The 214,742-nt window shown below is 46.2% G+C and overlaps 1 protein-coding gene, 2 non-coding genes and 2 pseudogenes across 3 annotated transcripts; 2 read left to right on the top strand and 3 right to left on the bottom strand.

Annotated features, from left to right (window-relative positions):
* Window positions 1–18,889: 18,889 nt before the first annotated feature.
* On the bottom strand, window positions 18,890–193,284 carry MBOAT2 (membrane bound glycerophospholipid O-acyltransferase 2). Its single transcript, XM_075557133.1, has 13 exons — window positions 192,952–193,284; window positions 144,550–144,695; window positions 135,292–135,369; window positions 99,468–99,563; window positions 89,621–89,676; window positions 52,926–52,980; window positions 45,982–46,165; window positions 40,821–41,013; window positions 35,594–35,697; window positions 34,238–34,302; window positions 32,237–32,369; window positions 25,220–25,371; window positions 18,890–20,855 (listed from the first exon to the last, which is right to left on the bottom strand). Exons 1-13 carry the CDS (start codon window positions 193,024–193,026, stop codon window positions 20,630–20,632), a joined length of 1,563 nt encoding a protein of 520 aa, XP_075413248.1. The 5' UTR covers window positions 193,027–193,284; the 3' UTR covers window positions 18,890–20,629.
* LOC142455832 (small nucleolar RNA SNORA4) lies at window positions 46,363–46,504 on the bottom strand. Its single transcript, XR_012785952.1, has one exon. It is a non-coding gene; the product is annotated as a small nucleolar RNA SNORA4 (small nucleolar RNA).
* Window positions 65,461–65,620, top strand: LOC142455630 (U1 spliceosomal RNA). The gene has a single exon (XR_012785807.1). It is a non-coding gene; the product is annotated as a U1 spliceosomal RNA (small nuclear RNA).
* On the top strand, window positions 78,839–80,058 carry LOC142454561 (heterogeneous nuclear ribonucleoprotein A/B pseudogene; annotated as a pseudogene).
* An 11,542-nt stretch (window positions 193,285–204,826) lies between the features above and the next one.
* On the bottom strand, window positions 204,827–205,224 carry LOC142454560 (large ribosomal subunit protein eL27-like; annotated as a pseudogene).
* Between the last annotated feature and the right edge of the window lie 9,518 nt (window positions 205,225–214,742).

Genomic DNA, 214,742 nt, shown 5'->3' with positions numbered 1-214,742 from the left:
AGATTTCTCTAGCGTATTGAGAAGCAAGGATGTTACTTTGAGGACTAAGGTGAGCCTGACCCAAGTCATGGTCTTTACAATGCCTCACATGCATGTGAAAGCTGGACACTGAATACAGAAGACTGAAGCAGAATTGATGTGTTTGAATTATGCTGGAGAAGAATATTGAAAAGGGGCACATCTGTCTTAGAAGAAGTACGGCCAGAGTGTTCCTGAGAGGCAAGGATGGAAAGACTTCATCTTACATACATTGGACATGTTGTCAGGACAGATCAGTCCCGGGAGAATGACCTGCTGCTTGGTCAGGCGGAGGGGCAGCGAATAAGAAGGCCCTCAATGAGATGGACTGACACAATGGCTTCAGCAATGGGCTCAAACGTAGAAATAATTGTGAGGGTGGCAGAGGACCGGGCAGTGTTTCGTTCTGTCGAAGAGTTTCTGTAAGTCAACGCCAATTCAACAGCACCTAAGAGCAGCAGCCAGCCCCGGGAGGGGCGGATGAGCCCTGAGGGATTTACCCGGGTGTGACACTGATGGAAACTGCTTTTGTCGTGATCCACACAGTCAAATGCAGCTGCATAATCTATAAAACACAGGATGATCTCAGCAGCCTAATCTTTTTACGTGTAGGTCAATTACATTGTATCTGAATTTCCCCAGAGGGAATCTGTGGTAGTTAGATAACCTGGTGTCAATTTGAGACTATGAAGTGTGAAGGAGTGGAGTCTAACCTGTCAATAAAGTCTCCGATTGATGACATCATTTGGAGGCACTATGGAGATAAATAGCTCACCGGAGGCCAGACCCAGACTCTCTGCTTTCTCTTTCCTGTTGACTAGACATATGGAGCTTCAGTGATGGAACCAGAGCTCTGGAGCTGGAGGAACCACATGGAGACCCACGCCAATGCTGAGATGCTTCTACCACCACTGGATCCACAAGACTATCCCCCAATGGCTTGTGATCTTCCATTGCATGGGTTGTGTGAGTCCAAAGAGGATTTTATAGACTGGTATCAGATATATGGGCTAATATTGGACTTATAGACATGATCTGGACTGGGCTGGGATGTTTTCTTAATCTACAATTACTCTGATATAAAGCTCTCTCTTATACACATATGAGTGTCTCTGAAATTGTTTCTCTAGTCAATCTGGACTGGCACAGAATCTTAGACTATTTGATGCACCATCTTGCCTTAAAATTTGTTCTTAACTAATTATAAAAAGAATTCATGATTTCATAACGAATTTGGAAAATACAGAAGAATTTGAATTTTGAATCTGAATTTTCTCTAAATCTCACCACTCAGAATTCCCTGACCGCTAAATGAAAGGAGAAAAAGTTACAATTGAGTGAATATCAGTTTCTATGAGAAAAGACTTAGGGTTTTAAATGATTGTATGCTTGGCATAAAACAAACAGGATTATTAACAGGCCACAGACGTTCTCATGTTGCCAACCAAATGCCTTAGCACTGGAGACAGAATTGGAGTTTCTCCACCTTTAGAGTACAATCTCAACTGGGCAATCTTTGATATATTACGCGTATAATATATCATAGGCTAAGAGCCACAGACATTGTAGCCTATAAAAGCAAGTGGCCTCAGCACTGGTGGTAGCTGAGCACCCCCCCACCCCCCAGGTGAGGAAGAATGATGAAGCAGAGCACAGGAAAAGGCTGTAGAGCAGCACATGGTGGACTGAGGGGCGAGAACAGGGAGTTCTAGCTCAAGATTGACAGCCAACCGACTGGCTCATAGTTTTTATTAAGGTGGGGTTTTTTTAAAGGCAACATTAAATTAGCAAGAGGTTCAGTTCCTTTTCACTCTTTTTGGAAAACTGGGAACTCTGCACATTTCCAGAGTCTTGGCTTCTTGTCCAAGCTGAGCTGGCACCTTGAATATCAATTAGCCACTCTAAAGCCAAAGTTCACTCATATGCACAGATTTCCAAAACAGTAACCGTTGGAAGTGGCAGAGATAGTTAATATTACATTAGATCCATGAATTTATTATTTTTAAAGAAAACATTAAGTTCTATGAGATTATGGGTTAATGTAATTCAGAATCCGCCTGCCACCTGGCAACGGTTTTTTGCATTCAATTCTTGATGAATATCATCCAGGATAAACTCCACAAACACTGGCTCTCTCCCTGCAGGGCATTCATGCAGAAGAATGGACTGGCTGTGCTTGGAAGGCTTCTTAAAGGACGTGTGTGTGGAGTTCTATCCTGATTGCTTCTGCTGACCAAGTAAAAGGGGGAATACTGAATCATCACTGAAGAAAGGGGAATGTGAGATGAACAGACATGTCGTAGAGTACCCAGGCACTGCCCAGAGTCACAGCGCCCTGGTTGTGTAGTGGCTACCGACTGGGCTGCGATCCACGTGGTCGATAGTTCAAAATCACTGGCAGCTCCTCAGGAGAATGACTGGGCTTTCTATGCTCATGAACAGTTACAGTCTCAGAAACCCACAGGGGGTCCCTATGAGCCAGCATGTCTCGATGGCAGCGAGTTTGGTCTGGTGGCGCAGAGGTTAAGGGGTTGGCTGCTAACTGAAAGACCAGAGGTCTGACTCTACAAGTCATTCTGTGGGAGGAGGGTGTGCTAGTCAGCTTTCAGAAAGATTTCAGAAACCTGCTGAGACAGGTCTACTCTGTCCTATTGGCAGCTGGACTTTGTCCTGTATGATCATCATGAGTTGGAACCAACTTGACGACAATGGGTTGGGTTTGGTTGGTAGATGGGCGGGGCCTTCAAAAAGTTGATAGAACAATTCCATTGTCTTTTCCTTAAATTTTTCTGTGAGCTTTTTGGAATCCCCTCAAAACTTGAGCACTACAATTCCATTCCAGACATGAAAATAAATATTCGTGTCGGCCCCGGGGCATCGTCCCTTTTGCATCGCTTAGTCATTCATGCGGGAAGTCCCCCGAGCACCGTCACATGCTAACAACACCTACTCAGACGGTGGTCTAAGGTCTCAGTGCAGTAACATGTCAAAGGCACATGATGATGGGTATGAAATTCCCTAGTTCCTGATTCCTAGTCAGTTCCTCCCCTGGGAAACTGATTCACATCATCAGGTGACAGTCGCCATTTCTTTATGTAGGATGTAACTTAAATTTTTCCATTGTCTACTTTTCTGCTCTTCCTGATGGAAGTCAATAGAAGTTTTAATTAATTGTATCTCTTTGGGGAAAAATTGTTTTTTGTTTTTTTTATAACCCTCCCCCCCCCCGAAAAATTGTTTTTTAAGTAAAACTTTGCATCAAGATAAATACATGTGATTTCTCCTCTGATTGTTTCAAAGTAAACAAATGCACCTTGAGAGCTTCTTAAGAATGAGATTCTGTGACCATGTGGTTGATTTACCATGCAGATTAGCCAGATGTATAATTTCTCTTTTCTTCATATCTGGAGTGAGCTTCTGAAGAGAAACAGATTGAGAGAGGCACAAAATAAGTTTAAAATGCAAGTTACAAGGTTATTTTTTAAAATACATCTCTACCTCCCATACTTTTCTACAAGTATTGTGCCTCCAAAGACAATGAGCACACACCCACACGAGCACACACATGAATGCACACGCATGCACATACACACGCACGCACAACATACACAGCACTCTTAGCAAGCTAAGCTTCAGTTTGTAAGAAACCCTCCGCTGTACGTAGGCATCATTTGTATCAAAAAGTCAGTAACAATAGAAAAAATATCAAAGGACTGCATCACAATATTGACACTGTCATCAAGGATACGCAATTGGTGATTTTTCAACATGTATGGACTTGAATACATGCCATGCTTCATATAAAGATGAGGCAAAGTGACAACTAGCATGGGGGTGGAGGGACAAATCAAGTCCTTCATAACATAAGGATTTGAGTAGAAAATATTTAATTTTGTCTACAAGTTTACCACAAATAATAGCAAAAACAGTTTTAGAATAAGGGTTGTTGGTTTTTTTTTCTTTTTTGATAATACTGTAGATTTCTTAGTTCTTTTTAATTCCATCAATGGTTCATTTATGATGTGGATATGGTGTGTGTGTGTGTGTGTGTGTGTGTGTGTGTGTGTGATGTGTGCTGATGGGGTATTTCGGTTCTGACCCTGACAGGTGAGACCTGTCCCTTGGGTTTCTAAGGCTCCACATCTCTCTGGGAGCAGACAGGACCATCTTTCTCCCTGGGAGCAACCAGTGGGTTCAAACACTGACCTCGTGGTCGGCAGCTCCCCACGCCACCAGAGCGAACCACTAGTGGTTAGTCAGGAAGACCCTTATCAATATCAGATAATAATTCACAAACGTTGTGTATTGCTTTTGCATTCACTCCTCTACCTCCTCTTTCGGTTGTGATGTATTTTCATCCAAATGTACTTGGAACAAACATATACTATGCGCTACATAAAACCAATTTAGCACACGCCAGTGTGACACACGTACTAATGTATAAAAATGAGTAGAGAACCTTACCATTTCCAGAAGGCTCAAGAAAGCGGCCTGGAGGAAACCCCCCTATCCCTGAACACAGCGGACTCCGCCTGGCGGGTAGAGGCGCACACAGTCAAGGAATACCTCTGCCCGTGACCACCGTGACCACCGGGCCAAGGGCTGCCGAGTGAGCAGGAGAAGGGCAGGGTCTGGGTGGGGAGGGAGATCTGAGCGAAAGCAGCAGGGCGGGAGGCGGGGAGGCGAGAGGGAGCAAGGCAGGTCCCTGACAGTTGCTCCCTGGGGAGACACAGAAGGGAAGGTGTACAAACTAGGAGGAAGCCCAATAAGGAAAGAGACCTGATGAGAAACGAAGTCTCTGAGTCTGTGCCAGAGAGCTTGAATTTATCATAAACGTTTGAAAATGAATTCACTTTGGAAGCGTAAGAAGGAAAACCAGATTCGTGACTTCAGAAAAAAATGGCTCCAGGCTGCAGTTTTATAAAATGTATTTAGAGAGTGGATTAAAAAAGATACAAAACCATTTAGGGGCTGTAGGCAGTGCCTGGGTGACCCGGAGGAGGCAGGGCGGTGGAGTTAGCGCGCAGACAGAATGAGTCCTTGGTGCTGGGGGATAGGCACACGCATAGGGTTCCTAAAGATGTTGTCGAGGATGATTCTGACTCAGAAACTAAGTCCGTATTGATGATCTTTCGTGAGCTAGGAGCAGAGGGGAATCATAAGTTACGGGCGATGAGTCCAGTCTTGGGTGCGTTGAGTTGTAGGTGTGTGTAAGATTTTTCAGGTAGAGATATTTAGCATGGAGTTGGATATACATATCGGTGTGTGTGTGTGTGTGTGTGTGTGTGTGTGTGTGTGTGTGTGTGTGTGTGTGAAGAGGGGTGAAAGGCATTAGAGACGGACGGAGACAGAGATCTGAGCTGGACATGGGACCAGCAAAGAGGGGGCCACAAGTGCAGGTCAGTGTATGGGCAGGGATGGGGAAGAGGGGCCCCTGAGAATTTAGAATATTAGCCTGAGGGGCAGGAGGACAAGCAAGGGAGGGTCAGATCAGAGAAGTTGAGACAAGGATTTCCAGAAGTGTGAGGTCCGTCCTGTCAAATGCTGCAGCGATTGAGTTGATGAGGCTTGAGAACCAGCCGTCCTAGTCAGCAGCAGAGAAGCCAAAAGCCATCCTGGGCGGGGGAGCAAGGGCTCGCCTTTGAGAGCTTTGTTGTGCAGGAGGCACATTTGCACTGTTCACGTTTGCTGGGGTGGGTGGGGAAGAGAGTTGAGGGTGGGGTGGGGAGAGAGACTTGAACCAATTCCCAAAGCAATATGAACCCAGCATTCTCCTGGACACTAACAACTTGTGCCCTAGAAAAGCCAGAAGCGACCAAAAGCAGAATTCAACTTTCTGAGGGATTCGTGGCTTCTGCTGATGGTTTCTTGCAGGCCCTCGAGGTCTGCCGGCGCTGGGCAGCCGACCAGTAACAGGTGCATACAGTGGGCACCTAAGCCTTGTTGCCAAAGGACCTGCCTTTAAAGAGCCACTGTCATGTTGTCCTGCACAAATGGAGTGGTTGCCCGTGCATGTGTGGCTGGAGCCCTCTGTGGGGCGACCTAGGGCCCTGCCGGTGCTAAGGGGCATCCGTGGCATTGCTTGGGAAGACAGAACAAAAGAGAACCAAGCAAAAACCAATCACATTGTTTTGAAACCTGAAAAATGCACAATGAGAAAACAGATTTTACCGGTAGAGAAAAACACAATCGATGTTGAAATACAACGCTGAATTGTGGAGCAGAGAAAGGCTCACCAGACAGCCCAACAGCCGGGAAACATCTCAAAGGAAGCTCACTGAGCAGCTTGTGCTGACCCTGGTGCAGTGTGCTACTTGACATGGTTCTCAGACCTGCCGAGTCGGTGAAGTTCATACCACATGGTGGGCAGGACCAGGCAAACATGACGTGTTTGTGGCCCTCTGTGGTAGCTGCATCATCTGGTGTCAACTTGAGACTATTAAGAGTGAAGGGGAGTTTAGCCTGTCAATCAGGTGGCATCTTAATGAGCTCAATTGGAAGAGCTATTTGGATAAATAGCTCGCTGGAGGCAGCACACACTTACTCTCTGCTTGGAATTCCTGCTGAGAGCCACATGGAGCTACACTAGAGCCCTGGAGCTGGAGGAGCCACGAGGAGACCCCTGTCAGCACTGAGATACTTCCACTGCCACTGGATCCACAAGGCTTGCCACCCTCTGGCCTGTGATCTTCCTGCCCTCAGCATCATTGCATGTGTTGCATGGGTCTGAAGAGGTCTTTATAGGTTAGTATCCGCATGTGGGTTAATACCAGATTTATGGACTTGATCTGGACTGGGCTGGGATGTTTTCTCAATATCCAATTGCTCTTTTGTATCAAGTTGTCTGTTACACACGAGTGCCTCTGGATTTGTTTCTCTGGTCTACCCAGACTCACACACCCACCAAGGGGACCAGCTAGCTTGCCGAGATGTAAATGAGACCATGTTCCCAAGCAGGACTGAGGCCAGACAATGGGCATGTGAAACGCTCCTGTGAGGACGAGCCACCTTGCTACACCTGCAGATTCACAATGAGTCATCCCTGTGGCAGAAAGGGAGGGTCTCATTATCCAGAAAGAACAGCCAGGAGTGGAGCTTGTTCTTTGGACCCTGAGATCCAGTGATGGGATTCAGCCGGCTTGCACCAGTTCGGCAGAACAGGTATCTAATTTTCTTCTCTGTTGAGGGCCACAAACTGGTTGTTACAATGGTGCTGGCAATCAGGCTCCTCTCTAAGGTGGAGAGCGCCAATGTGGAACCACAAATCCACACTCCCTACTGACATACGGCGCCCATTACGTGGGGGCTTGTAGGAAAAGAACTCTTTTGAGTTATAGCCCGTGTAACAATTGTACAGCCTCATCGGACAGTGAGGGGGAATCGGGACTTTTTTTAGTTATTTTTATAAGTGTGTTTTTTAGTCCCAGTGAGATATGGGTCCGGCAAAGAGCAAGGATACAGAGTAAGGTATCTTTGCCACCTCTTGAAGAAACAAAATGTAGTGGTAAAAAATAAGAGAATGAAAGAGTTTCTTCAAGTGGTAAAGAAATTTAACCCTTCTTTCCCGGAGTCAGTAACCTTTGATGGGAGATCTGGGAAAAGGTAACCATTAACTTAAGAAAAGCTCCCAGGGAAGGACAGAGCATACCCATGGAGACCTGGAACCTGTGGGTGCAGATTAAAGCAGTTTTGGAGCCGCTGCAGGGTGAGAGAACGAAAGATCAGGACCAGCATAGTAGTGAGAAACCTCTAAGCCATGCAGACTTAAATCAGGCGAGAAGCAGGCAGAATGAGTTTCAGGCAGATGAGAAGATTTTAGGTGTAGCTGAGAAGGCAAAGTTTGAATCAGCAGATTGCGGAGTAGAAGCATCTGCCCCACCAGAGTATAACGCAGAGAATCACAATAGTATCAAGACATCCGGTGCTGGAGGAGAAGAGATTAGATCCAAAGGAATGCAAACAGAGAGATTTAACCTAGCAAGTGTGGCTGGGGAAGCGAGAGGCAAAGTACCTTTGCTCTCACAGTGGAGAAGAGTATAGCTCAAGAAGCAGACTTAGAATTCAGAATGGCTTATCCTGTTAGAATTATAGACAGGGAGCCCGACGAGCAGCACTCCGAAGGGAGTCAAGAAAGGCGATATACTGCCTTTCCCTTTAAGCTACTGAAAGATCTCAAGCAAGCCGTATCTAGTTATGGTCCAGATTCACCATTTGTAATGGGTATGGTCAAGAATATGGCAGATATGGAACACTGGATCCGGCAGACTGGAAAGCTTTGACGAAAGTGTGCCTTTCCTCTTCAGAATCCTTGGGGGCAAAGTATCTCACATAGCTTAAGTTCCAGTCTGACTGTGCTGTTTATCGTCATAATTGTGATGCTCGCAGTCTCCTGTCGCTTCTACGGGAAGCTGAGAGATATGAAGAGAGAGTATGTTGCCTCCGTTGCACTTCTGAATCTTAAACGCAATGCAGAGGGGAAATGTGGGATGCTAGCACCTAGGGAAATAATACTGGGACTTATTCCCTGACTTGAACGGAGGGAATCTGGAAGACTAGAATTCCACGGCTGGAAGACCGCCACCCTGGTAGTTGGGGATATAGTCCAGGTACATGTTCCTGCGGTTGCCTAAGTGTTCCACCGTTTCTCCCTTAAAGATGTGCGTGCTGCAGCGTGAGCACGTGGTTAATTCATTCTCCCTTTGGGAGCAGACATTCCTATTTGGCTCTATTTTCTTCCCGCAGCGGCATCCAGCCCCTCTCATACCTTCCTCCAATAGCAGATGGGCATAGGGGGACTTTATCCTCCATGCCTGGATTCAAAATGTTTTTATTAAGCCTGAATTTTTGGCTATATTAATTGGATCATGAAGTTTTGCCTTGTCAGCTTTTAATATATAGAAAATAACCAGGTCGCCTATGTGGCTTTTGAAGTTTATATATAAAAGGGGGACTTGTGGGGAGAGGTCAGGCGCTTAGACATCCTCCCCGAGGGCAGTTAGTCACCAGACTACAGGGTAGGCCTCTAGGATACGGCAGGCCTCACTCCCTGCTGCTGGGGACAATAAGCTATTCCTCCCTGTGGCCTGCGACCAAGCGTTCTCACCCTACCAAGAATGGTCTCTGTCAGTTAAGTCAGTGAACAGGCCAACCCCTCCCTGTGATGTATGTCCTCACCTGTAATCAGGGGGCTTGCATGTCCCCGGAGAATATAAAAAGCCTGGGCTAACTTTAGAGGAGGAGGCTCTCTCCCTCCACGTGGACCATCAGGCGGGACTGAGGTGAGCATGCTACTATGAATCGTACATGACTCCATTTATTTCAATACTTCACTTCTATCTCTCATGCTCTCTATAACTTTACTATGATCTTTACTTATTGTCGCTGTACAATTGCGCCTACCGGACCCATAATGATGTGTTAGGGGCTGTCTTCCCCTGACAATGTTCATCTCAGAAAGAGGATATTCTAAGTGCCCACAGTAATGCTCATTCCGTCCACAGGAATAACAAACCGGACAGAACCATGCTTGCAATAGTTATTCATTTCATGAATCTCATTATACTGCTGACGAATGACTACACTTTACTCCCTTGCGCTTGTTACTTCAGTAAACAAATATGTAACGTAAAAAGTGCCAAACAGCCAGAGGGTGGCATGTGTCACTCGTTTCAGCGTCGTGTCAGCCCCGAGAGATACGACGAGTGAATTCTGCAGTTCCTGAAAATGTTCAAAGAGCTGAACACACTGTGAGAACAATCCGGCAAGGCCAGCAGATGTGGAAAGGGGGAAGGGGCCCATCACAGATGAGCAGCGTATGCTCCGAGAAGTCAAGTCTCCGGTTTCTGATCGATCAAACACGAGGACTACTGTCTGACGGGCCTGCCGCGAAAGGAAGGGGCTCCTCCAGCAACAGAGAGAAGAGGCTTAAGGACACATCACAGCCCAGGAGGCTCGGGTGAAAGCCAAGAACATTGCCAGTGAGGGCGCCCATCAAGAAGCCATATGGAAACACCTGAAACAACAGTTGCATTGCTCTTTGTCAGGTAGCAGTTAATAATCTTCATTGACTTTTTAAAACTATCTCATGACATCATCTAGTCTGCATATCTCATTTCTTGTTCTTAACATATTAACTATATGAAATAATGAACTACTATTTGTGGTCTGTTTTTTTATGCTTAAAGCGGTCATTAGGGGAGTGAGCATGCCCCCATTGCTAATCCCTGCCTGACAGACCTCGTGGCTCCAGGTTCTGATGGCTCCGAGAAGTGGCTGTGGCAGTGGTGGTCTTCCTGGCCACCAGTGAGAAAGCAAAGCAAGTTTGAGTAAGAGTTTATGGCAGAGGGGGAAGCCCCCCAGGCCTCTAAGGTGCTACATCTGAGCACCTTTTGCCTGAGGCTTATTGGTAGGAGGGAGTGTTTGGGAACCTACCAGCAGGCCCAAGAGAGCATTGTAACATTGCCCAAGCTGGGCAGAGGCCGGCGGGAAGAGCCAACACCCTCGCGAGGTATGCTTGCAGCCATGATTAAGAGCCAGGTGTCCTGACCAAGACCAGTACCCAGAGCATTTCTGAGCCTGGATTACACTGGTTAGCTTCCTCAATCAACTCCAGAATCCTTAGTCCTGTGTGGTGATGGCAACAGATGATCAGACAGAGCAAAGTACTCTAGGAGGCTGGAGATGGAATTGGTGAAAGGGGGTGTGTCTGACCTCTGCCGCAGAGGAGCTGGTCTTGACCCTGATGCTGTCTGCCGGCTCTCCTTCCTCTTGTGAAGGCAGAGGAGGGCAGCCGTCATCCTCACAGCCACACAGCGAAGTCGAAGGACGGTGCGGTGGGGGCACTGCTGGGGCAGAGGACATAGCTTTGTGTGTATTATATGTAACATTGTTTTCTTACATGGAGAAAAACAAAGTAGCCAAGTACAGCAAAGCATTAACATCTGTTTCATCTGTCCAGCCAGGACAGGAGTGTCTATCTGTCAGATGGTTCTGTACTCAGCTGTAGGTTTGAAGTATCTCTTGAAGCTTGGTTGAATTTTGCATCAGCTAATCTCTATTTTTTCCCTACTGCTCCTTTTCTTCTATTTGGGGGGTAGATTATTCATCGAAGTTGTCTTTAGGGCGGATAAGCACACGGTGGACACATAATACATCTAGCATCACATCATTGCTATTTTTATCCCGTTTGTAACACTTTGGCCAGACTTTTCTGCCTTCCCCTCACACCTCTCTGTCACTGGAGTGAGATTCCATTGCGATTCCATGGACCAAAGTCTCGGTGAGACCACCATCCTCCTCCCTCCCCCCGCCCCTCCCCCAGCGCTCCTGGCCTTCACAATCCGCCTACTAACTGCTGAAGGGGGCACCTCCCCCCAACCATGCACTGCTGGGCGCCCGGGGTTACACTGTCTCGACCAGCAGCCATGCATCCTAGGCCCCCTGGCTGGCGGTGACTGAGGGCAGAGGAAGGCGGCTCTCCCCAGCAGAGGCCTTGTAGGACAGCCCTTGCTCCCCGTGGACGGGCAGGTGCACTGTGATGGAAGGAAGTTCCTCTGTCCCATCTTCTTTGGCTGTCCCTCCCCAAGGCAGTTTTACACTTTCTTACAATTATCTCATGACCCTTTTAGAAAGCCTACCACCTCCCAAGCCAGAGCAGCCAGTCCACAGAGAAGACCATGTGGCCAGCACCACTAAGAGACATGACGCCCCTCACTGACCCATAGCCCTAGAGGGACAACACTGGAGACACAGTGTGGGAATTCCGCCCAATCTGATTCCATCACACCGAGGCACAACACGAAGAGTGTGCAAGAGAACAGCAAGGGGAACAGAGCAACAGAGTCCCCAAGGAATACCAAAATCAGACTTTGGGGCCAGGGCTTGGCACCCCAACAGTTTTGACTGGAAAACACTCCTAAAGGTCAACAGTCCTTGAATTAACTAAAAAAGAAAGAAAGAAAGCCTACCATCATGACCTCTTTGAATTCCCCACACCAGCCCCTTAACCTTCCTGGTGGCTCGTGCTTGCCCATTGGGTCCCTCCCGGCAGGGTCAGCGGTTGGAAACGACCAGCGCTCTGCAGCAGAAAGATGGAGGGGCCTTCTACTCCAGTAAAGTCCGTCTAGGAAACCCACAGGGACAGTTTAACCCTGTCCTATCGGGTTGGGTAGCTGAGTCGGCATCAGCTCAATGGCCCTGAATTTCCCGTAGCTGACGGTTCTTTTCATCGAACTGACCTATACACTTGGATGCCAATTTTGACCAGACCCGTTTTTGGAAGGCACCCCAGTGACGAGTGCTTTCCTGAGGGAATGTGTCCGCAGATGGCAGGTGTGCTTTGAAGTAATTTGGAATAAGCGCACCTCTAAGAACAGAAACCCTCGCTCTGCTGCTTTGTAGGGTTCGGCCTGGCGCCCCTGTACAGTAGCTAATAGAAAGTGCTTTGCCCCCGGCACACTCCAGATAGCCTGTAGCTTTGCCCCGGCGCACTCCAGATACGCCTGTAGCATATTTTTTGTCTCCATAAGTCTGTGATCATGACACAAAAATCGTTTGGGAGTCCCAGTGCTCTGCTTCTCCTAAGCAGACAGAATGACAGACTTGATTAACTGAAAAGGTCAACTGTGAGGCTTGAAAGGTGCTTCCAGTTTTTAACTGAAGAAATCAGGCGCCCCTTTTTTAAAGTCTGTCCCAGTGCAGTACATGAAACAGTACATACGAATTTCAAGTTGTAGGATTTACTCTCCAAAGTGTGTATAACGTTACTGAGCCGTTTCAAGTAGTCAAAGCTGCATTGGTGCCTCAGAATCTCTCTCGACTGGATAAATCCTTCAAAAAGAAAAACAAAACCCCAGTTCTCAGGAGAGGCCCAGAATGCGGCTTTAAGGTGAACCTAAGGGCTCCTAAATGAACAAAAACACGCAAATATTTTTAGACTGATGTTTAATCAGTCTTAAAGACACAAATTAGACAAAAACAAAATACAACATTTATGCTAGTTAAAAGCACCTTTTGAACCTAGCAATAAAGGCACCCCTGCATTCCGAGGATACAGACGAGAAATGAGAGGCTATTAAAATATCACATCACAGCTTAACTGACTGGTTATTTTTTAACGCACCATACATCAAGAACCAATTTATGGATCTGTTGAAAAAGAACACATCTTTAAAAATATATTCTGGAGAAATAAAGGCAAAAACACAGACCATCACACCATCTCTGAACCCAGTTGGGACCACACTGCCCGCTGCGCTGCATCCCACACATTTGTGAGATTGCGACACTAAGCAGGCGACAAGGAGCAGCCCTCAGCCCTGCCAAGACCAAAGCATCTCCTGCTTTCAGGGCTTTGTACTTGAAACCAGGTGTTTTGACTAAGGGAGGCATCTGGAATGAAATGGAGGGGAGTAAGAGATGAGTTTGATGCCCTCAGTGGGAAGCATACATCCAGCAGGGTCTCTGTTGCTTGGGTGGACAGAATGAGGGCTGTTTTCTTCAGATTCAGTTGCACATGGCCCCACCAACTGCTACCACAACTCTCAAAGTGGGCTCAGGGTTTCCCACTAAACTCCAGAAGAAGACAGTGTGGGTGGCGCTCTAAGTCCATGATTCATGGAAGGATTCCGGCAGGCAGGAATGGAATCACATGTTCCTCACCCCACCAAGGGCAGAAATGACCTCGCTTCACCAGGTCCATTGCTCTCCCCCCTCCTACTGCTTTCTTCTGTGCCCCTCTGCTCTGAAACACAGTCACTTGTACAGGGAGTCCTAGAGGAGGACGTATGGTTTGGGGCACACAATTACAGTGTTTGATTCTGATTTCCTTCTGATAAAAAGTGAGCAAATGTACTGCAGTGACAAGTCAGGCTACACAGCACCCCAAAAGCTTACAACGAGGAAAGAGGCAGCTTTTTTTAATATACATTTTATTAGGGGCTCATACAATTCTTATCACAATCCATACATATACATACATCAATTGTATAAAGCACATCCATACATTCCCCGCCCCAATCATTCTCAAAGCATTCGCTCTCCACTTAAGCCCTTTGCATCAGGTCCTTTTTTTTTCCCCTCCCTCCCCGCTCCCCACTCCCAATGTGCCCTTGGTAATTTACACATCGTTATTTTGTAATCAGTTCCCCCTTTCCAACCCACTGGCCCTCCTCTCTCCCAGCATTGCCCCTCTCACCCCTGGTCCTGAAGGTATCATCCACCCTGGGTTCCCTGTGAAGAGGCAGCTTTTAAGACTGCTTGTCAAACTCTGATTTTCCTTCAATGGGAGAAGTCTGCATAGAATAGTAGCATGTCAATTTCTCAGAGGGGTTAGGCCAGCGTGGAGACTAGACAGGAAACCATCCCTGCAGGCCCTCATCTACTAAAAGGCTCCATTTCAAACATGTCATTAAAAACCCAGCAGGTCATTTCCTGATGCTGCCCTGTTCCTGTGGGTGGTTCTCCCTAGTTCCATCTCTTTCCACAGCTGAGACTTGAGGAGAGAAGAGTGGGGGCGTGGCTATGCATCAGCAAGTTCGGTGAGGGCTTTGACAGTGGTTCTACATGTTCTTGATACTATTAGTTGTAGAACAGCATGTCTTGGGGTGTGTTTTTTTTTCTTTATAAAACGTATACCAAAACACAGGCTGGTATGTTTCTTCCATGTGGGCTTTGTTGCTTCTGAGCTAGATGGCCACTTGTTTATCTTCGAGCCTTTAAGACCCCAGACGCTATATCTTTTGATAGCTGGGCATCATCAGCTTTCTTCACCACATTTGCTTATGCACACGTTTGTCTTCATTGATCGTATCAGGGAGGTAGGCACCCACTGATATGGTTTAAGCCCAATGGTAGCCAACCGGACACCCCTTACTGAAGGGTTGTGGGGAGGAGATGAGCCAGTCAGGGTGCAGGGTAGCAACAATGAAACATATAGCTTTCCTCTAGTTCTTAAATACTTCCTCCCCTCCACTATCATGATCCCAATTCTACCTTACCAATCTGGCTAGACCAGAGGATGTACATTGGTACAGATAGCAACTGAAACACAGGGAATCCAGGACAGATGACTCCTCCAGGACCAGTAGTGAGAGTGGCGATGCCTGGAGGGTGGAGAGAATGTAGGGTAGAAAGGGGGAACTGATTACAAGAACCTACATATAGCCTCCTCACTGGGGGAGGGACAACAGAGAAGAAGGCGGGGGGAGTCATCAGACAGTGTAATATGTGACAAAATTATAATTTATGAATGATGAAGGGTTCATGAGGTGGGGGGAGTGGGGAGGGAGGGGGAAAATGAGCAGTAGCTATTAAGGGCTCAAGTAGAAGGCAAATGTTTTGAGAATGATGATGGCAACAAATGTACATATGTTCTTGACACAATGGATGTATGTATGGATGGTGATAAGAATTGTACGAGCCCCCAATAAAATGATTTTTTTAAAAGTTATACCAAAAGAAGTGAAATATCATCAGATTTAAAGGCAAGACAAATTAGTTGGTGTAAAAGATGTCTGTAAACTGTTTCCCAAGTCTTCTCAATCAATGAGCTATTGAGCGTGAGAAGTCTTCACTGGTTTGCATAACATTAAAACGCAAATAAAATAAATATTATTTAAAACATGTAACAGCATTACTAAGCAGTCCACCAATGGGAATATACGGAATTTCTAGTGAAAAGACCGTGCGCTGTTTGGCTTTTGCAATAACCCCCTCCCGCGTTGAGTTCCCCAGGGTGCTAAAAGCAGGATGCACACCCACACACCTTATGTGTGAAAAACCCATGGCTCCTGGCTGCCTCCTCTGTACCCGAGCTGCCCAATGCAGCTGCACCATTGATTCCTAGTGCATTCTGACAAAACACCAACCCGAAAAGCTCTGCTTTACATTTTCATCTGGAATGAGTTACTATACATAGATTTCACTACGTGTTGCAGAAAATCACTGCAGAAGCCCTTCTTTATTTTAATCTCTCAACTGCCAATTTCAGAGTGAACACTTTTTAAGCGTCAAACTTTCCCTTCAGAACAAGGAGCACGCATCAACACAAGCCTGCTTTTGCACGAGTTGTAGAAAGCAGAGGTTTTGGTATCCAAGGGAAGCGTGTCAACAGTGGGCAATTCCACGAAGGTACACTGGATGAAGCGGTACAGTTCTGTAAGGTACTCAAGGGCAGTTAAAATGACATTTCACAGTGTTTTCTCAGAATTGTGCACCTATATTGAAACCGATGTACTACATTTCAGCCAGGAAGGGCTACTGAAGGCTAACTGACATGGCACATGATGTGGATTTCTAGCTCAAACTCTGGACAGGTCCTTAACGGAAACAATCATAGGCAGCATGCTCACATAACCATTCTCTCCAATAACCTTTCAATTACACTGTATAATTTTTAAAAATCAATGAATTATAAATCTCTAAGGAAACAAAACATATAAATGTCCAAGTTTGCTCCTGACCATGGAAAGTGGGTGTCTGAGGTGCAGATGCTAAATAGCAAAGGCCTTTGTCCTACAAGTGTAATCTCGCCTTTGAATACAAGAACACAATTTTTATTCTCTTAATGGCAAAAATGTAATCGTTGTCTGTAGTTTAAAAAATATTTGACTAAATCAAGTATCCTTTAAGTATCTTTGCATGTCATCTGGAGGGGACCTATCACACAGAATATTTCATAGTGTACACTGCCTCCCATTTTACATGGTATGTTCTCTGGAGGGGACCTGTCACACAGAATATTCGCCTCCCATTTTACATTGCACAGACGCCATGAACACGGGCAGCAAAAGGAAACTACTTTCTTCAATGTTTAGTAGAAATGGTTTCTGATGTGATGGTCTGTTGCTATGGCAACTATAGGGAAACTGTGATCCCAGGGAATCAAAGTAAAAGTGACAACTGCCTGACCTTGAGTCTGTGTCCTTAAATCTCACTGAACATGCAAACTGCATCTACTCGTGATCAGTCAACACAAGAGGTCCTGGACTGTGGCAACTGACCTCTTCAGCTGACAGCCAAGGACCTTGAGGCTCTAGAGGAGAATGGCTGGTCCAAAGCACATGGCCATTTATGATGAGTCAGAATGAGGACCCAGGCCCCCTTCCAGGCCCATGAATGTCCAACACTGCGTCTCCTCCACTGTTTTACATAGCAAAACAAACTCCATCTTCAAATTTTCTCAAAATTGGTTATCTGTGGCAATCCTGTGAGTGCCTCAGGGCTGGACACTGCACAACATCCTTTGTAACCAGAGGTGCGCTGGTGACCCAAGTGGTAGCTGACCCTTTCTCAAGCCAAATAGCTTCGATTATTTTAGAAGGTAAGCAATTTCCTCAATTACCCTAAGTGCCAATAAAAATGCTTCAACACTTGTGAGAATAAGTCACTTGGTAACATGCTGACAGCTGAGACTGGTCAAATTAACGGTTTCAAGAAAATGAAATTAAGGGTAGAATTCTTTTTCGTCCACATTTTCCCTGAGTAGTACATACTTCACCAAAAAAGGTAAAAAGAGGATGTTTATTGGACATGTCTGGAGTGGTTTCATGACAATCAAAGAGTGGTAAAACGATACAAACATGCACAGAAACCTATTCTCTTGATTAAAGATAAGCACACAATAAATCCTTTTAACAGAACCAGGAGACATGCCAGCTTTAAATCGACCCCAGAGAGGCAGAAACAGTGCTCCTCTCTCCAAGACCCCACGCAGGCGTATTCACGTCACAAAGCACACACACAACCCTTCTGCTTGAGGAGAAGTCAAGCTGAGAATCGGAATGACTCGGCTTTCTTCTAGATTGCACACCTGTGATTGTAATTGCTTTGAGATTTAGAGGAAAGCTGTCCAAAAACTATTTCATAAAAATCAAGAGTTGGTTCGGGGAGAAGAAACCAATCAAACTAGGTATCTGAAGGATTTCATCCAAAGTAACTGGGAACAGGCCACACAGCCTCATCATCCTATCAGTTAAGCAAGGACCGGTAACCCATTCAATCGTACGGGCTGAGAAGTAAAATGCATTCAGAGTAGAAACTAATGGTTATTTTTTATAAGTGGCTAATGGGCTGCACAAGAAAAAACAAGAGTCTTTATTAAACGTTCTTGTTTTTGTTCATTACGTGTCTGGACCCATCTTTGTAGTTTCTCTTAATGGTGAGCTGACCTGCAGCATCCACTGATGGGAGGAGACCTGGGGCGAGGCAGTGTTCCCATCTCACACAAACACACACACACACACACACACACACACACACACACACCTGGCTTCATCTGAATGTGCAAGGAAGTGTTCCCATGAACCCCCTTCTCTGTGTACACACACACACACATCACCACCCCCGCCCCCCTCATCTGAATGCTAGGAAAACTGAGCCCGTGCAGTTAGCTCTTTTTACTTACACACACACACACACCTGGCTTCATCTGAATGTGCAGGGAAGTGTTCCCATGAACCCCTTCTCTGTGTATATACACACACACACACACACACCTGGCTTCATCTGAATGTGCAGGGAAGTGTTCCCATGAACCCCCTTCTCTGCGTATACACACACACACACACACACACCTGGCTTCATCTGAATGCAGTGTTCCCATCACACACACACACACACACACACACACACACACCACCACCCCTCCCCCCACCGGGCTCTGAATGCTGGGACAACTGAGCCCGTGCAGTCAGCTCTTTTTCCTGGGAGGTCACAGGAGAGAGCAAAGCCTCGTCGTTAGGAAGCCTGAACACACCTGTGTGCGCACACCGGCTAGTCTGTAAGGTTCTCAAAAGTTCCAGGTATGTTCCCCGCCCCGTCCCGCCCTTTCTTTCTTGAAATGAAACACTACAGTTTAAGTCAGATTCTGGTTCTGTCTTTAACGTCATTTGAAATTTTATTAATCACAAGAATGCAAGCAGTAAGAATCACCATAGAGAACAATCTGCATTTCATTTTTGAATTTTAAGGCAAAAAATCAATTCCACCCGATACCTGTCACCTCCAGGGGACCTCAGCAGGTGCTGCCTGCTCTTCCTCAGGTCTGGCTGAGGCCTCAGAGCAGCTCCAGCAGCCCCTGCATTCCCCGGGAAGCTCAGTCAGGACCCTAGTCCCCGGAGGCGGCCTTCACTGTAGGGAAACGGCCACAAAGCACACATTTCCCCAACGCGGCTAATCTCAGAGCCATTCCTGGTCCCACAGGGGCTACACTAGCACCCCTTTACGGTGCGCGGTCCGCTGTTTGGAAACTACATCCTTGCCTCGTAATGGGGTTCTGACCCACTGACCTTAACTTTTCATTACCCATAACCTTTCCCACACAGGAAATTAAGCTGTTGGGGGGGGGGGGGAATGAGGGATCAGGTAGATAAGTACCCTTTCCTTACCCAGCGATTTCGCTTTCAAACCCTTTGAGTAATCTAGTATTTTCACAATCCCTTCAGAATTCTATGTAATTTATGCTTGGTAAATTTCATTTAAAAGTCCAAAGTGTTAAGTTACTGAACTTCGATGTCTCACGTGATCAGACTGAGAAGGGTCAGAGTCCGCCTGCTGAGCACCCAGTCTGACTTCCCCGCTGTAACCGCTGCACACTGACTAAAAGGCTTGGTTGCTAGTCTAAAGGGCTGGCAGTTCACCACCACCAGCCACTTTATGCGAGAAAGAGGTGGCGGTTGGCTCTCACACAGGTGCCCACAGGGTGGTTCCACCTGTGCCATCGCGCTCACGAGAGTCGGGGGGACCCAGGCCTGTGGCTTTGGTGCTGCTGGCTGGTTCCATCACAGCTGTCCACTTCTGGCTCTGACTGCCTTTAGTGTGTTCCTCGCTGGTGCCTGCTTTCTCTTGTCTTCTTTCTAAGAAAATAAGCTGAACACATCACACCCCTAGCCTTTAGTTATGTCTACAGAATTCCCCCTCGAGGGGCCCTCAGAAGGACACGCAAGGCAATTCAAAGCCGCATCACAGGAAGCTACCTACCATTTGGCGTCCCTTGAGGTTTGCAGTTCCACTACGTTCTGCAGCCACTGAGTTACTCTAAGAAAAGCCTCCAATACTGAGATGTTTATTGCATTTTTAAGTATCCACAATCTTAAATATCCTGCTTTAAATTCTTTCTAGCGTCCCTCACAGTGCGCAACATCAAAACAGGCAAATCACAGCCCTCCCAAAGTGACACAAGGAAATCCCAGTTAGGAACAGCATTTTAGGAAAGAGGGGGTTTAAGGCAAGACATTCATTTGGAAAAGGTAATTTCTCTCACTTATCCAGACTGACGCAATGGTTTCCCCACCTCTTTTTCAGTGCTTTGGGGCACGCGGTGTACATCCAGCAACGGGGCACACATATGACCCTACGGGCAGCCGCTGAGGTCCTGAGTGCCCACTGAGACAAGGGAGCTGTCTTTACATAAGGCGCAGCCCGCAAAGACACAGCACAGGAGGGGTTCTTTCACTCCATTTCCAATCTGGAAAGTCCCCATCTGCAAATGTCCAATTTTGCCCCTCCTCCTCGCTAATGAAACTCTTTTTCAAACAAACACAAACCCTTTGAAAAGGTGCTAAGATTGGTTTCTGTTAACACACAAGGAAGTGGCCCTTGGGCTGTTTTCCCATCACTGCTTTAGAGATGAATGTCCAGAGGCTATGTCTTGATTCTGACTGCAAACATTGTTTGTTGTGGAAAAGCTATTGTGTCCCAAAGAATGTTCTTGTTCATCAAACTTTTTCGATTGTGAGAGCGGAACAAGATCAGCTCTATTCTTTCCTCTTGGAGTTTTTTTCACCGGCAAACACAGTATTACTAAGATACCAGCACAGTGAAGGCAGTAACACCAGGAGCTGTAAGAGAAAGGGGGAGAAAGTTTATTTGGCTGTGATAGTGAATTAATTTTAATAACCACATGTGGCAGTCACCTAATCTGGTGTCAATTTAAGGATAAAGAGTGTAGGGGTGGAGTCTAGGCTGTCAATCTGGAGCTAGCCAATGAGACTTTGGTGTGGGTGTGGCCTTTCCCCCCAAGAATTCTGGAAAACCTGGCACTTCCTCCTTGGAGGCGGAAAACACCTTTCTACTACTCCCTGGGAGACATTGCAGAAGACAGACAAGCCATATGGATGCAATCAGACCTCTGAAGCCAGAGAAGCCACAGAGAGACCCCTGCTGGCCCTGAGATGCTTACAAGCCACTGGACCCAAAGACTTTCTACCCACAGGCTCATGATCGTCCTGCATTTGGAAGACTTTATAGATTGGTATCGGACCTATGGGCTAATATCAGACTTATGGCCTTGGACTGGACTGGGATGTTTTATCAGTGTTGAATTGCTCTTGTATATAAATCTCTTTCTAATACACATATGTATGTCCATGGATTTGTTTCTCTAGTCTACCCAGACTGACATACCACGGTCTTAACAATAGGCCATGTGCCTCCTGAGAGAGATGCTTTTTAATATAGTGTATGGTCCTTCCCCCCGAAGGAGAGGAAATTGTACAAACCAGGGCATGCTAATGAGCATTCACCTAACTCTCGACGCAGAGGGAGTCTGGGAGGGTTTGAACCACCAGCCACTTGGTTCCCCTCCCAGGCTAGTGCTTAACCATTTGTGCAAGGCAGAGGCCACATATAATCACGGTTCTAGACACCCCACTACATTTCCTTGTAAAGAGACTAAAAACTAAATAGAATAAAAAATGTAAAAGGTACTTAACAATATCTATAGAAATCTTAAAAAAATAAAAGTCTCTCAAACCAGGAAATCTAATACTGAGTAAACAGAGAGCTCAAGACAGGAAAGACTGTGACTAGCCTGAGTCCCCTTGCCCAATATGCACAGCAATTAAATAATAAGTATTTTAATGGTGTAAGAACTAGAAGACAAATACCATTCTTAATGGCTAATTTAATCATACACAGAATAATTACTGTTATCATTGAGCTTTGTGTCAACTTAGCTAGGCCAGGATTCTCCCCGATGTGATTCTAACGCAGTATGATCACCTCCAAGATGGGATGGTCTATGAGGAGGCAGGCATACACATGTGGGAGGACTAGGTTTGGGAACTCATAGAGATCAATAACTTAGGCATCTGTGAGCCGAAATGGACTAGTATTGGCTATTCTGATTCAGAAAGCCACCTGGTTTGCTCTGCTGGGAGTGAGAATACAGAGGCATGGAGCTGCAGTGCTCATCAACAAAGACATTTCAGATCTGTCTGGAAGCACGATGCTATTTGTGATAGGACACTGTCTAACTGCACTCATGGAAACCCAGTTAAACCTGTTCTTCCAATGTATGCACCACCCACAAAAGCACCTGCAGAAGAAGCTGAAGAATTCTCCCAGTCTTCAGTCTAACCCTGATGAGACTTGCAATCAAGACTCATTAAGGATTACGGGCATTTGGAATGCCAAAGTTGGAAGCAAAAAGGAAGGAACGGTAGTTGGTGATGAGAAATGAAGCTGGAGATCGTGAGACAGAACTTTACGAGACCAACCACTTGTTCACACAAACGGCGACTATACACAAGGACTTCTCCAGATGGAACACCCAGAAGTCAAATCGACTCCATCTGTGGGAAGAGACCACGGAGCAGCTCCATGTCAGCCGTGCCAATGTCACAGGCCAGGCTCTACTGTGGGACAGACCATCAATTGCTCTTATACAAGTTCGGATAAAGCTGAAGAAAATGAGAACAAGTGCATGGGAGCCAAATACGGCCTTGAGCCTCTCCCACCGGAATCTGGAACCCATCTCAAGGACAGACTGGACCCACTGAGCACTAATGACAAGAGACCCGATGCACTGTGGGAGGACATCACTAATGCCACTCACAAAGAAAGCAAAAGGTCATTAATAACAGGAAAGAAAGAAAAGGGCAAATTCTGTTAGAAAGACTCTGAAACTTGCTCTTAATCCTAAGAGTCGCTAAGGCACAAGGAAGAAATGACAAAGTCTAAGACAGTGGTTCTCAACCTTCCTCATGCCGTGACCCTTTAATACAGTTCCTCGTGTGGTGGTGACCCCCCAACCATATAATTATTTTCGTTGCCACTTCATAACTGTCATTTTGCTACTATTAAGCACCAGGCGACCCCTGTGAAAGGGTCGTTCAACCCCCACAGGAGTCATGACCTACAGGTTGGGAACCGCTGCTTTATGAGATGAACAGAAAATTCCAAAGGGCAGCTTACAGATGAAAAGTCAAATGCTGGAATAGAATGTGCTAGGACCCAGAGTTGGAAAACCCAACAGAACGAGCATGCTCAGCATTCCTGAAACAGAAAGGACTAAGGAAACAATTCAAGCCTCGAATTGAAATCTTGAAGGACTCCATGGGAAATAATGAATAATGATACACGAAGCCCCAAAGAAGGTGGAAAAAATACACAGGGTCACTAGGCCAAAAGAACTAGTTGATATTCTGCCATCTCAGGAGGTAGCACCTGAGCAGGAACTAGTGGTGCTGAAGGAAGCAGTCCAAGCTTCACTGAAGGCATTAGCCAGAAACAAGGGCCCAGGAACTGACGGAATGCCTAGTGAAATGTTTCAACAAACTGATGAAGCACGGGAAGCACTCCCCCTTCTATGCCAGGAAATTTGGAAGACAGTTACTTGGCCAATTGATTGGAAGAGATCCATATTTGCACCAATTCCCAAGAGAGGTGACCCAACAGAATGCTCAAATTACATGGAAATATCACTGATTTTGCAAGAAGTAAAATTTTGCTGAAGACCATGTAATAATGGTTGCAGCAGTACATCGACAGGGAGCTGTCAGAGGTTCCGGGCAGACTCGGAAGAGGACATGGAACAAGGACTATCACTGCTGATGTCAGATGGAGCTTGCCCCAAAGCAGGCAATACCAGAAAGATGTTTACTTGTGTGACTTGTTGACGATGCCACGGCATTGGACCATATGGATCATAACAATCTATGGATGATCTTGAGAAGAATGGGAATTTCAGAACCCCTAGTTGTGCTCATGTGGAACCTGGACAGGGGTCACAAGGTAGTTGTGCAAACAGAACAACGGACTACTGCCCGGCCTAAAACCAGGACAAGTGAGGGACAGGGTGTGTCCTCTCAGCACACTCGTTCAATCTGTTTGCAGAGCAGCACATCATTAGAGAAGCTGGCTTCTGTGAAGAACGTGGCATCAGGATGGGAGGAAGGCTTCCTAACCTGCAGGATGCAGGCAGCACACTCCTGCTTGCTCAGCGGGAGGAGGACTTGAAGCACCTGCCGATGAAGATCAAGGACCGGAGCTTTCAGGGCGCATTAAGACTCAACGAAGGAAGGCCAGAAAGTTGACAGTGGAGCAACAGCAACCTCATGATAAACGGAGAAAAGGATAGAAATTGTCGAAGATTTCCTCAAGTGGGTCCACCTTCACATCTCATGGAAGCAGCTGCTCGGAGACCAACCAACACACTGCGCTGGGTAAATCTGCTGCGCGAGGCCTCTTTAAATGGTTGGAAAGCGGGGAGGTGACTTTAAGGACTCAGGTGCCCCTGACCCAAGCCTTGGTGTTTTCAATCACCTCATAAGCATGAGAAAGTTGGACGCTGAATAAAGAAAACTGAAAAACGAATGTGTGCATTTGACTTGTGCTGCTGGTGAGAATCGTGAAAGTACCCTGGGCTGCCAAAGCACAGACAGCTCTGCTCTGGAAGAGGCACAGCAGAGGGCTCCTCGGGAGCAAGGGCACTGAGACCTCGTCCCAGGCGCTGTGGACATGCTGTCGAGAAGCCAGTCCCTGGAGGAGGGCATCCAGATTGGTGAAGTAGAGGACGGTGAGAAAGAGCAATGCCCACCAGGAGCTGAGCGGACGCAGGGGCTGCAACAAGAGGCTGCACCACAAGACGCCTCTCGAGGCTGGCATGGGCATGGGCATGGCCGGGGCAGCTTTGCGCTGTTGTACGCAAGGTGGGTGTGAGTCAGGACTTAATCGATGGCACCTAACCACCACCAAGCACCCGCAGATCAGGTCACAGCCCTGCTACAATCCTCTGGGAGAGAGCCATCCTCCCTGAAGGAGATTGAAGGGTCTCCCCACCTTCTCCTCCTTGCTGGTCCACGCCTCACATCAGGTTCATCAACCCGCCAGCCCCGGGAGCTGTAGTGGCCTGCCACACTGTCCACCTTCCTTTTCAAACAAAGGTACGATCACAGTGACACTTTTAGGAAGGGACACTTACCTGTAAAACGCAAAGGATGGTTCTATAGAAAGGAGGACAAATGGCACAACTGTGTAGCTTATTGCTATCTGCGTTACCGCCCACGTGATGACATCATAAAACAGTTTACGCTGGGGAGGTTCCACGAAATAATGTCTAATGTTATTTCTCACCTGCAACAAAGAAGCACAAAGACATGCTTGATCCTTAAAGTACCACTGCTTATAAAGAACAACAGAATATGGACTAATTATCATACACCACTGGTTGGGGCGGGTGGGGGGGTGGCGTTAACTGTTATTAATGAGCTGGGCATCGAGGGCTCAGCTAAAGGACCGTGCGGGTCCACAGACACAGGAGGGTAGCGCACATGGCGGCAAGATGCCGGCGTCTGGTGAAGCTGAGTAAACGGCACAGCAGGCATTCTTGTGACTTCGTAGAGGTTTGAAGTTGGGTCACAATGAAGTTCTCTGTTTGTTTGAGGCAGTTATAAAGTGACACTGCCAACAGCGCAAAACCAGTTGTCCTGCGTCAACTGTGACTCATGGTACCTCCTTGTGCCCCGCTGCTGCCTCATCAGTGCCCAGCGCCCTTTTGCTTAGTGGCCGAGCGCTGTAACCCCCGTGGCACCAGTCTGTCAGAGCTCCTCAAATCATGTTTGGTAAATTATTACACGGGAAAAAATTACCACAGACGTGGCAAGTTTCTATTATGAAATGAGCCATCCTCAGCTCTTCCCTAATCTCACACCAGCGGCCGAGGCTGCGGTTTGGTTCGCACCACCATGCTGGAGTCCCTGGTGCATATGGTAGTGATGGTGGAGACTGCTACAGTGCTATAAGAGCCAGTGTGACACAGAGAAACGAGGTGAGCAGTCCTTCTGGGGACCTGGTGCCACAACCTTTCTGGTTTAAGAAAAACACAACAATGCAGCAACCACAATGCACTGTGCGTGGCGAGAACCGGAGCAGTGGGAGCTCGGAGGGACGGATGTGCCTGCAGGGGATGCATTTGGAGCTCAGTCAAACCACATTTCTCACGATGTCAGGTGAGACCACACGTTATTTCTCTTTCATGACGTCCTGAAAAAGCTTTTCCAACAGGGCATTCTACTAACCACAGCTGCTCTTGATTGATCATTCTCAGTATATCAACCAACTTTTTACAGGTGAACAGCCTACTGACAGCACTGACAGAAATGGGAACATGCCACCCTACCCGTCGTCAAGTAAGCTCAGCCCAGACACGGGCCTTTTCCTGTTTGGGGTACACGGCAGGATACAGTACCTGCTCTTTCTGGGCCTATCCTGCCCAGCGACAATGCATGCTCTAACACGCACCAAGACTTCATCCCTCCTGCTGGCTCAGCCGTATGTATGCCAGTGGTCTCCAGTAGGCACCACATTTTGTGGACCTGCTCATGTGCCGACGGGCATGTCGGCGTCTTGCCACCCTTGGGCGACTGTGAAGAGTGCGGCCATGCTGCAAAGCCACAGGTGGTTTCCAGGCTCTTAGAATACAACCCTCCAGCAGGGGAACTGCCGAGTCACAGGAAGGCGGTGCACTCCCGGAGGGAGCGATGGCCTGGGAAGCCCACAGGGGCAGCCCTGCCGTCCGCAGGCTCGGTGACAGTGGGTTCGGTTTCTGGTAGTTCTGTTCTCAGTCTTTGAGGAACGGACACCGTTGTCCACGGTGGCCATACCAACCGCTTGTCCACCAAGAGCGACGGAATTCCCGTTCCCGCACATCCTCGCTGCTCATCAACCACCAGCCCCAACACTTGTTATTTTATGATTAGTCTTTGTCCACCCAGTGGGAGTTACATGGTATGTCGCTGTGGTTTTCATTTGCATCTCTCTGATGACTAATGACACTGAGCATAAATTTTCATGTTTTTTTAATTGAACCGATTTTTAAAAGAATTGTCAGGAATTCTTAAGTTTATCATTGTATTTCATTAAAAAACTGCAGTACAGACTAAATAGATTATGGTAAGTAAACAAATTTTCCCACTTCAGCAATGTGCACATGCACAGTTCAGTAACAATTATGTTCATCGTGTGGCTCGGCCACCACCCTTGCTTCCCAACCTTTCCCATCGTTCTTCACAGATAGAAACACATTTTGCAAGCATTTTCTGTAGACTAAGCAGGAAGGAAAGCTTAGGGCATGTCTGCTGTGATCTTAAATGGCAAACGTACAGAGCGAGGGAGGGATTAGATGAGTGACTGCAGTCTGTGTGCTTGCTTACTTCCCCTGAAAATCAAGTTTTCTTCTCAATATACAATGCCAGCTCCAGGTTCATGCTTACCAAGTCTGTATATCTAGTACATTTGGACGAGGGTGGGGATGGGGTTGAGGGCTGTCAGAAATGCATCCCACCAATCAACTTCCACTTCAATGATAACACGAGAACATGTCATTTCCAGAGCTCGGTTTGCAGTGGGAGACCAAGAGAAAACACTGCATGCTGGACAGGCATTCTGTTATGCTCAAGAAGCAAACGGCCTGGGGATGGGTAAGTAGTCACGGGACAAGAAATACTGATGGAGGAGGCATTGCAGCCTTCCGTCTCTGTGGACCACAGCCGGGAAATAGCCAGGGAAGGCACTGGCAACACCGAGGCACCCACAGAGAAGCAGAAAAACCCTGGCCATGGTTCCAGAGTGAAAAAAGTCAACACATAGACACATAAGCATATTCTAGAAGAAATAAAACAGATTAGCCTGCTAAGGACAATTCTCTCTACATCAGCTGGTGGGAAGCGCGCATCGTCTCTTCATGGCTTTGGTGGCCACCTGAGTGCCCCATCCGTGAAATGTCTATTCAAGTCCTTTGTCCACTTTATGATTGGGTTGTCTTTCTGTTCTGAAGCTGTTGAAGTTTCATATATTTTATTTAGTTATTAAACTCTTGGGTATATAATTTCCAAAGATATTTTCCTAACTCGTAGCTTGTCTTTTTTTGTAACGTCTTTTGAGAAGTGAAAGCTTTAAATTTTTTATGAGGCTCCATTTATTTATTTTGTATCTTGCTTTTTGTACTTTTGCTAATTCATTGTTGACAGTTAGGCCTCACAAAGTCATTACTGTTTCCCCTCGTTCACAGTGACTTGCAGGGATGAAGTGCTCCCCCAGCTTCCAGGGCTGTCCACCTTTACGGGGGCCAAAGGTGTCACCTACCTTCTGTGCTTCTGCAGTCGGTGCTCAGTTCACCGCACCGCTGCCCACTTGCTGCTGGCTTCTGGGGACCCTATGGACAGCAGAACCAAACACGGTCCAATCCCGCCAGCCTCACAATTTTTGGGGTTTGAGCCCAACATTGCAGCCACTATGTCAATCCACCTCGCTAAGGATCTTCCTCTTTGTTGTTGGTGTCCTTCCACTTTACAGAGCACGATGCCCTGTCAGGGTCGGGGCCCTCTTGACGCCACGTTGAAAGCATAGGAGACAGTCTCACCTTCCTCACTGCACCTCTTCCAAGACAGATGCTCTTGTTCCTGGCAGTCAGCCATGGTTTCAGTGCTCTTCAATGGACTGCAAATCTAACTGTTTTAGTAGCACTTCATCCACATGTCATACAACAGTTCACTATCTCAAGTCATGCAGCTGTCACCATATGCAATTCTAGAACATTTTCTTCTTCCTTGTACTCACTCATGACAGTCTTCTTTATTCAATGTTCATAGGCACATGAGGCAACTGAAAATCCCATGGCCAGGCGCATCCTAGTCCTCAAAGTGACCACCTGGCTTTTCACCACTGTTAGCAAAGCTTGAAAAGACTGGCCCGATGCAATCATGTCACCCGATCTCGACGGCTGCCTTCATGGGCGCTGATGCGCATTCCTCAGCAGCTCCATTCTCCCACCTCCTTCTACTGGTCCAGTTCCGCGGAGTTTGGCTTTCTTTACATTGTAATTGTAATCCAGACTGAAGGCTGCACGATCCCTGATCTTCATCACCAAGTGCTCTGAGGCCTAGTTTTCAGTAAGCAAGGTGTCTCATCTGCAGATTGCCAGTTTGCCATCCTCAAAGCCCGATGCTGTGTTCTTATTCATATAGTCCAGCTTCTCAAATTACCTGCTCGGCATAGAGTTGAATAAAACCATAAGCCAAATCCGCTGCCATCAAACTGATGCCGACTCACGGCGACCCCATAGGACAGGGTAGAACTGCCCCTGTGAGTGCCTGAGACTGTCACTGTTTATGGGAGTGGATGGTCCCATAGGGGGCAGCTGCTGGTTTTCAACTGCTGACCTTCTCGTTAGTAGCCCAACATGTAGCCACTACATCACCAGTATCGTGAAAGCACACAACCCGAAGCACACCTTTCCTGATTGCCTGGTTCTGCGTGAATGACTGCCTCCTGGTCAATGCATAGGTTCCACATGAGCACAGCACAGTGGGCTGGAATTCCAGAAATGTGTTTACTTATGTTTTACTGATTCTGCAAAGGCATTTGACTGTGTAGATCATAATGAACCGTGTACAGCACTGAGAAGAATGGGAGTGCCACTACAGGATCTCAACCTCACTGCCACCTAGTCAATGCTGACTCACGGCACCTCCTCTGGGTTTCTGAAACTCTTAACTGTTGACGGGCATAGAAAGCCCAGTCTTTCTCCCAGGGAGCTGCTGGTGGTTTCAAACTGCCAATCATAAAGATCACAGCTCAACACCTAACCACTACCCCACCGGGGCTCCATCCACTACGTCACAGTACACTTTAAAGTCAGGAAATGTAACTCCTCCCATGTTATTATTCTCTGTTTCAGCTATTGGGAACCTCTTGCTTTTACAAAGTTGGGTGGTTTTTCTATTTCTGTAAAGAACACTGTTGGAATTTTCACAGAGATTATGTTGAGTCTTTGGGGAATATTAACATATGGATAACATGAAGTCTTCAAATTCATGAGCACAGAACATCTCTCCCTTTACATACTGCGAGGTCTTCTTTAAGCTCTTTCTTCAGGGCTCTACAGTTCCCACTGCACAATCAGTGTGGTCATGGCCAGGTGTATTCCTAGGTATTTTATTCTAGACTCGAATTTTCTTTTCAGATTTCTCATGGACGGTGTATAGAAACCCAAATGATTTTTGTTTGTTCACCTTCAACTTGGCTAAATTCCTCAACTAACTCTAGACATTTTCTTATGGATTCTTTGGGATTTTCTACATAAAACATTGTATCACCAATAAACAGATAATTTTATTTAGTTTCCACCTGGATAGTTATTTCCTTGTCTTATCCTATTGCTTTGGTTAGGGCTTTTTACACAACATGGAGCAGAGGTGGTGAAAACCAGAGCCCTTGTCTGGGTCCCAAATTCAAGAATACAGCTCTCCACCTCCGTCAGGATACTGTGACTCGTCAATGATTGCCAACATCCCAGAACCAAACCTTGGCGCATCCCGGATCTTGCTTAGCTCACTGTTGTGGCACTATTTGCTCTCTACCACGTTCCATCCGCCACAGACACAGTGTTTCCCTGGGCACAGATTTTGGCATTTTATGCTCACGCTGAAACATCTTCCTTTGCCCTGATGTCACTGACAGAGCGAGGGCTGGGCTCTTTCTAGCAGGTCACCTGGGCTCTACTACGGCAGCACACCCACCCTGCACCGGGCTTTGCAGGGTTACTTGCTATTACCCGCACATCCATCCCCTCAGCATTCAAGTGCACTGTTCTCCCCAAACACACCACGTGCTTCCAAACTCGGTTTGCTGATGCCACTCTCCTGCCAGGAGTTTACTTTTTCTTCCATTAAGAACTTTACTCACCATTGAAATAACGTTCACAAAGATTAGATTCAACCATACTTTTCCAATGTGGCCACCTCTAGTCATCCTAACCTCTATTTTAAAAAATTGTCCTTTTTGAATCTCTGAACATACAGGATCCTTACTGTTGATAAAACTCCAGGGAACTTACGTATATCCGTACCTATCTATGTACATGAGGGTTTAAAACATTGTGTAGAACTGAAATTTAAAGATGAGGATTTCTTACAAGCCTTTAAAGCTCCCTTGGACTGCTTCCCTTCTCTTGGTTCTCTCGCTCTTATTCTTCTAAAACAAAACAAAAACAAAAAACCCTGACTGCCATCAAGTGTCTTCGGACTCACAGTGACCTTAAAGGGCAAGACATCACCACCCCTGCAGGTTTCTGTGCCTGTAACTCTTTGCAGGATGAGAAAGCCTCATCTGTTTTCTCTTGCGGCTGCTGGTGGTCTCGAACTGCTGACCTTGTGCTTAGCAACCTCATGAGTAAACAGACACTATGCTGTCAGGGCTGCTTCCAGTATACTATGAATTACCAGAATGCAGAGAACCCTTCTTGAATAGTCTTGATATTTCTCCAAGATGCTTTAAAATTAGAAATAGTGAAGAGACTTGCTTGTTTCGTACGTTCATCCATCTTACTTCTAAGTGCAGTCACCAGCGTGTCCAGGTGGTATTCTTGTCATGTCACTTTGATTTCACTGACTTTCAAGAACAGGTACTGAACTGTCCTTCCTTTTCTCCGTCATGTCATGATGTCACTTACCGTAGTTTCTCAAAAGTATTGCTCCCGGCTCCTCCAAGCAAGCACCACAGAATGCACACTGCTTCTAATGTGCACTGCTTGGCACTCACGGACCATTTACACCGCACTTGGCCAAAGCAAGACTCAAAGGGCACAGCTGATCTTCCAGAATAACTTCTAGAATAATCCTTTGGGTTTTTTCATTGAATTATGTGTTGAGCATATGTTCCAAGGCATTTACTAAAGACAATGAATAATTCTTGAGTCCTCTTATGTGACAGGGATATTAAAAACATTTTTTGTGGCTCATGTCAATTAAGTGTGGAGCTGAGCATATGATGAATTCCCAATAATCGTGCAGATGGTTATAAATCTCTTTTCCAGGATGGAGTACAATGCTAATGACGGCCCAAGAAATAGGGTCTACGTTGTAAAACAGACTTGCTCAGCTCTTCACAACAGTTCAAGTAAGCTACCACCGAATTATAAAATAAAATTATTGATACTTACAGCTCGTGCTGCTAATGTCATCAGTATCCCTGTTAGAAATGTTAGGTAGTAGCCCGGGTACACCCCGTGCCACACGGCAGAGAGAATGAACGTCTGGAGAGTCGGACTGAAGGAGGCGCGTTCGTAGCACACCCTGAAAACCACGGACCACGGGAGAGCCAAGAAGAGGACTGGTTAGGGTTCGGAAAGCTCCACAATGCTCAGTCAAACCAAGAGTGGTAAGATACACAAAAACACAAAACATCTGTGACTACAGCCATGTTCTCTGTCAGCGCCACCGGCATCGACGACAGTCACCACACTATCCACCAGCTCGCTCTTTGTGAATTACTTGATAGAATGTAGCGTAATTAAAGGTACAAACACAACTTATCTTAGGCAGTAAATTAATCTGCAACCTCGGAGATCAGTTTTAGGTATCACATTTAGTAAGACAAATTTAGTTCCCCATTTCTTACACTAGCAAATGTGTCGTTAAAATAATATTTTCCAAAGTTTAGGGTCTATACAATTTATAAAAACACGTAAATTCTAATAGGGAAGTTACCATTTTTATTCTGTTATCATTTTCTTTATAAATGTCACAGACTCCCAATTGAGCTCATAATGACCTTTTTTTGGCAAGAGGCCTATGTTCCGCTTGATGGCTTCGAGTCACAGGGCACTCATAGCTTCCTAATCCTCAGATTAGCATGACAACAAAGCCACACCCCCGGGCTAGCTCAGAGACTCTGCCGCCTTTGGTAGACTGTCAGAGCTGGACACCGAACAAGTCCCTTCCCTAAATCTGCTTTTAAGTCAAATTGTATGTAAGTCTTCACTGTTGGGTACCATTCTGAATTGCCATCAGTTAGCTAAATGTCTTTTTTAGAATATAATATACAAGGGGCCTCAAACACTTTGTGGAAATGAAGAGACTATAAGAATTTTCCAAGAGTTTTTAAGTCCTCTCATATAGTGTACCTTTCTATGCATAGAACACACTGAACAAACACGTGTAGGGACACGGAAATCACTTCAATGGCAACAATATCAATAATGTCTTGAGATGTGCATCACAACGTAGTATCTGTTGTTATGAACCACTGTGCATGCCTCAAAATTATAATAGGCTTTATGGGCTGGCTTGTACATTGGACTATGTTAAATCAGTTGTTCGTAATCCAGGTGCGATCTGTCATGTTTTCGACATCGCGGGGCACCGCTATCCAACTTCAGCCTCTAGCAGTGGAAGAGAGCTGCTTTACAAAGAAGGCCTTACAACCCTCTTGTCACAGGAACCACATTTTGTGAAGGAAGCTGTGGCAGGGCAATACACCTACCAGAACCAGCAGGCAGAATCCCGGGGTGTGTCCATGCAGTCCCCCAGCGCTCCTTCACAAATGTGGCTGCCTCGCTCCCCTTCCTGTCCACCTGGCACTCCTAACATCTCCCGGTCATCAAGCTCAATCCAGGCAGCAATCGCTCCCAAGAAGTGTCTCTTCTGTCCCCCTGGTTCCCTCCCTGCCCCAGCTCCCAGGCTCTGTTAACAGCTGCAGAAGAGAGAGCGGCACAGGCGCATCACACAGTGCACCTTTGAACAGGATGTCCAACTCTGACTGCAGGTACGGTGTCTGTTTGGTTTGGTTCATCTTTGCATCCCTCTTATCTTTTGAACTAAAATTGCAAAACGGCAACTGTTCTGGAGCATGTAGGGTGCATGTGCAGTGGTTTGGGGTCGTTTAAAAATTAATCAAATCTCCAGTGAATGAAAGTCGGAGCTAAACATGAGGATACTGGTGCCCTCAGACATGGGTAGAGGTCTTTCACACTGCCAAATGGCTCAAGCAGAAACAGTGCCCTGATCTGCTGGGCCCTGTTTAGGAAGATGTTAGTATTTCTTTGGTAACAAAGTGACAATGTCACTCAACATTGTCCTAATTAAAAAAATTCTGAACCTCGTCAACAACCTCAAGCACTAGATGCAAAGTACATCTAAAGATAGTTTTTAAAGGAACCTACCTTTTAAGCCAAAGAGCTGTCTGAATATTCCAGTTATCAAGAAACATCTTGAAACTTGTAGACATCTGAAAAACAAAGGAATGTTTTTTTTCTCTTTAGCCAACAAAATAATGAAGCTTTAACTATCAGTAATGATACTTTGTGGTAAAACTAAATTATTGATTTCAAGGTGACCGATTTTGATTTCCTGAATACTGTTTTTCTGATATAGTAACATCAGTCTATAAAGAGTTTATGTGTTGCAGGGAAAATTTATAAGGTGAGTGAATTATCACCAGCTTCTCCTACATGTTAACATTTCATGGTTCTGTTGTAGAATTATCCCAAAGGAATCCCTGAAAGTAGACCAGTGGCATGCCTTCCTTCATGGAGAGCTTCACAGGGTTCCCCCCACTACTTCCAGCCTGTGCCTGTGCTTTGCTCCCCATCTCAGTGCAAGGCAGCACCGTAAGCCCAGTGGTTTACACTGGAAATCTGTGCCCCAGCCTCCTAAGAGCACAGAGTACACTTATCTTATTCATTGGCTCTCAGTGCCCGGTCCACATGGTATATGGCCAATAGTCCTGGTTAAATGTAAGAATGAGTAATATTACAAATATTTTCAAATTATTTTGGGATGCACTGTCTGGTAAGCATGGCCCCGTGAAATGAAAGGTTGGCAGTTCACACCTGCTGTCTGCTTCCGTGCAATGTGACAAAGCCTCCGAAATCCTACACAGGCGCGATGAGTTGAATCCACCCAGGGGAGGGGGTTTGGTTTGGGGCGTTTCAAGTGTCATAAGGATCGCTTGGTTGTGGCTCAAAAAGTTGGCAGCCTGAACCTCCAAGGGAGTGAGAACCTGGAGAATTGGCTCCTGGAAAGAGCCCCCTCGCTCACGGATCAGTCCTGACTTGCAGAGGTCCTGAGGGACACAGCAGGCCTGCCCAGGGGGTGTCTAAGGTCGTCTGTCTTCACGGGAGCATTGCACCTTCCTCTTGGCTGGTGGGTTGGAATGGCTGATGGTGTCAGTAATGGACTCTGGTATAACCAGCTCCACCAGGAGTGGCCCTCCATCAACACAGCAGGCTGGGGCAGTTCGCATAACAAAAGCTGGGGCAGTTCCGCATAACAACAGGAGCAGCAGCAGCCAAGTCTGATGTTGTGATTCACTTTTTATTTTAAAAAACATTTTGGTATAAATGGTGAGTTCTGTTTGAGGACTGAAGGGCAACTCGGGGCCCTGGTCCCTAGCCAACCAGGAGGCCTGTCTCTTTGATGACTGTGGGTTCTGTTCTGTACTTTCATTCTCCTCCATGCAAGACGTTGGTCGCTGGGTAACACCTCGTGCTTCTTAAACTTCTCAGTGATTTACTAACCTCTATCTGCTGAATTCTCAAATTGGAAATTAAGTCCCAGCGGGCTTCTCCGTTCTTGTCGTATCCTCGGAAACCAAAGCCTGCGGCATTATTGATGGCATCAGCTGCGTTAAAGCAAACAAGCAATAAGTGTCTGTGTCACCAGAACATGTGGACTGCCACATACGAACATCGTTCATTCTTCAACAATAGAGTCTGTGTCACCAGAACATGAGGACTGCCACATACGAACATCGTTCATTCTTCAACAATAGAGTCTGTGTCACCAGAACATGTGAACTGCCACATACGAACATCGTTCATTCTTCAACAGTAAGAGTCTGTGTCACCAGAACATGAGGTCTGTCACATATGAACATCGTTCATTCTTCAACAATAGAGTCTGTGTCACCAGAACATGTGAACTGCCACATACGAACATCGTTCATTCTTCAACAGTAAGAGTCTGTGTCACCAGAACATGAGGTCTGTCACATACGAACATCGTTCATTCTTCAACAATAGAGTCTGTGTCACCAGAACATGAGGTCTGTCACATACGAACATCGTTCATTCTTCAACAATAGAGTCTGTGTCACCAGAACATGAGGACTGTCACATACGAACATCGTTCATTCTTCAACAGTAAGAGTCTGTGTCACCAGAACATGTGGACTGCCACATACGAACATCGTTCATTCAACAATAAGCGTCTGTGTCACCAGAACATGTGGACTGTCACATACAAACATCGTTCATTCTTCAACAATAAGAGTCTGTGTCACCAGAACATGTGGACTGTCACATACAAACATCGTTCATTCTTCAACAATAAGAGTCTGTGTCACCAGAACATGTGGACTGTCACATACAAACATCGTTCATTCTTCAACAATAAGAGTCTGTGTCACCCAGAACATGAGGACTGCCACATACGAACATCGTTCATTCTTCAACAATAAGAGTCTGTGTCACCAGAACATGAGGACTGCCACATATGAACATCGTTCATTCTTCAACAATAAAATCTGTGTCACCCAGAACATGTGGACTGTCACATACGAACATCGTTCGTTCTTCAACAGTAAGAGTCTGTGTCACCAGAACATGAGGACTGCCACATACGAACATTGTTCATTCTTCAACAATAAGAGTACCTCCCAAGTGTGGTCATATACCATGGAAGTAACTACCCCATTAAGGATAGTCTGGTGAGTCAATGAAGATCAGACAGTTAGAAAGGGACTCAGGACCAAGGGCTCCACCAAGGGCTCCACCCAATACAGGAACAGTTTCCCGTACTAAAATCATCCGTTAAGGAAAGACCGCAGGGCATGCTCAACCTTCCAAAGACTCAAATGAGGGAACGTCTTGCCCTGAGCTCACCGTATTATTTTTAACACCTATTTGACCTGTATTTAGAATGTTTGTCATAATATATTTTTTCTCTTTCTTGATTCATCCATATATCTCCAGCATTTGTTTTCCAATCCCTTTCACCATTGAAAGTCAGATATTTCTGCTTTACAACAAATATATGGGTGAGTAAAAATCAGGGTTCCTAGGTTTCCAGTTCACACGGGCTGGGGGGGGGGGCAGGCTTGTTCCAACAAAAGGTATCAAACGTGCCTGTGCAATCAGCGGCTACAGAGACTCATGTAGATGGCTGAAGACACGTTCTCTCAGTCATACACATATCTCAGTTTCATGAGAGAGCCTGACAAAGAAAAGAAGTCCAATCAAAACAGCACTTCCCAGGGATCTGCGGGGCTACTTCAGTTCAAGGCAGAGAGGTCAGCTGAGAGGGTCATGGCATCTGCTTGCGGAGGAACTTAGTACAAAGACTTAGTTGTAAGCACACAGAACGTGACGTTGGTGAGGGAAAGGCCGGGCCAACTGTGGCGAGGAAGGGCTGCCCATCTCGACCACGAATCTGCTCATTCTTTGAGGGACGCAAAGGAGAATCATGGAAAGCATACCCCATCCGCCCTACAGCGCCGAACATGCCCTTTCAAACTTTATTCCCCAAAGAGCAGCTGCTCCGAGTCCCTGGAGGATGCTAAAACTGCTGCTGTGGGGTGGGACGTACTGAAGGGTGCAGCGCTCAGCCGGAAAGGGCTAGCCGGAGGGAAAGTCTCCTGCCGCAGCACACTGATCTGGATGGAGATGTTTCCAGAAACAACGCTTTCCTATCTGATGTCTTTCGTTTTATGAAGGCTTCTATCATTTTGTAGCCATTCTTCCTGACTCCCCCTTGTCTGTTTGTTGAAGCTGTAATGCCAGCTTCCCGCTTTCTGACCAGCTGAACAATGGAGCATTGCGGCTATTCTGTCATGAGCAGACAAACTGAAACCCAGCAAAACACTATGTATCTACAGAGACATGCACTTTAAATGGTCTTATTCTTATTAGTATGTATTAGCTTATCAAAAAGGACTGAAATGAAAACTAGAGAAGAGGAATAAACGGGGTCTGTTGTCACTGAACAGATACTTATTATGAGGAACTCTGAATTAAAAATGTACACTATATTCTGGGTGAAAAGTCACTTCAAATCTAACACTGATTATTTTAATTGTCCTCAAAATGAAACAAAAAACAAAAGAACAAACACCTGGAGCCTCAAGAGCTCCTTAAATGCTAGTTTAAGAACCACATAATAGTAGTTATGAAACAATTGGTTGAAGCGAGGAGGAAGTAGCTTTGTACACTGGGGTACTCAGTGGGCCTTTCATTTGGGTTCCCTGCTGGCCCAAGATTTAAGCTTCGGCTTCGGGTTGAATTTCCTTAGCCATTCCTATGAGCCAGAAGACAATCCTGAGACAGACAGTGCAGGCACTGTATAAAGTTTCATTGAATTGAATAAGTTTATAACTTATGGCTAGGAATTTTGAAAACATAAACTCTTTAATGTGGTTCAATTCTAAGTTGTTACAATTTCAAATATATTTGTTTCCTTAAGGAGGAATCATCAGAGAAAAGGAATTAATCTTTTCCTGTTTTTTCCTCACCAAATAATTGGGTTAAAGGATGAGAAACCCCTCAAGAGTCAGTTTGTAAATGATCATGCTTAATGAAGAATGAGTCCCGGTGATTGGTGCATTTTTAGGTTCCTTACAAAGATCTGGTGATTTTCACAAAAGCCAGTCGCAGGGGTGGTGAATTATGAAATGTGCTTTTTCTAGCCAAAGTCTCTCAACTCCTGCCAAATGGCCTTTCTCAGCCTGGCTCTGGTAACAAGGTGGGGACATACAGATGAGTCACCTGTGGGGCAGGTGAACCAGATCCCTGGAGCCCTCTGAGGCGCGGGAGGAGGGATCTCATTTCCAGAGAGAGCCAGGAGTGGCGTGTCCTCTGGCTCTGATATCCCTGTGCAGTGAACCCCTGGACCAAGAAGAGCCATATCATCGGAGGAGGGGCAGCAGCAGCAGCGATGGCGGACCATTCCCCAGCCCAAGGAGCAAGTGAAGCTGACCGCTCTGGTGCAGGGCACTGGCTTGCAAAGTGGGGCGCCTCTGGGCACTTACTTCAGGAACTGAGGCATGTATCCAATGGGCGGGAGGTTCGCTGCAGAGGGTGACTCTGGGCACTCACTGGCAGGGAGCAGGGCTTGCTCACCCAGGGAGCTTAAGCTGAATACCTTCCGGTTGAGGCTTAAGGCAGAGTGGTGTACCCTTTGGGCATTTATCAGCAAACTTGGCAAAACTTTGTCATATGGCCTGGTAAACAACTCCACCCTGAGCATTTCTCACTGGCATCACAACTTCTGAATTTCGGTAAATAAACTGTAGTCGTGAATTCTGTCTGTGAGGTGGGGCAGCCATCACAATGGATATTAGAGCCCAGAGAGGTGAAACAGAGGGCGACAAGTAAGAAGCTACTCTGTGAACTCAATTGCTTCACTTCAATGAGGGAAGTGAAGTGCCGTCAAAGGCCTAATTAAACCCAGTCAAATGCCTAATCAAACCCAGAAACTTGAAAAACTCACGGAGCCTCTAAAGCTAGTGGTTTCACTAATGGTCATGTTTCTCAAAAAATCCTTAAAATACCACAATGGTCTGGAAAAATTACAAGACTTGACTTAAATCACACAGTAGATTTATAAACATTTTCTGAACTCACAGTCGAATTAATGATGTTAAAATTTGGCTAGATTAAAATTTTCATTTCTTAAGGAAATATTAAAGTCCATAAATGGTATTATTTTAATTGGCCAATAAATCACAAGTTAAAGTAACATTTAATGTACTGTGTGCAGTTGTATGAAAAAAGGAGGGAAGGCTGATTCAAGTCCAAAATTACATGTCACTGTAATACAACACATGCAGCCAATGTTAGTTAGCATGCCTTGTTTTGCCATCTGTTTCTTAATGCATTCATCCGTACATTTACTGAGTAACAGCTCTAAGCAAGACACACACACACACACACACAGTCTTAAGAATAAAGGAGTTTATAATCTAGTTAGTGGGGGGAGTAAATGATACACTATCAAAGTAGATAGATTCCGTTTGCCCAGTGCAGTCTCTACTTCAGTCCATCCACAATGTGGCCACAGCTAACTTCCAGCACACACAGGACTAGGCCCTCAGGGGAGCTGGCACGTGGAACGGCTTCCCAATGATGAAGGAAAGATGGCAAGCTCAGAATCTGCTTCAGCAGAGCAGTCAAGCTATGGGGCAACTGTTTCTCCTTCCCACGTGCCTACACCAGTCACAGAGAACCACCTACGCCCCCAAGTAAACCTCAACGCCCACCAACCCATTCCCCTCTGGCTGAAATGACATTCCGTCTTAGAGGCACAATTGAATACCGTCTTTTCCCTTACCTGCCAGGTATAACTGATGATCCCCTTTCAATAAACCAATAATATCAGTGATAAAGAACTAACCGCATTCCAGTGTGGTAAAGGTCCACGCACTACTTATCATTATAATGTCTCTAATCAATCATACTAAAATTTGAGTTCAGAGAGGACTTCTTAAGATTAGAGTCTATTTTGACGAGTACAAAGACTAGCATAAAAGTAGGCTTTTAATAAATGTCTGCTGTTTTCAAACTTCCCCTTGGATCTATCATATAGTACTCCTGAAATCCATATAATCTGTAAGGGTTCACACACACACACACACACACACACACGCACGCTTGTTTTCCTAACCAATCTTTGACTACAAAGAACCTCAAGAGGGCACTCTTTCAGCAATTCAGCACATAGAACAGAGGAGACTATTCACATTTTACTCACCTAATGTCCACGCAAAATAGTACTTGGGTCTGGCAGCCAAGAGGGAGACATACAGATAGATGACCTTCGTTGGCCACGAAGCTGTAGCTTGGAAATGCTCGTCAATGTTATACTCCACGGACAAGGTTTTAGAGACAGTCAGATGAAACAATAAGGAAAGTCCACAGACCACGAGCTTCTGGGTAACTGCGACCTGGAGAGTTAAGACAGGACCTCATCAGCTGAAGTCCACACTCAGTGACGTCGGCTCAGTGCATACTTCCTACACATGGCTCCGCCCAAAGATAGCATTAACCCGAACTCCCTGGTTACATTTAGCTCAACATGTAGAGAGCCCTGTGAGTTACAGTAGGAGCAGGATCTGTCGATGGTTATAGTGCAGATCTCCAGAGAGAGTCTGAAAGCAGGCTCGTGCGTGCGTGCGTGCGTGCGTGCGCTCACTCCCGCTCCTGCACAAGTCAAAAGTCGGCAGGACTGCCATTTCCTTCCCCTTGGGTCTCGCAGGTTTTTGGCCTTTGAGAGCGCATTCAAACTCCTAATACTTTTCTCTGGCTCTTTTCACGAAAACATCTGCGTTTTCCTCTTAAGCATGGTTTCCATTAGACACAGGTTCAGGTTCCCAGAGGCATGCACACGTGCGTGCACACACGGGGCTTCAAAGAGTGTCGAAATGGAGTTTAAAGAGAAGGACATTTTTCTAAAAAGCTTTTGAAATCCCTACTACAGAAAGGGGCACACACAAATAACAACATTCATATGCTCGGTACTGTGTTTTATAGGACTGGGGTACCTACAGCAGTGTTTTCATGGGCCAGCTTCAGTATTCTCCTAAGCTAGGAACTTCCTGGACGTGATTTTTACAGTACACAGCTATTTCTTGCTTTACTCTGAAAGCTTTTTAAACACAATTTTGTTTAAGAATAATCAAAAAGAGGTTCACAGCCTAAAGGTTTACATAAGAGACTGATGGAAAGAACAGACCATTATTTGTGGAAAGATCAAATCCCCTTAGGAAGGACCTATCCAGGAGATGAACAGTGGAATAAAAAGGTGACGGAAATGTCCCATGAACATTCTGAAATGCCCTCCCAGAAGGGAAGAGGAGAGAGAAAGGGCTGGTGAGAAGAGGTGTCCCCACTCCAGGACGCAGTGTGCCCTGGCCGGCTGCTGGGTAAGAGCTCCACGGGAGGAAGACGTGGCTGTCTGCTCTGGTCAAGATTTACAGCCTCGGAAGCCTTACGCAGGATCAGCCCCGGTGGCAGAGTGGGCTCTCACTGGGCTGCTAATTGCAAGGCCAGCAGTTCAAAACCATCGTCCGCTCCATGAGAGAAAGACATAGCTTTCCACTCCAGTACAGAGTTACAATCTCAGAAAGCCGCAAGGGCACTTCAACCCTGTCTTCTAGGGTTTGCTGTGCATCGGGATTGACTGGATGGCAGTTGGGTTTGTTTGGGAGTTTATGACCCGGAGTGGTGCTGTTGGTTCGTGCTGGGCTGCTAACTGTGAGGTCACCAGGTCAAACCCCACAGTCACTCTGGGAGAAACTGCTGACTTGCAGTCACCCAGCAGAGCCACCACTGTGGGCACGGGGTGGGAAGGGGGGATGGGTGACAGGGTCCTCCACAGTGGGCGCTTGCTCCTCCACTCACCCTTTGCTTCCACCAAACCAGAAACCATCCACGCGGCTCTGACTCCTACCGACTCTAGAGCGGCAAACGGCCCCTCTGCGCTGCCAGGGCTTTCAGAGAGCAGGAAGCCTCGTCTTTCTCTCCTGGGGCAGCCCCTGAGTTTGAACAGCTGGCTTGGTGGGCAGCACCTGATTCGGGTGCCACTGCTCTCCCAGGGTACCTTCGTGCTACAGCAGGGGTAATCAACCTGTGGGTCGCAACCCTTTTGCAGGGGTCGCCCGATTCTTAACAGCAGCAAACTGACAGTGAGGAAGTAACAACAAAAATATTGTATGGTTGGGGGTCACCACGACGAGGAACTGTCTGACAGGGTCATGAGAACCCCTGCTCTGCAGTCATGCAGGCCCGCTGGCTCTCACTGCCCACACCGGGGCAGTGACGGAGACAGGAGAAAGGGGAAGGACTCTCTCCCGAAGCTGCCCGTCTAAAAACCACACAACAGGCCTTTCCTTGGCCTCACCTCAGCCTTCCAGCTCGGTGGATTTCTCAGGTGAGTTTGTGAGCCTCTCCAATCAAATCCAGGAGAAATTTAGCCGACGGAAAGCACCACAGCCCTTCTCCACAAAGCGGCACCCCTCTCACACACACGCATGTCACGGCTACTGTTTGTTCTTACTATTTGTTAATGAAAACATTTAAAGCACTTTCCTCTTTTAATCAAACATTTCATTTAAATATTGTTCTAAGCCCATCATACATACTGAGTTCAAAATTTAAAAAGTGGGGTTTTTTTTCAATAAAAGGATTATTTTTTTAATCTTCCATAAAAACTCAGGCTTTTCAGACGAGATCGGGCACGTTCAGGGTGGTATGGCCGTAGACAAGGCTTTTCAAATGTAAACATGCCTTACTACGATGAGACATTTAAAAATCGTTTTGTACAGAAAAAGGCACTGAGAACACTACAACCACTACCTCTGCATTCACCTACTTAAGCGGGGAAAAACCCCAAAACATCAACGTTGTGTGATGTAGCATTTTTCCATGTAAGCAAAATAGTATCAACTTGGGTTATGTCACCCAGCCTTCCAAAATTTAGGCTCATTGGATCATGAATGCTGAGTGACTGATTGGCTATTCTTTGCATTCTGTTTTGTTGAGTTCCAACTAACCAGCGTGGTCACAGAATCCAATGGGGACTCTGCACCCTACAGTCATTTACCCACAAAATTGCCTTAAGCACTTAAATGCACATCTGAGGACCATCTGAGTCAGACCATCGGAGGAGCATCAACTGTCTGTGCACCTGAGGCAGAGCTGTACACAGGGATTACACATCTCAGCACTGCCACCAATGTACCTATGTCAACTGTCACTCCTGAGACAATCAGTGTTCAAGGGCAACGACATTTCACCACATCCATGTTATGATGAGTAACACTGAAAGTTAAGTGGCACAGTTTGGCTACTAACTGCAAGGTCAGCAGTTTGAATCCCACAGCTGTTCCACAGGAGAAAGATTAGGCTTTCTGCTCCCCTACAGACTGAGTGCCTCAAAAGCCCAAAGAGGCAGTTCTACTCCAGCCTACAGAGTTCTATGAGTCAGAACCGACTCGATGGCAGTGAGTTAACAGTGAGCTGTGTCTCTTATGCAAAACCGTACATTCTGCATGATCTAAAATGACCAATTTCAAACCGAGAATTTCAGCTCTAGTTAAGTTCATAGGATACGGAACATCAAGTGGACACCTCTACTTTCTCATAAGTAAAGTCCCCTGGCCTTCCTGTGAGACTAAACATCAACAGAAGAACCACTAAGCTGCAGGGACGGAATGACTGACAGGCCAGGCTTTGGTTGCTTCACGTGTGGGTGTGGACTTTTACATTCACCAACGTTTACTAAAACCGAGACACTCAAATTTAAAGGGGAAACACGTCTTTGGAAGGCTGGTGCCCCAGCTCCTTCTGTCAGGGCAGCCAGGGCTGGCCTCCAGTGACTCCGTTCGGACACTTCAGCCCATCTAACGCACAACGCTGCCCCTGCCCTTAGCACTCCTTTAGGTTACCCAAACGCAGAAGAACACTGAGAAGGAAGGTGATTCGAGTCCCCGGAGGCTGCAAACATTGCACTTGGTGGAGTGTCACTAGAACGGGGCAGACGTTCTTTGGGGGAGAGTTAGAGAGGTGGAATCACTACTTTCCGCAGCGGGTAGACCCAGATGGAGTAAACGTAAAGAAAAAACAGGATCCCATTGAGATATTTTTGCTTATTAAAGGTTTCTATGACTTTGTATCATGTACGTTGAACATGCCATCAGCAGAGACCAATCCCTGGAACAGGGGCTCACACTTGGAAAGGCAGAGAAGGCAAGCTGCCTGGAGTCCGTGGCTGCATCAACTCTGAGAAGGCCGTTGGACCCGGCAGTGTCTGGTTCTGTGATACACAGGACGGCTGTGGATGGCACCTAACAACAAGATTCCGTAGCAACACTGTCTGACTTATCCTGCTGTACATCAGTAAACTACAGACAACAATAGCACAGACACGCTGACTCAGACTGTTGGAAAGTTCTTACTTACGTGAACTGGCACAATATTAATAATGAGCAGACTGTCATTAAGTCAAGGATATATATTATAAACTAGAGCCATCATGACAAAACTTCTAACGAGGTCTAGCAAAATAAGTCAATTTAAGAAATGAAACACACAAACCAACCCCACTGTTGACGCATGGTGCTGTCTGTCTAGCTGACAGTGACTCCACAGGGCAAAGCAGCACTGCCTGTCTGGGTTTCCCAGAATGCACCTCTTCAGGGGAGCAGCTGCACCTCCTCCCGCCCCTCCTTCTCCACCCGCAGAGGGGCTGTGGGGCCTCCACTGCTGACCATGGGTTAGTGGCCTAATGTGTAAAGTGCTACACACCCCGGGCTTTTTAGAGCGTACGGTAGGCAACTGAAAGTTGATGATTCATTCTCAGGACGATGAGGAGGAAGGACAAACAGGGATAAAAAACCAGGTGTAAGCAAAGAAAAGCCAAGAGCCAGAGGGTGGACTTACATTCAGCTACCTTATTAATGAGTTCACATTCAAAGCATCCAATGAGAGGGTGGACCTGGTCAGAATGGATGCAAAGCAAGACCTAAGGCTACGCCGCCTGCACTCGAGCAGACACGGGCAGCGTGAAGCCCAAGGTCAGAGAGTAGCCAGCAAGCCAAGGGAAGCAGGGGCAGCTCCCGGATAGAGGTGGACGTCACAACAGGGCTTACCAGCACCCGAGAGAGAACAGTCAACTACAGGCAACAGAGAGACGTCACCATCACCGTCCTCCCCATGGTTCTCTGCCTAGGTCCGGAGTCCACCCAACGGCAAGGGTGTCCCTGCATAACGTGGCTCCAGGGTCTGTGCATCCCTCCCAACGGGAAGTTAAAGAAAGAGGTGGGTCCATCCACAGTGAGCAGCACTGGCACCTGTAGACCAGGAAGGCGAGTCAGAGGATGACACAGAGACCCACATACATCTGGCGATCTTACATTTGGAGACGGCTCTGTTCTGTCACACTGTCTCTCTTCTTTTCTGCCTTCTCCTGATTGTGTTAGGTGGCACCATCTGCCTTCAATGAAAGTAATGTAGTCTTTGTATGAGCAGAGTGGGCCTGCCAGGATGCCCAGGAAGTTACAGGTGTAACTCAAATACTCCAAGAGGCTTGGCATGCGCCTGCAATTAGAAAACATGCAACTTCTGAGATGCAGCGTACACTCACGGAGAATTTCCATTTGGAATAATCAGCTTTTACCTCACTGGTGGTTACCATTTCAGACACGGACAGGCAGACAGGCAGCAGACAGACAGACAGACAGACAGACAGACAGACAGACAGAGAAACAAGCCTTATTTTTCTTTCTTTTTTTAAAAATGTAGGCCACAAAATAGTAGTGAATGATACTAAGTGGTGTAGGCCACTGTGGAGTGGGGTCTTCTCTGTATTCTCCCAAACAGCCCACACTGGGAAAGGCTATTAAAAAACCCTTGCCTCCAAAAATCAACTTTTGGTAGACAAGCTTTATTTTTCATTGGAATCCCTATGAACAGAATTCCAGACGGGGCAGCATGGTCATGCTCAACAGGACTTCTGGCTCAGAGGGCTCCCACTCTGATCGTGAGGAGCAACTAGAAAGGGTTGTGATAGACTCTTCGCGACGGGAGGAGTCTAGGGTGGACAGGCAGGGCCACACACAGGTGCGGAGCGCAGCTCTGCGTCTGGAGGCAGGGCAGCATATGAAGCAGCAGCAGTCTGCACTCAAGAAACGCCATCACTGTTGCAAGACACAGATAATGAAAACACCAAGTCTTTTTCAGCGATGACCACGTCCTGGGGTGGCGGGGGTGGGGGTGGGGGCGAGCAAAGCACTGGAGATAACTGGGAGAGTATGTGAACACCGTGAAACGTCAGAAAACTGGGAGAATATGTGAACACCGTGAAAAGTCTCTGATCAGGTGACAGCTGATAAGGAGTCATGTGGCGGCAGGAGACAAGAAAGCATCACAGAATCCCTGGGCTGGATTCTGATCAGGTGACAGCTGAGAGGGAGTCAAGTAGCAGCAGGGGGCTGGTGGAGGGGACGGATGAGGAGAAGATGCCAGGGAGCCAGCAAGGCAACCCAGGGGACAGTGTGAACCACCTGCACTAGCACGGAGATGATTTAGCTGTGTGCACTTCTATTTTCTGAAGGCTCCATTCATTCAGTCCACTGTCCACGAAAATGACAGACTACCACACAAACAAGCGCGCCTGGGGACCGGCAGTCAGCAAGCTTCTCTGAGGTGGGAGAGTCCCTTCCACCTCTACACAGGCAAGTCATGTCCTTGGGAAACTGAAACACACAATGCTCTCATCTATACTGTTTTCTTTCTATTTCACACACACACACACACACACACACACACACACACACACACACACACACACATGCTCTTGTCTGTACTATGTATTCTTCCTATTTTCCTCTGTCTCACACACACACACACACACACACACACTGCTCTCATCTGTACACGTATTCTTGGTATCAACTTCACACACACACGCACGCACACACACTGCTTCCTGTGGATCCATGCAACACTATTCTACGTCACCACTTAGACTCTTTTTTATTTATTTATTGTTCCTGAATTATTTCCCACCTTTTTAGGACTCAAAGCTGATGAGAACAAAATGTTTCTGGCAGATTTGCTCTTCATACTGCAAGGGACCGTGTGTTCACTGCTGCGACCACCATGCTGATGGCCGACCACTGCCAGTCCCGGGAGGAGGAGCCTCTGGAGCTCCAGCAGCGGAGCCCATTTTCAGGGCAGTTATCTCAGGGGCTAACACGAGGAAGTGAAGCCATCAACAGCTCAACCCTGCCTCCTCCGCACCCGCAGGGGCAGGAGGGAGCGCTGCCTACACACAACCCCCTGTGGACGTCGTTCCAGCTCCCTCGCCAGGGAAGCCGAGTCAGTGCAGCTGCAGAAGGAGATGGCAGGGATGCAGCACATGCTAGTCAGTTGTGAATTTCAACGCAATTGTAATCTATCACCTGTTGTAATGAAGTGGGAGAATTCAGGTATTCATTCTACTCAAATTTATTTGGTATCAACTATGGGTTATAGTCAATCAGGGCTTCTCAATGCCAGCATTATTGACATTTTTGGGCTAGCGATTTTATTTATTTATTTTTTGTGAGGGAGAAATGGGGTGAATAAAATATTCAGAAGTTGGGTATTGGGCTATGAACTGCAAGCTTGGCAGTTCCAGCCCACGGTCACTCTGTGGGAGAAAAAAAATGCAGTTGTCTGCTCTCCTGTACAGATTTACAGTCAAGGACACCCTGTACAGGGCTGCGGTGAGTCAGAATCAACTTGATGGCAGTGAGTCACTGTGCAGGGAGGAGACGACCCCCGTCCTCACTTAGCGTCCATGTGGCGGGAAGAAAGGGCAGTCAACGCAACCATGCACAGCAGATCATGGAACATGGTAAGGAGAGAGAGAGAAAGCGGTGGCAGAGGAAGGAGGGTGATATTTTTGAGAGGGTCCTCTGTACAGTGAAGAATGAAATGAGAAAGTGAACTGTGGAAAAAAAGAAAAGAGGTCCAAAAAACCCACCCACTGCCATCGGAATGATTCCAACTCGTAGTGACCAGACAGGACAGACTAGAGGTGTTCTTTAGGCATTTCGAGACTACACATGTTTAATGGGAGTGGCTAGTGGGTTTGAACCCCTGACCTCATAGTCAGCAGTTCATACTGAATACGAAATACATGGGCCCTTGTGGAGCTTTCAACAGGGAAAGGGAAGAATATAGTCTAACACAGAGGTTCTCAACCTTCCTAAAGCCACGACCCACCCAAACAGCTCCTCGTGTGGTGGTGACCCCCAGCCATAAAATTATTTTTGTTGCTACTTCATCACTGTCATTTTGCTACTGTTATGAATTGGGCCACCCCTGTGAAAGGGTCACTCGACCCCAAAAGGGGTCACAACCCACAGGTTGAGAACCATTGTTTGAATACATGGTAAGAGGATCTTCTGGTTGTCAGTATGCAAGTATGAGAAAAAAATAAGGAGATTCACTAGAAAAACAATTACAGTTTGACTCAGTGAGACATGAAGTTTGGGGCTATGGTGGTAAGCGTGGGAATGTGAACAGTGGTCAGATCTGTGACATGCTTTAAGAACACAAACACCATGACCACAGAGTTCGTGTCCACTCCTAATGACCCTAGAAGACAGAGCAGAGCTAGAGTTTGGAGGCTGTGCCTTTACACAGAGATCTTTGTAGGAGCCTCTGCTCCCTCGGAGCAGTCGGAGGGTTCAAACTGCTGTCCTTGAGGTTAGCAGCCCAGTGTGTCATGCACTACACTACCGGGGCACCATTTTCAAGGTACGGTAGCTGCTCACTTGATTTCCCGGTGAACTGGATTCGAAGGAGAAAGAGGGAGGCGGCTTAAGGTTTCCTGTAAGTAACCCATGATGAAAGCTACTGCTACTGGCCCAGGTGCAAGGAAGGAGGGACATGGAAATTAAGTTACTCTGTGACCATTTCTATTTGAACACCACCTTGCAGATACTGAAATGGCAAGTGGAGACAGAGCCATGAGGCTTAGGAAAGTGGTGGGTGTGGGTCTAAATGGGAAAGGCTTCCAGCGCCTTTGCACGGATGGTATTTAAAGGACACAGCAGGGGTGAGATCACCTGGAAAAGACTGAGAAATCCAGGATGTGCCCTGGGGCACACCAGGATTCAGTGAGAAGTGAGAGGAAAAAGAGTCATTAAAGACAAGCAGTTTGGAGGGAACTAAAAAAACCCTGTGTCCCAGAAGGGAAAGGAAGGAGGTCTTTCAAGGACCCGTAATCAACGGGGCCAAATGTAGCTGAGTGTCTGAGAACCACACTAGGTCGCCAATTACATGTGCTAGGAGCAAGGGCAACCAGAAACATAGGGCGTGTTGGAGAGAATGGGAGATGAGAAAGTGAAGACAGACGAATCTCCCAAAGAGTTTACTACACAGGAAGAGTCATGGAATGGTAGCCAAAGGGAATGTGAGGTTTAATGAATGCTCCCTCCCATGCCCCTGCAAGTTGATGGAACCCAGAGAGGAGACACAAGTGACAGTGATGAGACGCACCAAGCAGCTAAGTGAGGGGGCAGAACCACTGAGCAGAAAAAGGGCTCGACTGGAGAGCCTGGGTCTGGGTGGTGAACAGTGGGTCCACGGTGCCAGGAGAGCAGCTTTGTTACCGATACAGGCAGTTCTGTGTGTGCAGTGGTTTCAGAATGAAGTGGAATAGCTTTTTTTTTGTTTTAAAGAAAGAGCCCACAAAACCAAGAACTCTGCAAGCATTATCTCACACGTGCAGAATGAGTGCTGGGGGTGTGCTGGCAGTCTGAGGAGGGGGGAGGGAGGACACACAGTCTTCTGAGACGGCAGAACCCAAGCCATACAAAACTCTCACCAATGAAGTGCATGAGAAATGAGCTACTCCAGAAGTAAACGCCTCAAATCAGAACTATGTTCCTGGTTCCTCAATCTGCCAAAGTAATGGCATTTACACGCTATCCCTGGTGGGTAGTGCAGTAAGTGCCAGGCTGCTAACCATCAGGTCAGCAGTGCGAACCCCCAGCCCCTCTGCAGTTTGTTCTCCTGGAAGTGCACTCTCAGAAACCCGGAAGAGCCCTCTGCTCCATCCTGTCGGGTGGCTATGCCTCGGATGGATTCTACTGGACGGCAGGGAGCGTGGGTGTCATCACGCAGGTCCTCTCAGCCCACGCTCCACCAGCATGCGATTGGTCTCTGCAGGGAAGCTGCTGTCAGCCCTCCTCTTTACCATCACCAGCACATACAAGGATACCAGAGCTTCTCAGCAGTTCTCAACCTGGGGTCACGACCTCTTTGGGGGTCAAGTGACCCTTACACAGGGGTCACCCAATTCATCACAGTAGCAAAATGACAGTGATGAAGTAGCAACAAAAATAATGTTATGGTTGGGGGTGGGGGGGTCACGAGGAACTGGATGAAAGGGTCGCGGAGTTAGGAAAGTTGAGAACCACTGGTTTAGATGCCGTGGTTACACAGGAAGACAGTACTATCTTCCTCTCTTCAAGGACCTCAGAGCCGGATATGAGCGGGAGAAGATCTAGCAGAGGGCCTCACGACTGCCATCGAGCACATTCTGACTCACAGTGACCCTGAGGAGCAGGACAGTGCTCTCCCTCCCACCCTGGGGGGTGCCTAACACTGAATCTTCATGGGCGTGGCCAGCCTCCTTGTTCTCCCATCGTGACGCACAGGAGACGCTCGGTAGGTCTGTGATGCTGTCTAAAGGCAAGGCGAAAGATGAAAAGTGAAAAGATGGGGGTTTGGGTCATCCCTGTGACACCTCCTGAGAAACTGGGCCCCCGACAACTCGATGCCACAAAATCATACTGACACCCATGAGATTCCCGAGTCAAAGGGGACCTGACGGCCATTAGTACCTCAGGAATCCCTGGGTAGCACAGAGAGCTAAGCACTTGCCTCCTAATTGCAAAGCTGGCAGTTCGAGTCCACCAAGAGGGACTTTGCATGAAAGGCTGGCAAACTGCTTCCGCAAAATCACGGCCACTGAACACCCCAGCAAGGGCAGGCCCACTGCGGACCGTGTGGGCTCACCAGGACCTGAAATCAACGTGGTGGGCATGTGGACAAAGGGGAGTCTTATCATGGCTGCCCAGTCCAAGCTGGAAAAGCCTGAGGGGCAGGAAGGTGTGCAGAGGGAAGAAGTCAGGTTTACCGCTGCAGGAACAAGTAACCTTAGGAAGACGAGTAATGGCTGCTCTGTGCAGACAGCAAAGACCCATGGATGGAACACCCGCAGCTGTGCAGCTGATTCTGACTCACAGCCACCCCCCAGGAGCAGGCGCTGCTCTTCCACGGCTGTCCATCGGGACGGAGGCAGGCTGCCTGCCCTCTTTCTCCCGCACAGTTCAAATCTTTGGATCAGCCATGAGATATACAATCCACTGTGCCGGGACTCCTTAGAAAAATGTACGCGGCGGCTGCTGCTGCGTGCTGCTGAGTCAGCTTGGACTCACCATGAGCCCACGTACCGGAGAATGCACCGCTGTCCGTCTGGCGCCCTGCTCACAGCTGCTGTTTGTGCTCACGGTTGCGGCCACTGTCTCAATCTATCTCGCAGAGGATTTTCCTCCTTTGCGGACCTTTACTTTATTAAGCACAGTGTCCTTTCCCGGGACTGGTCTCTCCCCACCCTCGCTGCTAAGCAGCATGCCGGCTGTGTTTCTTTCAAGCCAGACTTGTTTGTCCTGGCAGTCCCTGGCATGTTCAATATTCTCTGGCAGCGCCGTTGTTCAAAGGCATCGGTGCTTCTCCGTGCTGCTTTACCCGCCGTCGGGCTGCTGATCAGATGCACGCGAGGCCACTGCACAGACCGGGGCTCAGGTCAGGTGTGCCCGAGTCTGCAGAGGAACATACACACTTGCCTCTCAACACTGACGAGGTCTTGTGTGGCAGATTTGCACAACTCTATGCAACGTGTGGTTTCCTGACTGCAGCTTTTGTGAGCATTATTGCAGAAGGTTGTCAGCGTCTGCATATCACAGGCTGTTAATGGGTCTTCCTCCAATCTTGATGCTGCATTCTTCTTCAGAGTCTAGTTTCTCAGGAGGTTGCGCAGCATACAGATTGATTAGATACGGTGAGCAGAACTTTCCTGATGTTACACTGTGCAGTATCCCCTTGTTCTGCTCATGTGACTGCTTCGTGTTCCACATACAGGTTGCACGTGAGCACAATGAAGTGTTCTGGAGTCCCATTCTTCTGAAAGGTCTCCATAGCTTGTTATGGTCCACACACCTGATGCCTCTGCAGAGTCGATAAAACGCGAGCAGATGGCTAGAAACATGTATAGCAGGACAGAGTCAAAGGCACGTACCTTACAGCTAAGTCCCTCTGAGACGGAGTCAGTTCTTCATCCTTTCGAAACATCCCTACAAAACAAAAAGAGGCGCTCTTAGGAAGAGGACTTCCCCACAGGAAGAGAATGGCATTTTCTCCTATTCACGTTTCCATCATCTGAAATTCAAGTTTTAATTCTCAACTTGGGCATAATGGTCGCTTTTTTTTCCTTCTCATTTCAACACTAGCTCAGTCATGTGAGAGGCCCCTTAAGTGATCCAGCATGACTGGGTTTGTATGCCAGGCTTATGTATTAGGTTTACATGCCAGGCTTATATGCCAGATTTATATACTAGCCTTATATACCAGATTTATATACAAGGTTTATATATATTTATATACTACATTTATATATCAGATGTATATTCCAGATTTATATACCGGATGCATATACTCGGTTTATATACACCAGGTTTAGAGACCAGGTTTATGTATTAGGTTAATATGCCAGGTTTATATACCAGTGTCCTATAACAGATTTATATACTAAACTTATATAACAAGATTTACATACCAGATTTATACTAGGTCTATATATCAGATGTACATACTCAGTTTGTATACACCAGATTTATATACTGAACTTATATACCAGGTTTATTTCTTTGGATCATTTTATTGAAGGCTCTTACAATGCTTATTAAAATCCATATATCAGTTGCATCAGGCGTATTGTAGATATGTTGCCATAATATTTTTGTTACTTTCTCTTGGGCCCTTGGTATCAACTCCTCTTTTCCCCCTTTCTCCCCCAACCCTCATGACCCCTTGATAGATTATAAATTTTTACTTTCATGTCTCACACTGGCTACTGTCTCCCTTCCCACATGGTTTCGTTTTTCTTCCCGGTGGAGGGGTGTGTGTGGCTGTGTGTCGATCACTATGATGGGATCTCTCTTTTTCTCCCATCTCCCTACCCCCATTCCTGCTCCCGAGTTCTGTGTGCTGTGGGCTCTTATCTCTTATCCACACCTGTGTACATGCTCTGGTCCTATCCAAAGTGAGAGGCAGCACTGGGGTCATGGTGGTGGGGGGCGGGTGAGAAAGCCTCAAGGAACCATAGTAGTACTGTGTGTTTTATCAGTGCTATACTGCATCCTGGTTGACTCATCCCTTCCCTGTGACAGATGTTCCATGTCAACCGATGGGCTTTGGGTCTCTGCTCCAACCCCCCTCATTCTCAACCATACGTTTTGTTTGTTTGATTGTGAAGGGTCTTTTGATGCCTATTACCTGGTCCTGATGACATCTCGTGATCGTACAGGCTGGTGTGCTTCTTCTATGTGGGCTTGTTGTTTCTCTACTGGATGGTCGCTTGTTTAACTTCAAGCCTTTAAGATCCCAGACACTGTATCTTTTAATAGCCAGGCACCATCTGCCTTCTTCACATTTGCTTATGGTCCCATTTTGTCTTCAGCGATTGTTCCAGGAGGGTGAACCTCTCTCAGATTGCCAGTTTGTTAGAACAACATGTTCTTGTATTGAGGGAGGGTATGAGCAGAGGCCCAAAGTCTGTCCACTATCTCAGTTATATACCAGGTTTATATACCAGATTTATATACTAGTTTCATATACCAGCTGTATATACTTGGTTTATATACACCAGATTTAAATACTGGGTTTATAGACCAGGTTTATATACCAGATCGCATGTCCTGGAAGTGAAATCAATAGCATGCTTCCTCGCTAAAGAAAATCAGGAAGTAAAAAAACTGCGAATGCCAAGTTGCATTTTGACTCAGCGATGTTGCAGAGTAGAACGTCGGGTTTCTGGGGCTGTCGCCTTCCACAGAAGCTGTTTGCTAAATCTTTCTCCGGCAGAGCGGCCGCTGGGTTTTACCCACTGGTCTTTCCACACACTTAACCCTGGCACCAGGAGGGTCCCTCTGCCGACGCTACCACTTCTTAAATGACCAGTCTATTACCCTCACCATTAGATGCTGTGGGACTCTTCTTAGATACTTCGAATGACCAAACATCAGCAATATGAACTCACGATAGAATAAGAATTCCCTATTGCTGTGACCACAATGAATAAAAATGTGGCTATTAACTTACAACCTCCACGTACTTTAAAAATGCCCCAAATAAGTTTAAAGACCAAAGGAGAACTGAGTTAATAAGCAAGCAACACACTTTGAAGCTATTTGCAGTGAATAAAGTACTTATTTGTATCCCCCGAAGAACTACACTACTGGGAAAACATGATACGTGGACAAAAGACTAGAAAAGATAATACAAGTAGCCAATTACGATAAAATGTGTTGACTATTACTCGTCATTAAGAACTGTTCATTAAAGAATGAGTTGCTATTTCATCTATTACAACTGGGCAAAAAGAATATTAAAGAGCTCTTACTCGTGTTGTATCACCTCAATGAAGTGAAGCACACACCACTTATATAACATGTGTGTGCACAAAAATGAGATGAAGACCACTACTGAACCCAAACAGTCCCAGGGTCTTCTCTAGGCTCTGGGATGGCACAGAAAAAACTAACAAGCCCTCTCCTGGCATTTAAATTCTAGTGAAGAGCCAATAAAAATAGTCTACCAAGAGGCACTGATACAACTTCTCTGTGCACCAGGGTACCAAGAGGCTGAGAGAACAATGAGAAGTGCCGTGCTGTCCACACTGGAACCAGGAAGCGAATCTCACCATCACGCATACTGGCTGGGAATAAGAAAGGGGTGCCTCTCTACACACAGAACAATTAGAGCAAACAAATAACCGCACAGGTATTTTCTTCTTTTATTTTTTATTGACAATGTTGTAGGTCCAAGGACCACGCTTTATTTATTTACTTGTCTTTTTATTTCCTTTCTTTTTTTCATTGGTCATTTTATTGGGGGCTCTTACAGGTTGTGTTAGTCTGGGTACTTAAGAGAAACAAATCCACAGAAACTCATGTAAGTGAGAGTTTTATATAAAGGTTAAGTGTGCATCAAGAAAACATCCCAGTCCAGTGCTGCCCAAGCCCACTAGTCCAACATTAACCCATTAACCCTTATGTCCGACACCAATCCACAAAGTCCTCCTCCATCTCACAAAACAGAGGCAATGATGCCGACTGCAGGAGGAAAGCCAAGTCAGTGAGCGTGTAAGCCTCTCAGCGCTGGCAGGGGTCTCCACACGGCTGCTCCAGCACCCAGGGCTGCATCGGGATAGGCCAGTGCGGCTTCTCCTTGGGGATATCTTGCAGGAAGACATCCTTGGGGATATCTTGCAGGAAGACCATCACAAAGCATGAAACCAGAGAACTAGAAAGGTGAGGCTCACCAAGCCATTTATGTCTCTGCCCTTCAATTAACCCCACATGTGTTTATCAGCCAGGTTGGCACAATAATAACTCACAGGTATTACAGCAATCCATAAATCAATCACATCAAGTGAACTTGTACAGATGCTGCATCATCATTTCAAAACATTTTCCTTCATATCAGCTCCTCTTAATCCCCTCCCTCCCCCACTCACTCAACCCCTCAATAAATTATATTATTTTCATATCTTATACCACCTGATGTATCCCTTCACCCACAGTTCTGCTATTCATCCCCTTGAGGAAGGTAATATGTCATTGCTATCAGTGCTCCCTCTCCACCCTTCCCTTCCCATACCCTAATGGATTCTTACTCCCACTACTACTTCTAAGGGGTTTATCTACCCTGGATTCCATGTCAAAAGCTCTTATCTGTACCAATGTACACACTCTGGTCTAACAGGATTTGTGCGGTTGAACTGGGCCATGATGGGAGGTCGAGGGGAAGCATTAAAGAACTAGAGCAGTGGTTCCCCACCTTCCTCACGCCGTGACCCTTTCAGACAGCTCCTCATGTTGTGGTGACCTCCCCCCCCCGCCCCCCGCCAACCATAAATTATTTTCGTTGCTACTTCATAACTTTAATTTTGCCACTGTTATGAATCAGGCGAGCCCTGTGAAAGGGTCATTCCATCCCCAAAAGGGTTACAACACACTGGATGAGAACCAATGAACTACAGGAATGTTGTATATTTCATCAGTGCCATACTGCACCCTGGATAGGGGTCGTCCCTTCTGTGTTTCCCCTTCTGCACAGGTATTTTTAAAAGTAATTTGCATCCATTGAAATCCAGGTCATAGAGTTGTTTTCTTAATCATTTTTTGTTGTTGTTGCTAAACAATATGCACACTATAGCACACACCAATGCGGTCAGTTCTAAATGTTTAAAGATTCTGTCACTCCGATCACACTCTTCGTTCGGCACACCCTGCTCTCCCAGGGTGGCCTCCCACACACTCGGCGTCCCCCACAGTTCCTAGCTGAACATTTAGCTTGTTGACAATCTGACCTGCTCCAGGGACTCTCAAAGTAAGGCTCAAGGAGACCATTGTGACTGTGGAAGACAAACTGCTGCTTTGTGTTACGAGGACTTCAGGGAGTATTTTTGGTTCAGAGTTTGACGATGACCTCAACTGGATTCGATGAGGACTTTACATTCTGTTCTGTATCCCGCCCCTCTCCCCCACCCTTTGGTCAGGATTGTTCTAAGGGATTATTCTAAGGAGTCTTTGCTCACAATGATCAGTAATGGTAGCCAGGCACTGTCCAGTTCATCTGGCCTCAAAGCAGAGGAGGCAGTTTCTCGTGAAGACAATGAATCACACTTCCCATCTCCTCCTCCTTCCTGTAACGTAGCTCTGAAGGAGTGCTGGGGACATCGTGCTTCAGCTGGAAACCACCAGACTCTGCACAGGAGAAAGATGAGATTTTCCTGCTCCTGTGAAGAGTTCCAGTCTCAGAAACCCACAGGGGCAGTTCTACCCAGACGGTGTGCTGGAATCGCCTCCCCGGCAGTAAGGAATCCCTTCCCCAAACTCTCCTTGCTCTGCTTCTCTGGGCAAGTAAGGCCCAACTACTCTCCAGCAGAGCTGGCACGAGCCACAACTGGACACACCGACACGTTCTTGCAGGTCTGCCAAGTGTCTCAACTCCCACAGAGGACAGACAGCCTTACCACTTTCTGTCACTCCTTTTAGTGGGCAATTTCAGAGAAGTCTTCCTTTTCTGATGGGGTTCTGCCTTCCACGGGTTCTGTTTTTTGAAGGTTTTCCTTACCTTGAGTGAATGGTCTTTCTCACACTTCTAAGACCCCAGGCGTGCGATGAATTGGGAGGTAGCACAGAAGCACTATGAGGCCAATTCACTGGGCTGGCTGTCCCGTGGCACCATGACCCTAAGCCGCCAAGGCAAGGAGCCAATGTCAGGAGCTGTTTGGTTGGACATATGCAGCCTCAGAGCTCAGATCACAATGTGTTTAGCATTGTGGAGAGGGAAATGGTTATTGATACATCCCTAAGGAGAAAGGACTGGCTGTATAGACAGACATCATGGATACGGCATGACTCATGTAACACAGCCATTAGTTATCTAAGACAAAAACCAGATCTGACAAGACAGAGGAAAGAGATCAAACTATTAATAATAAAGAGAATCCCTGGCTCCGAGGGGCTTAGGGGAGAGGCAGAGAGAGTGCTCTCTTCTTCATCTGTACCTGGGTGTACGTTCCAGACTTCACTCAACCAACACAGGCCTGTGTTTTTTAGTAAGAAGGAAAAAGACATCTACAAGGAGGACTTGGGGTGCACAAAGGATAAAACAGAGTCGGGAGTTAATACTAACAGGCTCATTGCTACGCCTGACGATTCTCCATCCCAGGCCTCAGACTGCTGTCCCGTGTCCCTAGAACAAGCAAACGCATGGACAGAGACAGACTACCTTGGACAAGGAGCATCCATGCTTCTTTCTTAACCCTCATCTTTCTTGCGGTTTCTTCTTGCGCCTTCACCAGGAAGGTGGCATTTTAATGGACTCATTTATCCCCCTCCCCCATGTCTGGCATCGTAAAACAAATTTTGTTTGCCAAGTCTGGGCGCCAGAAACTCAAAACAAGAACGGTTCTTTTCAGTTGAATGTTGCCACCAACTTTGTAATTGTGCTTGAAAGGGAATGAAGGCATTTACACTGACCCCAAAAACACCAGGGTTAGTCACGTAAGGCATTTTCCCAGCCCTCAGGCAAGTGGATTTACTGAACTCCTTGGTGTTGCAGAGAGTGCTACAGAACTGTGCTGAACACGCGCCTTCAAAAGGTGGCCAAAAGGAGCTAAGAAGAAAGGGTAAGTGGTCATCGTCAGGGATGCTGCTTTTTGGGGTCCTGTTGGAGTCGGCGGGCAGGTGCTAGATCACGGTGTGGGCCGGATGGCGTGGACACGGGGTTGATCCGTTTTCTAAGAAAGATTGGTAGGATGTGAAGGCACCAGCTATGTTCAGTATAAGGAATATCGGGAAAACACGAGTCACCAGGACTCAAGGAACCAAAATTGCATCTGATGGCCTCAAGGGTCGAGTTTTTGAAGTGAGCCTTGCTGATGTACAAAGCGATGAAGTTGCCTTCAGAAAACTTAAGTTAATTACTGAGGATGTTCCGAGCAAAAACTGCCTGACCAACTTCCACGGCATGGACCTTACTCAGGACAAGATGCGCTCCATGGTCAAGAAATGGCAGACCACGACTGAAGCTCATGTTGGTGTCAAGACTACCAACGGGCATCTACTTCGTCTGTTCCGTGTTGGTTTTACTAAAAAAATGCAATAATGAGATTCGGAAGACCGCTTATGCTCAGCACCAGCAGGTCCGCCAAACCTGAAAGAAAATGACCCGCGAGGTGCAGACAAATGATTGCAAGAAGTGGTCAATAAATGGATCCCAGACAGCACTGGGAAAGGCACAGAAAAGGCTTCACAGTCTACTTATCCTCTCCATGATATGTTTGTCTGAAAAGTCAAGATGCTGAAAAAGCCCAAATTTGAATTGGGAAAACTGATGGCGCTTCATGGTGAAGGTGGCAGTTCTGGAAAAACTACTGGTGATGAGACAGGTGCAAGTGGAATGAGCTGATGGCTATGAGCCACCAGTTCAAGAATTTGTTTAAAATTCAGACTTAATGTTGACACGTAACAGGTCTTATTGTGGAAAAAAAACAAAACCAACTGTGCTGAATGTTAGACTTGATTACAGCCAGTGTAAGGCCCCGCCCTCAGCGTCCAGGAGTGCTCTTCCTGTCAGGACGAACCGGAAGGAGTTCATTAGAGAGCACACACCCAAAGCCTTGGATTTAAGGAAAGCTGCCTTACTAGGTTACTAAGGTGCCCTGGTGGAGGAGTGGTCACCCCATGGGGCTGCAATCTGCAAGGTCAACAGTTAGAAAGGGGAGGAAAGACAGGGCTTTCTACTCCTGTAACACAGTTACAGTGTTGGAAACACAAAGGGGCAGCTGCACTACAAAGGCATCTACTCGATGGCAGTAGGCTGGTTTTGTTTGGGTACTAGGTTACTCGGAGTTGTGGGTTGGTTATGCATTGAACTGCTAACCACAGGTCAGTGGTCTGAACCCACAAGCTGCTCTGTAGGACAAAGATGCGAGGACCAGTTCTGGAAAATCTCCACCCAGGAACCAGGCCGAGAATGTTTACTCTGTTCTATAGGGTTGCTATGAGGTGGAGCCGATTCAGTGGCCACGGGTGTTTGGGACCACGTGCACGGAGCCCTGGGCAAGGTTGTTTGTTCTTGTAAAGGTTTGTGGACATAGGTGTGCATCAGGAGTCAGAGAGAGGCCTGAAAAGTTGGTGCCAGGCAACCCTGAACTACGTGACTTCTCCAACACGTGGTCCAAAACTCCATGATAAGATTCCATTTTCTGAGGGTCCCCAGGGGGAAATGGAAGAAATCGGACAGTGATTTACTCCCTCCTGGGGCTCAGTAGATGACACAGCGCCTCCAGGGCAAAAATCTCCATCCACTATGGGAGTATGTCTGTAAGATCGAGACTCTGAACAAAAAACTCTATCGTTACAAGATACATGCAGCTAAAGGTGGTAAATGCACACCTATGTCCACCTTACAAAATAAAGGTGTTTTATACTAGCACATGAGAAAGAATATGTCAAAGAGCCTGACCACGACCCAATCAGCTCGACCGTCATCTACCTATAACTGCATGACAATAGAGAAGCAGTTGAGCCCTAGGAAGAGAATCAGGAGAGGGGGAACAAGCAACCCCAGGCTTCAGGCCATGATGGCACTCAGCCATCTAGTCCCCCTGACCCATGAAGACCGCGGCGGGTCCTTGTGAGGCTGAGTCTGCAGTCTGCTCAGCAGCACAGCATCAGCACGTTTCCACTCTCCACAGGCGGTGGCTGGGCCAGAGCTATCCGGGCAGAAATCCTATCTGGGCTTCCTACAGGGAAGGAGACATCCCAGCCTCCTTGCTTACCATCTTTGCAATCCAGGTTCACGTAAGACTTGCAAAACGCAAGATTATATGAGACCCCTGTTCCTTTTCTCTGGGGTCATTAGATGCTACTTCGTCTGGGAAGTCTTCTTTCACGTGGGTAACAAAGGGGAGCTATAAACCCATATATGGGTACATGTACCAGTATGGGGGCAAGTCTAAAGTACTGCTACAAAACAAGAGAAATCTTTCTTGAACGCAACGCTTACAATGTGAAGCTGTTACTTCTAGACATAGTCCACCGTCAAGGCCTTTATATTTCCGTGGGTGTTTTTCCATCTCTCTGACCCTTTCCCCAAGAATTCTGTACTCTTTGATTGACACCACATCAAACGGCATTTCTGGCATTTAGAGGAACTTGAATTGTGTCCGTTCACATGCCTAAAGGAGCAAGATTGGGCTTGATAATGAACAAGGTAAGTTTTCCCAACAAATTCTCGTAGGACAGCTCTTGGTGTGAGGTGGTTACATTGTCATGATGCTGGGAGAGGGGGGCGGGGGGGATCCTCGGCAAATTTTTAGGCCTTTTTCTTACTTGTCCAATTTTTCTAAAACTCCTCCCTAACATGTTCCTATGCCCTCCCTGTGCCATTCGAGAAGCACTAGCAAGAGTAGTCCTTTGAAAGGTCAAGAAGCAGTGGCCACAACCTCCTGAGCTGGCCTCTGCTTTAATGGAACTGGCTCAGCACGTTCTCTCTGGACATCACTGTTTAAATTGGATTTTTTTAAGGCACCATAACAAGACTAAGACAAGGGTATTACTACTAAGATACTAGCGAAACTGTGTGCAGTCACGACGGATAACTGAGACCTGATTGAACACGTGGTGTTTGGAATACACCTACACATGAATGAACAGGGAGCCTACCAGCAGTACTTTCTGATCCACCAGCCTGTCAAAAATTAGGGTTGCAGAATGCTCAGGTGTGCACTGCTATCCAAAGGTTGGCGGTTCAAACCGACCAGCTGTTCTGTATGTGAAAGAAGGGGTGGGCTGCACACCCTGGGGGGCACTTTTCCTCTGCTCAACAGGGTCCTTCCTGATGAGTCAGAATCTACTCGACAGGAAGGGTTTGATTTTGGTTTTATGATTATATATCAATACAGAACGATATCTAACAGCAGTACCTGGATTACAAACTCGGTATGGTTTCAGTGACTCAAAGTGTTTTAGTTAATTTTTCTATGCCTAGAAAACAGACACACTAGAACATCTTTTGCATAATAAGACACCCATCAGAAGATCTATAATAACAATGCTTGATGCACCTTGCAAAGCAAGGCCAGTGAGTTGAGTATGAACATTGTGGTGGCTGGTTTCTAGCTGTGGGCTATCTGTAACCAGGGACTACCTGTAAGTACACTAACTTCTTAGTGTCCCCTTATGTGGGCGCTCATATTACAGTGGGACTAGTGCTTTTGCCCTCTCTGTGTCCCACCCCTTCTATGGAACACCGACAGGGAACGAACCACTGTCCATCTTGTTCCAATCTATCTCAGCAACACCACGGAAAATGAAATCTCATAATGATTTTGTTCTGCAAAGTGGAGAGCTCGCTTAATTCATGGTTGCCCAGCACGGTATAAAGTACTGATTTTAAATCAAACAATCTTGAATTAATTCTGAAGTTTGAATCCGCTATTTTCTGACTGTTCAATCTTGAGCAGATGAGTTAGCCTCACAGCGTCTGTGTCCCCATCTTTAACACAGCAATGATCCGAGCTCCTGGGGTTCCAAGGAGGATTCAGTAGCCTCATTTGCATGGCCTGGTATTTGACATTCATAAATGTCAGTTACTATTAATAGATAACAGTACTATTACTAGTTACTATTAATTCATCAACAAATGATTCTTATACATGTACTATGCTAGACTTCTAAATTCACCTCTGAATGACACATTCTACTTTTAATTTATAAATAAGAATAATAAAAACCATTCTTAGTGGAAAAAAATTACAATTCTTCAAGCAATAGTTCCTGGAGGGCACAATATAACAACAGCATCTCTAGTTAAGTCATACTTATAAAATGTCAACTTTCTACGGACACAAAAGTAGGATAAGATCACTGACAAAACCAGGAGGTTTTTAAAAACAAAAACCCACTCAGTCAGCATTTTTTTTTTTTTTGGTGGAAACACAAGTCATTTGCTTTCTTGGTTCTATTCGTAAGGAACAGAAATGGAGTCATGAATGTACAGCACGTAGTTGATGTTTGTGCTATGAACGGAAGGCTGCACTGTTTACCCCTGAGACAAAGCAGAGCTCGAAGTGGCCAGTGGGAGCCTCAATGAGCAGCAAGACCTGCCCAAAGCATCTGCCACGAGCTGCAATTCTGAGACGCTTCAGGGCACAGTTGTGTGACACGATTCTGCACTCTCACAGAACGTCTGCAATAGGACCTGAGGAGCCTGGGTGGCCAAAAGAGCTGCAAACCGAAAGGTCGGTGGTTCAAAACAAACCCATGCAGATGTGCCACTGCAGAAAGGCCGGGCAGTTTGCCTCCCGTCTGTCGCTGTCGGAATCAGGGGCAAGAAGACCTTACTGAGAAGCCCTGGTCTGTAGCCCACGAGAGCCAGCTTGTTAGCAGTCAACAGCAGCAGCAACATAATATGAAGAAATTAAAAAAAAAAGAAGAAATCAACTAAATAACAACAAATTGGGGAAAACAGATGCAAACATAGCAAAAACATACAATCTTCTTCCTGAAGTTCTTATGGATAAAGAGATATTTGGCGTCATGGCGCTACAGAGGACAACACTGGAGACACGGTGGGAGAATTGTGCCCGATCTGACCCCATCACGCTGGGGCAAAGCGATGAAGTCCCCGGGGAATACTGAAAAGAGACTTTGGAGACAGAGTGTGGCACCCCATCAGACTCAACTGGAAACCACTCGTAAGGCCAAAAAGCAGAGCCTGAACTATTTATAGGCTTTTCCATTTTCTCAGTCGCTTTCTTTTTATTGTTATTTTTTTGGGGGGGAGGGTGTAGTTATTGGTTGGTTGGTTTTGCCTTCCTTTGTTATTGTTTGGCTTTGCCTAGTTTTTGTGCTTATTAATGTCTCTGCATGTCTATCTAGATAAGATAGGCAGGATAAACAATTCAGAGACCAAAAGAATGGGACCTATGGTTCCAGGGGGATACACGGGAGAAGGGGAGGTGGGAGAAAGGAAATGTAGGGGGGGACCAATGAAAAGAAGGGTGCAGGATGCCTGGTGGGTCTTAATAATGGGCACTGTAGCAGCGAGGAATTACTAAACCTGAATGAAGGCCACACATGATGGTGGGACAAGAAGAAAGTGAAAGGAAATAAAGGAAAGAACCAGGAAGCAAAGGACATTTATAGAGGTCTAAATACAGGCATGTACATATGTAAATATATTTATATATAATGAGGACAAGAGATCTCTCTATCTATCTACTATCTATCTATATATATACATACATACATACACACCTATATACGTTAAGAATTGAGGTTGCAGATGTACATTGGGCCTAGACTCAAGTACTCCCTTAACACAAGAACACTTTGTTCTAATAATCCGGCATTCTGTGATGCTCACCTTCCTGACATGATCGCTGAAGACAAAATGGGTGCATAAGCAAACATGGTGAAGAAAGCTGATGGTGCCCAGCTATCAAAAGATATAGTACCTGAGGCCTTAAGGACTTGAAGAGAAACAAGTGGCCATCTACCTAAGAAGCAACAAAGCCAACATGGAAGAAATACACCAGCCTGTGTGATCATGACGTGTCAGTCAATGAGATCAGGTATCAGGCATCTAATACCCACAACAATATCATACCCAATGTGAATTGCGGGGGGGTGGCGGGGGGCATGTGGAATGGAGACCCAAAGCCCATCTGTAGGCAACTGGACATCCCCTCACAGAAAGGTCACAAGGAGGAGATGAGCCAGATAGGGTACACTCCTGTAAGTTTATCCTGAGAAAATGATAAGAAAGACAGAGATTTCACTCTAGCATCCTATAAATAGAAACAAGCCCAAAACAAATGCCAACAACCAAGCGGAAAATGATGAAATAATATTAAAAATACCCAAATAACCCTAAAACCACTGTCAGTGAGGCCATTCTGCATCATGTCATAGCACCTCTAGATAGCAGTCAGCATTTACAAGGAGACTTCAAAAAGTTTGTGGGGAAAAAACGTAATTAAAGAATAATGGGTGTTAATCACAACGGTGGTTTTCCCAGGGCGAGGCTTACCCATTACACTCTGGATGTACTGACCCCTGTGATTTCCCCAAATGTGGGAAACTAGACTGCATAATTGATGGTAGTGGGGGACTGCATTTGCGCTCTCCCATGTTAAAAAGGCAGGGGGGGGGGGAGGATAATGGGTGTTTTTACAAAGAGGGCGCTGAAGGCAAGGACGGAAGTCCTGCTCCTTTCAAAGTTGAAGCCAAAATCAAAGCCAAAGTACGAAAGGCCAAGAAGACCAGGATGAAAAGAAGATCCACAAGCCACTCACCTTCCAGCGGCAGCCCGAAATTCCTTGGGAGAGTGCCCGGTAGAAACAAGAGTGACCACTACGCAATCATCACGCTCCGCTGACCACTGAGCCGGGCATGAAGCAGATGGAAGCTGACAGCACATCTGTGGGCACCACGGACGTCAAGGCCCACGAGCACCTCATCAAACAGGCTGTGCAGCAGCTCTCTGACCCTGCCTGCCGGATCAGGCACCAGCCCTGATGAGAGTATGAGGGCTGGTGCCTGATCCGGGTCCTCTAAATTGATCCCAGATGGCAACGGCGTTTTCCTGTACACTCCCTAAGCCTCCTCATATTCAACTGCTAAAAGTTGTGCTACGTGTTCTAACAGTCCTGATCTGTGTAACTTCCAGAACTCCAAGTGGTTATTTTAGCAGGGGTTACGACTGCAGGGAACTGAGTTCCAGCTCGACAGTGGAGGACTGTGTGACTTGGAACCAACGGTTTGCCGCCCTGTGCTCCAGTTTCCTCATCTGAAAAGTGGGGGTCACAGTGATGACGTCAATTACAGTGATAAGGGTAAGGAACAGCAGTTAGCGGGGTTATTGTGAAAAGCAAGTCAGGAAAAGGTTTACACGCAGAAAACGCAGATGGGCTCCATCTAGCAGAAACCTACAGCTCCTCCTTGGGAGACAGCCGGGGCCTTCTACTCACCTAACAGCTGCATTCTCGGGAATCACGGGGGCCCTGGGGTCAGCACTCATCGGTGGCAGGGAGTCTGGCTTGGTTATTATTATCAATGTCTTTATTATCATCCCTGCTGGCACAGTGGGCAGAGTGCTGAGCTGCGAAGTACTGGGTGGGTGGTTCAAACCCACCAGTCACTCCACAGGAGGAAGATAAGGGCAATCTGATTCCTTACACATTGACCACTTCAGAAACCCTGCTTCTGTTCTGCCCTAGATGGTCGCTGAGTCAGAATTGATTGGGCGACACTGGGTTGGGTTGCTCTTTAAATTTCTCACTGTGTAGTTACAAAGGAATCACAAATGTAGCCCATACAGTCTTGGGTTTCACAGCAAAACTTGCTTGCCAAACCCCTGTGGTTGTGCCTAGTCCTCACGTAGCAACAAGCTTACTTACTATCGGATGTTCTACATTTACTACACTCATAAAAAAATCAGACACATTCCTGGGCCATCACGGAAGAAGAGCTACCTTGGAGCACGTGGCAGAGGTAGCTGAGCCCATGCCAAGCTGAGGCCATGGAGGAAGCAAGTCAAGGCTGCAGGGCTGTGAGGCAGAGCCCCTGCGAGTTAGCAGCCACAGGGCCCACATGGCTGAGGACCAGAGAGAGAGACTTGGCTGCTGGCTGAGCACTACTGATTATAACCTTAATATTTTCTGATCCTGGCTTGTGGTAACTTGTTAACTTCCCCTAATAACCCCATAACTGTGAGTGCTATCTGTGATTTTTGTGTGTCCCTAGCAACAAATCTGTAAGCCCCGCAGAGGAGGAGGAGGAATGCCTGGACTCGGAATAGGGAGGGGGAGACATGTGACCTCTGCCTGTGGCAAAGGGCCTTGAGCTGGAAGGCAGTCGGACTGTCCACCTCCTGTGTAGCCGAGAGGTCAGATGTGGCCCCACACAATTTACTCGCTGCCTACAGAATACATAACTACAATTACTTATGGTTCACAGTCACCAATTAAGTAGAAAATATCAAACACTAGAACCAATTTAAAATGGGTCACCCTGGAAAATATATAAAAACAATGGGCCAAAAGGGCGATCAAAAGGTGTTACATTTTGTTGTTGGAACCCTGGTGGTGGTGTAGTGGTGACAGGCTGGGCTGCGATCCTCAGGGTTTGCACTTTGAAACCAGCAGCAGCTCCTCTGGAGAAAGACTGGACTTTCTACTCCCATAACCAGTTACAGATTCAGAAGCTCACCAGGGTCACTATCAGTCAGCACGGACTCTGGGGCAGTGAGCTTGGTTTTCTGGTTTGGTTGTTGTTGTTAGGTGACATTGAGTCTGTTCCGGCCCATGGTGACCCCAAGCACAGCAGAAAGAGACGCCGCCCTCACCATGGTTTCTAGGCCTGCACCCATGGGTGCGGCCATGGTGTCAACCCATCTCAGGGCCTTCCTCTCCTTTGCTGCCCCTCTACAAACGTAACATCCTTCTCCAGGAACTGGCCTCTCCCAGCAACATACCCAAAGTTTGGAAGTAAGACTTTGTCTAACTTTTATCTGACTAAACCTGCAATAATCCACTTTCTAATGTATTCTGTTCACAATTCAAGGCTTTTTTACATTCCTGATCTATGATCAGAGGGAATTCAACTGAGGTTTAATCCATATGTACTTCCCTTCACTTGTTCCTTCTTCTTTGAACTGAAACAATTGCAAACGGGTCGGCAGGAATATAAGATTGTATTTGTTGTTGTTGTTGTGAGTGTTGTGTTTCTGTATATGAGATCCAGGATAAATGAATCTATAGAAACAACTGAATTAATGGTTTCTTCGGGGTCTGCCAGGGGAGGCTGGGGAGAGATGGGGAGCTAATAACAATGAGTACAAGGAAGAAGAGAATGTTCTGAAATTGATTGTGGTGATGATTGTAAAACTCTTCTTGAGATGAATGAGCGACGGAATTGTATGAAATGTGGATAATGTGAAGTAAAACTGTTTACAAATTGTTTTTGAGGATACAGTAGAAATTTCATTTTGAAATCATTTGGAAAGTACTTCCTGTTATGAAATGTGCTTGATTTTGAAAACACAAAGCCAAGAAAATAGTGCAATGTTATCTGTAATCCCATCATCTAAATACAGCAACTGTGAACATCTTGTGAAATGAAACAATTAATAGCTAAAAAGTGCTAATCTGGCCTTTTGGTGCATTAATAACAGGATGAATGGCAGTAAAAAAATGCCAAGGTATAAGGATGATGACGATTCAAGTCATGTTCCAACTTGGCTAAGCACTGATTCTCCATGGTCTGGCAATTATAAAATGACAAGGTTTTAAAAATAGTTTTATTGGAATAGATGTCCCATATCATATAATTTTCCAGTCATGTCAAGAAGATATGTTACATCACCTCCATAATCAATTTCAGAACATTTTCTTCCCCTGCTCGTTGCTCGCCCCATCCTCCCCTGCCATGTCCCTGGGGAATTTATGAAGCCATTAATCTACTACCCTGGATTTCATATGCAGAAGACCATACAAAACCAAACAAACAAAATCAATAATGACTAGGCAAAACATAGAAAAGCCTCAAAGAGAAAACAGAAAATAAAAACGGAAGCAACTCTAAAATGAATCAAAAAGAGAGAACAAATGATAGGATAATAATTCATTTTAACCCAATGACATCTGCCGTCAATGACTCTCTGAAATGCTCTCTCTCTGAAAGGAAAGTTATTCAGATCCTGTGACTTTGGTCAGAGGGGATTCACTAGACACTTAAGCCATGTGGCCCCCCAAAATAAATTTTGGGTATCCACTGTCATCTAGCTCCAAAACTCACTGCCACAAAGTCAACGCTGCTGTGTAGCAACGCCACTACCCCACCCCACCCCCGCCTGCCCTTAACCCCATGTGTTTCTGAGGCTCTGTTTATGGGAGTAGAAAGCCGTCTTTCTCCCAAGGATCTGCTGTTGGTTTCGAACTGCCAACCCTGTGGACTCACTACACCGCCAGGGCTCCCCATAGCCTACTGCAAACCAGGTGTTCACAATTTAAGCTCTGCTACTATTCCCATCTTCAGATTTGGGGTTTATTATTCACACGCCTTGGATCACACAGCTGTGGTGCTTCTTCCACATGGACTTAATTTGAATTCTATAATGAAGAAATTTGGCAGTTGTATAGTAATACGGGCATCTACCATTTTCCACATAACTACCTGGTCTTGGAACATCCCCATGATAATGAGTGAGGAGTAGGTCTATTTATAGATGCACAAGAGCATGAGCCACAAAGGATCTTTGAAATAATGGGGCTAGAACTTCGTACTCCTAAGACTTGTAGCTCTTACAAAAGAGACCTTTCAAGACCTTTCAAATTCCCATGGAAAGTCCTCCTCGTTCTTTAAACTAGAGGCAAGCATGCGGAGAGCATCTGGCTGGCCTACCCTTTGCTGCTGTGTGTTGCAGAGTGGGCCTGCCTCTTAGGCGGGCCCCCAGGCTGGCATCTCAGGGGGCGGAGCCTGGAGGGTCATCAGGGCTTCTAGACAGTCTTTTAAAATGTACGCAACAAAACGATTTTATTTGTTTCATTTAAAAAATGATCTGGATCCCAACTATTGCTACGTCATAGAATGTGGTTGGTGCACTGGGTCATGAGTGGGGCGGGGAAACCAGCCACCAGCCTCTCATGGGAGAACCGCAGGGCTTTCTACTCCCTTAAGAGCTGCAGTCGTGGAGACGCCTCAGAGGCAGTCCTACCCTGCCCTACAGGGTCACTGTGGGTCAGAACGGACTCTGTGGCAGGGAGCTTCTAAGTTCCACACGAACAAGGCACTCACTATTCCCTGCACTGTTAAAGGCTATGCAGAGGGCACCAGATTTCCCTTAATAAATAAGGCAGTATGGACAAGTTTATGCTAAATTTACTTTAGTAAATGTACATACTTTATAAAGTTGCCAAGGGGAAACAAGGGTGATGAAACACGTGCTTTGACATTTGATGTGAGGACAACGAGGCCTCACTGGCTCCAAATCCCCCACACTTCTAAAATCACTGTCACCAAGTCAATCCGAGTATTAGGGACCCTGAAGACTGCGTAGAGCTGCTCCCCTTGGTTTCTCAGACTCTCACTCTACAAGAGCGGACAGCCTGGTCTTTCTCCAGTGGGACTTCAGTGCTCATCTTGTTACTTGCAGGAGAAAGACTGGGCTTTCTACTCGTGTAAAGAGTTAGTCTCAGAGACCCACAGGGGCAGCTCCACCCTGTCCTGTGAGTCACTGGGCGTCAGCATCGACTTGAGGGCAGTGAGACTGGTTTTGCTTTTTTGGTCAGATACAGTATCGAATGGTTGTAAACTTTCATTGCTGAAGCAAAATTTACTTTACAGTTATAAAATACTCTTCGATTAAGAAGGCTGTCTCTCTTGGTTGATACCAGTTGACTCTGACTCACAGAAGGCCCTGGTGTGGAGCTGAAGAGGTGCACTGTGGCACTTGGAGCAGACTGCAACACCCGCTGTCTCAGGCACCGCCGGCTGGGTCTGAGCTGCCAGTCTTCTGGCTAGTGCATATCTTACGCTAATGCACGGACGGCATCACATAGGTTACAATAATGGGCATAGCAGACCAGGGATGCAGAATGCCTGGGAAAGTGGATGATTGCAAATGTCGTTAAGGTTAAAATTTAACACCTTATCATTTGATATCCCCTTTGATCCATCTGAAATCTGTTCTACTTTTTAATATTTTCTGCTTTCTTTTCAATTGAAGTTTTTATCTGTTTTACTTTGTTGTTGTTTTAATGGTTTTCTGTATGTGAGACCCAAGACAGGTCAATGTACAACAGTAACTGGGTTAATGGTTCCTGGCGGCATGGCAGGGGAGGTTGGGGGAAACGGGGAGCTGATAACGGTGAGGATAAGAGTGAAGCAAATGTTCTAATCCGACTGTGTAGTTGCTTGTGTATAACACTTGTTGGTGCGAATGAACTACCGGAACAGTATGATATGTGAACCATATGCCAATCAAACTGTGAAACACAAACAAAACACTGGCAGAGTGTACACAGCGTGCTACATATCTTGAGTCTGCATTCTAGTTTGCGTTTAACGGTATCATTTAAAAACGACTACTCCTGTGCTTAGTAGCAAGAGTCCCTAGAGCAGACTGACAATCAGACTGAAGGGGCGGACAGAAGGAGTGCTAGCTAACCCTTCTGTGGTGGGGTTCTTCCTCAGAGAGACCATGAGAGGGGCGGCAATGCCCCACGCCTTTCTTCAACGAGGGCTCACCCTGTGAAGGCGCTGCCCTCCACACAGCTTCCTCTGAAGGTGGCCTTCCATCTCTCACCTGTGAAGCTTCTGATTTTTAACCCAGTCTAACAGAGCTCTAGCACATCTAATACATGTATCTGAAGTCTTCCAACAGAAGCTCTTTAAAAGCTGCGACCTTAATTGCAGATGAATCCCAGGACTGAGATAAGTGATGCTATTTTACCACTGCAGGTAGCTTGAGATGACACAGGTCACACCAATAGGGTCTCTACTTAGACTGAGAGGCCACCAGGTACTTATCTTCCAAGACAGTGGTTTGTTGAATTCACTGCTGAGTAGAAACATGATGTTTGTTTCCACAGACTAGTTTATTTGTGAAGACAATCACAAAAATTTTTTCTGTGAGTTACATTTTTAACTTTCTAAATTAAATTTAAATCAAATTAAATTTTAATTTTAAATTAAACTTTTAAAATTAAAGTTAAAATTTAGATTAAAATAACCTGTTCTAAATCAATATTTAATACTTTTATCTCAAAGTTGTATACTTAACTCCACCATAAACAATTTTTAAGAATGAAACAACTTCTAAGGCTCCATAGTGACATCTTATATTTGATAATATAAGCTAATTATCATCAGCGTTATTTACAGTATTGACATTCTTTACATATTTCCCCATCTCATCATTAACATTAAATTGTGTATGAGTTTTTTAAAAAATTTATGAATCATTTTATTGGGGGGCTCGTACACACCTTTTAATAATCCATCATTCATTGTATTACACACACTTGCCATCAACATTTTCCAAATCCATTTCTTTCTCCTTAAACCCTCGATATCAGCTCCTTTTTCCCCTCCCTTCCCTCACCGCATCCTCGTGAATCCTTGATCAGTTATATATCATTATTATTATTCCTTCCTGTTTTACACTGTCCATTGTCTCCCTTCACCCACATTTCTGTTATTGATCCCTCTGGGGGATAGGCTATATATCCAACCTTGTGATGGGTTCCCTCTTTCTCCCCTTTCCATCCTGATATCGCTACTCCCACTACTGTCCCTGAGGGTGTTATCTTTCCTGAATTCCATGTGTCGAGAGCTCTAATTTGTACCAATATTGTGTACTCCAGTCTAGCCAGATTTGTAATGTAGAACTGGGGGTGGGGTGGGGGGGAGGAAGCCTTCAGGAACTAGAGGAATTATATTTGCTTTGTTAGTGTGATACTGCACCCTGTTTTAATCGTCCTTTCCTTGTAGCCCTTCTGTGGGGGGGAAGTCCAATTGTCTACTGATGAGCTTTGGGTTTCCACTCCTATCCCCATCTTTTGCATCGATATAATTGTTTTATAGGATATTTGATAACTGATACCTGATCCCATCGACACTTCATGATCACACAGGTTGGTGTGCTCCTTCCATGTGGGCTTATTTGCTTCCCTGCTGGATGACCGCTTGTTTAACTTCAAGCCTGTAAGACCCCAGATGCTGTATCTTTTGATAGCCGGGCACCATCCATTTTCTTCACCACATTTATGCACCCATTTTGTCTTCAGTGATTGTGTCAGGAAGGTATCAAAGGGTGCCAGGTAATTAGAACAAAATGTTCTTGCATTGAGGGAGGTCTTGTGTGGAGGCTCAAAGTCTGTCTACTATCTTAATAAATACATGTACACTGGTGTCTATCCCTTTCATTATGAACTAATATATTTACATATATACATGCCTATAGTTATACCTCTACAAATAGCTTTTGCCTCCTACTTCTTTCCTCTATTTCCGTTCACCTTCCTCCTGTCCCACTATCATGCTCACCCTCCATTAGGCTCTGGGATACATTGCACTTGATCAAACCCCACCAAGCATTATACCCCCTCCTCGCCATCAATTTTAGCTGAGATTGTTGGCTCCCAGCTCCCCCTCCATGTCGACTTCTCTCCCATGCCCCCCAGGGCCCGTTGTTTTCTCCTCGGGATTATTATTTGGCCCTGCCTATCTTATATAGGCAGATATAGGTCGAAAGGAGAAACCAAAACAAAATAAAACCGATAGATAGCTCCAGGCCTGTCTGCTGACCCTTATGAGTATTTTCCAATTAGGCCTGATGAGGTGCCAGGCCCTGTCCCCCACCGAGTCACAAGGCTATTTTCAGAATTCCATGGGGACTTGATTACTTTGCTCCCCTGGCTGCCTGTTGCACTCCTTTCACGTTTCACCCCGCTGTGTGTGCGGGCAGACCCCAATAGCGCTATGGGTCAGGGAGGGAACGCTGTGTCTCCTGGGGGGCTGGCACTACAGTCCTCTCTGTGCATTGGCTGCTCCGAGCAGGGATGTCATCCCTCGGCTTGGTGGACTATGATGAGGTCCGCTCTCTTTCCGTCTTAGTTCACCCCCATGTGCTCGGGACAGACCCGCAACTCTCCCCGGGCTCTATCTTCAGTGCTGTCCTCTGTATTGCCTTCTTCTGGGGAGGGGTCAACATTGCTCGGCCTGGCCCAGCCCCATCCTCCTCTGTGAGTTCGCAGCTCTATGCCAGTGTGTTGCCCTCAAGGCTGGGCGCTCTGGGATGGGGTCTGGTCCCTTTCTAGGAGTCTGTTTATCCAGTTCTATTGAGGTTATCTTCAACTTCACTAAAGCATATGCTGCTATAAATGGCTTTGGAGAAGCTGATTCTGTTCGGATTTTAATCTTAATTTGTTGGAAGCATACTCTTGTTTGCAGGTTAAGTGACACAACTGAGTTTTGTATCTTTTGTATCTCTTGTCACAAAGGGCCTTCTGTTCTGGAGACATGGTAAAACCCAGCAATGTGAGACTGTACTTACTCCCCCTGCTTGCTATCCTGTGTTCAAGCAGAAATTTATAATGTGCCCAAGCAGAACTGCTACAGTAACGAGTCAAAATCAAAGACTGCTGAGTTGCAAGATAATTACTAAGGGTTCCAGAGAATTCAGAAGGTGAAAATCAGTCCTGAATGGTTTGCTTCAGTGTTTCAGGGGAAAAAATATTAGAGATTAGCTTTAAAGAATGGAAAATACGTTCTCAAATGGACAAGAGAAAAAGGAGAGAAATAAAAGTCTGGTGATAAGGAAAAGCATGAGCAATATCATCGACTCATCAAAGCTCTAGAGCAAAGTAGCAAGAATTCCATGTGAGTCAAGGTACCCGGGGGGCACAGCAGTTATATGTTGGGCTGCCAACTGCAAGGTCCGCAGTTCAAAACCACCAGCTGCTCCTCTGGAGAAAGACAGGGCTTTCCGCTCCCGTTGAAGACTTAAGTCTCGAACCCACAGGCACAATTGTGCCCTGTCCTCTAGGGTCGCTGGGAGTCAGAATGGACTCGATGACAGTGGGTTTGGATTTTTGAGTTTATGTGTCGGCATGTTTGAGGAAGAATGTTTTTTAAACAAAAGCTCACGTTATAGTTACACTAAATACCACATGTCAGCAGGAGGTTACAGAATAGTATCCTCTCAGGACGGGGTGCACACCGAGAGCTCCATAAGAGATCAAGAAAACCCCACTCGCTGCCATTGAGTTGATGACTCATTCCAAGTATAAGCTATTAAATATGGCCACAGAAAATTAAGGAGCTTAGTTCTCGAACATTATTCAAATCAAACCAAAGTCAGATTTCAAACCAAAGTCATGGTCATCTAGTCAATTCTAACTCATGTGCTGAAAATCAGAGGCTACTTTTAGGACTAACGTGCACCTGACCAAGGACTGGTGTTTTCAATCGCCGCCTATCTATGTGGGAGTTGGACGTGGAATAAGGAGGACCAGAGACGAATAGATGTCTGACGTGCGGTGCTGGCGGAGAAGACTGAGAGTGCCATGAGTGCCAGAGACAAACATCGGTCTCGGACGAAGCAGTCAGAGTGCTCCTTAGAGGCAGGGATGGTGAGCCTTTGTGTTACACACTTTGGACATGCTGTCAGGAGGGACCAGTCCCTGGAGAAGGACATCGTACTTGGAAAAGTGGAGGGGCAACGGGCAAGCGGAAGGCCCTGGACACGATGGACTGACCCAGGGGCTGCATCGTGGGGCTCCAGCATTGGAACAACTGTGAGGACCCGGCAGTGCTTGGTTCTGGTAGAACAGTGGGTTGGTGAGAGTTGGGATGGGAAGCGATGATTCCAACAATCAGAGGGGAACACTGGGAGGACAAAGGCGCTAGAGCTGGCAATCTCCTAGCGTTCTGTTCTAATTCCATGGGAACTTTCAAGTCAGGGCTGTGTGCTGCAAATGAAGCCCTTCTGGCCTTTCATTTTTGTTTAATGAGCAACCCCCAAACAATGCACCATTGTGAAGGCTCATGTTCTGTTCCCACAGCCCCACTTTTACTTGCCCGCCCACTTCTCCGTCCTGCATTGTCCTCCCTTAGCTCTGTCCCCACAGCAGCTGGGCAGCGAGTGGGGTAGGTGGGTAAGGTGAGGGAGCTCTGTTCCCAGAATCCCACCGCCATTCAGTGGTGCTTTCAGTGTCCTGCTTCTTCCTCTGGGGACTTGCTGTGTCAACAGCTGACTGTGCAAAGGATATTTGCTTGCTTCCCCTCTCCTCTCCACTCACTCACCAGAAGTCCACCACAATTACAGAACGAGGGCTGTGCGAGCTACATCTGTGACTATCTGTGATCGTCTTTGCAACAATGCGAACCAAAAAATAATAACGTATCTATGTCCATGATCTGTGCATTTCCCTTCATGTTTTAATCTTTTTAAAAAGTACACAAGTGTTACACTCAGCTGATGGTGTGCATGCTGAAGTGTTTTAACAACAATGACGACAACCAGCCTCTTGGAGATGCTACAGACACAGGAGTGTCCCACAGGGGCCCCTGCACACTGCCACACTGGTCTGCAGAGGGGCTGGTGGGTTTCTGCCCTGGCGGGTCGGCAGTCAAGTGCTCAACCCCTGCACTCCCAGGGCTCCTGCTGCTAGCATATTAGGGTGAAACACCTGCATCTCCAACTCAGTTTGAAGTGCACTAAAAACAGATTGGATGGGTGTGCTGCAGGCCAATACTCAATAAAACAAAGCAAACAACAAACACTCCACCAGGGAGCCCATCGTGACTCAGGGCAGTACTGCCCCTGGGGAGGAACCCAGGGAGCGGAAAGACTCACCCTTCAACCTTGGACAGAACGGCTAGTGGTGTGAGTGGCTGATCTTGTGATTAGCAGCCCCGGGCTAAACCCCAAATGCCTCAAAGGCTCCGGATAATTAAGCAAATGTAACAAACAAGGCTCCGATGACAGGGTTTTGAAAGTTCCTGGTGGGTATTCAATATATACGGCTTTTAACTTTTCTCTAAGTTTGAAAACCTTTCAGAAGAGAATGTTGGGGACACTTTAATGTGAAAGTTGTAACAAGCAGACTAACGGGCCCAACACTTGGCAACTCAAGAAAACCACGTGTGCCATTTCCATACTTGCTTTGCTCTCTGTGACCTGTCTTCGGCGTGTAGACATACTTTTTTGCCTTGGTGAATGAGCATTATTAAAAACTGTGCCAGACAGAGTAGACCATATGGCTGATCCCACTATGAGACACGGTGTCCCTCACTGGCCCATGGCCCTAAGGGGGACAACACTAGAGACTCAGTGTCGGGAATGGCCCGGACAGACCCTGTGACAATGAGGCAAAACACTAAAGGCATAGGGCAGAGCCACAGGGAGAGCAGAGCAGGGAGCTCCCGAGGGAGTACAAAGGATAGACTGGGGCCAGAGCATGGCACCCTTTTGACTTGACTGGAGGGCATGCCTAGAGGTAAAAAAAATCAGACCTTGATCTACTTACAGGTTTTTCTTTCCTTAAAAATTAAAAAAAATTTTTTTCATTAACTTATTCTTCTCTGGGTTATTGGTTTTCTTTTTTTGTCATCGTTGTGTTCTCTTTTCTCACTTTGTTTTGCTAGCCTTTTTTTGGTGCATATTATTATCTCTGCAGATCTATCTAGATAAGATTGGCTGGATAAACAGTCTGGAGGGAGAAAACAATAGGACTGATGGTTCTAGGGGGTCATGGGAGTGGGGGCGGGGGTAAGGAGGTAGAGCTGACTAACCCAAGGACAAGGGAGCAACAAGTGATCCAAACTTAGTGGCAAGGAGGTTGTGAGAGGCATGGTTAGGGCAATGTGACCGAGAGAAATAACTGAAACCCAAATGAAGGCTAAGCATGACAGTGGGACAGAGGAAAGTAAAAGGAAATAGAGGAAAGAACTAGGAGACAAAGGGTATTATAGAGGTCTAAATGCAGGCATGTATACAAGTAAACATATTCATATAGGATGGTGGGGAAATAGATCTACGTGCATATATTTATAGGTGTAGTATTAAGGCAGCAGATGGACACTGGACCTCCACTCAAGTACTCCCTCAACGCAACAATACTTTGTTCTATCAAACTGACATTCCATGATGAACACCTTTCCTAAACGATCACTGAAGACAAATGTGTGCATAAGCAAATGTGGTGAAGAAAGCGGATGGTGCCCGGCTATCAAAACTTACAGCATCTGGGGTCTTAAAGGCTCGAAGGTAAACAAGTAGCCATCTAGCTCAGAAGCAACAAAGCCCACATAGAAAAAACACACCAACGTGTGTGACCACGAGGTGTCAAAGGGATCAGGTATCAAGCATCAAAGAACAAAAAAACATTAATTATAAATGAGAGTGAATGCAGAGTGTAGACCCAAAGCCCATCTGTAGGCAACTGGACACCCCTTACTGAAGGGTTGCGGGGAGGAGATGAGCCAGTCAGGGTACAGGGTAGCAAGGATGAAACATACAACTTTCCTCTACTTTTTAATGCTTCCTCCCTCCACTATCATGCTCCCAATTCTACCTTACAAATCTGGCTAGAACAGAGGATGTACACTGGTACAGATAGGAACTGGAAACACAGGGAATCCAGGACAGATGACCCCTTCAGGTGAGAGTGGTGATACCTGGAGGGTGGAGGGAAGGTGGGGTAGAAAGGGGGAACCCATTACAAGGATCTATATATAACTTCCTCCCTGGGGGATGGGCAGCAGAAAAGTGGGTGAAGGGAGACATCAGACAGTTTAAGAAATGACAAAATAGAGGCGGCGGAACTACGCGGGCCAGAGGGAAGCTGAGCCGCCGCGCACCGGCCTAGCTATGTTGGAAACGGGTGAGGAGCAGCCAATGGAGACGACCGGCGCCACGGAAAACGGGCACGAGGCCGCCCCCGAGGGCGAGTCGCTGGCCGGGTCCGGCACCGCGACCGCGACCACGACGACGACCGTAGCCACCACGGCGACCGCCGCCACCCCGGCGCCGAGGGAGACCAGATCAACGCCAGCAAGAACGAGGAGGACGCGGGGAAAATGTTTGTTGGTGGCTTGAGCTGGGATACCAGCAAAAAGGATCTGAAAGACTATTTTACCAAATTTGGAGAGGTCGTTGACTGTTCAATAAAAATGGATCCTAACACTGGACGGTCAAGAGGATTTGGGTTCATCCTCTTCAAAGATGCAACCAGCGTGGAGAAGGTACTAGACCAGAAGGAGCACCGGCTGGATGGTCGGGTTATTGACCCTAAAAAGGCCATGGCCGTGAAGAAGGATCCGGTGAAGAAAATCTTCGTTGGGGGTCTGAATCCTGAGGCCACTGAGGAGAAGATTAGGGAGTACTTTGGTGAATTTGGAGAGATTGAGGCCATTGAGCTTCCCATGGATCCAAAGTCTAACAAAAGACGAGGCTTTGTTTTTATCACCTATAAAGAAGAGGAACCTGTGAAGAAGGTTCTGGAGAAAAAGTTTCACACCGTCAGTGGAAGCAAGTGTGAAATCAAGGAGGCCCAGCCCAAAGAGGTCTACCAGCAGCAGCAGTACGGCTCTGGGGGCCGTGGAAACCGCAACCGAGGGAACCGAGGCAGTGGTGGTGGTGGTGGAAGTGGAGGTCAGAGTCAGAGTTGGAATCAGGGCTACGGCAACTACTGGAACCAGGGCTACGGCTACCAGCAGGGCTACGGGCCCGGCTATGGCGGCTACGACTACTCGCCCTATGGCTATTACGGCTACGGCTACGACTACAAGATAGAAGGAGAGAGAAGCAAGCAGAGGAGGAAAGACCTACGACCGCCAAGAAAGAGGAGCTGAGAGTAGAGCTCATCCTTTGGACCTAAGATCCTACACTGAGACCCACAGGAAGATTGATGCCAAGACACACGGAGATCTCCAGGGAATGCCAGGCCCACAGATGTTGAAGGGAGACCAGACCTTTTCTCTGACAGAGCTGCCACCCTGAATTTGAACTTCAAGCCTCCTCAAAAAAATAATTAAAGTTTTATTGTTGAAACAAAAAAAAAAGACATAATAATAATAATTTATAAATTATGAAGGGTTCATGAGGGAGGGGGGAGTAGGGAGGGAGGAGCGAAAATAGGGAGTTGATATTAGGGGTTCAAGTGGAAGGCAAATGTTTTGAGAATGATGATGGCAACAAATGTACAGGGGTACTTAACACAAGGGATGTATGTATGGATTGTGATAAGAATTGTACGAGACCCCCAATAAAATGATTTTTAACAAAACCTGTGCCTGTGTCTTGTCTTAACCTTCACTGCTTTCTTAAACAGCGTACAATTACGCAAGTTTTACACCTGTATAAGTGAGCACCTCATAGATGTTCCAGATAGCTTTCCTATCTATGTTTCTCAAAAACTCTTCCTTTTTCACAATAGTGAAATGGTGCAATAGTACTTTAAATTCTATACCACTGTCTAGATTGATACTTATTATTAGAATTACCAAATTTCCCATGGAAATTATGTAAATTATCCCTCATCAAGTTGATAATGTTGCCTCTAAAGTGGACTAAGAATATACATACATTTTAGATATACAAATGGATTTTGAGCTCTCACTTAATGTTAAGCCCTAATCTATGAAAAATTAGTTCTTATGATGTGGTCTTGCTCAACACTAGCCCTCATGAAATGACTGCTGAAGATATGGATAAGTGAGGTCAAGAATTTAGATGGTGCCTGGTTATCAGAAAGAATAGCAACTGGGGTCTTAAAAGTTTATCTTAAAACAAGCATGGAAGGACCACACTAGTCCATGTGATCCAAGGATTGGAAATAAAATCGAAGACCAGAGGTGGGAATTCTGAGCACCTGGTCTACAGAAGGCTACCAATGACAGTGAAAGCCCCAAATCCATTTGCAGAGTCCCCATATGGATTAAGCCACTACTGAATCCCCTTGGACCATTGAGCAGGGATGTCAACAGTCTTACTCTCCGACAAAGGGCATTGCAGCATTGATGACTGAAGAGACAGCAAGGTTAAAATTTAACATATCATCATTTGTCTTCCATTTTTTGACCCATCTTAACTTGTTCTAGTTTGGTGTAGTGGTTACACACTGGTTGGCAGTTCAAAACCACCAGCAGCAGCAACTCAGGAGAAAGACTGGGCTTTCTACTACCATAAACAGTTACAGTATCAGAAACCCACAGGTGGTCGCTATGAGTCAGCATTGACTTGATGGCAGTGGGTTTTGGTTTAATTTTAGTTTCTAGTCTGCTTTTGCTTGGACTAAGGTTTTCTGTGTCTTCTTGTGTTGCCATTGATGGTTTTCTTTTTGTATGATTTCCTCTATATGAAATACAGCACAGTTAAATCTATGGCGACAGTAACTAGATTAATAGCTACCTGAGGGATATGGCAGGGAAGGTTGGGAGCTACTAATAATGGATACCAGAATGAAGAAAATGCTCTAATCATCTGTGAAGATGATTCCACACCTCTTTTTAACATAGTCAAACCATTGGTTGGAATGGTATGGTATGTGAGTTATATGTCCTTAACACTTTACATATATACAGATATAGAAATAAAATGGGGTTGGCAGCTATGAAACCAAGGTTGGAAATAAAAGCACTCTCATTTTTTGTTGCTGTCTTATTTATCTATTCTTTTGGTATGGAGGTTGTCTTTGTCAACTAAAGGTTAAGAACGAGCAAAAATGTTTACATCTACGTAAAACAGAGCCCCAACACACTGGTGAAGCGCGTGGCTGCTAACTCAGATATCAGTTGCTCGACCTGGCCTGCAGCTCTGCAGGAGACAGACCTGGCGATCTGCTGCTGTCCGGAAAGCAGCCCAGGAAGTCCTCCGGGGCAGTGACGCTCTGTTGAGTTAGACTTGACTGGAGGGCACACAGCAGCAGAAGTAACACGGTAGCAACAACCAAAATCCAAACACGCTGCTATGGACAAGGTTCCACTCACGGGGTTTCCGAGACGGCCCACCTTTGCAGGAGCAGGCAGTCTTCTCTCTCCCTCACAGCAGCTGGTGGATTCGAACCAAAGGCGCCAGAAGGACAGCTTAATATGGCAGTACAGCACACAGAAAATAACCTTCGACTCGGAGCCACGCAAAGGCACTCAGTGACTTCATTTTACCTATCTTAGGAGAGGATACAAATCCAAATCTTTATGGATATGAAATAAACTAATTTGTACATTTTTAAAAGCATCATAATATTGAAAAGTGAGTCCAACAACTCAATAAACTACAACAAGAAATGCTGGTCACAGTTTTTAGGGTCAAAAACTTAATACAACTGTTGATACATACATCACAGCAAAAGGTCCTCTTGGTTAACTGTCATGTCTTGATACCAAGAAGGATGAATAATTATCATCAGTCTTCAAAATTCTTTCATGAAGAAAAAGAGGCAGGGTTCAACTGGGGTTTTGCAATCCTTTAGGTCCCCACTGAAAGTATGATGAAGAAGTGCAAGGCCCGGGGGAACAGGAGACGCAACCACGGACAACAGATGGGAGGAAGTTACAGGCGAGGAAAGTTAGGAAGGAATGGGGAAGGGTGCGGTGGAGCTCTGAAGGAAGGTGAGGCAGTCTCTCCCCTAGTAGAAGCCGACCCTTTAAGGGTGAATATACTCAATCTTATAAAAGCAAATTCCATGCCAGAATTCATGATGTGAGGCACTGCAGCTGGTGCCTATCTGGTAAACCTTTCTTTTAAATAACTGCTCCCAGGGACACAATGGATTTTTGAGTGGGACTGCTAGCCACAGATGAGGTCAGCAGATTGGATCCACCAGTCACTCAGTGGGGGTAGAATGGGGCTTTCTGCTCTCGTAACGACTGACAGCTTAGGAAATCCAAAGGGGCAGTTTTACTCTGACCTGTAAGGTGGCTGTCAGTAGGGACTGACTTGAAGGCAGTAAGTTTTGTCTTTGTTTTGTTTTCCAATGTCAGTGAGTTTGGGCTTAGCGCTCCCTTTAATGGATTTTTATCTTATCAAGGTAAGTGTGTTCTATGTTCTAAATGACAGATAAGGGCATTAGATGGCATCCAATAAAAAAAGAGCAGAGGGTGCCAAATGTCCTCAATTCTGCTCTCAAAAGAAAACTACTTTCAATTATTTTAGCCGCATTTTTCTTTATTTCCATATTTCTAAATTTTATGCTTAGATATGACTTGACAATGAAATGTTAGCTATTTCCTGTCGACGACAGAGAATGAGGCTCTTGTATCATAATTTCCTTAGCCCCCTGCCATCATGTGTAATCATTCACTCACATAATCACACTACCCTGTTTGTTCAAGAGACCAGGTGCCCCAGTGAATCAGGGGTTGGGATGGTCGCTGAAAAGCCGGAAACTCAAACCCAGCAGATGTTCAGAGGGAGAAAGAGGAGGCTGTGTAATCTTGTAAGACTTACAGCCTTGTAATGACTTACAGCCTTGCACACCCATGCTCTTCGGTGCTGCCAAGTCCATTCTGACTCACAGTGACTCCAACAGAAGGCAATACTGCCCGGTCCTGAGCTGTCCTCACCCTTGTTCTTATGTTTGGACCCCACAAAGCAGGCCCTGTGTCAGTCCATCGTGTCCAGAGCCTTCCTCTTGTCCACTGCCCCTCCACTTTATCAAGCACGATGTCCTTCTCCAGGGACTGGTCCCTCCTGACAACATATCCAAAGTTCGTCAAAGTCTCACTACCTTTGTCTTGAAGGAGCACTCTGGCTGTACTTCTTCCAGAACAGATTCATTTGTTCGTCTGGCAACCTCTATTGGTACCTGACATGTGTGTCACCAGCACCATTTATCTGTTCTTCTTTGGCCTTCTTTAGTCACTGTCCAATGGCCACAAGCATGTGAGATGATTGAAAATGCCATGGCTTCGACCAGGCGCATGTTGATTTTCAAAGTAACATCCTTGCTTTTCAATACTTTAAAGAGGTCTTGTGCCACTGATGTACCCAATGCAATGCATCCTTTGATTTGTGGCCGTTGCTTCCATGAGCACTGATTGTGGATCCAAGCAAGCTGAAATTCTTGACAACTTCAACCTTATATGCGTTCATCATGATGCTACCTATTGGCCCAGTTGTGAGGATTTTGGACTTCTTTACATTGAGTTGTAATCCATACCAAAGGCTGCAGTCCTTGATCTTCATCAGCAAGTGCTTCAAGTCCTCCTGGCTTTCAGCAAGTAACATTGTATCATCTGCATAGGGAGGGTTGTTAATAAACCTTCTTCCTATCTTGACACCACCTTCTTCACATAATCCAGCTTCTCAGATTATCTGCTCGGCATACAGATTGACTATGCACAGTGAGAGGATACACCCTCTCACACCTTTCTTGATGTTAAACCATGCGGTATTCCCTTGTTCTGTTCACGTTAAACAAGCAAAAGCTCACTGCCAGAGTTGATGCCAACTCAAAATAACCCTCTAGGACAGAGTAGAACTGTCCCTCTCAGTGTCTGAGGCTGTCGCTCCTAGTGGGAATAGAAAACCCATCCTTCTTCCTAGGAGTTCCTTGCAGATCCAACAACTACCTGCAATCCCTCTATCGGTTCCCGATGGGCCCAATGAAGTGTTCTGGAACCCCCTTCTCGTCGAGGTCACCCATAGTCTGTTAGGATTGACGCCCTTTGCATACACACAGTGCTCATGCGTTGGAATCGACCTGCTGGGCAGGGTTTGCTGTTTAATCCTGTTTGCTTGGAGTCACGGGGTAAAACAAATGGTTCACGTGCTCGGCTGCCAACTACAAGATTGCAGGTTCAAGTCCACCCCAGGGAAAGTGAGGAAAAAAGGTCTGGTGATCTGAGCTGCCAGCCCCTGTACCCCTCTAAGAAACTAAGCAGCACACTCTGTTCCGATGCCCATGCAGTCCCAGGAGGTGAAGTCAACAAAACAGCAACTGGATGGTTTGGGTATTTGTTCAATAGTCAGTCAGTATAACACTACAATAGTCTATGATTACTTCCTATTCTGGACAAATTTTGTTTTTTTGGTGGGGGGGGAACAGCATCTATCCACTTGGCAAAATTTCTATTCGAACCTGTCAACCAAATTGGAAAATTCTCTCCAACCTAACTGGGGCATGAACAATGGTGGCAGACAATGGACGGTGCCTTCTCTTTGCTCAGGCATGCCCCTGCGCTCTGACCAGGGATGTGCATTGCTGCCTATACCAGCTCTCCAGCCTTCCTCCAACTTCGGACGTCTGGTTTAGAAATTTGCAGGTTTCCAATCACTTTCCTCATATCTGGCCCGAAGTTGTCTACTGTATTCTCTTGTGAATTCCCGGCCCTCTGCTAAAATATCCCCCTTTCACAGCTAGCACTACTATTTATTATCTGCTTTGTTATTTTTTCCTTTCCCCATTCTCTACCTTGTTAGACATGTATTTCGTTTTCTAAGAACCAGTTTTGGTTAAGGGAATGTCTGCAGGAAACGGCATAAAGGTTAAGAACACTGGTTGTCCAATGTGATGGTTCCTGCGTTAACCAGCTGTGGAACAAGGGCAAGTCATGTCAACTGGCTGTGCTTCAGCTGCTGCATTTGTCAGAAAGGACATCGTAATCCCAAACCTTCTCTAAAACCTTAACTGAAGGGATGGCTGCTAAAAAACAAACAAACATGTATACTGGTACACATAAGCACTTGATACACAGGGAATCCAGGACAGATAAACCCCTCAGGACCAATAGTGAGAGTAGCGGGGGAGGTTGGGCGAGAAATGGGGAACCAATCACAATGATCTACATATAACATGCCCCCCCCACTGCACAGGGGGCGGGGGGAGGAACAGCAGAAAAGTGAGTGAAAGGAGGGAGGAGACATTGGTCAGTGTAAGACATGAAAAAAAATTTTTATAAGTTATCAAGGGTTCCTGAGGGGTGGTGGGATGAGGAGCTGATACCAAGAGCTCAAGTAGAAAGGAAATATTTTGAAAAGGATGATGGCAACATATGTGCTTGACACAATGGATGTATGTATGGCTTGTGGTAAGAGCTGTTAAGAGCCCCCAATAAAATGATTAAAATAAACAAAAAGATATGGGTGCTACAGCAAAGTATGGTGAAGTAAAGAGACAGTGAGTGCCCAGCAATAAGAACAGCGCCTAGGATCTTCCAGGCTTATCTTCCGCCAAGCAGCCATCTAAGTGAGGAGCCAACTAGGCCCACATGGAAGCAGCATACCAGCCTGTGCAATCTAAGGATTGTAAATAATGAAACCCAAATCCAAAGGAGGGGACAGTATCAGAGCTTCATATGCGAGCCCCTGTCTGCAGAGGGCTCTAGGTGACAGCAGAACCCCACAATCCCTTTGCAGGGGCCCGCTTGGAGCAGGCCTCATTTTAAAGTTGTTCCGTGTCTGCGTATTTTCCACTTTCTCTTTGATGGACGTTTTTCTGTTTTGTTTTGTCCTTGTTATTGGCTCTGTTTGCTTGCTTGCTTTATATGATTTTGTTTTGTAGGGTTTTCTGTAGATGAAGTCCATGATAGATAGACCTATAGAGACAGTAGTAGCTGAGTGGGGACATGGCAAGAGAGGATGGAGGGAAAGTGGGGAGACACAACCTTGAGTATGAGAAAATATTCAGAAACTGATGTGGTGATCATCACATAAAGCAATGGTTCGCCACCTTCCTGATGCCACGACCCTGTCATACAGTTCCTCATGTTGTGGTGACCCCCCAACCATAACATTATTTTTGTTGCTACTTCATCACTGTCATTTTGCTACTGTTATGAATTGTACTCTGCTCTCCTGCCTGGTTATCCTGCCTGTCGGCCCCCCGGGAGAATGGCTTCCAGAAGTATACGAGCATCCTAAATATCTGATAGGCAGGATGTATTTTCACTGTCACAGACTGAACATAATGAAAGCATAGTGATTCATCACAGAAACAATGTGTAATTATATGTTGTGAAATATTGATTTCGAATTATAAATAAATGAAATTTTGTCTAGAAGCATGGTATAGCATGGCTAACAGTCTTTACGCTGGGTACTTGTATGTGGGCATATCTGCATGTAGGCAGACCCACCTGGAGAAGGATAGAGGAGCGGCGTCTTGGTTCCTAAAACCATTGGAAATATGTGTTTTCTGATAGTCTTAGGCCTGTGAAAGGGTCATTCAACCCCCAAAGGAGTCACGACCCAAAGGTTGAGATCTGCTGGCATAAAGCTTAATATAATTAAATGACTAAATTGTATGATATGTGAAATATGCCAATTAAGCTATTAAAAATACCCTTCTCTAAATGGTGCAGCTTGGTGTGTCTAGAATGTTGGTACCAACAGTGTGGTTCATTCCAAACACCTGCTTTCCTTCTGCGAGTGGGTCCAGAGTTTTGTCCTCTCCAAAGCAGATGGTGCCCATGTGACCAGCTCTCATAAGCGCTTTGGGTACTGAGTCTCTATGGAGTTTCGCCGGCAGACAACATTTCACGTGCACTGTCACAGCCCATTGCTGGGGGGAATGGAATCTGAGCCTGTGGGGCCTTCCTGGGAGAGTTCTCTTGGAAGCACGTGCCTTGCCTCCTGTAGCCTGGTCCCAACGTGCCTGCCTCATCCCTTGTTGTGTCACAGGCTTTCCTGCTCCCGTCACGGCGGTGATCCGCTGTGCGTTCAATCCCAGGCTTATCCTTTTGGTGGACAACCTCAATTGGCGCTAGTCATGAAGACCTTGACACAGAGGCCCTCACCTTTAAGGTTAGCACAGGAAACACAGGTATCCAGTTCATCAGGCTCCATCAACCCTCAAGACATAACAAAGACAAGAGGTGTGGGGATGTGGCAGGTCTGTAATCGTCTAGCAGGAGGGACGGAACCGAAGGGACCATTTTGAAAAGTTACGGTGAAAGAATTTTCTCCTTGCATTGCCAAGGCCCAGCTAGCTCGGAATGGTTCTAAAGAGGCAGCTCCTGGTCTCTCGGTCCTGCCTCTGAAGAGGTCTAACAACGGAGTGAAGACACTCGGGAACTCAAAGGCTCTGACACCAAACCAAACCCTGATTCACAGACAAAGGAATGCAAGAAGGGTTTTTCTAGACGCGCTGACAAGCGTACATCCCTGAGCCCTGATGCTCCCATGCTCATGTCTACCACTCACAGCAAAGCTCCATCCTCGCTGAGGATGCTGCCAGCACCCGAGAGAAGGGCATGCTCTAGAGACCCAGAGCCATGCAGCAGTGGGGAGCTTACACTGAATGGTGAGTACGCCCTCCAAACCAGGGGCTGGTGAGTTCCCGCCCGTGACACTGAGGCAGGATGCAAGGGCTACAAGGCATCCAACGCCCCACTACATCCTCCGGAGTGGATCCCATTCTGAATTTACAAATGACATGCTACCACGGAAGGTGGAGAATTGAGAATTGAGATCTGTGACTAGCTTTGCCCTCCCTCAAATACCCGCTCCTTCCACTCCAGCAAAGTGCCTCCCGGGGGCGGTCTTCTACTTTCTGAGGGCAGAGAGGATGGTGTTGAACGCACAGATTTGATTACACATCAGAGATATTTTTTCAAAAGCAGTGAATTCCACCTCCCTTCCCGATATTCATTTTATTTGTTAGTAGCAAAAGAGTCAAAAAAAGGAATACACTCCCTCTGCTTATGTACGGTCAAGTCTGGTCTACTGACAAAGGGGAACACTCTTACTAGAAAATGGGCAGGCATCTTCCTTAGTACCGTGTTTCCCTGAAAGTAAGATATCCCCTGAAAATAAGACCTACTTACAGTTTTGCCTCTTGCTGAAATATAAGGCATCCCCCGAAAATAAAACCTCCTTAAAAATAAGGTCTCCCTGATAATAAGCGCCCCCCCCCGCCCCCCGAAGCTACCGTAACTCTGGATCATAGTGGCGGGCGCTGCCACACAGCTCACTGTTGGCTGCAGCGCAGCTGGAGCAGACAGGAAGTGCGAGGTCTCTTTAATAAAACAATAAACAATAAATGTGTACCGCATTCTTATGCATGGAAAAATAAGATATCCCCTCAAAATAAGACCTAGTGCATCTTTGGGAGCAGAAATTAATATACGATGCTGTCTTATTTTCGGGGAAACAGGGTAGATGGCACAAGATAAGGATGTGTAAATATGCCGTGGGGCTAGAGCACTGAAGATGACACACAAGCATGAATATACAAAGTATATACTAACAAAGTATGTACTGGTATCGATCAGTGTGCATCAGTAGGTGTGCTTGTGTGCCCGGGTGGGGGAGGGCTCGAGCACATTCAAATGTCAATAAAAATTGAACATGGAGATGAAGCAGGAATTATTAAAATCTGATTTATTTAGAATAGTAATTTCTTTTATATAGTTTTAACTGCTACTAATATGAGTTATATGACTAAACCACACTCATACATTCTGGTCAAAGACTGATTGGAAAATTAACACTACAGCATGCAGGAGCGAAGCACACTTTACTAACCACAGCAGAGTTCAATCAGGGACCATCTTTATTCCCTGCCTTTCTTTCTATTCAGTTCCCCCACCCAACCCCTGAGAGCAGAAAGTTATACCAATACCTCAACCGAAATGTTTGAGAAAGATTTTTCCAGTGATAAAAAATTAACCTCAAAATTCTTACCATCATGAATTTCGTAAGCCAAACTAGTGATCTTCTGCGTAATTATCATCATTGGGCTGTAACAAAATAAAAGATATATATTATAAAGAAGTAAAAGTAATTAGGAAGAGTCTTGATTTTGCTTATATGAATACAAAATCTTACATTTTTTAAATACTAAAGGGCCATCAAAGGATTTCAAAGAACTGACTCATGAGCTACTAAGTTTGGGGAAGGTGTAGGGAAACCGGGGCCTCTCCTGGGGTTAAGATGTGGGAGGCTGGGGGTGGGGACAGGCTCTGCCCATGAAAAACCACCTGCCGGAGTCAGCAATAGTCTAGCACCAGGTCATCATTTCCTGCACTGTCCCCAAGGAACCCTAAAGGGACCCTGACCTCTTGGTTTGGACTCAGTACTTTGTGCAAACACAGCTTACCACCGAAGATGAGCATCATAGGTGTTTTGGGGAGAAGTAGAGAACAACACAACACAGTCGGGAAACAGGGTGAATGAAACACAAAGGCAAAGGTTCCTGTCTCTCTGGAGCCCAGTTGATGAAAATTATGCAAAGCATTTAAATCAAGGCACCTTTCAAATGGGGTAACTTTAAAATCATGTGACAAGCAAGAAAATGGCAGTATTTTCCCATGCAATGAACCTCTAATTGAACCAATAGCTGAGAAAGGGGGTGGGGTGGGGAGAGAACCATCCATATAAGGGAACTATTAGGAACCAATTTTAACATGTAAACTATTATATCAGCTTATACAGACCAATATTGAGGAATAGTGAGCTACACTTATTTATCTTACTGTCTGAAACTGCAGACGCCAAGGCGATGGTGTTTGCCTGCAGACAGACTAAGCTCTCCAGGGTGCAAGCCTGCCTGGGTCACTGCACACCCTTGAAGGAAGCTCAGGTGGGTAGCCAGCGTCTGGCCTTCGAGTCCCTACCTGCCTGGTTGTCGCCTTGCGCTTTCTTAGAAGTGACACTTCCTAACTTATTAGGGTGCCCTGCCAACTGCAAGCAAGCAGCAGTATCCTTCCAGTGAGAGATCAGATCCCGGGCCTGGGCCTCTGAGAATTTACAACGTTACTGCTTTACCCAAGAAACAAAAATCTCTTAAAAACTGGCAGACCACAATTGCCTTTGAACTCCAAATTTCCCTTCAGTTCCCTTAAAAACCACTCCTTCTGTGGCACCACTCACGCACAGGAAATTATTCCTCAGCCACCCACTCGCCAGGCTGCTCTGACGGGCACTCGCTGCTGTCTCTCTCCAGCAAGTTACCCTTCATGCCCCTGAGATTATAAAGATGCCTGGCCCTTTGCTGTTCCTCGGGAAGAAAACCTGATCTCATAAACTACGCCATCATTCTCCTCCTGGTTTAGCTCTCTCTCCAAGTTCGTTCTATCGACTCAATGACATGAGATGATATGAAACAAATCTGTCTTACACACACGCACACGCACGCGTGGCTGAAACTGCTGTGAAAGTAGATAAAACACATTTGCCATTTCGACATTTTCAACCTTAGTGTATCAATTACATTAATCACACTCTACAATCACTATCCATTCCTGAGGCCAAAGTCCCAGTCGTCCAGAGAGAAACACACTCACTGTTCTCTAAATGATGGTTCCCTCTATCTCTACAGGTACGCCTAGTCTGACCCTAACACAGGACTGAAAGCATACAGCTGGCAGCGGAGACACTGGCTTGAATCCGACTGAGACAAGAAACCCCGGTCAGGCTTCAGGCAGCTAGCAGAAGGCAGGAGGAGGCGGCTGTGGGTCTGGCCACAAGCAGGCCACAGGTACAGTCCGAGCATTAACAACAACAGGATTCTATGGTGGATTTGACCACAGCAACCAACTAGAAGGATGGAGAGGATGGACAGAAGAAAAGCACAGGTGGAAAAGGCGGGGGGGGCGGGGGCAGTGGTCCGTGGGAATGCCTACTGTGCTTACAGGTCAAGAAACTGACACCCATGTTGAAAAGAAGTCAAACCCTAAGTCCACTACTTAGCAACTGCATAAACATTTCCTATTTCTCAACCTGAATTTACCTACCTTTAAAGCAGGTAAAATGACAGCACTATGTCGTTTAAATAAAATGTCACCATGATATAATCCTTAACCAGGATCTGAGACAGGGCAGATGTCTCCATACAAATTAGTTCCCTTCTGCTCCCTTTGACCTCTTCATTTAATAAGGCTGGAGACTGCTACTACCCCTATACCGATGCGCTACAGTGGGGAATTGAGTCCTGCTGTGTCTAAAGCAGGTTCATTCAAGCGGAGGTACACAGGTATGTGAACAATCTGAAAATGCCGAGGGCCAAATCAATGGGTACAGACATGTGCAAAGAGATGAGAAAGTACAATTTACTTCCAACAGAGAACTGCATGGAAACACCTCAAATAAAAGACTGGCGTGAGATTGGGGGGGGGGGCGGGGGCGGGGTGGTGTGATGGGCGGGCAGAGCGAGCATCCTGAGTGAGGAAAGCAGTCACAGGTGGCTGCAGGGAAGGCTTGGGTCAGGGAAGACAGAAAAGCCAGAGGCGGCTTTGAAGGCCAGGATAGAGCACCCACTAATTGGATATTACGGAAACGCTGCACATCTTTAACAGATACCATTATACCACTCTGTTTGGTGAGTGTATCTAAAGCCAGTGGGGAAAAGCTTGGGTAAGGTGAGGAAGAGAGAGCCCAGCTAGAGTAGGTCCGTGTTTGCTTAATTTGAATGCATTAGGGGTTGTCTGCACCACACTAGAATGGTCCACCTGGCCTAAAGGTGGCCAGGGTGCTGGACACGCTGCCACAGAATGACACAGGATGAAAGGAACAATGGCGTCGACAGAGCAGTGGAATCACTGACATTAGCCCTGTTTACATCAGCAATAGTCACAACATGAGAGGAGAATCAGAGTTGTGAGGGGCCTTCTGTGACTCAGTTCCTAGGGCACAAAGAGATGTCTAAAATTAGGCTTGAAAAGGTTTGCAGAAAAAGGAGTGGTGGAAATGACAGTCACATCTGTGGCTTTCAGGCCAACCAGTCTGTCATTTCTTACACTTGAAAGGACAGCCCCTTGGCAGCCCATAGAGCGCAGTTCACGCCATACAGCATGTGAGCTGAGTAACTGGTAATGCGTTATCCGCCGAGCGTCGGACTCTATACTAATTATAAAACAAAGTCCTGTCGTCACGATCTGTGATCTGAAAGGAGGGGGATTTCACAGTGACAAGGGTGTGTGTGTATGTGTGTGTGTGTGTGAGAGAGAGAGAGAGAGAAGCAGTTCACAGAAGAATTCCATCAACGTTTAATTCCCATGTTTCCATGAAACGTTTAAAAGCTGCCTCTTTCTGCCTGGTGGCTGATGAAGCTATCCCATGTAGGGACTACAAAAACCAATATATCCCCATCAGAATTCATCACCTGCCTACCTGCCCAAACATCATGGTCGCTTTAATCTAAGATTTGGTTCTTTCCTTAATAGGCCAGGAATGACCTTTCTTGTTTAAGTCCGTATGTCTGTCCCATAATCTGATCAGGCTTTCCCCACTATTGTTCTCCACCCTTTCCCCTTGCCAGTCACCTCGTGAAACTCTGGTGGTTGTTCCCTTCTGCCGTACATGAGGTAGCTGTGGGCAGGGGCCGACAACGGACGACGACGTTACCATCCGGTACGTTTATTTCTCAGAGAGCCATCATCAGTTTCCAGGTCCTCCATTCTGACTTTCTTGTCCGTTCCTACGTTGCTCCATTGCCCACATTATTCAATATGTTTTCATGCCGAATTCACTATTGTCCAGCATATTTCCCTCTACATAAATTTCTAAATTTATCCCCCTCACCACCACCAAAGAACCAACTTGAATTGTGTTGTTTATACACATTAACTTAAAGGAAATTACCTGCATCATAATAATTTTGTCATGGTTGTTAGGTGCCGTTAAGTTGGCTCGGACCCACAAAGACCCCAGGCACAGCAGAATGGCACGGTGCCCGAGCCTGTGCCGTCCTCACCATTGCTCCTGCGCCCGCCCACTGATGCAGCCACAGCGTCGATGCACCGTCTTGAGGGCCTTCTGCTTTTCACGGTCCCTCCACGGTGCCACGTGTGATGGCCTGCCCCAGGGCGGGCCTCTCCTGGCAACGATCTCAATTATGTGAGATGAGGTCTCACCAGCCCTGCCCCTGCGGCGCACTCTGGCTGCGCTTCGTTCCACACAGAGGAGTCTGTTCTTTCAGCAGTCCATGGTACTTTCACTCCTCTTCTCCCGCACCACAATTCAAACGTGTCAACTCTTCTATGGTCCTCCTTATCTCAAGTCCAACTTTCATACGCATGAGGCAATGGAAAGTACCATGGCTTGGTATGTCCTCAAAGTCAAACCCTTGCTTTACAATACAGCGGATTTATCTACTGCAACATGCCTTTGATCTCTTGCTGCCATGAGCATTGACTGCGGATCCAAGGACAAAAGTCCATTGACAACTTCAAGCTTTTCTCCATGTAGCATGATGTCACCTATGGGTCCAGTGGTGAGGGCTTTGGCCTGGTTTACATTGACTCATTTCGAACTCATAGTGACCCTACAGAACGGAACCCAGCCCAGTCCTGCGCCAGCCTCACCCGGTTCTTGTGTTTGGGCCCACGATGGCTGTGTCCATCCACCTCCTTGAATGTCGTCTCTTTTCCTGGCCCTTTACTGCACCAAGCATGCTGTACATCTCCTGAGACCGGGGGTGCCGGGTAACACATCCAAAGCACGAGAAACGAAGTCTTGCCCTCTTTGCATCTAAGGAGCATCCTGCCTGCACCTGGAGTTTGAACACACAGGATCTCTCTCCCATCAGTCTTCCCCTATGTCTTATCATGTATTTTTTATAATTTTCTACAGTTCCTGCACATTTCTTTCTACATGCATTTCCAAACCTATTTCAGCATTTTTAAAAATTACTTTTTCAGTCTAGGATTTTTTCAACTGGTCACACTTGCAAGCTTGTGATCCTGGTAAAGAGGAAAGCAATATAAGTTCCTTTTAAGTCTCCTGTATGTTTTGGCACCAACTTCAGGTCAACTGTCCTGCAAACAGAAGCATCGGCCAGAAGAGTTCTTATCTCATCAACATCTTCAATGTATCCTGAAACGAACGGAACAATTTACCCAGTTTGGGGTCTTCGTTTTCTTCTTCTTCTCCACTCCTTTTCCAGTGGTCCACATAATAAACAATCTCACACCAATTCCTTACAAGAGTCTGGGCCTCATTTACTATGCTTTCAAGCTTCGGAGCAACAGGACAACTTATCACCACGGACATGTGCTTTATTCAAGTCTACCTCCTTCCTACCACTATTACATCCACCCTAACTAGTGGTGCTTGGATCTTTTCTGCTTATTCTCACAGCGCTCTCAAGGGCTCCGAGTGCTGGAAGACTCTCCTAGACTCCTTTCTCTCCCGGGCCCATTAAAGCAAACAAATAAAACCAAGGTGCCCTTCAACTTAACTCTGTCATAAGGGTCTCTGTCAGCTAATTCAACTCTGTGTCCAGTCTTTATTCATGTACTGATTGTGGCTGTGGGGTGTGGAGCCTAGATTTACCCTGGTAAAAGCATCCATTTAGTGGATTGTGAAAGATAGCTGATCAAACCCCTGAACAATAGGGCTTGCGGAGTTTCTGGGTCAAGGAGAACATCTGCTCTCAGGAGGACAGTGCGTTCCCCGGGCCGGGAACTATCGCAAACCTAGCCCTGACTCTCCCTGTTCCCATCCTTTGTGGCTGTAACAATAGCTGCTAAGTGTGTGCGGACAGTCCACGCTCTGGAATGGGGTCCTGTGAGTCCTTCCCGAGGATCCTTGACCCAAAACAGGTAGCAGGTGCCAGCACGTCACAAAGTAAAGGCTCCGTGTGGATTACGAAGCTTTCGGCTGGCATCCTGGAGAAACGTAGCCCCGGCTTTCTGACCAGTGAGCCAGCAAGATGGGACATGTGGCCTCCCCAAGTTTGTCGCCAGTACCTTGACAGCTTGCAGGGCAGTATCCTGTTTCTGTGTCACCTCTGACCTAGGATAAGCTAGAGAGGGACTCAGGAGGATGGCTGGCCATGAGAATGGAGAAGCAAGTGCATTCCCACCCAGTTTGGGGATTACATGAATGCTGAGCCTTACCGGGGGCGGGCTCAAGCGTCACACCACGGGCTAGATAATTTAAACCAGTAGGTTTTATGACTAGGTTGTCCGCATCTTCTTCAAAGGGTTCCTGCGCGGACTTAAAACATTTCAAATGAAATGGCAATAGTCAAAGCGCAAGAGTTCCAGACAGCGGTGAACACAATGCCACCTGCAGCTGGCCTGTGGTCTGCAGGGCCGAGAAGCTTCCCGCAGAACATGAGCGAGGCTGACCTGCAGGCACGCAGCCGCTCTGCTCTTCACACACCCTCCCTCAGCTCTGTGAAGAGGCATCCCACAAGGTCAAGGTGTGGGAGCCGGGCCCCCTCACTGATGGAGTGTGTGTGTGCAGCAGAGGCTCCCTTGGCGGAGGGCTGCAAGGAAAGAAGCACCCTTTCAGTCTGTGCACACGTGGACATTGCTGCGGGTGGCGGCGCTTTAATGGCAGTTAGCCTCCCGCTCCCCTCCTGAAAGCAGCAGGCAGGAGATCAAAGGGTGTACTGGGTGATGAATCTGTGCTTGACTAGTCTATTCTTTAAATCAAATTTTATTGTGTTTGCAGTGAAAGTCTACACAGATGATTAGGTTCTCATTTAACAATTCTTATAAAACTCGTTCAGTGACACTGGTGACAAGTTTTGTTTCAATCTAAAAAAACAGTTGATAAGAAAATAGCAAAAATGAAGAATGGGTTAAAAGGCAAAACAAGCGATGTTAAAATCTTTACCTGCTAGTATCTGCAGTGATTGATTCACTGTCCAGTGTACTCTGCCTGTGGCCGGCCTCTCCAGACCCCCGGTCATTTGTTCCAGGGTGTACCATGGAGGCTGACTTTGGGGGTTCACTGTCATCCGAGGCTTCTGCAAGTAAGGTGCTTAGAACTCAAGCCAAAATATGCATCTCCCTTCTCTCATCTTGGATGGTATTACTTGGAGGGCATGGTATTTTCAATGGCGTCATACCACGTGAAAGTTGGACACCAGGAAGAACTGATGCATTTCAATAAAGTCCTCAAGAGGACAGCCTTGCTCTTGAGCACTTTAAAGAGGTCTCCTGCAGCAGATGTGCCCAAAACAATACACCATGTGATCTCTTGACAGCTGCTCCCAAGGGTCTTGATTTTGGATCCAAGCACAATGGAAACCTTGATGACTTCAGTATTTTCTGTTTGTCATGTGACAAGAGTTCATCTCACCGGGGAGAGTAAACAGATTTCATCTGGTTTCCTAGGAGTGGTTTTCCTCTGAGCTCGTAACAACAGTGACGAGTGGCCCACGTTGACCAGTCTAAGGCCCTTCTTGCACTCTCGTGGCATGTATTAACCTGGCAGCATGGCTCTGCCTTTCTGAAGAAGGGATACTGAGAGCTTTACTCTGTCAGCCCTCAGTTTGTGTACGGAGTGTCCAGTCACCACAATCGATGCACTCTGGCCTGGAGTTGGCCTATTCTTAATATGATTTCCTTTTCTCAGTGTTGTAAATTCTACACCCTTGGCTAAAGTAATGACACTCTCCATAGGAGCCCTGGTGGTACAATGGTTACGCATTGGGCTGCGATTCCACGGTCAGCAGTGTGAAATCAACAGCCGCTGCTCAGCAGAAAGGCGAGGCTTTCTACTCCCCAAAAGGGTTACAGTCTCACAAACCCAGAGGGGCAGTTTAGCCCTGTGCTAGAAGCTCTCTATGAGATGGCATCAACTCGGTGGCAGTGAGAGAGATCAACAGAATCACCAGGGGGTGATTTACAATGTTCTCGATCATACAATGGTAACGGTGGCCCTAAAGGGAACCAGAGGCACGCACAATCTTCACACAGCATGGATGCATTTGGGGCTACAATTCATTCTAGCCCCATCTAAGAGCAAGCAGTTCTTATGACATGGCCCTGCTGGATGCTCACCCTCATGAAGTGACCACTGAAGATGTGGTGCTACAGCAAGTGGTCAAGGCACCGATGGTGCCGGCTATCAGAAGAATAGTGCCGGGGTCTTAAAGGCTTGCCTTCAAACATTAAGCAAGGCATCATCTAAACCCACACAGAAGAAGCACACCGGCCTGCGTGATTCGAGGGTTGTAAATAACAACATCTAAAACGAGGGAGAGAATGGTATCAGAGCTCAATTGTGAACACTCGGTTTGGATGAGAGTGGAAGCCCAAACTCTATTTACAGTGTCCCCATAAGGATGAACCCTCAGGTGGATTTCCTCTGACCACAGTCAAGGGATGCAAAATAGCATTGCTGTCAGAAAAACAGCACTGAAAAGTCTGTTCTGGCACTAGGTAAAAATGTAACCTCCTACCATTTGCTCTCCTTCCTATACAGTTTTGAAGTTGTTTCAGTTGGCAATATTTTCTGCTATCTTTTTGCTTTTCCCCGTCACTGTTGTTGGGTTTGTTCACTTCTGGTTTGTGTTTCGTAGGATGTCCTGCGCATGTCTTCCAGCACAGGTGGGTCTCTAAGACAGTAACTGGATTGATAATGGCCCAGGGGCCTGGCAGGGGAGGGTGGGGGAATGGGGAGCTAATGACCGTGACTACAAGAAGCAAATGCTCTGAAGCAGATTGTGACAATGACTGCACACATCTTTTTTAATAGGACAGAATGATTCACTTATATGACATGTGAAGTGTATACCATTAAAACTATTTTTAAAAACAAGAAAAACCTGGGTGCATTTCTACAGTTGAACAATGTCCTCTCCTAGAAATGCCATGGTTTTCCTTCCAAATTTATTTATCCTCCCTCCCCACCCTACTCACCCCCCGCCCCCCCCAAAAAAGAATGGACTCAGTGGCAGTGAGTCTGAGTCATTACTGATTCTATACGGACAACTCCAGGCTGGTTTAAAATCCAGCAGGTTTCGTGTCCTGTTCAGCAGAGAAGGCTATCCAGTCCTGACACACAGCGAAGTCTTTTCAGAAAGATAGTGAACAAGTTAGTTCCCCAGGGATTTCATGGCATTTATCGTATAGAAGACATTTAATCAGTTCTGCTCCAGGGCAGAGACCCACTCAGGGCCAGAGAAGAAATCAATCCCTCTGAAGGAACCTAAAGCCAGATGTGATTTATTATTGCTCACATCAATATTGAAATTTGAACACAAAATATGCCACAGAAGTAAAATGCATAGAAATAAAATATACACTCAAATGTGTTCCCTAGGACACTGAGACCGACCACGCTAGCCAAGGACGCAGGACCCAAACAAAGCCCTGTGGAATGCTAAGCTGCAAGAACAGGCCATCAGACGTCAGACCGGAGCTGGTGGGTGAGTGGCCTCCAGCAAAGGGCTTAAGAGAACAAATAGGAGGAAGCAAGGGTGCCGCCTCTGGGCCGGGTTGGGGTGGGAGTTGGGGTTGGGGAGACTACATGCTTATTTTTAATCATTACAAATGGTTACATAAATTCCTATAAGAATTAGAAAATGATTCTAATATCAGAATGTAATACAGCAAATTTACCTGCAACATGTTTAGACACTTTACGTAAGTACATTAAAATGCGGGTCATTTATTTTTATGGCCTGTACAGCAAAGCAAAAGACCACCGTACGGGGAGACTGACCCAGGAAGGAGCGCTGCACTGTGCAGGCCAGCGGGGCCTCACTGTAACGACTGAATGCAGCCGCGTGCTCTCCTTTAACTAGCGTGCAAAACCCCCAAGCAGCTGCCGGTGCCCGCTTTTAACTTACCCTGAAAAATCAGCAGAATATTGTCCATAATCAAAGATATAGACTCGAGTAATTTGGCACACTGTGAGGTAGCCTATAGCAAACAAAAAACAGTATCTGGAAAATAAAAATAAGTGAGATTAGTGAAAATCCGAACAAAATTCATTGTGTTGAGAAGTACATGTTAAAGTAACCAAAGAAAATAGTTCAGAAATCAAGTATGATCAGACATCTACAGTTGCTGTCCATAAACACGACACCCTTTACTGGTAATTGCTGCACTTGAACCTTTCCCCACGTTCAACGGTGACTGAACTCGTTGTTTCCATGCACAGCTCTGAGTGCCTCCTAGAAAGGGGGAATGGAAACAGCTGGCATAGTCTTTCTTTCTTTCTTTCTTTCTTTCTTTCTTTCTTTCTTTCTTTCTTTCTCTTCTCTCTTTCTCCCTTTCTCTCTCTCTCTCTCTCTATTTCTTTCACTGTCCTTCTGCCTAGAATATGAACCTGGTGGCACTGTGACCAAATCTGAGAACCCAGAAGTGACCTGCCAGCAGGCTGGGGACAGCAGCGCAGGGCAAGGAGAGAGACATGGCTGATCTGCTCCACTGGCCGTGGACTGCCTACTACCTCCCTACTTTCCCAGAGGACCCTAAGGAGTATGTGGTTTGTCTGTTTTTCTTTTTCTGTAACCTGCAATTGAATGCATTCCTGATACACATGCTTATCAAACTGGGTTGTTTTATAGCTTGTGGCAGACTGTAAGGAAGAGTGCAAGTCCCGTTTTGAAATCAAACACTTCACTTTTTCTAGTTCACACATCAGAAATTGAAAACTCACCCAAGACAATATACGAGTGCACCGCCTTCCTGTAATATCTCACTGGGAAAACCTGCGCAAGACTCCTGTCAAGTGATCCTGAGCAAAGAGGTCGCTATGAAGACCACAGTAACCCTGATCCAAGCCTCGGTGTCTGCCATGGCCTCACACGTGAGAGCTGGACGGAACACTGAAGACCAAAGAAGAATCGCGGCGTTTGAACGGTGGTGCCGCCAAAGACTACTGTAAGCACCACAGATGCCAAGAGGACAAACAAATCTGTCTTGGAAGAAGTACAGCCACAGTGCTTCTTAGAGGCAGGGATGGCGAGACTTTGTCTCCCGTACTTTGGTCCCTGGAGAAGAACATCATGCTTGGTAAAGTAGAGGGACGGTGAGAAAGAGATGGACGACCACAGAGGTGCTACAGGGGGCTGTGCTTCCTCTGTTGTCCGTAAGGTGGCCGTGAGTCAAAGCAGACAAAGGCACCCAGCAGCAGCAGCAGCAGCACAAGGACAGGGTACTGCTGTCAGTGGTACAGTCAGTGAGTTTGAATATCATCAAGTAGAATGATACACATGCAAACAAAATCCAGACAGACCTAACACAGATGTAAATAACAGCCCCATTACTTGTTATGATCCCCACCTGCTTAACTTCTGAGCCCCACCCTCCCACTTACAAAAAGCAGATCCCCATCGGATGCTCATGAGCGAGGTGCTTCCAGGAGCCTGTCTGCTGCCTGAGTCACGGAGGTCACTCGCCGTGATGCAACACTGTGGGAGCACAACAGCTGCCCCCCTGTCCTTGCTAAAGACCCCAATCCTCCCATTTGGTTTCGTGTCCAGCCTTCTGGGGCGGTGACACCATTCCCAGTTAAGGAGTAAAATACAGCCCCTGTGGTCTCATCCCGCTGGCATGGAACTGGGTTGGGACTATGGAAGGTGGCAGTTTGGAGAAAGGCTCCTGTCGTTCTTAAAGTGCCCCGAGGGCTCCTGTCATGTCAGCAAGGATGGTGGCCGTCTTGAGTTCAGGAGAGGACCAGGCTGAACACAGAGTCAACATGCCGACAATGAGACACTAACGGAACTTGGATTTCTTATGTCCCCGTCCAGTCTGACTTGCTGAACTGTCCAGCAGTAGCTGCCATGTCACAAGAGGTTTAGCTTTGAGAGGCAACAATTTCTGGACTGTTTATACCATTAAATGGTTACAAGTTAGTATTTCTATGGTTTGCAGCCCAAAGCACTCTGATGCAATTACTTTTTTCAATAACAATTCAAAAGTATATGATCAGAACAGTCTCTTATTCATTAAAGCATGAATGTTGAATTACTGAGCCTCTTTTCAAAAAGTGAAATCACTTCTAAAATATTTATTCACTTAATTGTTACACACAGAATGGAACTTGTTCATGAGAAAGTACTCAGGGATGCTGGGAATTAATGAACTAGAAACAAGAAGGGGAGCTAAAAAAAAGTATCCTTCCTACACAAGAAAGAAAATAGGAAACGCTTCTGAAAGGGCCAGAATCCTGAAGGGAATACGATACAAACGCAAATGAACTGAACAGAAATACAACCCAATCATTTTCTTTCTATTTTCAAGGTACGATGGTTTTGGTTGTAGCTCAATTTCAGATGTGGTCTGAACATGACATGAACACACTAATTTAACTTCATCCGTACCCTGCCTTCATCATCTAGCACGAGCATTTTCATGACCCTGTTTACTTACGTGTTTTTTGCGTGTATTATTTGGTAATTTTCTTAAGTTTTTTTTTTTAAATACAAAGAGACTATATACAGATTAGCCAAAAATTTTTTTAAAAAGAAGAGAATAAAGGCAGAGATGGACTGCCTTACAGACACACAGCCTCAGAAACACACCAGGGTTGATCTATCTGTCCTACGGGTCACTGTGAGTCAGAATCGACACAGTGGCAGTAAATTTGGTTTTTCTATTTTGTGTTTATTTTTTTAATGTTTTAAATTTCAAGATTAAGTATAACGAATGCACCTATAGATAATACAAGGTGGTGCCGGCACGTGGTCAGACACATAGATGCATGAACAAAGAGAAAGTCCACAAACAACAGAGGTCACACAGGACGATAAATTAGTGTTAGACACACACACATAAAGGAAGACCAGCCAGCTCAATATGGGAAAAGACATTCTTTGGAATAAGTAGAGGTGAGAGACAAATGAAAACATACAGGGGAGAGGATGAATGTCAACCCTCACCTCACAACATATACAAAACAAACCTGAAAGTGGACTATTGAACTAAACATTTATTACTAGATGTTTTCTTCTGCTAAAAGGTTAAAAAATTATCAATACTGTTGAGGTTACAAAAATTTCTTAGAAAGACACAAAAAAAACTCTAAACCATAAAATGAAAGTTGGACAAAATGACATTATCAATTTTTTTATTCCTGCACTTTAAAATATACTACTAAGAAAATTAAACAGCAAATCAGATTGGGGGAAAATATTCACAATTCATCAATCTGATAAAGAATTTATATCTAGGATATAGAACCAATTTGTAGACTCAATATAATGGAATCCAACTTAAAACTTTCAAAGATTTGATAGGGCATACCATAAGAAGATATACAATTAGCCAACAGCATATGAAAAACTATTATTACATTAAACATTGGAGAGATCTAAACTTACAGCAAGATACCAATGCATATCCATTCAAATTATTAGAATTTTAAAGATTGATAGGAGCAAGTCTTGGTAAGAAAATAAAGTAATTGATAAAGGATAGGTTGATGGTGGAAATACAACATATTATAACCACTTAGAAAAAGTTTGATAGTTTCTTACATAACTAAACATTGTTTTAAGTCCCAGCAATTGATCTGCTAGGTTATTTCCACAGAGAAATTAATTTCCCTATAGTCATAAAAAGATCTAAGAAAGTTCTAATAGTTTTATCACAATCACCCCAAGTTTTGAACAATCCAAATATCCATTAATAGATGAATGGATACATAAGAGTGCTACATCCATACATTGGAACACTACTCGGCAATAAAAAGGAACAAACTATTGATAAATATTGATGAATGCTAAAAACCTCTAGCTGATTGTCTTAAAACAAGCAGCTATCTAAATGAGGTGTAAACTAAGGGCACAAAGAAGCAGCATACTAGCCTGTGTGACCCAAGGATGGTACATAATAAAATCCAAGCTCAGAGGAGGGAATTGTATTAGAGCTAAAGTTCTGAGTCTTCAGTTTGCAAAAGGCTCTGGATAGCGAAAGCCCAAAATTCTTTTGCAGAGTCCCTGGAACAGGGATTAAAGTTCCATTGAATTTCTTCGTACAATGCACTCAAACAGAGTGCATTGGAAAGTGAATCAATGCAGATGTAATTGGGTTAAAATTTAACACCATCTGTGCATGTGTGTAAAAGATGGTAAGAAGCTCAAGAAGGAAAAAAATTGTTTTGAAACTGACTGGTAGCAATTATACAATACTGCTTGATATGACTGAACTAAGGAATATGATCTCTCCTAATTTTAACTCCTAATAAAATGCTTTTGAAAAAATTAGCATTATGTGTTTTCACTTTTGATGCATTTTTAATTTGTTGTACCTTTTTTTCCCCCTGTTTTCTTTTGAAGTTTTCCCGTTGTTGGGCTTTTTGTTTGTTTGATTGCTTTTAGGTATGATTTTCTCACTATGAAATCCCGGATAGGTAAATCTATAGAGACTGTAACTAGATGAACAGTTTCTTAAGGTGATGGCAGGGAAGGTGGGGAGGAAGTGGGGAACTGAGTTATAAAATTAAAGAAAATGTTCTACAGCTTTTAAAAAATTAAAGGCAGGGTTGTACAGACAATAACTCATGTCTATAAGTTATAGATAAACAGAAAAGGGATACAGTGATACATACGCATGCATAACATCTAAAGCCGTCTATTATATCTGTTTCAGACATTAAAGAGGGTGCTTGTGTTTTCTTACTTGAATATCACAAGGGCCTTTATTCTTAATGCATGATTAAAAAAGGGTGAATTCAGATTCTTAAAGAAGGGAATAAAAGGCTTTCCTTTGTATACTTTTTATTCTTATACGTGACAGTCCATACAAGGATGAAATAGTTTAAAAATCTAAGAAATGGCAACTTTGACAGATGGATGTTTTATAAACTGGCTCTTCAAATATGTCTTTACATTTCTATATGTTGCCACTTTGTTACCTTTTTCTCTACAATTTATTCAAACCTTTTGACTCTACACAATCAATAAATTATTGAATGTCAATTATAGCAAATAAAAAAGTAAGCAGAGTGAAAAAAAGGAGACAACTGTCTTCACAGTGTATGACTTCATTTACATAAAATATCACAATAAGCAAAACCAGTCTCTGGTGACAGGAAGCAGATCATTGGTTCCAAGGGAACTGGGATAGGATGATTACAAATTGGGCAGGAGGGAACTTGTTGGAATGAGTGAAATGTCCTCTGTCTTGACGCGGGTGGCAGATACACAGTGTGCACACCAGAACTGATAGTTTCAGCTTATCTTAAATACATTGTACCTAAATAAAGTTGATTAAATTTTATTTTTAGAACGTAACTGGCAGGAAACAAAATAATAACTACATGCTGTGCAATCTCCTTTGAAAACTGTCTCTCATCCTTGGGTCTGAAGGTTCAGTTCTCTTTCCCATTCACACTCGATTCCAGGAAGAATGTGTGGGAGAGCATAAACTGAAGCAGAAGATGAATAAGTAACACATGTTTTGAATCACGTTTAGGAAAGTAGCAAGATTTCCATCTGGCCCCATGGCTTTTTATCTTTGCTATATACTGAGAGCTCCCTGAGTCTAAATCTGTAGCCTAAACAAGTCTCCTGAACATTGAACTTAATCCATAAGCTAATCAACATCTCTCCCTACCGGTTGCCTAATAACCATGGTGGACATACCACGTCCAAACAGAAATCCTAATCACATCAACACTGTCCTTCCCCTAATTAGTTCTCGTCCTCTCTCTCTCTCTTTCTCTCAACAGCATTCTCTTGCACCCCGTTGCTTTCCCAAAAGCACTAAAGTAATTTTTGACCGCTTAATGACTCACACCCTACATCCAACTCCAACGATACAGTCTCTTCATTTTATCTTTCGAATGCCAGCCCCCCCATCACATCCACTACCACTTCCAAGTGTGGACCACTGCACTTGCTTCCTGGCTCAGCTCCTCCCACTCTCTTGTCCCTATAGTCGCCTAGCATCCAAGGTGCTCAGGACTTTCCACTGCCTACCCGCCACACTGCAAACCAAGCACAAACCTTTACCTGCGGCATCGCGTCCCTGCTTGCCTTACTCATCCCCCTCCACCACCTCTTCTGCTCACCACCCTCCCCAGCCACGCTGGCAGGCTTGCTAGTTTCTTAAGCCAGTGAATCAAAACATGTGCTACTTATTCACCTATGCATCTATTCATCTACACCCAACGAGAGACCTTGAAATCACAAGAAATGACCCCAGCTTTCCCCACTCACCAACAAGTTTCCGCCTTGGCGCTTTGGAATCTTGTAGAAGCACCAGCACCTGTTCCTTTTGTGAGTCTGGCCTCACCTCCACTTGACTCCTCACCCTCCGAGGAGACAGCTTCGGCCTCCAGCTCTGCAATCTAGCTCCAGCTCCCTCTACTCAGCTTTCCCTGCACCACATTTCGGCACCCCCCCCCCCCCCACACACAATGTTTCAGTCCTCTCAAATGGCTCTGCACACTCAAATATGCCAGGCCAGGACTGCAGCCACAGTGTCCACCCATCTCCTCGAGGGCCACTCATCACCTGACCAAACACGATGTCCTTCTCCAGGGACTGGTCTCTCCTGAAAATGAGTCCAAGTAGGTAAGACGAAGTCTTGTCATCTTTGCATCCAATGAGCACGCTGGCCTTACTTCTTCCAAGACAGATCGGTCAGTGTGTCCTTTTCAGTAGCCCGGGGTGCTTTCACTATGCTTTTCCGGCACCATAATTCAAATACATCGATTTTTCTACTAGCTTCCATAGTAAATGTCCAACTTTCACGTGCATGTGATGCAGTGGAGGATACCATGGCTTGGGTCAGGCGCATCTTAGTCCTCAAAGCAACATCCTTGCTCTTCAATACACTAAAGATGTCTTGTACAGCACATCTGTTAACTGCTGCTTCCATGACCAATGACTGTGGATCCAAGCAAGACAAAACCCTTGACTAACTTCAGCCTCTTCCCCAGTTATCATGACGTTCGTTACCTATAGGTCCAGTCGTGAGGATTTGGGTCTTTCTTACGCTGAGCTGTAATCCACACTGAGCTGCAATCTTTGACCTTCATCAGTAAGTAAGCGCTTCAAGTTCTCCTCACTTCCAGCAAGCAAGGCTGTGTCACCTGCACACCCCAGGTTGTTAATCAGCCTTCCTCCAATCCCGATGCCCCACTCTTCTTCCTCTAACCCAGCCTCTCAATTTGCTCAGCACACAAGCTGAAAAACTGTAGCGAGAGGCTACAACCCTGACGCACAGCTTTCCTGAGTTTAAAACTTGCAGCTGCCATTCCATTGCTCTGTTCGCACAATTGCCTCTTGGTCCATGTACAAGTTCTGAATGCGCACCAGGAAGTGTACTGGGATTCCCACAGTGATCCACAATTTATTGTGGTCCGAACAGTCAAAGGCCTTTGCACAGTCAATGAGACACAAGGAAACATCGCTCTGGTGTTCTCTGCTTTGAGTCAACATCCATCTGCCATCCACGATGATATCCCTTGTTCCACGTCCTCTTCTGAATGCAGCCTGACCTTCTGGCAGTTCCTTGTCAGCATGCTGCTCTAACCACTGTTGGATGACCTCAAGGAAAAGTGTCCTTGCGTGTGACATCAACGACATTGTCCTGTAGTTTGAGCATTCTGTTGGGTCACCTTTCTTTTTAATGGGCACAGATATGGATCTCTTCCCGCAAGCTGGCCAGCAACTGTCTTTCAAAATTGCCTGGCATAGACGAGTGGGTGCTTCCAGTGCTTCTTTGGCTTTCTGAAACATTTCCATGGGTGTTCTGTCTGTTCCTGGAGCAGTAGAGTCAATGCCCGCCCTGGAGGGTAAGCGGCACTCCAGCGTTTTGGGAGGGGAAGTGCGTGTGCCCTCAGCACCGTCTCGTGGTAGCTGTTCAGGACTTCCCATCTTGAAGACTCCTGCAGTAATTCACTTGCTGAAACGGGCTCCCTCTGAGAGACAATTCTCTTCTTGCCAAACCATTCTGAACCTTATTTAATTTCTCTCTCTTTTCCCTCCCTGAGCTTTTGGTCCTTGTTTGCAGCAGTTAAGTGGCAACGGTGAAGCAGAGAGAAAGTAACTTCAAGTTACCAGTCTGAGAATTACTCTCCTAATGGCTCACAATAGGCTGTAAGTGAGGAGCCAAGTTGTATTCAATTGGGTATTGTCATACTTCTTGTCATATAACTACAGTTATCATAGGACAATGTAACATCTGCAATAATTGCACCAAATTTGAATAAATACCTCTTGGCAAATAGTTCTCGAAACCTACCTTTAAAGTTAATTCCTCTTGAATTTATCCCACACATTTCTATGCATAATTTCACATTTCCATTGTCACTGCACATTAATAGTAATTAAAAAACTACAAGTCACCCAATCTAATTAGCCTTTCTATGATCTTCAGTGATCTACAGGCAGCCCCTGCCCCCCAATTCTGATCATCCCACATATGGACAACCCCTACTTGCCTTTTAACCTTCTGAAAATCTGGCCTCACTTTAAAAGGCCTGCACCAGTGTAAGAACGATGAAACATACAACTTTCCCCTAGTTCCTAAATGCTTCTTCCCACCACTTCCCACCCCCCACTATCATGATCCCAATTCTACCTTACAAATCCAACTAGACCAGAGGATGTACACTGGTACAGATAATGAACTGGAAACACAGGGAATCCAGGACACATGATCCCTTCAGGACCAGTGCTGAGAGTGGCAATACCGGGAGGGTGGAGGGAAGGTGGGGAAAAAGTGGGAACCGATTACAAGGATCTACATATAACCCTCTCCCTGGGGGACAGACAACAGAAAAGTGGGTGAAGGGAGACGTCAGACAGTGTAAGACATGACAAAATAATAATTATTTATAAATTATCAAGGGTTCATGAGGGAGAGGGGAACGGGGAGGGAAGGGAAAAAATGAGGAAGCTGATGCCAAGGGCTCAGGTAGAAAGCAAATGTTTTGAGACTGATGTGGGCAACAAATGCACATTGACACAATGGATGTGTGCATGGATTGTGGTAAGAGTTGTAGGAGCCCCCAATAAAATGATTTTAAAAATAAAGGACTGCACCAACCCTTACTTAAAACAAAATTTTCATCACAAACACCTTCGCTTGTTAAAAGGTGCAGCTTTCAAATCACTGACAAGCGCGTTGATGTAGCCTTTAAGAAACAAATGCCCTGGTTTCCACTTCCCTACAAAGCTGACTGACTGACTTAGGAGCAGATCTCATTTGTGACTCAAGGGACTGCCTGTATTTCCATACCTGAAACACAGGCCAAGAACCACAAATGGAGAAAGCAGAACTTCCTATACAGATCGAAGGCCATTCAATTTACCTCCAAAGGTGGCGTTCAAGAGAAACAGTGTCTGACAAGTCCTCGATGCCAAACTGAACGTGGCCCCTGACAGGCGGGGCGGGGCGACCTATGTACGTCAGGTCACGGATTCGCAGCTACAAAGGCAGCTGCTGTGTGACTAGGAAAACAATTTCTAGGCATAAAAGAATGAAATTGAGGAAACAATATGGGAAAGCTCAATTTCTGGATACATTTCATAACACGATCTCAAACCCAACCAACTCCCTGCCTTGAGTCAACTCGGACTCACAGTGACTCCAGAGGATGCTTAGGAGTTCCAAAGAATAAAAACGTCCCCTAACAAATTGTCTACCCAAGCCCAGGAGGAAATGTTAAAGATGTGTCCAGACTTTTGAATTAGGGTGTCTCACCTTTCTTCTATTGCAGTTCAAGGCACAAAGATTTGTGTGCAAAAACAGAAAAAGATGTGGATCCAGTTGATTCTGTAAAGCTCCCGAAGAGCACACAATGCCACCCACAGTGCCGGCGGTGCCTTGCTGCACACTCCGTCGCACCAAAAGGGGGAGGTGGGCACAAGGGCCAGCCCTGGCACAGCTGAGGGAGTTACGTACATGCTGGCCTGGGGAAGAAATGTGCCTTAGCTCTTCCTCCGGCTTCAGAGACGAATGCATGGACAGCACAGGGCAGAGGCCGTCTCAACTGTGCCCAGCGACACACCATTCATTATGCTGGGGTGGTTTCAGGGCAGCAGCGAGTGGCGAGGCAGGCGGGGCAGAGCCGCCGAGGGCTCTGCTAGTTTGTGAGCATGTCTGAAGCAGGCGCGAGCCACGGTCTCACGGCTGTGTGGTGGAGAGAGCATCTGGACAGCAGCGCACAGGGCAAGGCGAGGGCAGGGAAGCCAGCTGGGAGACTGGTGTCCGAGTGGGTACCGAGTAGTGAAAGGAGATGAGCCAGGCCTAGAGAGCAACAGAGGGATTGTGGTCTTGGGAAGGAACCAAAAATCGCTACTGCCAACTGAAAGGTGGAAGGTTCGGTCTCCCCAGAAACAAGGCCTGGCCATGTACTCCCCCATGAAGCGGGGTTGTTAGGGAAGTTTTAGGTTACCCCAAGTCAGGGTCAGCAAGCAGTGAGGGTACAGTCATTGGTCCACGAGCATCACCTCCCCTTAGCCAATAGCCACGTCTCACTCCAGTCCTCTGTCTCTGGGCCACACAGTCCCTTGGTCTTTGCCTCCGTGGGCCAGGAAGCAAGCCTGCCTCTTGCTCTGTCTCCCGTCCCCTAGTCTTGGGCCAGAAGAGGAGAAGATATCCCCCAGTCTCAGCGATGCTCCTTGGAGTCTCCATGCCAGTCTCTGATCTTGGGCTCTGCCACTTCACCAGAGCATTTCACACGTGCTCTCGCAGGGTCCATGGGGGAGAGGGGGGTCATCTCTCCCTGCTGTTGCTTCAAAGAGGACTCATTCTTATAACCAGAAGCGTGGTAACGAAAACCGGCTACTCCTTTGTTAGCGTTCTATACACCCTGTTTGCATAGTCCCACCCTGCCACTTGGTGGAAGTAAGAGAAATTTGGGTGGAAGAGCCATATTAAGAAATTTCACTCCACAAAAACATCATCGGAAAGGCTCAATCACTAGACTAATCCTCGTTTTGTTCGGTGAAGGAGCAGGCCAACAAGAGGGTCTACCTCTCCCACCCCCGGTGTGCTGGTGAAAATGAATTCCTAAACAAAGTATGCCTGTGAGCGGATAATTTAATCATTTAAATGATAAGGCCCAACACGCTAGCATTTTGTGGTTTACCATGGACAGATACAACAGCCACAGCGACGGAGCGGGACCGCTGGTGCACAGGAGGATGGCGGGATTCAGGACTGGATGCTGCTCCATCTGGCCGTACTGCAGAGCGCCAGGAGGCAGAGCTGACCTAACCACAGCTCAAGGCAGTGACTGCACCAGTGACCCTGTAACTGGGTTTTAGAACATACCTACATAGAAAAATGACAATGAAGTGGCCTATGAAATGAGGCAGAAACACCACTGACACGAAAGACAAACTCACAACTATGAAACACTGAGGACCCTGACACGAGATGCAAATAGGAAAGACCTCAACGGGCAAGGGAGCCAAAACTCGGAGAAACCAGAGACTGGTTTTCCACGACCAGGACACGTCACAGAGGGTTTCTTGAGGCTTATTTTCTGCCTTTACCTATGACTTCTCTCCCTCCCTCATGCACTGTCCCAGAGAAATGACCAACACTGGCCGAAAACACACCTATGTGTGAGTAAGTAACAGCATTACTTCCAAGGCCGACATTTTAGCATCTCATGCCTTAAGATTTAAGTCACTACGAAAGTGATCCAGGTCTGTTTCCCTTATCATGTGCCAGACTCTATTCTCGTAAGAAAAATGTTGGCACAGGTCTAGGTTTTGCCCACTAATCTACATAATAGGTCCCTAATCACTCTTGGAGTTTTGCAAGAAAACTATGTTTGAGCAATATATAAGCACTAAACAAGATTAAAAGTCAATTTCTCAAGGTGAACCGTCTCGCCGGCACCAACAGTGTCTGCCATCTTCTTCCTCAGCCTCATCACAGAAAGGTAAGCTGCTGCTTCAGGCATGAGCTAGTGAGTCCATTCCACCTCAGAGAGCCGAGAGAGGAGGCAAGGCTGGCCACGGGGTTTCCTGGTCTGTGGTTTTTCCGGGGGCAGATCCCCAGAGTGGCTGGTGAGCTAAAACCACTGGCTCTTGCAGTGAGCAGCCAGAAGCTTCATCTGTGTCACCGTGGCTCTTTTAAACTTAGGTTCATGACTCTATAACATCATCCAAGGCCCTCTTTTGCCACACTGCTTTGAGTAAGTTTTAATAAGCTGGTAGCAAGAACAAACGGTAGTAGGTGGAAGTCACTTATTTTTCCCCACACAAAATCGATCCTGCCTAGAGGTATTCTAAAATTCTATTTCTAGTCAACTGACATTAAAACTATTTTAAAATCTTCATGTATTAGATACTTTAATATTGATCAGGAGCCCTGGTGGTGTACCAGCGATGTGATCCCAAGGTCAGCAGTTCAAAACCACCAGTTGCTCTGAGGGAGAACGATGGGGCGTGCCACTCCAGTCAAGAGTTAGTCTCGGGAGCTCCCGGGGCAGCTCCGCCCTATCTTGCAGGACCACCCTGAGTCGGCGCTGCCTGGATGCAAGTGGGTTACTATTTTTCAGTCTCGAGCACAGGATTAAAGACTCTCAACTCTGAGTAGAGAGACAGATTTAGAGGTTAAAAACACTGTTTTCAGATATCTATCTAAAGAGCAAAAGCTGCTTAAAGACACTCAGACTGCATTTCTGGGAAGAAGACTTAGCAAAACTCAACCACAATAAAATATCTCAATGTGCTTGCTATCCTTTTAAAAAATAAACCATGATTTTGATGCTATCTGACAAACTGTGATAATCTATTTTAAAGTTTTCCAATTTAGAAAACTCTTTAAAAGAATCTCAGTAAACAAATGACCCACCACCACCGCCCACACCATACCCCACAGCCTGAGTGAGTTTCCCCGGCTTCTGGCACTATCTGTCACTGGCTTTGGGACTTTGTTCAGTGATGTTGGCCATCGGAGCTGCGGCTTCTTCTTCTGCACAGTGTGTCACGCTCCTGGGGCCATCAGCTGGGCTACTGTGATGAGCACCTAGCACAGCGCCTGGCATCAGGAGGTCTCCAGCGTGCACGTTTTGAAAATCCAAGTCCAAAGGCTCTTTATATGAAACCATACTCTTCTGACACAGTGAATACAAAACTAATACATATCAAATCTGTAGGCGTACTGCAAAAATACACCACAGGTAGAACAACTCATCATACAGAAAGGTCAACGGTTCAAAGCCACCAGCATCTCCGCAGGAAAAATGAGGCCGTCTACGCCCATAATGTTGGGTAACCTCAGAAAGCCTGTGTAGGGTGGCTGAGTTGGAACTGACTACATGGCAGTGGGGTTTAAATGATTAAATGATCCACGGGGGATCTTAGCTGCCAACTGAATGGCTGGAGGTCCAACTCTATGCAGAAGAAAGGCCTGGAGATGTCTATCTGGAAAGCCAGGGCTTAGATTGCATGAAGCACCAGCTGACACCGGCACACACGGGCCACCGGGAGTTGGAGGCAACTCTCCCCCAACTGCTTTGGTTTGTAGGAATTTCCCAAGAGGCTCACTATCATTCTTTATCCAAGATGAAAGACAGTGAAGTCCGTCAAGCTTTTCTTCTCCCCCCAGTTTTCCCCGGACCTCTTCTTTCCTGTGAATGAAAAGGGGTTCCTGGGGCAGTTAATCTCCTGTCCACTTGAGGAAAGGGTGGACTCTAGCCTGTCAATCAGGTCAGAGCCGATGGTACCTCTGTGGGGCCATGGCCTTCTCCTGAGGATTCTGGGAACTACTGTCTTCCTCCCTGGAAGTGAGACACACACTCTCTGCTTCATCTTTCGGCTGACAATCCACATAGAGCTGAAGACGCATGCCAGCGCTGAGATGCTTCCACCGCCACTGGATCCACAAGACTTTCCACCCACTGGCCTATTATCAGGCTTTCCACCCATTGGCCTGTGGTCTTCCTGCATTCTATATCATTGCATGTGTTTCATGAGTCTGAAGAGGAATTTATAGACCAGTACTGGACACATGGACTAATATCAAACTTATGGACTTGATCTGGACTGAGCTGGGATGTTTTCTCAATATACAACTGCTCTTTTATATAAAGCTCTTCCTTATACACATGAGTGTCCATGAATTTACTTCTCTAGTCAACCCAGATTAACATGGGTCTGACAAGCATGATAAGAATTCTATTAAGCACCCTCATGGGTGCTTATGAAGGCTTCTTTTCTTTCAGTATCTGGGAAAAATTCAGATCTTGCTGTAAAAGGGAGAGATGGATTTTTATAAGCACCAAAGCCAAAAGATGGCTCCTTGTACTTTCCCAATGAGTAGTATTCTTATCTGTAATTTCCACAACCACCTGGCATTTTAAAATAATACATACATTATTGCCTTTGAGGCCAGAAAGATGCACGATATCACTGGATAAGATAACACCTGCAAAACTTCCTTTTGCTTCTATCAAGCTAGGTTTAAGACAGCCGTGCCCTGGCATAGGCCTATTCCGTGAGTAATCAGTCCACCTTTCTTTTCACTCCAACACAGTCTGGTACGGCAAGAACACGCCAAAGTCACACCCTTATTTGCCAACGGATGTGGGCTAGGCTGTTGGCTGGTAGATACTGTTGAGGCGGCTCTGCCTGCTGGTGACCCTATGCTCAAGAGAAGAAAACTGCTCAGCCCTGGGTGCTCGTCTACAGCCCCCTCTATTCATGCACGGGGGCCCCTTGGGTGCGGTGGGTCAGTCACTGGACCCCCCCCCCCTCCAGCTGCTCTGCAGAGAAAGCTGTGGCCATCTGCTTCTCAAGGACCTTGGGGGGCAGTTCCACCAGGTCCTGTGACTGAGAGTCAACTGGATGGAAATGGGTCTGGTTCCGGGGTACTAATGTCCTCATCTTACTCAGATACCCGTCTGTACCTCCACAAATGGAGCTGTTCTCGATCCAAGAAAACGAACGTCCCCTAATGTATGAGAAGCCACTGCTTGGTCTTTCCGTCAAGAGCAGGTGCAGGCGGACAAGGAGGAATGGCCACAGGAGTCACTCACTGCAAGACACACTCTAAACATGAGTTTTAGCTTGCCGCCTTTTTGCTTTAAAGTGAAAATCCTCTGTGGATTTCTTTTGCGAAAGCAAAGTGGTCTTCTCGAAAAGCGGAAGATGCGTAATTTTCCAAAAGAGGTTATCAGCTTAACAACAACAGACAGGAACCTAAAAATGCGATGTCCTACAGACTTCTCTGAAATCCAACAGAACCTGAGAACCAAACTCACGGCCCTTGAGCTGGTTCTGACACACCTATCTGGAGCTCCTGCTCTTTACCAAGGGCCTCTTTTCCTTTCTCTGGGAACGGAGAATACTGGAAAGCCTCGGGTCCTAGCAGAATACACTCTGTACGTTCAACCGAAGGAAGACCGACACAGACAAGCCTCGTGTTCTGCACAGGGACCTTGCAGGCATCTGCTGCTGTGATTACATGCAGCCTGGTCCACCCCCACAGCAACCCCCCGTATGACACAGCAGCACCGTCCAGGCTGCACTAGCCCCGCAGTGAGGGCTCTGGCTGAGCCCACTGTGGCGGCCACTCTGCCAATCATCTGACTGAGAGTCTTGCTCTTTCTCACTAACCGACTGACTGTCTACTTCCCCAAGTGCTTTGTGTACACAGTAAGGGAGGCAAGGTCTCGCCACCTGCTCTTCTAAGGAGCATTCTGACTGAACTTACCCCAGGCTTATTTGTGCTCTGGCAGTGCAATGGTACGCCTAGACCCACCCACCCCACGGGAACACCTCACTTGTTCCACCTTCCTCTCTCACGGTCTAGCTTTCCCAAACAGAGTGGCAGCTTGGGTCGTGCACACCTTAGTCTACAGAGCAGACTTTGCTTTCTGGAGCTCTCTTACAGCCAAGCTGTCCAATGTAACACGTCACCTGGCTCCTTGATTGTGGCTTCCACGGGCAATGACTGCCGACCCAAGATGAATGAAATCCTTGACGGCAGTCTTTGACTTCACCCTTTATCACCAGGTGTCATCAGTCCAGGTGTAAAGATCTTCCTTCTCTTTCGGTTCAGATGTAACTCTTATCGAAAGCTGGGGTCCTTTACTCTGTCATGGAGTAGTTGGAGTGGTCTTCACCATCACGTCAGACGCCAGCCTGTCAGGAGCCCCCTCGAGTCTGATGCCACAGTCTTCATCACCTCGCCCCACTCTTTGTCAAGTGTCTTTATGGCGTATCTCATAATCAACGTCAGGTTAGGGCCTGGGGTGAAACCTGACACAGCCCGGTAAGATCCCGGACCCCTCTCGTACTAACCTCTGCTTACCTAACACTGGGGGTGCAACCCCTGCTTCACAGGGTGGCTGTGATGCTTGTGATCGTGTTTATGGAGCACGGTGGATACACAGTGATGACTGAAACACTTATCATAACAAGGTGACATTAAACACAAATAACAGGATTAGTTGTGATTTTCCAATTAAAATCCAGCTTTTAGATCCATAAAGCCCAACACCAAAAGGGTTTTACTTCCTAATTCCACTGACGGGCTTTCAAGCACAGTCCACCAAGAGTGAGAAAGACCATCAAGAATCCAGTTCCCTGCCAGCCGCAGGGTGGGCGTGCCCTCAGTGGGCGTGTCCACAGTGAAGTCAATGTTCTCTCACGGAGCTCCTGCTGAGCCTCTAACCAACTGGTCATCAACTCCCTGGGGGCAGATTTTCAAGTTGTCTGCGAGGTAGCATTTCCAAGATCCTTATTCATTCCTATGAGAGTTAAAGCACTTCCCAATGGCAACATTTCATCTCGGAATACACTCTGCAGGAGCTTTGTTGATACTGGCAGATCCCACATGAAAACGGAAACCTGTAGTGTGGGGCTGGCCCATCCATGGTGGATGAGAATAAGGTCACATCCGTGGAGACTGGTTCTTCCTGCCTGCCCCAGCTTACTTCCCAGCCTCCACATCTGCTACCGGTGAAAAGCTCAAGGGGTGAGGGCCCACAAGGATGGGCAGCAGTGGACACTATCAAACAGAGCCCGCGGCTCCATCCATCAACCGAGTCACAGTCCCAGCCAATCACTCAAAAGCAGCAGCAGCTCTTCCAAATTCAAGGCCAGGAGGCTGAATGAACACAATCTGTTCAGAAATCTCCTCCACAAAGACAAGGAACCAACACCCAACCAAAAACAGGAAGAGAAGAATTCAAAACGGAGAGCCCACAACTACTCATTCAATAGAACAGAAGATTGCAACAGATAGCCTCGCTCATTAAGCTTCCAGCACCTGTGAGGCCAACCAGCCCCCGTCAGGCACTGGGCTCTAACTTAGAGCGACCTGAATCAGTTTTGTGCAACTGGAAACCTTTACAGGGGCAGAGAGCCTCATCTTCCACCCACAGGGTGGCTGGTGGGCTTGAACTGTGAAAACCACAGCGCTACCCATGCTCCTTAAATAATTTACAGTAGGATAAAAAAAAATTTTTTAATACCTAAGGTATTCCCTACTGATATTCTGAGAAGAAAACAGTTAATCACAGCACACATCATTAATGCTACGAAACAAATGCCTGGGTGGTTCAAAAGTTTGGTATGTTCCGCCACTAACCGAAAGGTCTGAGTCTACCCAAAGGCACCTTGGAAGAAAGGCTTGGTAATCTACTTCCGGAATCCTCATCATGGAAAACCCAATGGCGCACAGTTCTCCTGGGCCACACACAGGGTCTCCGCATGTCAGAACAGACACGGGGTGGAAACTTACAAGCTCAGACACGACATCACCAGAAGGAAGAAACACAGTGTAGTACCATATATGCTCGAATATGAGCCGACCCAAGTATAAGCCGAGGTACCTAATTATTACCTGGGAAACCAGAAAAACGGACTGAGTCGAGTATAAGTCTAGGGTTGAAAATGCAGAAGCTATTGGTGAATTTCCATAATCAAAACAAATGAAAATAAAATTATTAAAAATTGAGACATCAGTGGGGTAATGTATTTAAATATTTATTTTAAATAAAAGAACAAATCATTTAACATGAGTAAACCAGCACAGTAAGTGGAAAATAGGTTCAACAAAAACAATAAGGTATCAACAATGATACCTTAAGAGTACTATTCCCTGAGCTCAATCAGCAACTAAGCTAAAATGTAAAGAGTTAAAATCCTTCAACACTGGACTCATCATCATCATCCGTATCCCAATGCAGAGCTTCAGCTGGTGTGAGGTCAGCATAGATGCTGTCCTCACTGAGATAGCCGTCATCACCATCACTGCTGTCATGTTCATAAAGAGCGCAGTCTTCACTGCATTACTAATACTACATTTCTGGAAGGCACGTCTCACCATGTCTTCTGGAATGTCTTCCCATGCATCTCGAACCCACTTTGATATTAACTCTGCGTTAGGCTTCATGAGAGTTCCTCCTTTTGTTAGTCGGGCTTGACCAGATGACATCCATTCATGCCACATCCTTCGCACACAGTCTTTAAAAGGCTTACTCAAAGATACGTACAGAGGCTGCAGTACATATGTAGCCCACCTGGAATCATGGCTAGGGGGACGGACAACAGAAAAGGAGGTGAAGGGAGACGCCGGACAGGGCAAGATAGGACAAAATAGTCATTTATAAATTATCAAGGGCTCATGAGGAAGGGGGGAGCGGGAAGGGAGGGGAAAAAAGAGGACTTGATGCAAAGGGCTTAAGTGGAGAGCAAATGCTTTGAAAATTAATAGGGCAAAGAATGTACAGATGTATGTATGGATTGTGATAAGAGTTGTATAAATCCCTAATAAAATGTTTTTAAAAAATAATGGCTAAAGTAACTTTACTAGATTTTGCCAATTTTTTTATGTCATTGGCTAGGTGGGCTCTGAACATATCCCAAACAAGTAACGATGTCTTTTTCTTTAAGGCTGCTCCTGGTTGTCAGTTCCAAATTTCTTCCAGTCATTTTGTTCCGTCTTCATCCATCCAGCCTTTAACATGTGCACGCACAGTAATTCTTGGTGGGAAATTGATCTTTTTAGGCAAGGTCTTTCTTTTAAAAATAATGACAGGGGAGGGAGGGGGAAAAAAAAGAGGACCTGATGCAGAGGGCTTAAGTGGAGCGCAAATGCTTTGAGAGTGATTAGGGCAAAGAATGCACGGATGTGCTTTATACAATTGATGTATGTATATGTGTGGATTGTGATAAGAGTTGTATGAGCCCCTAATAAAATGTAAAAAAAGAAAAGAAAAAAAAGAAAATGATTAGGGCAAAGAATGTACAGATGTGCTTTATATAATTGATGTATGTATATGCATGGATTGTGATAAGAGTTGTATGAGCCCCTAATAGAATGTTTAAAAAAACTAACTAAAAAAAAAAATGACAGGACGCAGCTTAGTTCCATTAGCCAAACATGAAAGAACAACTGTAAAGTGTTTTTATTCATTTCCTGTGGTTTTGAGAAAAATGTTTTTTTTCTCCTAAACTTGCCACAGTTCTGCTGCTTGGAAGATCAAAAGTCATGGCAGTTTCATCCATATTCCCAATATCTGCCAGGTCATAATTATAAATCCTTCTTTGTTTTATAATAAATGACTGGAATGACAATTTTTTCTTCAAGGTCTTATGGCAATTTCTGGGAATTCTTTGTTCTTTGTCTCAAACATAGGCCTAACCTATTCATGAAGCGGGTATACCATCCTGCTGATGCAGCAAATTTTTCAATGCCTGGTGCTTTATACTTGTCATCCTTAGCCATTTGTAGAGCACGTATGCGGATTCCCATGTGCCTTACGCAGTAACCATTTTGACGACACTCCATAACCCATTTATGCAATTCACTCTCTAGAGCCCCATAAAAAGACATTAAACCATGACAAGCTTTTTTAGCTTTTGGAATCTGTTCCAAGTCAGCCTTCATTTTCCACCACTCCCTCACTTGCTTTTCGTCAACACAGAATTCCCTATTTGCAATACTGTTATTGCTCTCTTCTGCTCTTGACACAACCTTCATTTTGAAACCAGCCTCATATGACCGGCGTTTTTGTTTTTGTTCAAGAGTATCCATTTCTAATAGGATAAAAAAACAAGACTTTGAAAAAGAACTTTCATGGTAATGCCCACCTCACACACCCCACCCCCACCCCCGGCCCCCAACATGTTAGCCGGGAGGAGGGGGTGGAGTCCATGTGGGCGGGGGATGCAGGATGTGAATTAACACATGGACCAGAGGGGAGAGACAGAGCGCAGCCACAGAAACATCCTTACCAGTTCAGCTGCCTGCGTAAGTGAATCACTACGGTGCTTCTTCGAATTGGAGCCGTCCACGTCATAGGACAGCTCTGATTGGTTAGATGTGAGTAAACAAACATTCAAAGCCCTGCAGTGTCAGCGGGGCTTTGGATGAACAGCAGAGAAACGGCAATCAACCGCGAGATATCGGGCGCTCGTCCCATTACCTGGCGGGAGGTGGGGCAGCGAGAACTTACACCTTGCTGGGGTACCACTGACCCATGTATAAGCCGCTAAACCCCAGTTTTTTCAGCACATTTTTTGTGCTGAAAAACTCGGCTTATACATGAGTATATAAGGTACTTTGTAAAAAAGGAGGACTGCGGAAAGCGGTTCTCTGGAAGTCTGAGCACACTTCTTTCAGGCAGCAGGACCTTTTCCTAACATAAGCTTGCCTAGATGCTCGTGTTATGTGGCAAGTGGGTACCACGTTCCCCGGCAGAGCCCCTGATCTAACCCTGCTTACATGCAGGAAGACAGTCAGACCCCGAAAGTTAAGTGAAAATTGGCAGAGCTAAGATTCAACCATCTACCTATCTCCAGATCCATGCTTGTTCAATCAAGCGTTCAACAGCTGTCCGAGTGGGAAACTTGCTCTTTTCCACGTCCTTGCCAGCTATACTGGCCAGTTTTGATCACTAATAAAGATGTCAGAGGAAAACATGTTAACAAAAACATCTCCCCGTTTTTAATCTAGCTTTTAGCTTATTTCTATTAACAAGAGCAACCACAACCTGCTAGTTCATCACACCTGACACCCTGAAGAGGCTAAGACAGAGTCCGAGTTGTACTACATTCCAAGTCAGCCGCTCATTCCCGTATGTATGCTCTGTGCACCACTTCCTCAGTCACGTTCAGCATAGTAGTTGGTGGTCTGCAAGCTTCCAGAGAAGACAGCCCATGCCTTGTTCGTTCACCACGGGATGCCAGCCCTCGGCACCCTCCCCAGGACCTCTGAGGAGCACATCTCCAGGACCTATGTGCTTCCAGAAGCACTGCTGCTGTTGCTGCTGGTAGTTGAGTCGATCCCCACTCACAGTGAGCATGCAGGACGGTGGTGCAGAGCTGCGCTTAGGGCTTCCCTGTCCATCTCTGCAGGAGCAGAGGCCACATCCCTGTCCCAGGACTGCTGCTGGCTGCACACTGCTGGTCTCCAGTTAGCAGCTGAAGCCCTCTCGCCACCGGGCCCCTGGGCAGCGTGGAACCACTGGAGCACACAAAGAGCGTTTGTGTGAACTGGTGGGAGGCTGGACTTCCTGATGACAGACTTAAAATTCTTTCTCTGCGGCTCTTAAAATAGAATCCCATACATACTTTGGTAACCCTGTACACATATGCAATTTTACATCTTTAGCATTTTTTCTTTAGGCGCTTATTATGTTGAAAATCACATGCCAAGTGACAAAGAAGACATTTCAGCTTCACTTCTCCGGGTTAGCAGACTTCTCTGTCCTCCCAGTTTAACCGCCCCAATTCCCAAGGTTTATATTTAAACCACAGCACTTTCCTTAGACACTGTGCTCCAAAAGTCTCAGCATGCTTTTTTGGAACTCAACACAGTATTTTTTTTCATCAAAAATTAAGAAACACAAAAATAAAGGGCACGAGCAGGGCTTAGGCTCCCACACCTCTGCACCCTGCACACTTAGCCAGGGGCTTCTTCAGGGAACATGCCCTCCTTATACTGACCGACCCAAGGAGCTCTGGTGGCGTCTGGGTGACACACTGAGCGGCTCACTGCAGGGCCAGAGGTCCAAAGGCACCAGCTGTGCAGGAACAAGACAAGGCTGTCTACTCCGGTCACGACTTCAAGTCTCGGAAACCCAACAGGGCAGTTTTACCCTGTTGTATGCAGTCACGCTGAGCGCGTATCAACCTGATTATAGTAAGCTTGCTTGGGGGTTGTACCAGTTGAGTATATACCTGCAACCCAATTCTCCTCCTGCCTCTTCTGTCATCAGAGGACAGCGAGCTCTCGATACAGGTGCATCTGTAGGAAGTGCAAGATCAGTTCCAGTCCATCACAGCCAAGCTAGCTGAGTCACGCACAATTTTGTGGTCCCCCGTGCGTGCAGCAAAAAGGTTGACGCTCTCAGTCGGCTGTGCAATGAGGAAGCTAGAAATGTGGGGAGAATGACCAGAGTGAACCAGAGGCATACGAGAGCGCATGCTGTGCAGACAAGGTGCTTAGAGCCTGGCTCAGCACTGGGCTCGCAGAGAGCCTTCCACATGTGCAGTGTGTCAGAGGTGGGACACAACAAGGCACGCCCTCCCACACCGACCCCCATCTGCACCCCTTTCTACTCCCCTCAGCCTCCTCTGGGCGGGCGCACACGCGCGCGCACACACACACACACACACACACACACACTCGTTCCCTGGGTCACTAAGCTATTGGTACTCCCACAGGAGGGATCTTCTGTCTCACTCCCGTCCTTAGGGTTCACTGTGCCAGCAAAGCCGTCCTGCCTTCCCTCTTCACTTAGTATGAGCTTGTCCATCAAACTCAAGCGCTACCTCCTCCAGGAAGGTCTCCCGAGTTTCATGCCCACAGCTGGACTAGCTATTCCTGTAAACTCTGCATCAGAGAACTTAGGACACTCTAGAATGTGAGTGGTTAGGGCTCTACCAGGCTGAACTCCTACGGGAAGAGCTGCAGGCATAGCGCTAAACACAGAGTTGGAGCCTGCTAACTTGGCCATATAAATCAATCAGTGGGTGAGCCAATTAGGAACTAAGTTTGGCACTGGAGGGCAAAGCCTTGGACTGTTGATTGCAAAGTCAAAGGTTCAAACCCACTAGCCACTCGTGGAGAAAACTGAGCCTCTCTCCTCCTGTTAGCACTTACAGAGCCCCTGCGTGGGGTTGCTGAGAGTCAGACTGCACGTGTAGACGAGGGATGGGCAACTGGAATCTTCACCCCACAAACCAGGAAGTGGCCATGCTACTACACAAACAAAGGCTGCTGACACTCACGTGCATCTCAGGAGTGAACCTCGGCTCTTTTCCTCACACTGTGGTACGGTTCCTTCACATGCCCCTCCACCCGTCATGGGCTTGAGAGCCACGCCTCACAGCTGAACCAGTCTCAGGCCAGAAGGCTGGCTAACTCCAGCTGCTCACTGCTGCCCACACTGGAGTCAGGTGTCCTGTGACTGAAACAGTCCTCCACTGAGATCAACAGAAACAGACGGTAGAGAATGGGAACCCAACACAGCAGCAGCAGGCTGCGCGGGGAAAGGGGTCTAGGTATTTGTGGTGATGGAGGGACGGGAAGGGAGCACTCCCAGTACAAGGAGACGAGCTGGGCAGATCTTACAAGTGATGCTGAAGCAAGCAAGCTCCAGGGGTCTGGGCTGCAGGTACCCAGGGACCAACTCAAAACACCGTGGAGTCTGTGCTGACAGCAACCCCACAGAGCAGGTTAGATGGCCCCGGTGGGTTTCCAAGATTGTCACTCTCTCCAGGAGTAGAAAGTTTCCTCTTTCTTCTGCCGAGTGACTGCTAGTTTCAAACTGCTGACCTTGTGGTTAGTAACCCAGTGGACCATCAGTGCTCCCTGTACAAAGGGACAGAGTGACCCCCCAAGGGCCCCTGCCCTCTACCCTGATGAGGTTCCAGGACACAGGTTTCCAGACCGCATACTCCCCAGGGAATCAGGAAGTCATCTGAGGTAGAAGGCGAACCGCCAACCTTTGTTCCCAAAGCTACCTGAACCGTACACGCACGCGCACACACAGCAGAACACACTCTGGAAGCAATTGCATAGTATGAGGTCACAGCCAAGAAACAGAAACACACTTACACTTTTCTCATCTGATCTCACAAGAAGAGTCTCTCCTGTTGGTTTCTCTCTGTGGTTCCTCTAACGGGAGCAGGTTGTTGTTTTCAAAGGGCAGACGGCCTGTGACTGCTGGAGGGAGGGAGTTTCAGCCACAGGGAATGAGATGACTGTGAACAGCATGGCTGTAACGGGTGCGTGAAGAGGGGTGCGGGGTGAACAGTCACCATTCTCTCGTTCTGTGACCTTAGGCAGCTACCAGAGATCTGTGTCCATCTGTTGATCCCATCAATGAGGACGCTGCCAGCTAAAGAAATATGGAAATCGGTCCATGCTCGACACTCAGCATGGCTCATGGTCCGTGTCTTCTGCCTCCCATGTGTGTTTTCATGAGGGATGAAAAAACAAGGCAGTGGTAGCCCCCCAAAAATACACAGATGAATGAAAAACAGAAAAACGAACACAAAAAATGAAGGCCAACACCGAAATTACAGAACTTCTCAATTGTACTTCGTGGCTGTAATGTCAGGGCCTGTATGCACTGAGAGGAGGAAACGGCATTCTTATGCACTGAATGAACATTTCATGTTTTGTAGCTGCAGCAGCCAAAGAGCGGCCATCGGGAGAGAATTTAAAAGGCACGTGGTGCTATCTACTACCATGTCCAAGTCCAAATGTCCCCTAAGCATGTGTGTACACAACTTCCATCGCAAACTCACTCTTTCATAAAGCATACTGCTTAATAGTCTCACTATAAATGAGGTCATCGTTCCCCACTTCATCCAGAGTCACCAATTCTATGTGACTATTACTGTCAGGTGTAACCCAGTCACTTCCGACCCACAGTACCCTTGCTGTGTGTGGGACGAGAACAGACCACCGCCAGGCCTGTACTGCCCTCAGCCGCTGTCATGCAGTCTGTGACTCAGAGCAAGCCTACAGGGCAGAGAAGAACTGCCCCGGTGGGTTCCCAAGACAGATTGTCACTCTTGATGGGGGTCGAGCACCTCCTCTTTCTTCCACAGAGTGGCTGGTGGCTTCACACTGCTGGTCTTGTGGCTGGTAACTCGCTTCACCGCCAGGGTTCCGTGACCCCCAAGGCACTCCTGGTCCCCTACTGAGGCAGGTCCTAGGACCCAGGCTCCCAGAAGCTGCTTTCCAGACCTCATAACCCCCAGGGAATCAGGAGATCCATTTCCGTGAGGGTGGCCCCCTTTCACTTTATGAAGTATGATGTCTGTCCTTCTCCATAGACTGGCTCCTCCTGATCACATTGTTCAATGTGCATGAGAGGCTGTCTCAGCACCCTCACTTTGAAGAAGCCTCTGCCTGTAGTTCTTCGACCTATTGGTTCTTTGGGCAATCCACGTCCTTTCAATAGCCTTGACCAGCCCCCAATGCACTGGCGTCCAGTCTTCCTAAGTCACCGCTCAGCTTGCACATGCATCCGGGGCAACTGAAGCGATCTTGGCTCGGGCTGGTACACCTTCATCTTCAAAGTGACATCCGTACTCCTCAACACGTTAAGTAGATCTTGTCCAGCAGATGTGCCCAATGCAGTCTGCCATTTGACCTCTTGCCTGCTGCGGCGTCTGTGAGCAGTGATTCGAGGTTCTAGCTCTGGCAACTTCCATCTGGTCTCCATTGTCTATTGGTCCAGTTGTGAGGATTTTCATCCTGTTTACATTGAGTTGTAATCTGAACCGAAGGTTGCCGGCCTTGACCTTCCTCATCAGGTGTTTTGAGTCTTCCTCACTTTCAGCAAGCACGGCTGTATCAGCTGCATATTCAAAAATTGTTAATGAGTCTTCCTCCAATCCTGATGCAGTCTGTTATTTTCTTCCCATACAGTTCAGCTCCTTGGCTTATTTTCTCAGCATACAATTGAATGTGAGTACAACAAAGATACAACCCTGAGGCACACCTTTACTGACACCTGGCACTCTTTTTTCTGTTCAAATGACTGCTTCTTGGACCAGGTACAGCAGTGGTCACCACAGCGGGTGATACTGCCTCTGCAAGAAAAGGAATCTATCCCGGGGATCACTAAAGCAGATACCTACACTTTACCCTGGATTAAAGTTAAAAACATAAGTTGTTCTGCCAGAGGGCTGGGGGGTGGGGTGTGTGTGTGTGTGTGTGTGTGTTTCCTGGAAGAGGGGGTGGTGGGCCAAATTCAACCCTCGTTTATTAGAGTCCTACTATCGTGGCTTGCGTGTGGCCATGACGCTAGAAGTGACATCACTGATTATTCAAATACTCAGCAGTAAGCAGGTTTCAGAGCTTGCAGACTTAGAACATACTTTGAGGGGAAAGGCTATCTCCTGCTGAGGAACTGGCCACTGCACACCTCAGGGGTAGCCCTGGAACACTGGCCATACAGGGCCAGAGGATGAGGCCCCGGTTGGAAGACACTCTAACTTTAAGAACGGGCAAGCAGCCCCCACACCAGAGTGGGTCACAATGGCAGGGGTGGAGTGGTTTCCAGGCCCTTCGCTTGTCGAGGCGGCACGACTCAAAGGAAGGAGAAACAGCTGAACACATCTACGAATAATTAGACCTGAGAATGTGGAAGTATGAACCTAGGAATACATAAGTCATCAAAAATGAACTGGGCCACATAAAAGTCCATATTCTTGGCAACTGTGAACAGAAATGGAAGGTATCTACCACTATGAATCAGATTCACTATGCTGGGAATGATGAATTTTCAAGGAATGGTGTCACATCCATCATGATAAAGGGCATTCCAGGCTCTTTCCTGAAGTATAAGGTTGTCTGTGACAGGATCTTATCTATCTGAATACAAGGAAATCCTGTTGCTACGCCTATTATTCAACTTTCTGTACCAACCACTACAGTTACTGATGAGTAAGTCAGAGGCGTCTACCAATGTCTTCAGTCTGAAATTGAGCTGAAATGCAATCAGGACACTCTGATAATTACTGGCCAACGGAATGCAAAACTTGGAAATTAGTAAGATGATTCAGAGGAAGACATGTCTAATTTTGACTGTTTCTCTGAGATGATGAATAGCATGGGTGGTAAGGATGTAGACTTTACCAGAAGTAGATGGACCAGATGATGACCAAAGAAAGAGATGATGGGGGAAAAAATGCCAGACCTGGAAGAAAAAATGTCACCAAGGTTTTGAGAAAGAAAAACAACTTCTGCAAGATTTGGTAGTTGAAAGAATCCCTGAACTGATAGCTCCGAAGGCAGATGCTGTCTTTGCCTGCGGTGACCTGTTTGCCAAACTGTTTGTTCTTTAATAGGCTTCACCGGGGTTGATGTGTATGCCTGTACGGGGCAATTTTAAGTCAGCCAAGGCAATGACCATGTGCGTGAACATTTCCAAGACTTCTGCGAAGCTGTTGAGGTCTTCAGCAATTGATTCAGCAGTTCTAATAAATGAAAACAATTCCCCTAAGTCGCGCTCGGCTGAGGGAAAGACAACTACAATTCAGATTTGAGGACCTGGGTCAGCGTGGCTGAGATAAACTGGCTGGCACCGTAAACCGGTCACCTGCTGTCCCTCTGGTGTACTTATTCCATTCAAGTTACGCGTCTCAAGAAATTTACTTCACATTATTATATATGAGCAATCACTTGTTGATGCTCCGTATGTGCCCTGGCTAAATCTAGCGGACGGCCCAATTCAGATGGCTTTTGAAGCCTATACCATTGGTATTATTGGACTCTTAAGCTTTCACATCTCTTAACATGGAGGACGAAAAAAGGCTACACATTGTTGCTTAAGAGCCTATGTATTTACACCAAATTCATTTTTTCACTGTCGAGTGTGGCAAGTAAGTGGAAAAAATATTAATACACTGTTGGGTTTTTAAATTTTATTTTTCACTCTGCTTAGGCCAGGGCCAAAAACCTCAGTATCTGTTCTTGACAATGGGGATTTAAAAAAATAACTACATTATTTATAATAAACTGATGGAAGACTTCTTGGCTGGAATGGAGTTTAAATTTTTGAGGAAGAACTTGGGAGTGTACCTCTGTTGGAAAAAAGAGGTTTGCTGTAATGTTCACAGAACTTTTTTACATGGATCTGTAATGGGAAGTTGAAGATGTACTTTGTAGCAGTTGGAAAAAAAAGTTTTGTGGTTCGACTGAATAAAACTGTGTTGTCTTCTAAAAAATATTTAAAACTAGAACGAGTTTTAAAGGGTCATAATGGAGGCCGAATGATAAGGGGCTAAGGCTACATGAACTGCATCTGCAACAGTGCATTCTCTAATACAGTCTGCACGAGAGCAAGGCTATTCGTACCCCTCGTCCATGGTCAGAGCTGTCACCAGGGGCTGAATCCACATTCCCCCTTCACTTTCTTTTCCTTAAACTGAAACAGCTTTAAAATGAGCCAAAGGGGAGATCAAATGATAACACATTTAACCTGTGTCATAATCGATTTTCCAATGTTCTCTGTTTGATAACAGGGCTATTCACACCCCGCTACTATGAACAGAAGTTATTCACTTGGAAGTTTAATCCACGTGTGGACCCTGCAAATGGATGCTGGGCTCCCACTGTCGTCCACAGCTTCCTGCAAGCAAATGTCCATGAGTTAAGCTCTGACACCATTCCCTCCTTTAGATCTGGATGATAGTCTTTACAATCCTTGGGTCACACAGGCTGATGTGCTTCTTCCGTGTGGACTTAGTTGTTGCCTCACTTAGACGGCTGCTTGTTTGAAGACAAGCCTGCAGGAACCCAGAGCTGTTCTTTCTGATAGCCAGGCACCATCTAGTTGCTCCAGCACACTTTGCTAGAACATCCCTGTCTTTAGTGATTTCTTCACGAGCGTGAGCATCAGCCAGGTCCTTGCCACAAGAACGAATTGTTCACAGATTGGGGCTAGAATGAAGTGCAAGCCCCAAATCCACTCATGTGTCTATGGTTTATGTCGGTCTCTGGTTCTCCTTCGAGACATCACTGTCATTTTAAGTCAGAGAACATTATCGGTCATCCCCCTGGGGCGTCAGTTCCACCGACAATGCTGACTCATAATGACCTTTGTAGGGCAGGGTTTAAACTGACCCTGTGAGTCTCCAAGATGTCTGCTTTTTTGAAGAGAAGCCCTTAAGACCGGAGATGCTATTCTTTCTAACAGGTAGGTACCATAGGAGTTCTTCACCGCACTCTAGTGTAGCACCCATATTCTCAGTGATCTCTTCCTTCATCAGGGAAAGCATGGAGTGGAGTAGGGTGGCAGCATATAAACTAGTTTTAGGTTTAGTTCAGGTTCCCAATACTCTGTGTGGAGGCTTCCCTCTCCAGTGCCTTCTCCTGTATCGGTTCCTCCGATCTAATTCCCTGATTATGTCAGGCGAGGCTATTTCGGTACTCCCTGAAGTAGCAGTCACCAGGTCAAAAGAGGCAGTGCATTGGGTAACTGCTGCTCAAGACCTCTGTAAAGTGTTGAAAGGCAGGGATGTTACTTCGAGGGCTAAGGTGCACATGATGCACTCTGTAGTGTTTTCAATTGCCTCATATGCACATGAAAGTTGGAAACTGAATAAGGAAGACTAAAGAATTCATACATTTCAATTACGGTCCTGGTGAAGAACACTGAAAGCATCATGGACTACCAAATGAACAAACATCTGTCTTGAAAAAGGAAAGCCAGAATACTCCCTAGAAGCAAGGACAGCAAGTCTTCCTCTCCTTCCTCAGGACTGGTTATCAGGAGAGATCAATTGCTGAGAAAGCGCATCATGCTTGGTAGAGAGGCAGGAGACAGGAAGGCCTTCCACTGGATGGACTGGCATAGTGGCTGGAGCAGGGCTCCCACCAGTGACGGTTATGAGGATGGCACAGAACTGGGCAGCGTTCCATTTTGTTCTACCCGGGGCTGCTCTGAGTTGGAACTGGCACTATGGCACCTAACAACTTACAGTCCAGATATGTTTGGGAATCTATGATATACTGGTGAAGTATCTTGGAATTCCACAAATACCTTTGCATGGTCAATAAAATATGAACTTCCTTCTGGTATCTCCTTTCAGCCAGGACCGATCTGATTATCAACAGTGATATGCCTCGTGCCACATCCTCTTCTAAATGTGGCTTCAATGCTGGCAGCTTCTGTTGATATCTTGTGGCAACCATTGCTGAATTATCGTCAGCGCAATTTTACTTGCATGTGACCTTAATGACACTGCTCAATAATGTCCACCGTCTGGAAAGGGGACTAGTGTACCTGTGGTTATCATGAACCGAGGACAACCAGCCTGCTGCCAACAACAAGTACTACTGTTGACTAGCCCTTCCTCTGTTGGGATTCTTGTTTGTTTTGTGTTAATGCATCTTCTCTGACCAAATGTCTGTTCAAGTCTTGTGCCCATTTCTCAATAGGGTTGTTTTCTTATTATGCAGTTTTAAGAGTTGCTTTAATACTCAGGATGCATTCCTTATCAGAGATATGATTTGTAATTACTTTATCCAATCTGTGCCTTGTCTTTTCTTAATGGTGTCTTTCTGGAAAGTGAGCTTTTAACTTTAGTGAAATAGAACTTAGCAACTTTCCTTTTATTATTTATGCTTTCGATGTCAGATCTTACCTAATTGAATGTCACAGGATTTTCTCTTATATTTCCTTCTACAAGCTTTACATTTATTGCCCTAATATGTAGGCCTAGGACTCGTCTTACATTAATGTGTACATACTGATAACTGCTTGCTGGAGGGTGGCTATCCCATTGGTACAGCACCAGCATGATAAGATAGCCCATCCCCCAGTGTACTGCCTTGAAGTATTTGTTAGACGAATTGTGTCACCACAGATGGGCACTATGGCCGTGATTTCTAGGCTCTGTCTTGTTCCATTGATATCTATGTCTATCCCTACACCAACATCACACTGCCTTGATTAACGTAACTTTTACAGTAAGTTTTGAGATAAGGCAGTAAAATAAGTCCTCTGACTTTGCTCTTCTCGTCTGGATATCCTGTGATTTTTGTGTTTCCATTTATGTTTTAAGAACACCTTCTCAAGTTCTACAAAACAGTTGCTGGAATCTGGGGGCTGCATTGAATTTATTAATTATAAGAAAATGATTTTCACTCCATCAACATGGTGTATCACTCTATGTATCTAGGTTTTCTTTTAAGTTTATTCCTAAGCATATTATTTTGTACGATGCGACTGTGAGTAGATTTTTAAAATTTTGTTTGAATTGCCCTTTGTAAATGGATTTTTTGGTATATTTTTCTATGATCCTAGTATTCCTTTTTAATTAATGCCAACATATTTTTATCACCTTTAATATAAAACATAAGGTTGCTACCCTAAAAAAGGGTAAATGTTTCAACTAACTTTTTAGAAAACCTTTCAAACAGTAACCCAGAGCAGCCATTCATAGATATGAAGGTCATGGATTCTAGCAAGTTAAAAACTACCATTTAGCAAACATATGTTTGGGGCCTGCATCTCCCTCACTTTCTTTTTAATCCTTGTGGTAGGAGGTGCTTAATATTGGGTTGGCAAGTTATGGTCATTAGCTAAATCAAGCTTGTTTTTTGTACATAAAAACTTTACTGAAATATAAGCATGCTTATTTATTGACATATAATCTACAGCTGGTTTTAGACTACAACAGCACAGCCGATGAGCCTACGTGTACTTTAGGCGCTCTGGGGGTGGAGTCTGTCTGCTCCCTGGATGGTTAGAGGTTTAAACTTGGCTTCAGCAGCTCACAGGGGCAGTTCTACTCCATTCTATTACGTGACCACGAGTCAGAATTGGCTCAATGGCAGTGAGTTTGTTTTGGTGTTGTTTTTGTAGAAAAAGCTTGTCAATTTTGCTCTACAAGATGCTGGGGCTGGGAGAAAATCCGGTGCAAGTTAAATTCTCCTTCTATTAATGACTGTTGTTCTTTTTTGTCAAATAATTTATTAAAATAACAGACTATATAAAGCACTACATCCTAGAACAGTTTAAGTTTTAAAACAAGCTACACCTGTGGATTCGAATAATGCAGCATACAAATCTGCCATGGGCTTGAACAACATGATGAACATCTCATTAGAATCATAAATCAGAGAAGATCTAGAATGTAAAACTGGGAAGTACCTCAGTAAATTTCAAATTCTTTATTTTACTGATTTTTAAGAGTAACACATATAAAACGTTAAACGAGGAGGAAAGGGATAAACTGCTAATGATAACTGTGGATAAGACATGGGCATCCTGAAGTCCTCTCCGTTGATGTACGTGACTCTCAGAGGCTTAACCCACTCAACATGCAAAGGCCTAAGTAGAAAAAGCAACAAGCAGCTACAGAGAATAAAAAGGGGAAAGTAAAGCCAAACAGGAAAACATGGTGAGCATGAAGTGAAATGGGAAAAGGCTAGAAAGGAGGTGCACACAGACTTGTGGGGCTCAGTCTCCATTTCCTGTAGAGCTGAGGAGCAAGCTCCTGGAGGGCACCGCGGTTCAGCACTTGGCTGCTCCCGCCAAGGCCGTCGATCCAACCAGTGTCTTCTCTGCAAGGGAGAACCTCAGCAGCCTGCTTCCGCCAGAACTGTTGCTGTAGCAGGCGCCATTCACAGCCACCCAACGTGCCATGGAACAGAAAGACTGCCCAGCCCTGTGCGTGCGTCCTCGGGGCCCTGCGTGACAGTTCTGCTCTGTCCTGCCAAGTGGCTGTGAGTGGGAGCAGGTTTGCTCCAGGGGGTTGCCTACTAACACTCACAAGTCCCTCTGACAAAGACTAAGCCCTGCCAGGGGAGTCCCATTTGTCCTGATTGGCTGGAACATGAGAAGCCTCTTCTAAGTGTCACTAGCAAAGTGACAGGAAGAGTCTCCCTTTGCTGCCCAGTGCAGCCAGTAGGGTGACCAAGCCACTGAGTAACGAAGTATACTAATACCTTAGTTTATTAGTAAACTAGCTTGCACTGTAGCTGAGGTCGATGTTAACAGGCACCCGTGGCTGGGAGCTGCCGTGCGAGCTGTGTGGCTCTCAAGTGCCAAAAAGCTAACTTCTTAGTAACCATCCTTCTAGGGAAAAATAACGATAATAATAATTTCATTTTACTATATTTAAATGTATTAATCTCCCAATTTAGTTTACCACTGCCCTTGGCTGTATATTATAAATAACATAACCAAGATTCCCTACCATTATTCAGATATAAACATATTGGTATTTCATCTGTTAAATGCAGTATCACTTTGAAACTGTCGTGTGTCAGATTTTTAAGAACAGAATCACGCATGGCACAGAAAGTCAGGCCTCGCTTTTCTACTCTCTGAGACAAGAGTGTGATGAGGGTAATACTGGAAACTGTATGAACTCCATCCTCAAAAGAAATGCATCGCACAGGAGCCCTCAGAAAGTGACCCCCATGTGCAGGTCTTTTCCAGAAGCCAAAACTCATTGGATGACACCTGGAATGGAAGCCAGTTTTCTCAGTACAGCAGGAAACCTGCAGAAGGTGTAGAAGAGCTATCACGGTACATCAAAGCACACCCAAAGCAATCCGTTTATGGGACTGACTCCATAGCAGAGGCCAGGTTTCAACTTGACTTGCACACTGGTCATTTCTGTAGGCCACATGTTATTTCATACCAAGAACTATTTCCTCTCCCCACTAAACACACACATGCTCTACGTCTCCCAACCGCTCTTCCTGGAAAATGAGGTGGGCTACTCACTTGTGGTTCATGGAATGTAGAGGAATGTAAGTATGTAGAGGAATGTAGTGGAGTGTCCGTCTTAGGAAAGACACCTTCAAATCCTTCATGCTCTTTGCTGCTGCTTGTTAAAATGGAACAGAAATGACTAATATAAAGACCTGGTGACTCAGGAAGCAGAAGACCAACAGCCACATGATGGAAGACGCTGGGCCCTAAGGGGAAGGAGGAACAGGTGCCTTCGGGTGCAGTGTTGAAGTCTGGGTGATATGGACATGCCTTCCAGGTTTGCTTCTACTGGTCGCGTAGTTAGCACAACCTCTGCACGTGCGTACTTGGCTATGTGTGGGGCTGCTCACTGTGGTCAGTCGTTTGAGCCCATCAAACATGAGACAAAGACAAGACTGAGCACCTCAGAACCCCCGGGATCATCAGCTCCATCCCCCCCTTCAAGGGCAATGATGGGAACTGACTTGCTGGCGGTAGTCTGTGTAGGAAATCCAGGATGGGCAAACCTATAAGACAGTAAGTGGATGGATGGCTCCTTGAGAGTGCGGCAGGGAAACTTGGGGGAAATGGAGAGAGAATAACAGTGAGCAGAAGAATGAAGAATGTGTTCTAAAATTGACTGTGGTCCTCATGATATAACTGAACTACTGACTTGCATAGTTCGTGAATTTTACACCAATAAAACTGTTAATAGGAGTCACAATGGTACAAAAATTGCTTTACTTGAAGCAACAAAATGCTTTCCCTCCTCTTAAAAGGAGCCAAACAGCTCTACATATTAAACAGACACAACAAAATCAAAATAAAAACCAAGACACTGAGAACGTGTACGTGTTGGGTTGCAGAGAGGAGAGAGCCGGTGCAGCCAATGGCAGTGGAAACAGAAACAGATATAAGACTATGCAACACAGAAGACCCAAATGCCAGTCCCTAGAGAGGCACATCACCTGGCTGACATGACAGATGGCAGGTACACTATGTCCCTGGTGCTCACCCTACTCCTCCAAAGTATTTTTTGCCAGTTCAGTTATTATGCCTGATGAAGCAAAAGTGGAATAGACCAAAAATTTTAACGATGGGTGATCCAGAATAAGTGGAAGGGGTAAAATTCTGAGCCCAAGGCCCGGAGCCGGGGTCTTAGGAGGGCTGTAGGAACCTGACGCACAAGATTGGCTTCTTCGCAAGGCTTTGAGTGGAGCCTTCCTGGCGTCGGCTGACCTCTGAGGGGCGAGAGGTGGTCTGCCAGGCACACATATGCTGCCGTGTTTCTTGAGAGGGGCTTCAGTGAGAGGCTTTCATGCTTGGGTTACCACTCGGATTTATCCAAATTTTGAAATTGGGCCCAAACTTCTATGCCCAGCTTCCTATCTCTTACCAGGTATCGTTGATCTTAACAACCATTCAGCAAATATTCCCCGAGTGTTAACTACATACGAAGCACTGTTTTTGATGTTGGATAAATGTATACTTACAATGTTTTATGCCCTAAGCATGCTCTTCCCTTACCAAGGTTCCCTACCCTCATAAAACTGTGCTTCCATCTACCCAGCTGTTCAAGCCCCAAACCTGAGTTATCTCGACACCTGTTTTCCTTCCAGAAACTTCCATGAATCCTGAAGTGCGTTCAAATGCACCTGCTTCATTCCTCTCCAGTTTGTTCATTCCACTCCCTCTACTGTTCCCAGCTTGCTCCTGAGGGACTTTCTGGGAGTCTGAAAACATTCAAGGTGGTCACAACTGGGAGAGGGTACTACGGCACCCAGGGGTACAGGCCAAGAAAGTGCCCCAACATTGTACAGTACAGGAGAGTCACCCACAACACAGAAGTACCCAGTCCAGTGTCAATAGTGCAGAGGATGAGCACACTGCTCTAAAGGATCTGACGCCAATAAATAAGCTGAAGACTGATGCCCACCAATAACTGTATTTTATGAGAGTTCGGATGAATTGGCAAAATTCTGAATTTTTGATAAAGTAAATTGGATCTCATTATACTACAGTGAAATATGCATTTAATATGTGGCAGGGAGAATACTTACTTGTGCATGTTTTCCACTCCTAGTATGATCATGATGCAGTAGGAAATTCCACTTTGTACAAGAAAATGTAAGGCATACCTATAAAAATTAAGAGTATTTTTAGAACAAGGATATCCATTCACAAATATCAAGTTGAAAATATTAGGCTAAGATTTTTTATGCATAGATATAAATTTATAACACAGAAAATTCCAGATCTGAAAACAAGGGCTCAAATCCCCATTGTTGAATATTCTGTGGCTGCACTAGCCATTAAGTCCCATAACACAAACTCAAAAGAACCAGGGGACAAACCCAAACCCCATAAACCAGTATCAATACCGTGGAACATTCCAGGTCTCCCAGCCGCATGCAAAGCACTTGGAGTGATACGGCTCAAGGCTTCAGTGCTTGCTCATAACTCAAGGCAGAATGGTGAAACAGTAATAAATTGGGATCTCAAAAGACTCCTGCCAGAACAGCAGTTATTGTATACTTACTTTCCCCAGTACCAGTGCCATACACTACCCTTTATAAGCAGTATCACTCATAAAACAATTAAAAGTACTAAATAGTAAATTCTTAAAAATCAGTACACCCCCCAAATATTTATTTGCAGAATATGATGGTTCAAGTGAAATGAACATTCCTATGCAGATCTTGTCAATTTTTAATTGACTGTCCTATAGCCACCCATGAAACGTGTTCTGAGCTGGCATAGTACTTCCTAATGTTCTACTGCAGGAACACACCATGTTCACAGAATTTAGACAAAAACTGATGAGAATCTCGGCATTTGAAATCCATCTAAAGCAGTGGTTCTCAACTATCCGCAAGCTGTGACCCCTTCATACAGTTCCTCATGTTGTGGTGACCCCCCAACCATAAAATTATTTTCTTTGCTTCTTCCTGTCATTTTGCTACTGTTATGAATCCGGCAACGTCTGTGAAAGGGTCGTGAACCCAGGTTCAGAATCACTGCTCTAGAGTACTCCCTCAACTGATCCCGGCACACACACGTTCAGCACACGTCTCACTTCTGTGCTACAAACAGCTCCTGGACATTTCTTCCTCTCATCGTAGACAACTTTCTGTACCAGCAGGGAAAAGCCCGGATGAAAGCTACTTTAACTTAGTACCATTATGCAGTAACAGCTACCACCCATATGGAGAGCCATTAAAATGCTGCACAAATCTCCCTAAAGCGATATTATAGAGGGTAGGCTACAAAGCAGACTCATAGGAGGAACTTACTTTACCCATTGTATAAACGCGTGCGCACGCACATGGGGGGGGGCAATGTTGTGATTATCACAGGACCATGAGGAAGCAGGAAAAAAATGATACAAATTGGAACAGAATGAAGCTTTTTATAAAAGGAAAGCACACTTTTAAAAAAAAATTCATTGTATACCTATGTAATGTCAACATGAGCAAATTCCTAAAAGACAATGTGAGTAGTCCCTCAGGGGACTACAGGATAGGCTTAAGGACTTTAACTGAGCAGAACTCACTAGAAATGTGTCTTAGAAAACATTTCTGAGAACTCCTAGGGGTTGGATTTCCTCTTCTCTTGTCCATTTCTCAGTCATGTGAGGGCGACTCGACAGACACCCTTGAAGAAACAGTGCTGTCCCAGAGAGCCCCAGGGGCCCTCTGCTGACCAGATGACGTGGCTGGCCCCTCCTCTGACGCAGGCTTTATTACACTGACAATATAAGGTTGTCTGCATGGACACGGAGATAATCTGCATCTACTGGTGTCACTGACCTACATGACAAGCATCAACTTGCTTTTCTACTCAATTATCTATCATTAGTGATGATTTTTCATAACTTTCACACTCAGCTACTCCACTTGCTTGCTGTGTAGCAGAAGTAAAGCAAGCTGTGCGCATGTTAATACACTAGGGTAATGAATACTATTAGCCAACTATGGTTTTTTTCAGGATCAAGAAATATTAGATGAAAAGTATTGAATCATTCATCTACAAAGTAAAATCAGGAATTGGGAGACAGTACCTTAAAAATCTATTAGAATCCAGCCTTGATCATTTTAGAGAGAAGACAACTAAATTCTGTGGTCATATATCTGGTTAGTATCTGAACTGACATTGAAGCCCGAGTTGTTTCCAGGCAATTTACTAACTGGAAGATTCTCCAAGGGAGGTGTAAAGGCGGGGTACAGAACCCCATGACCTATGTATCACAATATTCCAAGTTCCTTAAGCACTTTGAAGAAAGACAAACTTTTTTCTCGAAAATGTAGTTGCTCTTTATACATAACATTTCACTTACTTTGAATTTCAAACTATCCCAAAGGCAAGTTATGAAATGTATAGTGTGCCCAAAAGCACACACATCTTTTAAAATCGTTTTATTAGGGGCTCATACTCCTATCACAATCCATACATACATCAATTTTGTAGAACACATTTGTACATTCCTTGCCTTGATCATTCTCAAAACATTTGCTTTCCACTTAAGCCCCTGGCATCAGCTCCTCATTTCCCCCCTCCCTCCCCGCCCCCCTCCCTCATGAACTGTTGATCATTTATAAATTATTATTTTGTCATATCTTACACTGTCCAACGTCTCCCTCCACTCACTTTTCTGTTGTCCGTTCCCCAGGGAAGAGGTTGAGGGTATATATGTAGATCTTTGTAATCGGTTCCCCCTTTCTACCCCATCCTCCCTCCACCCTCCCATTATCGCCACACTCACCACTGGTCCGAAAGGGATCATCCACCCTGAATTCCCTGTGTTTCCAGTTCCTATCTGTACCAGTGTACAATCCTCTGGTCTAGACAGAATTGCAAGGTAGAATTGAGATCATAATAGTGGGGGTGGGGAGGTTGGCGGAAGCATTTAGGAACTAGAGGAAAGTTGCATGTTTCATCGTTGCTTCACTGTACCCTGACTGGCTCTGTTCCTCCCTGCAATCCTTCTGTAAGGGATGTCCAATTGCCTACAGATGGGCTTTGGGTCTCCACTGTGCACTCCCCCTCATTCACAATTATATGACTTTTTGTTCTTTGATGCCTGATACCTGATCCCTTCCACAACTCGTGATCGCACAGGCTGGTGTGCCTCTTCCATGTGGGCTTTGTTAGAGCACACACATTTTTAAGAAGACTGAGAGAGAGCTTGTTCAACTGATTGTTCAAATGACCTTCAGTGAATTTCTACTTTCTGAAAAGCATTAAATTGGACCTTGGGAACACAGACGCCCATGAGACATGGTCTCTTGTCTTCGGTTCCAGTCCAAAGAGAAAGACAAACGAGTGAATAGGCTATTTTGATGGCGTGTGATAAACATTAGATAAACAGAAAACATTCTTATGTGAACCACCAGCTGGATGATGTTGATGACAAATTATAGTAACTGCACCAGTCTTGACCTGGAATAACATTCCGTACTTACAATGAAGTAGCTATTGTGCTATTTCTGTCTTACTACGTCCTTCAGTCTTCACAGTGCCGTCTGAAGCCATAAGTGGATCCACTCCACAGATGACAACTGTGATGTGAGAGCGACTCAGTGACATGGTCACAGTCGGACCAAGGCGCTCCTATTGGGTGCCAGGTCTATTTGACTTCAGACCTCAACTTTTTCCATTACATTACACTGTTCTCAAAATATTTAAGTAAGTAATTAAGTGTGTAATCTAATTCTTGATTAAGGAGATTTACAGGTGAGTTTTGTTTGTTTTAGCAAAACTGGGGTTCAATAGATGCAATAAAATAATCAATTATATTTATGAGACATTAGCATATATTTTTTGAAAAAAATTCAAAATCAAGAGCAGAGATCTTCAAATAACAACAAAGGTACCAAATATTAAAAAAATCAAAAGATATACTCATGTTCTTCAACTGAAAGGCTTCATATTTAAGATGATCTAAAGCAATGCACTTCATATCAAAATTCTAATGGCTTTGGGGGGGGCAGGTAAAAATTCTTGTGGACTTACAAGGGGCTCTAAATAGCTTAAATAGTCTTGGGTGGGTGGAGAGAGGGAATTGGACAACTCAAATTTCCTGATTTCAAAACAAACTATGAGGAGTCAGCCAAGTCCACACGGAAGAAGCCTACCAACCTGTGTGATCCAGAGATAACTAATAAGAATCTCCACACCTGGAAAGGGGAGCAGTACCAGTGCCCAATCCTAAATAACGTACCTGGATGAAGAAAACTATAGATGATAGAGGCAGGTCTATCTAAAGTCTTGACCCGGACTAGTCGCAGGTGAATCCCCAGTGTACACATATCAGGGAGTGAGCAGTGTAAAGGGGATTTCAGCAACCAAAGTCAGACCTGAATAAACCTCCTGCGATTTGATCTCTCCTATGGACCCAATATGAATTTCTTATAAGGGCTAAATATTCTCTGCTTTCTATTTGATATCTCTACCGACTTTGTGTGGCCACTGTTGACGGGCCCTTGCTTGACGTCTGCCCTAGTCTTGTTTGAACATGTTAATTATAGCTCAATTTTAAAATTGAAAAGAATTTTAAAAAACCACAAAGTTGCAGTCATCAAAGCAGTCAGTACGATACTGGCGCAAGGCTAGACATACAACCCAATGAAATAGACTGGTGACAACAGAAATGAACCCGGGGCTCTATGGCCAACTGGTTTTGAACACACTGAGCTTCAAGAAAGTCTGATGGAAAGAAGATCATTCTTTCAATTGAAACAACTGAATCTCCACATGGGAAAGGATGAAGCTGGATCCCTATCTCACACCAACTACAAACCTAGCTTGAAATGAAATCAGTTACAACTATAATGGCTGGAACCAAAAAGCCCTTAAAACAGTGGTTCTCAAACTTCCTAATGCCACGATCCTTCAATACAGTTCCTCATGTGGTGGGGACCCCCCAACCATACAATTATTTTCACTGCTACTTCATCACTGTCATTTTGCTACTGTTATGAATTGGGAGACGTCTGTGAAAGGGTCGTCTGACTCCCCAAGGGGTCACGACCCACAGGTAGAGAACCACTGGTTTAGAAGAAACCATAGGGGTGAATGTCACGGCTCTGGGTTTGGCAATGGATTAGCAGATATGATACAAGCAACACCAGCCACAAGGAAGAAGTAGATATTTCAGACTTAACCAAAATTTAATACTTTTGTACATTAGGGGCCATTATCAAGACATCCTACAGAATGGGAGAGTGTATCCGCAAATCATACATTTGTTAAGTGTCTAGCATCGGGAGTATATAAACAACTCTTTACAATTCAGCAACAAAAAGACAACAACCTAATTTAAAAGGCGGGCCAAGAACTTAAACATATATTTCTCCCCAAAGACATACAACGTCCAGCCATCATAGTATGAGAAGCTGTGTGGCATCTCGAGAGGGAAGACGGATCAAATCACAGGGAGGCAGGCTGCAGCCGGCTATGGCTATGACGATTTGTCCCAAGACAGCAGAAAGCAACAAGTGTGGCGAGGATGCAGGAAAGTGGAATCGTCATCTACTGCTGGTAAGCATTTTTCAATGTAGCATAATTTATGCTCTGTGCATTTTACCAGCAAAAAAATTTTTAAGAATACACTACGTGCCCAGTCATGGCAGCACAAAAAATTCTTAACCTCTCTATTGTGTGTTTGAAAAATCCCATAATCAAAAGTGGAATATGAAAATAAGTAAAGAAATTACTGCTCCTCCGGTTCCAGTTTAGATTTGCATGGACGTATGCACACAAAATGCACGCACACACGACTGTCCCATTAGTGGGTGGCTGCAGGCCAGTTCGCTCAGTGCTGCACTTGTCTTAGAGACTGCGGAGGGGCCTCTCACAAAAGGATACTTTCAGTGTTGTGGAGGGAAAGAACGAGTTTGATGTCACAGCTGACTAAAGTCCATTTTTAACAAAGCTCAAGTGGACCGTCTTCCCAATTCATTGAACTCGGAAACCAATCCACAGGAAACAACAGTTCTTAGAGGGATGAGGGTTCTGAGGAAGAATGGGGTGACTTCAAAGATGAGCAAAGGGACACCAAGGACATCAGTGATTGAAGAAACTGAGTGAAGCCCAGGATCTCAGGACAGCAGCTACTGATGCTGGGCCCTCGCGGCATCGGCCATTTCCGTGCTAGGTGAGCATCATGGCCTCGGCCAGCTTTGGACCCACTGATGCCCAAAGCACTGCACAGAGATCGGCTAGCTCAAAACAGCCCATCTTTCCATCAGCTTTTTGAGCACGATCCAAACTTGTCAAGCTAATTTTATGAAAGCAATCATAGTTGGGGAAAAGCCTTGGATTTACCAATATGATCCTGAGAGGAAGGCTCAGCCACAACAGTGCCCCAGAGGGTCTGCTGGTCCAGTTAAAGTCAAGACGGAGCTCAGCTCAGGAGATGAGCGCAGCTCCTTTCAGGGAACCCCAAAGGGCTTCCTCAAAGGACACAGGATGGTCCAAGGAGCTTACTAGGAGGAATTTTTTCAGAAAACCGAAAATTGCATTGATGAGGAAAAGGTCCAGAAAGCTGCAGCGAGGGCATGTTTTCCATCAAGACGGTGCACCTGCTCGTTCCCAGAGGCCAGCAGGGACTTTGCTGGGAAGCCTTGTCCCACACATATATCCACCCTACAACCCTGACCTTGCCCCTTTAGATTTCTTTCTGTCCCCCACACTCAAAGAACACTAAAAAGAACTCAGTTGCAGTCCCTCGGGATGCCAAAACTCTCATTTTGACATGACCTAAGCTGAAGAGGACCAAATTCTTCAGCAGGATATAGACCAAGATGCTGGACATGTGGAGAAGCAATAGCTTCACATTTTGTTTTTATTAATAAAGTTTCTCTGATTTTGTAGGCAGTGCCTTTTCATTTGCCCCTGTATCACTGAAGAAACCTACGAAAACTTGATCAAATGTGATGTTGTTGAGGAAGTGAAAGAGACCATGTAAATATTTTTTAGAGACCGTACTTAAGGATCAGGCCATATACTGCCGCCCCCACCCCCATGGGCTGTGACTGGCTCTGGCCTGGTTACTGCATGGCACGTGTGTAGAGGCATAATTTTTTTTTAATTACTGATTGATTTCTCATGAGTTTCTAGGAAGCAAAAAGCAAAAACTTTACTAAGAAATGCCAATATATGAGGGGCTTCAAAAAAGTTCAAGGAAAATGGAGCTTAAATTAAATGGACTTTTGGAAGTGTGCCCACACAGGCAGTTCTTGGGCTATCTACAAAATTCAATCCTAAATGCATATGCAAGTCAATCCCGTAGTTTAGTTGGGACAGGTGCATACAGGTTTTTGTTTGGCCTTATTTTGGAGTAAAATGGTGCCCTGGTGGCATAGTGGTTACGCTTTGAGCTGCTAACTACAAGGCCAGAAGTTCAAAAACCTCAGCCGCCCCTTGGGAGAAAGACGAGGCTGTCTATCCTGTAAAGACAAAGTCTCGGAAACTCACAGGGGCATTTTTACCTTGTCCTATAAGATCGCTGTGAGCTGGCATCGACTCGATGGCAGGGAGTGAGTGAGTGCAAGAGAAGGCGGCCTGGTGGCTCTCTCAGGCAAGCTCTGGGTTGCTACCCAACGGTCGGCTGTTCGAGAAGAGAAAGAGGCTATCTGTGGCTGTCCACATCGACAGCCTTGTAGGCTCCACAAGATCCCTCTGAGTTCTCGAATCGGCTTGATTGCTGTGGGTCTTGTGGTTTTACTATAAAGACTGACCATCTCAAAACCGTAAAGAGCAGTTCTAGTGCAGCCTAGGGAGGGTCTCTATAATTCAGAACCTAACTGATGGCACAGGTTGTAGTAGCTACTGTGTGTGCGCACCACCACCTCCACCTCCTTATAGTGGTTACTGTGTGCACACCATCACCCCCACCTCCTCATAGTGGTTAGTGTGTGCGCACTACCATCTCCACCTCCTCATAGTGGTTACTGTGTGCACACCACCACCTCCACCTCCTTATAGTGGTTGCTGTGTGCGCACCTCCACCTCCTTATAGTGGTTACTGTGTGCACCACCACATCCCCCTCCTTATAGTGGTTACTGCGTGCGTACCACCACCTCCCCCTCCTTAGAGCCTTTCCAAGGACTCTCAAACTGCCCACGCGGCCAGTGAAAGGTCAGAGCTAGGAAGCTTTTGTTAGCCAGCATCATTGGAGTTCCACTGGAGGGGTGTGAGGTGACGGACCTTCACAAAGTCCGTGGGGATCCCAGGATCTGCTATTTGTCCCAGACCATTCTCAAGTCCCCTACCTTACACTAGTTGTCCGTTTTTGACCGGTGGATCTACCGTATCCAACTCCCACAAAACTCAAAACACAACAGGCTCCGACAACGCAGAGGCATTATCAGAGTCCTGCAGACTGTACGCTCCACAACAGAAACTACTGAACCACACGTCACGTGTGTGCATGTTTATCCTCTCAGGGAATGCGCGCCTCACGCGGCAGTTGGCAGGGGAGGACAGGAAGCTTAGAAACCTCCAGGTGCACGTGGTAAGCAAGGTGATAACAGCACGGAGTGTACACTCTCACGCTGGAAGGGAAACTGTCAGAAAGAAGGGAAACGACCACAACACGGCCCTTCCCCTGAGAGTCTCCACTGCTTCCCTTGCTTGGCGCTCTTTCCTGAGTCCTCCTTTCCCACACAGTTATGCAGGTCGGTTCCTGCCATGAACAGGGATTATGGGATTCCTTTACAGGATCGCCCAGTCAGCTGAAAAAGAGAGCAGACTAAGAAAGGCCTGCACACCATCTCTGTTGCGATCACTACCATTACCACCACCCACTGTCCACCATTACCACCACCACCATCGTGTAAACGGTCATTAACAAATTTTCCATCAGAAATAATTTCTTCCACACCAAAACAAATAATTTGTGCTATTAGTGGAGTCTATTGGCAACAGTAAAACATGGTAATAGAGTTTGATTAATTAACTCAACCAGACTCCTATAAGCTACTTCCCCAAAGCAAGCAAGCAAGCAAACAAACAAATTATATTTTAAATGGTTTATTTGTCTTACCATGAAAAATTTGCAAACTAGGTGGAAAACGATGACTCGTGACAGAATAAAACATCCTTATATCCTTTTGTTTATCTGCCCTTTCTCATTAACTATAAATATTAAATAGCTCCCTCTGAAAACCACGCTTTGTAAAAAATTAATAGCTCATTTTTTCTCTGTATTAAAAACAAAAGCTAGCTCAGGAGAGAAAAGCCTATGAGTAAACATAAGAACCGACATAACCTCTTTCCTTACACATCTAAGTCTTACATGAGAACAATGACTTACCATCCGAAGCAGAACATGGCAAGGTAGAGGCCCAAAAGGGTGGCCACGATGTGTCGGATGAAAGAGCTCGTTCTGCTGGAGTGTAGGTAAGTGCGAAACCAAACGGCTGCTAGCAAGGCAAAGAGCTGGCACACTACAAAGTTGACCTGCAAAGGAAAATTAACTTCAGATTAGCAACACAGACCTGAATTTTTCATAAGAAGCTACATAAGACGCTCTCCCAGGACAAAAGCCCCAAGCTTACAAGAGCAAAAACCAGGGGCCTTCCAGGGACGACAGCCCTGGGTTCACGGTGACAGCTGCAGTCACGCGGCAGGGCCAGGTGGAGCCAGCCAGTGTGATGCTGGCTGAGAGGCATGGGGAGCAGGGGAGGGACACCCGAAGAACCCAGAAACGGAAACAGAGTAGCCAAGCTAGCTTAAGGGAAAGTAAGAATCATCTTAATGACTTCAACGATTCTGAAGTGGGAAGAACAGCCGAAATGCTCTGGCACGGTACCAAGATCCCACAGGGTAGGAGGGCCCCGGGACGGACAGAGACTCTTGGTCTCTTCCACTTGGAGTCCCAGCAGGGCTGGGGGGGGGGGGGGGAGATGGAGTGAAGAAGACTCTACTGGTTTAAAATGGAAGCCCTTATTTTTCAACAAGGGGAAACCGAGTAGCTTAGCTCGGCTGTATATCAATAGTTCACTGAGGCAGGCAGCAGAGCGTCAATAGACAGTCACTTTCAGAACTCCAGGAGAGGAAAATGTCTAATTTTGAATTTCCCCCTTAAGCTGCTCTTAACTTGCAAAAATGGAATACATAATAGCAATATTCCTGCTGTCTTACAGAATGCATGTACAGGGAAGTCTCCATTTCCCTTTATGTACAAGATATATGCCTTACAGAATGCATGTATGGGGGAGTCTCCATTTCTCTTTATATAGGAGATATACACCTTACAGAATGCATGTATAGGGAGTCTCCATTCCTCTTTATATACGAGATATACACCTTACAGAACGCATGCATAGGGAGTCTCCATTCCTCTTTATATACGAGATATACACCTTACAGAACGCATGCATAGGGAGTCTCCATTCCTCTTTATATACGAGATATACACCTTACAGAATGTTAAGAAAAACAGACTTTTTGGTAAGACTGAAGTTGCAAAAAACGTAGATCACCATTTCAAACATTTAAATAATGAACAAATTGCACCATATCTGTGTAGCTGTTCCCATAGAGTCATAGAGATATCTCTGGCCAATGACACAGACAACTGTGTTCTTTTCCTTGAATTACCAGGAAGAAGACAAGTTGATCATTGTTGTGCATTGTCTAAGAGACCATTGTTCTTTAAAATGGTTAGACTCAATACAAGTAATGTCTTTCCAAAAGATTCCAAGCACTTCTCCCCTCATAAAGGGTTCTAGCAGTATTGAAAAGTGTGTTTTGGGGGTGGGGGCATGTAGAAGGGGGGGGGAGAAATCAAGCAAAAGTCAAGACATCAGCAAAAAGCGCTTTCTTGATATTAATAACTATTCATGACTACATAGCTTCTTATTGTCTACAAACATATAAACCAAAAAAAAAGAAGAAAAAAAAACATCTACAAACATCCTGGTATCATTAAGTTTGTAACTATTTATGAAGCATCTATCACGAGCAAAGCACAGAACAGAAATCTAAAAGATCCCCAATGGTTAAGTCCAAGGCTAACAAGGGCAGCCGAGGGAGTGGGGGAAGCTGGGACCATTGGCAAGTGCCAGAGGGCACAAAGTCAAAACTGAGATATGTCATTTGGCAATTACAACTTCATTGGTGGCCTTGGTGAGTTTAAGTACAATGTCCAGAAGCGGAAAGTTACTCTTCACTAATGAGAAAAAATATATATCTGGGTTTCCAGGTTACTTGTCTAAAATCACGTGGTCTCAGAAATCCCATGGCCAGATAACTGTGCAGGAGGTGCAGAGAGGTGTGGGAAGTGGTCTGGCTCCAAGAATCAAGCAAGTGAGCTCCCTCCAAAACAGGGAAAGGGCACCACTGTCGCATCTCGTAGGCACCAAAGCCAACCCAAATCCATGGCACAGAGTTGAATCCTGCTCGTGAGCCAATACCCCTCGAGAAGGGACGTCCGATGGCCCTGCCTTTGAAGAAGCTCCAAGAGCAAGAACAAGGTGGCAGCCCTCATGTGCGGGCTTTGTAATGGCCAAGAAGGATCAGAAGGATCTGAGTCGGCGACCACGGTGGGAATCCCAGGAAGAGGCAGTACACACTTCACAGCACAGGAGAATTCCAGACCATGCATTTCAGGGCACAGAGAAACGAGCACGCACACAGTGTCCTTCAAGATGTTAAATGTCAAAACTCTCCATAAAACCCTATCTTAGTTATTCTTTTTGTGGCGGGTGGGTGGGCGAGGAGCTTGTGAGACACTGCAGAGAGAATGAATGTGGACACATGTCCGTTGTCCTCAGCCCCCGCCCCTCCCACCCCACCCCACACACATGGTGTCTTGCCCGAAGGCCAACCTCCGTCATATCTGGTGAGGTCCATCTACCCTGTGCTGGAGGGACCCCAGTTATCTCACCCAGCCCTAAGAACAAACAGGCGGAGGGCCCAGCAGGTGAGGTGAACACCAGCTTCCTTGTGCCGAGTTCCTATTTGTAGTGAACAATGTCACCGCATGTCACAGACATGTGAGGAGGGTGGTCCACTGCAGATTAGAAAGGGAGCGTGTGCTTATCTTGCCCCTGGGGACTCAGGCCCTGCCTGGGACTGAACAATGGGAGACAACCTTTGAGGCTGGAAGGTGCTGGGGTCCTTCGAGAGAGACAGGTGCCAGCCACACCTAGAAGCTGCATCTTTTGGGGGTGGGGGGTGAGATGGGGTGGGGTGAGGGGGTTGAAGTTGTTCCCCACTGAATAGTTAAATAAGCACAAAAAGCTTATGCTTACCTAGTCCCCGGAAACTATAAGGTGCCATCTTCCTCATGTGACGCACATGTACTTTGATTTACCTCATTCCTTCCCCCACAGTGATCTCTCCTTATGTAAACCGTTCAAAGGCCCTCAGAGTAAGAAGTGTGCTCCTCACTCAAACCCAAACTGGGCAGCACTGGGGCCCGCGGGGCCAGCCACGACTTCCGGAGACTGTCTGAAGGTCAACTTGATTGCTATAACCCAAACAGAAAAACTCGCTGCTATCCCATTGATTCCAACCCATGACAAGGATTGCCCCTGTGGGTTCCGGAAACTGTGAAGACCAAGGTTCTCCCTGGATGGCCACAGAGTAGACTGGCATCTGCTAAACAAAGCATCACCTGGAGCTCCTTCCTGGAGCTAGTACGCATGAGAAAGATAGGATGCCGATCTTTATGCATTCTATAGAATGTTTGACATTATTAAAGTGCGCCTGACTCAGCAGGACATTGTCAATCGCCTCATATGCATGTGAAATTGAGGGACAGAATAAGGAAGACCAAAGAAGCCTTGCTGGGTCTGAATTACAGAGCTGGTGTAGAAAATGGACCGTGCCATGGGCTGGTCAAAGAACAGAGCCATTCAATCTCGGCAGAAGTACAGCCGGAACAATCCTTCGAGGCAAGGATGGGGAGACTTTGTCCCAAGTACTTTGGCCATGTTGTGAGGACATCCTGCCTGGGGCAGCGACAGAGGAAGGCCTTCAACGACATGGGCTGACACAGCGGCTGCATGGATGGGCTCACATGTGAGGCGCAATCGTGAGGCTGGCGTAGGACTGGCAGTGTTTTTTGTTTTGTTGTTTTAAATCATTTTAGTGGGGGTTCACACAACTCTTACCACAATCCATATATGCATCCAATGTGTAAAGCACATTTGTATATTCGTTGCCCTCATCATTCTCAAAACATTTGCTCTCCACTTAAGCCCCTGGCATCAGCTCCTCATTTTCCCCCTCCCTCCCCACTCCCCACAAGCCCTTGATAATTTAGAAATTACTACACTGTCCGACGACTCCCTTCACCCACTTTTCTCGTGCCCGCCCCCCAGGGAGGAGGTTAAAGGGAAAGGGTCCTGGCAGTGTTCTGTCCTGCTGTGCACAGGGTCGCTGTGAGGGAGAACCCACTTGACGGCATCAACCTCCCTAGACCCACACTTGGGCTGCCAGGCTGATTCTGAGTGCGGTCTGCAGCGGTTTCTCCTCACTGGGAGGCGTGCCCGCTGTGAGGGCATGAGGTACCTGTGCTCCAGCCACGCCAGCACGGCTGCTGCTACTTGGAGGAGGTGGCTCTTCCCCAGTCCTCTCCGGGTGCCTTTGAACGTGATGGGCTCATCTCCAGGACTGTGCCACACGAGGCTCTGCTGCAAGTCATCAGGTTTTCAGGGGATAAGCTCTTAGAAGTGGACCACCTCTTCCTTCTTCCTAGTCTGTCTTAGTCTGGGAGCCCCACTGAAACCTCTCCACCCTGGATGACATCTGCCGGCATTTGAAAGAGCACAGCACCAAACAAGCCACCACAGTACAACACACTGAGAGAGGAGCGCTCTCGTATGTTCTGACTCATGGAAACCAACAAAGCCTGGTGCCATCCGCTCAATTCCAACTCAAAGCAGTCCTGTACACACACTGGTTTCAAGACTGGATCTTTTCTCTCTTCTTTTTTTTTTCCAAACCCATTTTATTGGGAGCCATCCAGATATGTCGCTCCGTAGTTCAATCACACCAAGCAGTACTGTACAACTGCTACAGTCAGTTTCAAAACAGTCTCTTCCTTCTTACTGCTTGGTATCAGCTCCCAAGATTAAATCTTTATGGAAGCAGGCCACCTCTTCTTTCTCCCGTGGAAACTCCAAACGTTCTCTTAGCAGCCCAGTACCTAACCCACAATGCCACGTGGGCTCCTTTAGTCTTATGGACTCTCTTTAGATGTCTTCCCTTCATACAATCCTTCACCAAATGCTAGGTGCATGCCAGGCACAGGGTATGCTGTTTTCATCTACTTCTCCGAACTGTCGTGAGGAAGCAGGCAAGATTCAAAGCCCAGGGATCTTTCATTTTATATTGCGGCCTTGGTGTGGATTACAGCCTCATGGAAAGAAGACCCAAATCCTCACAACTGGACCAAGAGGAAGCATCGTGATAAACGGAGAAAAGTTGTCTTGTGTGGATCCACATTCAATGTTCACAGCAGCAGCAAAGAGGTCAAAAGATGAGCTGCACTGGGAAAATCTGCCACACAAGGCCTCTTTATCAAGTGCTGAAAACCAAGGCTGTTACTTAAGAACCATGGTGCACCTGATCTAAGTCATGGTGTTTCCAATCGCATTATAGGCATGTGAAAGTTGGACATGATTGAATAAGGAAGGCCAAAGAAGAATGGAGGGGCCTGAACTGTGCAGCTGGTGAAGAATACTGACAGTACATGGACAAACAGAGTGCCCCTTCGAGGCAAGGCGAGCAAGACTTGGTTCTACATGATGTGGACATGTTCTCCAGAGAGACCAGTCCTTGGAGAAGGACATCGTGCTTGATGCAGTAGAGGGCAGAGGAAAAGGGACGTGACGCCTCAGTGTTTCCAAAATGACAGACACATAAAACTGAAAGCCCTTCTGACACGATTCCATATCCAATCTCCCCACCAAGAGTAATCATTAATCTTAAGTAGATTTTTAGCTTTCTTGTACATGTTTTTATACTTTTATCTATGGTGCCATTTATACATTCTATTATATTGAATATGCTAAATTTTATTAAATGGCATGAGACTGAATGTAAGCACCTGCGATTCATTTCCACTAAACATTACATCACTGGCATGTAACCATATTGCACATGTGCCTGTTCCTTGTGTGCCTGGCTGCTGTGGGGTAGCTACTCCCTGGTACAGAATGCACTTTGTGACACTACAGTGCAGCAGGTAGGATGGCTGTATGCTACTATGGTGCATCAAGTCAGGAATCTGGGGGACAGTGAGAGACTGAGGCACTGGGCTGCTGGCCACAGGTCAGCAGTTAGAACCAGCAGTCACTCTGCAGGAGAAAGACGAGATTTTCTGCTCCAGGAAAAAAAAAAAATTAGAGCCCCGGAAACCCACAGGAAGCCAGTCTACTCTGCCCTAGAGGGTGGCTCTGGGTCAGAGCTGACTCGATGGCAGTGGCCTAAGTTTGTTCTGGGGTCGAGGTTTTCACTTCCAGAAAGACCTGGAAAGAGAACGTCTAGGTCAAACACCCTCCACTTGACTATGTGTGAAAGGGCTTCACATTTCAAAAGGTGGAACTAAAAGATCCTGGAATTTTTTCATGAACATTTTCAAACTTCCTCGTATATTGCTCAGCTGCCCTTCACATCGGCTGGTACTGTCAGACTTTCACGTCCATGCAGCTGATAGGTGCAAAGTCATATCCCATTATTCTTTTAATTTGTGTATCACCTGATCGCTACTGTACTGTACTCAGTTAAATGTTCACTGGGCATGATTTCCTCTTTAGTTTTTGCCTCCTTTTTATAATTGTCTTTTTCATGCATAATTTAAAGGAGTTCTTTATGTATTTGAAACTAGTCCTTTGCGAATAGCTTCTCTTAGTCAACAGCTAACCTCTTATCTTGGTGTACGGTATCTTTTGTAGCTGCTGCCTCCTGTATATTCTGTGTGCCTTTTGCTCTATACATACAACTATACTTTTTAAATACAGAGTGACATTTGTGTATTTCACAGGTTGTTTAATTAGAAACACACACATATACACACTTAGAAAATTCTAGGGCAATTCTATCATCCAGTAAGAGAAACCACGAACTCTGAGTTTTCCATGTATGGCATTAAAGCATTTATCAATGTCTATTTCCTATTTAAAAACCAAGAATTTTAGGGCCCCCAATGCCAACATTTTCCAAATCTGTGTAATAAATTTTATTGCATTTCATAAAACCTAAGTTATCCTCACAATGCTCATCTGAGATGTTATCGACATTTTAAAGGAAACAGCCCATGTAGCAGATTTGGGGACTAAACCTCTTGGCTAGCTAGCTGCTGTCTTGTGCTTGTCCTTTGAGCTCTAAAATTGAAGTTGATCTTAGCATTTTCTCATTGATCACAGGCATCTAGGCTAAAAGTATGTGTTAAGAAAATGTAAAAACCACTATTCACAAATTCCTATCTTTCACAGCAAACTGCATATCCTTTATCCTTTGAGGCTTTAAATGTTCTCCCTCTTATCAGAACACAAGGGAGTGGATTTGGGGGACGTTCAAAATGTCTATCAAGCTATAAGCTTAGTGCATGGGCAGTTCTTTGAACACATCTGCCCTTTCTGATGTGATAGTAGGAGCCACGTGTGGTGGTGAACAAAGGAGTCAAATACACAACACAGCTTCTGAAGACAGAACCCAATGAGAATGAAAATGTAAAGTATCTCTGTACTTTCATATTGATTACAGGTTGAAATGAAAGCTATTATGAAGTAGCTAGTGATTTTGAACTACTGACCTTTTGGTTCCCAGTCGAAATCATAACCACTACACTACCAGAACCACTTGAGTGATAGCTAATATTGACAGCAATACTTAAAAGAATTCATGTTCTCTATAGACATCACTAAATAATCACTCCTCCAGCACGTTTACCTGTTTCTAAACCTGTTGAGTTTTAAGATTTACGAAAGTCCACTGCCATCAGGTCGACTACAGCTCCTCACGACCCCACACAGTGTGGTCAGGGCTGGGAGCCCTTTCTGGGAGCAGGAGTCTTTCTCCGGCGGAGCCACTGGGAATCTGAACTGGCATCCTGGTAGTTCACTGCGGGCCCACAACCCACAGCACACCACCAGAGTGCCACTTACGATAACAGACTGAGACAAACACAACTTGCCATTTTCTTCCAAACAGGTTAGTATTAAGAGATGTTATTATTATAGACCAAGGAAGATACTAATGATGGAGTACTTTTATGCTAACAGTAAAAATCTGTCATTAATAAGTAACGTGTGTAGGATAGAACTGATATTAATGAAATTTTCAATTCTGACTAACATGTATCAAAAATACTGATTTGATGTGATGTAAAAAAGAAACAATAGCATAAACACATCATTTTACAACATAAGCAACAAATTATTCAAAGGAAAAATAAAAGACTTGTATATCATAAAATAAAACAAAAAACGAATATTATGAACATTAATTACAACTGTTTCTTTTTACTTTTTTATATGGCTACCAGGAAACACAACCTTATTTTTGTGGTTAGCATTTGTGGCTCACACTATATTTCTATTGACTCTACTGATATACCTGACACACCTCAGTTTAAAAGTTTGATTTTTTTCCATATTTTTCATACAGCAGATATGTGCCATGTAAGGTTTGTTAATTAGTCTCTATATCATAAGCTTTCGATAGTAAACCAACAATTGATTGACAAAAAATTTAGAATAGAAATACTTCAACTCTTAAGACAGTTCAAGGTGATTCCAATCTTCAGTAGATCAATAAACACAGTTCTTTACCCCATATCTCTATTGGTGGAATATAAAACATGTCTTAATGTTACTTTCTAGTAGTAAAAGTTACATTCTTAACCAGTCACCACTCGGGTGAACAGCAAGTGTTTGTGACCCCACAATGATGGGGAGGGATGAGGAAGGGCTCTAAAGATCGAAGGGGGCCATGGAAAGGCTACCGGCAGAAAGGGTAACGAGAGGTGCGACTAACCACCAGGCCAGCAGTTGAAAACCACCAGCCTCCAATGGACAACATACCAAACAAAGACAACATGCAGGTGGACCAGCAGCCACAGGGAGGAATGTTCTCCATCATTAGCAGTAAGAGGAATATAAAATCAAACAACAATGAGCGATCGTCTCACTCCGGCGCATTGACAAAATTCAATAACACAGAAAATAACAAATGCTGGAGAGGATGTGGAGAGAGAGGACCACTTTTACACTGTGGCGGGGCTGTGGAACGGCACCACCACCATGGAAGGCAGCATGGCACCTCCTGAAACAAAGGCAGACCCTGCGACCTTACGACCCAGCGGGCCCGCACTGAGCATACGCCCTACAGGAATTACGCATATAACCCGGGCAGACCCTGCACACCTGCGTTGATTGCATTACCTGCACGACAGCAAACCAGGGAAACAGCCCAAAGGCCCTGCTCCAGAGGAGCGGCTACAGGACTCGGGTCCACGCACACGGTGGGAGTGCACGCAGCGCAGATGACAGTGACAGCTCCCTCAAACCCCGCGAGACATGGGAGAGGCTGGAGAGCACTGTGCTCAGCAGGCTCCGTCGTTCAGACAAAGGCAGGCATTTCACATCAGAAACATCAGAACAGAAACATCAGAAACAGAGAAAAAGAAACATGCTTTATGCACTATGAGGTTAGATGCTGATGGCTACGAGGAGGCCAGGAACAGGGTAGGAAAAGGGAGAGGGGAGGAATGGGAGCCAGGGACAGAAGGGGCCGAAAGGAGGGTTTAGCAGGATATTGTTGATTTCATGTCATAAGATCTAGAGGTATACACATGTCCGTCTCATTGACCAATCCTGGAAACAGACAAGTTTCATTCTGTGTACATCGGGTTACTGTGAGTTGGAACCGACTCAACTTGATAAGTGAACACCACCACCAGGCTCCCTCCCTCAGCACACACTGGGCCCGAAGGCAGGCTGGGGCCTGGCAAGGATGGAGGCCATGGTGCAGGACTGACAATGTCACAGGGGCACTTCACAACGTCTGGGGGAAATACTCTGTTCTCTTTTCACTCCATTTTTCATGAAGTGTTTGGAGCCCCCTTATACCTGGGGTCACCATGAGTCTGGGCAGACTATCGCACTGAAGAACTCACTCCCACCTGCCGATAATTAGTGACAATCTAAACCTACAAAATGTGCTCCTTAAAAATCACCATAGAAAATTCAAGTTTACCAAGTAAGAATGAAGCTGTACAACACGCCAGCAGGCACAGCAGCTTCACCATGTCACGCCGTGCCCATCACGTGTCCTTCTGCCTATGTCCCTCACCTGCCCTGACAGTGTCCCTGCTGCTCATCCAACAAGACAGAGGCTCTCCGTGACCTTTGCTAAGCAGAACTTTCTAAGTGTAAGTAATTCCTCTTGACTCAAACAGTGCGTATTCTCCTGAGCAGCCACTTAGACTGGCTGCTAAGTCTGATTGCTCTCTACACTGTGAACGCCTTGCTTAGGTAAGGCTTGGGACTGCATTTGGCTCCATCTCTGTACAGAAAGCTCAGCTTCACGCACGTTTTTAAATCACTGAACGAAAAGGTAAGAAAGAACATTCATGCCTTAAGGGTGTTTAAGATAAAAACTATATATATTTGGAAATGGATTGTGGAAGCAATTCTAAATTCTGCTTGGCATGATTGAATATGGAATGATATATGTATAAACTCCAAATTAGTAATAAAATTTAAAAACACAGAGAGATCCAGGAATGAGTTTTGGACGACCACTAAATCCTACCTCTAACTTAAGAGCAATTAGTTCTTACGTCATGGCCCTGCTCGAAACCCGCCCTCAGAAAGGGAACATAGAAGATACGGGTGCTATAGCAAAATGAGGCGAGGAATTTAGATGGCTCCCAGCTATCAGATAAAATAGAGTCCTGGGTCTTAAAGGCTGTCTCCAAACAAGCAGCCATCTAAGTGAGATGTCAACTAAGTCCATATGGAAGTATACCACATCAGTCACTGAAGAATTGGAATCCATATTATCCAGAGTCGAGGGAGGGACTAGTATCAGATACTAAACTGTGAGAATCCAGTTTGCAGAAGGCAATGGATGACAGTGGGAGTCCAAGATTCATTTGTGGGAACTACATGGGAAATAAGCTTCTGGCGACCTCCCTTTCTCTACCCACAATTGAGGGATGGGAGAAAGTGGTTACCAGACAGAGTGTATTAGAGAGATGAGTCTAAAAAGTCAAAGGCATAAATCTGACTTGAACAGTTTAAACTTTCTTAGCTGATCCTCCTCCTGATACATGCTGGACTTGATCTGGTTTCCAACATTTTCTATAGTTTTGGTTTGTTTTTGTTTGTTCATATTAGGGTATATCTTAGAGGTGTTATGTCATTGGAGGGCACACTCTTAAAGTTGTGTCATAGGTTCTGGTAGATGACACCCAGGATTGATGAACCTATAGGGGCAGCAAGTAGAATAAGGATTTCGGGGATGGGGTATATATAAAAGGGAGATGATCTCAAGGAGTCCAGGAAGAAAAAGGAGGTTTGGAAACTGATTGTGGCAGAAACTGTACAAGTCTGCTTCACATGATTGAGCTATGGAATGATATATGTATTAACTCCAAATTAATAATATATTTTAAAGTGTTTAAAATGATGGAGAGTCGACTGCCAAGAGTATAGTTCATATTTTTCCTTCCTCTTTATTATGGGCTTAAAGCTCTTAATATAGATTGCTATCCTTAGAAATTTCATAACCCAAAATAATAATTTTTTTAAAAGAATTGTGAAGAAGCCTTCTATGCAATATTCGGTAAATATTGACTACATTCACAATGGGTGACCGATATGAAAAGACATGGTTCCTGCACTCAGGAAGCTTACGAGCCAGCAAGAAGGCAGATGCTTGGAAGAACGAAGGCTGTGAACCTGTGATAAAGAATGGGCGTTGACGGTTATGAAGACCAAAAGTGGAAGGACTTTTGGACATGCCTCTCAGAATTATTTCCATCCTTCCGACCTACGTGACAATGACCCACCACAGTCTCCTATCCATAAAAGACACTGGGGGGTTGAGTCAGCTAAGGAAGGGGAACTCTTGAGTGTACCCAGCAAAGAGGCCTGCTCTGCAGACAGATCCAGACAACCGCTCCAACCACTCCAAGACTAGACACCAACGTCCCAGGGCCTCCACTCCATGTTGAAGTCAACACTGTTTAACACAACCAGACTCCTGGGGGTTGGGGGCTGTCTCTTAATGGGCAACCCCCTAAGTATATTCTTAGATCACCCATAGAAAAGCAAAGATCAGTGTATATTTCCATCGTGCATAGGAACAAAGGCAGGAAGTGCAGAACTGCATCAAGAAAACAGAGATACCAATGAGAGAAGCAATACCAGGAAGGGCAGGGGAAGGTGGAGAAAGTAAGAGGGAACCAATCACAATGATAACCCCCTCCCAGGGGGACGGACAACAGAAAATTGGGAGATAGCAGTCGGTGTTAAGACATGAAAAAATTGTTAATGAATTATTAAGGGTTCATGAGGGAGGGGGGAAGAGGAGAAGGGAAATGAGCTGATACCAAGGACTCAAGAAGAAAGAAAACGTTTTGAAAAAGATGGTTTCAACCTATGTACAAATGCGCTTGATACAATGAATGGATGTAAGAGTCCCCAATAAAATGATTAAAAGGAAAAAGAAAACAAGAGAGATTTATAAGTAGTTTTCTTCTATTATCCAGATAATAGGTTTATCTCGTGTTGGTCAGTCTTGAAAAGAGTTAGAAAGAGTTCCTCTGAACTGAGCAGGACTGAATGTTCACTACTCGATGAGGCTGCTCCAGTGAGCACAGGACACTCAGTACTGCACCTGGCCATGTGCCGCGGGACCACGGCCCAGGCCTGCACCAGCCTTCCGCTTCCCGTAACCTGTGCCCAAGCAGCTCCTTGAGGGTCGTCTTTGTCCTCGTTGATCCAAGTACAACTCAGATTAAAAAAAGAAAGAAAAGCATGAGCCCTCCCTGCTCTCACCCCTGACCCTGGCAAATGACGCAGCACAAGATACAGTGACGGTCGTCTCCCTAGACACGAAGCACTAGACTGACCCATTCTACCCAGGCCCGAGGAGAAGAAAACCAAACCCCAAACCGCTTGGGCATCAGGTGACTCTGACTCATGAGAATCTCATGAAGTACAACCACATCAAACCATGGTCCCTACCCCACCCCGCCAGAGACCTTGAACAGACTAGCGGAATAAAGGAGGCATGGATACAGGAACCAAGAACGGCTGCCCCTTGCATGAAGAGCATTTGGGCGATCTACAAGTTGGCTTCAGAAAGTTTGTGGGAAATTGCATCATTGTTTAATTTACTTTTTCGTACGTCCCAATGTGTGTCTCTGGGTATTCGCAAGTCTGAAGATGTGCTGAAAGAACAGTTAAGAATGGTCTACTGGCACAAGCAAGCAACTCCACTGGGTTGACAGTTCGAACCCACCCAGTCACTTTCAGGAGAAAGTTGAAGCAACTTGTTCCCGCAAAGGTTACAGCCCAGAAAGCTGTGTGGGCCAGTTCTACATAGCCAAGTGGTGTCTGAACTGAAAACTTCCGCTCACAGCAGCCCCATACCCACACTGACTAGTAGAACAAGTCCTGGGACATCCACAGAACTGGAGCTCTCCCTGCCAGTGAGCCTATTCCCTCTAGGACAGAGTGGAACTGCCCCACGGTTTCCGAGACAGGAGTAGAAAGGCTCCTCTAGGCTTTCTCCTGCAATATAATGGGATGCTACTGAGCAATAAAGGGGAATTAGCTATTCCCACCCCATGGAACTCAAAATGAGGATTCTGAGTGAGAGAAGCCGGAGGAAAGAGAAAAACAACCTACAATGTGAACCTGCTTATAAAGATGGCTAGGGAAGCAGACGAGTCTACCATGACAAGGACATCAGTGGCTGCCGGGCTGCCAGGGGAGGGACCCTGAAGAAGCTCGGAGAGGCAGGAAAGAGGCAGGGGGAAACCTGGGGGGAGAGGTGCTGGATATGCTCATTATTTTTATTGTGGTGGCAGTCTCACAGTTTGGGCACACGGCAAAACTCATCAAGTTGTGTACTTTCAATAGGTTTAATTTATTGTGGGTCAATCATATTTCAATAGAGCTGTTAGAAATTTTTTTTCATGAAAATGAATTCACATGGACCATCATTTGGGTTTAGCCGAAAGTCTTAGAGTGTGATTTAAATTACTTTTGCTTTTAAATGCATATTTTATTTCAATTACATATCATGCTTTGTGAATAAGCAATTTTGGAATGAATACCAGCATGGAATAGTTCAAGGCCTGTGTTTCCTCCTCATTCATCATCTATTTCAAGGTTTGGAGAGCCAAATGCGTTTTAGGGAAAACTCCATCACTCTCACAGAGACACCAGGTCTGATCTCTGGAGCAGCAGGGACCATCCAATCCAACACCTTCAATCTCAAGTGACAAGAGTGCAGAGCTCATCCTTTGTTAGGGAACTCTTCCTGTTCTGCGTCGCTGAGCTTCTGTCACCTCGATTCGTCACCTCAGTCTTGACCTTTCCACTGAGCCTCAGACGTCCACACTCACCTGCGTGGTAACTTTCTCACTAGAATGTCTAAAAGCAACTTACAATAGCCAAAAGGTTTTTCTCCTTCCAACTTTCCCCCCAAACGTACAAGCAGCCCCTTATAGCCCATCTCTAGGTCTTTTTAGCACAGTATTCAATTTATGCCTCAAATCCATGCCCTGGTCTCCCAATTCTCCAATTACACTGCTGCTGTTAGTTCTTGCCTGGTCAATGTTGTCACGCTGAGTCTTAGACGGCAAAGGAGAAACTGCCCTGCAGTTTCCAACGTTGTGATGTTTTCCAAAGCCGACAATCGCATCTTCCTCCCACGGAGGGGCTGGCTGGTGAGCAGCCAAGCCCTTCATCCTGTGCTCCATGGCGCAGAGACGCCCACTCACGAGAGCCACACGGCACCCCCTCGGTTTCCTCCCTTGCCTCTGCAGTTCAGTTACTACAGAGAATCCAGAGTCACCTGAGCATATCAGTCGCCCAGTTTTAAGATGTCCTAGTAGATTCCCCATCATTAAATAACTGGAGCCTTAACGTTTTGTTGGCAACTAACAACCTTGAACCCGTCCTCTGATCTGACCACATCACAGCCCAATGACCTTACACCTCAAACCCATTTACACACCGAGGCTAGCGCCTCCCTTCCAAAGGCAGGCAAACCGTACAATAGCCCATTATCTCATCACTTACTTCATAAGTGTCACATCTTTAGAAGCTGCCCAGACTAGCCACCTGAAGTAGCATCCCCAATCACTGCTCATCAAATTTTGTTGACTTCAGTTATTAAGACCATTTCAAGTTATATTATAATTTTATAATAAAAATTCATCCATGTATTCATTCACTCATTATTCTACACATACTTATGACTATCAGAAGCACTAATGCAAATAATAGTGGTGATCCCTTCCTAATTTAACTCAAAAGCATTCATTCACATCCAAGGGTCTAGCATGCTGGTGGATACACCCATATTCCCTCTGCCTGGAGGCGTGTGTGTGTGTGTGTGTGTGTGTGTGTGTGTGTGTGTGTGTGTGTGTAAAGTTCACCTATCCCATTCACTTTGTTCTGTTATTTGTAAGTGCCCTTGAGTGGATGCACACAGGGCCCTGGATGCACAGCTGAGGGAAATACTTCCAAACTGCATGCCACTGGGGGACAAATCCGTTAACAGCCTCCTATGCAGTCTGAGCAACATGGGCACTGCCCTGTGGAGCAGGCAAGGGATACAGCGACACCAGCAAACCCAGCAGGGCTGTGCTCAGGTTGTACCACCAAGCCCGGGACAGCCCTTTCCACTCCAGGGCTAGGAAGAGAGCCGCAGATGGGAGACCATCGAAGAATCCCAGGATATAGATGACCAGGTTATCGTCCAAGGTTGACACCACCTCTGCGTGGCTATTTAACACGCAGTCTCCTCAAACAGCTCCTGAAATGAGGTGTGAACCACCGCTGGTGCCTCAAGGAAAGGCAGTGGCGTTTGGGATGTGTCTCAGTTACCTAGTTCTCTGACAGAAAGGCAGCAGGTGGTGGCTTTGTCCAACAGAAATGTGTTCTCACTGTGGAGGCGGCTGGAGATGGGAATCGGGGACCAGGTCTAGGTCGTGGAGCTCCTTCCTCTCTGTGGGCTCTGGAGGGAGGGGCTTATCTCTTCTGAGCTGCTGCTGTACAATCTTCCTGTAGTTTGTGTGGTTTGGCACACCCTCCCCCAGCCCCGCCCCATCTCAGCTATTAGCTTGTTTGCTTTCATCTCTTTTGTGTCTTAGCTCAGATGACTCAAGACACCAAGACACAGACAATGGAAGTCCACAGGGTGCCACAAGCATGGCATCTGGATGAGGAATGACACACATACTGGGGGAGGAAGACACAGCTCAATCCCCAGATGTTTGAATGGTTTGCTTTAATAAAGGTTATTCCCCCCAAAGCATTGCTCTCTCGTTCATAATCCATGCAAGAAGGGGGGTGGGGGGAGCTGGGGGGAGCAGCAGGGAACACCAGATAACAAGGCAGTGTACTGTGTCTCACCTGAGTGTCACCTATCGTATTACAGCAGGCTGCTCACTGCTGCTGAACGGGCCAAAATGACAGACTGTGCTCTCGCCTGGCCAAGAGACCGCTGGCATGTATAACCTCTTTATAACAGTTTCTGAATGTAAAAATAAATATGACTCCGATCTACAGTTGTGGACTATGAACTTCACTGAGAGAAAAAACCCTGAACATTATATACTTGTCTCTTCCCTTCACCTAATACTCTGCCTACCTGGGCAGCCAGCCAGGGGGAAATGGGGCAGATACAGCCCCTACTTGGTAAGCTCCCCTGTAAGACCAAAAAGATCCTCAAACAGGCAGTGATTTCATACATTTTGCAATCTTACAAAAGGGTCGCTATTGCGCTTCTTCCTACCTACCAAACCAAACTCACTGCCACTAAGTCATAGTGACCCTAAAGGGCAGAGTGAAGAACCTCCCCTGTGGGGTTTCGATACTTTAAACAAGAGTAGAAAGCATCATTTTTCTCCCAAGGTGCTACTGGTGATTTAAACTGTTGACCTTGTGGTTAGAAGCCCAATAAATAACCCACTACACAAAGAAGCTAGGCCAGTAGGGCTCCTTCTCACCCACCATGACGATTGCTATAATCAACAAGAAACAAAATAAGCAAGTGCTGATGAGAACGATGGGCGGGGCGGGGGAGGAACCCTCGCACACTGCTGCCAGATGGGAAATCGGACAGCTGCTCTGGTGATTAGTGCCTCGAAAGGTGAAACGTTGCTCCCATATGTTCCACCAATGATCTGAAAACTTAAATATGCACAAAAACTTGTCCACAAACATTCACGGCAGCATTACTCATGTTCGCCCAAACCCAATGGCAGTGAAGTGAAATGCCGCAACACGCCTCTTCCATCCCTTTCCCTTGAATTCCCACCAAATGGCTGGGTGGGATATGCAAATTAGGTATGGTTGTCTGGTGCCAACCCGAAGACCCAAGACGCAACAGAATGAAGCACCGTCCAGTCCCCTGCCACCCTCACAACTGTCTACGCCCAAGAGCTCACTGTTGTAGCCACTGTGGCGATCCATCGAGGGCCTTCCCCTTTCTCACTGCCCCTCTTGACCAAGCACAATGCCCTTCTCTAGGGCTTCTCTGTCCTGGGCATGTGTCCAAAGTACTTGATACAAGTCTTGTCATCCTTGCCTCTAAGGAGCACTCTGTCCACAGTTGTCCCAAGAGAGACCTGTTTGTCCTTTTGGCAGTCCATGTTTCTTTCAAGATCTTTCCCCAGCACCACAATCCAAACAACACATCAGTTCTTCTGTCTTCCTTATTCAATATCCAATTTTCATGTGCACACAAAGCAATTGACATTACCAAGGCTGGGGTCAGGCACACCTTAGTTCTCAGTCAACATCCTTGCTCTTCAGTCCTCTACAAAGGTCTCTCTCTCAGCAGATTGACTCAATGCAACTTGTCTGATCTTTCGACTGTTGCTGGAAGGAGCATTGATTGTGGATCCAAGCAAGAAAAAATCCTTGACAACTTCAATTTTTTCTCTATTTATCATGATGCTACCTATTGGTCCAGTTGTGAGGATTTTGGTCTTCTTGACATTGAGTTATAATCCATACTGCAGGCTGCAATCCTTGATCTTCAAGTGCAAGTGCTTCAGGTCCTCCTCACTTTCAGAAGCAAGGTTATTATCATCAGCATACCAGATTGTTAATAAACCTTCCTCCAATCCTGATGCCACATTCTTCTCCATATAATTCAGCTTCTGATCATTTGCTCAGCGTACAGACGGGATAAGTATGGTGAGAAGCTATCACCCCGCTACTCCCCTTCCCTGATTTGAAACCATGCAGTATTACGTCGTTTGTTCGTGTAACTGCCTCTTTCTTGATCCACGTACAGGTTCTAGTGAGCACGGTGAAAGGTGCCGCAGGTCCCATTCTTCTCAGAGCTATTGTAGTTAGAGGTGATCCAAACAGTTGCATGCCTTTGCGCAGTCAATAAGACAACTAAACATTATTTTGGTATTATCTGTTCGAGCCAAGATCCAACTGGCATCGGCAATGATATGCCTTGTTCCATGTCCTATTCTGAATCCAGCCTGAACCTCTAGGCAGCTCCCTGCCAATGTACTGCTGCGACGGTGTTGGACAATCTTCAGCTAAATTTTACTTGCCTGTGATACCAGTGATTTGAGCATTCCATTGGGTCATCTTTCTTTTGGATGGGCACAATATGCATGATTATCTTTTGGTTCCATGAGTGGTCACGGACCACAGGAAAATATCCTGATCTCATTGTGCTCAACAAATGAAAGTTTATAACACAAGGTATGTTTTCATATCGAATAGACAGGCCAAATCCTATCACCTGATAATCGTGAGTTCTGATTATGTGAAGCAGGAGAATGCCAATGTGCTGCTACTGGCGGTGACCCTGGGTGAACCACTTGGGAAATAGTTTGGTGTGATCGCCGTGCCCACGCTGTCATAAAGCACCACGCGCTGACTGGTGGCGCTGAGTAAGCTTAATTTGATTTAGTATTTAGAAAAGTTGAAGCTACTCAACTACTGATTTGGTTCTGGCGGATAAAGCTGAGAGCATCTGCTGCGCACTTAAAGGAGCTGTGCCCCAAAGTACCCGGTACAGTGCTGTTCACAGTGAAAACCTGGTCGCCACTCCATCAGGCATGAGCAGCAGAACAAAGACAAGCCAGAGATTTGCACAGCAGAATAGGAGACAGGATTGAAGATCACAAACTTTAGTTACATCCACAAATGCAAGTATCTTTCACATGCCTGTTTTTTTTAAAGTAAGGCTAAAAAGAAAACATATAGGGTGAATTATTTATATAAAGGCCAAAGATCAAACTGGAACAAAACTAAATAATATATTACTAAAAGAAACATTGTTTATAATTAAAACTCTAGAACAAAATGAAACGAAACAAAAACCAAGGAAATCATGAAACATAAAATTCTAATAAGTGATTCCTTTGGGGGCAGAGAAATCTAGTAATTTCCTTCTAAGGAGAAAAATATATCTAATATGCGGATACAATGGTTATTGTATGTGAATTCCAAAAATATATGCACACAGTGCCTCTGGAGAAAAATTAATCATTTTTCTCCCCCAAAAGTGAGACCTTCTCATCAAATGTTCTGAATGTTCCATTGATCACCTGGCTGGGACCAGAAGTCAAGACACAGCGAGACCACTGATATTGATGAAAAGATCACTAGTGTCTATTTGAGTTTTTTTTATTCACAATGCTCTCAGGAAAACCATGCTTAGTGAGTTCTTAAAAAAATTGAAAATAATTTATAATTTATCAAGGAGTCACACAGGTGGGGGGAGAGGGGAAGAAGGGCTGACACCAAGGGCTTAATAGGACGGAAATGTCTAGAAAATGAGGATGGCAACAAATATACAAATGTACTTGACACCATTGACGTACGGATTGTTACAAGAGCTGAAAGAGCCCTCAATAAAATTTAAAATAAAATTTAAAAAAGATTCTCACCATTCTCATGAAATTACCGTAGGTCCTTTATTGAACCCAACCCACTTCTTGGCCTGAACGTACAATGGAGGTCTTCAGAGCTTCGGCACACAACCTGGCCCTGTGCCCTTAAGTCCAGACTTACAGAAGCAATATCCTTACTTCCAGAGCTGAGAGAAACCCGCGGACACAACCAAGTGTGAAGTGGTACTTTGGGTGGGGTCCCGGAACAGGTAAAAGGCAATGAATAAAAACTAAGAAAGTCTAAATAAAGTACAGAATCCCATTCATAGTATGATATCAATATTGGTCCTTCACCTGTGATAACTGAGATATTGCATTGGGCAGATTTGCTGCACAAAATCTATCGAAAATGCTAACGAGCAGAGATGTCTCCTTGAGGACTAAGGGATACCTGGGCAGACGCCACATACTTTTCAACTGCCTTATAAGCATATGGAGCTGGACAATGAACAAGGAAGACTGGTGGTCATATAATCATTTGTCAATTTGAGAAGATTGAGAGTCAATGGGTGGAGTCTAGCCTGTCAATCAGGTCAGAGCCAATGAGGTCTCTGTGTGGGCAAAGCCTTCTGAGGATACTGGGAACTCCTGTCATCCTCCTTGGAGGTGGGAGACTCTCTCTCTTTGTTCACTCTCTTCTGGAAGACACTGCAGCTGACAAGATACATGGAACTATTCTAGTTCCCTGAGCTCTAGAGCAGTCTCATGGAAACCCCTGTCAGCACAGAGATGCTACCACCACCACTGGATCCACAAGACTTCTCACCCACTGGCCTGTGATCTTCCTGCATTTGGCGTCATTGCATGTGTTTTGAGAGCCTTAAGAGGACTTTATAGATTGGTATTGAACATATGGGCTAACATTGGGCTTATGGGCTTGATCTGGACTGGGCTGGGATGCTTCCTCAGTATTCAATTGCTCTTGTATAGATTGCTCTATCTTATAGACATGAGTCTCCCTGGATTTGTTTCTCTAGTCTACCGAGACTAACACAAAGACCAAGGGGAACGGATACATCAGAATTATGGTGCTAGCAAGGAAGATGGAGCGTTTGGATGATGGAGCTAGTGGGGAAGAATGAAAGTGCTTGGTAAAGTGGAGGCTTAGTGAAAAAGAGGTGGACCCTCCATAAACTGGGTCGACAAGACACATGGCTGGGACCACGGGCTCACACACAACATCCATTGTGAGGAGGGCACAGGACCAGGCGCTGTTTTGTCAGGTTGTCCACAGGGGTCGCTGTTGAGTCAGAACCAACTTGAGGGCCCTTAACAACAACAACGGAGCCTGTCAGAAACCGCAAACGGCATGCTGAGGATATAGGGCTTCAACACTGTCTTCATAGCTTTCCTATGTAAATTCCAAAATATTTAAAAAGATTTCTTAAAAGACAACCATCTCAAATGGCCTTTCATCATGTTTCCATTATAGCCAAGATCCTGCGGATCTCTTTCAACTCATCACCTAAAACCCTCCACATTGTTTGTTCCCTCGGGTCTACCATGTTCGTCTTCACAAAGAAAGGTTACACAGGCTGTGTGTGGGTTAGTGGGTCACACCAGTCTGCATTTGTCAAAGCGGATCACACGGCATGCTTAAAACATATGCATGCAAATTACACCTCAAATTATTTTAAATATGTAATTGCCAAAATAAAAGATTTTAGGGACACAACAAGCCCAAGGGTCTCCAACAGTGATCTTTCTTGTACTCTTGGAATGACAGTGGAGGCACAGTCAGCAGAGACGGCTCATCCCTGCTCTAGTTGACCCCAGCCGAGGACTGAATTCTCTCCATTCTCTCGCTCACATGTCAGACAGTTGGTGGTGGCTGTCATTGCAGAACTGAGCTGGGGCTGGAGGCTGAAGCACCTACAGGAGGCATGTTCTCTCTGGCTGTTCTGGGCTTTCTGACAGCATGGGGGCTGGGTTCCCTGGGAACGCATTCTAAGAGAGCAACAGAGACAGACAGACAGACAGAAGCGGACGTACAGGTACTTCACATGACTCTGTGGGATCAGTCATAAGCTTGTCCAGGTTCTCAGGGAGCGAAAATGCAGGCCCTCCTGACAGGGACTGGCAGGTGCTGGAAAGCATGATGGATTGACCACTGCCCTGGCCATTGGTAGAGAACATTATCGACCAGGGCTGGGGGTGGCGGGGCTGGCTAAAGGAAGTCTCTTAGAGACGGATGGCCAGAGAGACTCTGAGCGTCAGAATCTATCCAACAGGTCCAACGTCTAGCAAACGGAAGTTAGCACAAATAAAGAGTATACACACATGCGCACAGATAAAATTGAATACACACAACAAAGAAGAGGGAAAGGAAATCATCAAGAAGCCATTCCAGAGAATTTCCTGGAGATGAAAGCATGAGTTTTTTTATGAAGAGAACATAACCAAACATCCACACAGATGCAACAATGTGATAAGAACGAACACCATGGAAGGGGGGTGGGGTGAACAGGGGTCTACATATAACCTCCTCCCGGGGGACGGACAATAGAAAAGTGGGTGAAGGGAGACGCTGGACAGTGTATGTAAGGTAAGACAAAATAATTTATAAATTATCAAGGGTTCATGAGGGAGTGGGGAGCGGGGAGGGAGAAGGAAAACTGAGGAGCTGATGCTAAGGGCTTAAGTGGAGAGCAAATGTTTTGAGAATGATGAGGGCAACGAATGTACAAATGTGCTGACACAATGAATGGATGGATGGATATATGGATTGTGATAAGAGCTGTATGAGCCCCCAATAAAATTATTTTTTTAAAAGAATGAACGCCAAAGATAAAGAAAATCATCATCAGGAAATAAAACACGTCCATTACACAGGTATGTGAATCAGGTTTCCACCGAACAGCAAAATGCCTTAAGAGTTACAAAATTACATTCAACCTACTATAAAGATATCATCACATATACAGAGAGGCAGAAAGCTTAGTCTCCACAGACTCTTGCCTAGGAAGTTCCCAGAGACAGAGGTCAGACCCAAGAGAGATGATAGAGAGATTAGATTAGTTCACATTATTGACTGAAATGTGCCCTTCAGAACCATGGGTTATAAACTCTAACCCCTATCGCTGGGGCTACAGTCTTACTTAGGAACAGGCTCTCAGAATGTTAATGAAGAAGTGTTTGCCTAGTCCTTCTGCCACAGCTGCAGGAGGGATTCCCACTCACGTCGGCTGTCCATCTTTATGGAAGCAGACAGCCTCATCTTTGTCCTACAGGCTGGTGGGTTTGAACTGCTGACTTTGCGGTTAGCGTCCCAATACTTAAACCGGTCTCTCTTGAGATACGAAAACTAAAGTACTTAAACAATCACAAAGACCAGCCACATGAAGATCTCCAAGGAAGCAGGGGTGGAAAGGGAAGGGGTCTCCCCCAAAGCTGGCAGAAGAGAACACCTTCAGAACCTGCACCTGAACTCAGACACCTGGCCTTACACTGTAAGGAAACACACGTCAGCTTGTTAAACTGGCGACACTGGAGAGCCAGGACAGGCCCTGAAGCTGAGCAGACAAAAGGCAACAGAAAGCGGAGGCTCCAGGAAAGAGAAGAACACATTGTGACTTTATCCCTGAGGCTCTGGACCTCAAACTCTAAGTCAGCCATTGAGGCAGAAGATGACAAGGGCGCGCAAGCAGTTAGAAACTGCTGGTGTCTGGTTCACAGAGTCCTACAAACAGAGGGAGATCACGGTGATCTGCCACTCGGCCAAGCAGAAAGGGCCCTGGGGGACCACGAAAAGGGAGAAGAAAGAGTTCCTGACTAATCTCCAACCTGCAGAATTAATTTCTGAATGAATAAACAATGAATCAAAGTCGGCCTGTTGACATAAAAAACACACATGCACCGTGTGCCGAGAAGACAGTCACGTGATACAGAAACCATGAAACCTCGGGCAGACGTTTAAGCACAGCCTATTCAGCATGGAGGAAAACCACCCCGCTGCCACCCAGCTCACGGCGACCCTGCAGGAGGCAGCACAGCTGTCCCGTAGGGTTTCCACAGCTGTGAATCCTCCTGGGAGCAGACTGCCACACTGTGCTCCTCAACAGGAAAGCCACCAAGGGGGGATGGGGAGGGCAAGGCACGCTAAAACAAAGAGACCTATTTGGGTGGTGGTATGAACGTCTCTACTCCTTTATATAGTTCACACTTTCCAAACATGGTACAATGGGCCAGTATTGTTAACTTTATCATAAAATTTAAAACAGAAGTTTTAGACAGTTTAGAAGACAGGCTATTTAGATAAAACAGTTTGTAGATTTGACTGTTTTACTCCCTAAAAACTAAGTCCTTACAAGTTTTTCTTCCAAAGGAAACTGACTCTGACCACTAAGTATTAGCGCTGTAGCAGCAACAACGTTTCTGGAAGGGCTCCATGTGTGTCCTTGAAGAAGCAACTTACGAGAAGTCCCAGTTCTTTTTTAATTGCGGTTTTATTACCCTTGAATTTGTAAACTCACAAGAAGAGCTTCTCATTATCTATTTTTACTCATTTCACCAGGAACACATGCACTCTGCCCTAGGAGCCAGTTAGCACCAAGGGCCATCACACCAGAGTTCCCGTCCAAGTCCCCGCTGGGAGGCCCTCAGGCAGGTGGCCTCATCCAGCGGAGGCCGTACTTCCTCCTGCGTGAAGCAGTGTGCGGTGAGAGAAGTCACCCACTCAGGGCACTGGGTGAGAAGCCTGCAGAGGCTCTCACCACTTGGAGAGAATCCTCATGATTTGTCTGTACTGCAGATGGATGGTAAGCAGTAATCACCTTGATTGGAGGGGCCCTGCTGGTGCAGCTGCCTCAGAGTAGGGCAGTGATTCGAACGCACCAGCCGCTCAAGAGAAAAGACAGGTTTTCTACTTCCATCAAGGGACAGCCTCAGGAGCGCGCGGGGGCCCTTCTGCCCTGTGCTGAGACTGGAATCACCCTGATGGCCGTGAGTCTGGTCCTCTCGAGTCTTAAGAGCCTCTACTACCCACTGCGGGAGTCCGTTCCAGCTCAGAGGGACTCGGAAGCCTTATGGGAAGCAGGTAGTCACGCCTTTCTCCCTCTGAGCGGCTGCTGGATTTGAACCATGGACCTTGCAGTTAGGAGCCCCAACTTGTCACCCACCATGCCACCAGGGTTTGGCCTAGATTAACCCAACAGCGCTCCCCGTCACTTGAGAAAACACTTATTCTTATGCCCATTTTTTGAAAGGAAGAAACGCGAGCTCTGGCATTTCAATGTGCTAGAGTCAAAACCACAGGAGAGGCAGGTTTTCAATGGCAGCCAACCCCAAAGATCATGCCGAGTGCCCCACCTCGCCTCAGTTCACGCGTGTCTGACGAACAGCTGCTTTGGAGACAATGAGGAAAAAGCGGTGCTCTCTAATATAAAAGTGCTCATTCTGTAATCGCAAGACATGCCATTCCCTTCATTCATCCTGCCAAGCAGGACAACAGACCCAGAAGTTAAAAAAAAAACACACAAAAAAACACTCAGGCCTGGAGACGTGGGGACCAGCACCCACCTCGCCCGGGCCCACAGGCCCCCACACTTTCCCACTCCGCTCTGGGATCCTGGGTTTTCGCTCAAAGTCAAGTCACCACTGGGACCTGCCAGGCCAGGCCAGCCAATCCCTTAGGGTGAAGAAGCAGAAAGGCTCTCTCTCTGTATCACAGTCCAAGTGGAGAAGCGCCAACACTCGGAAAAAATTGACACCAGGATCAGCCGCAGCATTCACCTTGTCCTGGTGCAGGGAGAGCAGTAAGTGACAGTGCTGTCAGGTTACAGACTGCTCAGAAGAAAACAACACAGAGCTTGGCAGAGGCCTTGGAGTCAAGGGCGCTGCACAGAAAAGACAGGGAGCACACGGCTACAGATTTCCTCTTCACTGGTTGGGAATTTGCCGGCTTGAATTCTGTTGAGTCAATATCCACATGTTTATGACTATGTATGTACTTCAATTTGTCTTTAGAAAGAAAAAGGGTGGGGAAACAAGTAAATGTGGTGAAGAAAGATGATGGTGCCCAGCTATCAAAAGAGATAGTGTCTGGGGTCTTAAAGGCTTGAAGGTGAACAAGCGGCCGTCTTGCTCAGAAGCAACAAAGCCCACATGGAAGAAGCACACCAGCCTGTGCGATCACGAGGTGCCAAAGGGATCAGGGATAAGGCATCATCAAAAAAAGAAAAAAATCTTACCATAGTGAATGAAGGGGGAAGTGAAGAGTGGAGACCCAAAGTCCATTTGTCAGCCACTGGAGACCCCTCACAGAGGGGTCAAGGGAAGGAGATGAGTCGGTCAGGGTGCAATGTAGCACCAATGAAGAATACAGCTTTCCCCCAGATCCTGGATGCTTCCTCCCACCCCACCCCCAACTAACATGATCCAAATTCTACCTTGCAAGTCTGGATAAAGCAGAGGTTGTACACTGGTGCATATAGGAGCTGGAGACACAGGGAATCCAGAGTGGATGATACCTTCAGGACCAGGGGGTGAGGAGTGATACTGGGAGAGTAGAGGGTGAGTGGTTTGGAAAGGGGGAACTGATTACAAGGATCTACATATGACCTCCTCCCTGGGGGATGGACAACAGAGAAGGGGGTGAAGGGAGACGCTGGATAGGGCAAGATATGACAAAATACTAATCTATAAATTATCAAAGGCTCATGAGGGAGGGGGGAGCAGGGAGGGAGGGGGAAAAAAGAGGACCTGATGCAAAGGGCTTAAGTGGAGAGCAAATGCTTTGAAAATGATTAGGGCAAAGAATGTACAGATGTGCTTTATACAATTGATGTATGTATGTATGTATATGTATGGATTGTGATAAGAGTTGTATGAGCCCCTAATAAAATGTTTTTTAAAAATATATAGAAATACTGACTTTCAAATATACTGGTAACTATTCTACCCCCCAAAACTGTACATACACACAATTGAACTAATCAGCAACGTCATGAAAAAGAAACTACTGGACTTGTTAAGGACTTAACTTTTCTTAGATGCAGTCAACACTGATGGTCAACACTGATGGAGTCAAGAAATCAAACCATGTCCACCCAGAAGAATTTACTTCAGAGGACAGCACTGAAGCTAGAGTTCAGGGAGAGGGACAGGTCTGATCAGAGCACACGGGAGCAAATGAAGGGGGAGGAAGAGAGAGTGGAGCACATCCTGGCCCACCAAGCCTTGAGGACAATACCCCAGCTCAGAGCAGCCAATGCACAGTGAGGAACCTAAGGCAAGCCCCACTATTAGACATGACATCCTTCACCGACCCATAGGCCTACAGGGGACAACACTGGAGACACAGTGTGGGAAATGCACCAGATCGGACCCTACCACACCAAGAAAAAAAACACTAAGGGCGTGCAACAGAACAGCAAGGTGAGCAAAGCAAGGAAGTCCCGAGGGAATACCAAAAATAGACTTTGGGTCCAGAGCATGGCACCCCATCAGACTCATTCACCAGAAAACATTCCTAAAGGTCAACAAACAGATCTTGAACTATCTACAGGCTTTTCTTTGTCATTGTTTTGTCCTTTTGTGGCTTTGTTTTATTCTGTCTTTTTTGTGCATATTATTATCTGTGCTGGTCTAGCTAGATAAGATAGGCTGGATAAACAATCTGGAGGAGAAAACAACAGGACCTCTGGTTCCGGGGGCACATGGGAGAGGGGGATGTGGGGGAAAGGAAGTTGTGTTAACCAACCAGAGACAAGGGAACAACAAGTGACCCAAAATCAGTGGCAAAGAGGGTGTAAAAGGCCTGGTAGGGACTGATGAAGAGCAAGGTAACTTAGAGAAATTACTGAAACCCAAATGAAGATTGAGCATGATAGTGGGACAAGAGGAAAGTAAAAGGAAATAGAGGAAAGAACTAGGAAACAAAGGGCATTTATAGAGGTCTAACTACAGGCATATACATAGGTAAATATATTTATATATGATGATGGGGAAATAGACCTATGTGCATATATTTATATGTTTAATATTAAGGTAGCAGGTAGACATTGGGCCTCCACTCAAGTACTCCCTTAAGGCAAGAACACTTTGTTCTATTAAACTAGCATTCCATGAAGCTCACCTTCCCAACACCATAGCTGAAGACAAATGGGTGCATAAGCAAAGTGGTGAGGAAAGCTGATGGTGCACATATAGCGTCTGGGTCTTAAAAGCTTGATGGTAAACAAGTGGCTATCTAGATCAGAAACAAAAAAGCCCACATGGCAGGAGGAAAGTCAAGGAAGATGGAGGAAAGAGCTAGGAGTCAAAGGGCATTTATGAAGGTCTAGACAAAGACATGTACATGCAAATATATATAGGAGGATGGGGAAATAGATCTATGTGTCTATATTTATAGGTTAAGTATTAAGGTAGCGGAAGGACCTTGGGCCTCTACTCAAACACTCCCTCAATGCATGAATACTTTCTTTTATTAAATTGGAACTCTATGATGCTCACTCTCCCGACACAACTGCTGGAGCCAAAGTGGGTGAATAAGAAAATGTGGTGAAGAAAGCTGATGGTGCCCGGCTATCAAAAGAGATAGTGACTGGGGTCTTAAAGGCTTGAAGATAAACAAGCGGCCATCTAGCTCAGAAGCAACAAAGTCCACATGGAAGAACACACCAGCCTGTATGATCAAGTGGTCCCAAAGGGATCAGTTATCAGGCATCAAAGAGCAAAAAATCATGTCATTGACTGCACACCTCCATGATAGGATCGCTGAAGACAAATGGGTGCATAAGCAAATGTGGTGAAGAAAGTTGATGGTGCCCAGCTATCAAAAGAGATAGTGTCTGGGGTCTTAAAGGCTTGAAGGTGAACAAGCGGCCATCTAGCTCAGAAGCAAAAAAGCCCACATGGAAGAAGCACACCGGCCAGTGCGATCACGAGGTGCCAAAGGGACCAGGTAAAGGCATCATGCAAAAAAAAAAAAAGAAGATATATGTGTGTATATGTATATATATATGTGTGTGTATGTATGTGTATATGTGTGTGTATATATATGTGTATATGTGTGTATATATATATATACCATACTGAATGAAGGGGGAAGTGCAGAGTGGAGACCCAAGGCCCAAGTGTCGGCCAATGGAGATCCCCTCATAGAGGGGTTTAGGAGAGGAGATGGGTTAATTAGGGTGCAAGGTAGTACCGACAAAGAACACAGCTTTCCCCCAGATCCTATGCTTCCTCCCCCCAACTACCATGATCCGAATTCTACCTTGCAGGGCTGGATAGGGCAGAGGTTGTACACTGGTACATATGAGGGCTGGAGGCACAGGGAATCCAGGGTGGATGATACCTTCAGGACCAAGGGTGTGAGGGGCGATGCTAGGAGAGTGGAGGGTGAGTGGGTTGGAAAGGGGGAACTGATTACAAGGATCCACATGTGACCTCCTGGTAGAGGGACGGCAGAGAAGGGGGGGTAAGGGAGACTCCGGATAGGGCAAGATATGACAAAATAACGATGTATAAATTACCAAGGGCACATGAGGGAGGGGGGAAAGGGGAGGGAGTGGGAAAAAAAAGGACCTGATGCAAAGGGCTTAAGTGGAGAGCAAATGCTTTGAGAATAATTGGGGCGGGGAATGTATGGATGTGCTTCATACAATTGATGTATGTATATGTATGGATTGTGATAAGAGTTGTATGAGTCCCTAAAAAATGTTAAAAAAAAGGAAAAGAAAAAAAATTTTTTTTTAATGTGAAAAAAGAAAAGAGGAGGAAAAAAAAGAAAATGATTAGGGCAAAGAATGTACAGATATGCTTTATATAATTGATGTATGTATATGTATGGACTGTGATAAGAGTTGTAAGAGCCCCTAATAAATTGTTTAAAGAAAAAAAAACAAGAGGAAAAATAAATAAATAAATAAATAAAACATTTTTTTAAAGCCCACATGGAAGAAGCACACCAGCCTGTGTGATCACAAGGTGTCAAAGGGATCAGGTATCAGACATCAAAGAACAAAAAAATCGTATCATTATGAATGAGGGGGAGTACAGATTGGGAACCCAAAGTCCATCTGTATGCAACTGGACATCCCTTACGGAAGGGTTGAGGGGAGGAGTTGAACTAGTCAGGGTGCAGTGTAGCAACGATGAAACATACAACTTTCCTCTAGTTCTTAAATACACCACCACCACCACTACAATGATCCCAATTCTACCTTATAAATCCGGCTAGACAGAGGATGGACACTGGTACAGATAGGAACTGGAAATACAGGGAATCCAGGGTGGATGATCCCTTCAGGACCAATGGTAAGAGTGGCGATACCAGGAGGGTGGAGGGAAGGTGGGGCAGAAAAGGGAACCAAATACAAGGATCTACATATCACTTCCTCCCTGGGGGAAGGACAACAGAAGATTGGGTGATGGGAGACATTGGACAGTGTAAGACATGACAAAATAATATAATTTATAAATTATCAAGGGTTCATGAGGGAGAGGGGACAGGGAGGGAGGGGAAATAATGAGGAGCTGATACCAAGGGCTCAAGTAGAAAGCAAACGTTTTAAGAATGATGAACAAATGTACAAATGTGCTTGGCACAATGGATGGATGTATGGATTGTGGCAAGAGCTGTATGAGCCCCCAATAAAATGATTTTTTAAAATCAAACCCCGTACTGAATTGGTCAGGAGCCCTGGTGGCAGCGGAGTGATTACACATTGGGCTGCTGACTGCGAGCTTGGCAGTTCGACAACACCAGCTGCTGGGAGGGAGAAACACGGGGCTCTCCTCCTCCTGTGTCGGGATGCAGTCTCCAAACGCACAGGGGCACCTCCACCTCGTCCTACAGGGTCACTATGAGTTGGTGTTGCACTGGGCAAATCTGTTGCACAAGGCCTCTTGGAAGTGCTAGAGACAAAGACGCCACTTGCAGAGCTAAGGTGTGGCTGGCCCAGAACATGGGCTTTTCAGTCTCCCCATAGGCATGTGGATGTCAATCTCCTCATCTGCACGGACAGCGAGTGCACAAGAACAGCAAATGTACCACAGGCTGCCAGGAAAACAGGGGGGCTTGGTGGTACACTGGGTTAAGCATGAGACGGCTAACTGAAAAGTTCACAGTTCAAACCCACCAGTTTCTCCGCAAGGGAAAAAAATGAGGCCATCTGTTTCCCTAACTATTTACAGACTCAGATATGCTTCTGGAGCAGGGTCATGATGAGTCAGAATTGACTAGAGAGTGCTGGTCTTTATTTGTTGTCAGAAAGAATGAAAAAGTCTGTCCTAGAAGAAATACAGCCCAAATGCTCCAGGAAGCAAGGATGGAGAGACTTGGCCTCCCAGAAGTTCGGCATGGTATCAGGAGGACCCAGTCTCTAAAAGAAGATCCTCCCGGTGGTCAGTGAAGATGAGGAAGACACTCAAGAAGGACTGACAGTGCTTGCAACCATGGGCTAGACTAGACCATAAGGATGGGAGGCTGGGCCAAGGCGGTGCAAAGTTTCCTTCTGTTAAGCTCAGGTGTCAGTGTGCGTTAGACCCTACTTGATGGCACCAAACAATGGTAATCACCATTCCAAGTGTGAGGCAGAGGAAAATCATCTTAGCGACTCAGCTACTACACCTGTCCCTTAAAATGTAACTACAATCGCTTCACGGCCTTTTGGGTAAGATCAAGTGTAAAATATAACTACCTATGTACTGCTATATGAATAAAACACTGTAATACTTGAAGAGTAGGAGAACTATTAACAGGAATGTAGAGAGTTAATATCAGGACTAAGAAGAGATTCGACAAAATAATAATAATTTACTAATTATCAAGGGTTCCTGAGGGAGGGGGGCTGGAAGAGAGGGGAAAAAACAAGGGCTCAAGTAGAAAGCACATGTTTTGAGAATGATGATGGCAACAAATGTATAAATGTGCTTGACACAATGGATGTACGTATGGATTGTGATAAGAGTGGCACGAGCCCCCAATAAAATGATTTTTAAAATTTTAAAAAGGATTCATTTGTAAAACAACTTTAGGAAGAACATTATCTTCTTTCAAGTGAAGTGCTTATAAATTTTCAAGTCACTAACAGAGTATTCCGTAATTCTATCATCTGTAAAACTGTTTACAGATTACTAACATTCAACAAAGTCACGCTGAAGAGCCTTGGTCTTCACCTCAGTCTAAGTCATGAGTATTGATCAGAGAGCTGTAGCTGTGAATTCTGCACAACTTGTGAGAGCAAATTTAGTAGCAAAACATGAGTTCTGCCATCTCAATTTCAAAAGGAAGGAAAACCACTGAAATTGAATTTAGTAATGCTGTTGGGAGCTGTGGACGGATTACACATAATCAAAACACATAAGGGATGTGGATTAAAAAAAGAACGTGTCAGAGGCCGAGGAGGTAACCCAAACACATTCTGTTCTCACTAATTAAACCTGAGAACAACAGGCTTCCTAAGACTGTCTTAGGAAGATAACTCCTGATTGTTTTCAGTCAACGGAGGCTGAAAATGTGAACCAATGTTCACAGAATGAGAAGGCACTGCCAAACACTCTGGGGCAAGAAGACAGAGAAACTGTTGAGATTCACCTGGAGGGCACTCAGCTGCAAGGGCAGTGACTGGATCACTCAGCCAAAGCACCAACCTCACCAGACCTCTATTTTAAACTAAGTCTTTGATAGCAAGTTCCCAGCCTTTGCCCGTACCCTCCCAGCCTGTTGCTCTTCCTTCACAGCTGCACGCAGCCAGCCAAGCTCAGGGAGTCCCTGGACCCAAAGGACTGCCGTTGGGCACGTCTGACTGCTTTTCCCCCGCATCGTCTTAACTTTGACTCATGCAACCACGCATATTACTAAATCAGCAACTTCATTTCTGTGGTAGGAATGGGGGCAGAGAAAGAGTCCGTGCTTGCCAGCCCCGCAGACTTAACTACAGAAAGCAGCACTGACACTGACCTCTCAGGCGCCCCATCTAGGAGGGGTCTTCCAAAACTGCACTTTGGAAAAACAGAATTAAAAGATAACGGCGTTCCCGTGAACTTGCTTGAAGCTCACTTGCACCCCTTTCCATTACGGGAGTAATGCTCACCCAGGAGTTCATGACATTCACGTGCAAATATCTGGGGTATTGATACCTACTCTACTCAGTGCAGGCTGTCCATCGGCCAACCACAGGGGAAAGACAACTCTCAAACATCTACAAGAAGACTGGGAAGACCCCTTCTGGGTTATGAGGGAATCTGTGGGCACTGACACGCAGACTGGTGAACAGCTAGAGCTCTGAAGGGTGGAGCTGGTGACCCTAAGCAGAGGAGGGCCTTCGTTGGCCGAGTGCTCTAGCACATTCCAGAAGCGTCCTGGAGAAAATCCTTTCACAGGGGAACGCTGGTGCCCCAAAGGTGCAGTGTCAGCAACGGCCATCAATCACAGTGCCTATTCCCCAAACAGGAGGTACTTACTGCCCTGGAGTAAGAGGAAAATTGCATTTCAACACAAACTTGCCCTGGCCCACACTCCCACCCCTACGATCAATCCAACTCCAAGCAACTTCCTTTCCTTCGATGGATAAGGCATATTGTGGAGCCTACCAGCTCACTGACCATTCCATCCTTTCTGCCACTGTGATAAAATCATAGCCACCCAGATGCACTACAGTTCTTCACAGCTTCCATTCCTGTTCCTGTATCCATCTACCTCCTGCCAGTTACCTGTGCCCGTGTAAAATTAAATAAAAAGTTCAAACAAAAGGAATGTGGGTTGAAATTATATGTAAGAGTACATGCCACTTTTGGGGGCCAAAAGCATAGGAAAATAGGGGTTTTCCTTCCTTACCAGATAAGTTGCTGGAACGTTAAGTCCTAAGCTGTCAAAATACAGTCCCAGCCAACAAAATTAGCATCACTTGGAACTCTGCTAAAACTGCAAGTGATCAGGCCCCAGCCCAGACAGACCTACTGAGTCAGAAACGGAGAGTAAGACCCTCTATGGCAGTGGTCCTCACCCTTTGGGGTCGAATGATTCGTCACAGTATCAAAATGACAGCGATGAAGTAGCAACGAAAATAATTTAATGGCTGAGGGTCACCACAACCTGAGAAACTGTGTGAACGGGTCACGGCACCGGGAAGGTTGAGAACCACCGCTCTACGGGATAAGAACAACTCCCCTAACCCCAGCAGTGTCCAGCACGCTCCAATGATAGCGTATGGGTGTCACCAGCATGTGTTAGAAGGAATGGTAGGCCCTTAGATGGGCGGGTCAACTGCCTCACGGGCCAGATCATGTCTATCAAAGCTAGTCTAGGAGAAAGGGGTCCTCCCTCTTTAAGGACGATGGTATCAAGTGGTATCTGCTGCAGCGTCTCAGCCTTTCCTCCATCCGTTTCAACCTGAGCCTCCTGACACTGGCTCCGTCTGTCTTTCTCTTCCCATTCGACTGAAAGGGCAAGCACCAGCTGACATGTACCCTTCTCTTGCTCCAGAACTTAATCAAACACAAGGCCTTTAATGTATACTCAACAGATCTGGTAAACAATTGCATACACATCCCCTTTTCTGCCTTTGCTGCCAAAATAGCAATCATCGACATGTGAGGTCAAAGCAATAACCCATCAGTTTCCTTTATAAAACGTTCCAAAATTACCTGCATTCACTATACACGGGAGCTTTCCAGTTCCACAACAAATCTCCAAATTATGCCAAAGGGTTAGCCTAAATACTACTACCACTACTACTACTGCTAGCTAGTCTATGAAACTCTGCGTGTCAGAGATAGCTTTTCTAAATATTCTATCTTTTCTGCTATACTAACTTAAAATAGGGTCACTGGTTGGCACAACGGCTAAGCACTCAATCACACTAGCCAAAATAGGCTGTTGGTTGGAAGCCACCAAACGCCCCTCAGAAGGCAGGCTTGGCACCTTGCTTCTAAGCGGTGACATCCTTCTGAAAACCATAAAGTGGCTCCCGCTTTCTTTGCCTGGGGGTGCCACCAGGACTCAGGACTGGCTGCATAGCAGTGGTGCACGCTGAAGCTGGTCTGTGAGCCGCCTAAGCAGAGCAAATGGAACTGTACCACCTTCGTTCTATGTGAGCCAAAAGCCAAATACCACACATGCCCCAGATCGGGCATTCGGGACAAAATAGGAGCAGGTTAATGATCTCATTGCTTTTTAGGGGCTCCCACTTTCAATAAAAACAATACAAAAAGAAAAACCGTCCACGCCTCCTGTTCCACTCTATTTTGTCTCTGTTGCAAGGAGTCCAATATGTCTTTGTCTTTTATATCCCACCTAGAGCTTTTTTTTTTAAGTCAACTCAATTGTCTCCCACCAAATACCATATTCCTGTCACCCTGACAGATCACTTTATAGTCCTTTGTGTTAAAACTCTGTGAGTCTATGCCAAAACACTCTGGGGATCTCATAGTTCCCCATTCATTTTTACATCCAATACCTTAAAAATTGAAATCTACCTTTTTACAAATCCACAGCAAGAATTTTAACAAAGATGCAATAATCCCACCAAATTACACTACTCAGTGTTAGCGTCGCATATTAGACTTTCTATACACATCTCAAAAAAGGCATATATTCAGTGTTTTCATGCCAACTTTACCACGCTTTTCCACAAACACCAAAGCAAAGCAAATTCACTGCTATCAAGTCGAGGCTGACTCATAGCGACCCCACAGACCCAGCAGCATAGAACTGCCTCTGTGGGCTTCTAAGACTGCATCTCTTCAAGGAATTAGAGGGTCTCGTCTTTCTCCCTCGGAGCAGCTGGTGGTTTCGAACTGCTCACTTTGCTGTTAGGAGCCCAGTGCATCACTACGCCGCCACCAGGCTCCGCTCCTTTACAAATATTTTAAAAATATTTTCTAGGAACAAAAGTAGAAGCTATTAACTTGTTTCCTGCTGTAGGAGTGCACAAGGACTATACTTACAGCAACAAGAATTATAATCTTAGACTAAGGGTCCCCTGAACTCTACCCAAAGATGGGGGCACTTCAAAAGATCACAGAAAAATGGAATGGAAAGATAATGGCATCTCCCCGCAGACTCTGTGAACAAGCCTGCACTCAGTGCTACACAAAGGGTAGCTCCTCTCTAGTCCCTACCCTCATCCTCTCATTCTACTCATGCACCTCAAATCTGAGTCACTTCTATTCTTGGTATGCGGCTAACATGAACAGCTGTGTCAGTCCTTGGATTAGGGAAGGCATGCTAACACTCACAGGGAAGCATGCTATAGATTAAACTTAAAACTCGAAGCTCAACAGTCATCACAAGATAAACCATTCTGGCAAAACTTACTCTAGAAAAAACTCACAAGAGTCTGGAAGACAACTAAGATCTCTCTAAGTAAGACTTTACTCTCCACGAGCTAGATTTGCTTTTCATTCAGTGTTCCCCTACATAAAACCTTGATGCTTACAAACCCATTAATAACCACGATGAATCTGAAACAACAGACACACATGACACAAGCACGTGATTCCAATCTTCTCCTGGGGCACGTGGGGGCGGGCTTGCCCAAGATGTGACCTTCTCCACATGAAATGAACCAGGCAGGGAACATTCACGTGAAACTCCTTTTGCCAATTCGAAGATGGAATTACCAAGGAAGGAAAGGGAAGAACTGAATTTTCTACTGTGGCACACCAAGGCTGCCAAGCCCCATCCGGTCCTGATGAGCCTGCTCCGTTGTCCTCTGGTTTGCCAGTGTTCCCTTTAAGACAAAGGGCAAACCAGTGTGCTCCATACTGGACTGACCACTGACCACAACTAGAAAAGAAGCTGCTATCTATCTCTTGAGTAGGTAATCTGGTCTTGATTTGGTATATAAACAAACTACTAAATGTGTGTTTCACACACAAAAAATTCATCTTTATAGCTTCCCTTGAAAAATTAACCACAGCAATCATTTCTGGATGTCAACCATTAGTAAACTGAGAGCCGCCCCCCCCCCGCCGCCTTTGGACTGGGCATGGACTGTGCAGATGGTCCTATGGCCCTCCTCTCAGAAAATGGAAGCATCTGTGCTGACAGAGAGCTGGGACTTGATGGTTTTAGCACTTCTTCGTACCCCAAGATTTGACCAGTTCAGCAACAACTTACAGTAAATAAAATCTGCCAATGCTAGTCTTTCCGGGAGTTTTTGGTGGGCACGAGGGTTGTTGGTTGCATTCAATCCAACCACAATTTACCGAGTCCCCAGTGGACACATGGTTTTGAAACCAGTGAGTTTGCAAAGGGCAGGAAACCCCCCTCTCCATTACCTTTTAAGGAGGCGCCCCTCGGATTTCTTTCAGACACTGCAGTTCTACCCATGGCTTTGCTTCAAAAAGGAGGATTCAGAATAGCAGGGGGCTATTTTCTGTCAAAATATACAAAACTGAGCAACTGAAATAGATCTAAAATTATCAACAGCTAGAACACACACCACCACCACCACCACCACCACCACCCCTCTAGTTTGGCATAGGAAACCTCCAAAACCTAGCAAACGCTTCCATGGGATTATGGATTAAAACAGAAGTATGGCTCATTTTTCGTTCAGTGCCCAGGCATGGTAACACAAGCCCATCGGGGGAGTCTGGGCTTTCGAGACAAGCGAGGTGGCCATCAGTTGGCAACTGGGCTGTTCCTCTGTTTCCAGTCACTCACCTCTACCTACCTGGATGCAGTTAACAGGTTTAACTGCTCCCTTTGAGTTGTGCCCCTACAGGAGCCATTGGTGACTCACTTGGCATTGACCAAAAGCCAGACTTCCTTTGACTGGGGCTGGCAGGCAGCAGGGAATGGAGTGGGGGTAGGGGTGGGGGTATCCCAAAGGAGTTCCTTTGGAAAGACCCACAAAACTGAACTGGTGGTAGGAGGAGGGGGTGGCCAGAGTGGCAGGCTTCTGTTGTTTGTGGATTCAGATAATTACGCAACTCTTTTTATATCACATTCTTTCTAAATCACTAGCTAAAAACGCTGATAAAATCAAAATTTCCAAATTACCTCTTAGCACCCTTGGCCCTGTAAGACCTGGCTGAGAACGCTGGTCCCTCCTGGTACACTTCATTTTCTTTTGAACACGCAGCCCGAACGTCCTTCAGTGCTTTGCATGGCCTTATGCTCCTTTTAAAGAGAACCCAGAAGCAGTCGGCAAAAAAGCTGCAGATAGCTTATTTCTATTTAACAACTCTGCTGTACTGTCCTTGTGTACCCTTGACCTGACAGGTGCCTTAATTTCCAAGGGAGAGGCTCCTGTGATGATCAGCTGGAGGAACCTGGGTCCAGGGAACAATGGCCTGAGCCGCATCCGAGGAGCTGAGTCAGCCGAGGACCAGTGAAGTGGGTCAGCACAGGATGGCCAATAAAAGAGGGTGAGAAAGTGAGGCGTCAGCAATCTCGCACTGAAATGCCCCAGTCAAGAAGCCGCCCACCTCTCTACCTGGCGAAACCCTCCAGGTTGTCTGCTGTTTCTGAAAGCTTGGAAACCCACTCATCTAGACAGCGTCACATTGCTGAGTGTGTCCCTGGGGTCTGACCCATGGCCGGCCACACGCTAGGAATGCAAACAGACCCTGACAGTGCCCGAGCAGATGCTGAACCACCTGAGGGACAAGCACCGTGTCCTCTACATCTGGGGAAGCGCCGAACACGAAGCCACACCTACCACTGGCTGCGGCTTGACTGTAACAAAATTAACAGTGAAGAAGTAGCAACGAAAATAATTTTATGGTTGGGGGGGGTCACCCCCACATGAGGAACTGTATCAAAAGGTCACAGCATTAGAAAGGTTGAGAACCACTGCCCTACAGGATGAGACCTCCTGTCTTACGGCGAGGACACTGAAATGCACACAAGATCAGCAGCGCGCTAGGTCACGTGGCCAAGGAACCACCGGAACCTGAGGCAGATGTTGCTGTGATGTAGAGCTGAGGAGCTTCCAGACAAGCAAGAAAGCTACTTCTCGAAAATGAGCCAACAAAACCCTCCAGGGATCACAATCATCCAATCTGCCCACCAGCCCTGAGGCTGATGCAGGCTCGGGCAGCGCAGGCCATTGTCACAAGTCGGGGCTAACTCAGCAGTCCAACCACGTTTGAGTTCAGTTGAGCTGCTAGGGGCTTAATAAGGGGATCTCAGCTGACAGCCTCCAGAGCAGTCCTCCTTCCGCCAGGGCGTCTCCTCACAAGAATAAAGATGAAGCTAAGAGCCATGTCTTTGAAGGATTCCAAATTATTAGCCTACCTGGGCTACCCCCAGGACACAGAAGTCTACTAAAACATACAAACTGAAATCTACTCCTTGGGGAGGTGATGCGGGCTGTTAAGTCCAAGCAGTTCAGGGTGCTGGCTCCAGAGAAGGCTCTCTCTCTCAGCTTAGGGGCAGGGAGGATTTGAACCCCTTCAGCATCTGTGGGCCCAGCCTTCCTTAGGAATCTCCGTGGGTCTTAGCAACACGCTTCCCCTAAGTCTAGTACGGTTTCGGGACAGGGATCCTGGGTCCAAAGGATGTGCTCTTGATCATAGTGCAGTCCCTGTTCCTCTGACCACTTCCCTCTGTCACCTCTTGTCCAACAGAAGGTGATGCCGCCAGATGACAGAGAAACTCCCCCTCAGACCTGAATAAGGGTGTAGACGAAGTAAGGGCAATACCTTCCACCCTAACCCTGCCTCACTAACTGGAAAGACACAACCCAATCCTCGTGAACCATAGGCAGAGGCTCAGGTTGACAGCACATCATAAAATAGAAGGTGATGCCATCAGATTACAAAAAGGAAAACAATTACCACATACTGGGAATCATGGCCTAGCCAAGTTGACAGAACTTGAGTGGGGGCCGGGGGGGGGGGCAGGCATGGATTGCCATGGATAAATACAAAGAAAGAAGCCTGGCACAAGGCTTTTTTGTTTCTATTTGCAAGATACAGAAATTAGTAACATTGTAAAAGGATTATCAATAATCAAAATGTCTCAGAAAATACATAAATGGCCCTGCAGCTCCACAAAGCATCCACCTTTCTCTCTGACACAGGGTTGCCCCAGTGGGAGACACCCATGAGAGAGCACAGGTGTTGGGGGAGAGAGCTGGGGATGCAGTTATCTCCTTCTTTCCTCCTCAACTTCCCAGTTGGGCTGAATCCCCCAACGGCACCCCACGGTTCCTCCTGACAAGCAGCCCTTTGTAGACGACCACCTCTTCCAGATTCTGCTCCTTCGTTCTGACCCCTGCAAGCCCACCAGCGCCAGCACGTGGGGACTACGTGAAACTAAGTCAAAATGTAGTACTACACAATCATTTGTGGCAACTTAACAAACAAAAATATAAAATCATGAGGCCTTTTCTTCTCAACATACCCTCCAACGAGGTCCACACGCTCCTGAAAGTGGTGTTTCTATCTTGCTAACCCTTCCCAGAAGAGCCCTGTGCTCTTTCATTTACACGATGTCAAAACAGCTGGCAGTTGAGGCCTCCTCTGGGACCCAAGCTGTGTTCCTTTCCATGTTCCTTGGGCGAGGAGGACAGAAAGAAGAGCTACAGGAACGAAGCCATGTGTGTATGAACTGCAACTTTGGTAGCACACCTTTTTACTTACCCTCAGTATGATTCCTTATTGATCTCCCGAAAACCGTCCACAGCTCTTAACACAGTACCTAGTCTCCTTGGTTCCCTAATTCAATCTGTTGCCTACCACAACTCCGGCTGGTCCTGCATTCAGAAGCAAAGTCTAGTGCAGAAAAAGCCATCAAATTGCAGCAATGCACAGCCTGCTCAGGCATCCAGTACATTTCTCTCTCCATTTTGGTGAGGTTCTTGTCACTTCAGCCCTAGCCATCCAGGAAAGGCCACATGGGTATGGACTGTAAGCATGGGAGTCCAGACAACACACTTCCCCTACATTGTAGATGAATTGCGCGCCCCCCCGCCCCCCCCCACCTCCTCCCCCTCTCTCACCCTAAGTCATCAACAAGCTAAACTGGGTCCTGTAAATTCAGGAGTTCACAGAACTCCCTGAACTTCAGACCAATCAGCCTTTTTTCCTTCTCTCTCAACTTTAGTCTCTGTGGATTGGATTGGGTCAATAGGGACCAAGGGAGTATATCTAAGCTCAGCCATCTCCTCAATGCCACCTCTCAACCCACCTCCACTAAACTAGGGACCCTGGTGATGGTGTGGCTAAAGCACTCATCGGCTCACCAAAAAGTCAGTCAGTGGTTGAAACTTACCAGAACTGGAGGGAGGGAGGGAATGGGAGTGGGAGTGTGAGTGTGAGTGTGAGTGTGTGTGCGTGTGTACGTAGCAATTCCATTCTCTCCTAGAGGGCTGCTATGAGCTGGAACTGACGTAACAGTGTAGGGCGACTGAAAAGCAGTGAGAATACAGGAAACACCTTCAATACTGCAGGACAAAGAACTTTGAGACATAAAAAGACAACAAAAGAAAACACTTTTGACTCCAAATTTAAAGCTAGATTTTAATGCTAGCTTAATCACTATGTGGGCATAGCACCAAACCTGGGCCTCTTCTGTCCCTTCCTAAAAAGGAAGCTCTCAAAATTAAAAATGAAACATACATGAACAGATGTTAAAATCTCAACAACAACAAAAAATAGATTAATTCCAAATGCGTCCTTAGGAGAGAAACGTACATCAAACATATACCAGGGGTAAGCATGTCACTTAGATTGTTTCAATCTTCTCAACAGACTATGGGCCACCGCCATTGTTCACTGGCTGTTTCCAGAAGGCCATCGCAGGCCATTCTTCATAGCTCACTGAGCCTGGAACCTCTGCTGGACCCTGCCCAGCATCATGGCAACACAGAGGCCTGTCCTGATGGACGAGTGGTGGCGGCACATGGGAGCGCCGTCTGGGGAAGGCAAGGATGCCAAGTGAACCAACAGTGAATGCCCGTAAGCTATGAGCAGACAATCTCTATTATTCTCATTTTACAGATGAGGCAAGAGGTAAAGGTGGCACTCTGTCAAAGGGCTGGCAGAGTGTAATTCCAGACCTGGCCCTGCCATTCCTGTCACACTACCGCATGACCATTTCCTGGTAGCCTACATCACCGACAACTTTCAGGGCTTGTGGTGTCTTACTTCGTTGCTTCTAATTAGAGAGGTAGTTTCAGCTCTTGTTGTTGAGAGCTTCCCTCACATTAAGTTTTTATTGATATTTCCAACTTAGTCCAAAAAAGAATTGGGGGCAGCTTCTTCAGCTAATTAAAAAAAACAACAACTAGGAATCATGGCACTTCAAAGCTAAGCCCAAGCTACATTTTATATTACACAAGAGGAGACTCATTTATGAAAGGTGACATATCCCAAATTAGTTAGCTGAGAGGCTTACCCCCAGGATCAGTTCCATATGCCTTCCCTGCTAAAAGGCATCTCAGTATTCAAATGTCTCCATATTTAAATATGATGAAGATGAATCCTCAACTCAGGAGAGACAAGCCTAGAGGTTTCAAATGGCAATTAAAAAAAATCCTTCATTAGTCTGTTTTGTCGTCATTCACCGTCTTCTCTTCGGTGTAATAGTCTCAACAACCCAATTTGGAGCACATGGCCTATTTCTCCCTCTGTAAAAGGAGACTGACCACATCACAGATGCTGAGGAGCAGCAAAGAAGCTTCATGCTAACGAAGCTACAGGGTAGACATGGACCACTAACTGAAAGATCGTCAGTTCAAATCCACTAGCCCCTCTGTGGGGGGGTCGGGGGGGGGGGTGTTGAGGCTCTCTGCTCCTGTGAAGACTTATAGTTGCTTAAACCCGATGCAGGGTCTCTGTAAGCTGGAATCGACTCAGCAGCACTGGCAATGCTTCCAACTACTCTCTCCCGTCTCCCCACCTCATTGATTGCCTAAACTTCATGGGGAAGGGGAGACAGAGAGTGCTCAGAAAAGGTCCAATTAGTATCTGACCACCTCTTGACTAGAAAAAAAAGGAAACTGATTTTATCAGTCTCCACACTCCTTTCTCCTCCAAAAACGTCTTTTCCCTAAGTAGAATCTAACTCCTAATCTTGGAAAACTGCGTTCACTCACTCTCCCCAACCCAGTCTCCCGCTTCAAAGTTGGAGAAGTAATCTCTGAAGCAGAAGCCCTGTACCGGACACATCACACTGTCCACCAGGATGCAGGCCAGTTGCCCCGCGTGGGCCTCTCACGCAGCCTGCCATCCTGCGCACATCACTAGGGACACTCACTCTGGTGAGTACTGTGGGGATTACAGAAAGAAAGCCATTCAGAAGGGAAAGATGGAAAGGAGAGAAAGAACTACAAACCTAACAGACTCTGCCAATTGACAGTTAGAGCAATCAAATTTATAGAACACAGAGGTTGGGATTTTTTTAAAGGGGGGGCAGTCAAAAGTAGGTGGATCTGGGAACATAACCCGCTTTCAGTTTGGTACTCGCTCTGGGTCTTTGGAAAAGTCACCATTTCAGTGGCAGATAGAGAACACAAGCTGATGTCTTCTGGGAGGGTGTTCAACCCTTCCCTTGGCCCTCAAAGCCCACTCTCCAAAAGGCCCCTTGATGATGACCACCTACTAAGCATTGCCCTCAGAGGGGGCGGAAGCGGAAAGAGGAAACCTATCGATGACAGACCTCTCTGCTCTGAAATCGTACTCTGCCCCAACTAGTGCAGCATCATTGACTTGAACTTAAAGAGAAGCTCTACCACGTACACACGGTCTGTACCTGAAGGTCACTCTGGATGGAAATGCCAGTCGAAATCAAACTGCCTGGCAACACCTTTCTGTGCCTTCCTTAGTCCCAGTGCCTACGGCCCAGTGCCACCACCCGCGCCCACACATCCCACAGACGCCAACAAATCACAGCATTTCATCAGATCCAAACTCAGCCCAGAAAAAGCTGCACTACTTTTTTTTTTTTGCACTATTTTTCTTAAGAGTCCTTTTCTTCCTGGACTCTAACAACTGCCTCTGAAACTTCCCAGATATCCTGAGCACTGTGGGGCATAGCAGATCAACATCCTAGCGAGCTGATCTCTGCACTCTGTACTCCCCAGGTGACTCTCCTGTCGCGTCGCACAATTTGATTACAACCAATTCTCAGGCTTTCTTTCAATGTGGACTTTTATTTGTGCTTGTCCATTTTTCCTATTGTTAGCTCTCTAAAAATATAATAACCTGACATGATTATGCATTCAATTTTGTGAGAATTTTCAGTCCTTCCAAGAGTTTCATTAGTAAAAAAAAAAAAAGGCAGTTCTCTGGTACTTCATTCAGAGAAACAATTTATTATGACTATCGAAGCTAAGGCTTGGCACTTTTGGCGAGGCTGTGGACAAATGGGAACCCTGAGCCACCGCGGCTCATGGGAATGCAAAAAAGGGTCACTGTTGAAAGCTGAGTGGCGGCGCCTCAAAAAATCCAAAATAGAGCTACCACGTGACCTTGTAACTACACTCGTTATACACGGTGTTTTTCGCATTTAATGCCCTGACGTAGATAATGCGCACACTGGCCATGGGAAACTGATTCACAAAGGGCTTGTGTGGTTTTCAAAACGAAGAACATGAACATTATTTGCATAAAAATGTGGCTCCCAAAAGATGTGAGAGCAGAGACCCCAAAAGGGACTTGCACACCCATGTTCGTGCAGCTTCATTTACCACAACCAGACAGGGGGACCAACCTGGGCGCCACCAACAGACGAGACGACAGGGAGGAGCAATGTAGCCTTGGGGACTGTAACCTAAGGATGAAGCCGGAGGCCTCTGCTGCGAGAACCAGGCCGACCACCAACGAACAAACAGGGCATGACTTCACGCCTATAGTCAGGAAAAGGCAAATTTCATTTTATAATGGGTAATGTTTGTTTATCCTTGGGCTGCTAACCACAATACCAGCAGTTGGAAATCACCAGGAAACAGACGGGGCTCCTCTCTCGTCTCAGAACCCCACGGGGGCAGTGCTACCCTGTCCTGTAGGGTCAGTCGCTCTAAGTGGGCATGGGCTCGGTGGCAGTGGATTTGGTTTTGGTTTGAAGGAGGAGGTAGGAGAGAAGGGGCTAACAGTAATGGGGAAATGGTCCTAATGAAGGGTGGGGTTGATACAGCTGATTAATAACTTATCAATGACTGCACACCCATAAGCAAATGAATTGCCAACAATGTGAAAGTATATGGACAACAATAAAGTAGGGGGACAACTAATGAGGCTGCTATAGTACAACCAAACCCCTCACAGGCCGTAGGCTTATGGCTTCATGGAACATCCTGGTTAATTGGCCTGGAGCAGGAGGTGCACCTGTTCCACCCCCTACTTCACTGAGCAGTGCCTGGGGTCTTCAAAGCAGGCGAGTGGCAAGCCAAGGCATTTGATCTCTACCTAGCTAGAGTAACAGAGGACAAACACCAGCCAGGATCCCCCGATCCCACAGCCAAGGAGGGATTCTGAGTCATTCGGCTTTTCTCTGGGACAACTGCCCACTTCACTATGAGACCAGAGGAAGGCATGGTGCCTGGCTGAACCACTACTGAACATTCTGATCAGAGACTCCATAGAAGAATTGGGATCAAAAGTGTGTGTGTGTGTGTGTGTGTGTGTGTGTGGTGGGGGTGGGGGACGTGTAGAACAGAATTTCAAATTCTATAGGACTATAGACTTTCTGGAATCCTAGAGGGTAGATGAACCCCTGAAACTGTAGCCCTGAAGACACCCCCTGAAATTTTCTTAAAACTGGCCCAATAGTTTACTTAGCTCAAGTAGTTAAAAGAAAAAAACTTTTTGAGTACTATCAATTATGCGCCTTTAAGAACTACCAGAGGTCAAATCCACAGCAGTCACTTGAAAGATGAGCTAGCAAGCTGGAGGGGGCGGGACGGACTTGTAAGATTGGACTGATAAGGGAATAAACATGGTGGGGATGGTGGTGCAGAACGTCAGGAATGTCAGGGACCTGTGAATCCGGCGTGTGGATTCTCAACAGTACCCATAATTTAAAAGGAAAAAGGGTAAAGCTTGTATGATATGAATACAGTAGCCTCAAGACTTAACTAACCTTACCTCAAAATGCAAGCATTGTCAGCTTACCTGGATTTTCCTATCTCAGTTCTATAAAGAACTTCCTCTGGATTGCTGAGACTTTTAAATGAAATAATTAATAATGAATCACTTTCCAAAGTCATAAGCATTATGTAAATTATAAGAAATTGGCATACCAAAGAGTAACATCATTGTAGAGAAGCTTTGGCACACACAAAACAAGTAAATAGGACTTTAATATAGAGAAAGAAAATATGCCTATCTGCTTATAGGAAATAAAAAAGATATACGCCTAGTTCCCTTGCTCCTCATCAGCAACAAGAAGCTTAAACCGATACCTGTCCTGTATATAATTAGCTAGGCAGCAACCTATTTAAGTCAGGGTGTAATACACTAAAAGGTCAAAAGCTGAAATTGTTTGGAGATCAGTCAGAAGTCTCCGTAGGGCTGTGAAAGTAACAAAAATCCCACTCCATTTCTGAACCACTTAGAAACGCGCCACACAGGGGACTTCAAGAAGTTCTTGGGAAATGGAATTAAAACTTTCCACAAACTTTCTCATGACCCCCTCAAATACAATAAATACACGGTAAATTTCACTACTGGTGCTTTGATCCATTAGCAAGATGCTCACCATAACTGCTGTTCCAGTAGTACCTATGTGGGGTGTAGGTACTTTACCATTAATTAAAGCTTTGACTTAATACAGCATAGAATTCGCATATGAACCGAATGTTGACTAATTTCTTGACATACTTCAGTCTTCCCGGGTCCCCAGTAGTGAACAAAACAGGTCTCATTATAAACAGCCCAGGGAACTGTTACAAGGATCTACATGTGACCTCCTCCCTGGGGGACGGACAACAGAAAAGTGGGTGAAGGGAGACATCGGACAGGGCAAGATAGGACAAAATAGTCACTTATAAATTATCAAGGGTTTGGGGGGAAAAAAGAGGACCTGATGCAAAGGGCATAATTGGAGAGCAAATGCTTTGAAACTGAAGAGGGCAATGAATATACAGATGGGCTTTACATAATTGATGTATGTATGGATTGTGATAAACAGCCCAGGCACAGAAGAATCGTATATTGGAAATGAGCTTGCTGAAGGTGTAAGAACAACGTTCAAGACAAAGACAGTGCACCCGTACTGCTGGTAACATCCAAACGCTTTTCCAGATCAAGTACGTCTGAGAGTATTTCGAGAGAACTTCTCAAAGTAAATTCCCTTTACCCTGGGGCTAGTTCAATGAACTTAATTTACCCCAACAACTGCCTGAAATCAAACTACAACAAAAGACATTTTTTTTCCTGATTAAAAACCGATCCTCTTCCCCCCCTCCCATCCCTGTTTGTTTCTCAGTGAATATTTATTTAGGGCCTACCAAGGGTCCTCAAGCTTTTTAAAAAGGAGGCCAGTTCACTGTCCCTCAGACCCTTTGGAAGGCTGGACTATATAGTTTAGACCCTTTGGAAGGCTGGCCTATAGTTTTTTTAAAAAACTATGAACAAATTCCTATACACACTGCACCTATCTTATTTTGAAGCAAAAAAACAAACACCGGGCGAGGCGGATAAATGTCCTCAGGGGGCGCATGCGGCTCCCGGGGCCCGTAGTTTGAGGGGCCTTCCTTTGAAGCAAACTTCATGAGTCTCATTTAAACGCCATCCTTCCACGATGAGGGTCCTGTGTGGCTGGGGGTGGGTGGGGCAGAAATGGAGGACAGCAGGTAAGGGGGGGCTTCCTTCTACGAAGTCGCAGCTCCTAGAAATCCTGTCATTAAGTAACTCGCCGTGCCTTTCTTCCCAACCTCTAAAAGTATTGCCTCTTTCCCTTTCAATAAACCACAGAGCGGAGCTGAATGTCCCGAGAGTATCCTTTCCTCGACCCATCCACCATACCGCCCCTCTCCCACATCCAGGTGTCCACATTTGAACTTCAGGCTCCAAGGCACTCGGGACGCGTCTCACAGTGCGTCCCCGTGGGGTCGCACCCAGGGACGCGCGCCGCGGGGGCACGACCACTCGCGCAGCCTCGACAGCGCAGCCCGTGGGCGCGGACGGAGGCAGCCCGTGGGCACGCCGGCCAGGAGGCACGCGGGGCGGCGCGGGCTGCGGTCGGGAACTCCTCGGGCTGCCCGGAGGCAAACTGCACGGCGGCTGCCGCGGCGGAGCCCGCGCCGGAGTCTGCCCACACGCACGTCGAGATGCACGGCCCTCGCGGCGAGTCTAGAGCGTGGAGCACGGCGCTCGCCCACCCCGCCCGGGAACAGGGGGCTGGGCGGGAGGGCGGTGGGGGCTGGGTGGGCGCACGGGGAGAGAGCCGACCGCCGGCAGACGCGGCGAGGTGGCTGTCAGACAATAACAGGTTGGTCGCCCTCTCCCGCTCGGGGCTCGGCTGGCGGAGCAGGGCGGCCCGGGGGCTTCCCGCGCCCCCGCCCCCACCCCCACCCCGGGCACCGAGCAGATGGGCACCACCACCCGGGGGAGGGCGGCCACGACGAGATGCCACCAGATGCCGCGGCGGCACCCGGCCGTGGGGGCGGCTCCGCCACCCCGACTCCGCCCGAGCCCCGGCGGAGCTGGCGGGGGGCGCGCGGGCCGGCTCGGGAATACCTGGTCTATGGGCAGCTGCATGGCGTTGCTGAGGGGCTGCAGCAGGGTGGAGCCCGTGGTGCTGGTGGTGGCCATGGCCGGACCTCGGTTCGGCCGCCCGCTGCCTCCCTCGCCGGCTCCCGCGCGCGCTCGCTCGCTCGCTCGCTCGCCCGCCCGCCCGCCTGCGCTCGGCCCGGGCGGAGGCAGCGGCGGCCGAGGACGCGGAGGATGGGGATGTAACCGGCGCTGCCTCCTGCGCGCTCGCTCCTCCGTCCGCGGCCCGAGCGGCTTCGGGCGGGAGCGGGGCGGGGCCGAGGGAGGCGGGGAACCGCTCGCCCCTCCCTCCGCCCCCGCCGGGATCGCGGCCCGCCCACCGCCGACCCCGCCGCCGCTCCTTCCGCGCCCGAGCGGCACCGGCCCGGCCCGACGAGACCGGCGGCGGCGGCTCCTCAGCGGCTCCTCAGCGGCGCCTGCCGCCCCCCGCGGCCCCCCGGACTTCCAGCAGCTCCGAGCCGCCCCTCCCACCTCGCGCACGCTCGGGCCAGACAGCCCCGCGGCCCAATCGCGGCGCGGCGCCCTGGCCCCCGCAGCCAATCAAAGGTGTCGGTCGAGTCACGCCCCGCCCCCAGCGCCGAGCGCTGGCCGACGGGGCGAGGGCGGTTGCTGGCGGCGCGGGGTCCCCTCTGCCTGGTTCGGGAGGTGGTGGGTCTTTGCCAACTCCACCCTTATTTCGCCTTCCCCAAGGACCGGAAGCACCCTGTCGTTAGGAGGGACACTGGACACAAAGCCGAGCGGGGTGGCCTCCAGACACAAAGGGGCACGTGAGGGACGTCAGCCCGAGGGCAGCTGGGCATCAGCTGAGAACAGGAAGAAGCGGAGCCACAAACCCAAAGAAGTGACCTAGATAAGAAGCCCTTGTCTCTTCAGGAGTGAGGTGCCAACGCTGACACTTGAACACCATCCAGCCTCCTGTGCATTGCCGTCGACCTCACGCCACACCTGGGCATTCCAGTGGGAGACAGGTGTGTTCACGCCTAGAACTGTGTGTGCCCGCTGCCCCAACATCCACCTTCCCACCTTTAGCAAGGCCTTTGCTAGCCGTCTGCACCCCCTTGAATCATGCTCACTCGAGACGTTTGATGTGAGCTGCTTCTACGAAAGGATGGGTGTCTATTCTGTGTGCACATAACCCACTTGCCCCCACACCTGATTAAAGTATAGCATGTGAGCTTTTTGAACTGTTGACTTGGATTTAGGAGACTCCAGGAGAGACAGTCAGGAGAGTTCAAAATCCAAGGGCTAGCTGTTGAAATTTGGGGAAAGAAATTCTAGTTCTAGTTGGAGGTCCGTTTCTGTCTCCTGGCAACGTGTGTGTGTCAGAGTGGAACTGGGCCCACCCACTCCTGTAGGATTTTCAATGGCTGCCTTTACAGAAGTAGATGGATGGATGGCCAAGCCTTCTTACACAGCACTCAGGGTGAACTCAGACTGCCAAACTTTTGGTTAGTTGACACCACCCAAGTACTCCTTGGGAGAGATAACCAATGTTTATTGAGAATTTAGTCACAAGCAAAGGTATTAGTCCCACAGGACTTCTGTATAATTATCACCCTCAATCGGAGAAATTGAGTCACAGAGATGTTCATTCAACAGAGCACAGCTACTAAAATGGGTTAAAATCCAAGTAACCTCTTCTGCACTAGATATTCTTCCTCACATAAACCCAGCCAGAAATGTTCACCAGGCATTCCATTTGCTTGATTGGTAGTCTAGATTCTTCACTAATGAGACGGTAACGTGCGCTTCAGTAAGTCACTTTCTGGGCTTCCCTTGCCTCTCTGGTGGGTGGAAAAGGGTAATTGGATCAATAAGTACACTTCCTTTCTGCCTATACTTCTTTTCACTGCTTGGTTAACTTAATCCTAGTTCAGTAGATTTTCAACCCAAATCGAATAAAGGATTGGTGGAGGAGTTTAAAAACAACCCAAATCCCTATTGTCTTTAGGAAGCCCCCGTGGTTTAGTGGGTTACACAGGGGGCCAGTCCCACGAGGCTTTCTACTTCCACAAAGATTTACAGCCTCAGAAACCCGAGGGAGCAGTCATCATCTGACCAGTATGGTCACTGTGCGTCCAGATCAACTGACTAGCAGTAAGTTAGGTTTTCCTGTCTGGCATAGGGTCCCGATAGGCATTGTAATCGATTGCACAACAAACGTCTACAATGGCCTGCTTGTTCTACTATCTTATCTGGACCTCTCTGTTAATGTGATCATAGAAAATGCTCATTTCTTCTTTTCTCAACTTAGGGAAGTATAGAGGAAACATAATGGTGGCTGAGCATACACACTCCAGGAAAAGCTTAAGAGGTCTGTGTTGGGAACACACTCCTATTACCATCACTGGAGTATCTCTGGGAAATAGAACCAACAGCAATTTGTGCTAAGTTGCTGGCCCTGGAAACATAGCCAATAGATTAGGGCTCAGGGTTGCCCCCGAAGCAAGTCCAGGACACTTGTCATACCTGTCAGGCCTAGGAAACACCTCTGCTGGTGTCTCTAAAGTAAGTAGCATAAAGATAGGATTTTGATCTAGAACAAATGTCTACAAAAAGATGTTTCCTTAAAAAGTGGTTCTCAACCTTCCTCAGGCTGCGACCCTTTAATACAGTTCCTCATGTTGTAGTGACCCCCCCAACCATAAAGTTATTTTCGTGGCTACTTCACAACTAACTTTGCTACTGTTATGAATCGGGCGACCCCTGTAAAAGTGTCTTTCGACTCCCAAAGGGGTCACAACCCACAGATTGAGAACCACTGCCTTAGAGCAAAAGGAAGGCAGGATCTTAGTAGGACTTGGCAGAAAACATTCTCCATTTGGGGGCAATTACGTGAAATTACTTCAGTATCTATGTGTGGTTGTTACATAATCTGATGTCATCTTGAAGATATTAAGAGTGAAGGGGTGGAGTTTAACCTGTCAAACAGGTCGCTGCTTGATGACCTAATTTGGAAGCGCTACAGAGATAAATAGCTCACTGGAGGCCATATGGACTCTCTCTCTCTGCTTCATCTTCCTGCTGAAAAGCAACATGGATCTATGCTGATGGAGCCATAGTCCTAGAGCTGGAGGAGCCATGTGGAGACCCATGCCAGCGCTGAGAAGCTTCCACTGCCTCTGGATCCACAAGACTTTCCAACCACTGGCCTGTGATCTTCCTGCACTCGTCCCCATTGCATGTGTTGCATGAGTCAGAAGAGGAGCTTATAGACTGGTTTCAGACGTATAGGCTAGTATCAGACTTACGGACTTGCTCTGGACTGGGCTGGGATGTTTTCTCAATAGTCAACAATTCTTTGATATAAAGTTCTTATACACATGGGTGTCTACAAATTTGTTTCTCTAGTCTACCCCGACTAGCACTATGATAAGGACGATCTGGACCATCTGGAAGTTGGAGCTGTGCCAGAGTCCTAAAGTTAGGTAAAATAGGTACAGCGTAGCAGTTTATGCTTCGATGTGGAAGTCAGGCAGGTCTGGCTCTGCCATTCATACACTGTAAGACCTTGGCTGGTTACGTAACCCTTCTAAGCCTCCATTTCCCTGTGTAAAAAGGTGGCACCAGTTATGGGGGTCCACAGTTACAGAGGCTTAGAACTGTGTTTGGTGCATGATATAGTTTAGTAAATTCTCATTAGCAGCCCCCAAGATAAAATTCTGAAAATTGGAACCCACTTTCTCACATTAAAATTTCTACCTTATCATATTTTAATGAAGAAACTGAGGTCCATATTTTAAGCTAATAGCAGTGATGACGGAACAAATTGGATACAGACCTTCTGACCAGTATCTGCTAATTAGACCAGAAGCTCTTAAATAGTGACTAAGGGGAAACAAGTGACCTAATTATATATGATGCCTCTGACTGTCTTACCTCAGATAACATCCATCCTACAAAACAATTCTCACCTTCTGAGCGTTTATGGAGTGTTTAAAGGACCATGTGACCTGCTATAAAGAGTAAACAATGCTGATGATGGGGAAAGGAAGCTGGGATAGACACAAAACAGAGAGGGGAGTGTTAGGAGGAAAGTACCAAGGAAAGAGTTTCTTTAAGGTTGAACTAAAAAGAAACAGTCCGAGAGAAAGGACTGGGCTGGACGTCAAAAAACCTGCTTGCGATCCTGGCTCGACCTCCCAGTAGCTGTGAACTTTGGAAAAAGCTTAACTTTTCTGTGCCTTCGCGCTCTTCCTGTTCCCACCTCACGAAAGTGTTCTGACTACACGCATAAAATTAATCACATAAATAGGGAAATATTTTCAAGACACTAGTAGTAGTAGAAACAATAACTACTAGCAAAGTCACGTCAATATTAGCAACCACATTTTTAAAAAGAGTTACAAACAGACAAAACAAGCCCTGAGCAGAGTTCCCATGTAATAAAATCACTGTCTCCTGCCATTGGTATTCTGCCTGTGTTCTCTCGTCCTCCTGACATGGCTATGGTAATTAAAGATGGCTGGAATGGCTTTTCCCTCCCCCAATTTCTTTCTAACTTTGAATTTGCCTCTTAGAGGGAATGAATAATCTGCCAAGGTGCTTCTGTTTCATTACAAAATGGTATATGCCGTGAAACTAGAACTCCAGACAAGTCTTTTGTCTGCACGTGGACGCCCTCAAGGAGCCTTGCGGTGCTGAGGGTTGAGTGCTGGGCCGCCAACCGCAAGCTCCGCCCCACTCAAACCAGTGCAGGGTGCAAATCATTTAACATCGTGCACTGCCCAACGACCATTATAGTATGACAAAAGAGAAACCAAAGAGGAGACTATTATTTCATACATTTAGAACTTGAATGGAAGAGTAAAAGAGGTACACAGAACTAAACTATGTTATAAGAAAGAGTTCTAAAATACTAATGAAAAATACGATAATACCGGGGAGAATGAGTATTATTATGGGTGCCTAGCATACCCTGTTGTGCAGATGTGTGGTAAACTGAGGTACAGGATGAGGATGGCATGCAGCTAAATCATTTATGCTCATCATGACGGGTCTGAAAAGCCAAGTCTGGTGGCGGAAGACTGTCACGGTGATGAAATATAAATAAATCTTAATATACATTCTCATGACTAGACACAGTCCCTTCAATAACACCACCCCATCCCCTCACCCTCCACCCCCGGTAAAGGAAATGTCATAAATAGGTTCTCATATAAGATTCATTATTCCTGCGTCTGGCTACTTCACAATGCCTACAGCTTGCCTACAGATAAAAGCATTCAGGTTCTATAGCCAACCCACCATAAAGGTAACGAACTCTGTTCTGACATCTCTTGCTGCTACTACTGATCAGGGATGACTCCCCCTAGGGAGGGCTGGGTGGTTGTGGGGGGTGGGGTTGAGGTCAACTAGGACTAGGTCAAGATGCTGACTCAGCTCATTGCTTGTTATGCTCCTTATGCTATGACCCGTTCACTATGTCATATGTTAGCTGTATGACAGGCATGCTTTATGAAAGATCTGTAAGCCCCATTATATATACCCATTGGAAAATGCATTCTCTCTCTCAGTCCTGACATGGGATGAGGAGCCCCTGTGCCCCATTGTCTGTCTGTCTGTCTTTAATATTTTCCACAATCACAAAGACCCTCCTGAGAACCCATTTGAGTGTTGGGGACTCCTCACCCCAACATCTGGCAGCTGAACAAGGGACATTAAGGAAAGAACTCCGTGGAGAGGAGAACCAAATCCCTGCACAAAAGCTTTGAGACTCCCCCCACCCCAGGATAGGTGAGAACTGGGCAATTAATTTGAAGTGAGAATTCGGTCGGGGGGTTAAGAAATATATAACAGGGTTATGGAGCAAAGTAAGAGTAACTCTGGTCTGAAAGTTACTGTATTCTGCTCACCCCTTTGTTAAAACAACAGGGCGTAGCAATAGCAAAAAGAAAAATGAAAGAATTTCTACAAGCAGTGAAAAAATGCCACCCATGGTTCCCTGAGGGAGGAACCTCGGCTCTAGGGACCTGGGAAAAGGTCGCTCCAACTTTAAGACAAGCACACAGAAAGGGGGAGAATATCCCCATGGAGATGGTCTCTGTGGGCACGAGTGAAGATGATTTTAGAACCTGTGCAGCTAGAGAAAGAAGAAAAGAAAGGAAAATCAGTGCAGTCAAGTCTTGTCTTAGCGATCTACGATGACAAAGACAGACCCAAACCTCTCTGAGCGCGTATGAGGAAGTGCTAGAAGAAACCAGAAGAGCAGGTCTCAACCCAAAATAAAACCTCATGGCCAAAGCTGCTCTGCCCCCCACGCCCCACACACACACACACACAGAAGTGCACTACCTGGGGCCCCAGAGGGAAGAAGGCCGTAGAAGAGTTAAGAGTCAGGCTACAGAACAGAGCCAGAAAGCACCTTACTTTCAAGGATAGAGAAGGGAATTTCAGAACAAGCAGATCTGGAGACCAGTCTGGCTTTCCCTGATGTGAACAGTCCACAAGGATGTGAGAAATGTCATAACGCTTTCCCTTTCAAGACGTTAAGAGATCAAAGAAGCAGTTAAAAGCTATGGGGTAGACTCCATTTTGTAACGCGATCGGGTCCAGGACAGAGGCTGAGTGTTTCCTGCCTGCCGATTGGAAATCGTTAACAGAAGCCTACCTTTCTCCAGCGGATGACTTGCAACACGGAATGTGGTGGAGTGAAGGAGCAGAGACACGGGCTCGCAGAAATAAAGAATGGGGTGTACCCATAGGGGTGAATCAGTTATTAGGGAATGGAGATTTTCTTACCATTGAAGCCCAATCGCAAATTCCCGGGCAAGGACTTTCGCAGATACGTGAAATTTGTTTGCGAGCTTGGGAACAGAGATAGTGCTGGCTGGGGAAAAGAGGCCCCACAATACAGCAACACAATGATGAGCCCCATGCAGAATTTGTGTGTCGTCTACAGGAAGCAGTCCATAAAAGTGTGAAAAGTAAAGAAGCAGCGGAAATTCTGCTGCAAACTTTAGCTTATGATAATGCCAGCCATGAATGTAAATCTTCGATCCGTCCGTCCAGAGAGCAGGGTCAATATTAGACTATATTAAGCTTTGCAGAGGAATTGGGTCTGAAACATTTAAGGAAGACCTTCAGGCTGCTGCCATGGCTAATTATGCTAAACCCAAGGGAAAATGTTTTAACTGCGAAAAGATTGGATCTTTCCAGAGAGAATGCCCACAACACTGCTTATTCAACTCAACAACTGGGAATGGCCCAGGGCTGCCAGGTGATCAAGAACTTGGACTCTGACCCCACTGCAAAAAGGGGAACTGCTGGGCGAGCCAGTGTCCTTCGCAGGGAGCGTTGCACAGCAGGGAAAGGAGGAGCAGGGTAGGCTTTGAAGCCCACCCAACAGAGCCCAGAGAGCACAGTTTCAGTCCAACTGGATGCACAAGCTTATCAATCGGCCAATCAATCCACCTTATCACATAGCAGTTGATCTAACCAGCCAAGGAGAAGTTCAGCTGGCCCCAGGGGGACCCCCAGCAATTGTTAATACTGTGTTTGGGGACCCCGTAGCAGAAGGAACAGTGGGACTGGTGTTAGAAAACTCTAACAAATTCTCAAGATGTTTGAATTGTTACTGAAATTATTGATCAAAATGATGGAGAAGTTAGCCAGGAAAAAGTATGACAAAGTGAAAAAGTCCTACAATGTATAGAACCGAAAGAACAGTACAGTTTAATTAAACCTGTAGTCACACTTCATCCTATAAATATATGGGCAAGTGATTGGTTATGTAAATTAATTCAGAAAAAGCAAAAACGTAGCTATACTGAAAAGACTCTCAATCCCTGGATCTATCCTATGCATGTCCTGAAGGCTGAACAATGCCATTGGTGTCTGCTCTCTATGGACTGACTCCACAGGTACTGAGGTCGGTCATTTCTCCAGGAGCAGAGCTTCCAAATTTGCATAATGATGTAACCTACCTAAGCAATTGAACTGATTTTACATCAAACACACTGAGAGTTGACAATCACTGACAGCATTTTAAAGTTTCAATTACTAAAGCAGAAGGGGAAGACAAAATGGAAGTCTAAAGGAAATTCTATATGTGACAAATTTCCTTCAGCTTTATTAACCCCCAATTTTTCCCTCTAACAAATTTTTTTTTTAATATCTAGAGCAAAAGGATACTTTTCCACCCCTAAAGGGAAAGCCAACTCTGAGAAGATTTGATGGAAAGACGAAAATCATGTTTGGGATCCGGGTTTGCTACAGCCCAAAGGGAGGGCCTGTTTGTGTATGCCTTTTCAGGTGAAAGAGAATGCACATGAAACTCTTCAGCAGGTGTGACTGGGGAAGGGGAGGACAACCCCTGACATGACACGGGGGACAGAAAGAGAACTCAGAGAACTCTCCTCCGGAAGCAGATATTATCAGAGACATGAAAAAGGCTTTATCAAAACATCAAGAAGACATGGCTGATTCATGAGAAAGGCCTTTCTAAGACTTACATTGCTGCTGTCACCAGAGAGATCCTCTCGGACTCTATCAAAAGGGAACATTTCATTCAAGCTCCCACCAACTCCAGGCCATGCAACGTGAACGATGAGCTGGAGGAACAAACGGCTGAGCGACAACGGACTGTCCTCAAATGATGGGCTTGCAGCAGCAATTGATGCTGAAATAGTATTGAAATATTACAAATTCGGCGTAACCTCTTATCCATCTAATGAAACCTTAACATGATCGAGCCTGAGTTAGAAACAGTATGCAGGGACTGAGGGGAAACAGACAGCTAGAGAAGGAGCTCTTCAATGCTTTTAAAGATGGGTTGAAAACGTCCCTAGCACAGACGCCAGCAAACAAAAGGTAGTTTCTTAGGCTTGGCTCACTGAGCATGGGCTCACAGTCTGTAGCACGGCGTTGGCTCTGCGTTCACTGTCTTGCTCGCCGTCATCATTTTGGTCCTTGTGGCTGCTTGCTATTTCTGCAGAAAGCTTCGGCCCGTGGAGGAAAGTCAGACCGCTTACGTAGCCCTTTGGAATTTGAAACAGAATACACAAGGGGGAAATGTGGTAAACGGAGGGACTGGGTGAGAATATAACACACCTAAACCATTCATGCTCATAATGATGGGTCTGAAAAGCCGGCTCTGGTAGGGGAAGACTCTCACGGTTATGAGATATAAATAAGTCTTTATATACATTCTCATGACTGGACACAGTTCCTCCAATAACCCTCCCTCCCCCCAATAAAGGAACTGTCATAAGGAGCTACCATATAAGATTAATTATTTCTGTGTCTGGCTACTTCACTGTGCCTAAAGATCATCTGTAGATGAAAGCAATCAGGTTCTAACCAACCCACCATAAATGTAGCAGCCCCCTGGGGAGAGCTCAGTGGGGTTCAAGGTCAACTAGCACTAGATCAAGACATTGACTCACCTCATTGTGTGTTTATTATGTTACTCGCTTATATTACCTATTAACTATGTCATATGTTAGCTGTATGACGTGCATGCCTCATGAAAGAGATGTAAGCCCCACTATATACACTCACTGGAAAATACATTTTCTCTCTCTCAGTGCTGACATGGGATGAGCAGCCCCTGTGCCCAGCTGTCTGTCTATCTTTAATATTTTCCACAATCGCAAAGATGCTCCCGAGGACCCGTTCAAGTGTTGGGGACGCCCCTCACCCTGGCACAGATGAACATCTAGAAAGAATAAGGAATGTAAATTAGTGATTTCCACATTGGGCAGCTGCCCAGTCACCCACCTGAGAGAGGACCCTGAGAACAAGTGACATTTTAACGACCAGTTTGCCGAGCTCAACAAAAATGTAAGCTCTGCCCGATGGGGGGGTGAACCAGCTGAATGCCACCTCGGATTCAAGCCCACCAGCCCCTCTGCAGAAGACAGATGAGGCTCTCTGTTCCTGTAAGGATCTGCAGTTTGGGAGAGCCTCAGGAGCAGCTCTATGCCGTCACACGGGGTCACTGGGAGGCCAAGTGGATGGCATGGCCCTGGATACGCAGCCCTCATGCTTGGAATAACGTTGATTATAAAGAGCACTGAACGACACGCCTCAAGGCGAGCCAGTTAGCTGGCTGGCCTCTTTCAGCACTTACAAATGAAACCTAACCTGAAACCAAACTATGAGATTCAGTCTTTCTCTAAGGCCTAATCTTTTCAACCAGGCTGTCACAGACCAGAACGAGCAAGAGTTAGTAAAAACAGGAAGCTTACAGATAGTTTTCTAGGGGAGAAAGAGACCTCCAATTCATGTAAAATGCAGAGGCACATTTTTAAGTCTTAAACAGGGCAAAAAAACAACAAGATAAAGACAAGTCATTCAGATAAGGAAGCCTATCCGCAGGAGACCGTAATGGAGTCCCGGATTCACAGAAACTCAGCCATGTGAATAGAGCAAGTAGAGCCAGGAAAACTGACACAAAGGCATAGTTGGGGGACGATCAAGACGACGCAGTTGCCCGTGGGACCACACATTGGACTATGCACTCATTTATAAGAAAATCTTGTGAGAAAAGCTTAGAAGATGGACAAATCCCTCTGACTAAAGCAATCGGGTTTTACTCTTTTTTTAAAAACATTTTATTAGGGGCTCATACAACTCTTATCACAATCCATACATATACATACATCAATTGTATAAAGCACATCTGCACACTCCCTGCCCCAATCATTCTCAAAGCATTTGCTCTCCACGTAAGCCCTTTGCATCAGGTCCTCTTTTTTTTTTCCCCTCCCTCCCCGCTCCCCGGGGTTTTACTCTTGACCACAGTAGAGATGCTCATTAATGCTTCAAAATGGCCTCACTTCAGCCAAGCAGGTCTTCCCTGTATGTCCCTCAGCCCACCCAGGCACCTCCCCCACAAAACGCAGCCAGACACATTGTGAATGCTTCCTCCCACCGCTTATCACAAAGATAACCGAACAACGAATTTCAAATAGTTTCCGTGGTCCACCTTGCTCAAAGGGCTCCCACAGCTACCCCTCAGTAGGCTCATTCCCATCCAGCCTGCTGCCACTGGACGCCCTTCTGTTCACTAAGGTCTGCCAACCCGCAGTGCAAATAAACTCATGTTTCTCAGGAGGGCTACAAGCCAGTGTGTCAGTCTCCCTGCGTACATATAGGGAATATCGCCTCCTTTGGGGCTTGGACTCAAACAGCCAGGAGATTGAGAGCAAACTCACTGCCAACAAGTCACTGCCAACTCATGACGACCTCATGGGATGGGGTAGAACTCTCTTTCTGGGTTTCTGGACTGAGTCTTTACGGAGTCGAAAGCCCCGTCTTTCTCCTGTGGAGCAGCTGGTGGTTTTGAACTGCTGACTTGTGGTTCGCAACTGTGGTAGTCACCTAACCTGGTGTCATTTGAAGAATTAAGAGTGCAGGAATGGAGTCTAGTCTGTCAATCTGGAGACAGCCAATGAGACTTCTGTGTGGGCATGGCCTTCTCCTGGAATTCTAGGAAATCTGGCACTTCCTCCTTGGAGGCAGAAGACACCTCTCTCTCTCTCTGCTACTCCCTGGGAGACATTGCAGAAGACAAGCCACATGGATGCAACCAGACCTTGGAAGCCAGAGAAGCCACAGAGAGACCCCTGCCAGTGCTGAGATGCTTACAACGCCACTGGATCCAAAGACTTTCTACCCACTGATTGTGATAGTCCTGCGTTTGGCTTTATTGCATGTGTTTCATGAGTCTGAAGAGGACTTTATAGATTGGTATCAGACATATGGGCTAATAGTGGATTTATGGACTTGATCTGGACTGAGCTGGGATGTATTCTCGATGTTCAATTGCTCTTGTATATGAAACCTCTTTCTTTTAAATTTTAAAAAAATTATTTTGGAGGTGTTTTTAATGATTTTGACTCAAGACCTAGAATCTCAGCTTCTGGAAGAACCACTTGTTTTTGCCTGTCTTGAACCTCTCCTCAAATTTGACCTTGGCCTCCCGATGGGCCTGGTGTTTAAGAGCAGGGTCTCTGAAGACATCCTTGTTGACGATAGTTTTGTCCAAGGGGATGTCTACGGAGCACCTCGGGGGCATGAGATGATTGTAGTTAGACACCTTCACAAAAGACTTGATCTCTGACCTCTTGGCAATTTTCTTCTTACCCATGCAGCTGTCACTTTGCAGGGATATTGGTGGATTCCAGTCACCAGGGCGTGGCTGTCGAGGTGGTCTGAGGTGCTGACAGCTCTGCGCCCTGAATAGCGTCCCACCAGGACCAGCACCACCTTCCAGGGTTTCATGAACTTGCCCATTTCAGCAACAGGCTCTCAGGTCGACAACATAAAGGAAACCTCTTTCTTATACACCTACGTGTGTCCATGGATTTGTTTCTCTAGTCTGCCCAGGCTGACACAGCAACCCAAAGCACAACCACCCAGGCTCCTGGGCCGACCCTTGTACCCAAATCACATCAGATGCACACTCACCCAGGCCCCTAGGGCTAGGCTGCCCCTCACTGGGAGAGGGGCAGTGGGTTCTAGCCTGTAATATTAGAATCTTGGAAACTGTCAGCCGTAATCTTCTGCAAAGCCAGGAGACCGAAAAACCTAAGGGATCCCAATACTCTCTTCTTCCAAAATTATGTGATTCCCAAGAAATTCTGGAACTTTCTTCCATCTGAGATTCTTTAGCTGAAAGAGAGTCAAATCTCTCTGATCACTACTCATCAATTTGAAAACAGCGTTGCTTTCCAGGGCCCCTAATGGTTTTACACCTGCTTCTAATTTATTAGATCTCTAATCAAACTTTCTTCTTAAAAATTCCATCGCTTCTCAGTGACCAATGAAGGTTTCTGTTTTTGATCTGTACATCTTTTTTTTTAAACAATTTATTGGGGCTCATACAATTCTTATCACAGTTCATACATATACATACATCAATTGTATAAAGCACATCTGTAGTCTTTGCCCTAATCATTTTTTCTCCTCTTTTCTTTTTTTACATTTTCTTAGGGACTCATACAACTCTTATCACCATCCATACATATACATACATCAATTGTATAAAGCACATCCAGACATTCCCTGCCCCAATCGATCTGTACACCTTGGGAAGACATATTCATTTTCATTCTAGATTTACCTGGCTTTTTCTTCTTTACAAGAATAGGCCAACTCTCAATTAAGAGAACACTCCTTGGTTTATGTATTACACTGTGAGTAAGCAATATAAAACTTTCTGACCCACCATGCAGAAAAGACCTCGTGCAAGCTCCCCCATGCCTCCACATCCTTACATATAGCATTTGTATGGGGCTTATGAAGAACCCTAAGGATCAAGCGCTGTCACCACCCCAAGTTTCATCACCATCACCATCATCACCGGTAGATTTACCACATTTACGTACTTGGGATTCTGCACTGGGTGGGAAGGCCTCTTATTCCCAGTTCTGCCTAATACATCGGGTTATTTCTGTTTATTTATAATCACAATAGAACTTCCTTCTTGAAATATGTCCCTGTTCTTCCAAATGGTCTAATTTAGTTCCTGTAGAAATTAGTCCCATCTTTGATTTTTTCCCATTGCCAATCCTGTAACAAAGAGGAAGCTATGTACATGCTTCTGTGCAGCACCAAGAGTCTATCCTTTTCAGAAAATTCCTCTTTGTCAGGAAATGGGTCAAATAGCCTATTTTGTTATATTTTCGGCTTAAATTCTTCCTCCATTACCGTCACCTTTTTAGATGCTGGTTTGGGTCCACGGGTTACAATACCCATCACAGAGTCCACCAGTGCAGGATGCTTAGAAGCATCCTCCCTGCTTCTAAGGTCTGTGGTTACCACATCTAACCTCGTTCCTTCGTCACGGGACTCGCTCTCCTGGACAGCTAGTTCTTCTGGCTGAACAGGAGGTAGCTGCTAAGGAATGCCCAGATAATCAGATAAAGGCCCAGTTTCGATTTCATCAAATTATCTTTTAATGGACTTTCCAGCTTGAAAGAAGATAGTTAGTCCCTCTTATTTGGGATTCTGTATGTAAATTCTGACCTCCACTTAAAGCAGTACATCTCACAGAGAGTTCATATTAAGACTACAAAACGTTAAAGCAAAGGGCAGACAGACATATACTGAAAGAGACACCAGGTAGTTTAAACCAGCTGTGTGTTGTGAAGTGTCTCAATGGTGGCTTGTCACTTCCAAAGCAAGACTATAGATCAGATAGCGATGACCTCCAAAGGTGACCCCTTGCTTGGATTCTGCATTCTGACTAGGACATCACTGAGGCCTGGAGAAGGCAGGATTATAGAAAGCACCCAACAAAAACCGCTTGTCAGGAGACCAAGATTGCCTGAGTTTAAAGCCCTCTTGCTGCTTCTGTGATCCTAAACAAGTCATGTAACCTCCCTCAGTCTCCTCTTCTACAAAATAGGAACAACATCCTCTGTTGTGAATGTCTTCCTTTCTTTTTTTATCATTTTATTTGGGGCTCATACAATTCTTATCACAAGCCATCCATCCATCCATTATGTCAAGCACATTGTGTCAAGTACATTTGTTGCCATCATCATTCTCAAAACACTTCCTTTCTCCTGGAGCCCTTGGTATCAGCTCCTCATTGTCCCCCTCCCTCCCCCACCCCTGCTGTGCATTTCATATTGCCTTCTACACTAAAATACATGAAAAGTATTTCATGCTTGTTGATTTGGAGGCTCTTGATAAATATCAGTTATTATTATCACCACCACCATCATTATTTGGAGGTCTCACAATATAGGGTCCAATTCACCACAGGTACTACACACCAGGTAAACAGAAAAACCAAACCCACTGCCATCAGGTCAGTCCTGACTCACAGGGACTCTATCGAGGGCTTCCAAGATAACCAATCTTTAAAGGAGCTGACGGCATGGTCACTGGCAGGTGCTGTTACACCTCTGACCTTGTGAGTACCTCGCAGTACTTAGCCCACTGTGCCAACAAAGCTCCTCCTTAGACCAGGTAGAGATACAAATTAATATCAAAGTGTTGCTTTTATCAGTTTATCCTTACAAATTGGGAGGAAATGAACAGACAGAGGGCTAAGTTTTGGGTGCAAAAAGGGTGGGAATGTAAATGAGGTCATAGAGCCCTGGCCTTCATCAGAAAGCACTGGCAGAGCCTCTGTTTACAGAACTAAATAGAACTGAAACTACTTTGGAACGTTTTCTTCTCCGAAGCTGGACTATACGGTAGCAGATGAGATGATCTTGTTTGTTTTTGTTGTCAACAAAAGGCTATTGGTAGCCTTTACAAGGGACACAGTAGAATAATAGGAAAGAGAAACACAATCATTTATATAAGGAGTTTCTGGGTAGGAACCAAGCAGATGAATGCACAATTTGTAATCTGGAATATTGTTTAATAGCATATTTTAAATTATTACTCTTGATTGATGATTTTGAGAATTCCAGGTACCATTAGGCTTAATCTTATTTACAGTATTTCTCTAAATACTACTTCTAAAGTCATAAATATTTCACTTTTCTGACTAACCTCCAGCTGGCAATCCATGAAATGATCTTATATGAGTCTAGGACAGTAGCCAGGAACTTGGTCTTGTCTATAAAGCTACTCTTCATAGAAGACAGATTCCATGATAGGGCCCCAGAGACTTCGAGGAGAGTGCACTTACAACTGCTCCCTTTGGAGCGCTTGAATATCCTTGAGAAATAAATGAAGAGAAAAAGGAAGGTAACTCCGCGATGTCTGATAGGATCCAGCCAGTCAGCCGCATCTCGTGCCGTCCCAAGACTAGCTTGATCCGAGTTACACAAAGTGCTTGTTCAAAACCCAGGACGCAGCCCACCACGCTGGGGTTACTCCACCTCCCAGTGACCTTTCAGGGCAGAGCGAGCGACTGTGATGCTGCGGAAGCAGACAGGGCGTGTTTCTAATGGGGGCACAGCGCTGCTGGTGAGTTTGCAGCCTGGTTGACAGCTGAGGCCTTTCAATCCTGTGTCCCAGGGCTGCTTACCCAGCACGTAGTAAGCCAGATTTCCTAAAACGGAGCCCTGTGATTTCCACTCTACCTAGGACTTCTTCCGTGCACACCAAAGAACATCTGCCTGAGGTCAGTAATTGTTTTTATTTTGCTAAGAACTTAATGTACTTGCCATTATGTCTTTTTATTCCAACGCAATTTTGTGGTTTTTTTTGGAGTTGCTTTTCTGTCCCTTTGCTATGTAAACACCACTAATCCATTTCCACATTCTGCTGGAGAATCCTATGGAGCATGCTGTGAGTCAGAACCAGCTCTGGGGCACCTAACAACATCGACAACAACCGTAACCGGAGAACTCCCAAACTCCTGTCAGCATGGCCGAATGCAATGTGGAGCTCCAGTCACCTGCTGCAGAATGAACTGCGTGCTCTCTCTCTGCCCGAAAGCAAGCCTTTCCCTTTGCTGTTATCAGGGCCATTCCTTCTATCTGTTTTATCCTCGGCAACACCCCCAACCAGACCATGCTCAAAAACTCACAGCCTTCGAGTCGCTGCTCACGCACAGAGGCCCTATCACACAGGGTAGAACCACCCCTGTGAGTTTCCAAGACTCTAACTCTCTACGGGAGCAGAAAGCACGGACTTTCTCCCATAGAGTGGCAGGTAGTTTCGAACTGCTGACCTTATGATTAGCAGCCCAACTCGTAACCAGGACACCACCAGGGCTTCTTGAACCATACAATTGTTCTATTGGGCATTCAGAAAGATTTCTCCCCAGTTGTCTCCCCCAAATACATTCGAAACCCCAGTGTTGCTTGCTATACATGGTAAAGGACTATACCCTTGGAGGTAAAAAAGGAGGTCAGAGGTTATTCTCCCTGGGGGTTGTCAGTCATCTAGAGCAATTAGACTGTATAGTCTGTCCCACCCTAAATAGGGCCCACTCCCTTGGATAAGGCTAGTAGGTTGTCCCCCTGAAGGAGAGCCCAGGGAGGTCAAGCCCACTCAAAGGTGACCAAGGTTAGGCTGCCATGTTGAGTATAGGGTCCGCCAATCTTGTCACATGTGCACCTCTGGTCCCTCCCCTTCCTATCACATGTACACCCTAACTCATCCCCTTCCTGTGATGTGTGTGGTTACCTGTAATCATGCCCCTAAGTATATATCGTCCTTGACCAGAAATAAAGGCAGAGACTCTCCTGCCCTCTCTGCCCAAGCTGTGCGCAGATCTGGCTGATGAGATCATGGCTGTTTAGAAGGTGAGCATGCTACCATGAAATTTGTTTGACTCCATTTTACTATATTATAATCTTTATATAACATAACCATACAATTGTGCTTAGGGGAACCGTGATATAGTTGTGAGGGGCTGGTTTCCCCCACAAGGAAACCCACATTCAGGGCCCAAAGCTAAGCCCAAATAGGACATGCGTTCTCAGCGCTGTCCCCCACCGCAGGGTGAAAGCTGGTTCCTGGGGGAAAGGGACAGAACCTTACTCCTTCGGAGTGTGAAGTACAGATACTTATCACTGGTATATAGATGGATGAATTGTCTTTCTGTGGGATTTATATTTTATTGGTGATCGCAGTGAGGGGAACAGTGCCCCAAAAAGGCTTCTTAGGGGCCAACAATGACAAGAGGTGAGGTGCCCTGAATAGCTGGTACCTCATGTGCCCCTCCACATAACTCTCCTTTCCACGTGGGTGAACTTGCTTGGCAGGGCTGTGGATGGCCTCGGGAGAGTGAGGGGTGGCTTCTACATCGAGCTGCCAATCACAAGGTCGGCCATTTGAAACCACCCCCTGGTCCTCAGGGGGGGGAGATGATGAGGCTTTCTGCTCGCATGGACGTGGACAGAGTGCTCCTCTGTCCTGGAGAGTTGGGTGGAGTCAGAATCCACCGCAGCTTTGGGGAAACGATGTGGCAGTCTGCTTCCATAACAATGGCTTCTTGGGAAGCCTCTAGAACAATTCTGCTCCGTCCTGTAGGGCAGGGTTGCTGTGAGCTGGATTTGGCTTGATAGCTATGCGTTCTAACTACAGCCAGAAGAACTTGCATTACTTGCTGCTAACAAAGTAGAGACTCTGAGCCACATTTCCATCATGACCACTTGGGTGTCTATCTGCAGGAATGTAGTGCAAACTAAAAGTCCCCTCAGCCTTGAAAAGCAAATGAAAGCAACAACACAGTCAATCATGGAAAGTTCCCCGCGAGTCTCAATATCAGACCCTGAAAATATCAGACCCTCACGGCCTTCCTCCTGAGATGCTTCTGGGTGGGATTGAACACCAAACCTATTGCGCATACACTCCAGGATTTACATCCCTCCAGGATTCTAGTGTCAGTATCAGTGGTTCTTGTATCAGGCATTTTAACTTGAGTTTCTCCTTTGCCCTTTAGACTGCCACAGGTGATAAAATGAATATAAAATCAACTCACTCGTCTAATAGCACCCCTCGCTGAGTTGTTTGGGAATATTTCAAAATGCATGTGGTGTGCATGCTATTAAGATGACCCTGGAGATTAGGTATTGTTTATTGATTTACTTATTGATAGCATGTTTCTGTGCTCGCTCAGGTCTCAGAATGGCAGCGGGAAGGAGACGAGCCCCCGGGTTCCTAAAGGAGAAGAACATTCTCATGTTGACTGAAGAAGGATTGGACACCTACCAAGTGGCATCTCTGTGAGCCGAAAACCTCCTCTATCGACTCTGGGTCCACCGCTGCTGGCAGAGTATTGAAAGTACCACGGACCGCCAAAAGGACACACAGCCAGGATGCTCCTTAGAGACAAAGATGGTGTGATAATTACATCATCTCCTGTCAACTTGTGAAGGGGTGGAGTCTAGCCTGTCAATCAGGTCTCAGCTTGATGACCTCATGTGGAGGTGCTACGGAAATAAATAGCTCACCGGAGGCCAGATGTACTCTCTCTCTGCTTCCTCTTCCTTTTGACAAGACACATGGAGCCTACGCTCATGGCAGCCAGAGCCCTGGAGCTGGAGGAGCCACGTGGAGACCCCTGCCAGCACTGAGATGCTTTCACCATCACGGGATCCACAAGACTTCCCACCCACTGGCCTGTGATCATCCTGCATTCAGTGTCATTGCATGTGTTGCGTGAGTCTGAAGAGGAATTTGTAGACTGGAATCGGGCATATGGGTTAATATCGGCTTTATGGATTTGGTCTGAGATATTTTCTTAATATACAATTACTCTTTGATATAAAGCTCTTTCTTTTTTTTTTCTTGGTGTAGATAGTTCTTTTTTTAAATTTTTTTTATTTTAACAATTTATTGGGGCTCATACAATTCTTTTCACAGTTCATACATATACATACATCAATTGTATAAAGCACATCTGTACAGTCTTTGCCCTAATCATTTTTTTCTCTTTTCTTCTTTTACATTTTATTAGGGACTCATACAACTCTTACCACAATCCATACATATATATACATCAATTGTATAAAGCACATCCATACATTCCCTGCCCCAATCATTCTCAAGGCATTTGCTCTCCACTTAAGCCCCTTGCATCAGGTCCTCTTTTTTTTCCCCCCCTCCCTCCCCAATAAAGCTCTTTCTTATACACATGAGAGTCTAGGACTTTGTTTCTCTAGTCTCCCTGGACTAATGCAGATGGTGAGACCTCATCTCACATACTTTGGACATGTGGTCAGAAGAGACCAGTCCCTGGAGAAGGGCGTCATGCTCGGTAAAGTGGAGTGGGCAGGAAAAAAGAGGAAGGCCCTGGGCAAGATGGACGGACACAGTGGCTGCCTCAGTGGCCTCAGGTACAGCAGGATGGCGCAGGACAGGGCAGGGTTTCTCTCTGTTGTGCATGGGTGCTGTGGGCAAGAGCCCGCAGGATGGCACCTGGCAGCAACAGCATGTCCACCTGCAGTACACAGACCCATTGTCACTGGATCCTCTCACACATGATAAAAGCCTCAACAAGCGGGCAGCATGGTGCTCAATTGGATCCACATTTTTATTGACCGGCGTTGTTCTTAGGTAAGATGAAGGGAACTACAGCCATGGGTCAACATTTTTCAGGCACAGCTAACATCTTAAAAATGAATATATATGGATAATGGATCACATAGATACAGAACAGACACATGGAAAGAGAAGTATCTTATAAAAGAAAGGACTCCTTCTATATCCATTTTAAAAGATGGTCTGGGCGTTGGGCCCCACTCTAGCACTCCCTCAATGCAAGAACACTTTGTTCTACTAACATGGCACTCTGTGATGCTCACCTTCCCGACACAATTGCTGAAGAAAAAATGAGTACATAAGCAAATGTGAAGAAAGCTGATAGTGTCTGGCTATCAAAAGATATAGCGTCTGGGGTCTTAAAGGCTTGGAGATAAACAAGCAGCCATCTAGCTGAGAAGCAACAAAGCCCTCATGGAAGAAGCACACCAGCCTGTGTGATCATGAGGTGTCGAAGGGATCAAGTATCAAGCATCAAAGACCCAAAACAAAACACATATCAATGGGAATGAGGGGGAGAGCAGAGTGGAGACCCAAAGCCCCTCAGTAGTCAATTGGACAACCCTGTCACAGTGGCCACAAGGAAGAGAAGAGCCAGTCAGGGTGCAGTAGAGCACCAATGAAACATGCAACTTCCTCTAGTTCTTGAATGCCCCCTCACTCTCAGGACCCCAATTCTACCTTACAGATCTGGCTAGACCAGAACATGTATACTAGTACAGTTACGAGCTCGCAACACAGGGGATCCAGAACCGATTAACCCCTCAAGACCAATAAGGGAGCAGTGATGCTAGGGTGGCAAGGGGGCGGGAGTAAAGGGGAACCAATCACAATGATCGACATATGGCCCCATCCCAGGGGGACGGACAACAGAAAAATGGGTGAAATGAGACAGTGGTCGGTGTAAGACATGAAAAAGTATAATTTATAAATTATCAAAGGGATTTGGGGGAAGGAGGGTGGGAAGGGAGAGGGGGAGATCAGGAGCTGATGTCAGGGGCTCAAGTAGAAAAAAGTTTTGAAAAATATGATGACAACATATGTGATAAGTGCTGTAAAAGCCCCCAATAAAAAAACTTTTAAGATGGTCTGGGAACAAGACCGTCTTGTTTGAACCTGACTTTTTATTGTTTCAATAGAAAAACCAAATCATTTGATCACTCGTTTACTAGTTCAGCCTCTTTTAGCCCTGAAGGCTATGGAGAAAGTCATTAGCAGTAACATGGAGGCAAGTTTCTCCTGTCAGTAACCCCTGCCTCTCACTGCCATCGAGACCACTCTGACTCATAGACCCTATTGGACAGAGGAGAATAGGTTTCTGAACCTGTAACTCCTTATGGGCGTCGGAAAAATCTCATCTTTCTCCCTTGGGCCGACTGGTGGTTCTAAACCACTGATCTTGCCAACCCCAGGCCTGCCTAATCACTTTTACCACAAATGGCATGTGTTAGCCCCAGGGGAAGCTGCGTGGAGTGGCAATGAAGTGAAATAAAAGCAGCATAACTGTGGAAAAGACCACTGAAGTCTGCCTCACGAGGCCCAGTCGGCATCACCGTATTCGCAGCACGGCAGAAAAGTCGCTAAACTAACACAAGTGGAAGGATCTGCGTGGCCTCCACAGAATCAGACAGATATCCAGCCACTGATTTGGAGACAGAAAACCAGCCACACATAGCCCTGCCATTTCACCAGCCGGACACTGAGGCTCAGGGTCGCCTGCTCAGTTGCCCACGTTTACAAAGCATGCTAGTGGCAGACCAGAGACTTCAAGACCTGTCTTTGCAGCCAGACGGTGCTGACATTCTGCCGGGAACACTAGAAAGACGGAGCATGTAGTCGACTGGGGACCA

The sequence above is a fragment of the Tenrec ecaudatus genome, chromosome 8 (assembly GCF_050624435.1).
Source record: "Tenrec ecaudatus isolate mTenEca1 chromosome 8, mTenEca1.hap1, whole genome shotgun sequence".
In the NCBI taxonomy this organism is placed as follows: domain Eukaryota; kingdom Metazoa; phylum Chordata; class Mammalia; order Afrosoricida; family Tenrecidae; genus Tenrec; species Tenrec ecaudatus.
The sequence above is the reverse complement of the archived record's forward strand: the minus strand, read 5'-3'. Positions and strand labels throughout refer to the sequence as shown.

Coding starts and splice junctions, on each gene's coding strand:
- MBOAT2 (XM_075557133.1), bottom strand. CDS start 193,026: ATGGCCACCACCAGCACCACGGGCTCCACCCTGCTGCAGCCCCTCAGC. Junction 46,166..52,925: donor CAGAGGGACTTAGCTGTAAG/GTACGTGCCTTT, acceptor TTCTAATTGCAG/GCGCATGCCAAGCCTCTTGG. Junction 35,698..40,820: donor CTATTTTGCGTGGACATTAG/GTGAGTAAAATG, acceptor GCTTTAACGCAG/CTGATGCCATCAATAATGCC.